This window comes from Mesoplodon bidens (assembly GCF_964165515.1).
Source record: "Mesoplodon bidens genome assembly, chromosome: 8".
Taxonomy (NCBI): domain Eukaryota; kingdom Metazoa; phylum Chordata; class Mammalia; order Artiodactyla; family Ziphiidae; genus Mesoplodon; species Mesoplodon bidens.
Window position 1 is genome coordinate 58,008,884 of NC_138165.1, and position 288,358 is coordinate 58,297,241.

The 288,358-nt window shown below is 38.4% G+C and overlaps 1 protein-coding gene and 1 long non-coding RNA gene across 2 annotated transcripts; one reads left to right on the forward strand and one right to left on the reverse strand.

The window, feature by feature from the left end:
* The first annotated feature begins 41,913 nt into the window (after positions 1-41,913).
* LOC308622068 lies at positions 41,914-234,315 on the forward strand. The gene is made up of 3 exons (XR_014016556.1): positions 41,914-41,971; positions 63,382-63,472; positions 231,411-234,315. It is a non-coding gene; the product is annotated as an uncharacterized lncRNA (long non-coding RNA).
* Positions 119,337-155,066, reverse strand: HNMT (histamine N-methyltransferase). Its single transcript, XM_081242226.1, has 6 exons — positions 154,648-155,066; positions 147,935-147,987; positions 131,999-132,106; positions 130,824-130,954; positions 127,241-127,334; positions 119,337-120,044 (listed from the first exon to the last, which is right to left on the reverse strand). The coding sequence occupies exons 1-6, from the start codon at positions 154,782-154,784 to the stop codon at positions 119,689-119,691; spliced, it is 879 nt and encodes a 292-aa protein (XP_081098352.1). The 5' UTR covers positions 154,785-155,066; the 3' UTR covers positions 119,337-119,688.
* Positions 234,316-288,358: the final 54,043 nt, after the last annotated feature.

The following is a 288,358-nucleotide window of genomic DNA, read 5'->3' on the forward strand; positions in this document are numbered from 1 at the left end:
CACCTCACTTATCCGTTCTTCTGCCTCAGTTATTCTGCTATTGATCCCATCTAGAGTATTTTTTATTTCATTTATTGTGTTTTTAATTGATGCTTGATTCATCTTTAGTTCTTCTAGATCCTTGTTAACTGTTTCTTGCATTTTGTCTATTCTATTTCCAAGATTTTGGATCTGGGAAATAGAATCTTGGATCATCTTTACCATCATTATTCTGAATTCTTTTTCAGGTAGACTGCCTATTACCTCTTCATTTGTTAGGTCTGGTGGGTTTTTATCTTGCTCCTTCTCCTGCTGTGTGTTTTTCTGTCTTCTCATTTTGCTTATGTTACTGTGTTTGGGGTCTCCTTTTTGCAGGCTGCAGGTTCGTAGTTCCCGTTGTTTTTGGTGTCTGTCCCCAGTGGCTAAGGTTGGTTTAGTGGGTTGTGTAGGCTTCCTGGTGGAGGGGACTAGTGCCTGTGTTCTGGTGGATGAGGCTGGATCTTGTCTTTCTGGTGGGCAGGTCCATGTCTGGTGGTGTGTTTTGGGGTGTCTGCGGACTTTTTATGATTTTAGGCCGCCTCTCTGCTAATGGGTGGCGTTGTGTTCCTGTCTTGCTAGTTGTTTGGCATAGGGTGTCCAGCACTGTAGCTTGCTGGTCGTTGAGTGAAGCTGGGTGCTGGTGTTGAGATGGAGATCTCTGGAAGATTTTCGCCGTTTGATATTATGTGGAGCTGGGAGGTCTCTTGTGGACCAGTGTCCTGAAGTTGGCTCTCGCACCTCAGAGGCACAGCCCTGACTCCTGGCTCCTCAATTTGGGATGATTTGCTGTCTATTCATGTATTCCACAGATGCAGGGTCCATCAAGTTGATTGTGGAGCTTTAATCCGCTGCTTCTGAGGCTGCTGGGAGAGGTTTCCCTTTCTCTTCTTTGTTCTCACAGCTCCTGGGTCTCAGCTTTGGATTTGGCCCCGCCTCTGCGTGTAGGTCGCCGGAGGGCGTCTGTTCTTCGCTCAGACAGGACAGGGTTAAAGGAGCAGCCTCTTCGGGGACTCTGGCTCACTCAGGCTGGGCGGGAGGGAGGGGCACGGAGTGCGGGGCGAGCCTGCAGCGGCAGAAGTCGGCGTGACGTTGCACCAGCCCGAGGCGCGCCGTGCGTTCTCCCAGGGAAGCCGCCCCTGGATCCCGGGACCCCGGCAGTGGCGGGCTGCACAGGCTCCCGGAACGGCGGTGTGGACAGTGACCTGTGGTCGCACACAGGCTTCTTGGCGGTGGCAGCAGCAGCCCCAGCGTCCCACGCCCGTCACTGGGCTCCGCGCTTTCAGTCGTGACTCGCGCCCGTCTGTGGAGCCCCTTTAAGCAGCGCTCTTAATCCCCTCTCCTCGCGCACCAGGAAACCAAGAGGGAAGAAAAAGTCTCTTGCCTCTTCGGCAGCTCCAGAGTTTTCCTGGACTCCCTGCCGGCTAGCTGTGGCACATTAGCTCCCTTCAGGCTGAGTTCTCGCCGCCAGCCCCAGTCCTCTCCCTGCGCTCTGACCGTAGCCCGAGCCTCAGCTTCCAGCGCCGCCCGCCCTGGTGGGCGAGCAGACAAGCCTCTCGGGCTGGTGAGTGCCGCTCGGCACCGATCCTCTGTGCGGGAATCTCTCCGCTTTGCCCTACCCAGGTATGTGGGGAGTTTCTTGCCTTTTGGGAGGTCTGGGGTCTTCTGCCAGCATTCAGTAGGTGTTCTGTAGGAGTTGTTCCACGTGTAGCTGTATTTCTGGTGTATCCGTGGGGAGGAAGGTGATCTCGGCGTCTTACTCTTCCGCCATCTTACCCGGAAGTCCTCTCTGTGCATTTTTGATTGATTTTTTTTTTTGAGTTGTATGAGCTGTTTGTATATTTTGGAAATTAAGCCCTTGCTGGTCACATCAGTTGCAAATATTTTCTCCCATTCCGTAGGTTGTCTTTTCATTTTGTTTATGGTTTCCTTTGCTGTGCAAAAGCATGTAAGTTTGATTAGGTCCCATGTATTTATTTTTGTTTTTATTTCCTTTGCCTTGGGAGACTGACCTAAGAAAACACTGGTACGATTTATGTCAGAGAATGTTTTGCCTATGATCTCTTCTAGGAGTTTTAAGGTGTCATGTCTTATGTTTAAGTCTTTAAGCCATTTTGAGTTTACTTTTCTTTATGGTGAGAGAGTGTGTTCTAACTTCATTGATTTACCTGGAGCTGTCCAGCTTTCCCAGCACCACTTGCTGAAGAGACTTTTTCCCATTGTATATCTTGCCTCCTTTGTCGAAGATTAATTGATCATAGGTGTGTGGGTTTATTTCTGGGCTCTCTATTCTGTTCCAGTGATCTATACATCTGTTTTTATGCTAATACCAGGATGTTTTGATTACTGTAGCCTTGTAGTATTGTCTGAAGTCTGGCAGGGTTATGCCTCCTGCTTTGTTCTTTTTCCTCAGGATTGCTTTGGCAATTTTGGGTCTTTTATGGTTCCATATGAATTTTAATATTATTTGTTCTAGTTCTATGAAAAATGTCATGGGTAATTTGATAGAGATCGCAGTAAATCTGTAGATTGCTTTGGGTAGTATGGCCATTTTAACAATATTAGTTCTTTACATTCTTTTCTTTTGGCTTATAATTTCTCCAAAGAAAATTAACTGTAGTCTTTAAAACAGTATCTTCTGTATAGTTGAAGAAGAAAATACTCTCAGAATGCAACTGGGGACATAATATCTTGAACTTTAAGTTTAATCAAGATTGCTCAGATGTTAATATATTGTTTTAATTCTACCAAATATATAAATTATAAATTTTACATCACTCAACCAATGAAATAAGATCACTTATCTATTTTTAATATTTCTTAAGTGTCCTCTTTTCTGTCAATCTTTTACACTTTTTTAAGAGCACTAAAAATGTAACTGAAAGCCAGTTAATCATAAAACATAAGTCTTCACAGTTGATGGGGGAAAAAAAGCCTCCTAAATGAACAATGTCCAATCTTTTATACTGTTTATATAAATAAGTTTGATCATTACCTAAAATGAAATGATTCATCACCTATAAAGTAAAAACTGGGAATAGAATTTATACTGAACTCTATTCAACTCCAGCAATAAATAATATTTATTGATGAATACCTTAACTAATTGAAAGAATCCCACACATTACATTGAGATGCACTTCTAAAAATGTTTACTTTTTATATTAAATAACTATTAATAAAATTATAAATATACTTGTTATTTTGATTAGCAGTGTACCTATTACAGTTGTTATGGTACTTCAATCCAGAATTTTAAATGTTGAAACCCAAAAATCCCAGGGAATTTTTTTAATGGTAATAATTTTAAATTCATTTAATTTCAGAGAATCATACAGGTTAACCAGTAAAAAACTTTCAAGCATAAAATATATTGATTTATACTAAAATTATCTGAGAGAAGTGGGTTAAAAATACACGTTCAAGGGAAAAAGGAACAATGTAACATTTCTGCTCTCATAGAAGAACTTGTCTGTTTCAATGGATGATTTGCATATCTAGTTGTTATCATATTTAGACACTTTTAAAGTAAAAGTCTTAAAGTAAAAGCTTTGTTTTTAAATGTCATTATGCACAATAGGCTAAAAATTATATTATTTAAATTCAAGAGAGAAAATTTTAAGTGTTACCTTAAAAATGTACAAGGGAAGTACATATTGTCCAAAATTCTTTTAGGGGACAGAAAACATGCACACTGTTGACAGAGAAGATGGACATAATAACATTTGACCTGTTTTCTTCAAATGGCTTCACCAGTGACATAATGTATGAAATGCAAAATACTATGATGACTATGATATCCATGTTATTTTAAGTTTTTGAATTTTAATTGGTGGTGTCATATTTTATATGATATTGAGCAACACTAACTGCAGAGGTAATCAATTAAGGGATTGTAGATGGCAATGACCAAAACTTGACACAACTCTCTTTCACATTTGAGCAGGTTTTATGCCAGATCTTACTAGACCAAACTGCTTTCATTTCAGGAAACATTTCATTCACATTTTTTCTCAGGGAAACTTGGGTTTAATTACCCCTTGTTTCTTTTTTTTTTTTCTACTAGACTGCATACCAAGTTTATGTATCTTGAGCTTAAGGTATATATTAAAAATTAAGGTATGAAATTTAAAGTCCTTTTTAGACTTAGTGTTTTATGATTCGAGAAATGTAAACTTTAATGTTAAATAAATGAGAATGAAGAAAGCTTTATTTTGAACAAAAATACAGTTTCTCCAAGTCCCAGCTTAGTTATTCACTCCCAACAAATTTAATTACGTGAACATTTATTTCTTGTGCACCAAAAAATATGCCACGTGACAGCAGGTAGCATATCAGGTACCAAATAGTACCTAGATATATGAGTAAAACATTATAAAATGTTTAAACACCAGTGGAATTTTATTTATACTCATTCTTTTAAATCATTCACTTCACAATTGGGGTTTAATTTTTCTTCTTTATCAGTACAGCCAGCCATATGTTCATTTTTTTCATTTTACTGAATTATTACTGACTGACTATAATTCTACCATTAACATCCTTTCAAAGAATCCAAGATCTTAATCACTGCTGTGTTAAGCTCTCATTAATTTTAATTTCGGTTTTTAAATTACAGTACAGTCTACATGATCACCTTTTTCAGATATGTGTGACTGGTATTGGGTTTCATTCCCCTTCTTCAACAAACTACAAAACAAAATGGTACAGCAATATCCCTGCAAACATGTATTTTTCCTTAGTCATTCTGCAATTCTCAATCTAGTCAATGTCAGAGTATTTAATATGACCCATTTTTCATAGAGGATGGTAGTCCCATTTACAGTACTGAGATTGATAGCATACCATGCTATCAATCCCCAAAGCTCTGATGCAGGCCATGGACCTCTACCAGAAGATTCCTTTCTGGGCTATCAATCTCACTGCTCCCCACTGTCTCTGAGCCCTAAATCAGACTGCTTGATACCTCTCCAGTTTTGTATTCCTGCATCAGCAGACTGCCTAAGCACAGCCATCACTCACTAGCACTGTTAACTGCACTTGCTACAAACACCAGACCACTTCCCTCATCCTAAGGCCAAGTGCAAAATCCCCGCTACATTACATCACTTATGAATTCCTCCACTAGAAGAAACCATTTTGTCTCCTGGATTTTGAATACTTGGAAATATAATGCGATCGTTATTTTATTATTTATTTTGGTAACGGGAATTTTGAACATGACAGGGAGTCAGTGCTGAAGCAAGGATACTTTGAAAAGCAAAGTGTAAAAAGACTCCATCAGTAAATCTGCACTTTCTTATTCTATCTAGAAGTATTTTGGCCTAGAATTGCTAAGATTTTATTCAGTAAAATTTATAAAGCCAATTTCATCATTCTTTTTACATGTGTTTACTCAAAGTCAGTGAAATCCTACTGAGGGCCTGCTGTAGGTGAAACAATTCTATAGACAGTGGCTAAACCAGTCAAGGGAGCTCTCCCTGCTGAGATGCCTGAAAGCATATTTAATCCCATCCATTTCTCTGTCTTCACAAATCAGTTTTTGCATCAGTTCAACTGAGAGTCATTTCTGCCAAAGCAAGTCACGTGGCCATGCCTCACTTCAAAGTGCAGTCCCTCCATGTTCATGGAAAGAGAAGAGAAATGGAAGACAAAGATGACCAGACACGCAGTAATGAGACTTACCTCTAATAAATGCCAAGCAACTAGTACTACTCCTGCATATAGACACTGTTCAATAAATGATAACTTTTTATTAGAGTACGTTTTTTTTCCAGTCAGTTGGCTTCAGTATTTGAAATTAACCCAATTGCTAGTCTTTGAAAGAATTATGTTCCCATAATAATTAGGATCTACTAGTAGACAGGTAGAAGGATTCTCTATGACTGAAGGAAGGAAATACATATTTCTTGTACATTAGACAGTGCTCTCTCTCCCAGTAAAAGTGATTATCACAGTCTGTTCCTTCCACATCAGGACTATATTTCAACAATCTGAGAAGCATCAGACTCTTACTTTACTGGTCCAGTTGTTTGAGGTATTTAATTATAGTTCATATCATTGTCAGATGCATATACATAAAATCTACACCATATTACTTCTACTCTAAAGAAAGCAAGTCTTTTTCATTTTATGAAAGAAGATATATCTAAAGAGGTATAGCACAAGCTGATTCATGCTACAAGGAATTGTTCTTGCATTTATCCCGGTGACTCTTATGTGTGCATGAGATCTAGTTAGATTTCATATGTCCTTATTTTATGGAAAATAATGGTCCTTGAACCCCTAGCACCTTGAAAACTACCCAAATTTTTAAAAGGAAAAGAGTTATTCTCTACTTTTCCTTATCATATCCTCTTTGTTTCAAATGAAAGAATGGCACTCTTTCTTTCTGAACTTTTCCTCTTTCCCACTTATCTGTCCTGGATTCTATTTATTTAGAACTTGTTTTCTCTGTATGAAAACTAGGTAGTTAACCCATAACAAGAATCATAATTCTACCTAGGTATTGTATATTTGCCTTTATTGGAGCTGTTGTAGAAAACTTCTCCTCATTACATGCATGTGGGCTGTATGTACTCAACTAGAGTTAGGAATCCAAGTTTCTGCTTTAGGTGTGTCACCAAAATGGTTATAACTTTGACAGCTCATAACTCCTGGACCTCAATTTTCCATTCAGAGAAAAAAAAGATGAGCAAGCCCCATCCTATCATCATAACTTTATACATGTGTTCTCTCTGTGAAATGCTCCCTAACTTCTCCCCATGCCCTAGCCACATATTTATGGCTAATTTCTATTATTTGAAGCTCTATTTCTGGTATTACTTCCTAAAAGAAGTTTCCCTACTCTCAAGCCAGAAAGGATTATATGATACTTCCCAGGCCTCACAAAATAACTACATGGCGCCATCATTGTACTTAAAACATTGTTAGTTTTATACACATGTATTTATATATCCCTCTTACTCCACTAACATATATACTCCTAGAGAGACAAGTCAATGTCTAATTCACCTTTGAGGTGCTTGGAAACAGGCACTAAATAAATATATGTGAGATAGATGCATGGATGGATGGATGGATAGATGGATGGAAGGATGGATGGAAGGAAGGAAGAATGAATGAATAAATATAAATAAATAAATAAAGTAGATGATACTCCCAAATTCCTTCTAGCTCAAAATTTATATTCCTCCAAAAAATATATTGGGTTGGGCAAAAAGTTTGTTTGGTTAATGAATATGTTGTTCAATAAAGTTCTTGGTGAAAATGAAAAATGTGTCTTATTTTTACTTAAAATCGAATGAACTTTTTGGCCAATCCCATAAATGCATTACAGAGATATTTGCAAAATTGGCAGCATTTCGAATCACTGCGGCTAGGAAGCCACTTCTGCTCCTTGAGCCTCTGCTTTCTATGTTCTCATGATGGCCTTTCTCTTCACTCTCTATAGTAAATTTATAATTCACTATAAAATTAATTGAAGTGTTGGTTAAATGTCTGGTTTCTCTTTCATGCTTCCCTAGCATTTGATCAAGGGATCTCTGCTCATTTCATCATTGGAGAGGGACTTTCTGGTCACCAGTCAGACAACAACAGCTAGTACTTCTCTGTTGGAAGGCAGGACCGTTGGTAGGTAGGACAAAGGCTGAGAGTTGGGACTGATGAAGAGCATTGATCCAGTGGCCATGAGAGGATTCCATGAGGACTCTAAATATTTTATGATTGCTCTCATAGCTAGACACGAGGGGAAAGAGTGTGGTAGATACAGAGTGCCTAACCCCTGCTCAAGAATAAATTCATCCTCCTGTCCGTAAATGTCCCCTCTAGGCAAACAGGCTGATTGATCATTAGCAATATAAATCTCATACTTTGTTTTCTTACCTCTCATGCTGATTTCTTTGCCTTTTAACTCATTTCAGTTCCACCTTTCTCCATGGCAGAAATCCAGAGATCTCCCCCATCCGTCATCCAAGACGCCTCCCTTTTCTGAACTCAGCATATATATTCTTCCATTTGGTACTCAAAGTTGAGCTGTTTCAGGAAAGCATGTAATTTTTAATATTTAAAATTTTTAATTCATGTTTTTTCTTGAACTTTGTGTGTGTTTATGCCTAGCCTCTTCAACTACAGTGTAACCTCTTGGAGGGAAGTGACTATATCTTATACCTATTTGAATAACCCTAGCAAGGCACTCAATAACTATTTAATAATTGTTATTAAATAATTATTTAATAATAATTAAATTATTTCAGCCACTAGGACAAGAAAATCCATCTTGTTTTCTCAGTGATACAAGTTTATAAAGTGTGTATGTTATATCTATACCATATTTTAAAGCCTTTTGAAAAATTTTCACATTTATGAGCTAATTTTTTTCCCAGCACCTTTCTGTGAGTTATATAGTACAGAGAAAAGGAGTACTTTTTAGATGAAGAATTTACACCCTAAGAATTAAGATACTAGCAGTAATAAGAGCATCAAGGCTAGACTTAGTTCTCCTAACTACGGGTATTTCATTGCTTTTTCTGGCAAAACACATCAAATTCAGGTTCCAAAAATATAGTTCCTTGCACACACCTCTACTACTGGTAAAAGGGGACTGTTAGCCAGGGACATAGAAGAGTTCTAGAACCTCATAACCTTCTTTGTGCCAAATTATTAAAGTCAGAAATTTACCTCCAAAGAAAGAAAGAAATGCTAATTCTGAAAGCATTCTCGTAAATCTTCAGTAGCATTATAGAAAGGCTTAGCATACTTGTTTGCTGAGAAGCAGGAGAAAAAAAATCATATAAGCTCCAGAGTACATAGCCTCATATTTGACTCTGGAATATATAGAACAGATTAGAAAACACGAATTCAATTTTATCTCTACCTCTGTAAGATTAAAGCAAAAAACAAATCTAAACCCCAAAGATTTTTTTTTTTAATACAGCAAAGGCTTCTTAACTGCCTGAACCACATAGATTGGATTTACTTAGTGAAAGTATGTATTCATCTATCAGATATGCAGTCATTCTGTTATCCTGATAGAAATCATTATTCATGCAAAATAAATTGATTCTACTTTAATTGTTTACCGGCTGTGACTATAAAGCAACTATGTGAGACTTAGAATTGAATCTTTACCACAGGTGGAAATGAGGATATAAACCTCTAAAATACAGTTCATTTGGGTCATTGCTTAAGAGCTCATATCCTGTCCAGTACTTCAGAGTAAATTATATTATGTTTATGATGCTATTAATCAAATCATATCTTCTATACAACATCCAAAAGAAAAATATCATTTCTCTTTATCTATATTTTTTACTCAATGAAAATTGCTCAATTATTCTCTATATTGAAGAAAAATTACAGAAAGAAGTTAATTGCTTACCTACATGATACTTTATTTCTGAAGCCAAAACATTAACATATGCAACAACAATAAAAGTGGAGACGAGTAAATTATATAAAATAAAACTATGCTTTGGTTTATGGGCTATAAAACAAACAAAGCCTGACTTTAAAAGCTGTTAATATCTATAAATTAAAGTACAGAAAGGTCATAATATGTATAAATTAAAGTACAGAAAGGTCACAAAAATAAGGAACATATTTCTTTAAAGAAAAAAATGAAACAAAGAATCTTCATCACATACAAGACAGTTGTATGACATTTATTATGGCAAGGCATTTTTAAAAATGTATTATGAGTTGAAATTTTGAAATTCAGCCAAAGAATTACAGAAAGTTGATGCTAAATTAACAGTCAACAATCTCTGTTTTCGAAAATATTTTCATATTGGTAAAGTTTTTGTTTACTTTGATTATCAAGATCTATATTTTATATATATACACATATTTATAGGGTTTTTTTTTCATTTCCTGGCAAGTGAATGAGTCAAAATTTAGCTTGAAAAGATGAAGCTTACGCAGTCTTATTGTGCCTTTATATTTAGTGAATGAAGAAGATCTCAAATGTTTTTAAGTAATTCCTGTATATTAACTTGCCTTCTGTTAATTAAATATTAACTTTTTAAAGAATTTAAATTGAACTAAATCTCACTGTACACGCTCTGTGCTCATGGCATATGCACGCACATAGCTTCAGTTTCCCAGTGAAGGCACTCACTTCACAGGCTTTCATTGTGGAAAAATATAGAATTTTGGGTCAGATATTCTGGATTTTGGTTTGGCTATCTACCAAGTAAAATCTTACCTTGGGACAAATCAATCAATTGTTCTTTATTTGTGGAATGGGGAAAATTAATAGCTTCCCTTTTTAACCCAGGAATTGTGAGAATCATATGAAATTTTATAACAAACAATGTAAATGTAAGAGGTTATCACTTAAAAATATAAAATCCATTCATCTATTTACCATTTCAAAATACTTAAAAAAATTTTTTTTTATTGGAGTATAGTTGGTTTACAGTGTTGTGTTAGTTTCAGGTGTATAGCAAAGTGAATCAGTTATACATATACATATATCCACTCTTTTTTAGATTCCTTTCCCATATAGGTCATTATAGAGTATTGAGTAGAGTTCCCTGTGCTATACAGTAGGTTCTTATTAGTTATCTATTTTATATATAGCAGTGTTAAAATACACTTATTAAAAGCTTACAATGAATTGACAAACCAAAATTCTCCCTGTCTTCAGAAGAGACAAATGTCAGGGTTTCAGGAAATCTCTCCTTTTTCTGGACACAGGCTATGCTGGCAGCATTCGTCTCCCAACACACACTTCAGCTAAGCTCATTGTGTTGTTTCTGTGTGATTCCCTCTTTTACAGGAATCATTTATTTTAGTCTTGACAGTTCAACTGTAAGCTTCTAGGGGTGATGACTGTATACTATTTGCCCCTCAGTAGCTGCTGGAGTGAACACATACCAGGAGAACGTTCTTTCTTGTTTGGTGATTGCGAGTGGCTGAGAAACTCACTTGTGAAATGTGTCCAGATGGATGGAAGTAATATACTCTGTTCCCAGCCTGTCTGTGTGCACATTTGATACGCAAATCAAATAATGAGTGCTGCCTCGGCCACTGGCCACCTGATTGGCTATGGGACAGACAAATGGATCTGATTAACATCCGTAGAGATTCACAAAGGCCTGCTATTAATAAAATGTGGTGTTTCCAGGTGACTGCCCCTGAACATGTTCTGTGTATCTTGCTGTTCTTATAAAAATGTGTGCTAAAATGTATTTTAAAATACTATGATGTAATCACATAACAGATTAAAATGAGTCACGTTCTTTGGAAAACATTTGATATTTCAGAAATAGATGCATTCTTTAGCATCTAAAAGGTTTCCAATGATTTCATAGCATTAATCAATTCCAGGACAGTGATTTAAAATGTTAGAGACTATGAGTGTATAGAGGTGAGTTACCAAGTTGACAAGTGGTCACTGCAGTTGAATCCCAGCGATGTGTGTTTAGGCTAAGGGTTGGCAACAGAAGGTAGAGAGGCAGAGGCAGAATGGGGAGAGGAGAATGTGGAAGCTAAAGGAGAAAAGGATAAGCATATAATAGAAAAAAGAAGGAAGTGAATTCAGAAAAGACAAGGAAGAAGAGATCACTGCAAAAGAAAACAGAAAGAAAAATAGTGAAAGAAGCTACTATCTGAGTAACTACTTTTTCCCAGCATTATCCAGGAAAATCTTTTTCCATGGTTCAGATAGGTTTCTTCCACATCTACCTTCTTCTCAAAAGGTTATCCATCTTTTCCTCAAGATGAGAAATCTATCTGTATATGAGTGTACATTCCAAAGTTGCTTTGTTTGACTAAGTTTGATTTTCCCTTGTGCTTTAGAAGCTATAGTGCAGTGGATCACTTCCCTGTACATCAAAAAGCAGTCTCTGTCACCATGAGCACACACATGGAATTGATTATGCTCCTTTGGTGGCTGTCTACATGGGTTTTGAACACTGCTACTCCAGGTGGCAGCCCCTCTTTCTTACTCTTGATGAGGGTATAAGAAGAGGAGTGTATCTAGTGAACAGTGGGATTATAGCATGAACACCTGTAATGAATTTCATTTTATTTCTGTTCCTCCAGCATTTTATGACTTCCAATGGGACTGTGAGTACTTCTTTCTGATCATATAAATATTTGGGGACAGGGGCCTGGGGCTTCCTGGAAGGCACTATACACTTCCACATATAATGAAACTTATACAATAAAAAGGATTGAATTGCTGAAGAGTAATGTGGACCATGGGAAAAATGTACATTCCCAATGTTCTGTAGCAAGGTTATATTTTTAAGATATTAACTCTAAGTAGCTTCCCCCACTCCTACAGTTGGCTAAAAGGAGAAAGAAAATACAGAATATTGCTTAATTTTCTCTTTTGTTTCCAAAAGAACATGCCAGTTAAAGGGATTATGCCCAGGGTCTCTGAATTGAGCTTTAAAGTTGAAGGAGAGCTTGGGGACTGAGGAACATGCAGAGGGAGAAATGAAGGGATTTCATCTGGTGAATAGGAAATGTCCAAGTGAATGTGTAAGAAAACAGACATAAGTGGGTGAATTGGCTACGCCCTCTGTGCATGAGGGCCCTGAGAACCAGAGTGAGTGACAGCTCAGTAAAGGGGCAGTGCAACAGGTATTGTTCCTGCCAATGGAAGCTGAGTTCCTGTGCACAGCTGTCTTGGTTTCCATGCAAGAGCAATAACCGTTCTTCCCATAGCAGTCCAGAACAGAACTCTCCTGTTAGCTTCCAGGGAGCTACCCAATACAAGTGGTGACCATCACTTGGGACAATCAGTGATCAAGGCTCCTAGGATTCCATTTGACTTCTTGTAGATGACCTTTCCCCAACACCCAGATACACATCTGAATAAACTCTTACACAAACATACAACGTCCCATAAGAGCAATGAGCACAAGAAAAGCTGAGCTAAGGCTGAGGATCTTTAATTAGTTTGGTGGGAGAAAGTCCCTTCCATCTGAATTTGGGGATGGGTGGTAAACAGAAGCAATTTCCAACTCCCCTATTCTAATCCAGAACAGTGGTTAAACACTTACCCAGGACACTACAACTTTTGGACTAAGTTTTCCTAGTTCAACAGATGTATTTAACACTTGGGTAACTCATTGAGTTCAAGTAAATGGAAGATAGAAGGGACATGGAGAGCCTAGTAACTCATTTAATATCCTTTAAATATATGTAATGATTTTTGCATACTCATTCATACACTTAACCACTTGGGACACAGACACACATACATATACACACTCACATATATGCACATCCCACTGGCCCAGGCAGTCATGCATTCCTGGTTATACTGACAGTCTAGCCCTCTATTCAGTACTGTAGGGTCAAACTAATGCCTGGAAGAAAGGAGACATGGATCCCCATGGACAGATAATTAATTAATCCAATTAGTGTTTTTTGAGTCCACAATATGCAAGTTCCTGTACTGGCTTTGGGGGCTTACACATTGATGCATTAGAGGCAACCCTTGTTTTTTAAGAAACTTAGAATCCAGTAAGAGCATAGAGTAAAGCACAGCACTGTACCTGACCTAGTGGCTAATTTGCATATATGAATGGATAAATGAGACTTATAAACATATACAAAAATGTAATAGGATGAATTATTAAAATGTAAGCAAAAGCTGTGATAAGGGAAATTATTTAAAAAATAGGATTCTCTAACCGTACACAGGAAAAAGAGGGTACCATTTATGCTGCCTTAATCCTCATCACATGAGGAGAAATAAAGAGCTTTTAAAATTCAAGTCTGTTTAGGGAAGAATTAGGACAAGATGGAGTAGAAAGCTTTGAGAAAGAGGGGCCCAAAGGCGTGGAGAGGGGTATATGTATTGAAAGTTCCCTAAGCCTGAAGAAAGAGATCTGTATTGGAATCGTTTCTGCAACTGGAGAATCGTCTAGGTGGGTGATTTCTTCACCATGCACGTAGAGGCTGTCAGTGAGTACAAGGGCCTTAAAACCAATGGCTAAGATCTCTGCAAATGAGTAGATGGCCAGAGGACTGGAACTTCCTCAGGGGCATCTCTGAATCTGTCCCAAGCAGCATGGGCAGTGGATGATCCACATTAAGGGCAGCACTGGGTAACAGAGAGAGCAGTGGTAAGGATGCCTCCACTGTGAACTAAAGATCTGGCTACTTCCTGATTTTCTAGCACTGTAAAAGGCCCCAAATTCTCAGTGGCATGGTGGGTTTCCTGAGTTAAGGAGCACCTTGCCAATCCACTGTGCTACAGAAGAGGTTCCTCCTTTGGTCTTCAGGTAGACTGCATGAAGTTCCTTTCTGTCCCATTGAAGTGGGGAGGGATACCCCAAACTCAACTGAATTTGAACATCCCCCCAAGCAGATAGCTGGGGGTTCAGAAGAGACTTACATGATGTAGAAATTGTTTTTAATGTGATAGATCTTATTATTAATATTGAGTTTATAACTAAGTTCTACCACAAACTAAAAGATAAGGCATGTGTGATAAAGGCCATAAACATAATTCAAAATGTTAGGATAATTTAGACTCAATGAAAATACAAAGTAGGACAGATGGTTAAATTGGGAATTGGGGATTAACAGATGCACACTACTGTATATAAAATTGATAAACAAGGGCCTACTATATAGTTAGCATAGGGAACTATATTCAACATCTTATAATAACCTATAATGGAAAATAATCTGAAAAAGAATATATATATACATATATATGTGTGTGTGTGTATATATATATATATATATATATATATATATATATATATATAACTGAATCACTTTGCTGTACACCTGAAACATTATAAATGAACTATACTTCAATTTAAGAAAATACAAAATAAAAGTTTCTTTACATCCTCCACAGACTAAATATCTGATAAAGGTTAAACTAAGTCAATATATAGGGTAATTTCTACAAAAACTAACAATTATTATTCACTGTTCTATCTGAAGCCAATTCAAGTCTCTTCTCTATGAAGAAGAAAACTAGCAAAAAGAAGATGGAATCTTACAATAAGTCCCCTAGCTACAATTTAGCACCAATTTAGCAATTCCGTTAGAGAGCATCCAGCTCATTAAAAACAGCATGCTAACCTGTCTATAAATTGCTTCACTATAATCAAATATTGGCAAAATAACTAGATAGGAAATATAGTGCCTGTCTGAAATATTGGCAATTAATTGTAAAATAGCCAGTTTTTCTAACATGTCATGCATTTTACCATAACTAATGTTCCTTAGGTTGAATTGAAAAAAATTGTTTTTGACTTTTTAACTTTATTTTCTTTTTTTTCAAATACATTCAAAAGTTAGCTATCTCCACAAATGTGGATTCAATCCATATAAAAACTGAACTTTTTCAGTTATGCAAAAAAACTTGGAATTATAGGAGGACAACCTTTGAGGTATCAACCAGAGCCCTAGATGTCTGTTCCCTTCTATAATCCCAAGCCAGGGAGGAGCCTTTCTGCAGACAGCTCAGAGCCTGACATAGGAATCTATTCTCAGTATCTCTGATTTGGCGAGATATTCCTTAACTCAGGACATGGCCCATTTCACTGCTGAGCATACATTGCATTATGTTAGGAAGCTCTTTTTTATTGGATTGAAACCTAGATGAATATAATTTTTGCCCCTTCATCCTAGTTTCAACTGCTGCCTCTTCTACCCCAGAGCATCATGAGCATTTGAAGACTGCCCCATGCCTTTAATTGATCCTATTGACTCAGCTCCTTCAGCCACTTCCCAGGAGGACATGGTTTCTAGCTCCCTTCACTCTTGAAGCATGAATAACTATAGAGATATGCTTATGGGTTAAAATTTAAAATTTCATGTTTTTATGTCATTAAAGGAAAAACCAAGGTTATGGAAGCATTTTGGCTGTATCCAAATTGAACTGTTGACTTGAATTTGGGGAAAAATCTCCTCTTTTTAGCTAAAAGGACATCCATTTACTTGAAAGAAGATTCTTAAAATGTGCTAATAGCCAGTAATGGGCTCTTGTATGTGCTGAAAGTGTTTGTTAGCAGGCTTATTTTCTATAATTGAGAATTATCTATGGAAACAGAAATTTTCACTCTAAACATCTAACGAATCAGCTGATTTACCTAGAACTTCTTTAAATTCATTCAACAGGTATTTACTGACTGTGAACCAGTCATTGTGCTAGACATTGTGTCAGTGAACAAGCACAGCCTCAGGCCTTGACCTTACAGGAAGGAACCACTGATTGAGTAGTCACACACAGTATCAACTGTGGTAGGTGTTATGAAGAAAATCCACTAAAAGCCGTGAGACAACAGAGGAGGGACATCTAGTCCAACTTGGGGGCTCAAGGAAGCTCTGAGTCAACTCAGTCTGCTGTAACAAAATGCCCATAGTCTGGGTGGCTTAAACAGCAGACATTTATTTCTCACAGTTCTGGAGGCCGGGAAGTCCAAAATCAAGGAGGCAGCACATCTGGTTCCTGGTGAGAGCTCTCTTCCTGGCTTGCAGATGGCCACCTTCTGGCTGTGTCCCCACAAGGCTGAGAGAGGAAGTAGACATTGTCTTCCTTATCCTGGGATTAATGAAAGGTCTTTAATGACTTTTTATCAGAGTAGTCTTATTTCAGTCTAGAAGCAGAGTGAAGAATGAACCTGGTGGGGTGTCAGGGGGGCACAAGAGTCATCCAAGTGAGACCTGATAGTGGGTGTGTGAGAGTGGTATCTGCAGAGATGGAAAGAAGGTAACAGATTTGAGAGACATGTAGGGAGGAAAATTAAAGGAATTTGAAGGATGGGATGCAGGGGCTGAAGGAGGGCAACGTGTCACGGGTGATCTCTTGAATTCTACCTTGTGCATCTGATTGGCCAGCAATACACTTGAATGTGACTGGCACACACAGGAAGAAGCAAGTGTGGGAAGAAAGAAAAGGAGTTTTATTCAGGATATGTTGAGTTAAAATGTCATCTAAAGGTGCTAGTAGACCTGGGTTCAAGAGTGTTGAGCAACAGACGGTAATCAGAACAAAAACTCCCCCTTTACTGTCCCTTGTGGGTGGCAACACCTAGGGATAGCACAAGGTGTGTGTGCTTGGGGTACCGCCACCAGCCACTGCACAGACACATACATTACTACCAGTAAAGCTAGAAAACAGCCAAGCTCTAATGATATTTGGAATCTTTACATATGTTTCAGTCCCAAGCAGAGCTACTCCCCACCACAGTCCTTGTTAAACATGGAGATCCCTTCAGCAAACCAGAGAGCTGTGAATTAGAGCAATTAGGTTAAGGTAAAACTACCCTAGGCAAGCTTTTCTTTGTGGGCTGGAATGTGGATCTAATACTTGCCTTCTCCTTATCATTTGAAAAAACATTTCCCAGGAATTCCCTTCTAAGAGGTGACTCCAGTCCATTCCTTTGCTACCTCAATTAGGAACCAAGTGGAAAAAGAACACTGAAGTTGAAATGGATTTTAGAGATCATCCTCATTCCACAGATGAAGACATGGGCTCCAAACAAAGACATATTTAGGCAATGCTTGGAGCAGTTTCCTCCTCCCGTTCTAGGTCTTTTTGTCTGTTTGTTTCTTTTTTTTGAATATTTCTAAAGTGAGAACAGAACATACCAATATCTTTAACTGCATTCCAGCTTCTGAGAAGAACAATCCAGGGGACTGAAGGAGAAGACATTGTGTTCCTGGCCTCTCTGTTTTCTGACAGTGCTGCCTGGCAATTAGTAACAAACTTTTATTCAAGGTACTGTGTTTTAATACCCACTGAGAGTGTCAGGCTGGTCACTGGGATGGAGTTTCCAAATTAGTGAGTGGGGCAAAGTTGCTAATCCTGTGAAAGAACATCGATTTATTTTCAAATTGTAAAGAAATTCAAAAGATGTCTGGCTTAACTTCCAACCCAATGGATTACTCTTAGAACACAGCTATCAGGGAGGCTTTTATTAAGACTGTGGGCTCACGGCTTAGCAAGGGCTTTGTCGTCCTCACCATCTTAACTGGTGGTAAAGAATGAAATATAATTAATAAAAACAACCTAGCGGGGGCTTCCCTGGTGGCGCAGTGGTTGGGAGTCCGCCTGCCGATGCAGGGGACATGGGTTCGTGCCCCAGTCTGGGAGGATCCCACATGCCACGGAGCGGCTGGGCCCGTGAGCCATGGCCGCTGAGCCTGCGCGTCCGGAGCCTGTGCTCCACAATGGGAGAGGCCACAGCAGTGAGAGGCCCGCGTACCGCAAAAAAAAAAAAAGAACAGCCTAGCAGCTTGGTTCTGCTTATTCTGCTTATTTTAAATCAAAATCAATGTGACTTTTAAAAGTAAACCCCAGGTAGAGTTTAAAGTGCTGAATGCGCCTGAATTATGCGTACATACAAGGTCTACGGCCTCGGGAGCATTGTTAGTACACCATAAATAATCAATCCATTCCAGTAGCTGATTTGAGGAGACTGGGGCTGCTGCCCCATGCAACACATTATTAACATGGGGGAGAAGAAGAGCGCTGCTCACATGGAGGGATGTTGGTTAGTGTGGGTGTTGGAAGTCATCCGGTGGTAATGCTGTTAATAAAAGCTGACGTAATGATGACTGAGGACTTCTCTAAGCTGTTCAACAGTTTGGCCACACAGTTCTGTTGAATGCCAGCTATGTGCAAGTTCCCACTTTTGGATTCAAATAAAATAAAACAATAAAACAAATAAAAAAGACTGGATTCTGTCCTTCTAATAAATCATAATCCACCTGGTGATTTACACAGCTAATTAGAACAACACAAAACAAACAAGGAGCAGTGGGAGGGGTCAGAAGCTCAATTCAGATTGGCCTGTTTAATTTTCTTTCCAGGTTCCAGAGAAAATGTTTGTGATGGAGTTGCTATGACGTTTGGTGTCCTCCAAATTTGTTTGTTGGAGAGCTTACTCAACCACTGTATAATGAACTTTTGGCCTGAAGTTATTGATTATAAAATTTAAGAACTGGAATGGTTATCTAGTCTAAACTGGTTTTTTCAAATTGCGAAAACCAGGGGTAAAAGAGTTTAATGTTATAGGATAATTTATCATGTTATTAATCTTATATATGTGTACATGTATATATTTGTGAATATTTATATATTTATATATAATATGAAATGCATACTTACATATGATTTTACAGGTATATGTATGTGTACATATATATGTGTGAGTAGATAGACAAATATAGCTATAGATATACAATTGTTCACAGATTATTTTCAGAACCATCAGTCAATTGTATTATATTAGAACCAACTACATTTTGGATTTGCCAAAAGAGCTGCTTAACCTAATTTTGTATCTCTTCTTGAACCCCATGAGCAAAATGAATTCTCTTAAAAAGTCTGGGAAGAGTAGACAATGAATGATAAAACTTCCATGGTCCTTGAAAAGTAGCATCACCCAGGCTAAGCAGTATTTATTACCAAACCATGGCTTCCCCTGGGACACTTATCAAAGTAATTAGCTTAAGAAATTCAGCTTTCTGTAATGCAAGGAATGGACTGGTAGAGTGCCTTCATCTTCTATCTCATTTGAAATAGACTCCAAAGAAATAGTGACAAAGGGAAATTTAATTTGTAACTGAGGAGGGAAGAGATTAGATAGCCCTGGTGGAATGAGCTCTGAGACTTGCTGGAACTTAAATATGAGTCTTTTATAGCAGAGATTTATTAAACTCAACCACCTCTGTGGGCTATCTCTTTGCCAAAATCAATCCCCATTCTGATATTTCCCTATGGGCCACACGAATGATAACAGAAAAGACTTTGGCTCTGTCACTGTAAAAACTGTAGGCTTGTTTCATATTTCGTTTGTATAGTAGGCTGTCCCAGGGAGGGAGACATGAGGCTGTAGGAAAAGGCAGAGAATCAAATTGATTTCTTAGACGGGGACATGGAGACCACTTCCAGAGGCTTCACAAGGTGAGAGCAAAGCACTGACTCGTCCTTATAAAAAAACATAAGGTTGATGGGTCTGAACTAAAGCCAGAGCAGAAAAAGTAAGGAGAAGAAATCATTCTTAGAAAGCAAAAAAATAATTACACCTTAGGCTTTTACTAGACTTCTTGCTTCTTAAAGTCTCAAAGCATTTCCCTTCTCTCCTCTACTTTTATCATTGCTGAATTTTTCTGAGGTAGAGACAGATGAGATAGTCCTTTATTTTATCAGTAGGGCAAGAAAAGCCGTAAGTAGTGATATAAGGTTGCTAAGAAATAGACTGTTGTGTGAGCGAGCTGGTGAGAGTGGTCCAAGGCCTTCCAATTTTGGATTCACGTTCTTGAGAACTTTGAGCTCAACCTCTCACTCCCCACCAACCCCACTCTCACCTCTACTCAGGCAACTTCCTCTGTTTGGAGGCAGCTATTTGAGTTTTCTACTGTCTTTTTGTCTCCACATCTACCAGGAAACATCTGAAGCAAATTTCACTATATGTACTGGCCAATTAGCTTCAGTTAATTGAGTGACTATGCCTGTCATATTCATGCATGCGATAGAATTTTCTGGTAAATAATACATGGCATGTGTCAAAAGTCATTCTGTGCTAGATCTACCTCACTCCTCCCCACCTTGATCCAGTACTCTCAGAGTTGCATAAATTATGCTCTATTCATATCTATTTAAAGGATCACTTTACCTTTTCAGAGCTGTGATGTTTCTTGTGCTTTTTGTTAATATTCTTTTCACTCAAGATTCTTCTCTTTTGAATTCAGCTCAGTAAAACAAGTTGTTTACTATGACCCTGCCTATAAAATTTCACATTGCTTCCATCATAGAATCTAAGAGATTTCATTAGGCCTCGCTTTGTTGATCTTTCTTTAGAATTTAGTTCAAAAGAGCCTCAACTTAAGGAAGAGTTATCAAATTCTCTAACTCTTCATGGAACAAAAATAACATGATACATATATATATATATATGTATATAAATTCTGATGTGATTACCCATAAATTTCGATATAGTAGGCAATAAAATAAATGTCCTTAGTTCATTTTCTAAATTTACTGTGTTATTTGAGGTAGTTCTTCATATAAACAACTATTTGGTTAGATTTTGTCCTCTTATCTTCCAGGTAACACACCTAGAAGAAATAAGCTTCATGACCATCACTCTCTTGAAGAGAAATAGTCTATTTTGTCTCATTCTCTGCATACCAAAATCTCTCGGTTGTACTTGTCACCTGTGTCCATCCATTACAGAAAATAACAATCACAGTAACGGTGAACATTCATTGACTAGTTCCAAAGAGCCACTGTTCTTAGAGCTTTACATACATAAACGCACTTAATTTTGATGACAACTCCACAAGAGACTATTACTGGCCCCATTTATATTTAAAGAAACTAGCAAAAAAAAAAAAAAAAGTTAACTGATGCCGAGGAAGGCAAATCCAAGCCCTTGCCCTTAGCCTCTAAACTGTATTGTCTTTACCTGTTCTTTCTGTCTTTAACAATATCAGGTACGGGAGTCAAGTAACGAACTTAGTTTTTCAGAAAAAAACACAAAGGGTTTATTGTAAATGTATAAACTTGCCCTAAAATAAAATCGTAGGCAATTTATTCCACTGGTATTCTAAGCATGAATGTATGCATAAAAATACAAATACTATATAGTGGAAAGGACCCTGTCTATAAAGTTACAAAGTCCTATTCTTAAAAATAGTTCCCAGCCCTAGAACCCTAACCCTAACCCTAATTTTATCCATTGTTCTTTCTGCTCACCCAGCCTTCCCACTCACATCTTGGAAAGCCAGCAATGGCCATAGTCTCTGTACCTTGAACTTGCCCAGTAACTTCTGTAACATGTAACCATCCCATTCTTTTGCTCCACGATCTTGCCTGTGACTCAATTTGTACATCTTATATCTGCTTCTGATTCTCCTCCTCACTTTGCCAACTTTCTCAGACCTTTTCCTCTGGCCTGCGAATCTTTCAGTCCTTTTCCTCTGGCCTGTGCACCCATCATTACCCCTCACCTCTGCACGTTTGTAGATCCGAACAGTCTCTCTAGCTTTGAGGAAGAGACTCCATTAGCCTTACCCTTGCAGAGCTGCTGAACTCACATGCTGCTCCAGGTTTCCTGCCATAGAACATATCCTTGCACTAGGCTGGAGTAGGTAGCCTGTGTTCTTACAGCAGCCTGCACAGGCTTCTATAATTTCTCTGTGAAAATCGTGTTTGTCTTCCGCCAGAACACAGAATCTCTGAGTAGAGGAGCTGTGTCTTCTTTGGGTCACCTGTGCTTTGCACAGTGCCTGGCATATTGATGGTTTGTGATGAAAGTTCTCTGAACTGAAATAAAATTTACCTCTCTGTTCTGCAAGCTGGGTGAGGGAGAGGCTGGGTTGTGGGAGAGAGAGAAACCCAGGAATAAGGCTTAGGAATAAACCAAACAAACACATTAAAATGCAGGATGGAAAGTTCAAGAGGGAGGAATAGGGATGGTGGAAGTCCATTACCAGAGATAAAGGAATATTTAAAAACAGTAATGACACAGTTTAAGTTCAGGAGAAACTAAATGTTTAGCGATGCAGCTCAACTAAAGGATTAAGGAAGCTGTAAAACTACTCAAAGATGTTTTGATGCTGACAACAATGTGTAATTAATCAGCCATCATCTCCTAAGCACCTACTATGGTCATAACATTATACTATCCACAGAAGAAATATGGATGAAAAAAAATCGGCCTCTAGGAGATTAAAACCCTCCTTGGCAAATGAAATCAATGTATAAGAAATCATTAGAAAATCGTAAAATGTAGTATCCAATTAACTACTAAATTAGTGTGAATTAATTGCTTCAGTTACTTATTCAGTTATATTGAGAGAATCCTATGTGCATTTTCTTGTGTCAGGTACTCACTTAGGAAAGGAGATTTGGTGAACTCAGTGTGATGTTGTAAAGCATTCTATTTTGTTAGTGTTAATGTCTGTTTAGCCCTATTAAAGGGGAGCTGTAACACCTACAACTGCCAAGAAAGAGCCAGACATAAGGTCCAGATGGGTTTTGTTGGATACACACTACAGAATGCATCTCAATTACCATGAGCAGCTGAAGAGTTAGGAATTGTAGAATACTGGGATTTTTTGCTCTTTACGTCAGAGTGTTCCTAAACAATTTTACTGATCATGAATATTTGTAATCCAGCATAAACTGACAATTCAGTCCTATAGCAATATCTTAAATCCATCAACTCTCTTAGAAACCCCTGATTTCAAACTGCTGAATACAAGATGTTTGTTATCGGGATAATTTGAGATCTGGGGCATCAATCTCAATTCAAGAGGTTTATCCAGTTCATTTCTGAACTGATTTTCCCCGATGTTTCATTTGGGAAAAGTACATAAGAATTGTTGTGCTGTGATGAATCTAAATGTATGATCTAATCCAGCTCCGGGGCTGTGTTAAGTCGGTGCTCGGCAGGACACTGCAACGGAGTGGAATGCCAGTGTGATGAAACACTGGTTACAGGAAATAAATTTTAAAGGCTCTACATTTCTAAATCAGGAGGAGCCACTTTTACTGCTCTGAATGTTCCTCCAGATGACAATCTATGGGATTCCAGAAATGAAATGACAAACAACTTCACTTTGGAATTCTGTATATTGAATCATGATTTACAGAATGGTCCATCTTTTTTAAGAGAAGAAAGTAAATCCAGCTTTGTAATTTATAGCCACAAACTTTTCCCCCAAAGTAACGTAATTGTTGTTTTGAAGAAATCAAGGAGCAAAGGAATGGATTAAACAGAGTCTAGCTATTTAGCTTCCTCTGAAGTCCACCTATTACCCTCATTCAGGAATAGATTTGGTTCAAACCTTCCCAATTCTCCTCTCTTAACCCCTGTCCAAGAGGTCAGATAAATTTCTTGAGTCCTGTGAGCAGAGAATTGTAAAGCCAACAGTGTTTGCATATTAAGCTCAACTATTCATTAGAGTTTGTTCAATAAAAACTTACAACAGTGTAATTATTGAATCTATGGATCAATTTGGGGAGAATGGACACCTTAAAAAAAGTGAATTTTCCAGTTCACAAATGGCCGTATCTCTTCATTTATTTAATACTATTACACTTTCCTAGGCAATATTTGGTAGTTTTCTGTGTAGAGTTCTTGCAGTCACACATTAGATTCATTCTTTGACATTTGAAATATTTTTATCCCAGTTAAAAAGTTTTAAAATTTCCTTTTCCTTTATTTACTTATTTATTTTTAAATTGAAGTATAGTTGATTTACAGTGTTGTGTTAATTTCTGCTGTACAGCAGAGTGATTCAATTATACATATACATATATATCTATATATACGTTTTTTAAATATTCTTTTCCATTATGGTTTATCATAGGATATTGAATATAGTTCCCTGTGCTATACAGTAGGACCTTGTTGTGTATCCATTCTATATATAAAATCTTACACCTGCTAACCCCAGCCTCCCACTCCATCCCTCCCTCAACCCCCTCTCCCTTGGCAACCACCAGTCTGTTCTCTATGTCCATGAGTCTGTTTCTGTTTCGCATCTAGGTTCATTTGTGTCACATTTTAGATTCCACATACAAGTGATATTATATATGGTATTTTTCTTTCCGACTTACTTCACTTAGTATGATAATCTCTAGTTGCATCTTTGTTGCTGCAAATGGCATAATTTTTTTTATGGCTGAGTAGTATTCCATTGTATATAGGTACCACATCTTCTTTATCCGTTCATCTGTCGATGGGCATTTACGTTGCTTCCATGTCTTGGCTGTTGTGAATAGTGCTGCTATGAACACGGTGCACATATCTTTTTGAATTTTAGTTTTGTCCAGATATAGGCACAGGGGTGGGATTGCTAGATCATATGGTAATTCTATTTTTAGCTTTCTGAGGAACCTCCATTCTGTTTTCCACAGTGGCTGCACCAACTTACGTTCTCAACAACAGTGTGGGAGAGTTCTGTTTTCTCCACACCCCCTCCAGTATTTATTGTTTGTAGATTTTTTGATGATGGTCATTCTGACGGGTGTGAGGTGGTACCTCATTGTAGTTTTGATTTGCATTTCTCAGCATCCAGTGATGTTGAGCATCTTTTCATGTGCCTATTGGCCATCTGTATGTCTTCTTTGGGGAAATATCTATTTAGATCTTCTGCCTTTTTTTTTTTTTTTTTTTTTTTTGCAGTACACGGGCCTCTCACTGTTGTGGCCTCTCCCGTTGCGGAGCACAGGCTCCGGATGCGCAGGCCCACTGGCCATGGCTCACGGGCCCAGCTGCTCCACGGCATGTGGGATCTTCCCAGACCGGGGCACGAACCCGTGTCCCCTGCATCGGCAGGCGGACTCTCAACCACTGCGCCACCAGGGAAGCCCTTCTGCCTATTTTTTGATTCGGTTTGTTTTCTTGTTATTGAGTTGTATGAGCTATTTGTATATTTTGGAAATTAAGCCCTTATCGATTGCATTGTTTGCAAATATTTTCCCCATTCTATAGGTTGTCTTTTTGTTTTGGTTATGGTGTCCTTTGCTGTGCAAAAGCTTGTGAGTTTGATCAGGTACCATTTCTTTATCTTTGTCTTTATTTCTATTGCCTTGGGAGACTGACCTAAGAAGACATTGGTACTGTTTATGTCAGAGACTGTTTTGCCTATCATCTCTTCTAGGAGTTTTATGGTATCATGTCTTATGTTTAAGTCTTTAAGCCATTTTGAGTTTATTTTTGTGTATGGTGAGAGGGTGTGTTCTAACTTCATTGATTTATATGTGGCTGTCCAACTTTCCCAGCACCACTTGCTGAAGAGACTATCTTTTTCCTATTGTATATTTTTTCCTATTGTATATTCTTGCCTCCTTTGTTGAAGATTAATGGGGGGAAATCCCTGGTGGCCCAGTGGTTAGGACTCCACACTCTTATGGCCAAGGGCGTGTGTTCAATCCTGGGTTGGGAACTAAGATCCCACAAGCCATGTGGAGAGGCCAAAATATATATATATATATCATATATAATGGTGGGGGGGATAAAGATTAATTGACCATAGGTGTGTGGGTTTATTTCTGGGCTCTCTACTCTGTTCCACTGATCCATATGTCTGTTTTTGTGCCAGTACCATGCCATTTTGATTATTGTAGCTTTGTAGGATTATCTGAAATGTGGGAGGGTTATACCTCCTGCTTTGTTCTTTTTCCTCAGGATTGCTTTGGCAATCCTGGCTCTTTTATGGTTCCATATAAATTTTAGGATGATTTGTTCTAGTTCTGTGAAAAATGTCATGGGTAGTGATTGCATTAAATCTATAGATGGCTTTGGGTAGTATTTCCATTTAACAATTCAAATTTCATTTTCAGTGCTTAATTGCTAGTTAATATTCTGTGTATTCTGTATGTCATGTGATCTTGCTGAATATACTTAACAGTTTTAGTATATTTTTGTAAATTCTTTAAGATTTTCTATGTAAAAAAGTACTGTCTATAAATGAAGATTATTTTTTTCTTTTCAACTTTTATGCCACTTTTTTCCTGCTTTATTGAACTGGCTTGGACTTTCAACACAATAATAAGAGTAGCATCCCCTAATTTAATTTTTAATTTTGATAAGTAAAGCCAGAGCAATCTTGAGTAATTCATAATGCTTCCAATGATATATAATAGTGTCTGTTTCCTTAAATACTCTCTAGAACTGAATGTTACCATTACTTAAGGCTTTTATCAATCTTATGAATGAGAAATGATACTTATTATGCTTTAAATTCACATTAATATGGTATAAAATAAGAATTTAAAAACATGATTTTACTAATATATCATAAATATAGAAAATTCAGTAGCTTTTCTCTTTATTACTAGTACTCAGAAACGGAAAAATGGGCAGCTCAATAATAATTGCTAGCCCTTTCATTGTTTAGATATACATTTAATAGAGCCTATATAATGGAAATTATTAAATATAAATAAATACAAAATAAGGTAATATTAAGTGGAATGCAGTTCCACTGTGAATCTTAATGCATTTTGTTTGGAGAACTAGATTAATAAATTATTTTAAAGTTTAGATGATGGAATAAGCCTCTGAGAATAAGAAAATCAATGAATAAAAAAGAATACTTAAAAGAGGAGCTTGTTTATTTTCACTTTTATTGCCATCTATTTTGTTCCTTGCTGTTTCCCTTTTAATGAATTTTTCTATATCAGTATTTGTTCTTTCTGACTGCAATCTCCCTTAATAATCTCATGTTGTTTGTTTTTTTAAACTGGACACCCATCCATAGTAAGATGATCTATAGATTGAAATTCGTGGGAGGAATTTTCTTCTGTTCCTTTGGATATTTTCGTCTAGGCTAGGATATTGTTTGTTTCATGTTGTGTTCCTTCCTTTCTGTCATTTTTCTCCTGGAGTATTTTGCATATTTGATATGCCTTCCCACCAGCTGTCTTTGAAGTCGAGTTGTTTTTCCAGAATAGCTAACTTTGGATGTTGGAGCGGGGTGGGGAGGGTTAAACAGACTATCATGACATTCTTTCATTCTATCATGTCCATTGCAGGAATACCTGTAAAGACAAATTTTATTACTTCCTCACTTAATGTTGAAAATTTTCTGATAGTACAACTCAGCAGACACAGATAATTGCTAATTCCCTTCAGATAGTAAAGCCCAACTTGATTCATCAAAAACAAGCAAGGCCATAGTTTGATTGTTAGAGGGGAAATGACATAGCTTTTGAATCAAGACATGGGATTAAATTCTCTTGATGCCATATGACCTTGGACATGTTAATTAACCTCTCTGAGCCTCAATTTTCTAAACCATAAAATGGGGATAAGGAAACTACTTCAAAACTTTTTTCAAAGATTAAATGGGATAAAATACCTGGAACATATTCAATAAAAATGAATTCCCGGGCTTCCCTGGTGGCGCAGTGGTTGAGAGTCCGCCTGCCGATGCAGGGGACACGGGTTCGTGCCCCGGTCCAGGAAGATCCCACATGCCGCGGAGTGGCTAGGCCCGTGAGCCATGGCCACTGAGCCTGCGCGTCCAGAGCCTGTGCTCTGCAGTGGGAGAGGCCACAACAGTGAGAGGCCCGTGTACCGCAAGAAAAAAAAAAAAAAAAAAAAGAATTCCCTCTCCCTTCACAAACCACCATTAGTTCAATAATTTAATCAACTGACATTTATTTATTTATTTATTTATTTATTTTTTGCGGTAAGCGGGCCTTTCACTGTCGTGGCCTCTCCCGCTGTGGAGCACAGGCTCCGGACGCGCAGGCTCAGCGGCCATGGCTCACGGGCCCAGCCGCTCCGCGGCATGTGGGATCCTCCTGGACCGGGGCACGAACCCGTGTCCCCTGCATCGGCAGGCGGACTCCCAACCACTGCGCCACCAGGGAAGCCCCAACTGACATTTATTGAGCCTAGTACTTCATACCAGGAACTCTGCTTGACATTGAAGATGTAGTGACAGAAAAGAGGAGCATAACTCTGGCCTCATGGAGCTTGTGGTCTAGGAGGAAATAATGACAGTTAAGGAGTGATTAAGTAAGAAGATTGCTATAAAGGAAACATAAATTGGTGGCATGATGGCATGTTATGAAACAAATACAAAAAAGTTTAACTAGAATGCAGAGGTCTTTTTTTGTTTTAAAATGTCTTATGTAAGAGGAAGCATTGTATAACCAAATGGAATCATCCACCGATTAATATGTCCTGTATCATGTATCAAATTAATGTTGAATATCTTCTTTTCTGACTGCCAAAGATCTATGAAAGCATCTACCTTTGGTTTTCCCCTGTGGCACATTTGAAGCTGTGTGCACACTACCAAAATACAGGGAAATGTTTTTTTTCATTTTTTTCTTCTCTATTGTTGTTTTCCTAGACATACCCTTTTTAGAGCTAAAATCTACTACTACTCTTTAAGTACTAATAATATGCCAGACACTTTTTTTTTTTTTTTTTTGCGGTACGCGGGCCTCTCACTGTTGTGGCCTCTCCCATTGCGGAGCACAGGCTCTGGACGCGCAGGCTGAGCGGCCATGGTCCATGGGCCCAGCCGCTCCGCGGCATGTGGTATCCTCCCGAACCGGGGCATGAACCCATGTCCCCTGCATCGGCAGGCAGACCCTCAACCACTGCGCCACCAGGGAAGCCCCCAGACACTTTTTAAATTAATTAATTAAGTTAGTTTTATTGATGTAACATTGGTTTATAACATTGTAAAAGTTTCATGTGTGCAAAATTGTATTTCAGCTTCTGTGTACAGTACAGTGTGCTCATCACCAAAAGTTTAGTTTTTATCTGTCACCATACAGTTGACCCCATTTGCCCTCCCCCCAACCTCTTTCTTTCTGGTAACCACTACTCTGTTCTCTGTATTTATGTGTTTGTTTTTGTTTGGTTTGTTCATTTACTTTTTTTTTTAATATTCCATGTATGAGTAAAATCATATAGTACTTGTCTTTCTTCATGTGATTTGTTTCACTTAACATAATACCCTCAAGGTCCATCCATGTTGTCACAAATGGCAAGATTTCATCTTTTTATGGCTGAGTAGTATTCCATTGTCTCTCTATATAAAACACATCTTCTTTATCTACTCATCCATCAATGGACACTTAGGTTGTTTCTATATCTTGGCTATTGTAAACAATGCTGTGATGAAAGGAGTACATATATCTTTTCAAATTAGTGTTTTCATATTCTTCAGATAAATACCCAGAAGTGGAATAGCTGGATAATATGGTAGCTCTATTCTTAATTTTTTTAAGGAATCACCATACTATTTTCCATAGAGGCTGCACCAGTTTATATTCCCATCAATAATGTAAAAGAGTTCCCTTTTCCAATGCTTGTGATTTCTTGCCATTTTGATAATAGCTATTCTAAAGGGTATGCATTGATACCTTACCAATTGTTAGGGAAATGCAAAGAAAAACCACAATGAGATATCTCCTCACACCTGTTATTATGCCAGGCATTTTAAATACATCTTCTGTGATCCTAACAGCAACTCTCTATGATAGAAATGATCTCTATTGTATGGGTATACTGAAGCTCAGAGAGTTAAATACCTTGCTATCATTCAGCTGTCACAGGGTCACTAAACTGGTAAGCTGACTATCACACGGGATGGTCCCTATTGAGCCAGACATAAAACTTTTGGTTGCTGGCTTGTGAGACTGTCCAGGAGTTGGTACCATGAAGAATGGGGTAGTCTTGGGTGTCAGACAACATGGATTTACCATATGGTGATTAACATCTTAAGCCATACCTTTTGTCTTGTTATTCCAACTCAAGGGCAAACATTTTTCTAGGTCAAGACTAGTATCTAATAATATTTTATATCTTGATATAATTATGAGTGCTGTAAAACACAGATCCTTACGTACAATAGACAACCAATAAATTTTTGCTGTCTGATTGAAAAAGAGACAAGAAATGTGTACTCAACTCCACAGTACTTATTTTATATATACCGTTATGCTTATATCTGGAGAAAACAGAATTTGCTTATTTTCTTAATGTTGATTGAAATGAGTGATCTGTTTGTTTGTTTTTTTAATATTACATAGGAAGTTTTGCAGAAACAGTAACCCTCAAGAGTATGGAAAGTTTTTATGTCTTGTTGATGTTTTCTCTGAAAAAGTTTTGCCTTTTGGCTTTCAAGTTGGCCCTAATGGAAATAATTGTAACCAAGTAAGACATGATGATTTTAGATAACCCACTTTCCTTCTTTACACGATGACTGGTTATTTAAACAGGGGTTGGTGATACAAATATTTTTAAGAGAAATAAATTTATAGCAGTAGATTTGTCTCAATAAGTTGAAGCCAGTATCAGTCATACCCAATTTTGGCTGTATCTCATCAGTAGGAATGATAAAGGAAGTTTCATGGTAAAATCGGTGGACAGAGACTTTTATGGTAAAATCAGTGAATAGAGACTTTTTAAAATAAAATAAACAAAGTCACTGACAATACCCAATCAAGTTAGCACATTAGCCCATAACCATTTGCTATGTTATTCTTCATTAAAGGAATGAGTGATACAAGTCCCTATCATATATAATGATGTTCCAGACTTAACAGTCCTTTTGTAGCCTCTCATTGACCCCAGGATCCTAGTTTTTTTTTTCTAACAGGACTTACAATGCTCTTTGTGACAAAATGTAATTGATAGTGCTCAAGCTGTAAAGCCCAGTAAATATTGGTTTAAATCCTAGTTCATCTTCGCTGGTCGTGTGCTCTCAGGCAAATTCTGTTAACGTAGATTAGAATCTGAATGCACTTCCCTGTTTTTAAGTTAGGAATACTAGTACCTATTTCATAGAACTGTTCTGAGGATTCCAGAGATTATGTATAAAGAGCCTAACAGCTCCCAGCACATAGTAGGTCTGAAAAACTGTAGCTTTCCTTTTTTCTTTTTCCTCCCTCTCATTGATATAACATTAAGTGAGGATATTCGTTCTTGCTTCTGCTTTCTAAAGATTGTGATGTGATTATGGCTTGGATTTGCCTAAAACTGTGCTTACATTCTGAAAAGGACCTGGTACCTTCAAATATAACTGTGACTTTTCAGAGGGAGGTTAAAATGTAAATAATGAGGACCTTTGAGGGACGCAGCAAGACTGATAACTGATGTAAAAATTTTTATTATTTTTTGAGTCTTTAAAGCACAAAGCTCATTAATGCATTCTGTAAAATCACCCCATACTACACATTTGTCTGCTGGTATGTGAAAACATTCCTCCAACCTACCCCTTAGTTTCTGGGACCATCACAAAAATAAAATAGAATTTAAAAAAACACAAAGAATAAAAATAGTCAAAGACTTATTTCTTTCCTATTTCATTCAAGAGAGAATTATCAAGTCCTTTCTCAATACCATGCACTGCTCAGGGATGTGGGGATACATCAGTGACCTCATGGAGCTCACATTCTAATTGGGGGAGACATAAGTAACAAGTCAATCTTAGTGTAGAATATATCAAAAGGTTACATGTTATATGAAAAGTATACAAAGCAACATAGGAAAGATCGGAAGTGTAGGGACAAGGAGAAGCTGTAATTTTAGTTAGGGTGGTTAGTGAGCAAACACTTGAGGACACGAGGAGGGAGCCATGAAGATCTTGGGGAGCAGGGCTGACTTGTCCAGAGGGCACAGCAGACACAGGGCCAAGGGCCCACTAGATTTGAGGAGGCCTACAAAAATATTTTATCTTTTTTTTAAGTCAAGAAAAAATAAACTCTTAGAGCTGAAGAAAATGTTTAAATTTTTAACACAGACTGGATTATGTCCATCTTTATATCAAAAAAACCTGTAAAATATACTTTTAAAAATATGTTAAATATGTATTAGTTTTACATATGTGTGTAATATGTATATATGTTATATATTTATGTACATGTATATGTGTATATATATATATTTTTTTTGTTGTTGTTGTTCATTTGTTTGTTTTTTGTTAGAGTGAGGGACCCACAGAACAAAGTACCTAAGGCATAATGCAACCCTGTTTGGGAATAGGGCATCTAATCAACTGTCCCGTTAACATCAGGATGTGATACATTAATGAAATATAATTGGCTGTATCAACTAGGAAACAGTTTGGGGAAGAATTTGTAGGGCTTTCAGAGACTTATAAAAGTCATTTAAATTGTGATATTGTACCTCAAATTCTCAGATACCTAATTAGATCACAACAGATGAGCTATAGGAGTTAAAAGTAGAAATATCCCTTTTCCCCCAGTAGTCTGTCCGTTTGTTATTTCTTGTAGAATTTCCCAGTATCTCTGATGACAGTCACATTGATAAAAAGCCCTCCATATATTTTATATGGTTAGTACAGGGAGGCTTAAAAAATAACAACACAACAAAATGATAAGAATAAAAGAGGATTGATGGTAATTTATTTTCATTGGGCAAATCATGGAATGGTGATGGGGAGTTAAATTTAACTTATTCAGAATACCCCCAAGGAGCAAGAAAAAGTATACTTCAGACTCTGTGGAGAAAAGGAAGGTAAAAAGTAGGATGAGAAATTAAAACACTTGGATGGCAAAAGTAATCTGATGAAAAATAAGGAACTGGGTTATCACACGAAATGTCACCAACTAAATTCAAAGATTAAGGGGAGTTTTAAAAAGTTAGACATCTCTGTTATGTTTGTGTAGATTAAGGGGAAATTATAAAATTCCATTCAGTTTCAACTATTTTTATTCCATGCTCACATAAAAGAGTCTCTGTATTTCTTAGACCAAATACAGATAGATAGATGGTCTCCAATTTATGATGGTTCAACTTAAGATTTTTCTGCTTTATGATGGTACAAAAGCAATATGCATTCAGTAGAAATCATACTGCAGATTTTGAATTTTAATATTTTCTGGGCCAGGGGTATGTGGTATGATACTCTGACCTGATGCTGAGGTTGCAGCTCTCAGTCAGCCGCAAGATCAGGAGGGTAAACAACCCATACACTTATGACCATTCTGTTTCCAGACAGCCTTCCTGTTTCTCACTTTCAGTACAGTATTCAATAAATTTCATAACATATTCAACACTTTGTTATAAAATAGGCTTTGTGTTACTTGATTTTGCCCAACTGTAGGCTAATATAAGTGTTCCAAGCAAGTTTAAGATAGGTGAGGCTAAACTATCATGTTTGGTAGGGTAGGTGTATTAAATGCATTTTTTAAAAATTTATTTATCTTATTTATTTTTATTTTTGGCTACATTGGGTCTTCGTTGCTGTGCGTGGGCTTTCTCTAGTTGTGGCGAGCGGGGGCTACTCTTTGTTGCGCTGTGTGGGCTTCTCATTGTGGTGGCTTCTCTTGTTTCGGAGCACGGGAGCTAGGCACACGGGCTTCAGTAGTTGTGGCATGTGGGTTCAGTAGTTGTGGCTCGTGGGCTCTAGAGCGCAGGCTCAGTAGTTGTGGCAGACGGGCTTAGTTGCTCCACAGCATGTGGGATCTTCCCAGACCGGGGCTCAAACCCGTGTCCCCTGCATTGGCAGGCAGATTCTTAACCACTGCGCCACCAGGGAAGTCCCTTAAATGCATTTTTGATTTATGATATTTTCAACTTAACAATTGGTTTATCAGGATATAGTCCTATTGTAAATTGAGGAAGATTTGTAATTACATTCCAATTTTATTTCTTTTTTAAGATTTTTTTTTGATGTGGACTATTTTTTTTTTTTTTTTTTTCCGTATGTGGGCCTCCCACTGTTGTGGCACAGGCTCCGGACGCACAGGCTCAGCGGCCATGGCTCATGGGCCCAGCCGCTCCGCGGCATGTGGGATCTTCCCAGACCGGGGCACGAACCCATGTCCCCCGCATCGGCAGGTGGACTCCCAACCACTGCGCAACCAGGGAAGCCCTGATGTGGACTATTTTTAAAGTCTTTATTGAATTTATTACAATATTGCTTCTGTTTTATGTTTTGGTTTTTTGGCCGAAAGGCACGTGGGGTCTTAGCTCCCTGATCAGGGATTGAACCCACATCCCCTGTGTTGGAAGGCGAAGTCTTAACCACTGGACCACCAGGGAAGTCCCTGCATTCCAGTTTTAGAACTCAAATTTTGAAGAAAACATTTCTTAACAGTTTTAAATAGGTGTAGTGGTTCAATCTATGGAGGGGGTCTATAGGTGGTGTTGAAGTGATGGTGGGGGTGATGGTGGGGGTGTGTGTTTATGTGTATATACACCAGAAAAAGAGGAGATTAGCATTGACTGAGTGACTGATTCATGGGCTAAGAAAGAAGGGAGAAAGAGATGACTCCTGGAAGTACAACCACAAAGAACAGAAATGAGCAGCCTTCCTTCCACATAATTTCTGTTCTTGTATATCCTTATTACTCTGTCATCTACTAATCTCTCCCTAGGTTCCCAGATTCTTTCCTATTATAGGTTTACAGGTATGTATGTATCATAGGGATACAAGAGCAAGGTTATAGTCCTTATCACTTAAATAAATCAGAGAAGAAAAAATAGGACAAGTGAGGGCATAGAGAAAGTGCAGGAGTTGAGAGAAATGATACATATTCTATAGAACTCTTTTGAGGATTCAAGAGATTATATATCTGTATGTATATAACTGTATATAACTGAAGATGAATTAAGTTAGGATTACTTGACATGTTTTTCTTCTTTCATTCTTATTCCAACATCCGAAAAACTTTCAATTGAAAGAATAAGCCAAAATGTATAGATTTAGTGGTGGCTGACAATAGCTAAATCGAACACAAGGAAGCTATTCAGAAATTGTTTCTTTCTGGTACCCCCTCCTCTATTCTCCCATGTACATTGTCCAAACCTCTGTTAGACTATCATCATGACAATTATAATCTTGTCACCATTGTGCTATTAATATTCTCATTTTCCTTTTTAACTGAATGAATTTAAAATCTCCATCTTATTACCTCTGTAGGGTGCTTGCTTCTAAAACAGAGCTGGAAAAGTAAAGGTGCATAGTAAATGTTTGGTTAATTGACTTAAATTTCTAGAAAGTAATTTATACCCTGAATATGCTATCCTACAGAGCGTAAGAAATTTATTCTACTGTTATAAGGTGCAGCATATATAATTTTATTAAGTAATAACATTGAGATACACAGTATTTAATACATTTCTTAAACAATTTATGATTTACCATTTCTTGGGAGATGTGTTATTAATAGATTTGTCACACTCAGAAGATCAGGAGAAAAAGTTGGGTGAAGTGACTTGAAGGAGAAAAGAGAAGTTACGGGACTAAAATTGTGGCTATTATTGGCATATGGACTCTCACCTCTTCACTGAACTCAAAGGACACTCCATTCTCCTGGAGAGTTATATGTAACTCTGGATGGTCAGATAATTACCTGTTAAATAGTGAATGAAAATTGTCAGGGGGTGACTGAAAATGCAAGTCATTTACATTCCTCAGGAGAATTTGCAAAGTAGTTCTGCAGCTCAAAGTAGTTTAAAAGAAAGTGGGTTGAAGGGTCATTGAAGAGAGATGCAACTGATAAAGGTTGATTGGAATTTCTTGTCATATTAGCCAGCTAATGATGTATTTAAATTATCCTGAAGGCGCTTTCATTATACTGTACTGTTCAGAATTTAACTCTTTTAGTTGGAAAGTCCTAGATAAATTTTTCAGATTCAAAGATGAATAATTCAAATGCTTAGACCTACATACTAGATGAAAAGAAAAGGGTGCTATATTGGCCACAAACTGAGGAAGTCAGTAAGATAAGTCCTTTCTTACAGAAAACTGCTACAGTAGTTATCATTGGGAAAGAACATAACATTTGGGTTGAGGGGAATAAGAGGGGCTTTATCACTTTACATTGAATTTTTGGAAAGATTTTAGAAGAAATTTAGATTATCTTGTAATAAAACATTTTTGAATAGTTTGTTGATGTTTATTATTGCTTAGTAATTTGGGGCTTAGAGTTATAGGTCATAAAATTTGTAGGATATATCCTCCAAAAAATTAATCCTGAGACTGTCCTGCAAGACATGAAATAAAATTCAGGTAAGTATTTTTATTCAACATTCCACAGGTCTTCTAACATGTATTTTCCATTCCTTATTAATATAAACAATTATTTAAGATTAAGAACATGTTACCAATTCATTTAAAATCATATTTTAGAGCAACTTTTAAATAACCTCTGTTATTTTCCTCACCAATCCTTAACTATTACTTTGTTATAGCATCCCACTTATAATTTTAAATAAATGCATCCTGGTAGACTGTGTCCTACATTGGGACCAGCTACTTGGAACTTAATGAACCACCATAAATAATACCTCCTAGAAATTATGTGTGTGACTGCCAACTTTTTCAAGATGCTAATTACATGCTTCCCCTTGGGTTTTATCTTCTTTCACTTAAAGATGTTCTTTCCTTCCAGGTAAATTAGAAGAGATAGAAAGCATGTGTGTGTTTGGAAGTAGAGTATATGGTCTCTGGACCAACAGCATTACCTGGAAACGTATTAGAACTAACAGTCCTCAGGCCCCACCCCAGAACTGCTGAAAACCTTGGGGGCGGCCCCAGCAATCTGTGTTATCAAGCTTTTCAGGGGATTTTGATGCACACTGGAGTTTGAGAACCGCTGAATTATATTCCATGCTTAGCTTTTTCTTTTTCTTTTCTTAAAGAAGATGGCACTTCTCTACTGATCTTCATTTTTTCTTCTTCTTTATTTTTTTATTTTAAATTAATTAATTTGGGGGGGCTGCATTGGGTTTTTGTTGCTGCATGCGGGCTTCCTCTAGTTGCGGCGAGCGGGGGCTACTCTTCATTGCAGTGAGCGGGCTTCTTATTGCATTGGCTTCTCTTGTTCTGGAGCATGGGCTGTAGGCACACAGGCTTCAGTAGTCGTGGCACACGGACTTAGTTGCTCCGCGGCATGTGGGATCTTCCTGGACCAGGGCTCAAACCTGTGTCCCTTGCATTGGCAGGTGGATTCTTAACCACTGCACCACCAAGGAAATCCTTCTTCTTTTAACAGTTATTATAAGTCCCAGAGCTACACATAAAACCATTCTCCTCAAATTGATTGTTCATTCAGCCTCAGCCCCTAAGTGCCTCTGTTCTAGAGCCTCAAGAGTCATTTTCTTGAATAGTCTACATCCCTAATGAGGAGAACATTTTGCAAAGTATAGAAATAAAAGATTTCAAAGGACATTTAAGCAGGCCTCATTACAATATGCATAGTCAACAATACATACCTCATTTTCTGTTTTGAACAGAAAATTAAACTTGAGAAGCTTCAAAAAAGAAGAAGGAGAAGAAATGAAAGAGGAAGGGGAAGGAGAAAGAGGAGGTAGAGAAGAAGGAGAAGAGGAAGAAGAGGAAGAGGTATTAAAAGAGGAACACCTCCATCTTAACTTGAAAAGATTGAAGGAATTAGAATATTTACTCTAGATTTTAAAAATTAAAATGGTTCGATTGCTCTTTCTCTCAATCTGGAGAAATTGAATAAAATAAATTTAAGTCTAGATTTCAAAAGCATGATCAAATGAGTTTTTTTTTTTACAAATATTATTTTAGAAATAACTTTTTACTAGGACAGCTTACAGAGTCCGTTTGTAATTGTTACAAATTTTTGAGAAGTGGCTGGAGAGAATCACTTTAATTTTCAAGTAACACACAGCCAGCAAACACCTCTGGAAATATAACTTGGGAGGAAGGAATGCTACCTCTTTAAGAGCACAATAGAAAGTTAGCACCTGCTGAGTGGGAAAAGTTAATCACTGAATTTTTTCTGTTCATTTTTTTCTTTCTCTGTAGAAAGAGCCTAAGTAGCTTTCTGCTTCTTCCTTCAGCTTATTGCTTGGAAAGGAAAATGTAGACTCCAAAAAAACCTGCAAACTTTGGGGAATGATTTCAGCAATGGATCCTGAAAGGGCAGCCACAGGTAAGATTCCTCATCTGAGTTCTTGGGCTTTAGTGTAGGTAAGAATCCAACTTTGGACAGTATCAAAATTCTGATTCCAGGTCCCACCTCCCATTAGAGTTGCAAGGTATACCAATTCAGCAAGTCTGGGACATGGTCCAGTAATTTGCATTTTTAACAAATTTACTGAGATGGTTCTGATAAGATGGTAAAAAGTCTACACTTTGAGAAAAACTGGCCGTCATCTGATGTTTCCATAGGTCACAGAAATAAAATGTAAGTGTAATTAGATGTAGTAGATGGTGGGTTTGAAATGCTTAAGCCAGGATTTTCAAAAAAATATTTTTCTTGGAACATTAGTTCTGGAATGTCCTGGGATTGGTGCTCTAAAAACAAAGGGTTCCATGGTCAAATATGTTAAGAAAATGCTGCATTTTAATTCTTCCCTTTGGAAATTTGATTCACAAAGTCCATTAGAACATTAAAATCCCCTGAGAAATTTCTCAATTTAAAAACAAGGTTTAGATCTTACTTAATAGTTAAACAAACTTTTTTACAAGGGATTTTTTTTTTCTCTGTAAAATTTAGTAACATTTCTCCAGAAGAGTTTTTCAATCACACTTGTTTGGAACAGGCTGTGTCAAACTGTAAAATTCTATTCTGTTCTGTTGGAAATAGAAAAAATATTTTTTGGTGTTGGATAGTGTCAAAGATAAGCAAAGCTGGACACTAGTTATAGTGGTAAGGACAGATTTTAATCAGTAACATAGTTTTGCAGTAGGAAAAAGGATCCAGCAGGAACAAAATTCAACTTTGATTTGTACAGAGGTGACTGAGCATTTTTTAAAAGATTTATTATTTATTTATTTATTTTATTTATTATTTTTGGCTCCATCGTGGTCTTAGTTGCCGTCCACGGGATCTTCGTTGAGGCATGCGGGCTTCTCTCTAGTTGTGGCGCACAAGCTCAGTAGTTGTGGTGTGTGGGCTTAGTTGCCCTGCGGCATGTGGGATCTTAGTTCCCCAACCAGGGATCGAACACACGTCCCCTTTCTTGTAAGGCAGATTCTTTACTACTGGACCACCAGGGAAGTCCTGTGACCGAGCATTTTAAAGGGAAGATGAGGTAGTAAGGGGGTGGGCGTGCAGTCAGTGAAGTTTAGAAGTGAAAAATTACAAAATGCCGGGAGGGGTTGGTCCATGAGAAGCCCATCTGGGTTTGCTACCTGGTGCTTATTGGAGTTGGGCTTCCACCCACCACAGAGACTAGGAGACAGGAACCCTATCTTCAGGTGTTGTCTGGAACAAAAAGTAAATTAGTTTAGTAGCCTTGAGTTTTCTCAGGTAGGCATTTCAAGGAGGGCTAGGATCATCCTAGGGATACAGTCACGAGCTGTTAGAAATTAACTTAGTATTTGTTCAAGTGTTTGTGTTTATTTAAGTGTTTGTTCAAGGCCAAGTTGAGGCCTAGTGGAGGAGTGGGCTCAGAGGAGCCTGGCTCGTTCAAGGAATAAGTCTTTGTCAGAAGTAAGTGGGAAGAAAGTAGAACAATTTTAGGCTCAAAGACAAATCAGGAAGTTTTCTAACCTCCCCTTCAAAAACAGAGTTGGATAAATTCTCCCCACTACATCATCTTGGAGTACCACATAATGCAAAACAGTGGGCACTCTGATGAAAGAACAAAGCTGCATAGTCAGGAAAACATTAACAAAAGCTAATTATAGATTAAGAACAGTAACAGTAATAACTGGTATTTTGAGCAAACACAACTCATAGTGTATAATCAAAATACTTTTATTGACTGTAATGTTCCATCGACAGTTTATGCAGTTGGGTAAGACTTAACCTGTGCAACTGGAAGACTCTGGAAAGCCTCATGCCTTTTCTGATCACTCTTTAATAGTAGAAGTATTAGACACAGTCACAATTCAGTAATTTGCAAATGATATATCTGAGAAGTGGTTAATATCCAAAGTATCAAAGAACTCATACAGCTCAATATCAAAAAATGCAGCAACCCCATTAAAAAATGGGCACAGGACCTGAATAGACACCTCCCCCACACACACCAAGAAGACATACAGATGGCCAACAGGTACATGAAAAGATGCTTAGCATCACTAATCATCAGGGAAATGCAAATCAAAATCACAATGAATGGCATCAAAAAGACAGTAAATAGCAAGTATTAGCAAGGATGTGGAGAAAAGGTAACCCTCCTGCACTGTTGGTGGGAATCTAAATTGACACAGCCACGATGGAAAACAGTATGGCAGTTCCCCCCAAATTAAAAATAGAACTACGACATGATCCATCAATTCCACTACTATGTATTTATCCAAAGAAAATGAAGACACTAATTCAAAAAAACATAGGCATCCCTATGTTCACTGCAGCATTATTTATAATCGCCAAGACATGGAAGCAATGTAAGTGTCCATCAGTGGATGAATGGATAAAGAAGAGGTGGTATACACACACACACACACACACACACACACACACATATACACACATATACAGGAATATTATTCAGCCATAAAAAGAGTAAAATGTTGCCATTTGAGAGCACATGGATGGACCTCGAGGGCATTACGCTAAGTGAAACAAGTCAGACAGAGAAAAACCAACACCATATGACCTCTCTTAAATTAAAAAACAAAACAAAATAAATACCAAGCTTACATATACAGAGAACAGATTGGTGGTTGCCCCCAGGTGAGGTTGGGGGTGAGAGATGTGGGGGGAGGGGGTCAAAAGATAAAAAGAAGAAGTTGAAAACAACAGTTCTCACTTGGGCAGCACATAATACTGAAATTGGAGCAGCACGGAGCAGGTTAGCATGGGCCCCACACAAGCATGGCGTGCAGATTTGTGAAGTATTACACGTTGAAAAGAAAGGAACAGTGGTTTCCAGGAATTGGAGGAAAAGAGAAATGGGGAGTTATTATTTAATGGGTATAGAGTTTCAGCTTTGCAAGATGGAAAGAGCTCTGGAGATGGATGGTGGCGGTGATGGTTGCACAGCAATATGAATGTATTTATATCGCTGACCTGTACATTTTAAAATGGTTAAAATGATAAATTTTGTTACATATATTTTACCACAATAAAAAAATAACACCAACAATTTAAAAAAGAAACAAAGAACAAAGTATATACATATTTGTTTTGTCCTCTTTGTCCTGTGGGTGCTTTTCTCGATTTGTTGGGGGCACCTGTGTGACCCCTGTCTGACTGGGGCTTTCAGTCACTTGGCAGTGCTTTCTTTCCCTTTGGTCTTGGTCCTCCTTGGCCCAGCCCCTCTAAGACTTCTCTGTTGGATTCCCATTGACCTCCCAAATGAATCCCTTGGATAAAAATCAAAACCACTCTGGTCTTAGTTTCTCCCCCATTTGGCCCACATCAAGTTCACAGAAATACTCTGTTGTCCTTTAGCTTGATAAGTTCTGGGAATGGAGACAGATTTCGAAACAAGTACTGCTTTGCTGCCAAAGCAGCTTTCTGGTTTCTCTGGACCCCTAGATTTCCTGGGCACTTGTCAACCAGTCCATTCCGTCTGCCATTCTTCTAACAAGTTTTCCTTGGCCCTGCAGAAGCTCTGCTTTTTAAACTTGAAATATGGTAGGTGGCACCTCCCTTCCCTTTGGGTGGGTAGGTGGCAGAACTTAAAGCACAGGGTGTGCTCTCTCCCAAGTGGAATTGCCAGATAAGATACAGGATGCCCAGTTACATTTGAATTTCAGATAAACAACAAATACTTTTTTAGTAGTATTTCAGACATACTTATATGAAAAAGTTATATGTTGTTTATCTGAAATTCAAAGGTAACTGAGTAACCTGTATTTTCACTTGCTAATTCTGACCACCCTACACCCAAGAAACCTCTTCTCAAATCTTTCCCTTCCATATCGCTCTCCAGTGTTTTTATCCTCTAAGAGTGGGTGATAGGTTTTAAGAGATGTGAAACTCATTCTCTGGATTTCTTGACTCACTTTCGTTGAGTACCTTACTGGAGAATTCTCAGTCTATCGTGTGCTGGTGCATCAGCTGAAAGATAATTTAACAACTTCTTGCATTATTAGCAGCAGGCATTTTGCAGAGCATTGGAGATGGCAAACCTTTGTAGAAATACTCTGGATATTTTAAGTAAACTGAGCAGTCACACACAGAGACTATTTGAAATAGTCATATAGGGCTCTGACACAAAGAATTAGTGTCCAAGTAACAGCAGCCTAGCATAAGGACAGCATGGTACACAAAGAAGTAAATCAGCAGATGTTAAAATGAAAAAAAAAAAAAAAGATGAGGATTATAGAGCACACAGGAGCAGAGAACTCTGTAAGCTAAAAGTTGCTACTGTTTCCTTAAGGATAAGAAAATTAAAATTAGTATAAGAACATTGAACATCTACAGTTTTTGCGTATTAAGGTAATTTAATTTTATTTCCATTATGAATTATCAGTCATTTCTAATAAATCCTTTTTGTTGTTTCATAAAAAAACAAGTTAAAAAGCTCCTGCAGGTACTATTATGGATCTATATCTGGACCTGAACAGAGCAATCTACACCTTATGGACTGGTATTATATGGGCTCATTTCAGTTGGTGAAATTGTTTAAGGACCTCTGATACCAAATTGAGGTAATATGCTTAGTATGAACTCGCAGAAGGGATCTGACTCCAAGAAAGAATTCTAGTTTTGTTAGAAAATAAGACTCTTTGGGGGATTATGAAAAGATGGTGACCTATACACATAGGTCATTTAATACATTTACCAGTTCTTTGGGGATGGTTTTCTAGAGGTATGATTGCTGGGTGAAAGGGTAAATGCATGTGAAATTTTACTAAATGTTGCCAAATTCTACTCCATAGCTGTTGAAATGTATGAGTGCCTGTTTTCCTATTCTCACAACACAGCATATGGTAAGACTTTGGATTTTAGTTGGTCATACAGTTTGTTTGAGTCTACTTTTGTATATTTATGCTTAAATTATTTATTTTATCTTTTTCCATTTTAATGGAATTTTCTCTTCCTTTGTATCTTCAAACTTTTATTTACATATATGAAGTTTCCAATTTTTCAATGCTACTTTAATATATTGCCATTTTACTATATTCACTTATTTGCAGTGGTTTTCCTTTGACTCTTAGGACTTTTCCAGATATTCAGTCATAATAGAGGTTTTTTACTCTTCTATTGCAATTCAAATTTCCAAATATTTTATTTTGTCTAATTACATTAGCTAATATCTTCACTGCATTATTACATAGTAGTGCAGATAACGGGTAAATTTGACTTGTCATTTAGTGAGACTGTCTTTACTATTTCCCTATTAGTTGGCTTTCAAAATGAGGTACATATTAAGAAAGGATCCATCATTTACTATTTACTATATGTTTTTGTCAAAGATGGGTGTTGCAGTTTGTCAAATGCCAGGTATCAAAATCAGACAGTGTATTACTAACACTGAACTACTCTTGCATGCCGAAAAATATTTCCACTTAGTCATGGTATATTCTTTCTATTTAAATATAATTTTTATTGAAAAGTGAATAATTTATTAGGCACAGCTGATTGAGTTTTCACAAAGTAAACATTCATGTAACAGTATACCTATCAAGAAACAAAAATTACAAAACACCAGAAACTTCCTGCCACCTTCTAGTCACTACGGATACACAACAGAATAACCATCATCATTCCTTCCAACACCATGGATTTGCTTATCATGCCCTTACTCCCTGGAGGCCCCCAAACTCAAGTCATCAATGGCTCAGCAGTGTTGCTTTCATCTAAGCTGCACTGGCAACAATAGTAGCCACTAGCCACGCAGAGCTATTTAAATTTAATTTAATTAGAATGAAAAACCAAATAAACTCAGAGAATAAGACTAATTAAAGCAAAATCAGGAATAAATAGTTAAGAAAAAGACAGTAATAACATCAATTAACAAACTGGTTGTTTGTGAAAAGTAATGAATTAGATGAATTATTGGCTAAGTGATTCAAAGCAAAAAAGAAAAAAGAAAAAAAACAACACAGATACCTCACCATAGAAATGATAATGGGAAAATATCCACAAATACAGAGGAAAATAAAGGAATCACAGATTACTACTTTGTTCTTTTTTTTTTTTTTTTTTTTTTTACAAGTAAGCTTGAATGTGTGGATCAAATAGAGGAGCTGTCTAGTAGAATTTAAATTACCAAAAATGATCTTATAGGGAAATAGAAAATGTAAAACCTTAAAATTTTGCTCAAGCTTGATTAAAATATTAATTGAAACCATAGGACAGAAGTCACAATTTTATTCAGTAAAAAACCTTAGGAAGGAAAAGTAATAGCTAACCCAGTTGCTTCATAGAATATGAAGTCTAGGATAGTCTTTATTTTTTATTATAAATATAATAAACACATAAAATCAACAGTAATCACAGAGAAAAATGAATGTGTGTTTGAAAAAGAAAAGGGAACATTCCACTTAAGTTATATTTCTACATAGTCCGTATCTTGGCAATAAAAGATTGAGTTCTTGTATAGCTTAGTTTATTATAAGAGCAAGACCTTGTTATTCTGCTCTTTAACCTAAAGTAATTTATTGCCATGACTTTAGTATGTGATCCTTAACTGAGGGGCTGTCATTACTGTAATCCTTTTCCTTCTTGTTAGAATAAATTATATTTTTTAAAAAAATGATGATTGTAGGAAATTTAATGTTATCACCTGTAGTGTAGGGTTAAATGGAGTCCCCCTGAAAGACGTGTTCTCATTGTGACACCCAGAACCTGTCTATGTGACCTTAGTTGGAAAAAGGGTCTTTACAGGTGCAGTGAAATTGAAGATTCTGAGGCGAGATCATCCTGGCTTATCTGCCTGGGCCCTAAATTCAATGACAAGTGTCCTTAACAAGAAACTGTAGGAACAGGGAAGGTTTTTCTCCTACAGCTTTCAGAGGGAGCACAACCTTGTCAATACCTTAATTTTGGACTTCTGAGCTCCAGGATTGTGAGAGAATTATTGTGTGGTTTTTTTTTTTTTTTTTTTTTGTGGTACGCGGGCCTCTCACTGTTGTGGCCTCTCCCATTGCGGAGCACAGGCTCTGGACGCACAGGCTCAGCGGCCATGGCTCACGGGCCCAGCTGCTCCACGGCATGTGGGATCTTCCCAGACCGGGGCACGAACCCGTGTCCCCTGCATTGGCAGGCAGACTCTCAACCACTGTGCCACCAGGGAAGCCTGTTTTTTTTTTTTTTCAAGCCACTAATTTTGTAGTGATTTGTTACGGCAGCCCTTGGGAACTAATACATCACCCCTGTTGTAATGTTCACACTAATACTGTAATGATTACCTTGGTATCTGTCAGTTCATTTTATTTGTAACTCTCCACGATAGGTGTGGTATAAATTTACTTCCTTAAGAGAAAGGTTTAAAATATTTTGTCTTGGATTTCCTAGTAGAGGTCTATTTGAGAAAAAGAAATTAGTCATTCTAACAGATTCATTTTACACCCAAATGGAAAGCTTGTATTTTTTATTTTATTTTATTCATTTATTTCCAGTTTTATTGGGATATAATTGACATACAGCACATGTATAAGTTTAAGGTGTACAACATGATTTGACTTACATACATCATGAAATGATTACATCATCTCATGTAGGTACAACAAAGCTTGTATTTTTGACAAGTGAGATAAATTTGAAAACATTAGCGGAGCAGCAACCATGGAAGAAACGTGCCCACTCCCTGTGCCTCTTGCCATAATGTTGGGTTCAGAAAAGTTTACATTAAAATTTTTAGACCTTCAGGGGATACTAATTCCATAGCTGAATTATGTGATAGTAAAATTTGGTAGAGATAGAAGAAATATTTTTAATTATTATGATAAAAATAGTCTAACATTAAAGTAATAATAGTAGAAAGGACAATTATATAATTTTATAAATGCTTATGAAAATTTATGAGACTATAAAAGTAGGACATGTATAAAAAGAGTCCTTGTCCAAATTGTTTTAATAGTAGGACGTTTCAATACAAGCAAATACAAGAAAGCACTATTACTAGTTCAAAGGATAAAATAAAATACTGAGTACCTCAATTGAAGCCAAAACTGTGTTTATCAAATGTTAACAGCCTACCATAATTTTAAACGTTCAAAGTAGAAGTAAATGGTAATAGTAGCATCATGCCTTATGATACAGTAGTGGAGTCATTCCCACTAAAGTCATCACAATATTCTGGAAATTCTATCCAAAGTGATTAGATGATACAAAGAAATGAGAAGTGTAAATGCTTGAAAGGGTGAGTGAGAAAATAAGAATATTTTAAGATTATACAGTTCTTTACATATAACATCAAGATAATCACTAATTTCCAAAAATGCCAATAGGTTTCCTACATATAAAATATATATAATAAAGAAAAGTATTCATTATTAAAGCAAAAAAGTAGTTGAAGTGCACTGACAAAAAATCAGCATTTAATGTACAGAAATTATATATTGAAGAAATACTTCAAATTATAGTGAGGGATATCAATATATACTTTAATAACTGGGAAAAGATTTCTATTTATGGCAATATGGTAGATCAGATTGACTATCTTGTTTAAAACATTTTTTCTAAAAATTTGCTTTTAAATGAATAACCTGGTTTTTAAAAAATGATCAGAAGAAAGACTTCAAAAAAGACTGAAAGAGCTTCTCTGGTGGCGCAGTGGTTGAGAGTCTACCTGCTGATGCAGGGGATGCGGGTTTGTGCCCCGGTCTGGGAGGATCCCACATGCCGCGGAGCGGCTGGGCCCGTGAGCCATGGCCGCTGAGCCTGCGCGTCCGGAGCCTGTGCTCCGCAATGGGAGAGGCCACAACAGTGAGAGGCCCACGTACCACAAAAAAAAAAAAAAAAAGACTGAAAATAGAATTTGGTAGTATTGAACATAGCTTTTGCTCCAAGGGAAACTGTTAAATAGTAGTTACCCTGAGCTTCTGTTTTGATGGTCAAACAAGATACTGAAGAGGGCATTTGGTGCCTAAGACTTGTGAAAGGTGGGGAATGCAATAGGCCTCTGTATAAAGCTGAAAATCTAAATGGATCTCTTGGGATCAAGAAATCAAATTACCTCACAGAAAGAGATGGCAAGAAAACTTGCCTGAGTTGACATTGGTACTAATGGAAAAAGAAATACATCTTCCCTGAGATGTTTTATTTGCTCACATCATTTTATGGCTTAAATTCACACTACCTGTTTCATCTGAGAGGCGTCAAGTGGAAATTTAAAGTGGTTGAAGTCATTAGGGCCCCAAGCTAACTGACAGAAGCAAATGAAAATCTTTTTTGAAAAAAAAGAAAAAAGAAACCAAAGGTGTCCAATAATTCTCTCAGATAAAATTCTAAACAGTATACATTCAGTCTATGGCCCTAAAACAGTGAGTCATCAGAGGAATGTATCAATAAAGTCACAGTAACATACTCCACACCCACTAAAATGGCTAAAATTTAAGAGATTGACAATACCAAGTACTGATGAAAATGTAGAGTAACAAGAACTCTCATGGATTACTTGTATACGATAGTATAATTACTTTGGTGAAATGCTTAACAATTAATTATAAAGTTAATATACACTTACTCTACAGCTGAGTAATTATTTGCCAAGGCAATTACCTAAGTGAAACATAAATATATGTCCACCAAAAAAAGACATATGTGAATGTTCATTTCAACTTTATTCATATTAGCCAAATCATGCAAAGAACCCAAATGTCTATCAACTGCTGAATGGATAAGCCATTTGTTGTACATTCGTAGAATGAAATAATGCTTGACAATAAAAAGGGACAAACTATTGATACAAGTAAAAACATGGGCTAAATAAATATTGAGGTACCCAGGCAATTATTGCTAGGCAGTGGATGTATTGGAGAGACTAAAAACAAACAACAAATTATGAGTTCACTTGGAAAGGTAATCTAAGCATATTTTACACAAAAAATAAGTATACAAATAAGCAATTTGCTAAACAGCATATTTTCTATCTCATTTCTGATTTCAAAGCATAACTTCAAATATATGCAACTATAAATAGAAAGACGGATGGATAGATGGATAAATGGCTAGATAGATATGTTTAAAAATTGACAAAAGTCTGGAAAGGTAAGTATCAAACCCTTAACAGGAGATGTCTTCTCTGGTTATGGGATTGTATAGAATCGATGAAGGAGTATATAAAAAGAGAACTTGCACTGTTAAATTTATAAGTAAGAAGAAAGTCTTCTGGTTCTGGATAATTGGTTTCCTTTGGTGTGAAATCTGAGTTGAGAGGCTGGCAGATATTCACACTGAAGTCAAGAAACAGGCTGCCTACGCAGGAAACTCTACTCAGTATTCTGTAATAACCTATATGGGTAAAGAATCTGAAAAAGAATGACTATATCCATGTGTATAACTGAATCACTTTGCTGTACACCTGAAACTAACAAAACATTGTAAATCAACTATAGTCCAATAAAATTTTTTGAAATGCTTGAAATAAATATGACAAAATTAATAGTTGATGATTCTGAGTTGTGGGAATATAGGTTTTCTATGTGTAATGTTTTAAATATCTAAAATAAAGAATAACAAAGAAGAAAAAAAGAAACAGGCTGCCTGTACCATAGGCAATATGATCAACATTATAGAGACTCAGAAGGGTCTGCAGTCAGCAAGAGCCAAGGGGTGCCCAGTTATCAGAAGAACCGAGGACATCAGCAGAAAATGCTATCAGAATACCTGAGATAGAACTGGGTCAATCAGTCGTACCCCCGGAGATGCTAGATATTAAACTTTCAAAAAATTCTAGTATATAAAAATCATCACATGAGGACCAAGTGGGTTTATCTCAGGAGTGCAAAGTTAGTTTAACATTCAAAAAAATAAGTGTTATGTGGCCATGTTAACAACAACAAAAAAAGGAGAATTATAGATGCAGAAAATGAATTTGATAAAATCTAACGTGCAAACATTATAGAAACCTGAGGAAACTAGGAGTATAAGAGAATTACCTCGGACCTCCCTGGTGGCGCAGTGGTTGAGAATCTGCCTGCTAATGCAGGGGACATGGGTTCGAGCCCCGGTCTGGGAAGATCCCACATGCCGCGGAGCAGCTAGGCCCATGAGCCACAACTACTGAACCTGCGCGTCTGGAGGCTGTGCTTTGCAACAAGAGATGCCACGATAGTGAGAGGCCCGTGCGCTGCGATGAAGAGTGGCCTCCGCTTGCCGCACTAGAGAAAGCCCATGCACATAAACGAAGACCCAACACAGCCAAAAATAAATAAATAAATAAAATTAAAAAAAAAAAAGAGTTACCTCAATCTGATAAAGGATATCTACCCCCAAAACCTACAGCTAACACTGAAGACTAGGGTGAAAGACTGAAGACTTTGACATTTTTTTGTTAAATGTTTAAAATTTTTATTTGGAGGTCTAAAAAGAAGCCTAGCAACCTTCTTCTCGTTTTTTAATCCACTATAATTCCTATTTGTCATTTATTTCAGGAAAAACATCAGAGAATGAAAGATCATATTTCATTTAATCTAAGACACAATCATTTTGTATCATACCATTATTTATTGTGCAATTAATAAAAATTGCCAACTAATTGTCAGATGCCAACAATTATGAGAAACATTTTAATTTTTGAAATTTTAAAATGTGAGATAAAAGTTCATCTCAGAGTTAATGAAATGAGATACTTAGCAGAGAACATGTAAGATGCAATAAACATGGAAATATAATACAAAAAGAATGAAAAAATACTTACTAGAACTGAAAATTTTTGAAGACTTTGCCCTTAAGATTAGGAGTAAGACAAGATGTCTATCCTTGCCACTTCTATTCAACATTGTACTGGAGGCTCTAGCCAGGGCAATATGGCAAGGGGGAGAAAATAAAAGGTATTTAGATTGGGAAGGAATAGGTAAAACTATCTTTATTTGCATATGATGTTATCATATAAATTCTAATGAATCTACACACCAAAAAACTATTAGAAATAATGAATTATGTAAGGTCACAGGAACAATGCCCATGTAGAAAATTAATGCATTTTCATATACTACAAAGAACAATTGAAACTAGAAATTCCCCTTTTTAGATCTTGAGCAAATATTGAACTTCTCTGAGTCAAGTTTCCTGACCTATGAAATGAAGGAGTCGGAGAAAATGGAATGATCTCAAAGGCTCCTTTTCACTTGATTCTCTAGTGTTTCACTACTCCGTAACTTCGTGAGATCAGAGATTCTGTTTTGATCATCATGTTATTTCACAGAGCCCAGAACTGTAGGTGTAAATACATTGTCTGTTGAATAATAAAAGAATGTCACACTGGAATAAGCCACCAAGGAACAGGAATGAGACTCCACTTGTGCAGATGTTTTATGAAATAAGTAAAGAGCTGCCATCTGGAGAGCCTTGTAATTCGAAAGTCAGAGAGACTAAACTCTGTGGTCTTTTAAGGTTTCCTTTGGCTCTAGGAGTATATAATTCTTCCCATCTGAGAATATCCATCGTGATAATGAACTGCCAATCAGAAAGCTGTTACTTACACTAACTTGAACGTTGCATTGCACTAGGCACTGTGCGGGAAGAACAGTAGACAATTCCCTGCCAGAGACCAAGAGTCAGAGGCAGAAACCAGAATGGAAATTATGTTCGATCTACAACAGAAGCTCAAGTGTTTGTAAAATTACCCTCTAACTTCTCTCTCTTTCCTAAAATTATGGGGAGCAAAGACCTTAGGCTGTAATAACTTCAAATCACAGAATACTTAACCTAGTTTAATATGCAGTTGCCTTTGAATGTATCTGAGGTTTGCATGCTTCATTATTCTTTTGGCAACCAGGCTGTAAAAAAGTTGGCGTGTGTAAGCCTACAGAATGATCCCTGTTGGAATGTGTATTTTACCAAAGTTCTGCTTCATATCACCCCTGTTGGAGACACACACACACACACACACACACACACACACACACACACACACACACACACACACACACACACACACACACACACACACACACACACACACACACACACACACACACACACACACACACACACACACACACACACACACACACACACACACACACACACACACACACACACACACACACACACACACACACACACACACACACCCCTACCTACCTACCTACCTACCTAAAACCAAGAATCTAAATAGTAGGCAACTGAGAGTATTTCCCCTGAGCCAACATAGACTGAACTCAGAGCCAGGCAGCTCCAAAGGATCAGGTGTCAGGTGACCTCCGAATGAGTCAGTAAATGTGTGAGTGCTAGAACACAAGCAGAATTGGTGACCAGAACTCATTTCAGAGGGAGAACAGGGAACCAGGGGGAGTAACAAACATGTAATTTCAGACAAAAACTAATGGCCCCTAGATTCCAAATGTACTCACATAGTCAAAAGCACTTATTTGGGTAAAAAGATATTAAAATGGAAATATTTAGAAAGATGAAGAGTATGATCATAAAGCAACCTAATTTTTTTTCCTCCCACTGTCCATTTAAACCCCTTCTGTATGTGAATGAAAAAAAGGGAAAAGAATATATATAGAGAGAAGGAAGAGTTGGAGGAGGAGGGGAAGGTGGGGAGGTGGATTTATTTTAAGGCACTGACTCACATGATTGTGCAGGCTGGCAAGTCCAAGATCCAGAGAGCAAGCCAGCAGGCTGGAATTCAGATAAGACTCAGTCTGAAATCCTTTAGACAGGCCAGACAGGCTCTAAATACAGGCAGGATTTCTGTGTTGTAACATTGGAGCCAAATTCCTTCTTCAGATAACCTGTCTTTGCTCTTAAGGCCTTTAACTGATTGGATGAGGCCCACCCACATGATGAAGGAGAGTCTGCTTTACTCAAAGTCCACTGATGTCAATGTTAGTCCCATCAAAAAATACCTTCACAGGGCTTCCCTGGTGGCGCAGTGGTTGAGAGTCTGCCTGCCGATGCAGGGGACACAGGTTCGTGCCCCGGTCCGGGAAGATCCCACATGCTGCAGAGCGGCTGGGCCCGTGAGCTATGGCCGCTGAGCCTGCTCGTCCGGAGCCTGTGCTCCGCAACGGGAGAGGCCACAACAGTGAGAGGCCCGCGTACCGCAAAAAAAAAAAAAAAAAAAAAACCTTCACAGCAACATCCAGACTGGTGTTTGACCAAACTGGGCACCATAGCCTAGCCAAGTTGACACATAAAATTAACTATCACAGTAGGTAATTCTCCCCCAGCCCCTTGGATGAAAATAAGAGTAATAATTATGATTCTCTGCTTCCTCCTAGGAAATGAACAGTTCTCAAGTCATTTCAAGCCACAAAACAGTCTCAATTCAAGATTTAAAATAGTCTAAACATCCAGGTCCATATAAGGTTAAGGCTTCATCCCTCCATCAGCTCGAGTCTGCTTTGGGCAGGCTGCCTGTATTAGTGGTGGGAGAGGGAGTGTCTGCTTCTACAGGTCCTAGCCTAGTGCCTCGATTTTTCCTCCCTCATGCACTAGGCAGACTCTAGTTCTTCCAGGGTTGATATCAAAATGAGCAAGAGTCACTGATGCTGTCATGAGCTGTTTGGTATTAGCGCTCTCTGGGCTTCAAAGAAATTTGAAGGTGACCTTTCTCTCAAGGGATATTTTGTCCGCTTTTATAGACACATTCCACCCCCATGTTGGGATGTCTCACTTGTCTTCCCTTGACACAAGTACATAAATGTCTTTCCTCTGACTTAACACTGGTATCTCTTTCTCAGCTCCTAGGAACAAGCTGGTCCATCATCTTTATGTTGGTCACCCCATTCTTGCAGGCAGTCATGTTCTTTCTTTCACACGAGTCTCAGGTATGGATCTTGGTAAATACACAGGCATCAAGACCCTGATAAACTGGGATCCTGCACAAAATGCTGTACTAACTGTGCTCTCTTTTTAGAGCAGCTCATCAGGGATAGCTTCAGTCCACCAGATTTCAGAGACCTAAGTTGGCTGTCAGTCCCCTTCACCCTCTAAGCTTTCAGGGACACAAACTGAGGTCCTGGAATTGACCCATGAGGTCCCCTTCTCTTGTGCAGTTGACCCTTGAACAATATGGGTTTGAACTGCTTGGGTCCACTTATACATGGAGTTTTTCCAATAAATATGTACTGTGGTACTACATGATCTGTTGTTGGTTGAACCCTTGGATGCAGAACCACGAGTACTGTGGGAGGATTGTCAAGTCGTAGGTGGATTTTCAACTGCTCCAAGGATCTGAGTCCCTAATCCTCACATTGTTCAAGAGTCAACAGGACTGAATTCAGGGAAAACTCTCCCACCACTCCCTAAGGAAGGTGTGTTTCCTCTAAGGCTCCCCAAATACTGCCAGACCTGGGCTTTAAGCTTTCTCCCACTTGTCCCCCAAAGCTATCAAACTCAATTTAGGAGATATGTAAATATAGGTCAGAGGCAAGTTTGGTGTCCCCTTATGTCTCTTCTATGCATATAAAAATATTTTATGCAGGGTTTTTAGTTAGTTTTTGAAGGAGGAATTCTTCAAATAACCTAGCCTAACATCATTTCTAGAAGCTAAATTTGAAATTTTCCAATTCTCCAATATAACACGCCACCTTGGAATAAAACTGCTTACTTATCAAAATATAATTAAAGTAGTAACAACTGATGAAAATGATTATTTTAACTAAAAACCTTCTTAATCTTGTTCTACAGAATGACAATAGATGTGAAAGAAAAAAGGAGCGTGGTTTGTGGTCAAATAAATTTTGCAGATGCTGTAATAAACACTTCTGGACAGGTTTCCTCTGAACTTTAATATGCATACTTATGTAAAGGAGAGGCGTATATGTTGCTGTCCTTTCCGAACATATTTTAACACAAAATTTCTTTTATACTGTAGCATCTCCAAGGACTAGTGTTCCACAGCATGCACTTCAGAAAAAAAAAAAAATCCTAAAAACTAATAGCTGCAGATTTGGGAAGATATGGTCATATATGTGTATGATAATTTATTTTTCCCAATGTTTATGTACCTAACTTTGCCTGTTTTCAGCTTTTATAAAACCACTTTGTATCTTTTGCATATTGCAAAATGCTACTTGTTAAAAGATCAAAAAACAGACAATAACTATTATATTATTGGCTGTAAACTGATTTTTCTGTTTTCACGTTGATATTTAAGGACTCTTAAGAAATCTTGAGTAGATATGATTTCAAGATAAACACTGGCACACAGGATCTCTTAATGATTTTCTGATGAGTCCCTATGGATTCTTTCAGGACCCCTATTTTCATATTCAGTTCTCTCAAAGGTTGTAGTAACATACAAATATTTGCCCTGGCGGCTGGGGCTGGGGTGGGGGGGAATTGTGAGGTAATTCTGAGTTTAGAGAAGATAAATGTGAAGGAATACAAAAAATCAATGAGTTTTCGTAAGTTGAATTCTATATGAACTTTGTGAATCATTTGGATTGAAAGTGTGGCCCCCCTTCACTCTAGAATTAGTCCCAAGACTTATTACTAGCACTGCTTGACACTTTGTTAAATATTCGCCATAAATTCCTACTTTCATAGACAGTTTTAGTTTTAATTAGTTTGCACTGGTGTAGCGTTCCTTACAGAAGGAACGTCATTGTGGTTGGGATTATGGATGGATTTCTCGAGTAATGATGAAGGTTACTAACAAAAGACCATGCAAACTCACATCATCTCCTCCCATACTCCTAATATAGAACAGCAAAGAAGTTTAACTTCCCCATCTTATTTGCAGTTATTTTCTTAAATTGCATTATATTAAAAGAAAAAGCTATAAATTATTCATATATCTCTTACCTAATCCTGGATTACATTTCAAAATGATGTTAATCAACAGGCTATAGAAAATGGTACAATATTTATAGCAACATGGTAACCAACTTAATTAAGTAATATCAAAGACAAATTGAAATCTCTATATTCTTTCTCTTGATTCAGACAATTTTCTTCATGATATGATAACTCAGATGAAATTACATGGCTTGATTACTTTTTAAAGTGATTATTGAGTTCTCCAGATACTTATTGGTTCCTCAGGATCAGTTATCCACATTTATTAAGTGCTGTATCTAATTGGCAAATCTATTCCACTTACACTTTTTAAATCGCTCCATTGTTGGTCAAATTGCGTTTGACGGTACCAGACTCCGTTATACAAAGTAATTTAGTTATAAATATGATTTTAGGTTTCCCTAATGGTGTTTCTCTGATTATACATGACAACTTGGATAGACTAGAGCCATTGTAAAGACTGGAGCTGCCATATCATTTTCCATGTTATGGAATCAGTCTGTATTCTTTATAAATGTGGATCCCAGCAGCAGTTTAAACTTGATTTGTTGCATCATCGTTTATACTATAGGCAAACTCAAGTGAATAGCAGTACAATAATATCCATAGATCAATAGATGAAGAAAACCCATAAAATCCAGATTGTTTGATTATAGAACTAAGAGTTAAAAGAGACATCGATGATCTAGTACAACTTCTAACTAAGACAGAAATCTCCTCTGCTATGTACCAGATAGGGGATAGTTATTTTTTTATTTATACAAGTTCAACAATTAAAAAAACGAAAATCACTTGCTAACAGGGAATCCCATTACAGTTCAAAGCATCAGAGAAGCATCACATCCTCGTGGTTAAGCCTATAGCCTATAGAGCCAGATTGTGTGTTGAAATACCATTTCTACTGTCTCCTTACTGGGAAGCTAAGTACATTTCATCACATCCCTGTACTTCAGATCTGTGATGTGGAAAGTAGATTTCTATAAAGATTAAATTCATTGAGACATACAGAGACATAGAGTTAATAATGTATAAACACACCTGGAAGAACTATTGGCATTAAACAATAATATTTTTTAGAAAATTATTCCACATATTAAACTAAACCTGTCTCCCAGTACCTTCCACTCATCAGTTCTAGCTCTGACTCTAAAAGTGCACAATGTGAAACATTCCCTCTTCTACATTTCCAGTCTTGGTCTTCCAGACTTCTTTTCTTCAGGCAGAGAGTTACCAAGTCTCTACTATACATGAATACTATCTTCAAGCCAGTGGAGGCCTAGGCTAAGATGCATGTGTTTCTTGATTTCTTTGCTGATTCATGGCACTCTACAATGATTTTTAAATTTTTTTTTTGAAATTGAGATGTAATTGACATATAACACTATATTAGTTTTGGGTATAAAACATAATGATTTGATATTTGTATGTATTGCAAAATGATCACCACAAAAGGTATAGTTAACAGCCATCACCACACACAGTTACAATGTTTTTTTCTTGGAATGAGCACTTTCAAGGTCTACTCTCTCAGCAATGTTTTTTTTTAATTAATTCTTTTTTATTGGAGTGTAGTTGATTTACAGTGTTGCGTTTCTGCTGTACAGCAAAGTGAGTCAGTTAATATATATACACTCTTTTTTCAGATTCTATTCCCATATAGGTCATTACAGAGTATTGAATAGAGTTCCCTGTGCTATATAGTAGGTTCTTATTCTCAGCAACTTTTAAATACATAATACAGTATTATTAACTATAGTCACCATGCTGTATGTTACATCCTCATGTCTTATTTATTTTATAAATGGGAGTTTTTACCTTTTGACCTCCTTCACCCACTTTGCCCACCGCCTACTGCCACCGCCTGCTTCTGGCAACCAAAGAATCTGTTCTTTATGTCTGTAAGCTCACTTTGTTTTTGTTTAGATTCTACGTACATGTAAGATCGTACGGTATTTGTTTTTCTCTGTCTGATTTATTTCACTTACCACGATGCCCTTAAGGTCCACTCATTTGTCGCAAATAGCAAGATTTCCTTCTTTTTTATAATGCTGGATAATACTCATATATATATTATGTGTTCTCTATCTATTCATCCACTGATGAACGCTTAGGCTGCCACCATGTCTTTACCTTTGTAAAGAAGGCTGCAATGAATTGGGGGCACAACGATTGCTTTTAAAGAGCCTCAGCATGCCTCATATCCCTTCACAAACTTCACGTTCATTTTAGCAAAAATGTAACCACTAAATTTAGAATGAGGAAAGTATGTCACACGCCAAATAGAGGCACACACAATGTGTGCTTTGTTGCTGTGGCTGCTGGGACTAGAGACAGAGCACATCCTTCCAGAGCACCACTTCCCTCTGTGGGGCGTCCTAAGGCTGCGGAAGAGCAACTGGATCAAAATACACAGTAAATATTTAGTCATCTTTTCACATTCAGAATCTTTTCCATTTCCTCACGTACTTTTTTTTTTTTTTTTTTTTTTTTTTCGGTACGCGGGCCTCTCACTGCTGTGGCCTCTCCCGTTGCGGAGCACGGGCTCCGGACGTGCAGGCTCAGCGGCCATGGCTCACGGGCCCAGCCGCTCCGTGGCATGCGGGATCCTCCCGGACCGGGGCACGAACCTGTGTCCCCTGCATCGGCAGGTGGACTCTCAACCACTGCGCCACCAGGCAAGCCCCCTCCTGTACTTCTATCAAGCCTTCAAGAGGTCAAAGACACTTATCAGGAGGAAGATTACACAGAAGAAAATAATACGTATTACTCCTAAAAAGGTAGACCATAATGCACGTAGTGTCAGTGATGGAGTGTGTTCTCGACATCGATACAGGCCCTTCGGTCCACAGATACAATGGCCATCACATGGCCCTCTGCCATTTATCTATGCAACTTGGGTCAGATAATTCTGCATGATTACAAATTGCACAGGAGCCTTGTTACTACTCTTCTATTAATTCTAAGACCCGAAACAGGTTATTTAACTTCTTGTTGCCACTTCTAATGAATGATGTTTAAAAACAAGCCTGCTTACTTCACAGAATCGGGTTACCGTGAGACAAGAGAAACTTCGAAATATTGAAATCACTCTAAAAGTATAAAATTAAAAAATTATCAGGATTGTTGCTACTGACAGTCCTGAGAAGATGCTGGGTACATTATCTGTTTTTATTATCCAGAATATTCGGGTATGCATAGTAGTTTCTTTCCAGAGCGTTCAGACACAGGATCTGTATCAAGTTTGTTCAGTTTTTCTCCAGCTGTGACTGACATTCATATATTGTTTTTCCAAATTTGGATTGAGTTGTCAGAGGGCAAGAACCAAGACTTCTCATCAGGGAACCTTCACAAAAGCAGATATTTAATAACAGTAATTAAATAAATGTGTGGCCCAAAGCATTAAAAAACAGTAAATTTTCAGCATAACAGTTCTTTAGTGCTTCAAAAGCTGGTCTGAGAAAATCTGCCTAAAATGTCAGTGTGAATGCATATTAAGAAAATTTTAAAACTGTGAAACATTAATATTAAACCAAAACATTAATATTTTTAGCCTGTAAGGGAATGCTAATACTGAGTAATTCCTATAGTACTTTGATAATAACAGGAACATTCTTGGCCATGAGGGCACATTTTACTTTTGGTCTCCTTCTCTTGCAGATGTGTGTGACTTATTAATTTGTTCATGAATACAATAGCACTGCATGGAGCATCCACTAGATGTGTGGCTCTGTTCTGAGCACTGGAAATCCAGTGACACATGAGACAAATTGCCTGTGCTTAAGTTACAGTAGGAGAGACAGCAACGCAATAGTTAAACAAACATATACATGGATATACTTTCAGACTGTGGTAACTGTTGCCAAGAAATTAAAGGGGAGAGAGCATAGGAAATGGAAAAGCTGTTTTTTTAAACAGTTTTTTAGAATTTATTTTTATTTTTTTATTTTTGGCTGCGTTGGGTCTTCGTTGCTGCATGCAGGCTTTCTCTAGTTGTGGCGAGCCGGGGCTACTCTATGTTATAGTGTGCGGGCTTCTCATGGCAGTGTCTTCTCTTGTTGCGGAGCACGGGCTGTAGGCACACGGGCTTCAGTAGTTGTGGTGCCCGAGCTCAGTAGTTGTGGCTCACGGGCTCTAGAGCACAGCAGGCTCAGTAGTTGTGGCTCACGGGCTCTAGAGCGCAGGCTCAGTAGTTGTGGCACATCGGCTTAGTTGCTCCCCGGCATGTGGGATCTTCCCGGACCAGGGCTCGAGCCTGTGTCCCCTGCGTGAGCAGGCGGATTCTTAACCACTGTGCCACCAGGGAAGCCTGGAAAGGCTACTTTAGAATGGATATCAGGGTGGGTGTTTCCAAGTAGGTGATATTTGAGCAGAGATCTGAAGATATGTAGGGACAGGCTGTGCGAAGATATGATGAAACTGTTCCACAGAGAGGGAATATTGGGTGTAAAGTTTTCAAAGAAGAGAAGAGCTTGGAGTGTTGTGAAAACCTCAAGGAGGCCAGTGTGACTGAAGGGGAGAGTGTGAGGAGGAATAAAGTAGGAGGTAAGGCTGGAGAGTAGCAGAGGCCAAGTTGCATAGTCCAAGGGATCCCCCGGTAAGGAGTGAGGCTCTTATTCTAAATGTGATGTGAGGCAGTGGACGACTACTGCAGAGGAAGTGACAGAATCTGACGTGTGGTTTAAAGAGCTCTCTGATGGCTGTGTAGAGCAGAAACTGGATTGTTGCAAGAGTAGACACAAGGGGACCAGTTGTGAGTCAATTTCTACTGTCCATGAAGGAGATGGTATCTCAGAGTATGATGTTTGCAGAAGTGAACAGCAGGAATGGGACTTAGATATATTTTGAGAGTGAACCCAACAGAGCTTTCTGATGGATTAGATATGGGGGAAGTTTAGGCGAGAGAAAGATTTGAAATAATGGAGCCATCTAGATTTGTGCAGTGCACAACCTTCATCTGTGTACAGGTGAAGCTTTAGCTAGTGAATGAATGCTCGTGGCTGCAATGAGGAAGAGAGTGAAAAAGCAGACTTGGGTGGGGGGGTTGCGGTGGGAATATACAGTTTTGATTTGAACATGTTATGGTTTAGATACCTCTAAACTACTACTGTGAATACTAACTACTTAGTTAAGGGTGAGTCTGGAGTCAGGGAGAGGTCTGGATGGGGAATACAAATTGGGTATCATCGGCATGTAGACACTACATAAGACAATGGGATTGGAAGATCTCTGAGGGAGGTGGAGAGAGAACAGGGCCAAGGATGAAGAATGGGAGAAGGACAATAATCAGGAAAGAATAGAGGAAAAGAAACTGGCAACTAAGACTGAAGAGAAGTGGTCTGTGAAATAAATTTCATGGAGAATAAAGTGAAGAAGGTATATATTAGGAATCTCACTGAATGGCAGAGTTAAGGTAAAGACATTGAACTTACTAATGGATTTAGTGAGATAAAGGTGTTGGTGACATTGATGAGTGATTAGTGAGGAAAATCCCTGCTGTGAAGTTGAAAAGAAAATGGAAGCTAAGGAAGTGGAGACTGAATGTAGATGATCCATTCAGTGATTTTTTCCCCCTAAAAATAGCAAAATAAATTGACAGTAGCTAAAAGGGGATGTAGGATCAAGAGGTTTTTTTGTTTGCTTGTTTGTTTTTTACAATGTGTTTGTATGTTCTATTAGTCAAGGTAAGCTAGATTATGCTGCAGTAACAAATTAGGCCCCAAATTCCAGTGGTTTACTACAACAAAGGTTTATTTCTCACTCATACCACATGTTCTAGAAGAGTCAGCTGGAGGCTCTGCTTAGATTCCATTGATCTTAAATATGCAAACTCTTCAATATCTACAGTAGAAGAGAAAGATTAGAAAAGAATGAACGAGATTTTCATTCTCTTAGCCTGAACTGATGCACGTTTAATGGTCAGAAGTAGTCACATGGCCCGCCTAACTGCAAAGGAGGTGGAAAATGTAGGAGAGCTAATGAAAGCTTTAGTGGCCATCACTGCCTCTACCACATCAGCCAATAAGAAGGATGCAATAGGGAGAATACGCTGGATGTAAGAACTTACTTCCTGAGCAGACCAAAGGGCATGGAAATCAGTGTACTTCTGGAGAGACAAGTTTTAGCAGCCCTATCTGAGTGAGGATGTTTTACCCATTGTATCAGGAAAGAAAGTTGAGTATATGGACACTGAGTCATGGAGACTAGGAGACTTGATTATGGAAGATGAGGGCATTGTCTTCTGAATACTTTATTTTCCTGGGGAAATTAAAAACAAGGTCATCCATTAAGAATGAAGGAAAGGGAGTGATTTCTGCAGATTTCAAGAGACTGTCAGTAATGGTCTCTAACAGTGGAAAACAAGTTTACTAGGAAAACAAGATAAGATGGTAGAGGTAGCACAGTGTACTAGTTACTCTGCATAGATCTTGGAGGCAGACTGTTTGGAATCCAGCAGTGGCTGTGTCACTTATGACTGTGGCCTCTGGTAACTTACTCAGCAGCTAAGGACCTCAGTTTCCTGATCTGTAAAATTGTAGTAATAATAGTACCTACATTATAGGGTTGTTTGGGGGATTAAAACAGACTGACACCATGTTGTTTCAGTTATTGTGAGGATAGCCTGACATTGGGAAAACTTCAGGTTTATGGTCTAAAAATGAAATGATGCCGTGTAGTACAGCTGTGTGTTCTTTCCTCCATCCATGTTCAACTGCTGAGTTGCTAGGAAGGAGATGTGGAGTAGGCAGAAAATTAGATTTTACCACAGTTAGACTAGATGTGTATGAGAGGGTATTTTGTCCAGTGCACTATTGCCAGGTAGTCTTAATCTTCCAGGTTTGAAGATGTCTGCTTTCACATTGCTTTATTTTTTATCTGAAATCCTAAGCATTTTTCTAGTTTCTATGAGTTCTGTGAGATTTCACAAGGCAGAACTTTGTAGAGGCCCTTCAGATTGTTTAGAAAGTTGGAATTCTATTTATGATTAAGTTAGTCTTCTTCTCCAAGAAAAGCACCATTGATGATTCCTTAAACGTGGTACATTTGGGACTTCAGGGGACACGGGTTTGATCCCTGGTCTAGGAAGATCCCACATGCCATGCCACGGAGCAACTAAGCCTGTGCGCCACAGCTACTGAAGCTCACGCACCACAACTACTGAAGCCTGTGCGCTCTAGAGCCCACAAGCCACAAGTACTGAAGCCCGCACACCTAGAGCCCATGCTCTGCAACAAGAGAAGCCACTGCAATGAGAAGCCCACGCACTGCAGTGAAGGGTAGCCCCCGCTCGCTACAACTAGAGAAAGCCTGCATGCAGCAACGAAGACCCCATACAGCCAAAAATAAATAAATAAATAAATTTATGTTTTAAAAAAGGTGGCACATTTGACAGCAACCAACCTGCAAGTCTCTTCATGAGGAAACATCACCTAGAGCTACAGAAGTCAAGTTAATTATTTTCAAAGTTTGTCTCTTGGAAATGAAGAAAATTATTTCTTTATCAAATAAAGTTACATGACTGGGATAAAGCTCACAGTATTTTTCCCGTAGGTGACTCCTTTTTCCTCTATTTGAGAATCCCTGAGTATTTGAACTTTGATCTTTATTGGGAAACAGCACACCAAGGATCTCTGCTTCAATTATCTTGCCAGCTTATACACTGCTTTGTCAGTTACTAATGATCTGAAGCAAATGTCACCAAGTAGAAAAGAGGAGTAATTCTAACGAGATTATATGGGCATGCCAAATCTATCTTCTCTCCTCACTCAGGAATCTGCAAGGAGGCCAACAAAGGACTTTGTTATTGTGAAATAGCAATAGGACAGTTTTCTCCATGTTTTTCTTTGCCTTTAGAAGTCTTTTTTCCAAAATTCATCTCTAGTTTCCTTAGTAACTCTGTCTTTACAGAAACTCTTGTGATGTTTGATACTGGATATTACTCGCCATCTAATTCATTGGACTTCCTCATCCTACAACTATTAGATTTCTGATTTCAAAGGGCAAGTGGCTGGCAATATGCATGATGGCCTCTTCAGTTCTCATTAAAATATGATTGTAAATATATGAAGCAAAAAATATGGAAACAGCAAAAGATGAAAACTCAGAATAAAGAAACGAAAATTGGAAAATAACCTAGTGCCAAAATCAAAGAAAAATTGTAATTATTTATTTTGCAGATGGAGCCAGGTGGGAAGATGCTCCATATTCCATTCTTCTATTCCAAGACCTGGACGATTAAGGAAATAAGCAGTTTTTCTATGATGTCAGGTATGATATTTACCTTATTTGAGTGGTGGAATTGTGAGTGATTTTGATATATTTGCCAATATATATTTCTTACTTTCTAATTTTTAAAATCTAAATAGCTTTAAGAAGAGAGTGTCTATGGATCAGCAAAGATAGTCTCAAATGTGAAGTGGTTGTTTTGGGGATTTCAAGTTTGGGTGATGATTTTGTCATTCTATTTTATTATATTCCCAAATATTTTTTTACTATATTCATATGTTATATATAATTATAGAATAGAATATAGTTTTAAAAAGACAATACTATAGAGGACTCTGAGAACATTGGTTTTATTGCCTCTTATTTGAAATCAAATTTGCAACAAAATATTTTCTTTCCTACTTGATATTTTTTATCACCAAAGTGAGAAAGATTATCTTTTTTATGAGCAAGACTTGTGTATATGTATATATAAGAAATTCAAAATGGTTGTCTGGTCTTACCCAAAATGGAGGGTGTGTTTGAGTGGTCTGCCTTAAAATATAGTCTAGGTAGCACTCAGAACTTACAATGGTTATTCCAGAGCTAGATTGTGTAGAAGCTAAAACTGAGGATGACTTTTTAATAATAATCATTTTAACAATGTGGATAGAATTATTGAGATAATCTGTGTCAGTAATAAAATATTTTTGGATGCATAAGGGGCTATGGCATATCTTAAAACATACAGGAGTCATCCTCAAAAGCAACTAAAACTGAGGTATGATAAGAGACTCTTGTAACTGCTTTAGACTTTATTGTTTTATTATTGTTATTATGATTAAGGCATAATTTACATACATTGAATGTACAGATTTTAAGTGTACAGTTCTGTCACTTTTAAAAAATCCATATAACCTGTATAATCTGTATCTATATGAAGGTATAGAACATTTCTATCACTACAGAAAGTTCTGTTAGGCTTCTTACCAGACCATTTGGTTTCTTTCCAGTTTAGGGCTTTTGTGAGTAAGGATACTATGAATGTTCTTGTCCATTACAGTATATACACTCATTTCTGTTGGGCATATGTCCAGGAGTGAGGTTGCTAGGTTATGGGGTATGTGTATATTGAGATTTAGTAAGTACCTTAAAACATTTTTTCTATGTGACTGGACCAATTTACACTCATCCCGCTAAGTAAGAAATTCACAGTTGTTCCATATACTTGCTAATACTTAGGATTGTTCATATTTTAATTTTACTCATCCTGGTATGTAATGACAACTCTTTTTGGTTTTAATTTGCATTTTTCTGGTGAGTAATGATGTGAGACTTTTTTCATATGTTTATTGGGTGTTTTGATGTCTTCTATTATGAAGAGCCTGCCTATCACAGTGTATCGTAAATGTCTATTTGCTTGTCTATAATTATGTTCTAACAACTGGTCTGTGAATTCCCTCAAGGTAAGGAATGTTTTTAATAGACCTTTCTTTTCCTGATACTTAGCACACTGCACTAGCCCATTGAAGATTCTAAAATATATTAGTTTGAACAAAAAAGGGATAATTATTAAATAGCTCCTCTTATGTGTCAGGTGCTCTTTGTGTATTACCTCAGTTAATCCCCACAGCAAATCCACTTACCGATGAGGAACTTGAAGCTCAGAGAGCTTTAAGTATTTGCAATGGCCATAGAGCTGGTGAGTGGCTTGCATTACTATAGACTAAAACCAAGACTTTCTCATTTGAAAAGTGTTTCCATTGTTCCTTCTAATCCACTACAATGGCTTCAAATTAGAAAGCAGTCTTTCATTGTATTCATTTTGCACCCATTTTTACTGCTCATGATGGCAGAGGATGGTGTGCTAATATCCAAGTTTCTCTTCTTTTCTCTGGGCACACAGCTAAATTACCTTTCCCAGGCCCCTTGAAGCTGGGTAGGGTCTGTGACCAAGTTACAGCAATAGAATGTGATCTAATATTGTGTATACCACTTCCAGGTTTCACCTATAAAAATCTCCCACACACAATCTTCCTCTTGCTGCCTACATGTTGAAGATGGTGGCAACATGAGCTATAAGGAGGCTGGGTCCCTGAGTGACTGTGTGGAACAGAAACTCCTCCCCTCCCCCCACCACACTGGTCTATCATGAATGAACTTGAAGCTGTCATCATGATAGACCACGGAGATGTCAAAGTTTGTTATAGAAGCCCAGTCACCTAAGTCTCTCTCTAGATATTGGTGATGTGGAGACGATAGACTTTGAGAACTTCAGTTTGGTAAATAAAGAATTCTAACACATGACAAATGTTATAATAAAGGTGCAAACTAAGTTCTATGGCAAATGATGGAGACAGATCAGTTCTGCCTTGTAAACTTAAAGAATATCTCAGTGAGGGAATAATATTTTTTTACCTTGTCCTTGGAAGATCAGATCAAAGTGATGGGCATTTCAGGTTGTAGAAACAGCGTGAGGAAATGTGTGGAAAGCTAAAAAGCATGGTGTACCGCTTTTGCCTGGAGATTTGTGAAGTTCAGTGTGGCTAGATTACAACTCATATGAGGAGAATGGTAAGAGAGAAATTTAAAAAAAAGAAAAAAAGTTTGGTGGCCACAATTGAAGCATCTACTCTACCATCGAAAGGAATTAGAACTTGGTGTTATGATCAATGGGGAGCCATTTTTTTATGAATTGAAAGGAAAGAAACTGGACCAGGAAAATCATTTAAATGCATTGCAATTATCCAGATGAAAAATAATGAGGATCAGAACTAAAACATTGTCAGTGGGTATTAAGAGGAGGTAGATTTTTAAAATTAATATGGCTGTGGAGATAAAACGAATGACATTTAGACTGTTTCTTTTGTTGAATGTCACCCACTATTAGAAAAGTATTACATAAATCAAGTCCAAATGAATCTTTGGTACTTTCAGGTCTTCTTCTAGAGTCTCTGTTTCTTGTTAGAATGTCAGTTGTTGATTTCTTTCTCTAACTTCTCAGAACTTCTGGCAGCCTTGTTCTACTTAAAATGTGCTCAACAATAATATTCTGTCAATGAAAAAAACCAAGTTAAGATTTCTGTAATAGTTCCTTGCATGCTGTTCCCCAACATTTCAGTTTGTTTTCTGTTTTAGATGGAAGATAAACAATGTAACTCCACAAATAGTTAGTGAGCTCCTGTTATGTTCTCAGCATAGCAGTAGTCATTAATGATAAAGAGAGTATAATCCTCAATTTTCAGCCTTTATGAAATTCCTGGTCTAGAGTCAGTAGGGAAAAGGAAATCAAGAAGGATAACAACTCCAGATGGCAACAACACAGTCTAAAGCTGCTACCAAAATGAAGTATTATGAGGGTTCAAATTGCTAAGAAGATTCAAAGGAGTGATGTTAGGTATTTGGAATGGTAGTTGTGGTTTTGTGCAGACTTCACGCAATGTGATATAGGTTTCAATGATGAAGGTGATGATGATGGTGATGATAATGATGATGATGGTGGAGGACAAGTTCCTTTTAGCATCTGTAATTATATGACACTGTAGTTACTACTGACATGCCTGTGGGCATATGACCAGGAAGGCTGTTCTTCCATATGCATGCCTGATCTCCTGCATTAATGATTCAAATCACTGATTATATAATAATAATAATGAGAATTGCTAGCCAAAGAGTCAATTTTCACTGTTTGTTTTGCTTCTCAGGCGAATAAAGGCAGTTTTAGAAAGGCTCCCGTGAATTAATAGAATAAAGCAAACACACAGGAGGAAAAGTATCACCAAGGATTAAGGAAGCTCACGTTAGAATCAGAGTAGGAGACACACAGAAGCTTAGCAAAAGGAATGAAGGAGCAGTTTCTTTTCTTCTGCCCCTGAAAATATACTTGCAAACTGAATCACAAGCAGAGGAGGAAAAGGTAGGCCATTGTATGATGAGAGGAGGAAGGAAAAAAAAAGCAGCAAGTAGGATTTTAGTTCATTTTTTAGAGGATTAAATAAGGCTGATGCCAGGAGCATGCTGAAGTAAATTTCCCAAAGGGGTAAGATTTTGGCAGAAAATCAGAATCATGTATTTAGAAATGAGCATTATTCTTTAACTATACCAACAAAAACTCTAAAGTATTCAGCCTGGAAATGAATTTGAAAGAATATAATAGATATATTCATTCATTCATTTATTCCGCAAACATATATTGAATGGCTATTATAGAACAGACACTCTGTGAGGCATTGGTAGGACAAAAGGCCGAGACAGGCCTCCCTCAAGAAGTTCATGCAGGGTGACTCACAGAAAAACAAAAACAGAAAAACAATAAACGTGGTGATGTGTATTGTGAAGCTAGGTATGAGCTAGCTGCTAAGGTAGTGTGGAGAAAGAAATTCTTCATCTGGCTGGGGCAGTCAGGAAAGGCATCCCAGAGGAAAAACTCTCTTGAGTTAGGATGTGCAGGATGAATAGAAATTGGCCAAGGGGAAAAAGCGGGATAGATATTTAAGGCAAAGGGAAACAGAAGAGAAACAGATCATGCACCAATGATAATTGCTGCACATAAGACTCACTGTTGGATGCTAAAATTAGTGGGTAAAATCTTTTGAATAAACAAAATTTACACAGTCTCAAAGTATCTCCCCCAAGGTATGTATTAACTACAAAGGCAAAGATAGTAATTTTACAGTAGAAAAATTCAGCAGAAACCACGTTCTAGTAGCTAGAGATCAGCATCATCAATGAAAAGCCATGAGTGTTATGAACCCAGTGATACGATGCACGGAGGAGAACACAGCACTTCTGTATTGTTCTTGCCCAAAAGGCATAACTTCAGTCCAATCATGAGAAGACATCAGACAAAAGAAAACTGAGGGACATTCAACAAAACAACTGATCAATGCCCTTCAAAGGTGTCAAGGTCATGAAAGATAAGGAAAGACTGAGAAACTGTTACAGACTGTAGGAGACTAAGGAGAATTAAGAACTGAATGCAAGGTGGGATCCTGGTTAGGATATGGAACAGGAACAAAGTTAGTGAAAAAACTGGTAACATTTGAATAAGGCTGTTAGCTTAGTTAATAATACTGTCCCAATGTGAATTTCTTTTACTCGATAAATGGACTGCTGTTATGTAAGACATTAGGGGGAGTGAAGGATATATGGAAAGTCTCTGCACTGCTTTTCCATTTTTTCTGTAAGTCTACAGTTAAGAATTTAAAAATTTTTTTAAAGACACTCAAGTTTAAGATAACAGAATGTACACATGGGAGGATGAATACATTGATAGAATCTTCGTGTTGGATATTTGTGGGAGGTGAGGTTGGCCGAGTCCTTCCGAAGGAGTTTGGGTGTAGGTGACAACAGGCCATTGAGGAAGTTAAGCAGCAGAGTATCATAATCAGGTTTGTGTTTCATACACATCCTTCTGGTGACAGCATGAATGTGAAGGTTAGGACTCTGGAGTTGGGACAGTGTTAAAGTAGCTATAGGTCCAGAGAAAGATGGTAAAGACTTGTACCATGACAGTGGTACAGGCGATGGAATGGAATTCTAGAGTTGCACAACAGGCTTCTAAGAGATTCATCATCATTCCCTTGTTAAAAATCATATGTAAAAGTTTCCTAGGCTGATTTTCTATACTTATCACCCATATACCTATGTATGTAGCCTACACCGTTGGCCATTTTATCCTAATTAGGAATTTACTTAGCCTCCATCCCATCTGTGCTCCTGCTTCCTGACTTCCAGACTGCAGTTTGATGTCATTACCTGAAGATCAGCTGCTCCTTATATACAATAGGCCAGATTTCTTTCAGCAGACCATGCAACCTGGCAGTGGGCTTTTCCATTCCCAGAGCACTCTGCATGTAGGCAGCAATAAACAGATAAGGAACTTCCTCTCTTTCCCTTTGCTAAAGTTGCCAATCCATCTAGCTGATCAAGGCCACTTGAATCCAAGATCAAATAAGTTCTTAGCCATTACTCCTTTGTTAAAGAAACAGAAAAGGAAGAAAAAAAAATAAGTGAGATTGTCAATGAGAATATTTCTTTAATCTCAAAACCAAACAACACAACCCACCTTCCAAACTATTTCTCTTCTTTGAATCTTGTCACCACTTTACAGCATTTTGCCACTGCCTCCAAAATTCAGTACCTGGGCTTCCACTTGAGGCTGCTTTGTTCTGCATTGTATTGATAATTTACCCTGGAGTTTTGATTTTAAAAGACCCAGAAGTGGGAAAGGCTTCAAGTAGGATAAAAAGGCTGGCAAACGTATCCTTCAAAACCTCTACTCCATCCTGCACCCTCTACTACTTTCTTGAATGCTTCCCTGTAAAGGGAGCCCAGGTGACCATCAGGTGGCTTCATAATAAAGCACATTTGATTTGATAAGTAGAGGAAATAAGTTGCCTTCCCCAATGATATTTTATCTGTATTGTTCTGTTAAGAACTTATTCCTTTTTAATTAAGCATAGCTTCCTAAATCTTTTTTTTTCAGTATTCTTTCTTTAAAATTTTTTTTATTGAAGTGTAGTTGATTTACAATGTTGTGTTAATTTCTGCTGTATAGCAAAGTGGTTCAGTTATAAATACATATGCATTCTTTTTTTTATATTCTTATCCATTATGATTCATCATAGGATACTGAATATAGTTCTCTGAGCTATGGAGTAGGACCTTGTTGTTAATCCATTCCATGTATAATAGCTTACATCTGCTAACCTCAACCTCCCACTCCATCCCTTCCCTAGCCCCTCCCTCTTGGCAACCACAAGTCTGTTCTCTATGTCCATGAGTCTGTTTCATAGCTAGGTTCATTTGTGTCATATTTTAGATTCCACATATAAGTGATATCATATGATATTTGTCTTTCTCTTTCTGACTTACTTCACTTAACATGATAATCTCTAGTTGCATTCACATTGCTGCAAATGGCATTATTTCATTCATTTTTATGGCTGAGTAGTACCCCATTGTATATATGTACCACATCTTCCTTATCCATTCATCTGTTGATGGACATTTAGGTTGTTTACACGTCTTGGCTATTGTGAATAGTGCTGCTATGAACATAGGGGTGCATGTATCTTTTTTGATCAAAGTTTTGTCTGGATATATGCCCAGGAGTGGGATTGCTGGATCATGTGGTAATTCTATTTTTAGTTTTTTGAGGAGCCTCCATACTGTTTTCCACAGTGGCTATACCAACTTACATTCCCACCGGCAGCATAGGAAGGTTCCCGTTTTTCCACACCGTCTCCAGCATTTCTTACTAAATCTTTTTCTAACAAAGCAAAGACCCCTGATAGGAAGCCTCTGCCATGGCCATGTAGTGTGTTCAGTGTTATCGGATCTCTGTCCTCCTTGAGTAAAGCAGGTGGAAAGCCTGAATATGCTGGACACTTTAAGAGGAACAGTGGCAGAGGGTCAGGGTTAAAAAGGTATAGCAGAAGTTCTGGCCTTCCAAGGATGCCACACCTCCACATATTAGCAGAATCCCTGATTTATTCCCACGTTTGCCCCATTGGTTTGCATTATGTAGGGGATTGCCTAAGACATTATTTTAAATATAGAGCTACCGACTGCTTTGAACATTGGAGTAGGTAAGGAGTAGCTTGGTTTTAGGTGAAAGAGATTAGAAAAGGATTTCTGAAAAAGATCTTGAAAGAAGGAGGGAAGAGACTGCACTCACAAGAAGAGCTGGAATTAATTTTTTTAAGTTAAGACACACTAAAAATCAGCTAAATGCCCAAGCTGAGACTGGGAACAAAACATAGAGGAACCAGGGTTTGTAACCAGCATGGTGCAGAGCTGGGTGTTAGGGAAAGATGAATTAGAGAGAGAGTGTAGACATATAAGCATTTGCCTGAATCATGTGTCTATTTGCCTGAATATCTTGGGTCTAGTTACCTGGGATGTAACTTTGCTCCCATCAGCTGATGTAAAAAAACATGATAAATGTTGTCAAGTCTAACAAGCTTAGTATGAAGGTTATTGAAATCCTTGGCCTATTTTGTGACCCTGTGACAGGGTGGAGGAAGCCACTGTAGATGAGAAATCCAGTAACAAAACCATCCCAGGGAGAAACTGTAGGTGTGTTTCTATTGTAGGGAATTTTTTGTGCAAATATTATGGGAGATTCCTAACTGCTTCTCAGGCTCCGAATTAATTGGTTCTTCTTATAAGACAATAAGGAGAATTCAGAAAATATAAAGGAAACTTTAGACAGAAAGGTTTTCAGTAAACTCCTTTTATTTTCTGCTCAAAATGACATTAATAATTAAATATTACCCACACTGGTTTCTCAGCTTGGTGTGAATGAGTTCTTTTGCCTTTAATTTTTCAAATGCCAGAGTACAGGTTCAAGATCTCTTCTGTTTCAGGGGGAGGAAACAAAAAGAGATTCTTCTGCTGTCAAGCTTGTGGACAGTGCTTCTCCCCTCTTGGGGACCTATCCTCTGTTACACCAAGACCAATAACAGACATAATTACCTGTTACATCATTCCCTTTCTCATTTGAATGTAAGAGGTGGGCTCTTTTCTGCTACCCGGCTTTTACAAGGTAACAAGCAGGCAGAATTCTTGTGATAGATAAGATACAAAGCTCAAAGAACATGCTACGTTCACTTCCCATTCCCTTGTTGTAAATCGTGCACTGGAGTGCACCGTGCTGTTCTGGGGACAGTATTATCAGTTCCTTATACTCATAGTTGAAGAAAGTACTGTCACATGAAAAGTGGTCAAGAAGAATTATTCCTGGGACATGTGATACAGTTCCAAAGATAAAACTTCACCTAGCTCATAATTTTACCCTGAGCGAGCCCTGAGTTCAGGGAAGAGTCCTAACAGCAATATGGGAGTGGGCTCTCTCCATCATAATCCCTCCACTCAGGACTCTGGGACAGTAGAGCATCATCACTCTATGTACTTACTCTCCATCAGTGGTATGAATGCTGCTGTTGGGATGCAGAGGTTGTCTATGGGGATTGGTGGGATTTTATAACAATTACCAAAAACTAATCTTCGTTCAACTTCCATTAAGCATGTTGTGCTATATATTAAAAATATTACTTACCAGGGATAACTTATCCATGACCTTTTGCAGCATGAGGAATTATCTTGTCATGTATTATCATAGTAAATCCTCTCTCTCCTTTATCTAATAGCAAACATTTTTAATAGGTCTCTGAGAATCTATTTTAAATATTCAACCTAATACAGAATGCTGTAAATATGTATCTTTTGCAGATAAAGAGAGCTGCTTTTCTTTTTCATTGGAGATCCTGGGCTTTAGATAGAGGGACTGCTGGGGAAGGTGAAATGTTGAAAGCTATGTATCTGACTCAACCCCCTCACTTTGAAGCAGAAAGCTAAGAGGTTAGCCGATAGTCCAAATTCAAGGGCAAATCAGATGCAAACCTAGACTCACGCTGAGTTTCCTTCATTCTCTGTCCAGCACTTTATCCTGCACATTGACTGAGAACAGGGTTTAGAGGCAGCTGCTGTCCAGCAAGCCAAGAGAGGAAAATTCATGCAGGAGTGAGAGGAAGGACTTTGTAACATATATGGTGAATTGTGTTGCTGTCTGTTACTACGCTGCTAGGAGGTGAAGTTGCTTCTGTGGAGAATAAAGAGGTCTCCCTGGAATTCTAACATAAGCCAAGTTATATGTGCAGGAGTCATGGACGTTTGTTCTTTAAACAAATATTTATTAAATACCTTTGCACACCAGACGTTGTGGTAATTGTTGTCTAGGGATCTTGGGGGCTGGGGTAAGCATCTCCCTTCCCCAGCTTCAGGGATCTATGAGAAGAGACATCACTTGATGTCTCTAACTCCCCCCACTCTCCTCTCCCTCACCACACACATCTTCCCCAGTTAGGTAGTAGAGGTGGACAGTGACCTACCTACCTTATTGAAGAGTTTCAAAGAGGAACCTGGCATGACTCAGCCCCCTTTTATTCTCTTTCTCTTGGGAATCTGTCTGGTCAGCTCTTGGTCATGTGTTCAGCATAACAGTAAAAGTTCTGTTCTAATGGGGAGGAATCCATGGTTTCCTCTCCATGCTTATGACAGGAGCTGTCAACTTATCTAATACAAAGCCTCAGTTATATGAAACCAAATTTGCCTCACACTTATGTGAAGTATTCCATCAGCTTTATTAGTAATAAAATTGGCTGAAGTCAGGCAAAGGGGTGCTAGGTCTACAAACAGCATTTGGGCCACTACAGTGCAGGGCTGGGGTCATGGGTGTACAACTACTGCAGTCATACAGGGTCCTCTACTTGAAGGGCCCGCACTAGGCTTAATGCTTTGCTGTCATTGTCTTGAAATTCTGAATTTTTGAATGAGGGGCCCACATTTTTAGTTTTTTACTTGGCCTTACAAATTCTGTAGCCAGTCCTGCCAAGGTTCTTAGTTCAACAGTGGGGACTTAGACCATGGGCTGTGTGGCTTAATCTTAAGCTACTCAAGATGACCTTGGCCTGGTATTGCAAGATCATTTTAGTCATTAGTGGATAGAACATTTGCCACGTCTAAACCTTAAGGTGGCTGGGATCTACCTACAGAGCACTGGTAAGACTCTAGCAGTAACGCGTTAGGTTGATCTGGATTTGCTACCCCCAAATTACATTCCATATTCAGGACTGCAGAAGGGATTCTGTATTCCTGAGGCTTTTCGAAAGCCTGGAGTATCACTACCCTCACCCCCTCCCAAACATAAAAATTGGCTTCAGAGTGATTCAGGACTAGTTAATAACTAAGCTCTTTCTGCGTTTTCCTGTATTTGAAGAGCACATGTCAGAGATTTGGGTCCTCACAGGACCCCTACGTGCAAGTTTCAGAAGCGATAAAGGCTTCAGCTCCAGAGTACTGGTCCCGCTAAAACCCAGGTAAAGAAAGTGAGAGGCTCTCTAGGAGGCAATTTCCTAGGCCTAATCAATTCCATAACAAGGGACTTTGTTAATAGACACTGAGGCATAGGAGTAAGAATGCCTACCAGAATTCTTACCGTAAAAATGTGCTTCTAGAACAAGCTCTACTCAATAGAAAACTGGGGTGCCAGGGACTCAGGGATTAAGGGAGAAATGGAAATTAGTAAAATTTAAATACACTGAATGGGGAAGATTGATACCTCAAAAAAGACTTGTTGATTGGACTGCTACATTGCAAATTTCTAAACCCCCAAAGGTACACTATATCAAATGGCACTTTCTGGGTGACAGAACCCCAGGCAGAATCCTCTCAGATACGATAAAGGCACCATGCCCAAAGAAGCTTTCTTTAAAAAGATCTCCCAACTGAGTTTAAATTTAGGTCTTGGTCTTGTTAAACAGGCACGGCCTAATTGACATTCTCTGGAGCGAAAATAAAAAATTTCCGCACTTCTTTCAAATACCATCAAATCTTTGCTATATTCTTTGGCAGCCCTAAATTCTGGGTTTCTTTGCCTGAGATGAGGACTTGAGGACTGAAAATTACCTTTGTTTCTATGTTTGCTAGGTTTGCAGCAGTTCTGAAATAATATCTTGTATTCGAATATACCTTTGAACTCTTTAAAGAGTGAGGTACATTAAAGATTTTATGTGGAGCTAATTGAACTCTTGAGGTCCAAAGGAACTGCCTGTATTCTAGTGATGGACAACACAGGCTGTGGCTTCTAAAGGAGCCCAGCTCCATTTGATCACTGAGAGAACACCTTCAACTGAGACAAAGCAGAACACAAAAAAGACTTCACTTTCTTTGGGCTTTTCGTACCCAAGAACAATATCTGATTTTGGACTTTAATTACCTTCAACTTTGATGTATTTGAACTTGAACTTTCAAGGGACTCTAATCTATGGGTTTATTTTCTCTCAAGGGATTTGATCCTGGAAGGGAGTTTATATTCAGGTATTGGGAATTTTACTATTGAATTAACTTTAAGTTTCCCAATGAGTTATATTAGGCAGTGTACTTGAACATAATTTAGAACTGGGCGAAAATAGGCAGACAAATTTCACCTGGCTACCGTGGTTTTAGAATTAGTTTAACTAATGACCCATTTCAGTGGGGAACAATCTACACTGTCATCTGCAACCTCAGGAGGGTCCTTAATGAAGGAGTGATTGGTATGGGAGAGAGCTTTATGAAGATAGAATCAAACCACCCTAATGGGCTGCCACTCTCCTCCTCCAATGAGATAACCATTCTGGTGTTAACCATATATTTAGGGTTAAGCCAAAGGAGTTAAGAGAACCAAAGTCTTGGGAATGTTGATTGGAAAGCACCCTTTATCTTGGTTCCTGTTTCCTGTTTCCAAGGGAAGAGACATCAATCAGTAACCTCTTGGCTTCTCTCCTCCTATCTTATTTTTCCTCTCTAAGGCAGATAGAATGAATTACCAGATTGGTGTGATAGGGAGAGGGACCGGGTGTTCTCAGTCCCTTGCTGTCTTTTTGTGCTCTCTCTGCCTTCAGAGAATGTGCATTCTTGCCTGCTCTTGGCCTTGTGCTAACTTTGTGCTTGAGGCTTCCTTTGGGGAGACCTATAGTCTTCTTATGCTATTTGAGATTATGTATTATGAAGTACACTGTTGCTTTTCACTTAAACTACAATCTCTTTCAGCTGTATAATGGCAAGTTAATATTTTAACTCTCATTGCCTTGTTGTAGACACTGGAAAGACTTCTATTTATAAGCTAGATGATCTTTCTCTAACTATTTAACCTATTTCTCAGTTTTTCCCCATGTGTAAAATGAGATAATACCTCTACCTACTTTTTCAGGATTGTTATAGGTGGAAAGAGTTAGTGGCAAGTGCTTAGGAAAATGCTATATCAGTGTTTGCTATTACTATGTTACCTTATCTACCAATCTGTACAGAATTTGAGGAGTGAGAATGAGAGATGCATTTTATTGGGTTTCCCATGCAGCCCAACAATACGTACTAAGTACACAAAAAACAATGTCATGGTCCTGGCTTCAGTCTTGGGGTGGGAACAGACAAGTGAATCAATAATTGTAGTATAGCATGTGACATGTTATAATAAAGACCTGTGCTCTGTGCCATGGGAATTTGGAGATGGGACCAACTGACAATTTAAATGTTACTGTGGCTGTACTCAACACTAGTCCAAGGCAAATTGTGAATTGGAGCCTCATAGTTTTCAGCCCCAGAGTTACACCTTCATTTTAGTGCCTTCTGTCCCCATTTTTCTGCCACACCATGATCTATGCTCTCTCACCACTGCCTGGCTGCCCTCCTGGAGTTGCTCCCTCTAATATTCAGTTGCAGACTCAGTTGCACGTTGGGACAACAGCTGCCTGAGGCACCCATCCATGTCAGCTGCCAAACCATCGTTGAGGGTTGAAAACATCACTGGATATGTAACAAGACGTAGAAAACTGAGTTTATCAGAAAGGAAAGGAAATTGGGTACCAGATGAGGATTATAGTTTTAAGCAACAGAAACTAGCTCAGAAAGATTGAGCAGACAAGGAATTTATTTAAAAGATATTTAGCAGATCACAGAACCATTGAAAGCAAGCTGGAGACTATTATGTTCATGGCAGTGCTTTAAAACCACATTGTAATACTGGTCTGGGGAGGAAACTGTAGCTGAGGCCACTGTACACTAGATGACAAAATGTGTACCAGTCACTAGTGCATTAGGACCTCTGCTCCTGCAGCCACTGTTGCTGCCTGCTTGATGCCTCTTCTGTACAAAGCAACTTCACATCTTCTGCAGCCACCACAGATCCCAAACGATGGACACCTTCTTAAATCTTGCAAAACAACAACAGTGACGACAACAACAGGACTGAATTCTGTGCAGTTCTTGCTTTTGCCACTGCTTACTTTCTACCAGTTTTGCGAAGGTGCATCCAGTTGGTGGAGTCCAGGTCATATGCCTGAATTCCAGTGGTGCGGCAGCTGGCAAAGCCAGTTTTCTGGCTTCTCCCTTGGGGTGGTGTTGGGAAAGTGTTAGACAGCCAGAAAACATGACAAATGTCTAGTATACTACTGAGAGCCTTGGAGGAGGAATGAGACCCTTTAAAAACTTGATTGAATAATGATTGATGCCAGTAAGTATCTTATAAGGTTTTTTCTTTCTTTTTTAAAGGAGTGGAAAGGTTTTGTTTTTCTTTTCAATATTAGCCATTATTATTATTATTATTCATTTTGCCTTTATTTCTCTTGCTGTTGAGGTTCTACCCAGCCTCCAAGTCAAAGTGAAATCCAGACATTCCTAAAGCACCCCATCCCAACACCTCTCTCCCCTCAAACACAACTGTGCTTTGCTCTTCTTCTATAACTCATCACAGTTTCAAAGGCTGACTTTTATTTGAGTCATATATTGTCTTTTGCCACTGCTATCACCTCTTTTATGACCTTTCTAGAAGCCGAATTGGCTTCATCTTGGGTTCTCCCATACAGAGGTAAGTTGCTCATACAGAGCAGAATTTCAGCAAATATTTGTTGGGTCGAGCTAAATATTAATTCTTATTTTGTCTCATACCCCTGCCTTTTGATAATTAGGCATAGAGGATAAAGTATTTTAATAGGACACTGAGTTAGCCCTTCATATAACTCACTTTACATTTTTTAAAATTTTAATTCATTTATTTTTATTGATGTAGGGTTGATTTACAATATGACGTTAGTTGCAGGTGTACAGCAAAGTGATTGTTATATATATATATTATTATTTTCATATTATTTTCCACTATAGGCTATTACAAGATATTGGATATTGTTCCCTGTGTTATACAGTAAATCCTTGTTGCTTATCTATTTTATATATGGTAGTGTGTATCTGTTAATGCCATACTCCTAATTTATCCCTCCCAACTCCCTTTCCCCTTTGGTAACCATAAGTTTGTTTGCAATGTCTATGTGTCTGTTTCTGTTTTGTAACTAGATCATCTGTATTGTATAATATAATATAATATTTGTCTTTCTCTTCCTTAACTTACTATGATACACTCTAGGTCCATCCATGTTACTGCAAATGGCAATATTTCATTGTTTTTTTTATAGCTGGGTGGTATTCCATTGTGTATATATGTGCCACATCTTCTTTATCCATTCATCTGTCGATGGACACTTAGGCTGCTTCCACATCTTGGCTATGGTAAATAGTGAACATTGGGGTGCATGTATCTTTTTGAATTAGAGTTTTCATCTTTTCCGGCCATGTGCCCAGGAGTGGGATTACTGGATCATATGGTAGCTCTATTTTTAGTTAGTTTGTTTTTTTTTTTTAAGTAACTCATTTATTTTTATAAGGGCCTTCTGAAACCACTTTGAAAACTTCTTAGGTGTAGGGGTTCCCTAAAAACAATACAGGTAACCACCCTTGGGAAAGGTAAAGTAAAACCTCATGATCCAGAGGAGAGGTATATCCAGAATAACCCCCTGTATTTCACAGGGGAAAAAGGAAACTTTCCTGATCCTTCAGAAAAAGAGTGACAGTAAACTGAGAGAGCTGACTTCAGGAACCAAATAGGGTATGTGGGTTGAATTCAGCACCAAAAAATAGAGTCGCTTTCAACCTCTTCTTCCCTTGAAAACTCGTTGCTGGAAGCTAGTCGAGTGAAAACCTGCAGTGCTGGATATTATCAGCCAAATTCTTCAGTGACACTTCCTGGTAGTAAAAAACCATGGGGTCAGAAGCTGCAACAGACTGATTAAAAAAACAGTCTCTCCTTCTTTGGACATGGAAGTCAAAGAAGAGGGTGGGCACCTCTTTTCTAAAGTTTCTCTGGGAGTTTGATCTGGTTTTATTTTAATTTGGAGAAATAAATTGTCATCAAACTTATAGGCTGAATTACAGTACCAGAAACCAAAATTATGTTTTTACTGCTATAGTTGGAAAGGACATGGGGAAGACTGGGAAGCTGGATGGGAAATGTATGACAGTATAAAATACAAGTATAGGTGATTTAATGTGGTCACAGATAATAGCTTTTCTTCAGAGTAAGTTCTCGTTGCTATTTATTCTTCTGCTGCCTTGCGAAGTCCTTTTGAGGGAAGGATTACAGAATGTTTGTAGAAGAAACTTGGAAATTGTCTAGTCATTTCATCTGACAAAGAAGTACCCTGGGGCTTCCCTGGTGGCGCAGTGGTTGAGAGTCCGCCTGCCGATGCAGGGGACACAGGTTCATGCCCTGGTCTGGGAGGATCCCACATGCCGCGGAGCGGCTGGGCCCGTGAGCTGTGGCCGCTGAGCCTGCGCGTCCGGAGCCTGTGCTCTGCAACAGAAGAGGCCACAGCAGTGAGAGGCCGGCGTACCGCAAAAAAAAAAAAAAAAAAAAGTACCCCAGAGGCCCTTGAGGAAGTGAGACCTAATAAAGGTCACACAGAGTAAACAGCAGAAGTGGGACTGGAATCAGATCTCTTTTGGTACCACCTGGCCCTGATCAAAAACTATCTAAGAAATACTCAAAGACAGCATCCTTTACTTTTCCCCTAGGCATCAGGCAGACTTTGTTTCTAGCTCTCATTTTCAAAATGATTACATTGTAAATTTTAACAACCATGTTGGAAAACAACAGAATTCCAATGTTAATTGCTATTTGAAAGGGGAGGGAAACTTTGCAAATATTTTACCCTGCCCATCAGCAAGCCCAGTTATGAGGCTGATCTTTTCTTTGTGACCTTCCTCCCCAATCCTAGTCTAAAAATATTTGCTGATGAAAAATCTATTCCAGCTAGTCCATTTTTCAGAATATGAACACTTCTCTTTGCCTCTCTTTAACACTGGGCATCTGTGGGTCCTGTTTTGGCTTTGTTCCTAATTACAATGCTATTAGCTCACTCTTCATCTGTTCTTGGCCATTTAGTCTGTGCGGACTTGTTTTCTCTGCCCTACCGATTATGAGATGGGCAGTGGGATAACTGAAACAACCCCACTGAGACCCAGTAGGTAACCTCGTCCAAGATTAATTGTCTCTTTTGACCAAATTATCACTAGCCATCCCCCTAAAGCATTCCTTTTGAAATCCGTTAATAAAGTTCCCAAATTACCAGTCAGGGGTCCATGTGGCTTAGGCAGACAAATCCTATGAGTTAATCCTATTAATCCAGTTTGGGGCACAGTTTAGACCCAGGGTGCTTCTTGAGAAGTTATATCTAGTTTTAAGGTTGTATTTGGCAGCTTCATCTGAGGGAAGTTTACTAAACAACCTGGTATATAGTTTTCTCTGGAAACCTCTGTGTGTGGTTATGTTTTGCACACCATAACAAAGTGAGACTGGTTGATAACCTAGTTGTAGTCACCTAAATGGAAAGCACACCCATGGTTTGACCAATGGAAAGACATCTGAGACTCTCATTCAGATAAATCTGAAAAGTTCCAGTTAATTCATTCTACTTAATGGTCTCCATTTCCAGCCATTCACTACTTATTACAGAACAGTGAGAGCAGGCCCTCAGAAGAACCCCACACTTAGTTTAATGCTCTACTATTGCTGTCTTGAAATTTAATAATTTAATCTTTGAATGTGTGTTTGGTAAGTGAAGCCTCATGGGACAATGGAGCATATACTTGAGCAAAGGACATACGCAGAAGAAGGGTAATTACCTTTTATTTCAGTACTTTTTTTTTTTTTTTTTTTTTTTTTTTGTGGTACGCGGGCCTCTCACTGTTGTGGCCTCTCCCGTTGCGGAGCCCAGGCTCCGGACGCGCAGGCTCAGTGGCCATGGCTCACGGGCCCAGCCGCTCCGCGGCATGTGGGATCTTCCTGGACCGGGGCACGAACCCGCGTCCCCTGCATCGGCAGGCAGACTCTCAATCACTGCGCCACCAGGGAAGCCCTATTTCAGTATGTTTGATGGTACTTTTTTCTGATTTTTGAGCAAGGAATCTCATTTTCATTTCTGTTCTGAGTGAGAGTGGCATATATTGCAGAGTCCACACTTCACCTTGGCCACTTACATTTCCCCAGGGCCCTGTCATTTTCTGTCCTGGCTTACATTGTACCCACACACCTGCAGCACCTCAGTGACTAAGGTTCACTTTATCTCGTTTTTCCTAACAATGATTTAAACTATTTTTTAAGCACTTACTCTGTGCCATTCACTTAACTCACATTATCCATGTAATCATGGCACCTCTCTGGGACCACTGTTCTCAGTAGTCCCATTTTACAGAGGAGGCAATTGAAATTTAGCTTCAGGAACTTGCCTAAAGTCACATGGTAAGCGTTGGGGTCAGCATTTGAACTCTGGCAGACTAAAGCCAGAGCCAGTGCGCTGCATTCATAAGCATAAGTGAGAAATGTCTTTAAAATGCTCCGTCCAAGAATATGATGGGAGTATTACATTTTTATTAATCCATTTCATTATTTACTTGTTGGCCTTTTAACCCTTTATTGATTTATTTTGACTTTTAAAAAATACAGTACTACATTATAGTAAGTTTATGGCCCACTAAAATCTGTCTTAATGAGGCATTAATGAGGCGATACTAGAGCAGTAATCACCTGCCTTCTCTCACTTCAGTTTCTTTATTGAAAGTGAGGAACACTTGAGTGAACTGTTGTTTGGTTTAAGGTCCTCAGGTCAATATTGCACTTTAATTCACTTAATCATCTCTATTTCCTGGTCACTGCTTCTGTCTCTGAGACTCAGTTTAGAAAATTGTGTGCAGTGTAGATAGCAAGTTCAAAATCCGTAGAACTGGATTTCTAGAACCTGATTCCAAGAAAGCATACATGATCTCCATACCAATCTGGCAAATGTATCCGAAAACTGTTCTTTTCTGTCCTGTTCACCCTTTAACTCCGGGAACAATCCAAAGGCCCCGCTTCCAGGCATTCACTCTCTCTCCCTTGACTGCTACACCAGTCATTCCAAATTCAAAACTTAGATGATATTTCAGTCTGTGAATGCACAGGGATGAAAAGTTTCCTTTTCGCTTTGTTTCTCATCTTTCCTCACTGCTGTTAAGTCTAAATCTAAATGTTACACATTCTGTAGGGCTCCCGTTAAATGGGCCGGTGAGGAGCTGGCAGCTGAGGTAGAGAATATGTCGATCTTATGCTGAGCGTTTCCTGTCCTGCCTGGAGGCTGCTGTATTGCTGGCCCTGGACTGTCCAGGGTGGAGAGGGTAGGGGAGGCGCTTTCCCTCTTGCTGTCACTGAGGCGGGCAACCCTGGTTAAGATGCATACATCAGTCTGCCTCTCCCAGGGATGAACACAGTTTCGTCTTTCTTATGATCTTGATCCGGGAAGTATGAAATGTAACTTGTTTTCAGGAGAACAGATTTTCCTACGGAGCTATGTTCTGTTCCTCGTGAGTTTTCCTAAGATGCTCTTGACGAGCAAGGAGAGGGAATGTGGCAGCAGCAGGAGACTGCAGAGAAGGGTACATTACAAGTTACCGGAACATCCATCATCATCGAGAGGGCCTAGGCTGTGAGCTCTGTGGCAGAAAGCAGTTCCAAAGAGAAGAAACTCCTTTTTGCCACTTTACTGCTTATAGCAGCCTCTGTGCTGTTAGCCTAACAATATTTCTTGAAGTTCGAGTGATTTCGTGATAGTTTTTATCTGAGGGCCTCATTTTCCGTGATCATTCCCAGCTGGACTAGGAAGAAGAAGCTGCAGTTCTAGCTGTGACCAAGAGTCAAACGCGCCCCCAGGGCTTCCCTGGTGGTGCAGTGGTTGAGAGTCCGCCTGCTGATGCAGGGGACACGGGTTCGTGCCCTGGTCTGGGAGGATCCCACATGCCACGGAGCGGCTGGGCCCGTGAGCCATGGCCACTGAGCCTGCGCGTCCGGAGCCTGGGCTCCGCAACGGGAGAGGCCACAACAGTGAGAGGCCTGCGTACCGCAAAAACAAAAAAAACAAAAAAAACAAAAAAACTCACCCCCAGTAAAGAACCACCTGTTTTGAGCTCTCCCATTGCTGCCAGCCATAATTACACTCACTGAAGCTTCCAATATCAGCAGGCTGCGAAGTAAGGGAGGATCTGTCTGGGCCTTACTTCCCGGCCACAGGCAGATACTTTCAGGCCTAATGAACACTGTCCTCTGTCAGCAGGAGACTCATGCCATCATATGCTGAAGTGTAAGCATCACCAGTCACCAATCACACTCAGCTTTCACACCCACTTCACTCCCCAAAACGGAGGCTTCCTTTGCACACCCCCTTTCCCCAAACCCTTCCACCGGTCCTCTGGAAACATGACCCCATGGGCAAATTCCCCTAGTCCTCAGCCTATCTTACAGAGGTCCCTCTATCCCTTTGTTTTGTCCAAACCCCATTTCCTGTAGCCTACTGAAAAGGAGGGTTTATCTAGTAATAGGAATAGTAGGTGGGGTTGTCTCCCTTTCTCCTTGGGGCTAATTCCAGGCCATTCCATACGCCTTTGAGTAAGACAGACTCCTTCTATATCATCCTACTGATCCTTTACCAACGCTGAGACATCACCTCTCACTCACTGAATATTGTATCCCTTGTTCTCTCTCTTAACGTCCACCTCAACTTTGACCCCTCTTCCAGAAAACTTCAAAGACAATGTCTACAATTTGTTCAGCCCATGGGTCTCTCATTTCCTTGAATTAACTCTTCATTTCAAATGGCCTTCACCTCCATTTAACTTCAACCACCCATTTCCACATACCTGTGTGAAAGTGTGATTATAAATCTATGATCTATAAATTTCAACTGAGCTTTCAAAAGTGCTTAACATTCTAACTTGACTGTGCTACTATTACACAGATTCTACTACATGCTTTAAAATATCCTTTGTATATTCTCCACCTTCTTCATAACACCTGAAGTTCCCCTCTACTCAGTTTCACTAACTATTGAAGTCTGTGCCTCATACCACAAAACAGAAACGATGAGATGGGACCTCCATTTCATCCAGATCAATTTTCCTACATAAAACCCACCCTCCTCTTTTCCGTCTTTAAGGAAAAAATATCCTTTACAGATATTAAGGCTCCAGATATCCAGGTCTTCTCTCGCCTTCCCAGAGACCTCTCCATATCAGTTATATCTTTTTTCTCTTAAATTTGAAGCATTCTCCCTTAGCGGATTCTTCTCCTTAGCATTCAGACATATTCTTGAACCACCAGCTTGATCCCCAACCCCATGCAGCCACTGCCCAATATTTTCCGCTGGTCTTCACCGTTAACTTCTTAAATCATCTCCCTGGGCATCCTTAACGTCTCTCTTTCACTCATCCGTAGCATCCAATTTAATAGCAAATTAAATCCGTTGTAGCTTCAGAATATTTCCATAAATCTGCCTTTTCTCATCATGTCAACCACTAGCACCTGGCCCAAGCTGCTCTCATCCCTCACCTGTCCACTCCGGTAGCCAGCTGTGTGCTCTCCCTGCTTCCTCTACCTTGCCTCCTGCAGTGGCCTCTGCTGAGAAACCCCCAGTGGCTTCCCATCTGAGAGGAAAAGCCTGAGTCTTGAAAACAGACTTTCAAGGCCTGACACGATCTGCTCCAGCCCCCGCCCCGTCCCCACTCTGACCTCACCTACAACCCTTTTTTCACTTTATGTGCTTACTTCAGCCAACCCGGCTTCGCTGTTATTTCTCAAAAATGCCCTGTGCTCTGCTCAGTATTCTGTAACATCCTAATGTGGAAAAGAACTTGAAAAAGAATAGAGGCATGTATAACTGAAAAAAATAAATGTTTCTGCTTTTAAGAACATCAAGGCATTTATCCCAAGGTCCTCAATAAAGGGGATTTTTTTTCCTTTGTAATAATAATGAAAAAGGGCACTTAGAGCAGGCTTCTCTCTCCTACCCACCAAACCACATAATGACCGTTCTTTATTTTGAAGAGACCTTGGAATATTTAACACTGTGTATTAAGATTATAAAGCAGGAAGATATTCTTCAAAAGAGAATGTATATGAGAAGTAAAGTTGACCTTTGCCAACCTGGTGAAAAAATAAGTGCCCGTGTGCAGCTGCCTCAGGTGTTTTGTATGTGATGCTCCTTCCGCCTGGAATGTGCTGCCATAGAAATTCTCATGACACATGCTCTATCTCTTACTTCCTGTAGGTCTGGGCTGCAATATTACCCTAGAGAGAGGACTTCCCTAGATAAAACAACCGCCACCTCCACTCAGTACTTCCTCTCCCCCTTAATAGCACTTCATTCTTTCCACCTGACATATTGTATATTTAATTATTTGTATGCTTATTGTCTGTCTCTCCTCTATAACAAAAGTGCCTTCAGGCATGTTATTTTGTTTTTGTTTTTGACTTACATTTACTACTCTAGCTCCAGCATCTAGAACAGAACCTGACATGTAGTAGGTCTCAAGAATTATTTCCTGAAAATGTCCCATCTTATCATTTCCACTTTATTCTCATGGCCATTCCACACTGGTCTGCTGCTTTTTTTTTTTTTTTTTTTTTTTGCGGTGCGCAGGCCTCACTGTTGTGGCCTCTCCCGTTGCGGAGCACAGGCTCTGGACGCGCGGGCTCAGCAGCCATGGCGCACGGGCCCAGCCGCTCCGCGGCATGTGGGATCTTCCCGGACCGGGGCACGAACCCGTGTCCCCTGCATCGGCAGGCGGACTCTCGACCACTGCGCCACCAGGGAAGCCCTGGTCTGCTTCTTTGATTTCTGCACTTGTTCTTATTAAGGTCTTCAGCGACCTCCTTTGCTAAATCCTCATCTAACTTTACCTCACAGCAGGTTTTGATAGAATAGGTAACTCCCTTCCTCTTGAATCATTCCTCGTGGCTGTTGTGATTTTCCTTCCGGGTCCCTGGTCCTCAGTCGCATCCCTGCTGACTTGTATGCAGCCCTTAAGCTGTGGAATTCTTCAGAGACCTCTCTTCTCATGCTGCACTTTCTTTCCCGGTGATCTCATTTCCTCCCATGGCTTTATAAACACCATCTATTATTATTGGTCTCAAACTTATTTTCCTGCCCAGCATTATCTTCTGAGCTTCACTAAGAATCATTAAGAATCTCAATATGATGTATGAAAAACTAAAGGCCAAACTTATTATCCTTGAGAGTTACTTCCCTCGGAAAATGGTGTCATTGCCTAACTCAGAAAACTCAGTCTCTTCCCTTTCCCTGATTGGCTGCGTTCTGTTCCCCACCAAGTCCTGTCCGCGCTGCTGTCACGCCACACCTTGTGTCTGCTGTCTTCTCGTCATCCTTCGTCATACCTGAACCACCACCACTGCCCACCTGCAGCGCTGCGACAGTCATCTAAGCGGTCCTTCTACCTCTGCTCTGGTCTCCTTTCCATCTGTCCACTACACACTCTCTAGTATGATCGGGCCGCTTCCGGGCTTAGAGCACTTCAAGCAGTCTTCAGCACAGTTAGGTAATAAAGTCCATCACGATCTGGTCTGTAGCTGTTTCTTTTGCATGACATCTTACATCTCTCCTTCGTCCTCAGTCTCTGCCCACACACAGCAGTGCTCACGAATGGCTTTTCTTAGGGCACCTATTACGTGTATTATGGTAGTAATGTAACCTGTATTATATCCTATCACATCTTTCATGCAAATGAACATTAATGTCATTAATTTTCAGATGAGAAAGGAATTTTTCGTTGAATTCCAGGGAAATTGATCCTGGCACTGAAATCATATTTATTGAATGAATGAATGAATGAATGAATTTGCCCAAGACCACATTTCTAAACATTGCATAGCTTCTCTACCACGCAGGGTTGTTGGAATGATATACGTGTTAATTGTTTGAAAAGCATAAAGTTCTAAAATGTAAATTTAAAAAAATCATGGTACATTTTGGAAGTTTGGGTTACCCTGTATTACACAGGCATTCCTGCTGAGTGGAAAATAAATAACTAAAAGGCTGAGTCCCCACCTTTAAGGAGCTTAACTCCTCACTAGGCAGGCAAGGCTTGCATATAGTAGAACTCATAGAGAACAGTGTAATATGACACTAATAAATGCTGGGGAGAATAATTGGGGCAAGTCCTCTTCTGCATTTTGTTGAGGAAGGATACAAATAAAGGGCCCCCCGCCCAGTCAACCTAATCTACTGAGTGAACCAAAGGAGTGTCACCAATTATAGCCAGATCTCTAGTGTCCTATGTGAAAGTCCCCAGCACTGGACTTAGCCCAGCATACATAAGCCACAAGAATGTGTTACATCTGATCTTGCAAAATAGTATCTAACAAAAGAGGTTCTCTCTGACACCATGTCCACCCAACCCTGCAACTCCCCACCCCTTTAACCTGGTTCCCCTTTAACATGGTCTATTTTCTTTCTTCTCACCACCTGACACCATATATTTATTTGCTTGTTGTCTGCTTCTTTTTGTTTATTCTGTCTCCCCCAACTAAAATGTAAGCTTGAAGAAAGCAGAGACTTGTGTTTCGTTTGCTGTTGTGTCCCTGGTCAGTAACGGGGCTCTCATTTGGCCGTCACTGAATAAATAATGTGTTAAATGCATGAAAATTGAGGCACTAGGTTGAATAGAGTACATTCTTTAACTAAGGGACTCAGGGATTAGGATCGTCATTTAAACAATGCTCTAATATTATCCTTTCTTGACTGGAAAATACCACCTGCTTCTCTGCTCTCAATTTCCAAGACTGACTTTTTTTGCTCTTTTACCAAATCTCATAATAGGAGAAACTGCAGCCCGGCCACCCAGTGTTGCCAGGAATATGACCAGAGGCCTGGACCATGCCCTCTTCAGAGGCCCTCTGAGACCCTCCACAGGCAACTGTCTGGCGTCTCAGTGGGCCTCACTTTGGGCATGGCTCCAGTCCAGAGGATCACCAGCTCAGCTCATCTCCAAATGTGCTGTTTATGAGGATTGATCCAGATACTGCCCTCCAGAACCCAAGAAACCCCATGCTGGCTCCATTCAGCTATGACAGTGTGCCCAAAAGCTACCGCAGATTTCACTAAATTACGGAGCAAGTGTCAGACTTCCTTTGCATTATCAGACACATATTACATGGCCTCTTTATTGAGTTTTTATATCTTGAGGGGGTCCTAATAGGATGAAAGGGAGGCTTGCTAGGTGCAAATGAGTGCCATTTGACTATTTAAAGGCACATTTAATTAAACTGGATTCATTGCCTGCATGGGGCAGGTTAAATGAAAACTAAATAGATGGAGTATGATTACATATTATTAAGAAGAGAGGCAGCTCTGGAGACCAAATTCTTTTAACAACATTAAGCCGAGCTCATTTCATATGCACAGTTTAGCACTGGCCTATAAGGAGAATGTGTTTTGAGAAAGTCAGAATGGTTATGAGCTCTAAACAGCTTTTAATAAAATGCAGTGTTTCAGGGAAGGAGCAGCTTCTAAGCTTCACTTAAATATGCTAATTAAAGAAAATGAAGTTTCCCACTGCTTCCAGGTTCGCTTTGTTTTCCCTCTCTCTTTTTTTTTTTTTTTTTTGTGGTACGCGGGCCTATCACTGCTGTGGCCTCTCCTGTTGCGGAGCACAGGCTCCGGACACGCAGGCTCAGCGGCCATGGCTCATGGGCCCAGCCGCTCCACGGCATGTGGGATCCTCCCAGACCGGGGCACGAACCCGTGTCCCCTGCATCGGCAGGCTGACCCTCAACCACTGCGCCACCAGGGAAGCCCTCCCTCTATTTTTTACGTTCGTCTCAACCAGGCTGCTTTCCTCTTTAGCTTATAAACTCCTAGAAATGTTCCAGATTCCTTATTTACAAGACGTCAGGATTTTCTGTGAGTTGATCGGAAGAAGAAAGCCCAAGTCTGTCAAATCAATGACTTTACTCAAATTGGCTATCTGGGTCTGATTGTCCCTAGACTAACCCTAAGCTTCTAGCTGGTTTCTAGACCATTGTAACCAAATGGGCCCACCAAGTTTGGCAATAATAGTAAAAATAGCTGTGATCTGTTGACTGTCTATAGTTGGGCAGGTGGTTTACATACATCATCTAATTTGATGCCTACCATTCCCCTAAAAGATAGGTATTGATAGCCTCACATCCCACAGAAACAGATCGAACAAGGCAAATAGATGTTGGTGCAGCTGGGATTCAGACTCAGGTCTGAGTGACTCCAAAATCCCTTCTCTCTCACGGGCAACAACTGCCCTGACCCCATCTGGGGAATCACAGCTCTGGGGGAGGGGGCAATATTTGAAAAGCATGTGAAATAGTCAGTGTGATTTGATATTACAAAATAGAACCAAAAAAAAACTTCCAATAACTTTCAAAGCGTGAACCCCTGTAGAGGAAGTTTGACACAGTTCTCTTGGCTGCTGCTCCACAGATTAAAAAACAAAGTTGAGAAGCGCTGATCTGATTTATCCACCCCAGGCATACAACCTTCTGATTTTGCCTCGCCAGTTCCCCCTTCTTCTGATAGCAACACCTTGATGTAACTTCTTAGAGTCCTCTCTCCTCCATTTTCAGTCCACGTGGCCTGAGCTGTGTTTACCCTGCCCTTTAGTTTCATGACTTTGCACAGCTCCTTGGTCTGGTCAACAGGGTCCCAGATTGATTCGTGAGACCCACTCCAGGAAAGGAGCTCCAGCCCTCATACTTTTTCCGCTGGAACTATTGAGAAAGTGATACCCTCTAAGCTGGTAGGATACATACCTGGCATTGCTCATGGTACTCTTGTCATCAAGAGGGAGAGCCTGCCTGAAAAGACGCCAGACCCAGAGATGGAAAGGCTCAATCCATCTCTGGAAAGAATCCCAGAGGAAAGAGTCCATCTCTGGAAAGAATCCCCGATGACATTGTTTGAGAACCCGTGTCCAGCCATGCATGAAGTCAAACATCTACACGTGGACTTTCCAAGTTCATGAACCAGTTAATTCCATTTTGTTCTTAAGCCAATCTGAGTCATTTTTCTATCACTAGCACCTGAAAAATTACGCTTTCCCCATCCCCACCAATTTTATAGTTGTAGAACCTGAAGCTCAGAGAGGGAGAATGATTTTCTCAATTTTGTTACTCCTAGTTAGGGACGTAGTTAGGTCTAGAATCTAGGGCCCCTTCTTTCCAAGTTAGTTTTATCTCCCTGGACCATTGATTCTCAAAGTGTGATCGCTGGACCAGTGGTACTTGTTATGCTTGTTATCATCTGGCACTTGTTAGTAATGAAAATTCTCCAGACCCTTTCCAGGTCTACTGAATCAGAAACTTTGGGGGTTGGACTAACAAATTCCTTTAGGTGGCTTGGATGCCTGCCCAAATTTGAGAACCACTGCTCTGGCTCAGTGTTTTCCAAATCTTTGAAGTGGCAGAAACATTTTTTAAAATAGAATATTGCATAGGAGCTCAATATATTGATAAATACCGATAAGGGCAACTTACTTTGCTTGAAGTGGAGGCAAGGAGCCCAGAAACCTGCTTGTTCCTGAAGACACATGACAGCACTTGGGAACATTTCCAACGAAGCTCTAGGACCCCATGAGTCACAATTCAGACAGAGAAAGATTGGAGAGATGCTGTGTTACATCCACCCCAATTCTCATCACTTGAGGGTACTGCCCCATTACCATTTATGCTCAAATTTTCTATAATCCCTGAAGTGCTGTCTTAGGGTGAGCTATTCAAAATCTCTACATAAAAAAAAGAGCCTTTTGAATATTTACAGACTCAGAGGGGAAAGCTGGGATTGGGGAGTTCACGGTAACAAGGATGTGCCTTGGGAAGTCCCAGGTCCTGTCCCAGCTCGCCCCAAACCCAAATGTGGACGTACGAAGTGAAGAGGCAGCAGCTTCTTTCCAGAGAGCTAAAGATCCAAACCTTTGGAGTCTGGAAATGGTGTAGGAAGTGATTTATATTCCCCTCAAACATGGATTGCTGTAAACCTTGCAAATTCAGTAGGGCTACTCCTTGACAAATTTATGAAAAACGGAAATGTGTTATGGAACCTGGCACTCCGTGCCCTGTGCTCACCCAGCGTTGCCTGGAGAGACTTGGTCTCTTCTGAAGAAAACTGTCTAATCACCTGTGTGTGCTGTGGCCTCAGACACCTGGTGCCCTGCCTCCCAGGGACGTTTGCAGGGGACAGGGCAGTGTTAAACAGAAAGGCAAGCATCTGCCAGGAAATATTTGGGGACGAGGAGATTTTACAGCCCTCCTAGGAACACTGGTAACCACTTCCGTGTCTTAGCAATGGTTAGTCATTATCCCTGAAATGCCCTGTGATCTTCAACTCAGCCCATTTCCAAAAATTCTTATTATTTTATAAGTTCAATCATAATAAGTTCAATTACCATCTCCCTTATAAAACTATACATGGCTCCCTATCTCCCTGTCTTCCTGACATTCCTTTTTCAGTGTTCCCATTGATTCTTGTACATGGCTCTGTTATAACATTCATCATATTATTTTAACACTAATAGCATTTTTTTTGGGTAATAATAGAAACACATTTTATATTTATTACAGTCATTTTGGGGATACATCGCTTCATTATGTGGTAAGAGTAGGGACCATATGGTTCATCTGTGTATCTCAAGAGCCGGGCACAGCATCTGTCGCACCATAGGTGCTCAAAAATATTTTTTCTGTGAAAAAGATAAATTCCTTGCTAGGCTTGTTCTACCAAGGTCAGCTATGGAGTTCACCAGCTTGAGAACTTAATAACAGCCAGTGTGAATCTAATGCTGAATATAAGCCAGGCCCAGTGCCTGGTGAATTTCAGATGAGGAAACATGTGAACTTGTCCAAGATCAAGTAGTTTGGGAGTGATGGAGGAGTGACTTAATCCCAGTCTTGTTTGATTCCGAAAGCTTTGCTCTTATCATTATATCTGTCTCGCCCTCTCATTCATCATTCATTCATTCATTCATTCATTCATTTAACTCACACTTAAGGAGAGCCCCCTTTGCTTCAACAGTGTGGCTGGATATGTAGATATCCTGTGAGAGGCTGTCCTCATCCTCAAGGGCCCAGACTTCCATGAGCTCACAGAATGGTGGAGAGAAAGTCCCCAGAACTACAACAAATAGATGGACAAATACAATCCTGTTTGATAAGGGCTCTTGTCTGGGTTATATGTAGTACTTTTCTTCTAAAGAATATAAAACTCTGAGTACATAAGCAGTGAGATCATAAAGAGATTGACCTCGTTTCAGTCCTTTCCCCCTATAGAAATGAAGCCCATTTCTGTACAACATCCTGAGGCTTACAGGCAGAACAGATTAAGCAGGTTATCTTGGTAATGTTCATTATCCCAGGCCTGCCTGCCTGCCTATTCCCTGCTCTAATTGCTAGCTTTCCTGGGCAGAAATATTTCCAAGCTGCATGCTCTGCACTTTCTCCTCCTTTTTAATATCATCAGATTTGAAATAGACATACACTGCAGTAGGTTGCTGGAAACATTATAGAAGCCCAGTAGGAGATATTTGCATATTTATGAAAATAGTTTACCTTTTGCTTTGACAGTAACAAATGCTCACAGTCTCAGCGGTTTGTTCACTTTGTCCAAGGAAAGAACCAGGAGTATATTAACAATTTGAGAAGAACTTTTCGGGTATGGTTACAAATGATTTTATTTTCCTTAATGTTATTATTCCAAGAAGTTTCTGTTTTGGCATAATTTCTCATGCCAGGTACAACCTTCTTCTGGCCATGACAGACATGGAAACTTTTGGAATTCTCCCCAAAATGTGCCAAGCATTTAGGTCAGACTTTGCCAAACTTACTAACCAGTCTACACTCATTGTTCATCTTTGACAAATATAATTTTGTCAATTTTTATCAGTTTTTTGGATAACTACTTAAGATGGATCTGTTTTGTGAGTCGCTTTCACTTTTCTAAAAATCTTTCTGAAGCCATTAAGTAAAGGAGGATGCAAATCTGACTCACTGATGGCTAGTTTTTAGCCTTTTTTCTAGGAAGAGAAGATTCCGGAAGGAATGTTTGAAAACAGAGAGATGAAAATTACAGTGGTTTTAATGACACTGCATCTCTGGCAGCCAATGTTTGTGTTAGACTATCCCCAGCTACACCACCAGTTTACTGTAATTTTGAAATAGTTTAAAAGACATGAGCCCCCTGTGGAATAGGCTGAATGACATATTGGAAAGACAAAGGTTTTGACGTTAGACGGACCTGGACACAAATCCCCACTCTCTCACCTACTTGCAGGGCTCTTCAGGGAAAATTCTTAACCTTTTTGAGATTAAGTTTCATCAGCTGTATTATGGGGCTGGTCTTGCCCACCTGCATGGTTCTATAAGTTTTCAGTGACAAAGAAATATGGGAGAATTCTGAGTACGAAAAGCTCCAAAAATATTAGTAGGTGTTCAGTAAGCTTACTCTTGTTCAATAACCATATTCTTGGAGTATGTATTCCATCTTTTACTGTACTTGTGTTAGAGCTATTGTGTAGTATCAGTGCCATTACCAATTGCTTTTGTTTCCTATGGCTACTGTGACAGACTACAACAAACTGGGTGGTTTATAACAATAAAAAATGATTGTCTCACAGTTCTGGAGGGCAGAAGTGTCAAATCAAGATATTGGCAGGGCTGTGCTCTCTTAAGGCTCGAGGGGAAAAGCCTTCCTTGCCTTCTCCAAATTCTGCCAGCTCCGTGTGTTCCTTGGCTTACGGCTGCATAACTCCAGTCTCCATCTGTCTTCATATGGCCTTCTTCTCTTTGTCTTCTCCTATTTTGACTGCTATAAGGACACTTGTCCTTGGATTTAAGGTGTACGCAGATAATCCAGTATAACATCATCTTGAGATGCAAAGACCTTTTTTCAAAATAAGATCCCATTCACAGGTTCTGGAGATTAAGGCACGGATGTATCTTTGTAGGGACCACCATTCAGCCCACTACACTAGGATACTGTGAAACTACAGTGAGGCAACTTAAAAGGTAAATTCCCTTAGTTGCATAAGAGGGTGGAGCAAAGCCTTTAAGTAAACTACAACCTGAGTGGACCCATGAAAGGTAATGGATGTGACGAGATGATAATACTGAAAAGTTAGGCAGGAAGACAGAAGAGAATGAATTTAGGGGAGACGGTCCCAGTTGTGAAAAGCCAAGTCTAGCTACTCTGAATGACTCTCTAGCTTGTCTGCAGTAAGCTCAGTCTTTCTAGAGTCTCCCTGGCTCAAATATTTCTGAAATCCCAGAGTAGGAGTAGGGCCATGGCAGTGAGTTAACTAACACAGTGAATCAGTCTCTCACTTTTTAAAGAACTGCTAGGGAATTTACCTGGTGGTCCAGTGGTTAAGACTCCTCACTTCCACTGCCGGAATCAGGGGTTTGATCCCTGGTTGGGGCACTAAGATCCCACATGCTGCATGGCCCAAATAAATAAATAAATAAACTGTTTGGATCTTAAAAGAGACAGAGAAATTTATTTAAAAAAAAAGGGGGGTCTTCCCTGGTGGCGCAGTGGTTGAGGGTCCGCCTGCCGATGCAGGGGACACAGGTTCGTGCCCCGGTCCAGGAAGATCCTGCATGCCGCGGAGTGGCTGGGCCCGTGAGCCATGGCCGCTGAGCCTGCGTGTCCGGAGCCTGTGCTCCGCAACGGGAGAGGCCACAACAGTGAAAGGCCCAGGTACCGCAAAAAATAAAATAAAATAAAATAAAGAACTGCTAGTTAAGCAGGAAATCAGATCCTCTTGAGACTCATTTTCATAGAGATAGTCCCAAGCAACTAGAAGCTGAACTTCATAAATATTGGCCTCCATTGTAGTTCCTTGGGGAAATTTCTAAAACACAATTCCTGTACTCAGACAATTTGTTACGTCTCTCGATATAGAGCTCTGGCGATCTGATTCCCTTTTGACCAAATCTTTTTCACCCCTTATGCAAAAAGAGGATACAAATAGACATAGAAAGTTAAATGCCCATGTCTACCCACCAGTATTATCCAAGCTCCAGACATGACCCAGACGTGTTATTTGGATTTTACACCTGAATTTTGGAGCAAGGGCTTTATACCTTCATTTAATGTCATTCTCCTGACCACACACCCCCCACACACCTTTTATAAATTCCTTAGAAAAATCTGTCTAAGCAAGCTATGCTTAAAGACAAAGAAAGGTGGAATCTTTACATTATAGGGACAAAAAGAAGTATAAGGATCAATGGGTGAGGAGCCAGTGGGGAGGTGTACTCAGGGAGAGAGTCAGAGACTAGGCATACAGCCATCACTTCTCCCCTAAATGTTACCTTCTGGAGACCTTTTCTGTTGCAATACTGAAGAAGCTGGGTCTCTGTGATTGTTGTTAGTATACAGGGGAAACTTACAAACCTTGGAATCAGAGGAACTTGGATAAGAATCCTAATCTACCACTTACTAGCTTTGCTTTCTCAAACAAGTTGTTTAGCTCTTTTAATCATTTGTACCATTATTAAGTTGAAGAAAATACCACCTAATTTAAAGCATTGCAGGGGAGATTAAATGAGAATTGAGAGCTTTGAGCTTTGTCATCACAAGAATCCATTACTTTATAATTTGTATAAGCTTTAGTAATTTACAGATTAACTGTCCATGGTACCTTTAATTCAGAGCATCTTTGCTGCTGGACCTACCTCTTTGGCTTGTTGTCTTTTCATCTTCAGATTCTCAGTCCTGCCATAAACTTTGCTCCCTGATAAGTTAACTGATGGGTGCTGAAGATTTAGATGAAAGTACTGTCATTTTCAGAAATCTCTCCTTAAATAAATACATGAAATTCATATTCTTATCTTTCATTTGCCTTTAAAAATAAACTAATATAGGGACTTCCCTGGTGGCAGGGTGCTCAAGAATCCACCTGCCAATGCAGGGGACGCAGGTTCGAGCCCTGGTCTGGAAGATCCCACATGCCACAGAGCAACTAAGCCCATGCGCCACAACTACTGCGCCTGTGCTCTAGCGCCCGTGAGCCACAACTAGTGAGCCCGCATGTGAAGAACCTGTGCTCTGCAACAAGAGAAGCCACCGCAATGAAAAGCCCTCACACTGCAACAAAGAGTAGCCCCTGCTCGCCACAACTAGAGAAAGCCCGCACGCAGCAACAAAGACCCAACCATAACCAACTAACTAACTAACTAACTAATATAGATAGAACTTTCTGGTACACTTAAATGCTAGTTTGAGATCACTCAGCTCATTTGCATGGATGACCTCTACTTGAATTCATTTCTCTGGAAATAAAAGTTTAGTGCACTACTAATTCAACTTAGTAATTGGAAGACTTCAGCAAATGAGGAAAATTCTAATTTTATAGGGACTGGGGACTTCATTCAAATGAAAAAAGCTTCACTGATGACATGAGTTAATTGTGCAGTTAACGTGAAATAACCTTACCTAACATTACAAAGATTTTAAAAGAATCAGTTTGCAGGTATCAATGATTAAAAGATTCTTTAACGGGAAATGGCATTTCCTGAATTTTCTCTGTGTTGTGTATTAAAAGAGACAATCACCGGTCACTCAAGAATCTAATACTCTCCATAATATTATATAGTAGAGCCCTATTATGTCCCCAAATCTAGGCCTAAAGATAGGGTTTCTTCAGATTCCAAGATACCATACTCTTTCTTTTGTGGAATCCTTACCTTCTACCTCTAAATGTTGGCGATCTCAGGGCTCAGTTCCAGACCCTGTTATCTAATTACATACGTGCTTGGAGATTTCATCCATCCCTCTGGCTATGAATACCATTCGTATGCTACTGATGCCCAGATACTCCATCTCTCTGAGGTAGAGTCATATATCAACCTGCCTACTTAACATCACCACTTGGATGCCTCATAGTCATGTCAGATGTAACATGTTCAAAATTAAATTCTGTCTCAGGTTGGGTTCCTTAGAAGCAGAGCCCTAGGCAGGAATTCTCAAGTGATTTATTATATTGATATTGATTTAGTGATATTCAGGTGATTTATTTGGTCAGTGCTCTCAGGAGAATGGGGCAGGGGCGGGGGAGAATAGGAGAGGGCTGGAGAAAAGAGCTAAGTGAGACTAGCTTCAGTATCATCCCACAGGGAAGCTCTGGAATGCAAAGTGTGCACTGCATTGGTCTCACCTTGAGGCAAGGAAGCTGGCCTTTTGTGTCGGGTTTCTGGCTCCCTAGGAGTGGGAGGTTGGAGGACATAAGTACCCAAGCACCGTTTTACTGGGAAAATTCTCCAGAAAAGGTGGCAGCTGTGAGCAATTAGCATCCAGCACTCATGGCAGCTGGGGAATGGGTGTATCTGCCAACGGAGAGGGGAAGAACAGGGTAGCAGTAGCATCCACTAAAGATTCTTAATGGACCCCTCAATGTGTGGCTCACATTCTACCTACAACTTTTACCTGAGATCCACCCACTTCTCTCCAACTCTATGTCTAATACCTAGGCCATGCTACTATCATGTCTTACATATATGGCACCTCTGGGTCTACTCTTACTCACCAGCAATACAGTGTCCTCATAGAAGCCAGAGTTGTTTTCTTTGTTTGTGTGTTTGTTTAAAACACCAGTCTGATCACCTTCAAATCCTTGAATGGATTCTTATTGCCTTTGTAATTAATCTTGAACTCAAGGTCAAGATCCAAATTTACCAGAGAGTCAGGCCTCTGCCCCCAATGCCAACCTCAGCAGCGGCCTCTCTCCCTCTGCTGCTTCTGATGCTGCTCTTTGGTCAACTCCTCGATCATTAAAAGCTTCTTCTGCCTTGTGGCCTTCCCTTTTGCTGTCTCCTCTGGTGAGAAAGCTCTTTCCTCATCTCTTTGTTTGCTTGGCTTCTCATCATTCAGGTCTCTCAAGTGTTCGAGGACGCTTGTCTGAGAGAGGCCTCTCCTGACCTGTTAGCTCATTCACAGCACTAATCTCAGTCTGCGGGGTTATTTATTTGTTCTCTACAAACCTGACTATTGAATGAGCCAGAATGGTGTATGGAAGCAGAAAACAACTTTCTATTAGCCTTGATCTCTTAACTCATTATCCTCCACAATAGATAATCCCATAGCATCTCCTATTCCTCTCAGGTATTAAAATTCTAATCGAGGGAGACATCTACACTTTAATTCCTTAGACTTATAGTATATAGAGCTTTTTAGCTTCCCCAACTTGGGCCTGCCTCAGGCTGGAGAGACTGCATTGGACAAAGAGGGCAAGATCAGCCTTTTTACTATTTCCCTTAGTTTACATCCCCCTCCCGCCCTCACTGAAGGGTGTAGGCTTCCTGTGCCTTCTTCAGGATTGAAGCAAGGGCAGAGCCAGGTGGGGCGTAAAAGGACTTACTTCACTTGGATAATTGTAACCTGGCATCAGGGCTGTCTATGAGTTGTAGGCCTGACTGCTGATTCTCCAGCTGAGACTCCCCCTCTGCAATTTTCTGATATAGTAAATGCCTTAGGTGCTGGTTGATTACACCTCCTTCAATTCCTGGCTTCCTGTGGCCTATTCCCCCAAGCAGCCATGTTGGTGTCTCCTCACTCCTTTGACCAATCCACTTTTGAGATAACCCAAGTACAGTTCCCTTTTGCAAAGACCATATCTGGAGCAGAGGAAATAATTCAGCTTTGTGCTGCCCACCTCAGGGCATGCAAGACTGTCTCAGTCCATTCAGGCTGCTACAACAAAAATACCATAAACTGGGTATCTTATGAACAACAAACATTTATCTCTCAGTTTTAGAAGCTGGGAAGTCCAAGATCATGGGGCTGGCAGATGCTGTGTCTGATGAGAGCCCACTTCCTCACTGATGGCCATCTTCTCACTGTAACCTTATGTGGCAGAAGGGGTGAGGAATCTCTCTGGGAACTCTTTCATGAGGGCACTAATCCCATTCATGAGGGCTCCACCCTCATGACCTAGTCATCTCGTAGAGGTTCCATTTCCAAATACCACCACACTGAGGATTAGGTTTCAGCATATGAATTTTGCGGGGACACGTTGAGTTCATAGCAAAGACTTTCCAATGAAACCTGCTACCGAAGGTTACACAGGGTTGGCTAGAGGCATTCAGCTATGAGTAGTAAGATATCAGAACCAATATCTCCCAGACTTCTGCTTTCTGAGGATTAAACTTTCTGAGGATGAAGGAATCTGCCCCCCTACCCTGGGCTGTACTCTGACAACACCCTGTTCATCACTCCTTACTCCCAGGCTTCTCTTATTTCCTGTTCTTTATAGCCAGGAGTTGAGTGTTAAAACAGTTGGCAGAAGTGATTCTATCCAATCTTCTTGTATAGCCAACATAGAAGATCTAACCCTACATTTAGAGTTTGGAGTCCATTACACCTACTATTCTCAGCTTTAAGACCTCAGTTAAAACTCCAAGATAGGAAAAGCCCCATTTAACATCCTGTTATTTTTTTCCCTTTTGTCTGTAATCCTCGCTAGAATATATATACTATGAAAGCTGGTATCTTGTCCATCTGGTACTCTGATGATTCCTCACCACCTAGCCCAGTTCCTGGCACATAGTTTGTGCCCAGTAAATATTTGGTGAGTAAACTAACAGTGCTGTATATATAAACCTTTTTTTTCTTAGTTCCTTTATCTGTAAAATCTGTTTAAAACTTAACTCTCAGGAAAAAAAGAGACAAGAGAAAAAATTATGCAGCACACAGAGAAGAAGTAGGGCACTGATATTCAGATTATAAACTTTATTTAGGATTTGAAGGGTCCCAGAAGTCAGTATCAGGGATTTACAACCCCCGACGGATTCCCCAGGGGTCTTTTGTTTAAAATGTAGTATTTAAACTGTTTACTACTGTTTTCCTACCCTAGTTCTTGGTAAATTCTTCGCATCACTCATCTCCACACCTGCTTTCCCTAGAAGAGCTCTTCAACAACAGTTAGTCTGTGTAGTTTCGCAAGGTAAGAGACCCTTTCTCCTGCCACAGAGGCATCAATCTCACCAACCCTGTCCCACTTCAGCTGCTCCTGCCTCCTTCCCAAGAGTTCAGAGATCCACAGTGAGAGCCCTCTTTCTTTATATGAGGCAGGAAAAAGAGAGTTACCTGGAAAATTTTCTCTATCATTGGGTGATCAACAAATCACAGTTATTGTAATAATTACCACATCATTATTATCATGATATGTTAGTAAGCCATCCTGCCAGTCTTTTACGTAGTGAAAGTAATGAACTTCCTTTCATCACCACTTTGCTTTGTCAACATGTATTGTTTCTGCAGCTAATTAAGCAAACCAGTGTGCATTTTCATGGTCAGAGTGAGCAATAAATTCTGCAAAAAAATGTTCAAAAGGAAGGGGTGGCTGTCAAGGAGACCTGAGGATTCCACCCTGGAAGGTCAGTTGTCTAATGAGAGGGCATCTAGCTCCCTAAGGGGCTCCTTGTGTGTCAGGTCATGATTTTGCAGGGTCAGTGCAGGTGAAAATGCCGTGAAAGTGAATGGTAAGTGTTGAGAGCAGAGGGTTGCAATTTTAAACGGGAAAGTCAGGGAAGGCCTAATGTAAAATGGACTTTAAGTAAAGACCTGAAGGAGGTAAAAGAGACATGGGTCTTCTGAGTAAAGAACATTCAGGCAGAGAGACGTTAAGGACTAATAGCATTACATTGGGGTGAGGAGTGATTAAAGAGGGACTCAAGAAGGAATATACAGTTTCTGGCCAGAGCTTCTAGAAGGATGGCATTCTTATTCATTGAAATGCAGCAAAGATGAGATGGAGAAGGTTGAGATGGAGAAGGTTTGCTTGGGGGTGAGTTTGGGGAGATTAGGAGCTTAATGTTTAGGTGTATTAAATTTGTGTAAAGCCTATTACACATTTAAGAAGAGATTCCACAAAGGCAGTTGTGTCTATAAATCTAGAACTCAGAGAGAGAGAAATCTAAGAGCTGTCAGCCTATCAAGAGTACTTAATTAAATTAAATGAAAAGCCCCAAGGTAATAAGAGTAAGTATAGATTAAAAAAATAAAAGACCCAAGATTGAGTCTTTGCCACTCCAAAAGTAAGAGGTCAGGGAGATGAGGAGGACCTCAAAAAGAAGCTGTATTAGTCAGGGTTCCCCAGAGAAACAAAACCAAAAGGATTTATGTAGCAATATAGAGATATATAGAAACAGATATATTATGAGGAACTGGCTCACATAATTATCATGGCTAAGAAGTCCCATGATCTGCCATCTGTAAGCTGGAGGCCCAGGAAAGCTGGTGGTGTAGTTCCAGTCCAAACCCGAAGGCCTGAGAAACCAGAGGAGCCAATGGTGCAAGTCCTAGTCTGAGTCTGAAGACCAGGAGCATGGATGTTTCAGGGCAGGAGAAGATGGATGTCCCTGCTCAAGCAGAGAGCAAATTTGCCCTTCATCTGCCTTTTTGTTCTATTCAGGCACTCAATAGATTGGATGATGTCCACCTGCATTGGTGAGGTGAAGATCTTCTTTACTCAGTCTACCAATTCAAATGCTAGTCTCTTCCAAAAACAGCCTCATAGAAATAAAGCTTTGCCATCTATCTGTGAATCCCTTAGCCCAGTTATCTGTGAATCCCTTAGCACATCTATCTGTGAATCCCCCAGTCAGTTGACATGTAAAACTAACCATCACAAAAGCCTTAGAAGGACTTCCTTGGTGGCGCAGTGGTTAAGAATCTGCCTGCCAGTGCAGGGGACACAGGTCTGAGCTCTGGTCCGGGAAGATCCCACATGCCACGGAGCATCTAAGCCCAGGCGCCACAACTACTGAGCCTGTGCTCTAGAGCCCGCGAGCCACAACTACTGAGCCCACGTGCCACAACTACTGAAGCCTGCTCGTCTAGAGCCCATGCTCTGCAACAAGAAAAGCCACCACAATGAGAAGCCGGTGCACCGCAGTGAAAAGTAGCCCCTGCTTGCCACAACTGGAGAAAGCCCGTGTGCAGCAACAAAGACCCAACACGGCCATAAATAAACAAAGAAACAAACAAACAAATATTTTCAAAGGGCTTATACTTCCTATTAAAAAAAAAAGCCTTAGAAGTAGTGGCAAATGAGGTGTGAGGCAAAACCTGAGAAGGGGTGTCCTGAAAGTCACAGGACTGCGTTTCAAGATAGAATGTGACAAATGCTGCTAATAGATGGAATGAGGTGAGGGCTAAGGGTATACCATTGGATCCAGTCATCTGGAGATCACTGGAGATGCTGAAAAGAGCAGGATCAGTGGAGTAGTGTGAAGTAAACAGAATGGGCTCAAGGGAGAATGAAATAACATGAAAATGAATAACAGTGAGTACAGAGAACACTTTTTTGTGTGTGTGGTACACGGGCCTCTCACTGTTGTGGCCTCTCCCGTTGCGGAGCACAGGCTCCGGAGGCGCAGGCTCAGCGGCCATGGCTCACGGGCCCAGCCGCTCCGCGGCATGTGGGATATTCCCAGACCGGGGCACGAACCCGTGTCCCCTGCATTGGCAGGTGGACTCTCAACCACTGCGCCACCAGGGAAGCCTTAGAGAACACTTTTGAGGAGAGTTTCTGTAAAGGGAAAGACAGAAATAACCGGTAGCTAGAGGAGGAAGTAGAATTAGTTAAGAAATTTTTTATGTAAGAGAATAAACCGTAAATTAGGATGTTGATGAGAAAGATCTAACAGAGAAAGGAAAATCATGGTTCAGGAAAAAGAGGGGATAATTGCAACATCTTTGAGCAGACTGGAGGAACTGGCACCCAGGGCACAATGAGAGACATTGGCATTAGATAAGAGCATGGACAATGCATCCAAAGTACCAAGAGAGAAGGTGGAGTGTACAGGGACAGATGCAGGTAGGTCAGCAGATGTGGGGGGAGTTTGCAGAAGTTCTTTTGGTTGCTTGTACTTTCTCAGTAAAATATGAAGTTGAGGAGGATGAACCAAGTCATCAACTAAGAAAGGAGGATGGGGGAAGAGGTAATTGGAGATTTCAAGTATGAAATAGTCCACTGTTAGAGTGGGAGAGAAACAGATATGGAAATATAATTTCCAGTTAGCATGAAGAGCCCATTTGAGACGAGTGGTCATGAATTGAAAGTGAGGCCATTTATCATAGTTTATGCTTTTCTTCAATCATGTTGAGTTGCACAGTTGCAGGCATGGAGTAGACAATTGAATTTAACTAGGGCTGTGCTTTTCCCTTTGAAGAAGCTAGAGAGAGGCAAAGAAATCATGAATACCTGCAAGGGAAGGCTTATACTTCTTGGTCACAGAACTAAGGCTGGATGAGAAAGGGAGTGAATCCAGAATGGTCAGGAAAAGTGAAACATTGCTATCATTGATAGATTTTAGGTTCTGATGGGTTCAAAGGGAGGTTGAAGAGAAGATACTGGAAGGAGTGGGCTGGAAAGATAGCAGGTAGTCATCAGAGAGTGCGATGCTGGAAACAGAGAATGTGGAAGGGACGTAGTTCAGATAATGACAAGGTCTGTGATATATTCATGAGAGCAAATGGCTGAAGAACACAGAGGAACAGATCCTAGGAAGAGAGGAGCTCTGGGACTGAGAAGCCAGGTGTTAGAAGGATCATGTTGGACTAGAAGGGCGTTGATATCACCAAGAAGCTGGAGTGGTGCAAAAGGAAGTGACTATGAGCCAGGATCAAAAATCTTCCAAAATTCAGAAGTAGCCTGAGTCTGAGTTGACGACTAGTACAAGGACGACTGGTGTGTGGAAGCACCTGAGCCTCTGAGATTCAAAGTGTTTTTGTGGAGAAGGAAGAGAAAATACAAAGGAAGGAGTGACGAGGGGGTGAGAGGACACCCATCCCTCCTGCAAGCCCAGTGTAGGAGACTGCAGAAGGGCTAACAGTTATCATCTGAAAGGGCTTTCTCAAGAGAGAGTCAGGGTCTGAAACATAAGGGGTCTTTAATTGTAATAGACCAGGAGTCCTATAAGTCATAGTGGAAAAGTTTTAGGAATTGGGTACAGTTAGAAGATGTGATCAGAAAACGATTTCATGGGGTTTAGCATATGGAGTATAGAGAATGAAAAGTTCTATGTGATCTCTTTAACAGTGGAGACCAGGACTTCTGGGGTGGCTTTCTTTTGCTGAAACTTTGAGTTTCTTTAACTACTGACTGATAGTTTTGTCTAATTATGGAGGGACTAATTTCTTCTCATGGGGCAAGATGCACAGGCGTGAATACATATGTACTGGGCTGTGTTTAAGAGATAATTTTCTCTGTGCTGTGATGCACTGTGCCTAAGAGATAACATATGGAAATTGGGTGGAAAGCAGTTTGGCTCAGGATAGCAAGACCTTTACAGATTAGGAGAAATTTGCATGGCAGTGGGAAGAAGGGGTTATTAGAGTGTAAAACAACATATCTGAAGTCAAGCCTATCTTATTGTTATGGGAATGTTCCTTCCACTGTCAACAGTATGTCATGCCCCGGTATCGGTAATATAGATTTCAAAGGTGGAAAGAGGAAGAAACTGACTTACATAGATTTTGAGTCCTTACGTGAGTGATAGATTACATATTTCGAAAGTTACAAAAGCAGAATTTTAATTTATTTTTTCACAAATTGGACTTCGTTTTTGTTGCTTTCAATTTCATTTCCATCCAATGGTGGAAAATATAATCGAATTACTTTTAGGTAAATTCAGACAAATAATGGATTACTTAGCCATTTTGAGTAAAAGTTCAAATTCAGAAAGTCTTTCTCTACCCATCCTTCTCTATATGTTTTGGGTAGGGAGAGTAGAGTTTGGCTGTCACTCTAAGGGAGAGCCAGCACTTACATTTGGTCTGTATAGTGAGAGTAAAGTGAACAAACACGGTGCCATGGCCTGTCAGCAATGAACGCTACGTGACCCCTGGCATCCACTGTGCTCTCAGTGTCTTCCAGCCCCCCTGCCCAAGAAACCCTCTCTGATTACATCTCCTCATCATGTATACAATATCTGATGAGGACCAGTGGCCATTTCTTGACCCTTGCACACTCATTTGGGTATTAGAGGGCAGAGTGAATAGGGATCTCAGGAATGCTTTTTTGTGCCACTCTGGAGCTTATGAGAACACATCCTGGGGTATGGTGTCCTCTGTTGCCCTCTCTTGCCCTTACAGGTTTAGCCATGCTATGCTAGAAGTGACCGTTTTACTTTGCAGTAGCTCCTCATGATTAAAGAAAGATTGCTGTATGAGGTTTGCTGTCTCCCTTGCCGTGACCCAGGATGGAAGACCCAGGTACACTATACTATCAGATCTCCAAATTTAAAATGTACTGTTTGTGTTACTTCACATATTTGACGTAGAGTCGTGCATATGTGTTTCTTCTCCATTCCCCAATAGCAAGAGTGCTCTCTTATGTCTAACATTCCTTTTTTTCCAATAAGCGTAACTGCTATTCTGGGTTTAAACCATCTTTAGCTTTTGAAGACATGGGAATTTGGTCAGGGCAGAGAGGAAATCATTCCTTACTGAAGTCATATGCTTTATCCTTGGAGTAAGACATTTGATGTCCTTGGTCTTTGGGTCCCCATGAAGAGAAAACTTTGGGCATATCATTGGATATGACACAGAGTAGGTTTTTACATTCTCCTGAAATATCCATTTTTATTTTAGTGAGAAGCTTGGGTTGATAAATGAAATAATATACCTGGAAACTGGCAAACTCTTTGCAAGAAAGGTGCTATAGGAACGGGAATAGTTGTTTCAAATTCTTGGGGATGGTAACGAGAGAATGAGCAGGTGGCTCATCATGCTTTCATTGGCTTCCAGGTTGGTTCCAAATGGCAAACTATTGCCTGGGCAAATATTTGGAATTGAAATGACCCTACTCCCTTTGTTCAGAATATTTCAGTACTCTGTGTACTATGTAAGTCATGTTCACCATTATAAAAGGACATAAAACTTGCTAGGGAAAAAAATGTGATTTATTAGAACACTAGGATGGAGTTTGAGAAGGAAGCAAGTGAAAGAACAGGTATCTATCACCAAATGACAAAGATGCTAACAGAGGAAGTAAAGAGTCTGAGCACATTGAGAAATTTGAAGTTAAGATGGCAGAACTTTTCTCTAGGGGTGGGCAAACTCTATGTGCTTCATTGTTATAGAGACCAAAAGTATTTTCAAATGAAAAGTAGATCTTGAATTGTGGATTTTGTTCTAAAAAAGTCAAAGACAATATTGTGTAATTTTGATAGAACCAATAATTTTTATTGAGGAAATAACAGTATTTATTTATTTATTGCCTTAGTTAAACATGAAATCACTATATTTTGGAATAGCTCTTGAGAATAAAAGTAAAGCAGAATGATACCATGACTGAGGGCATCAATCAAATTAAGAGAGGGAGAAAGGAAGGAAAGAAAGAGAGAGGGAGAGAGAAAGGAAGGAAGGAAGGAAGAGAAAAGCATAGTTATTAAGTAACATGAATTAAGGTTTGGCGGTTAGAAACTGGCTCTCTATTGAGCTCTCTCTAGTTTATTTCATGAGATTAATTTTAAAAACAACAATATGGGTGGTATAGAGCTGGTATGTGGCACAGTTTATGCTATCAGATAGGCCTGAATCTGAATTCCCACTGAACCACTTAATAGCTGTTTGATATTAGGCAAATCTTAACCTGCCTTAGTTTCCACAACTTGCCAAAGTATCAAGTTTTTCCCTCTGTAAAATGGAGACATTAAAACCTACTTCATGATTTGCAGGAACGCAGTGAAATGCATTGATTGCTTAGCATAGTATCTGGGACATGGGTTTAGGATTTTGCATTTAGTCCTTCTTAGTGAATTTGCTATGCAGAAGACTGCACTGATACCGTCTGAACTATTTGACTTTTCTTTCAAAGACATTTGGGAAAAGAGCCCATTTGCTCTGCTTTTTCCCACTTAATGACTGACTAAAACTGAAGGTCCAGTGTCCCATTGAAAGAGGCTAGAAGGACCTAGATATTAGCGTTTCCTCGAAATAAAAAAGATTTATTCCTTCTGGCCACAGTTTAGTTGCTCCCCTGCCCCCCCACCCCAGCAATTGGTACATTCTGGCTCCGAGTTCGACAAACATAAATTAGTCCGCCCCACCCCAAGCTAATAGTCATTCCTGAAATAGGAATCTGTTATTCTCCTCTTGTGACTTATCCCAGAAAAGGACACTGCACTGGGGGATGGGGTGGGGGAGGAGTCTCTAAAGAAAGGAGAAAAAAAAAAAAAAAAGATGTAATTCTTTAAGATCCTGATCGAAAGGGTCCTGTCCATGAAATCTGTTTCTTTAATCCTCTAGTGAGAATTGTGTTACATTCCCCCAAGTACTGAGAGTTTCTACAGTTCAATTTTGCGTTTCTGTCTCACTTTATCATGTATTATATTTTTCTTACTTGTCAGTTCACTGGAGCGGTCAGTAACAGCTGTCAGGGCCAGGCTGAGCTTCTTCGCCGTCACTTTCCCATCCTACCTAACTTCCGGTCTTGCGCACAAGTGTCCGAAGTCAGCCCCTGTCAGTCACTCCCTCTCTGCAGAGCCCCAAGATGTGAGTTTCTTGGTTACTGTGATCATAGTCATGGAAATGCATGTTCTTAATTTGGGAAGTGGGGAGATTTTTCAAGTAACCGTAATTATCTAATACCCCATTTTAAGGTAAGAAAGATCGAAGTTTGTGGAACCAGTTGCCCTTGTAATGCAGAAAGCCCTATTCTGGTCCTGCGGGCTTCCATCTCCTTGGCTGAGAAATATCACAGACTGGTAAAGTTCACCTCGAAGCCAAAGGCACATCTGTGTACACAGTTGTAGCTATTTCTGTTTCAATATTACATTTGCTTCTCCCATGCTCCTCTCCCTTCTCAGTAATGTTTTCTCACTGCTCCATATAAATTCTTCTATTTTTCAAGTTATTAATATGAAAGTGGCAGGAGTGGCGGCTCTTGCATGAAAGGAAACATCACTTGGTATATGTCGTTAACGTGAATGCCTGACATTTGAGTTTAGTTGTCACCCTCCTAAAAATTAAATAATGTCTTTTTAAGGCACAAAATTGGGACTGCTATAAAGTTTCATCTTAAATAGCCTTAGGTATCTGGGCCAGGTCTAAACATATTTTTCTTGGTGGGAAATGATTATGTCTCACAGGTCCCTTCAATACTGTTGTACACAGGCCAGCAGACCACTGTTCTGTTTGATTGGAAAATGTAAATCATACTTAAGAATTGTTCCAAAAAGACTCTTGAGCTGAGTCCTTAGATGCAGAGTTGCAGCTCACTGCAGATTCTGATAGTTGAGTTACAACTCACTGAAAATCAGGGTTTTAAAATGGAGGCACTGACAAACCTTTAAGCCAGGGCAGCACAAATGGCGCCTCGATAATTTATAATCTACAGGTTTATTATTACAATGACAAATGCACTGTCATTGTTAATAGGATATTTCCCAGCAAGGACTTCTTGTTATGCAAGCCAGGTTCGGTATGTCATGCAGCGCGATAGCAATAAAGTCTACAAGAGTTTGTAATGAACTTCAATTACTAATAGATTATGGTTAATGGGAAATATGTGCAGTAAAGATATGGGTTTTTATATGCGCCTTCTGGTATGCTACAACGCAATGATTTATGCAACAATTTATGTTAACATTTTCTACTATGAAAAGGCCCAATTTGGTAGAAAGCCACTTCATCCATAACAAGTATTTAAGATAATTTTGCACATAATATAAATGAAGGTATAAAATCTATTTAATTTTAGATTTTTATTTTTGTTGAAAATGGAGACTTTTTTCTTTCCTGAGAAGTACTGTTGGTTAAAAATTCTTCCTATAAAACAGAAGCATGAGATTTATTGATGTCTTTGAGTTAAATGTAACATTTTGTATGTTAATTTTTTTTTTTAACTTCCTTCTGTAATTAGAGACCCACTTAAGATTTGATATATTCTGGTGTCTTACTTATGTAAGTATTATTTTAAATTAAGAAAACCCACAAGCATACATGTTAAATTAACATGAATTTGTAATCCACATCATGATTCCTCTTTCTACAGAGATTGATAGCTGTAATATGTAGTTGTGCATATATAAATGATTTATGTTTGTGTGTATATGGGCAGGGTGGCATACACACAAACACACACACACATACAGTTTATATACATATATATACACTGTGACAAAAACTGACAAAACTAAAAAATGCTAACCACAGCTTAGTCAAGTACAGACCAATATATATATATATATATATATATATATATATATATATATAATTAAATTACAAAAAAATGAAACAATTCACTAAAAGATTTTGAATTAAATGATAGTGAATTTAAAATTATGAAAATAGAGCAGGCACAATCTTGGGAAATCACTGAAAGCATTTTTGTATAGATCAAATGTGCGTGTAAGTGTGTTAATAGCTAAGATGGTTTATAAAAAGCTTGGTGTTTAGAATTAGCAAAAAATGTTTTAATGCTCTTCCTTTTCTTTTAATTCCTGAATTCATTTCTTTCGTGAGTCCTATATGATATCTTGCAAATAGCGTTGTAGACTATTGAACGCCGATGCACTTAACTACTGTCCTTACTTGAATAACCTTTGAAACATGGTTTTTTCCTCCCCGATCAATGATAGTGCTAAGAATGAGGAAAGGCCTTAGCATCTCAGGGTTACACTCTTGGACTTTGGAGCAGAGACCCAGCTCTGCCATGTCTTAGCTTAGATACTGTGCAAGTCTATCTAAACTTATCAAACGTCATTGTCTTCATCTATAAAATGAGAAAAATTAGTAAAAAAATGCCTTTTTATTTTGAAAATTAAATGAAATAACATGTCAAAAATTGTATATAGTGCCTGATACATAATTAGTTCTCACTTCATTTAGACATTATCAAATAATAATGCAAATGCAACGTTCAGAGGATACTGGTTCAGATATGTCAGTGAATGATGTAATATTTCTATAATTATTCCTATTATTATTACCAGTATTCCATACAAGTTTCCATATCTGGTGAGCCAGAGAATCACCTGGTTGATTCATACAAAGACAGTTTCCTGAGCCTCACACATGGTTCAGATCTAGGGTAGAACCAAGAAATTTGCATGTCTAATAAGGTTCCCAGGTGATTCGTCTGCCCATTGAAATTTTAAAAGTAGTGAGTGACTGTGATTTACAGAATTTGTTGAGGTTCGTGTCTCCATAACTTGTTGAAACAGAATTCAATACTATGATGAATGACTAATCTGCTAGGTGGATATTTGACATCATGCAGATTAAACATCTAGAATTCAGGTGATTGATAAAATAGGTACACTTAACTTGATATTTTAGCACTATTTGGGGAAAAAAAAGTTTTTTTCTCAAAAATAGTCACCTACTCTCCTAGACCCAGTGTATTTTTCAAAGTTTTTTCTTATTTTCTCAGTGTTCCTTTTGGCCTGCTTTATAGATTAGAAGAAATAAAAAAAGATTCTGAAAAAGATGGGAAGGACTTCGTTAAGATTAACCTACTTGTGGTAGGTAGGGCATGGATTCAGGTACTGCTACTTCAGATAAGTCAACATTGTACATGGAAGGTAGAAAGTTATTTCTGTCTCTTGTAACAGTCTGAAGGTAAGCAGTCCACCCCTAATGTGGCAACTCTGCTTCACCAGGTCTAGGGACCCAACTCCTGTTCCTCTGCATTTCCTAGGGCATTGCCACTCTTGTCTGCCTGGTCTGAGATTAGCTCACTGTCACATCCACATTCCAGCCATCTAGAAGGAAGAAAAGCAGATGAAGAGAACATATGTCTTCCTTTGTTGGCATATCCCACAATGTTACTTCTCACATCCCATTGGCTAGAACTTAGTCATGTGACTATATCTGGCACAAAGGGAGTATGGGAAATGTAGTCTTCATCTGGGCAGCCGTATACCTAATTAAAAATTAGATATTACACTGTCACAGAAGAAGGGGAGAATTGCCACTAGGCAACAGTCTCTGCCATATTACCTTCAACTCTCTGGTCAGCAGGAGCTACACAGGCCTTACGATTTGCCATTTCAAAGTCTCTTGTGTTATGGATACTCACTAAGTGAAAATATGTGTGTACAAGATTAAAATAATAAATCAATTCACTGGGATTGTCCTTCTCTGCCCAAGAGGGCAGGCCAGTCATACAGGAGCTGCCGTTTGAAGATAATACATTGTTGGATCAAAGTTGATTAAGTCAAACAGGTGTTCTCTTTGTACCAGAGCCAGCAGTTAAGATCAGTCCCCAGGAAATAGAATGAAAATTCGAAGCTAGGAGATAACTCCTATAAGGAAGCTTGGATAGTTAGGATAGAAAGGAACAGAATCAACAAGGATCACCCTTAGGCAGCAAGATGTGATGGTTAAGAAAATGGTGTCTGTGGTTTATCGCTATGGCTTGGCATTCGCTGTGAGAATGTGGGGAAAGTTACATAAGCAACTTAAACCTCAATTTCCTTCTTTGTGAAATTGGGATAAAAATAATGACTATCCGGGCCTCCCTGGTGGCGCAGTGGTTGAGAGTCCGCCTGCCGATGCAGGGGATGCGGGTTCGTGCCCCGGTCTGGGAGGATCCCATATGCCGCGGAGCGGCTGGGCCCGTGAGCCATGGCCGCTGGGCCTGCGCGTCCGGAGCCTGTGCTCCGCAATGGGAGAGGCCACAACAGTGAGAGGCCCGCATACCGCAAAAAGAAAAAAAAAAATAATAATAATAATGACTATCCCATAAGCTTGTTACAAGGATTAGATTAAATAATGTGGCACAATACCTAACACATCATAAACACTCAATAAATATGAACTATTATTAAAGTTGAGTCCTTAAAATTCCTTAATGTCTGTTATTTAGCAAAGAATCTCCATGATCAACTATTTTTCAGGCTGGAAATCTATAAACTAGAGAGACCAAAGAAAACACAGGGAAAACAGCTAAGCCTGGAAGCTAATATTTACTTGCCCATTCTGAGGACACACAGATGGGAAACCCATGGGTCGCCAACCTTACCCAAATAAATCCCTCCCATGAGGTGTCTCCTGAAGCAGTAAGCCCTAGCTAACTAATTTCCTTGTCCCATTTTCTAGGTTTCTTTTATAAAATGAGAAAGAAGTCCAAACTCTTCTCCCAGTCAGACCTGGAGAAATTAAAAACCTAATAGATAATAATAAACAAACCCCAAAGACTGTTACACTTCTCCCATTAAAAGCTATTGTGGGGTAGATGAAGCCACTTGGAAAATGTGCAGAATAGTAGCAATCTCTTGATAAATAAGCCATGGTTGCAACGTGTTTGTGCTGATAATAGGTAGCGTGGAACAACTGCCTCTTCTACAAAACCCTGGGATTTATGTCCAGTCCGCCTGCAACAGGGACTAGAGAATTAACTCATGAAATCTATCCATCAACATGTAGAATAAGGAATCACAGTATAGAAATAAAATTAGCATAAAATTAGTTAGCTGTAGGGCATAAATAGAGGTACTGACATTTTCCTGCCTCTTCTGTATCAAATGTCTTTGGAGAATTCACAAAGCTTAGACTGTAGTTGATAGCCCCTGTGATTTATTTCAACATTTTCTACTGTAGGCAGGTTGTTTGCAGAGTCCTTCAAGTATCATTAAGACAAATCAGGAAACATAGATAATTCTTCAAGAGAAGAATATGATCATGGGAAGACACTGCTTATATAGGATAGCCTCCAGAACAGCACATCACTGTATTTATTAAACCATTGCAGCAGAGGTTACAGCAATCTGACATGGAGTCCTAATGAATTTTTGGCACATTTGGAAATTGTGACTGTTGTTGCCCAGGGAGCCTCTTAAATCAATCCCCCTTTTACTGCAGTTGCCTTTTTACGGTGTATATCATGTTGAGAAATGGATTACATGACCCATAGCTCTAACTACCCTGCATTTGTTGATCGCATACTATGAATGCATATTGCACAGGGTATGAATTATGGGGGAGCTAGGATAGGGGTGACAGATAATTTAAACATGAAATGGGTGATGCTTGGCACCTGGTAGGAATAGAGGTAGAGTAATAAAAGCAAAAGTCAAGGCAAATGGATGAGAGAACCCAGGTATTTGGCAATAGATTAAAACTACCTTATTATTGAAGTATAGTGTTCAGGAAGAGTGCCATTTCACCATTCAGTGAGGTGACTTTTTTTTATACTACCCTTTGACCATCCTATTGCTTTTTCTTTTCTGCAATCAGATCCCTTCAATTTGCAGATGGGCATTTGGGGGCAAAGGCAATTTAGTCTGATGAAGTGTTACTCTTTAAGATAACCTACACCTATGATGACAGAGGACCATAAACTTAATTTTCCCCATGTATAGAGGCACAGTGTGAAGTCAGAATGTGTAAGGGCTAGCTTACCTTCTTTTACAAACTTATTTTGAGAGTGGAGCAAGTCATTTAACTTGGTATCTCAGCTTCATCACCTCCAAAAAGGGGTAATAATAATCAGTCTTTCAAATTCATTATGTAAGAATCAAGTGAGATCTTACACATTATTCTAACAATGACATTTGGGAGGCAAGAGGCAGACACCCACACAGACACCTTGGGGAAAGGGGTACTTGTTTTCCGGCTAAACATAGACAGGAATTGGAAATGGTAAGGAGCATTACTCAAGACAACCAAAGCACATCTCCTGTTCCAAGGCCATATGGTCTTACTCTCTCTGTAGGTCTGCTCCATTCCTCCCTTTCTAACTGTGGCACCCTAGTGAGGTCCTCCCACGTATGGCCACTGTGGTGGCTACTCTGGACTAGCATTCATCTCATGACTTTTCAGCCCACCTACCGTAGAAAGCCACCTAACCTCCTGACTGTCCTTCAAGTGTGTCGAGCTCATTCCCACATCAGGGACTTTGTACTTGCACTTTCTTCTTTCTGAAATGCTCTTCTCCCAACTCTTGGCATGGCTGCCCCTTCACTTCATTTAAATCTCTGTTCGAATTTCACCCTTTAAAAAAAAAAAAAGTCTTCCCTGACCATTCCAACTACTCTTATTTTCCCCTCCAGTACTCTTTTCTCCTTATCTACTTTTGTTTTCTTAATCATGCCTATCATTATCTGACAAATATTGATTTTTCGGTCCACCCTCCCACTAGAAATCAGGTCACTGACGTTGAGAACTTTGTTTTCTTTACTACTTTATCACCTTTGCTTAGAACAATGTCTCACACAATCAGTAGTGATGGAATGTATATTTCATGAATGAATGAAAAGATGAATGCCTAATTTCCCCAGGTTTGGAATTCTAAATTAGTAAGAGAATTAAAGGGATTCTTTTATATTTGTGAAGAGAAACCACTCCAGTCAATCTCTGGCCAGCCTATGTACTGCCATCCTTGTGTCAGCTGCCCACCCTTTCTTTGGGCTACTCAGACAGGGTTGAGATGGGGCCACTTTTCATAGTATGGAGCGCTGGTACTTATAGTATCAAGCAAGCAGATGCCCTCAGGTGGGATTTGAGTGGCTCAGCCCTGGTGGTACTTGGGCTTCGTGAAGCACCAGTTCAGCAACAACAGAGAGACCATCTACCTTTGGCTAGAAATGTCAAGGTCAGGAAATAGGTTGCTTCTTCCAGGTACTATCTCTCTCTCTGGCCTCAGTCATAATTTTCCTCAATTTTAATTTTTTTAATGTGTTCTGCATTTTATACTGAATTTTTATGAGCGGTTAATAATAATTATAGTTAATATTTTTGAAATTCCCTATGAGCCTGTCACTTTATGAGCATATTTCTGTACCTTAACTCCTAGAATCCTCATGACCATCCTCTAAGGTGGGTACTGTGATTACCATCTTCATTTTGAAGATGAAGAAATCTGATAATAGAGAAAATGAATTGCCTGAGATCTCTCTGTGAGTAATTAATATAACCAGGATTTGAACCCAGGAAATCTGGTTCAAGCTGTCCATCTAACAAGACTATTTTAGGTAATCAGTCCCTTGTGGGGCTTATCAAGAAGTCCTTATTTTCTTAGAAATAACATTCTGATGGGGTAAATATATGTAAATATGCTTTTAAAATGACAAAATACTCTGTGTAAGCTATTTTTATTAAGCGAACATTTAAAATACATTAAATATACATTTGGGTCAGTGCAATGTCACAGACTTAAGATCTAGTATTTTCTGTGACCTTTGCATCTGTTTTTTATGGACACACACCAGAAATTTAAATTTTTTCTTTTGCCCAGATTGGCAGAGTTTTCTTTTTTTATTTTGTTTTTTTTTGTTTTAATTTTTTATTGAAGTATAGTTGATTTATAATGCTGTGGTAGTTTTTGGTGAACAGGAAAGTGATTCAGTTATATATATATTTTTTTATTTTTCATATTCTTTTCCATTATGGTTTATTACAGGATATTGAATATAGTTCCCTGTGCTATACATTAGGACCTTGTTGTTTACCTATTATGTACATAGTAGTTTGTATTTGCTAATCCCAAACTCCCAATCCACCCCTCCCCCATCCCTCTCCCCCTTCGCAACCACAAGTCTGTTCTCTATGTCTGTGAGTCTGTTTCTGTTTCCTAGAGAAGTTCATTTGTGTCATATTATGGTTCCACAAATAAGTGATATCATATGATATTTGTTATTTTCTTTCTGACTTCACTTAGTATGATAATCTCTAGTTCCATCCAGGTAGCTGCAAATGGCATTATTTCGATCTTTTTTATGGCTGCGTAGTATTCCATTGTATATATGTACCACATCTTCTTTATACATTTATCTGTCAATGGACGTTTTGGTTGCTTCCCTGTCTTGGCTATTGTAAATATTGCTGTTATGAACATAGGGGTGCATGTATCTTTTTGAATAATAGTTGTGTCCAGATATATGCCCAGGAGTGGGATTGCTGGATCATATGGTAGTTCTGTTTTTATTTTTCTGAGGAATCTCCATATTGTCTCCCATAGTGGCTGCACCAACTTACATTCCTACCAGCAGTGTAGGAGGGTTCCCTTTTCTCCACACTCTCCCTAGCATTTGTTATTTGTAGAATTTTAATGGTGACCATTCTGACTGTTGTGAGGTTGGTACCTCATTGTAGTTTTGATTTGCATTTCTCTAATAATTACCGATGTTGAGCATCTTTTCATGTGCCTGTTGGCAATCTTTGTGTTACCTTTGGAGAAATGTCTATTTAGGTCTACTGCCCATTTCTTGATTGGGTTTTTGGTTGTTGTTATTATTGAGTTGTATGAGCTGTTTGTATATTTTGGAAATTAAGCCATTGTCGGTCGCTTTGTTTGCAAATATTTGCTCCCATTCCGTAGGTTGTCTTTTCATTCTGTTTATGGTTTCCTTTGCTGTGCAAAAGCTTGTAAGTTCAATTAGGTCTCATTTGTTTATTTTTGCTTTTGTTTCTATTGCCTTGGGAGACTGACCTATGAAAACATTGCTACCTATGAATTATGTCAGAGAATGTTTTGTCTATGTTCTCTTCTAAGAGTTTTATGTGTCATGTCTTATATTTGTCTTTAAGCCATTTTGAGTTTACTTTTGTGTATGGCATGAGGGAGTGTTCTAACTTCATTGATTTACATGAGGCAGTCCAGCTTTCCCAATACCACTCCCTGAAGAGACTGTCTTTTCTCCATTTTATATTCTTGGCAGAGTTTTCAATTAAGAAAGTTGCCAATTTTTACAGTAAGCAAGGATCAAGGCCCTAAAATACTTTGCTCCACTTAATACTTTGGATTTGGCATGACTCTTTAACAAATGCAGAAAAGTGTGAGAAACACTTTAAATAAGTTAAGGTTTATACTAAGGGCAACAAACAATTTTGTTGGGTTTCTTGAGCTGTGGTTACAACAAGAATATAAACACATAGGTATAAGATAGGTGCTTGAGAAAGAAAGTAATCCATTACTTAGCATCTTCTATATGCATGGCCCCATGTTAAGCACTGGGAGATGTACCATGATGTATAAAACAACATTCCAAATTCATGTTGTGGGCTTTTTTTCTGAACCACAAAAACAGACTTGAATATTCAATATGTGACTGCCTCAAGTCCTTTGTAATATCATGCAGTGCAGGCAGAAGCCAATAGTTCCATCCCTCGTACCTGTGGTACCCTTGTATCTTTCCACCACTGACTGGTAGGTAACTCCTAAGGATTTTCTCTTAAAAAAGGCTTGACTGTTCACATTACATTAAATTGAAGCAGGTGAGAATTTATTTATCCTCGTATTTTATAGTAAGGGCTGTATGAGAAAAAGGCCATATTTACAAACATCCGTCTATAGACGGCTAGTCTTCTTCATCTTTAAGCAGCATGTTCTATTCTTATTTTGTTTTGCACATGTGCTTTTTAGAAAAGACCGTAATTTGCTCTGTAGTCTTGATTTCCATTTTTTTGCGAAGTTGTTCAAGGTCATCATGGTCCATATCCATCAATCATGCCTGCTTCACAGATTTCCTTTGTCAGTAGTACACATCAGTATGATTAATGGTTCAGGGTTCATATTCAGGAATCTGATTGGATAACTGTCATTTCATTTGTTGGAACTGATAATTCAAAAAATATTGATAAAGTTGTCCAAGAAAAGAGAGTAATGCAAGTCAGTTTTACTTATTATGAACAATAAAGCTTGGTAATTTGTTGGTATAAATAGGCTGTATACTCCAGTGTATTTCCTGGGCCAGAGGGAAGGCATTAACCCTTTTTAAGTGACTATACCACAGCATTAAGTGGTAGCTTTGTGATGTGGAAGAGTGAATATCATACTATGTTGAACGTTTCATCACTGGTGAATCAGGGTCCGTGACCTCTTTAGTAAAACCTTACTTTTGTTCTGTTTCTAACAGGGAGTAGTAATTATTTACTAACTTTTTAAAATATATGTATTTATTAATTATAAAATTAATTACTTAAGAGGTGTGCTTTGTTTTAAGAATGATAGATGTTTATTATTAAAGATAATATAAAGATTATCAAAAACTTTTCAAAAATCCTCTGAAATACTATTGTTAAAGATGATTTTTTTTAAAATATATTTATTTATTTTATTTTATTTTTGGCTGTGTTGGGTCTTCATTGCTGCGAGCGGCCTTTCTCTAGTTGTGGCGAGCGGGGGCTACCCTTCGTTGCGCTGGCTTCTCCTGCTGCAGAGCACGGGCTCCAGGCGCGCGGGCTTCAGAAGTTGTGGCTCGCAGGCTCCAGAGCGCAGGCTCAGCAGCTGTAGCACATGGGCCCAGCTGCTCCGTAACATGTGGGATCCTCCCAGACCAGGGCTCAAACCCATGTCCCCTGCATTGGCAGGTGGATTCTTAACCACTGTGCCACCAGGGAAGCCCTAAAGATGATTCTTGATCTTAGAGGAGATCTTAGACAGAGGGGCATAGGGATGATGGAGTATTGAAATAGACTCAAGTGTTTTCAAGAAATTTAGTGAATGATAAAAGGTGTATTTTAAGTCAGTGGTTTTTTTTTTTTTTTGGTCAATTGTGTTGTTATAGATGGTGGGTTTTTTTTGAGGAAAATCAGCTTGTTCTCAACTCACTCTTGATACTTATGTAAACTTCAAACATATCAAAGATTTTTTTACAGTGAAATTATAAAATTATTATGATTAAATATGTTAATATTCTAAAACCTTGGTTTTAGGAGGCCTTTTAAAATGTGTCAGAAGTCCAGGAATTAAGAAAGGAAAAAAACTAAATTTGACTGAATAAAGTAGAAAAACTTCAGTATAGCAGAAAACAAACAAAACACTACAAAATCATAGACAAAATTAAAAGAGAAAACAAAGTGGGAGGAAATGACAACACATGACAAAGTTAATTAGAGTAATCTATAAAAATAAGAAACTACAATAAAGAAATGCACATAGAGAAATACTTCTTCACAGAAGGGGAAAAATCAATAAACATATGTTTTCTTAATGTCCAAGGTATCAAAAAACTTTACTAGTATTTTAAAAATCCATAGCACAGGGCTTCCCTGGTGGCGCAGTGGTTGAGAGTCCGCCTGCTGATGCAGGGGACACGGGTTCGTGCCCCGGTCTGGGAAGATCCCACATGCCGCGGAGCGGCTGGGCCCGTGAGCCATGGCCACTGAGCCTGCGCGTCCGGAGCCTGTGCTCTGCAACGGGAGAGGCCACGGCAGTGAGAAGCCCGCGTACCGCAAAAAAAAAAAAAAAAAAAAAAAAATCCATAGCACATATTTTTATTAGTATTCCAGGAAATTCCATTATAATCAACAAATGGAAAGGATTTTATTGTCAATAAGCTCGTGAAACTTAGTTGTCTCATTTTTCCAGATTATGTGGTATGTAGACAGCATGTAGTCTCTTTACCGATAGAAGGGATGGGATAAGACCAGCAGTGTCATATATGATTCCACATGGAAGTCCAAGAATATCTTGGGATTTTCTAGATTTTACATATCAGAGAAAATGCTCTGTTTATGTTATGAGATATAGTTATAATTTTAATACACAAATAAGTGAATGATCAAAATTGTTCAAACTATAGTTTTTGAATACATTCTCATGGTGGATATTTATGCCTCAACCACTATGAAACTCAGACTGTTATTGAAAAGAACCTTTCCCTCTTTCTTTACACTGAATTCAGGCTCTTGCAGATCTTTCATAATTTCTGCTTTGAGATCGGGTGGTGCTGTTGTACTAAAGTTGAAGGTTTCTGTCAAAAAATCCCAAAGCAGGTCTCCATTTTCATTGCCATCAATAAAACAGTCAGATATGTCCATGGTGGACAGACAGTCATAACACTCATACTTAATCCCCAACTTGTCCAGCATCTGCATGAGGTCAGATGACGTGATATACTGGCAGGGGTCATCCCGGGGTAAGTGAGATCCATACTTTTTCCATAGCTTGTCCCAGCCACTGGTTCCTGTGCAACAGAACAAAATTCATGCTTTCAGCGATTCTTCTTTTCCTTTACCTACTCTGCCAAATAGTACACTAGATGCTTGGAATAGAGCAGTCAGTTTAAAAAAAGCAATTCTTGCCTTTGTGTATAGCTCAGTTCAAGGAGTGAAGGGGGTGGGAGGAGAGGAAGTTAAATAAATAAGTAAATAAATCATATATCAGATGGTGCGAGTTCTAATGAAAAACAAATCAGAGCAAGGAACAAGGGGGATCAAAGAGTTGAATGGGTTGCTGTTTTATATCAGGTGGTCGCAGATAGTCTCTCTAATAATGTGACATTTGAGCAGAGACATGACAGCAATCCACACAGATATCAGAGGGAAGATTACTCCAGGTAGAGAGAAGAGCAACTGCAAAGGACCTGAAGCAGGAACAGGCTGGGCATGTTAAGAACTAGCCAGGAAGCCAGTGAGATTGGAATTGAGTGAACAGAGGGGAACGTGGAAGGAGAGGAGGTTGTATGGGTGATGGTGAGGAGTAGACTGGGTGCTAAATCATATGGAAAAAGATGAGAAGCCATTGTAGTGTGGTCTAATAGAACTTTCTGGACTCTTGGACATGTTCCGTATTTGCATTGTCCAGTATCGTAGCCACTAACCACTTTATGGTTATGGAACATGGAAACTGTGGCTAGTGTGACTAAGGGAGTGAATTTTAAGTGTTACTTCATCTTCATTTCATTTCAGTTACTTCAGTTACTTCAATTCATTTCACTATCAGTAGCCAACTGTGGCTTCCATGTTGGACAACACAATATTAGAGTGACTTAACCTGATTTGCATTTTCATAAGGTCACTCTGGCCACACAGATGGACTATTCTCTATTGAGAATAGACTATGGGGGCGTAAGAACAGAGCAGGAAGAACAGTAAGAAAGCTACCGCACTAATCTGGGTGCTAGATGATGTTACGTTGCACCAGCAAGATTGGAGGTGATGAGAAGTGGTTGAATTTTTTATCTATTACACTCCTAGATCCAGTGCCATTTGCTAATGATTTGGATATTGTTAACAATAATAACTTGGATAGTGAAAGAAAGAAAAGAATCAGTGATGACCCCAGTCATTTTGGCCCAAGCATCTGAAAAGAGAAAATTGCCATTATTGGAAATGGGAAGAACGAGGGAGGAACCTTTTTAAATGTGTTATCAGGCATCTGGTTTTGGAAACATAAGGTTGAGATCCCCGTTGGACATTCAGGTGGTGATAGGAGGAAGGCAGTTGTTTATGTTAGTCTGGTTCAGAGGAAAGGGTCTAAGAGTAAAAATTGAAACAGAAAGAAAGAGCACAGCAAATACAATGATAGTTTACCCAAACCAAAGACGGGGTAGCCTCTCATGTCTGTACACTTACAGGATGCTGCCTTGGACTGCAACAGCTAGGTTGAGTCCTAAAAATTTTGTCTCCAGCTTTAGAAGATATATTAGCAGTGTATGTTGTATTTAATTGAAAACCTGGCCCAGTGTAGAAGCTAAGAGATGCAGCATCTGTGGGAGAGATAGGTTGGACTGTTCTGACACTTCATGAATGAGATGAGGTTTGGTATTTAGTCTCTCACAACCTCAGTTTTCTCATCTGTAAGATAGAAATAACCGTACTTACCTCAAATGCAACTGCAAGTATTAAATGAGATAATTGAAGTGAATCATTGCTCAATGGTAAGCACATGGTAGATGTGTAATAAGTACTTACAAAATAAATGAATATTATATGGAATTACTTTGATAATGTATTTCCACTGGTTGTAATCTTGAGAATGTAAAAAAAAAACAAATTTGCTTTTCAGAAATCTGTAATAATGCTAATAGATCAAAAGAACAGCTATTTATGGACTTTCTAATATACGCATCTAATAGTGGGCTGTTACAGAGATAGTGGATATGTGCAGCAATTAAGAGTGGTCTCTAAAGTGTGACTTTCTAAGTGTGAAGCCTAGCTTTTCCTCTTACTAGCTGTATGAACCTGTGCCTTAGTTTTGTCATCTATAAATCAGGGATAATAATAGAATATCTTCATAGGATTGTTCCAAGGATTCACCAAGTTAATAAAGTAAGGCACTTAGAACCATGAATGGCACATAGTAAACACTGCTGAAGTGTTAGGAAATTAAGTTGGACTTGGCCAAAGCAATATAAGAGAGAACTTACAACTCTATGAGTTTCCAGGATTAAAAGTTAAGATTTCAAAGGCATGAACTTTTTTGGTTCCGAAAGCTCCTTTATGATGTAATGAAAGTAATCGGACTCCCCAGAAAAGTATACAAACACTATATAGCCACACAATTCTGCATATAATTATAGGACATTGGCCTCATCCATGGGCTTGGCTAAAGTCTCCTGATTTAACTCAACAAAAGAGAATAACCAAGGCAGAAAATGGTAAATAATAAATAGCCTAGATAATTGATGTTCCACTAACATTTCAGAAGAGGGAACGATAACTACAGGATAAGCTCTAGAAGAAGGTGGAATTGGAATGAAGCAGAAAAAAATAAAACCTGAGTTCAGTGAAAAAAAAATGAGGGTCATGAGCATGTACTAGAAAAATCTTTCATTCCAAAGACAGTAACTGCCTAAATAAGAATTTGCCTGCAAACAAGACTACAAGAAAATAAATATTTCAGTGGTTGAGGAAAGGCTCTGTTATCATTATTATTATTATTTTTTCACCCTGGCAGAGAAAAAAGAACCAAACACTAATTGCGGAGAATTTGCTGGTGTCAGTGTTCTGTGACTCAGTGCCATTTCTGAGCTGAGCAACTAGAAACTTTCTGACTGATACATTATCATAATGGCTCTCGGTGGGCACAACATATGGTGTTACTTTTGTTTTCAACATGATATAAACCAGGTCCCTCACCCCACCCCCCATATTAAAAATAACACACCATGATTTGCCTCCTTCCTTAGATAAGGAGAGGGCAAGACAGAAAATGTCACTGATCTCCTGGCTAATCTCCTGTAACCAGATAAATTGCATTTTAATTAGCAACTCTCTCAACGAATGCCTGGCTACTACATTTGCAGAAAAACATGCCACTAACATTATTTTAGTGTGGGATACTCCTCATTTTAAAAATCCACCTCTTCTTATTTCTCTTCTTTTTCATCCCCAAATCAAATCTTTTATCATTATAATCAGGAACTTCTGTTTGTTATAAATAAATAAATATTTACTGAGCTGGGCTAACTCTTTAATGGATACTTAGGAACCAGAGGAAAGCCTCTGTTCTGCCTATTTCAGTGTGCACTGTGTGTGTGTGAATATGTGTATCTTCTTTATTGAGTCTTTTATTCTTGTTTATTAAATCCATCCAGATCTCCAGAACTTTCTGTATTCTCTGATTCCATGTCTATCATGTTAGCTAAAACATGGTATCTTTTTTTGAATGGACATTCAGAACTAGTTGTAGTTGGGATAGTATAAGGCAGAAATAATAAACAATTATTCAGTTCAATTCAAACACATTCACTGGGTGTCTTCTTCTAGTTGTCAAGGGTTTTGCAAAGATCTGGGACTAGAGATAAGAGGCAGAGCCTCCTGCTCTCCAGGAACTCGCCTTAAACTCCCTCTCTGCCTCTGATCAGAAATTAGCACCTTTTTGAAAGTATGTACATGTCTGAATCCTCCATTAGATTAGGAACCTTTCAAAGGCGGAGGAGTAACAGTCATCTTTGCAACCCCAGAGCCTAGCAGTGACCAACTAGAGGAGCTCAATAAAAGCTGAGTGAACCAATTTACACGACTATCCTATGCAGTCAACTTGGGACCAAGAGTGTAGGCTGTGTTTGAATATGCTGAATACACCTGTCACCTTAACCAAGCTAGGTGCCCTGCATAATTAAATCTAGAAACTGACCCCATATTTCATTATCTTAGAATCTAATAAATTGCAAAAAATGGATGTCCCTATGGTGCTCAAATAACTGAGTAATTCAGTTTATTCACAGAGAGAACACATCAGTTCAGTAACAGGTCAGTGTCTGACTCAGATGGACAGGCAGAAGCCTTAGCTGTGGGGCATATTTAAGATGACCTTTTAGAGCAAGATGTTAATCCAGACATACCATTGTGTGCTTAGGTGAGATACTGGCTTGATGAGTGTTCTTAGAAATTTAATTTAGTGACTAGTTCTAGGCTTGTCTGACTCTATTGGCATCGAGTACTCAGTTTGCTGTATTGCAGTGAGTCTATGGATGAGAATATTGCCCCCAAAGAAAGGAAATACACAAACAGGCTTCTTCACTTCTGGGTAATTATGAAGCAAATTCCATTTAGAAAGTCACTGCAATACATGTGATATAAACAGAGCCTAGTGTGAACCATTTTGGTGTAGGTGTTTCAAGTTTTAGGGTAATATTCAAGTTTAAGGAATGTTTTCATTGGGCAAGTATGAAGAATGGGGTTTCAAGTTGGGGCTGAGAAGGTAGTTTAGGGTAATGGTTTTTCTACAGCGGTAAGGTAGGAAGTTGATCAGGCACCTCAGATGACCTGGGGAGCTTTCCCAAACTTGTCTGCTATCTACAGACTGGTCTGGCAGATAGGGATTTGCAGTGATATCATCAAATGAAAAAGTGACTAATACAAATGTGGATCAATTCTATACATGTTAATTGACAACGATATAAAACAAATCTTATTAGAAAGTTCTTGTGATTAACTTTGTTTTCACTGTTGGAAATTGACTATGCTCTATTTTCCTGAAAGTTGACCCGTATATTTGTATCGGCTTTATTAACGCGACAAAGCAGTTCTTGCTATTTTTTAAAAAGAAGACCATAGGCACTTCCATACACCGAGGGGCCAACAGAATTTATCTCAGAGAAATATACTGTTGTTAAGATGGGTTTATAGGCGCACAGGTTTATGTAGGTCAGAGAGGCAGAGCAAAAGGGAGTTACACTGCTCTAGGTAACAAATAAGAGGGCTAGAAGGGGGAAGTAAGGAGCTGGTATTTTAGGAAGAGCCCGGGAGTTGAGAGGGTTGTGTGTTACCAGTGTTTTCCTCTTTGGGATACCTGCCTCCCACGCTGTGTGCAGTAATGAAAAATTGTAAGCTGTGTGCTGAAAAAGTTAGTAAAACATCTCCACCGTCAAACTACAGAATGAATAAGTTTTGACTCAAAATACCTTTTATGAAAGCTAACTGGTTTTTGCGCTTTTACTCCCTTTCTTTGATTTTTTCCCCCATGAATGTATATAGACATAGTACATGGGAACTACATGTATGCATAGATGCCGTATTATGTAGGTATGATTATCTGGAAATAGTCCTTGCATGAATTAAGGCTCACAGACCAAGTTCACACAGCTAGGAAGTGCCTCAGCATTCTTGATTTTATGTATCATCCTGCATTTCACTGGGCCTGTTTTGGTTTGCACATATCCTGATGCCAATAAACCATGGATTCTATTAACGTATTCATGATGTAGCCAGCAGAATACTGTATCCATAAGGGCACTTAGTCCATTCTCAGTTGCTTGTAGACTGCTCATGCCACTTTCTAAACCTTAGGCTGGCTTCTTCTTATTGGTAGGCATATACTCATAGAGAGCTGCCTTCTGACACTCAAATACTTGACTTCTGAAAATATTTAAGCATAAACCAAATATATATAACAGTAGATCTGCATTTGATATGAAATATATCCTAAAATCAAACATATATGACTATTGGATGAATTGCTATTTCTGTCTGCAACACTGTTTCTTTATTATTGATATAGTTTATCAAGAATAGACTGCCCTCAGTGTTGATAACTAAATTTACTTCTGTATTCCTAAATGCAGTACAAAGTGCTTTACCCAAGTGTCCTAATTTAGAGAGAGGTTGGTGGGAAACATCCAGTTTACAGAAGCCCTTCTAAATGGTAAGATAGAACTCTCCCACACAAATGAGTATTTTTAACTAACCTGAGATAAAAATAGTATATCAAATGTTCCCTTAGAGAAGAGGTTGTGTACAGGAACTCTCATTTGCCAAACTCCCACATGAGTTCAAACCCAGGATTATAGGCAACAGCTATGTTTGCCATCCTTAAAGCCATTCCTCATATTTAAGAATACATGGGGACTTCCCTGGTGGCACAGTGGTTGAGAATTCGCCTGCCAGTGCAGGGGACATGGGTTTGAGCCCTGGTCCGGGAAGATCCCACATGCTGGGGAGCAACTAAGCCCATGCACCACAACTACTGAGCCTGCGCTCTAGAGCCTGTGAGCCACAACTACTGAGCTCTGGCGCCACAACTACTGAAGCCCGCGCATCACAGCAAAGAGTAGCCCCCGCTCGTAGCAATTAGAGAAAGCCCACGGCCAGCAACAAAGACCCAATGCAGCCAAAAATAAATAAATTTATAAAGAAAAAAAAGAATAAATGAATTATGCGACATATGGTTTCTGAGTATGGGGTCTGGTATAAGCTTAGGAAGATAGAGGCTGCTGTGTACGTGGAGTGAACCTGCCTAGCACTGTGTGGACAATCCTCAAAGACTGCTGAATGAAAGAAGTAATGAATTAATGAATGCAACAACGTCAGTGTTTCATTTGCTAATCTGTTTACTTATGTTCTCTGTGTGGTACTTACTGTATCATTGGAAACAACATGACATGATCAAATGCCTTCTTTGGAAAATAACATGACAATACAAAACAAAACAAGTAGACCATTTTTGATACTTATTTGAGAAAACCTAAATGAACAACATTGATAATGGTTCTAGAAATGCAAATTAATCAAGTATGATAGTGTCCCAAATATTTAAACCTTTATTTTATTGATATTTATTAATAAACATCACAGAAGAGAAAGAGACTTCAAGAGACAAAAAGGAGGTAAATAGAAATATTTACTATTTTTAGTCTCATTAAAAACATTCCTATCTGTTGTATTTGCTGTATGTTAAATAAATATTTTTTTATATAGAGACAACAAGGATATATTTTCCCGAGAGAAAGAAGTAAACAGACATTTAATTCCACTGGAACTCCTAAATTGAAAGCTGTTGTGAAGGACTTTCCTAATACTGTGTTAATTAATTGACTCTGATCAGAAGCCAAATCAAGAATTTCATAATGAAGATGAAATATACCAGCTGCCTTCAAACACATGCATCCATATGCTATCACTGTTTTAAAATTCAGGCTGAAGGAAAATAACTTACCGGACACAAGAGTAATGAGAATCTTAGCATTGGTAGCTAAGAGACTATGGAAGAATTTCAGGGTGGCTGGGATGTCTTTTACATAATACAGCACCTAGAAATGAAGGAAGAGAGAAAGAAGATGCTTTTCTATGCCAATGTCTTTGTTGCTTGGACTAAATACTCACTAGAAGGTTTGAGGTTCAAGTTGAGTGGATTTTTATTCAACGAAACACTTAAGAAATTTAAAAATTAAAGATGTTATATATAGAGATAGAATAATAGTGTGAGAAAATATTTGGGGAGAGGGGAAACTATGGTATTTACTCAACTAGAGTCAAACAGCTTAAACTTTACTCTTTCTGGCTTCATTAACACAGACATTTATAGCTTGAGACAGTCTGCATTCCACATGGGGGCACTGAATTCTAATGCTCACTCTATATTTTGTGAGTTTTAGTAGTTCTGGGCAAAAATGGTGCTGGCACCGTAAAAACATTCCATTTCATGGAGCGTTGCTTTAAAATTAAGCCCTTTGCACTAGCTTCACTGTAGGCTCACAGATGCTTTTTCTAAAATCATGGAAAATGTGACAGGCTTTGATGTTGACAGATTCTCTAGGGAAATGGACTGGATAAAGCCTAAAGTTACAAGCATGGTCCCAGGGTGCTAGGAGTCAGCCCACCCTTTTTTTTTTTTTTTTTTTAATCTTTATTGGAGTATAATCGCTTCACAATACCGTGTTAGTTTCTGTTGCACAACAAAGCAAATCAGCCATATGCATACATATGTCCCCATATCCCCTCCCTCCCACCCTCCCTATCCCACCCCTCTAGGTGGTCACAAAGCATCCAGCCGATCTCCCTGTGCTATGCTGCTGCTTCCCACCAGCTAACTATTTTACATTCGGTAGTGTATATATGTCGATGCTACTCCCACTTCTCCCCAGCTTTGCCCTCCCACCCCGTGTCCTCAAGTCCATTCTCTATGTCTACCTCTTTATTCCTGCCCTGCAACTAGGTTCATCAGTAGCTTTTTTTTTTTCTTTAGATTCCATATATATGTGTTAGCATACGGTATTTGTTTTTCTCTTTCTGACCCAGAGTGCAGTAAGCCCACCCATTTTTAATAACTGAACCATCTCTGGTGAAGTGCAGGGAGAGGTCTTTCCACCCAACACAGATAGAGCTTGGAATTAAACACTGGCAGTAGAAAATTTTCCCTAAGGACTTACATCACTGGAATCTACCCCCATAGACACTTCTTACGTCTCATCTTCAGCTCTCTTAAACAAGAATTCAATATTTTATGTAGATGCCATGATAGAATTTATTGCGTAAAGCAAAAACAACCTAAGCTCTGCCCCTCTCACACAAATGAATGAAATACAATGGAGCTGCACACGGCTTGTGCAGCATCACAGGCCATATTTAGCATCATGTCACTCCATGCTGTTCATCACAGGGACCATACATAGACAGGCACCCAGATGCAGCTAATCCACAAGATGGCTAACAATCCATGACATGACCTGGCTGAAAAGAGGAGGTGGGTCATAGCAGATGCTCTGAAATTTGATCTAATAGACACAGAATCTCTGCAGTTGATTATGAATATTAAGTTGAAGGATGTCATGAGAATGCTAGGACCGCAAGGAGCAATAGAGAGACAGAGAAATAGCACAGAAAAATGCAGAGTAGATGGAGAGGGACAGAGGAGTAAAGCAGAGGAAGCAGAGTTGCTATAAGAAGGAAAGAACAGACGTGGAGCTTTTGAGAGAAACTGGAGAATGATCTCTGAAGCTGCAACATTATAAAGAATTATATATATATATATAAATATAGATATAGATATAAATATAGATATAGATGTATTTAAGTAGCTAGATAGTGCAGCAACTGCCATGAATTCTGTACACTAAAGAGAACAGTCTTACATATAGTTTTCATTTTGTTTTATGTCATATTACCTTATTTAGAGCATTCACTGGTATGTTTGTAGAATACAGATTTTTTTAAATGCTAAAAAAAATTTTTTTTTTATAAGAATGGGATCCAGAGCATATGTAGAGGGCTTGGCTTTTTTTTTTTTTTTTTTTTTTTGCGGTACACGGGCCTCTCACTGTTGCGGCCTCTCCTGTTGCGGAGCACAGGCTCCGGATGTGCAGGCTCAGCGGCCATGGCTCACGGGCCCAGCCGCTCCGCGGCATGTGGGATCCTCCCGGACCAGGGCATGAACCCGTGTCCCCTGCATCGGCAGGCGGACTCTCAACCACTGTGCCACCAGGGAAGCCCAAGGGATTGGCTTTTGATAAAGGGAGGCTTTTGTAATAAGAGGAAAGAAAGACATGGTGCATACATGTGCAGCTATGTTTGTAATTTTGGAGAGTGAAAGATGATTTTCTACCTGATGGTTCCTCTTTTTGCTACAGAATAGGACGTGAGGTCATCAGTTGGAAATGAATGGTGGAGGAGGGGTTACAGGAGGTATAAGGAGAGAGAGGGAGGTATGAAATAGTTATACAGGTGACCCTTGAACAAGGCAGGGGTTAGGAGCACCAACACTCTGTGCACAAATATTCACGCATAACATAGAGTTGGCCCTCCCTATACGCAGTTTCTCTGTTTCTGGAGTTCTGCATCCAGTCATGTAGCATTTATTATTGAAAAAATCCACATATAAGTGGACCCACGCAGTTTGAACCTGTGTTGTTCAAGGGCCAGCTGTATGAGAAGGTGGGAAAGTAAGTCTAGTAGAGAAACATAGGTTTGCTGAGCAATGTAAAGCACTCCCTTATAGGTAAAAGATTTTGTCTGCTAAGAAAGCAAAGATGTAGGATTGCCTGGATATGCTGATCTTGGAGTCATTTCTTCCTATGATTTTAAAAACTTTACTCCTTTGGGATGACTGTGCTTGTGGACTATAGAAAGCAAAAAGCATCTTGTTGTTCATCGTGGTATTTCTAAAATATACACATCTTTTAATGGTAGCCAACACCCAAAGCCTATACACCTATATGCTAACCAGATATGTCAGTGACCTCTGGAATTATGTCCCCATACCACCTACTGAATTGTCTCCCCCTTTCCAAGAAATACACTATAAGTGCTAGACCATGGAAATAAATTCCTATGTAATGACTGACTAATGTCAGTAACACTCTGTTGACCTGAGAAATCATCTAGCCTGCCCTTCTGTCATGTGCACACGAGCCAGGTCATCAAAAGAAGGCAAAAGCAAGAGGATTCAGAAAAACTCTGGGATGTTGGTCCATCCAGACCATTAGAGTTACTGGAGAATTGTGTTAGGATGTGTTACACTCTACTATCTATGAACTTTCAATCCCACAAAAGTTAAGCCAGCACTGAAAAAAAAAATCAGTAACTATGGGGGAATTTTGCAGAGAGAAAACTGGCTTTTTAAATGTTACAGAGAATCTCTTAGTATTGTCAACAACTTTAACTTCAATTTGGACAGATAATGGTCACTTGTAAAATCAGAAATCAGATTTACATTTTTCTTTTTAAAGTTAAAATATTAGGTACTCTGAAATATTTCTGAAAAATCTTTCTTCTGAGAGTATATAACAATAAATATTTCTTACCTGAATCATATGAATAAAGTCCCACTTCGGAAGTTCTTTTTTCTCCATCATTCTATTTTGATATTCAGATGATGTCTCCTTATGCCAAGTAAACTTTATGTTCTCGAGGTTTGATGTCTTGGCTACAAGCTCTAAAATACGGAGAAGAGGTGGCACACCATCAATTTTAACTGCAAATTCGGAACCCATTTCCATTTAGAATTTTAATGCAATCAGGGTTATATACATAACAGATATAAAGCACATTTTTCTTTTTTATAAATCTCCAGAAGACCAAAGAGTTCATCCTAGTTTTTCCTCTAGTGTTAAATGAAATTAAAGAATGGAGTCAATAAGAAATAATTATGAGAATCCTGATCAGACATAGGTACTATTATCTCAGTGTTAATGGGAAATCAACTGGTGAATTTTATCAATGGAAAATTGATGTAAGACAGGTGATATGATTCTGTAACTCAGGAATCAGCAAACCATGGCATGGGCCATATCTTCCCACCACCTATTTTTAAATAGACTGCAAGCTAAAAATATACACCACTTTCTGATTTCATGCTTCTTTCATATCTTGTGCCATTACACTTTTAAATGGTTGAACAAAATCAAAAGAAGAATAATACTTCATGATAGGTAAAAATGATATAAAATTCAAATTTTAGTATTTATAAAGTTTTATTTCAACGTACCCGCACTCATTAGTGTATGTATTGTCTATGGCTGCTTTTGGGCTTCAGTGGCAGAGCTGATTAGTTGTGACAGAGACCATGTGGCCCTCTAAGTCTAAAATACTTACTATGTGGCCCTTTTTAAAGAAATGTTTCCTGATTTCCTGCTGTAAACAATGAAACGTAAGCTCTTTAAGGGCAGGGATTCTGTTTAAATACCTCTGAATGAATTAATGACTCTGTCTCTAAGAATAAATATCAAAAATAATAGTTGATGACCAGGGGAGGGATGGAGAGTCAGTTAAAGAAAAGGGGGGGGGATTCTAATCACTATTTATATTCTGAGATGTTTAGTCATTCCTGCCAAGAAAACAAATTAATCAGGTTCTTCTCTCAATAAGCTTACAAAGAACATACCACAGCAGCTATGTTGTTAATGATTGAAGGAACACATTTGGGATGACACGCTTTTCAGAATAGAATTTGATATACAGCACCATGGATTACAAGTACCTTTGTACTTGGTGATTTGTTCAGCAGTTGGTTCAACAACTTCATTGTTGATACTAACTCCTGGGTATTGAGCCTGCACTTTGGAGAGGATATGAAGATCAATTTCACCTGGAAGAAAAGCATAGGGAACAGATCACCTCAGTCCAGAAAGAAATGATTAAGAATAATTTGAACGAGTTTATTATCTCTAGGAAAGCCCAGCATAAATAAAGAATAATACTCAGCTTTTGCCCTGCCACAATGTCTATGATGCAGAACAGCTAAGTTGTAAGTAGGAATAATAATGTGATTTGAGGAGGGCTATGATTGCTATTCATTCATTCACTCATATAGCCTTTATTTAATATCAATTATTATACTACAGTAAGTCTAAGATGCCCTTCATTATAGGATGCAAACAGCCCTTCTTTTTATATCACTAAATCAGAAAAAACACTGTCAATTATAATTTTAAGATTTCATCAACCGGAAGATGTATATCAATTTCAGAGACGTTAAGTATGAAAAAAACATGCCATAGAATTGATAAATTAGGCTAGGCCAGATGCATACAAAAAATATGTCAAATACAAAATATGTCAGGTATAAAAAAGGATAAAAAAGTATATCAGACATGTGCCCTCAAAAACACCATGGTCTAGTGGTATAGACAGACATGGAAAGAACCCTGCCTGGGTTGGACCAAGGTGGGAAGGAGAAAGGAGACGGTGAGGGGGAGGATAGGAGAAGAGGCCAGAGAGAGGGAAAGCTTCATGGCAGATCACTCCTGAGCTCTGTGTTACAGGGTAAGTGGAAGTTAGCCCAGGGACTTCTGGGGAAATGGGAATTGCAGGTAGAGAGGACAGGAAGTCAGGAAACAGAATCGTATATGTGGGACTACTGGCAATTCACAGTTTTGGAATGTTAGGCAAGGCCGTGCCTCCGTGCAAGAGGTGATCTCAGAGAGGTAAATGGAGAGGAAGTTATGGCAGAATAGATATTTATGTATTAATTCATGCACCAATGACTAATTGATTATTTACTATGTGCCAGGCACTGCACTAGGCTCTAGCAAATGATGATAAGAGGAGCAAATAGATACCTACCCTGATAAAAATTTAGCCTGTAGGTGACTAATGTAAGAGGGATAGATGATGGTAAGTTGGATAGACTTGAGTTCCAAACCTGTCTGATCCGCTTACTTGGTATTAGGACCTTTGGAAATTTGCTTTATCTCTCCAAGGTGCATTTTCCTCATGAGAAAAACAGCAATGTTAATAGTACATAATTTATTGGGTGAGAGGATTAAATGAGGCAATGCATATAAAGCACAGTGCAAAATAGAGTTGGCACCTAATAAATATTAGCTGTTCATTATTTTTATTGTTATCATTGAGTCCTTCTCTTTAAAAATCTCCCTTCCCTATTACTGATGCCTCCAAATTAAGTTTGCACTTTTATTCTCTTAGTTATGATGTTGACCTTCACTAAAACAGACTTATCTGCTGGCAAGGCTAGCATATGAAAATGACATTAGTCTTTAACATTTTGGCATAAATGGCATTAACAGAACCTTTCCAAGGTTAGATATGGCGGGCGAAAAAAGCATGGGTCATAAGACTGAGAGGTCTGAAAAGGAGGAGATGAGGAAGATAACTCAGGAACAAAAGATGCTAGACTAGGAAAAGAGGGCCGTCTAATGGTATAATGAGAGTCCCAAGTACTGGTAATGGGAGACAGTGGAGATTACGGTGGGAGAAGATATGGGAAGGAAGCTGAAACAGAGGATGAAGAAGCCTATGTGACAGTTTTCTCCAAAGCCGGTCCCACCAACCTGACACCTTTTAGTCCTTCCTTAATCATTATTCTAGCCGTCATTTATTGGCCACCTATTATTTGTCAAACACTGTGCTAGGCACTTGACTTGAAACATCTCACTTAATCCTGACCACAGTGCTATCACAAATGCCACAGTATTGTTCCCAACTAGATAAGGTGATTTGAGTAATTTGACACTGAGGGGACATTAATGTGCCTAAAGTCTAAGGCATACTTGTCTGACTCCGAAGTGTTTGTTTTTCTAACAACTTCATACTAAGAAATAGGAAAACACCAAATACTAAAAGGACATAGGAAGTTTTTCTCTACAGTAATTATTTTTGGAGGGTACAAAAGATAACTAAGGCAAAAGGCTGACAGGAAAATCTGTGGACTAATGAGAAATAGAGAAACTCCAGCTTGCCCCAAAAGCCCAGAGGCCAAAAGTTCTGTTCTTGTCTCTATCAGCCTAGCCATATATTTTATTTTATTTTTTCTATTAACATGCAATGATTTTATTATTTTTTTAACATCTTTATTGGAGTATAACTGCTTTACAATGGTGTGTTAGTTTCTGCTTTATATCAAAGTGAATCAGTTATACATATACATATATCCCCATATCTCTTCGCTCTTGCGTCTCCCTCCCTCCCACCCTCCCTATCCCACCCCTCTAGGTGGTCACAAAGCACCGAGATGATCTCCCTGTGCTATGCGCCTAGCCATATATTTTAGATTAAAAAAATCATTAGTTCTGAGGCTCCCAAATCCAACATTTTAAAATTCAGATAGTGGGATCTACCCAAATGGAAGAATGTATCTAGCACATCCCCAGGGCTCGTTCCAATCGTGTCCCTTTCCCAACCTGCAGAATGTTCTACCATAGAGCCACCCAGTCCCGCCTCCTATGGCAATGACAGAGGACACAATTCTAGAATTGCAATGGAGACTCGGAACCCGTAGGTTCATGTAACAACCTCTACAGAGCATAAGCCCACGTGTGGACACAAACCTTCTGTGCATTCACTGCTGGGTCCCTAGCAAAAATGAATGAATAACAAGAGGAGATAATGAAATTATTTCCTCAGGGGGTAGCACATAAAATGCAGTTCTGACTTCATAAGTCAGGTGACCACACTTCTTGTTTGCCAGGGACAGTTGTACTTGCTCCTGGTGCTAATGTCCCATCTGGTTTTGTTTCCCAAGTTTCTTTAATTTTTAACAAAATATTATCACTGCAATTTTACTTCTGAAAATACTTTTTAAAAAAATAACTATATTTTAAAGTTTTTTGTATTGAGATATAGTTGCTTTACAATATTATATTAGTTTTCAGGTGTACAACAGAATGATTCAAAATTTTTATAGATTATACTTCATATGTAGTTATTGTAAAATATTGGCTATAGTCCCTTTGCTGCTGTACAATATAGCTTATTTACTTCATACATAGTAGTTTGTACTTCTTAATCCCCTACGTCTATCTTGCTCCTCCCCCCTTTTCTGTCCCCACTGGTAACCACTAGTTTATTCTCTTTGAGTCTGTTTCTGTTTTGTTATATTCATTCTTTCATTTTATTTTTTAGATTGCACGTATAGATGATAACCAAGTATTTGTGTCTCTCTGTCTGACTTATTTCACTTAGCACAAGTACCTTGTAGGTCCATCCATGTTGTTGCAAATGGCAGAAGTTCATTCTTTTTTATGGCTGAGTAATATTCCATGGTGATATATGTATCACATCTTACTTATCCATTCAACTGTTGATGAACACTTAGGTTGCTTCCGTATCTTGGTTATTGTAAATAATACTGCTGTGAACATTGGGGTGCATGTATCTTTTTGAATTAGTGTTTTTGTTTTCTTTGGCTATATACCCAGGAGTGGAACTTCTGGATCATTTGATAGTTCTAGTTTTAGTTTTTTGAGGAATCTCCATACTGTTTTCCATAGCAGCTGCACCAATTTACATTCCTACCAACAGTGTCCTAGGGTTCCCTTTTCTCCACATCCTTGCCAACATTTGTTATTCGTAAACTTTTTGATGACATAAAAGAACTATTTTATAAATTGACTGATATAATAAAAACAGTTTGTTCAATAAATAAATATTTCAAAAAACTGTAATAATTTTACTCCTTTTACTCCCTCCCACTCTCACTCTTAAAAGTATCCTGGGTTTGACAATAAACAATGTCACCATGCTCATAAGACACTTATTTTCTGTGTTATGTTTGTTATTTATAACAGACTCTATTATTTCTTATTGTGAGATTATATATATATATATATATATAGAGAGAGAGAGAGAGAGAGATCTCCCATAAGACAATATATTCCTTAATCTCATACCATATGTAGTTTGCATTCTTGTATCACTCAGAAATAAGAGAAAAGCATTTAAAAAAATTATTTATATGAACCTCTTTCCCCAAAAAAAGAGAGTCAGTGGAGAGGTAGTTCAGATGTTCTGTAGTATTACAGTCTAAACATGTAGCATTCAGTTCTAAATAAATTTAGTTACAAATATTTTCTTGATACATCACCTATACTGTTTACTTTCCATCCAGACATCCAAGCTTTGCTCTTTTCTTCATCTTCCCTCCCTGGCCACCTGTAAGTTTTCCTGCTAAATGTTTCTTTACTTCCTCTTTTCCATCCATACTAGCAATGTCCTTGTTTAGGCCCAAATTACCTATCTCTTGGAATACTAAAATAATAACCTAAACATTCAGCCTGTCTCTGCTGAACTTTGTCTCCCTCAAAGCCATCACTACAACAACCATTTAAAACCCTGAGCTAATAAGCAAGCCCAATATTTCTGAGGTTAAAACCTTCTGATGACTAATCAACTGGATTAAGTCCAAACTCCTTAACTGAGCACAGACCACCTTGCCTGCTTTCTTATTCTCATCTCTCACAACTTCATGTTTTGAAACTCTTGTCTCTAGGAACCCTGAATTTCTTGGATTTCTACGCTTCGCTCTCCCCCTCGCCCTCCCCCATTGACATCATGACTCTTCCATACATTTTGCCTGTGCTCTCTCCTCTGCCAGGAAGACTCTTCCCTCACTGCCTCACTTCATCTGACTGACTCTTAGGCATGAACTCTTCCACACATCACTAACTACCTCGGTAGTCTTTCTCACAGAGCCTAGCAGTAACATCAGAATCCTTCAGACAGAAGCTGCCAGTTATTTGACTGGAGTTGGCAACACAGATAAAACCTTGTGTTCCCTGATCTGAATTATTGCTTTAATTCACTTATTTTATTCACTAGCAAAGGCTTGATTCCAATGAGTTTGTTAAAAAGTATCAAGGACTCTAAAATGCTAGATTAAGCAACTGAGCAGGTTGATCATTAATCACTGAAAAGCATGTGAAGGGTTATCAGACCCTATAGTACCATGAGCCAACAGTAAAGAGATTCAAACAATGAAAAAAAAAAAAGAAAGAAGATTATTTGTTCTTTCTTGGCTGAATCCTTCTGAATAGGAGCCATAACATTATGAATGTGTTCCAGTATCAGACGTTAAATGCCCTATAAAGGCTTTTAAAGAGCACCCAAGCCAAACTAATATGCCAAAAGAATGGGGGAAAGTAAACTAGAAATGAATCAGTCAAATAACTCAGAAATTCTCCACAAATTCAGGGTAAACAAAAGAAATGTGGAAGCCAGCAGTCTGTTGCTTTTATTGTGCATTGCAGAGCCTTCTGGAAATCTTAACTTTCAGGTCCAGAAAACAATATTTAAGAGGAATAAGGCAGTACTTATTCATTTTATAGTCAGTCTCCTTTCATATATGATCTCTCGTTAGGCATTGCTTGATCATAATTCTGGCAATTGTAGACTACTTATTGATGACATCCTAAGCCTTTAGGCCAGCAGTTGTTTGAGTTAACTAAAGCCTTATTATTACATGTTTCCCCCTAAAGCTTTGGAACAAAATCTGCAAAGTTTCCTGTGACAAATGGAAAAATTATAGGGATTAAGTAAACTCTTTTCAATATACCATCCTTCTTTTTTTTTTTTCTTTTCTTTCCTTCCCTCCCGCACCCCCTTTTGTGACTAGCAAAACAAATTAATGATTTTGGAGTCTGGGCATTTTATGATGATGTAACTGATTTTCTCAGTTGATCAATATGTGGACCTTGAGCAAAGTTAGGAAAATCCAAACATGTGTCAGCATGAATCAAAGATTATTTTCTATTAGTCTGAGTTGTGGGTTGCTTTTTTTGTTTGTTTTTTTGTGTTTTTTTTTCTATTAGGCTGGGTTGTGGGTGGTTTTTTTTTTTTTTTTTTTTTCTGTTCTGTTCACTCCTGTGTTATTTTCTATCCTGACTTTTTGATTTGGGAAGTTAAATGAAAACTAAGTTTTTAAAATCTCCTTCCTTGCAAATCTCTTTCCTTTGTACTACTCCGTCCCTCAAATCAGCTACAACTATATAGTATGACTTCCCATGTCTCCTTTCTGACCTAAGTTGAGTGTTTTACTTAATTTCACAGTCAGATATTTTTGTGGTTATAATACCTTGCTTTCACATGGGCCATATTTTAAATGCATCATACCTATATTTGAAGAGCGACATATAATTGAAACCTGACAGTGGAACTTAAAAAGTTCAAAAATAGGGAAAAGGTAGGGATATTATCTTCCAGACAACTTTTCTCTACTCCCTGAATTTCAAGGATATATTTCATGAGATAGCAGAGGAATGTTGCCTTTTTGCTTGAAATCTGAGGTCATTTGATTAAAAAGGAAAAAAAAATATGAAAAGGAATAGTTAGAGGCTATAGAGAAAATTGAACTCAAATTTAGTATTCACTAGAAATATCTTATGCAAATTTGTTAATATCTCTGCCCTTTAAATTGCATATCTGTAAATTAGGGATAATATCGTCTACTCTGCAGGGTCACTCTGAATGTTAAAGGCATTATATGGAGATAATTTACCACAGTTCATGATATATAGTAATAATTCAATAAATTAAAGTTATTATACATTAATTCAACAAATATTTTTAAGCACCTACTAAATGCTAGGTTCTAATCACTGGAGATACAGCAATGAATAAAATAGACAAAAACATCCAACCATTATGGATGATGATAAGTCCCATGGAGAAAACCAAGGCAAAAAATAGCAAGGGGAAGCCATGAGGGGAAGCTCTGTGATTTTCAGTTGGGTGGTCATGTAAGCCTCCAGGAAAAGGTGACATTTAAGAGAAGGCTGAAGGAGACTGGGAAAGAAGGAAATGAAGAGTTGCCTTTCTAAATGGGCAGCTCCATAATAAAATGACACTGTGAAAGAGCACTCATCATGTATTCGTGATGGCTTGTCTTTCTGACTGAGCTACATTCAATGAAACACAAAGCCCAGCTTGAGAACCCTGGGGCTGCCCCAAATAAGAACATCCTCCATGCCAAGAAAATGGAGGATTAAAGACTGGTCAAGTTATCTCCAGCCATTTGATTTCCGTCTATTCTTGCTTCATTTCTAATATCAAAATATATGTGAATTCTTTAGAGTATCAGCAGGAAAAATTTTATTCTATTACAGTTGCATTAAGATTACAATCTTCCTTTTTCCCTCTACTAGAGTATCAGGCACAAAAAAATTGTTTCTAGGGAAAAAAATTGCCCAGATAACTCTCTGCTTAGTGATGAAAAATAATTTCAGCTATGGGTTTGCAACCAGAACAAGAACAATCTGATTCTGAGCTGCAGTGTAAAAGGTAAAACATTCTTGGTGAGATCCCTTCTCTTTTCTCTCTCTCTCTCTCTTTTGCCCCCCTGGGAGCCTCAATATGGAGGCAGTTCTGTCAGTATGGAAAGACAAGAGTAGAATATTAAAATAGATGGAGAGTCTCAGGAAGGGGATTATAAATATAAATTCGGAGCCAAAAGGGCATTGCCATTTACTCTCATGTGTCTTCTGGCTGTTGGCCCAGGAACAATACTGCCTGATTGCTTTGCAACTTCAGAAGAAAAGCCATGCTACCAAAATGTTCTATGAAACACAAACATAGAGAAAATGTCCCAAAGGGTGCTGAACACTGAAGTGTAGAGATATTTCATAAACAACTCAAAAAAGACTGCGTTTTGCCTTACCTTTCAATTTATACATTTTAAACATAAAGATATTTGCTACTTCAGCACATACATAGAGAGGTACATTCTATACCTACCATATTATGATGTTTATAAGTTCTATTGAATTACCCTTAATAAAGTAGCAACTTTCTTCTACCTTCATCATGCCCAAAGACACGATTTATAAGATGAAACTACTTGAGCTGACAAAGTTAGTCCAAGATAAACACGTAGTTGGTGTGATTTCATCAATATCAGCATGCATCCGTGTTCTTACGCGCTCTTAACCTTCACGATCTCTCATTTGACCCTTACACCATTGGCCCGCCACATTAATAGTGGTTAAAACACAAATGTTGCTGAGGAAAATTTTCCACCCTAGTGTGCCTAAAGTCTGAGAGCTTGTTACCCTTGTAGAAAAAAAAAGCAAGAAATAATCAACAGAAAACATCAAGGACCTGAAGGACCAGAGAGCTGACAACCACCATCCTCTTGATCCACATCACCCTCACTTTCATCACCATGGTCACCATGTCCTCGCAGCAGCCATGGGAGAACAGATGGACTCTAAAGAAAAGCTCTGCTACGCTACAACACAAGCGAGATTGTTCTTAAAGTATTCGTATGGGTGCAATACTATTACTGGTGAGTCAGAAATAGCCAAAGGAAAATTGTCATGAAAACGTGTGTCAGAGCAGTGCTTTGGGCATCAGCCAAACAGCTGAAGGAACTGTCAGAAGTCAGTGAGTCTATTCTTTACCATCATCTCTCATCAACTATAAAATTATAACTTAAATTGGGTTTATTTTTCCTGTCCCTGGCTGTAAAATTAATACTATAGAAAACTCAAGACATAGAAGTGTAAAGTAAAAATAAAATAAATATCTCACTACTGGAGAGAGCAAAGGTTAATGTTTTGGTTTATTTTCTCCTAAGTTGTTTTTTTCCCCTTTGAGGAAATAATTTTCTTTAGTTTACCCGTTATGATTATTATGTATAAGAATTATTTTGACTTTCCCACTTGAGAGTTAAACCATGAATATATCAAAATTTATTTGAAAGTGCTATTCGTATTCTCAAAAACGGGTATGTGGAATAATCAATTTCATTATTAACCTTTTATATATAATATAAATAAAAGTATATATCTAAAAAATATATAAATGTGTGCATTTATATGTGGAAATATATATGAATATGTATTTATACATAGAAATACATTTTTATATATAGTTTTATATGTATAGTTATACTTAGCTTTAAGTTTTTTTGCTATTCTGAAGCATCTGACAATGAACTGTGAATTTTTGTGCAAAAATCTCTTTGCAGATTAATTCCAAGAACCAGAATTAATGATTAGAATGAAATCCTTGATCTTTGGTGATATAAAATAAAACAAAACAAACAAAAAAACAGGTGTCAGAAGCTAGCTGCTGAGAAAGGATGCAGGCTAAAGAACTAAAGAACATTCTCAGGGGCCCTCTGGGTAGGCAAGACCAGTCCAATTGCTGGAACTCTTGGAGGTGGGGGGCTGAGGTACAGGGTGGGTGGAGAGGATGTACAGAATCTATGAGGAGAGGCTGAAGCAGCAGCAGGGGCTGTGTTGGGACATCAGGGATTGGCTATTTACCAAGTATGTCAGTATTTTAACAACGAGCATCACAAGGGCCTTCTGCAATAGATGAATATCAGAACTGTTCTTGATATATAATGCCACGCTACTTTCAGGAAAACTTCGTTTCATTTCAAACTCTTACCTTTTGTACATGAAAGCTTTCATGTCACTGTAACCTCATCACTATTGCATATTTGCTTTTTAAATCTTCTCAAATTGTTCTCAGTAAAAATTTGAACTTTTCTTCAAATAGGTTTCTTATATTTTGTACTGAATATATTAGTAGCTCAGCAATCCAGTATTTTTTTTTTTTTTTTTACCATTTCTATCAGTTTGTTATCGTTAATAGAGACAAAGCCTCAAAAGACCTTGGGCATTGACCCCAATCTCTAGGACCCCCAATCCCCTTGTGGCATATATGATTAGGTTCACCATGTATAAAATGAGGATGACAGCACACACCCTACACCAGGGTTACGTGACTGTGTGTATTAAATCACACAAAGTTCTATTCAATAGTGTATGTCAAGTAGAAGCATATTCACCGACTAAGAGACTGTGTCCCAAACTGGCACAAGAACTGGGAAGATATGAACTTGTCCTTCAGCAAAATTACACATAACCACATGCCACAGACTTTCTAGTACATTGTAAAATAATCAAAACTGTAAATGAAAAACACTCAGATGTTGACAAAAAAAGAAATGTGTATCTACCATATTGTTTTCTTCCTATTTTACCTTTATCAGGCCATTACTGCATTCTTATTAATTTTAAGGCTATACAACTGAGTTTATTTGCTTTTCTAAGTATACAGTCATTTAATCTGCAGATAATGATAGTTTTGTCTTCACTCTGCTCATTATCCCCATTTTCCTGTTTCAGGCCTTATTGAATTAGCCAAAACAATCTTGTTTATTTTCGTTTTAATGACAGTGGCTCCAGTATTGTAGCATTATGTTCACGTCTCTCCATTCTGTACTGTGTCTGTCTTTAACAGTACTTTCATGTTCACTGAAAGTTTTAAATACAATAAAATGAGGTAAACTATTTTGCTGAATTTATATATGTAGAATAGTTTTTTTCAAAATAACATAATTATGAATGCCTTTAACAATACTTTATATCTGATGCCCCAAATTATCTGAAGTAGACAGTCCTAAATCCTACAGATTAATAATTGACTAGAGTCCATATCCTTCCGGTTATGGAATAAGTGCTAGCATGCTTCACATAAGTAAAACAGTTCTTACTCATGTCAAGTTAGAAAGCAATTAGAATCCAGACAAAAATCGTCTGCATGTCTAGAAGTCCTATTTAAACTCTACTTCTTCAGTATAACCAAACATGGTGTTAGCCACACCACTCTGGAGAAATGCCTACCTCTTTCTGGAAGGTTACTCATAAGATCATAGATTTTCTGGACTGAAAGCACCTTTAATGGCCCAAACATCCAAGAAATCAGTGCCTGATTCCTTTCCATAGCATATGTGCAAAGTGTTTTTCCAGCCTAAGCTAGTACTCCTAGAGTGACTGCTCTTTATATCCCAAGATGTGTGCTTTCATTTCTGAACAGGTTTGATCATTAGTAAATTCTAATACGGAACAAAGAAATCTCCCTCTTTTAACCACTGGCCCTTTATGGGCAAATATTCTGTGGTTTGCTCAATAGGAAATATCTGAAGATGACAATAAGCACATTCAAATTCTTTTTCTATGCAAAGAAAATCCCCCAATTCCCTATATTTCCCCAGTCATTCCTTAGTTGCTGATACAGACTGTTGGATTACTCTAGACCATTGGAAACATTAACCTTTGCTTCCTACCAGCTCCTACTTCTAAACTGGATACACTGGCTCTTCCAGTTCTTGCCTTAATTACATTTTTCTACTTCTATCCACCTAGCTTAAACTTCAGGGTCACCTTAACATGTCATTTATGAAAGGAAACAAGATTAATAATCTGATAAAATTAGATTTTCAAATAGCTGGTCTTTACTAAATACCGAATCTCTCTTTTGCCAAGTCGATAATTAACTTTTATATCTATTTAGTACAGTTTGTTGGACTGGACTACAATCAAGAGACTTGGGTTTTATTCTGCCTTGATGGTTCTCAGGCTTTTTGTTTGTAGAATGGGGGTATTGATGGTCTCTAAATTCTCTTCTGTTTTTTAATCTCTGTAGTAATGTTGGTGTCTATATATTACAGAATAAGAAGACAACCTAACTCAACATATGTCAGCATAATTATTTTCCAAAAAATGTTATAAAAGGGTTTATACCACCTGTGTTTCATATGTGAATTGCTTCAGTGGATTAAAAATTTATATATATACTATTATATAAGTTATGACACCTGAGTTGGTACATAATAGGTTAATAAAAATAAAAGTAGAGAGCTGGATAAAATGAGATTATTTGAGTCCTGTCTAAACCTTATAAAATTTTCTTGCATTTGAACATAAGAACTGAACAATGCAGCAGATAAAATGATTATCCTTGAAGCAAAGCCCAGAGCAAGGAGAAAACATTGCCCATTACTCCTTCTGGAACCTTTTTCCATGTATAAAATGTGCACTATAAATTAACAGCATTCTCCCTTACCAAAAAGAGTATGGGTTTCTTTTTCTTCATGTACCATCAAACATAAAGACAACACTCATCAAAAGTTGAATAATGAAGAAGCTCCATTGGGTGGTTTAATTTTAAGAAGCATCAGTGTTGAAGATGGACCAAAAAAGCATGTTCTATGAGACTTAGAATACAATGCGGTTGCTCTCAATAGCTAAAAACAATTGGGAATTCCCCGGCGGTCCAGTGCTTTTACTGCCGAGGGCACGGATTCGATCCCTGGTCAGGGAACTAAGATCCCACAGGCCACCAAAAAAAAAAAAAAAAAAAAAAAATTGTTGAAATAAGCATGATATGAATACTCTAAGACCTCAAATAAAGTAAAGCATTCCCATTGCTCACTTTGTTTCATGAAAGCATACAAACTTATGCACATACACATACAGAGTTACACTTCTCTATTTGGCCTTTGTAAAAACTATATGGTCTATATTTCTGTACATGATTTGTTTTTCTCCTGATTTCCTCTCTTTATTTTGTGGATACATATAATATTTATTTCAAACATTCTCCTAACATTAAATATATAATCTATAAATAACAGTGCTGCTTATCAATTGTATTTCACTGATGTAGTAGATCACTTACTGGAAGTAAGTAAGTAAGAAGACCTGGAAAAGTTTTCCATCAACTTCCTTTCTTTTGAACTGCTCAGAGCCCTAATAATTGCTTGGCTTCTGAACTGAATTGCCAAACACCTTTTTCTTTTTCTTTTTTTTTTTTTTTGCGGTATGCGGGCCTCTCACTGTTGTGGCCCATTGTGGAGCACAGGCTCTGGATGCGCAGGATCAGCAGCCATGGCTCACGGGCCCAGCCACTCTGCGGCATGTGGGATCTTCCTGGACCGGGGCACGAACCCGTGTCCCCTGCATCGGCAGGCGGACTCTCAACTACTGCGCCACCAGGGAAGCCCCAAACACCTTTTTCTAAAACCTTACATTCTCTCTTAAATTATGAAATCCCTCTCCACCCAAATACCAACCTCTATAGAAGAGACAGAAGACAGATAGGGTACATAGCAGCCCCTGCTCATGCTTCCGAGAAGAAAATCAAACAGGCCCCCAAAGAATATGAACATTAAGTGATATAAATGCAGCAATTTGATTTAGGGAAGTTTTTAGTTTGTTTGCTTTTGGTGTGTTTTTTCATCATGATGGTGAGAATGGTATCACAATTACAAATATAGAGAGAGTATTTGCACCAAAGATATGCAGAAGAGGATCTGTAGGTATATGGACATCCAAAAGAAAACATCCAGGAAGTAAAACCAGAGAGGCCCATAAGCTAAAACCAGAGTAGAATCCTGTAAAATGCATTATGGGAGCCGAGTACAAGGTGTCAGATGGGGCCAATGGCCTCATTTGCCAGGGACTGGAATTCAGACACTAATTTGGGAGGATACCTAAGCCACAGGATAATGCAAAAGTCTCAGGCACACTGTAGATTGTGAAACATGCGGCAAACCCATTTCTCTAAGGCAAGTACAGGAAGTTCCTCACTATATAATAATGTATTTTTCTTCTGCGCACGCAGTCCTTGCAGTTAGGCAATGACAGATTATTAGATAAGCATCTCCCAGTTGGTATATAAGCACTCAGACTAACTGAGTGAGGTGTCCTTTCCCCCAAAACACTACTCTTTCATGCCAAGGACCTCTAGACCTAGGGGTTTTAAGTGCCTTGCTTTTGATTTCATGTAACTTACTTGAGCAGTGAAGACTAAGTATTTACAGCTTGAATTTCTCTTGCAGTTCTTATGTTTCTGATCAGTTTCTTATGAAGAATGAGCTTAAAGGGCACCCATATTCTCCCCAAGGCAGAGCTTGTTATTAATACAATGTTAGGGCTCAGTCAGAAGAACACCAAGTGCTGCTTCCTCTGTTTGGAAAAGTTCTCTGTATTAGCCCCTATGTGCACCTTTATGTAAGGAATCACTGTGTGGGGCAAATGTTCCTTTCTCTAGATAGCTTATAAGCATCTTGATAAATTTACATTAGAAATTCAATTAACTTTATATTAAAAGGTCAATTAACTTGGCCACGGTAGAGATTGTTTTTAATTACTTTTCCTTGTAGGGCTTCTTTTCTTGTCCAAGCACAAGTGACACTATCAAATGATAGTCTCATTGCCTGTGGTTGCCTGAAATTCATTTGCAAAACACACTGAAAATGACTGTCTTGGTTAAACGAATTAATAGGACACTCTTTGGGCAATTCATCACTCTTATAAACCTTAGGACATAAAATATCACAAGCAATAATAGAGTATTTTAGCTTAAACACACTGTATTAGATCATTCATGACAGTATCTTTCATTACCTGTCCTTGTTGGTTTCTGTTTTCTTGGTGAAAGATGATAATAATGTAGAATTATTTTAAGAGTCAGTCCTTATTACATTATATTACAGTGTATTTTATGAAAAATGAGCAAATGATGACATCAAAAACTAGCTATCCTATTCCATTAGAGGGCTCTTGGTTATCTTTGTGTTAAGATGGGCACAATTCAACTCATTCATGTAGGATTAGAACATTACCCTTAGAAGACTCAAGAGATTACCATTTGGCACTATGTGACCAGTGGTAATGTAGTGTCCACTTGTTACCAAGTTGTAACCTATACTAACCATCACTCCATGGTTATTTCAAATGAAAACAATAATAAGGATATAAACATATGAATAATATGTTTAAATATTATATATGACTATATATTATTATATATGGATATATTATATATTATAAATAATATATGACCATATTATATTATTATAGTATTAATATATCATATATATTATATAATATATATATTATTATTATGTTAACTCGGACCTCCAGATGACTAGCAACTTAAAAGTAAAGCAAATACTACTCAGGAGTTTGATATGAGGCAAAGTCTGGAGATGAATTTTCTTGTTTTATTTTTGCAGAAAGGACCTACCTCCACCTTATAGAAGCACTTTATAAACTAATCTATATAAACCTCACTACAAACCTATGAGACAATTCACTGTTCCCATTTTACTGATGAGCAAACTGAAGCTTATGTTTCAGCCAAGTTCACACAATTCATTAGTGGCAGAGTCAGAAACTACACCCACATTAACCTGTCTTTCCAGACTTCCCATTTCCCCTAGGATAAAAGCACTGGCTCTAAGTAATGAGAACATGAACTGCTTACGAAAGGGAGTTGGGGAGTGTGCTGAATTCTTAGAGGGCAGCTTTAGAACTGAGCCAGAGGAAGGGAATGGTTTAGACCAGTGCAACTCAAAAAGAGTGGGGTCACAAGAGTGTAAATTAACTATGTCATTAAGCATATTTTTCCCCATAGCAATGCTTTCTCAGTGAAAGGAGCTGTGCATTGATTTACATTCCAGTGCACACTTATCTTCTCATGCACCAGTAATAGTTTGCAAACCATTAACCAGTCTATGGACCTTGCTTTAAGTGGCACAAGCTTAAGGAATGTCTTATGAAATTTCCCTTTTCTGTGAACAGTTAAATCATTTTGGATCAAAGTTATCCTCAAAGTTATCCTATATTTTTTCCATTTATATAAAAAAATAAGAAAGCCACACATATCCATATCATAGATAATAATGAAGGCCGATGTCCTAAACCCTATAAATCTATGCGGACATTAATCTTAGTTGAAGTAGTATGTCTCTTACTAGTTTTAATAAACTAATCTCTGCCAAAAGCAAAGGAAAATGGCTTTCCTAAAGAATGAACAATATTGCTGTCAGACAGCATGATGTTTGGAGCGAAATACAAATTTTAAAATGTGTTATTCATACCTGCACCTCCACCAATGCTTAGAATCTTAATTTCAGATTTTGTGTCTCCAATACTGAAAAAGAAAAAAAAATGTAGTTTAAGGAAAATGTGCCAGGTGGTTTGTAAAATCTGATTATCAAGTCTAGTTGAAGAGAACAGACTAAAATTACAGTGAACAAAAACTAGGCCAACAAGAAAGGCCTCAATCATTTCAGTGGTTATATTGCTGTCTTCAGAAATCTTTAGAAGGTTCCACTTATTACCAATGTTGAACTGGGATACTTTTAGAAACAGCACTATAAACATCTCAGAGGTAGGAAATAGCATTTGTTTGAAGATTGTTCGGAGAACAAAAACAGAAAAAGTGGGCTTTGAGTCTGGTAATATATAAGCCATTCATTGTAGATGGGAGAAAGGCTAAGGTGATTCATACTCTCTCTGATATTTGCCTCCTTTCCTTCTTCTTGCTAACTTCCTTTCAATAAACAAATGTTTATTAAACATTTATTATGTGCCTATCCTAAGCACTGATACATAAAAATGAAAAGACCACTTTGCTCTTAAGTTGAAATGTGAGACAAAAAAGCCCAGTATTATGGCTCTATGCAGAGATAGAGTGGAATTGATGGACTGGGATGCAACAGTAGGACTTTCTTTAAACTGATGTAAAAAAAAAAAAAAAATGAGGGGTCAGAAAAAGGACGAGGTGCACAATGCCTGCCACGTTGAGAATTTGGATGACTGGGTGAAGCGTGGTATTGAAAAGGAAGCTGGACAATATGATTTTATGGCAAGTTTATGTTTTGTCAGTTTTTTGTGTGTTTTTTTAGGGGGAGGTTTTGATAAATCTGAATTCAACAGACATTTGGATATGCAAGATTGAAGCTGGGTAGGAGAGAGATCAGGATTGATGATGTGTTCTGGAGAATTATCATATAGTAATGGTCGAAACTAGGAGAATAGATTCTATCACCCAAGGGTATAGCAAAGAGAAGAGCAGTGGGATTATGACAAGATACCAACTTTTAAAAGTCAAGGGATAATGGGGAACACACAAAGAAGACAGAGAGGAAAGCAGTAAAGCTCAGAGAGATGATAAGAGAATTAGAGAAGGAAAAGGCCATTGTACGTGGCAGACTGTACTACTAGAACATAAAAAAAGGACAACTCTCCATTGAATTTGGCAATATGAATATCTTTGATAATAGCAGCTTTAAAAGGTGGTTGAGGGCAGGAGTCAGATGGCAATGGGATTAAAAGTGAACTCAATAAAGAAGAAGAAGATCTAGAGACTTTTGAAAAAGGATGAAAGAGTGAGAACGAAAAAGGGAGACTGCTAGAGAGGAAACATGAACTGAAAGAATGGTGCTTGTTTGTTTGTGCTTCAGGATGGAAAAGAAGCCTAGTTTTTGGCTAAAGTGAAGAGCCTGCCCAGAGTAATAGGAAGAAGACAGATTGAAGCAGAGTTCTTAAGGACACTGGGAAACACAGAGTCAAGGACACCTATGAATGAGTTGCCTTTCTCAGTTCTAATTATCTTCCAATTCATAATCATGAGTCCTAATACACCCATCCCTGTCTGTGCTCTTGGTTAATTCTTAAAAATGCTTCTATCACTAGCTAGCATAGCGAGGTTACAGAGCACCTAGGTTGAAAGCCTAGCTTCTAGTATGTAACCTTGAGCAAGTTATTTAACTTCTCTGTACCTTTATTACTGATTCTAAGAAATAGGATAATAATACCGCCTACCTTATAGGGTTATAATTATAGTATCTGCCTTATGGAGGAGTTGTGAGGATTAAATGATATAACTGATGTGAATCTTTTAGAAATGTATCTGCACATGACAAGCACTCAACTTATTATTATTATTCCAGGCACAGCTAAGTGATTTATATGACTTAACTCTTTTTAAAAAAAAAATTTTATTGAAGTATAGTTGATTTACAATGTTGTGTTAATTACTGCTGTACAGCAAAGTGACTCAATTATACATATATATACATTATTTTTTTATATTTTTTCCATTATGGTTTATCGTAGGATACTGAATATAGTTCTCTGTGCTATACAGTAGGACCTTGTTGTTTATTTACTCTGTATATAAAAGCTCACATCTGGGACTTCCCTGGTGGTGCATTGGTTGAGGGTCTGCCTGCCGATGCAGAGGACACAGGTTCGATCCCTGGTCCGGGAGGATCCCACGTGCCGCGGGGTGGCTGGGCCCATGCGCCACAACTACTGAGCCTGTGCTCTAGAGCCCACAAGCCACAAGTACTGAGCCTGCGTGCCACAGTACTGAGCCCGTGTGTCACAACTGCTGAGCCTGTGTGCCTAGAGCCTGTGCTCCACAGCGGAAGAGGCCACTGCGATGAGAAGCCTGTGCACCGCAATGAAGAGTAGCCCCTGCTCGCCTCAACTAGAGAAAGTCCGCACGCAGCAACGAAGACCCATGGCAGCCAAAAATAAATAAATAGATAAATAAGTAAATTTATAAAAAAAAAAAAAAAGCTCACATCAGCTAACCCCAACCTCCCACTCCATCCCTCCCCCAACCCCCTCCTCCTTGGCAACCACCAGTCTGTTCTCTGTGTCCGTGATTCTGTTTCTGTTTCCTAGGTAGGTTCATTTGTGTCACACTGTAGATTCAACATATAAGTGATATCATATGGCATTTGTCTTTCTCTTTCTGATTTATTTCACTTAGTGTAATAATCTCTAGTTGCATCCATGTTGCTGCAAATGGCGTTATTTCTTTTTTTTTTTTTTTTTTGGCTGCATTGGGTCTCTGTTGCTGCGTGCAGGTTTTCTCTAATTACTCTTTGTTGTAGTGCACAGCTTCTCACTGCAGGGGCTTCTCTTGTTGCTGAGCATGGGCTCTAGGAGCACAGGCTTCAGTAGCTGCAGCATGCAGGCTCAGTAGTTGCGGCACGTGGGCCCTAGAGTGTGCAGGCTTCAGCAGTTGTGGCTTGCGGGCTCTAGAGCACAGGCTCAGTAGTTGTGGTGCACAGGCGTAGTTTCTCCACAGCTTGTGGGATCTTCTGGACCAGGGATCAAAGCCATGTCCCCTGCATTGGCAGGCAGATTCTTAACCACTGCGCCACCAGGGAAGTCCCACAAATGGCATGGCTGAGTAGTATTCCACTGTGTGTATGTACCACATCTTCTTTATCCATTCATTTGTTGATGGACATTTAGGTTGTTTCCATGTCTTGGCTATTGTGAATAGTGCTGCTATGAACATAGGGGTGCATGTATATTTTTGAATTATAGTTTTGCCTGAATATATGCCTAGGAGTGGGATTGCTGGATCATATGGTAATTCTATTTTTAGTGTTCTGAGGAACCTCCATACTGTTTTCCATAGTGGCTGCACCAACTTACATTCCCACCAACAGTGTAGGAGGGTTCCCTTTTCTCCACACCTTCTCCAGCATTTGTTATTTGTAGACTTTTTAATGATGGTCTGACCAGAGTGAGTTGGTACCTTATTGTAGTTTTGATTTGCATTTCTCTAAGAATTAGCAATGTTGGGCATCTTTTTATGTGCCTGTTGGTCATCTGTAGTGAATTAACTCTTTGAATTCTTACAACTCCTCTATGAGTTAGATACTATTATCATCCTATTTCATATATTATGATGATAACTAAGAATTATTGAAAACTTGCTATTTTCTGGGCAAGGATCTAAAGGCATTATATGTTACAACAACAAACTTTACTATTTACAGCTGTATGCTGTAACCATCCTCACCCTGCTTACCACCTCCAGATAGGGGATTGAATAATTCCTCTGTGAAAAAATAATCCATTTCACTAAATAAACTTATCTATATTGGCATCTGAGAATCTCCCATCAAGTGCAAAATCTACATCGATTACTACAGTGAGCCAACTGCTCAACAGACTGTTCCTGTACATACACAAAGAGGACCTGAACTAATTTTTAGTGCCTCATTATTTGATTGGATGGACAACCAAGACTCATCAGTAGTTGGGGAGCTCCCCTAACATGAGAGAGACCAAAAGAAACAGAAAAGGAGAATTTAGAAGAAACATGCAGAGAACAGAGGAAAATTTTATAATAGATAAAAGACGGTATTATATCTATGAAAGACGAACAGGATGCTATAAAAAAGGAACATCTTGGAAATTAAAAATACAATAGCAAACAATAGAGGGCTGAAAGATAAAATTGTGAAAACTGGAAATATAAGAAAATTAGAGAATCAACTGAGAAAGTCTTCTGTTTGATGATAGAAGTTCCAGAAAGAAAGGAAAAAAAAAAACAAAAACAGAGGGCAGGAATGATTAAATAATACCAAAGCTTCCCTAAACTGAAGGATCTGATCTTAATTGAAATGGCCCAGGGACTACTCACAAAAATGGGTGAGAAAGACCCACACCATAACTCATCATCTTAAAATTTCAGAATACTAGATATGAGAGAAGATCCTAAAAAACAAAAAACAACAAAAAGGTCACAAACCAAAGCTGAAGAATTTGAATGGCATTAGATCTCTCAACAGTAACTACAAGACCATGGAAAAATATCTTTAAATTTCTGATATAAAATCATTTTCATTGTAGAGTTTTATATCCAAACTATCTAACTATCTAACAATGATGAGCAAGGAGTGAAAGCATTTTTAAATACACAAAGTCTCAAAAAATTTACCTCCCATGCACTCTTTCTTAGAAAGCTCTTAAAGGATTAGCAGGGAAGAAAAAAAAAAGACTAAAGAAACCAAGAAAAAAACAGCATGAGATCCAGAAGCCAGGAATTCAGTACTGGAGAGAGAAGGGAATTTCTAGAAGATGAAATAAATTCCTCATCAATACTTGTATAGCAGGCCAAAAGCAAATCAACCCAGACTGGAAAAAAGAACAGAGAACTCCAGAAAAGATGTTCCCATGAGGAAAAATCAGCAGGTTATTTGATCTGTTGGAATATATTGAGAGGAGATTCATACTTCTGCTTGGGGTATAAGTAGTGATAGGTACATAGGAAGCTAAGTAAATAAACTAAAATTAAGACAATAGTTAACTCTAGGAAAAACAAAAGGCTGTACATGAAAGGAAATATAATGATAATAGTAATGATAGTATAAATGCATTGTTCAATTATGAAAAATATTTACACAGGCAAAATGATATATAAACAACTTAACCAGAATTTAGACATATATATATATACATATACATACACGTATATATTATATATACCCACTATATATATATGTTGTATTGACATGATGGGGAGAGGGATGTGCATGTTTATTTAGCTACTTTAATACATCAAAATTAAGAAAGAGAATAACATGTTATTTAGAATTAGGAAAGAAAATTCCATAAGCAACAATCAAATGTTTTCAGAGTGTTGAAAGTGGTTGTCTCTGGAAAGCCCGAATCAGGAATGGAAGTGGCTAAGGCAAGGAACCACTATTTTTGTTGTTGTTACTCTAAGCATCCATAGTATGTCTTCAAACCAAACGGATGGCTGAAGTAAACCAAGGATCTGCATAAGCTACAGACATGAACACAGTTGCTTAGTATTGCAAAAGAACTCAGAAATTAACTCATTACCTTTAATTTTAGAAATGAACAAAAAGACTCAAAGAAGTAAACTATAATTAGTTCCTAGATAAGAAATTGTATTTGCTGTCTGCTTTGATTTTTGCATTGTTATCCTATTACTTATTACTTATTAATATATGATATTCAAGTTAAAAAAAAACATTTAAAAACTGAACCATGAAAAATAGAAGATAGAAAGGGAAATAAAATTCTATATACATCCAACAATGCCTTCTCTGGTCAGGTGGAGTTAACTGTCCTGGTGAAAGAATTACAGGCCTACAATAGAAAAATCCAGCAAAAGATAAAAATAATCAGTTTCCTTTGCTGATAGGAAACTTTCCTTTCCAGTTGCAAATTGGATCCCCAGCCATTTTTCCCAGTTTTCCATCATTATTTCCTGAAGCGCAGAGTAAGTTCCAGCAACGCACCCCCAGATAGGTGATTTGATTATCATTGCCATGTGAAATCTGTTGCTCTCATAATGCTTATCAGCTCTGGCACAAATTGAACACATTAATCACCAAAAAAAAAAAAAAAAAAGGAGTCTGCGAGAAGGATAGACACTAGTGAGTTTCACCGATAATGAGAAAATGCTTTTTTAGGGCCACATTGCTAATATTAAGTTGAAAGTAAAAGACATTTTTTTTTTTTTTTGGAGAGTGGTAACTATAATGGATAAGGAAAATGAATTTAAATGGGTATTAAGAGAATTGAGAGGCACCCACTCAATCCTCAGGGGTAAATAGTATTTGGTAATTATTTGATTCTAATGCAAAAATACTAGACTCCGTTGGGGATTTTTTTTTTTTTTTTTGGAAGGTAAAATTTAGAGGAGGGCTGAAAAATCTGGGCTCAAAGATTGGGATCTTATCTTTTCCCAAAGGAACGTGGATTTGTGCCTTCAGATGGTTAACGCTTATCTCCGAGCAGCTGGAAATCCAGCACAAATCAGAGCCTTTGAACGTTTCAAGCAAGCGTCTAACTGAAATGCGGCAGGAGAAGGGGCACCGGAGGGTCGAGCGGGGCGGCTGTCAGTACCTCGTTCTTATCCCCGCGCCCAGCCTCCCGGGATGGCCTTGACCCATCTATCACTGCACAGAACGAGACCGAGGCTTGTCCCTGGGACAAAAACGGCCTTTTTTTTTTTGGTTACCTTGCTATTATGCCCGGCAGCTTCTCATCCATGAATTGCTTCATGCACTGATGCTCCGTGGAATTGTCGAGAAACCTCCGGAAAGATTCAACATATCTGCTGTGGTCAGAAAACAAGCTCTTCATGGAAGATGCCATGTTTGGTTTTCTGAGAAAGACAAGGAGGAAAGTGAGGTCTAACTTCTCTCTTCCTTCTCTTCCCTGTTCCTTCTTTCTATCTTCACCCTCACCAGTTTCTATCCAAAAAACCAAAAACCACAAAAAAGCCCTGCTTTGAATTTAACGTGCTGGCGAGGCTGGGTTTGCAAAGCTCGTTACTAAGTGACTATTTGTACAGGACTTTGCCCCTGAGACTTTAACCCCGGCACAGGCGTTTTAGAAGAAATGAGTAGTAAAGTAAAGCAAAGCAGTAAATCCACTGCTGAAACTTGTTTTAAAACTCTTGAAGTTAAGAAAGTCCTAAAAACAGATGACACTCAAATCACTTCCTGTTTTGGCAGCAGGGGCCAGCCAGTAAGTTCCCAGTGGGAAAGTGGCTGCTTTCAGCGCCAAAGGCAGCAAAGGCAGGAATAAACAGGCCAGCTCCAAGGTTACAAACCGCTTCCAGAAATCTACAGCTGCAGAATCTTTGACAAAAGATTGTCATCTGCCTCCAGGCTTTCTGTTAGGAGAGTTTCATGCCTTCACATCCCTAAACACTTGAACTTTAAACTCTGCTGCATTTCTTCATATGCTGATTGATTTGTTGTGATTCAGGAACAGGGCTATTAACTGAAAGGTCTGAGAAGCCTAGTTGGGAGGTGAAGATGGGGGAGAGGAGGACGGGGCAGAGAAAGAAGTCTCAGGGAAGAATGCAGGACACTGGAATCCTTCAATCCATAGGAAGCCTTCCCTAAGTGCTTCTGAACGTGGGATCCTAGAAATGTAGGATTGGATGAGCCTTTGGAGGCCCAGTGGTGTCACCCATCAAAAGAGCCAAAGCGTTTGAGTGTCCACATGCTGGGCCTTTTACCTGGGAAATGGTCTTTAAGAAATCCACCCCTTATCCAACATGGGATGTTAATAATAGTATCCAAATCATGAAGGACTTATGAGAATTAAATTCATATACCTCTCTTAGAAATGTGTCTGCCTAAACCATTCTCTTCCTCTGATTCAGGTCCAAAGCTGCCCTCTAAGCATTCAGCACACTCCTTAACCCTCTTTAATAAACATCTCATGGTCTCACTACTCTTAGAGCCAGTGCTTTCATCCTAGGAGGAAATGGAAACTCTGGAAAGGCAAGATTACTGTGGATGTACTGATAGTTTCTGACTCTGCCACTAATAAACTGTGTGAACTTGGCTGAAACATAAGTTTCAGTTTGCTCATCAGTAAAATGGGAAGAGTGAATTATATCTCACAGGTTGTAGTGAGAATTATATAAATAACATTTATAAAGTGCTTAGCACATTATTACTGCTTAATAACTGGCTCCTTCTGCAACAGTAAAACCACAAAAAAGCAGTGGTTTTATGTATGGACACTGAAAATTGAATTTTATATTATTTTCACATGTCACAAAACATTACTCTTCTTTGGATTTTTTTCAATCATTTAAAAATGTAAAAGTTATTCTTAGCTCGTGGGCTGCACAAAATCAAGTGCTGGCCTGGATTTGGCCCAGTGGCCCTGGTTGGTCGACCTCTAGGCCTCTATACATGTGCTACTTAACTCCCATCTCTATGCAAAGAGCCTCGCCTTCTTCATACTCACTCTCACAAGCTTTTAATTCTTATATTACCATTTTCCACCCTTCTCTTTAGAACTTAATCCAAATCATTCATTCATGTATTCATCTACTGAACAAATATTTAGTAAGGGTCTACTGTGTGCCATTCTGCTGAGAAGACATAACCTTAACCTCTGTCTTCCTACTAAAAACTACCTTTAACTAAAACTCAGTCTTCGCCTGAGGCCCTCACCTGCCTCACTTGTTCGCATGTCTTTCCCAACAATCTGCTCTTCATGTGTGACTCATTAAGGATTTCCTCTCCATTCTTGTTGCTTTCATGATACTGAGAGTCTCTCTCTTTTTGTTTTTTTTCACCCACTTTCCTGCATTAGGAGTCACACTTTCAGCATGACTTGCACTTGACTAAATGCTGGTTTTAACAATCACAACTACCTTTTAAAATTGTATTTAGAATATCCATTTCATAATCCATAATGAATCTGGAATGTCCCTGGAGATTAAAACATCTAGCAGGCTGGTTGGAATGACTAAGTTTTCCCCTCTTTTTTGAAAATTGGGGCAAACAGTCCAGCACATCTATCATTTGCCATGACTTCTCAAAGGTTACTGGCCATAGCATCATTATTGATTTTAAAAATTATTTTAGTACATTGGGATATGATTCTTCTAGGCCTTGAAAGATTGTCAAGTTTAGAATTCTTAGATATTCTCTTACCTACTTTGGGCTTCTGTTCCCTGTTACCTACCACTTATTAGGTTGTTACTGTGTCAAAGTGCCTTCCATGAATTATCGCCTTTAATACTCCTAACCCTCTGAGGATGAAACTATTGATATCATCAAGCAAGACTCAGAGCAAATAAGTTGTACAAGATCGTATAACTCATGAGAGAAGAGTCTGGATCCAAATTCATGTTGTTGAGCTCCATGGACCATTTTTAAAAAATTACATCCTATTACCTCTCACCACTTTGTAGCTTTCCAACATAAGGATTATTTTCCATGGTAGAGAAGACTAGAACAAAGCAAAAGTGGAGTAGTTCTGTATTGATCCAATCACCTATTAATATAATACTATCTGTGCTAGGTCAAGAAGCAAAGGGTTTCCCTTGTTTATTCTTATTGCTCTTATATTCTTATTCCATTGCTTTATTCTTATTAGACTTATGTGATATTCCAAAAAAACAAACAAATGAACCAAAGATAAAAATATACATAAGCAGAATTCTAAGGACCCACTTTTATTGTACATAGCATTTTTTGGCTCTCTCATTCACCCTGGTATATAGTCTTCTGAATACAGTTCTTATTGGACTGGCTTCTTATCCTTAGTAATATGCCCCATAGCATAGCATATATGTATATGACAATGGTAATGTTGTTAAATTATCATAATCAAATAGTTAGAAGAGTTCATTTTATTTTCTCTCAACAAGAAAAGAGAAGGAAGATGTTTTTATACAAATTGATTGGCTTACTTGGTGTGTTGGTTTGTTTGAAATGTAGCAAGTAGGTGACCTCAGTAGTCTTGAAGGGAGGTTTGAAATCATAGTACATAAGATTTTAGAGCTCAATTAGACTGGCAATTTCAGGCAAATATAATAGATACCAGGAATCCTAGTTTCAACAGGACAATTGGCTAAGTTTCTCATGAGTGTAGAAACAAGCCAAGAAGCAAGAGACCTGAGGGTTATACAAGCTTAGCCTCTTACTAACCAAACAACATTGGATAAACAACGTAAGTGCTCTAAGCTTCTTTCCCCCGCATCCATGTTATATGTAAATACGGGAAAAGAAGGTAGACTAGATGATCTTTAACGTTCCTTGAAGTTCTGATTAGTCTTCATCTTTTAAAAAAATAAATTACTGTGAGCTTGTGAAACTGAAAATAGATAGATTCATACCTAAGAGAGCCACTGTATCCAAAGACTGTAGATAATTGATAACCTAAAGATAGTCTCTGGATAGGCAGCCCCTTGACTTTACATGAAATGTCATTGGCCATATTTTATCAATGTAAATTGCTTAAGCTCACATAGGTGATGATATGCCATATGTCTTGTTTTTAATGGCATAGTTGCTTCAATTGCACTTTATTGACATGCAGTTTATAATGGTTTTGTTTTAATTAACTTATAACAGAAAAAAAAAAAGGCCCAAAATACCCAGAGAGGAAACAAACCAAACAAAATAATGCAGAAGAAATATTTGGGGAATCATTAGTTAAGAGGGAGAGGGGTGGATGAGTAGACGAAAATGTTAAAAGCTGTAGAAAACAGTGATATTCTAGAGATGTAAAGCTTATATGAAATGTTTAAGGGTGATTATGAGACAAGACAAGGAAGAAATAGTCTAAGAATTTAGTTCCTATTTAATAAGCCAAAAATTTAAAAAGTCACCTGCAAAAGTCTAGAATCCCTTGCAAAGATAGAGGTTGGTAAGTACTTAGAACCTGGGAAATTATCAGGAACTGGACAATTGTCAAAAAAAGAAAGAAAGAAAGAAAAGAGAGAGAGAGAGAAAGAGAAAGAAAAGAAAAACATAAAATAATACAATTCATCAAACAACCTTTGCCTGAGTCTGTGATACAGATCATCTCGGTTACTGACTGTGACCCTAAGGAGTCTCATGTTGAATTAGGGATCTGGTGAAGGTTAAGGGTTCATGTAAGAGAAACTTTTTTTTTTTTTAAATACATGGACTCCCGTGTTTTTTTTTTAATTAATTAATTTATTTATTTTTGGCTGTGTTGGGTCTTCGTTTCTGTGTGAGGGCTTTCTCTAGTTGTGGTGAGCAGGGGCCACTCTTCATCGCGGTGTGCGGGCCTGTCACTATCGCAGCCTCTTCCGTTGTGGAGCACAGGCTCCGGACGTGCAGGCTCAGCGGCCATGGCTCATGGGCCCAGTTGCTCCGCGGCATGTGGGATCTTCCCCAAGCAGGGCTCAAACCCATGTCCCCTGCATTGGCAGGCAGATTCTCAACCACTGCGCCACCAGGGAAGCCCCCTGGTGGTGGTTTTTAGCATCTGAAAACCTCAGGAAATATGCCTGATATACTATTATTTGGGCACTTCAGAAAGGAGCTACAGCAGAGGATATGAGGGAGGGGGTCTGTCCCAGGCATACCCCATAGGGTCGTGCTTGATTATAAGCATAGCTCCTAGGTCTGCCACTAAATATTATGATGTTAGGTAGGTTATTTATGTTCCCTGAGCCTTATTTTCTTGTCTGTGAAATAGGAATCATCACATCTACCTCATAATACTTTTGTGAGGATTACATGAAATACTGTGTAAAAGTGTTCGGCATAGGGTCTAACACATAGTACTCTGTCTGGTGTGAGACAGGCCTCTCTAACCCTCATGGCCTTCATTTATAGGATGAGGACAATCATGAGATTCAAGTCCAAATGGCAGAATCCATGTCAAGTGGTCCAGAGGGCATTTTTCATAGTGGGAACGAATTGTAAAGGTACTGGGAGAGCTGAAAGGGCCAACCAAGAAACATGGTGAGGCAACCCACCAGGAAGCTCCTACCACCTGTAGGGCTGTTAACCAAACCCCTGGAGCCTGGGCTACACAGTAAGAGCCAGAACAATGGAGGGGACTTAGCCGCTCTTGGAGATGCTCACTGAAACCCAAGGAAATGGGCAGAAATGTCCAGTGTCTCTCCTCTTCCTACCTTCTCATCTTTGTCACTTTCCCTCTTTACTAAAACTAACTGAAAACCAGTTGGCAAGAAAGCTCGGGTGACGTAACTTGCAGGGTTCAGCCCCCTCAGCATGGCACGGAGCAGGGGAAAAACCAGAAGCAGCTCTGACAAAAAATAGGCAAAAACCAGCACAAGTGCCTACTGGATTAACTTGTTGTGAGAGTTAAATTTTTTTTAAAAGTATAAAGTGAAACACCTAGAACATATTAAATGCTCAATGAAAATCAACTATACTTCAATAAAATATTTTTTTAAATGCTCAATGAATGCCAGATAATCACAGTAAAATAGTGAAAATAAAAGCTGTTTTCATTGTATGATGCTATTTTTGTAGTTATTATGGTATTATCATATATGTTATATATTATGATGTTATTATAGTTATTATGATAGCTGCAGGGTCAAAGGAAGGCTGACATTTATAAAATCTTAAAAATGAGGAGCTGAGATATGATCATTAATTCCCTCAGGTCATCAGGAAGATTGGCTTTGTTTTAGGAGGGGGGTATTTGGTTGGTGTTTCTTGGGAATCTGTCAGGGTTCAGTAAGCTCATCACAAAGAGCCATCGGTGGGCACGGGGGGCCGCTCTAACCTCTGAACGTTTCAGAGCCGGCCAGGAGCAGGGTCGGGTTAGTCCCCTCTTCTCTCTGCAGATGGGGTTAGTAAGCAGAGCAGCCTGTGACTCCTGGTTCTACTTCTTGCCACTCTACTTACTAACTCCATGTGTGACTTTGAGCAAGAATTTAAATCAGTTGGCCTTGAGTTTCTTCAAATGTAAAGCACTAGATTCCATCATCCATTTCCAGTTCTAAAATTCTAAGATTACTTGGGTATAAACCTGTTTTTCAGAGCCAGTGGCTAGGATTTCAGGTAGGAAAACAGGATGCCACTCCTCAGAAATGTATGCCTCATTCTCTGATTCTTTGGTGTTCCTCCTTCACTAAATTCAAAGCTATTTTCCATTTTTAAGCATAAATGATATCATCATAATGCACTAATTATTTGGTAAACATAAGGAGAGTATAGTAATTACCCATATGCTCTCAGGCAGTAGAAAATAATTAAGATCTGTTTATCAGTATGGCTACTTAAAAGCATAAAGCATGTATATATATCAAAGTCTGTTTTTATTATTTCTTATATAGGCCTCTAAGAGTTCTTGATACCTGCAGGACCTGAAGAACTAACTCTTTTCCCAGGATGTTCTGTAATCAGACATTAGACATGGAGTGTTAGCCAGTTTCAGTAGCTAGAGGATGGTCTCCCATAAACACAATTGCTGTTACATTTCAGAGTTATCAATTCTGAATGCATTTTGTGCAGTCAAGTGAAATTTGCAGTCAATAAACACATGATTTAAGGAAGCAGCATCGAGTGTACAAAGTGCATATGAAATCTCTCTGTTCTGCTAGTCCAAAGAAATACTTCCACCTGAAGCAGTTCTAGCAGTAGCGAAATGCATATTGGGTCAAAGATGGTGAGAGTATGTGGAATTAACTCAGTTAATTTTGAAAATTTGCTGTGGGGAATTCTGAATACATGTGTGGGCTACCTTGCCTGTGAAACATCATATCACTCCCTCCTACCCCCCAAAAAAGATCACAGAGTGATTTTTGCCTTCCACAAATGCCTGCTCTATTTTATAGTCTGCCTGTAGTTTGGATGCCAGAGGAAACACTGGTTGGAATTCCAAAGTTGATTAAAACTTTTCACAGTATTTGGTCTTTCGCTGGCCAGATAAACACCGAAAAGCTCATCTGTTTTTCATAATATTACTGCTAGAATCATTTTCTTAAGGTTATTTTATCACCTTTTTATCTCCAGTCAGGATAAGAAGTGAATGCATACTGGAATTTAATTTGTGTAGGGAATTCATTTTGTTTAATTTGGTTTTAAAATACTAGCTGTAATCCAGTATTGAGAAGAGATAGCTTACACTCCTTAATAGCCTTATCCAGAGAGATTTTCATAGTGAAAATGGAGGGAGAGGGGGAGATAGATATTCATGATATTCAAACAAATAATTTTAGAAAACCCATGGAATGAACCAAAATTATGTATAAAGACTCAAATTGGAATTAGAATTCAAAGCAAGGTCTTGGTGAATATGGGGCCCTGCACACTGCTGCTAGATGGCAGACAGTGGGAAGAATAAATGAGCTCTAGCTTTTGAGAAACTTAATTAAAAGTTGTATCAAACCTGGGATTCTCCTGAAAGAATTTGTACTTTCTTTAATAAAGGCTGTTTCTCATTGAGAAGCAATTCTAATTTTATACCACGCTTTGCAATTCTATGCTGAAAATGGCCCTTCTATGAGATCTTGTTCATTTTTGCAAAAACAGTATATCGCCACCCCCAGGACCTTCCCCTGGCACCCAGACAGGAGAGCATTTGCCAAAACAATGATAGGAATGCTTGGAAGATAATAGTTCTTTTCTGAACTTTATTACTGTGAGCTGCAGTACAACCAAAAATCCAGACCAAGGGCAATGCCAAGATAAAAAGGAAACCACATTTACCATCCAGATGAGAAATTTTCATTTCCACATTTAAAATTCTGGTAGAGCCAGAGAACAGATGGGTGATGGCCAGGGGTTAAAGGTCAGGGGGAGGGTTTACATCACCCAAAGAGACAACAAGAGAGAGTATTTTTGGAGTTAATGGGACTATTCCATAGTCTGAGCGTGGTCGTGGCATTTGTCAAGACGTCTAGAACTGTACGCCCAAAATGAGGACATTTTACCATATGTAAATTTAAAAATAAATAAACAAGCAAACGTTAGCAACTTTGACATTTTAAAAAAGTGTGTCAGTTTAGCTTTCTGTTACATAAGTCCATCAATAGTCTTGACATCTTACTGGTACTTCTCCACCTCCCTAATTACGATTTCAAAGGCACCCTCCCTCCCACCTCTCCTCAGTTTCCCCTCTTCCTCAGGGCTTGCTATGATCTCCTGATTTCTCTTCTTTTGCAAAAAAACCTTTGAGAACCAAGGCATCGAATTAATGATGATGAAAAGAATTCAGACCTGGGATAGAGCATCAGGGGAGAAAATGTGCTGAGGGAAAAGCTTCGCACAGAAAGTTGGTGGGGAGGTGAGGGGTTCCTTTTTCTGCAGGACCTCTAAAAGTGGGGGACTAGGGAAGGAATGACAAGAAGGATAGAATAACCCTACCTTTTTGTAAAGTGTGTTATAGTTTATGATAATCTTAAACGAGCTCCTGTAATATTCCATCTATCTGCTCGTGTATGTAGAGTTCATTGCCCCCCCATTTTACAGATGAGAAAACAGGGCTAGTATGTGAAAAAGCTTGTATGCGAGCTAGGATTCCTGTGCTGAATGAAATGAAAACATACAACATGAAAGTTGTGAGTTTCAGTTTTATTTGGATACTATGGTCCCAGGAGACATTTTTTCAGGTAGCTCTGAGGAACTGCTCTGAAGAGGTAGGGGGAGAGACCAAAATATATACGCGATTTTGGCAAAGGGGTATGTGCAATCAAGCAAACATCTTGGTAGAAGATCACTGCTAGTCACATATCAAAGTTAAATGATTTTAGTGCTTCTCTAAGTATGGGAAGATGCAAGAACCTAGGTTCATAAAAAATGTCTCCTGAAGTATTTCTAGCTGTCTAAGGGCTTGTTTTGCTTGTTTTCCCAGAGCACAGACTGCCTCATCCTGATCTTCACCCTGGATTCCTTTCAGGGTATATTGTAGGTCAGTGACTGTAGTGGCTAATGACTTGATTCATGTAGGACTGGATGGCGGACAACATTGTTTGTTTTACATCTGGTTCTAAGCACTGGCTTCAATCTAGAGCCCCGTGTATCCTCTGCCCAAATGCTATGAGTCCAGAGCCACTGACAGGGATGTCACCTCCAGTGAAATCCTTCTGGACAGTGGTCAAAGGGTGTGGGTGGGAATGAGTCCGCAGTCTCCACTTTGGGTACATCTTTTAGTGATGACGTTGCAGCCAATGCTGTGTTGATGGGTTTGCTCTTACTATTTTAATTTGGTCTAGAAAAGCCATAGAAATAGGTAGCTCAGGCTGGGGGACAGTGTTCTCTCAGTCAAAGGCCATCTGCACAACAGGCAGCATCAATTTGAAAATCCAAACCCAGAAAAGAGTGCCTGAGATCTCATCCCCCATGTGGTATAGGAGAGGGATTTGACCAATTCAAAGAGTGTGTCAGGCAGGTTTTCCCTCATGAGGCAGGAAGTAATTAACTAGAGATTAATATCTTTGTTTATGCTGTGCCTTGTTCCACAAACTATTTGAGAAGGCTAGCTAGGAAATCCCAGATCTAGTCCTGTTAAGCAAACATAGTTCAAGGAAGATGGGCCCCAGCGCTTCTTGAGAAATTTCCTCAAGAGGCTTTGGTTTGCCCAAATGTTGTGTGTTTTGCTGTCTGTAATGGATTCAGTATTTCTCAACATATTTCACAGTATAAATAGGAAACCGGTTGAGCAAATGCCTATCTGATTGTCTAATCTCTTTTTAAACAGAGGAAAAGAATTTGCCTTTGACTTAAAAACTTGGAAGAGAGTTGGTGGCTCTATTTCAAATCTGATCTGGCCACATTAACTCATACCTGAAAGTCATTTCATCAGAGGGACAATCCCTGACCCCCCCACCCCCCTTTCCAATCCCCTTCCTGGCCTCCTCCAACCTGTTATTCTCCAATATAACTTAGATCTTTCCCTTCAAAGGAAAAGCTCGAAGATCCCTTAGATCTTCATTAGGCTGAAATACCAGAAGGGCCAGGAACTGTGTGTTTGAGCCATAGGTGGATCTCTGTGTATTCCTAGTGCCTCTCACAGTCCTTGGCACATGAGGTAGGTTAGATTAATAAACGGAGCACACTGCTATGGAGTGCCCATAACTATGGGCCAGAAAAGCTGGGCTGCCTTCCCTTTATAAGCAGAGGAAGACTTTTCCTCCCTCCCTTTCATTCCTCCCTTTACATGGTAGGAAAAATGTGTCTCATGCCAGACGATTCTGGATACATGGGCAGCCCCCCAGGGGTGCATGCAACCGTGGGAGAATATAAGACCACTCTTCTACCTTCAAGGTCTCTTGTGAAGGTTGGACAGGCTAGAAGGCAAAAATTAGGATGATTATTGCTGGGGTTTGCTCCATTTTGGTGTGAGAAACTCAGTTCCTTAAAATGTAAAATGTGCAAAAACTTGTGGAACGAGCACTGGACTTGCTGTATTGAAATCCTAAAAATAGAGCTGGAACTACTTTAGAAACCATCATGGCTGTTGGTTTTCAACCCTCACTGTGTGTTAGAATTGTTACCGAAAGCTTGGCCTCTCTGTACACAGGTGCCGAATCAAATCCTAGAGACAGAGTTTTGGGTGAAGTAGAAAAGGATAGCTTTATTGCTTTGCCAGGCAAACGGGGACACACTGGGCTTCTGCCTCGAGAAACTATGTGTCCCAACCCCAGAGGATTTGATGATGGGTTCATAACAGTGGTTCAGGGTAGGGTCTCTGACAAGATTAGGGTCTGTGTAGGGCTTACACTCTCTTCATCTCATCTTGATGAGCTTCTCTGGTCCCTTTAATCTTGCCTCAGGTGGTCGTTGGCTGTTCTTCCCCTGATTAGCAACTGTTTAATAATCTGCCCTTTGGAACTCAGGGAAGGTCATGGAGGCTGGAGTCTTGCCTACAAGAAATGGTGGACAAAAGTGCTTCCGTGCCTGGGAGCCACACAGGGCCCCACTTGGTTTCAGAATCCCCAGTAGAGACAGAAATAAATGTATGGATGCCTGGGCCCCATGTTTAGGGATTCAGATTCATTTGGTCTCCTTGGTATTTTGTCATTTAATTTGTCCTCAAAGCCCTCCCCACCCCCCTCCCCTCCCACCAGGTGATTTGGCTGTGCAGCCAGGTTTGAGAATGATGCCTATGAACCAAAGATTTGAGATACTCTGGTCACCTGCTTGGGCTGCCCAGTAGCACCTGATCCCGGGCTCTGTGTTCGGGGAATTCCCCACCTCCTGAGTTATGGTGGTGGCAGCACCTTTTCCCAGGTCCCCAGCCTCCCTTGCAGCTAGAAGGTCATGACGGCCTGAGAGTGAAACTCTTTCAATCAGACACACCAGCCTTGGATTTTGGGAATGGGAATTGGAGGTCCCAGGACTCTAAGGTCACAGCAGGTCTCTCTGCTGGCAGTGGCTGTGACACCAAGAATGAATTTCTTGTGCAACAGTGGAAGCAGGTCCATCCCAGCATCAGTTGCTGCATCAGCAGTATCCTTATTGCATCAATTCTGGCTTGTTTCTGGCAAGCAGCCCTCAGATCCACTTCTCTAGGCCTCCCTGTGAGAGAATCAAAACCCTTCAGAATATTCAAGTAAATAAATGCCTTTTCTGCCCAGATCAGCTAGACTCAGGTTCTGTTGCTTGTAAAGCGGGATCTTGAATACTGCAAATGCTTTTTTTTTTTTTTCCTGACTATATTTCTTGGAATCTTGTGGTTCTGTGTGTACCCCAGGAACAATGTGGAGAAGACAAAGTAAGCCAAGCCTGCATTTCTCCGGGTTCACTGTCCCCTTCAACCAGAGCAGTTCCATTTAATGTTTTCTTATGAAAAAGGGTTTCTACTGCCAAGAAAAAAGTTTGGAACCCACATTTGGGTAGCAGGGAAGACGTTCTTTAGTCTCTACCAGATTCCATTAATTTTTCTGGACTTTCCCTGAATACCAAGACAGAGCTGTTCTTCCAGACTTGGGTGAAATATTCTAGTGGTGAAGTAAGCCAAAGTGGCCACCTGTTCCTTTTCCAACTTCAAAGTTTGTCCAGCTTATACTTTAACTGGCGGTCTGGAGACCCAGTGGAGATCATATTTCTTAGCCATGTCACCATGGAAAAATACCTTATTTCCACTAAAATTACATTCCCCTTTTGGTAAAATAGAACAACTAATACTCTTCTGTCAACTTCATATGAGACCTGTACGGCTCAAATGATATAATAACTTCAAATAATATAATAAGTAAAGATATCTTATGCACTTATATAAACTATTCTGTGCATGCAAGATGAAATTATTATTACCATTACTGTCAGCATGAAATCTTAAATCAGTTGGTGAGTTTATTTCCTGAATGTGAGTGAACTAAACTAGTTAACCTAAATGGAAGAAAAAGCTGGTTCTTGTCACAGAAAGATGTATAGTGTTCTACTGTGGGTCTGTGGTTAAATTCTGAGGTGACACTGACATTTACAATATACGATCTTTATACTTAAAGGGCCTATAGGCTCTGAATGACTTATTTGCTTTTGGTATATTACTTGGAGAGAGAGCTAGCAGTAATACAAATGGTTGAAAGACAGTATCCCTTATATTTTCATTTATATAAATTTGTATATTTATAATTATATACAAATGTCAATCAAAGAACAAATTTTATTAAGCACCTTCAAAGTCTAACACAGTGTGATTCTATGTTTATATAAAGGCAAGGTTAGGAACGAAATTGGGTCATTTGTAGAGACATGGATGAATCTAGAGACTATCATACAGAGTGAAGTAAGTCAGAAAGAGAAAACCAAATATCGTATATCAACGCATATATGTGGAACCTAGAAAAATGGTACAGATGAACCGGTTTGCAGGGCAGAAACTGAGACACAGATATAGAGAACAAACGTATAGATACCAAGGGGGGAAAGTGGCGGGGGTTGGTGGTGGTGTGATGAACTGGGCAATTGGGATTGACATGTATACACCGATGTGTATAAAATGGATAACTAATAAGAAACTGCTGTATAAAAAAATAAATAAAATAAAATTCAAAAAAGAAATAAAGGCAAGGTTATATAAAGGCAAGGGTTGTTAGAACTCTGGTTATTAGTCTGAAGTGCTTGGATTCTGCTCAGTAGTTAAGAAGCCATTGGAAGTATGTGAGAAGATTCAGACAACAATAGCACCATTTTAGTAAGAATAAAGATTAATTGGATAACGATTAAGGCCTTAGAAGGGTGAAATATAATTCAGATTTCCTAACTTGAGAAATTGAGAGCATGGCATCGCCCCTAGAAAAGAAATATCTGGCTTGGTGTTTTAGATGAACCTTTAGAATGTGTAAAAGTCTTTAAATATGGCCAGAATGAAAAGAAGAACAATGAGTGCAGAGTATTCTTGGTTTGCATCCACCTTGAACAACCACTGCCACCTGGTGGCTTGTGACCCTGTTTCCACTGAAAGAAGAAATCTTGTTGATTCTTGATCCTGTGGACCTAAGCAGGGTTGGCGCAGAATAGAAAGAACACTGAGCTGGTATACCAGAGATCTAAGTTTTTGGAGCACTAGGATTAAGAGCCATGTCACCTTGTGCAACATTATAACATGTCTAGTCTGTAAAGGTTCTCCAGCCATAAATATCTATACTTTAATGATTTCTTATGAAACTCACAGGCAGAGCTGGAATCCAGCAAGGTTTCTGATAGCAGTAGATGTGAATTAAAACTGCAAATCCCATCACATATGTTCGAATTACTCCCTTCTGCTTCCTTTTGATTCAGTAAGCCTCAGATCTCTCTTAAATTACTGAGTAATAGAAGACATCAGAACCACAGTAGTTTAGGAAAGAAGTAACACGTGGACAAAGTCACAGTGAGAAAGACAGTGAAAATGAGCAGCCATTTCAAGGAATAAGTTAACAATTGAATTTTACTGAAGTAATATCATAGTATAGGTGCATAGCTGCTGATAATCTTGATTTCTGAGAGTGAATATTTACTCTCAGGGCCAACATTCCATCACCTGTAACTCCTTATCATTTTCCAAAAATAACCGGGCATTTTAAGATTTCTTGGTACCTTTCTTAATGCCTCCTGCTGCTTGGAAATTCCACCCTACTGTCTACACATTTCTTTCAGAAACTTCTTGTTCAAAGGCTTTCCTCATCCTGGAAAGCCTTCTAAAACCTTCCCCAAGCAGAGACAACACTTCTTCCCTCTGTGACATCACTGATTGCATTTTGTTTTCATCTTAATATGTTCTTATCAACTCCTCATTATACTTCTATCAAAGCAATGTATATTAGATCAATTTAAATTCATATCAGTGTCACCATACTTTGACCTTCTTCAGATCAGACATTTTGTCTTTCAGTTCTATATTCCACATACTCTTTTGGTTGATAGCTGCTAGAATAGATAACACCCCTCTCTCACATCCCAGGAGGATAATTCTGGGGAGAAATTTGATAAGCCTATGATAGACCTGGATACCACTTTCTATGAGGGTTAGGGAATGAAGACAGTTTATGTAAACACCTACATGCTTGCACCCAAGGACCTGAGCTTCTAAATACTTTTTTAAGGGCTCACTCAGGATGCATATAGGGAGATTTTGCCAGCAAGTAGATTTTATCATGGAGGTTTACCAAATTTTGGCTTTTTTTTTTTAAACCAAAGATCCTTTTACTGACAATATGTAGACATAGTTTCTGGGGCTCTTCCATTTCTCTAGAGAGGACCTCTCTGCCTTTGCCCAGGGGTATAGCTCCTGACTGCCAGTCAGTGCTCTGGAAGCAAGACAAGAGAGAATGTCCAGGAAACTTAAGGTTAAATATGCAGAACATGGAGGAAACAGAGATTATCAGAGAGAAGAAACAAGATTAAAAAGCAAAATAATGCTATCATTAACAATCTCAAATAGATAAGAGAAGCTAATATATCCATAAGACTAAGGTGCTATAAAAAATGAAATTAAATATACAATGGCCAAGATAAATGCAATAGAAAGGTTAGAAGATAAAATTAAGGATAACTCCTCAAAAGATAGAGCAAAAAGGGAAAAAGAAGTAGAAGAAGGAGGCAGAAGAGGTAGAACCAGAGAAATGACATCATGAGAAAGATTTGATGGGAGGGGGCCATGAGCCAAGGAATGTAGGCAGCCTCCAGAAGCTGGAAAAGGCAAGAAGATGGACTCTCCCCTAGGTCCTCCAGAAAGCAAGGCAGCCTGGTCAACACCTTGATTTTAGCCCAGTGAAATGCATTTTGGACTTCTGGCCTCCAAAGCTAGAAGATAAAAAAATCCATGATGTTTTAAGCCCCTAAGTTTGTAGTAATTTGTTATAGCAGCAATAGAAAACTAAAAAAAATATTGCATTTGTTATTTATTCCCTTCCTTGGTTGCTTTAGGACACTGACCCCAGTCCTGCTGTCCTTGTCCATAATCCTTGATACCCAGAAGTCCATCCTTCCCACAGGATATGGTCTCTGCTTTGCTAGAACACCCAGCAACCAGTCCTAACTCCTCGCTGGCTTTGAAACCCAGTACTGCAGAGTGTCACTGAGTTAGCTCAGACTCTGGCTGTCCTCACTCACGCCCACCCTAAGCCCCTAATGAAAAGAGCATCGACAAGGATAACAAACCCCCTGGGATTCTTTGGCATCATCACATGGACAAAGAGGGTTCCATCCTGTGTCTTCTTTTCCCCTCTCAGGGCTCAAATGCACTTATATGACTGCTTTCAACACATGGATGAGTCTTAGTTGTCTTGACTGAACTCTCCATGCATGGTTTTTAAGCAAAAATGCCTTTAATTACCCAGCTCATCTCTGACTCCCAGCTCATCTCTGACTGAATCCTTCATGTCAGTCAGAAAAACTATCCTACTGGGATCTAGCTCTTGGCAATCCACAAATAATTATTAAGTTGAGTGTTTCTTTTAGAGTTGCAAAGGATTGCAAAGACTGCTGAAAACTGGGATCCTTAGCCACAGATCTAAGGGGAAAAGAGTCAGTGAGCCTATCAAGAACATAAATAATGACTGAGAGATCCCAAAGAGGACTGCTTAGTGAAAAGGGCCATTAGTAGTGGGGGAGCCACAGGAATGGCAGGAGAGATCCCACAGAAGCAGAAATCTTCAAGAGAGGCCGAGCTCATTTGAGTTCAGAACCTAAGTCATACGCCAAGTGCCTGGCTTGATAACGTTTTGCCCCAATTACCCTTTTCCTTCTGACCTCAGACTAAAATCTAATTATAGTCGGCATGAAAGAGGTCTGGTGGGAGTTGAGTACCCACAACCTCTCTCCCGTCTCTTTTATAGAGGGCTGAGAGGGGGCCTGCAAATGTGAACAGAACTAGCAGCCAGGATCTCGCATCAGGCTAGCAGAACCTCATTGTAAGAGACAACCAAAGTGTCAGGGATAGAGAACAGATTCTCCTGTCGTCTGTGATTCTCCAAGGTTGTTTTTATTAAAATGGAAATATCCAAGGCTTTATGCGGGGCTGACATGTCGATGAAAGAGCTGCCTCACCAGCAGCTGAGCTATAATTGTCTTCTCTTATTCCTGAACTCAGCACTTGGCTGTTCATTCATGAACGGCACACTCATGAGCATAGCATTTCCAAACCGTGGGTTGCTAAGCAGTTTCTCAGCAAACACCGTGTTGCCTGCATTAGTATCGCCGCTCCTTGATGTCATGGACTTCTAATTATAATTTTATTCCTTTTTCATTTCGCAGATTAGTGTTGAACTTCTAGTGTAATAAGCCACTTTATGAGCTGTTGTGGAGGATATAGAGATAAATAAGACGGAATCAATGCCTCCAGGTACTGAAAGCTGGCAGCTGGGCTGACCCCCAGAAGAAACATAGAGCGGGTGGCCACCACCTTGGAGTTAGAATACAAAGCCCAGATTACTTCCGTGTACCCTAAGCCTTCTATTTTTACTATCAACAACAATTTTTTCTTAATGATTTTAGTTGTAAAATAGATTTAAGAAAAGTTGGGGCGCTGTATATTTTAAATATGTGCACCTTATCATCAATTATATCTCAATAAATCTGCAAAAAGTGAAAAGAGAAATGTTTAGGCACTGAGATTAGATTCTATTGGATGCTCATAATCACCTTACGGAGGAAAATGATATACTTTCCCATTATATGTAAGCTGCATTCCCCAAGTTTCTATGAAACTGGCACAGATGAGGTCAAATCATTGGCTGTAACCTAAGTTTTACTTGATTTTGCCAACATTCGCCAATGAAGGACTTCCAGGAACATGTGTGTTTTGAGTCAAACAAAGCATCGTTCATGCAAAATGAACTCAAGCCTGTCCACTCCTGGTCGGCTCACACCACTGGCCTAGCAAAGCCTACACTACTTTTGGGATCCCTGCTCTGCAAAGATGAGGAAATTTGGGCTCTGAGTCAGTGAGTTGTGTGAGGGCACACGCTTGTAAAAGACAGACCCGGACAGACCGTACTTTGCGCTCGAACTCCAAGTGCAGTATCTTCTCTCTGCGTTAGAGCTGATCAATCTCTTGTCTAAAGGTGGAGCTCTCACATATGATCGCAGTCTTGTCTATTAGTACAAACTTTCACAATCGCACAGATTAGTTTCCTTTGGCAGATAAACTGGAATTGCAGTAATTGCCAGGCTACGAGTGTAGGTTGGGGCCGAGGAGTCATGTCCTGAAAGAGACCTCATGAAACTAAAGGGCAGGTGTCCCTGAGGACAGCGAACCACAGGGACTCCACGTGCAGACCTGAGGAAGAGGCAGTGCCAAGTCCAGGCCTTGCTCTTCGTCTAGGCTGAGCATAGTTTAGATGATACCAGGTACCTAACATCTAGTACGATCTAGCAGCTAGACTGCACGCTTTATCACTAAGCAGAAATCCCTATAAGCATTCACCTATTGCCCATTCTATGCCAAATGTATACACCATGGTTTGCTGACTTTCATCTATTTATACAATCTTCTCAAAAGTCCTGACGGTCCTTTGGGACAGAGAATGTCTCTTGCTTCTTGTACTCCCTTACTACCCTGCTAACAATGCATGAATAATAGATTTTGTTGTTTCAAATGCCAAAGGGAGTGGAAATTCAACCAGTGTTACCCAAATTAATCTTCCTTGAATAGGGCCAGTGCCCTTCCTTGGGATGCAAATCCCATGTACCCCTGCAAATCCTGTGAACAACTCTGCAGTCATTGATGTGGTCATTTCTGGCTTCCCTCCCCCTCTTTGAACATCAGTGGCTGCATTTGCTTTTTCTTTTATTTTTGTAAGATTAAGGAAGCCAAACCCTCAGCTTCTTGGAGAAAGTGCTCATCTAGTGCAGCTCACATATCTCTTCTTGAAAGCCCAGGTCCTCAGAAAGGTGAGCACTTGACTTTTCCTAAAGCAGTGAACATTTTGTCTCCCTCCCTTTAGACAAGCACCGAGTCACGTATTATTGCTGCTTGATGCCCCAGCCTGTTCACTCTTAGCTCCTTTATCCTCTCTCACCTTCAGGCTTGAGCTCCAGACTATTCAGGGATTCTAACTGCATCACCCCTCTTCCTCTTGACATTTCTCTGAGCTTCAAGTACTCAGGGAAGATTCCGTTTCTCTGTGTTTACCAACTGCATTGGTGTGGACAGAAGGGTACATCCCACACACCATTTGCAGCAACTGTTTCTTAGGATCAGTCATTTTAAAGCAATACACCTCCTCAGTCTCTTAAATATGTCACGGCAGGAGCTGCTGCACCCTTTACCCATCTTCTCCATCATGCATATGTCAGACATGCCTTAGGTCTGCTGGGCATCTGCTCTTCACCAGTGGACCCCTCTCCACCCCCAGACCCTTGGTAAAGTCCTCTGAGGAGTGACTTATGGAAAACACAGAAGCCTACAGGGAATATAATCCAAAATGTTTTAGTTCCCAGCTTGGCAAAAAATAGGTAGGGAATTAACTGAAGGTTTGCCCACTGCAGGCTCTGTTCATAAGCATAATATTTATTTATTTATTTATTTATTTATATTCAAACAAAGTCACACAAATTATAATCATCCTCATCAGTTCACTCAGTCCCATGTAATTAATTTTTTTCATCTTGATCTTTTGTTAGCACTTTTATGAATTCGTCAGTTTTCCATTAGAGTTCTGAAAATGCTTATTCATTCAGTTCAGCAGTAGAGTCAGTTACCAGAAACCTGTACTTCTCAGTCTTTTCCTTGAATTCTTTGAAGATGAAACGCTTTTATAGGAACATTTTTGCAAAAGCATCAGAGTACACCCAGAACTGTCTGTAAATGACAAAAGACTTAAAAATGACCATGGTTAAAGATTTGATGAAAGTTCATAATAATGCAATTGACAAGGAAATTTAGTTATTTCTGAGATATACATTTTAAAGTAATAACTAGAATTATGACTTATAACATTATATCAGAACATATAAGATTTTTAGAAATTTCATGTAATGTCTGAAACATTTATATTAACATATTTCCATACAAATAACCCAAAGAAAGTTTAGTATTAGTGTTGTTTGTTTGTTTGTTTGTTTATACAGCAGGTTCTTATTACTCATCAGTTTTATACACATCAGTGTATACATGTCAATACCAATCTCCCAATTCATCCCACCACCATCCCCACCCCACAGTGGTTTTTCCCCCTTGGTGTCCATAAGTTTGTTCTCTGCATCTGTGTCTCAACTTCTGCCCTGCAAACCGGTTCATCGGTACCATTTTTCTAGGTTCCACATACATGCATTAATATACGATATTTGTTTTTCTCTTTCTGACTTACTTCACTCTGTATGACAGTCTCTAGACCCATCCACGTCTCAACAAAATAAGCATAATATTTAAAAGTTAAAAATAAATAACCCCTTCTGCTTCTCTGTTTTCTAAAGTGCCCTGGGTAGCTCAAAATGGTGATATTGTACATTTCATTTCACCAATCAGTTTTGGGAGAGAGAACTGTAGACTGGGCATTTTATATAATTCTCGTAATACTTTGATGAGTAAGGCATGGGCAAGACCATAGACTTATGGGGAGAGACAAACACCTAACGAAGTCATTAGAGCAGACTGTGGTTAGAACAATGGCAATGCTGTTTACTGGTAGGAATGCAGAGGAGGGTCACTTAATGTAACCTAATAGAGGGCAGAAAAGGAAGACTGAGAAATTCTCTGGAGGGAAGAGGCACCTACATGGAGAGTTAAAGACTGAAGAGTTAGAAAGGGAGGGGATTGGTAGAAAGGAGGGAAAAAAAGAATTCTTAATTCTGTTGTCCCCTAACCTGTGTATATTATTAGCACACCCTGGGAAATCTATAGCTACTGCTTCTTCAGAATTCTTTACACCTGGTGAATTCCATGGCCCTCTGCCCCCATGTAATTTCTGTGCATTTGCTTAAATAAGACACTGTGATAGACTGGGTAGACATTTCCTGGCAATTAATAATCAGCTGGAGAAGTTTAAGTCTTGAAGCAAAGCTGTGAAAATATGCATGTATATTTGTATAAAAAGTAGTCAGATTATTACCTTTTCATGTCTTGATCAGCCAAAAGTTGAAAAGGCACATTGTTGTGGTCGACAAGCTACATGTATGGTTGGTTCTTTTCCTAATCTCTAAAAGACAAATAAACAGGAAGAGAGAAGCACACACTCTTTTGCATTAGGTGTTTGGAATCCAAGTTACCATGGAGAACTTTCCTAAAAGTAGCTGCTAATTAATACTGGGATTAATTACTTAGGTTTGTGGTACAGCCATCATAAAGTCAGTTGTAAATGTCTTTTTTTAATCAAGGTAGGTTTGACAGAGTTCTGCCTAGAGATGGTGGAGTGGGCAAAATGAATCTGGTGATTGGCTTATAAAATGTATAAAATGTTTCGGGTTGATAAATTCAAAGTGTAATACTTGAATTATGCACAGAACTGACATATAGTATGGGTTATTTCTGTTTCTATGAATTCATAGAAAATTGGGCAATTCAATGCAACAGACATTTATTAAGCTCATACTATATACATGGCACAATGTGAGAATAAGATGATGCATGGACCATAACAGGGTACTCCAGGATATACTACAAGCCAGTGCACTGAAACTGATGTTTTCCCTCTGTTTTTAAAGCAGCTTCTTTCTTGCTCTAATCTTTGTAAAACTAAAGGCAAAATCTGCACCTGTGCAAAGGAGATATGGCAGAGAGCTCTCAGGAAGGTCTGAGCCACTTAATAAATTTGCAGCTTCTCTTCATCTTGTCACAATCTTGCTCTCCCTCCTCGCAGTATCTGTGGCCTCTATCACATATTATGCTGCTTTTACTTTCTTTTTACTCTTATCCCGTTCAGCTTTGTTTGTCAGCTCTTATACAGCCTACACAAGTGGAATTCTCCTTGGACTCTTCTGTCTCAAACATGAACTGAAATGCAGCAATTTTGGCAATGGCCCTTTGGACACATTTCAGTGCACTCGTAGATACGAGTCAAAGAGGCTGACTTGTTTTTACTGACAACCTAAGGACAAAAGCATTTCAGGGTGATGAAAAAGGCTTACTTTTTGAAAGTACAGTAAAGAGTATTGTATGAGGAAAAAAAATAGACGGCAATGAACTTTTACTGTTTTCAGGAAACAAAACATGAAAAAGTTTAGACTATTATACCCAGATTGCTGGGGGAAAAAATTGGGTCTTCATTTGTACCCTTTAAAGAATAGCAAAAAAAAATTAAAAATTTGAAAAAAATTAAAAAAACAAACAAACAAAAACAAAACAACAAAAAAAGAATAGCAAAAAATACTGAGTTTGATTTTCCTAGAAGAATTAACTGGAAGGGGAAGTGTGTTCTGAGGAATTTCTCACAAAGGAACGAATGGCACACCCAGCCCCCCCTGCCAGCTGGACCAGCCTGCTTCCTCGGCTGGGAGACCAGGATCATCACCTCATCTCAGTGGCACTAGGAGATCCCCTACATACTCAGCCCAACCAATAGCTTATGCTGAGAGTGGTGCCCTGAAAGGGCCCCAGTGGCATTGGGGAAGGGCTTGGGCTTTGATACTGGGGAGATAAGCGTGTGTAAGCCAGGGCTTTGCAGGGTGCTTAAGGTTTACGTGGGATTTCTTGGAAAGATAGTAGAAGGGGTGACAGAGGTATCTGTGCTCTGCTGCCGCCTCTTTTTCTAGGGTCTTATGCTAGCTCTCTCCTACCGCTTCCCACCATGACAGAAAACATGGAGTGCACCCAGGGGCCTGCTTCTCTTTTCTTGTGTACACAGAGATACTGTACACGAATCTGGTGTCTCTGCATGTGCAATGCGAGGGCTTCAAGATTTCTCAGATTGCAAGTGGATGAAGCACAACAAAGTCCTACTGTATAACACAGGGAACTGTATTCAATATCCTATGCTAAACCATAATGGAAAAGAATATTAAAAAAAGAGTGTGTATATATGTATAACTGAATCACTTTGCTGTACAGCAGAAATTAACACAACATTGTAAATCAACTATACTTCAATAAAAAAAGAAAAAAAAGGGAAGTGGACGAAGCTCTTCACTACAATTGCACATACATCCACAGACTGACATCTTTTGTCATTCTCTAGATCTAAAACATAAGCTGTATGTGGTCTTACACTCCCTTTTCCCTGCATGAACACCTTGCCCATGCAATTCCTGAGTCACATAGCTCTGTAGACAAAAGCAGGTGGAAAATTTGGGGAAAAGAACTTGAAAGTAACATGAGCTAGAGAACACTCTGGGAGAGCTAATAAAAAGTACACTTTTTCCTTTCTTCTCTTTTCTTTTTAACCATGTCTAGGAGTACCAAGGGCTGGAGTAGAGATTTCTTTTACCCTAGGCACACACTAGACAACATTTCTCAATCCCCCTTGCAGTTAGGTGACATATGACTGCACCTGGCCAGTGGGATGCAGGCAAAAGTGATGACTACTCTTAGCCCCTTACCCTCCTGTGCTCAGTCCTTTCTCTTCACTAGTTACTTTTGGATATTGACACTCAGGGAGACCTTGGAAGCTCTGCACTGAAGATGTTGGATTCTCTTTCAGCCTGAATCTCTGAGAGACTGTGTACACCACTGTTATGGACTGAATTGTGGCCTCTCCCCTCAAAAAAATATTTTATATTTTGAAAACTTAACTCTTAGTGTGACTTTATTTGGACGTAGGTCCTTTAAGGAGGTAATTAAGGTTAAATGAAGTCACATGGGTAGGGCTCTAATTCAGTAGGACTGGTCCTCATAAGAAGAGGGACACCAGAGCTCGTGCTTTCTCTTTTTGTGAACACACAGAGAAAAGGCCATGTGAGGACAGAGCCAGAAGGCGGCCATCTGCAAACCAAAGAGAGAGGTCACACCAGAAACCAACCCTGTGGACACGTTGATCTTGTACTTCCAGCCTCCAGAACTATGAGACAATGAATTTCTGTTGTTTAAGCCACTCAGTCTGTGGTGTTTGGTTATGGTGGCCTGAGCTGATAAATCTAACATAGATCCCACTCCCATCCCCACCCCTGTTGCATTTTGGATTTTACATGATGAAAAATAAACCTCTTTTTCTTTTGTTAATCCACTGAGATTTCAGGCTTTATCTCTGAAAACAGCTGGTGTTTTTTTTTTTTTTTCTAATGCAAAGACCAAGCAGAGCTAATCAAGTTTGTGATATCCCTTTTCTCAAAGTGTATAGGTTGGAATTTATGCAAATTTTACCTCAGTGCAAAAGGTTCCTTGGTGTCAACTCCACAGATTATTTTTTAAACAAAGAAAGAAAAGCTAACACCTCTTTATTTAGTTTTGCTTTGTTTACAGTGTACAACATGATGATTTAATATACATACACATTGTGAAACAATTACCACAGTCAAGTTAATTAACACATCTGTTATGTCACAGTTACCTTTTTTGTTGTTGTTGTGTTGGTGATGGGAGAGATCCCAAGAAACTTCCATCTTATGAATGAAAATGTGTACCATTTTGTCAACATCTCCTCATTTTCCCACCACCTGACAACCATCATTCTACTCTCTAATTCTATGGGTTTGACTTTTTTAGATTCCACATATAAGTAAGATCATACAGTACTTGTTTTTCTATGTCTGGCTTATTTCACTTAGCATAATGCCCTCCAGGTTTATCCATTTTGTCACAAATGGCAGGATTTCCTTTGTTTTCAGGTTGAATAACTTTGTGTGTGTGTGTGTACATACATATACCACATTTTCTTTATCCATTTAGTTGTTGATAGAAACTCAAGTCGTTTCCATATCTTAGCTATTGTGAATAATGCTGCAATGAACATGGTAGGACAGATATTTCTTTGAGAAATTGATTTCACTTCCTTTGGATATACACCCAGAGGTGGGATTGGTAGATAATGTGGTAGTTCTATTTTTAATTTTATGAGGAACATCTATACTATTTTCCACAATGACTATACCAATTACAGTCCCCCAACAGTGCACAAGGGTTCCCTTTTCTCCACACCCTTGCCAGTGATACATGGTTTGCAGGTATTTTCTCCCATTCCATAGGTTGCCATTTCACTGTGTTGATTGTTTCCTTTACTATATATAAGCTTTGATATAGCTTCTTTGCTATAGTCCAATGTAGTTCCACTTGTTTATTTTTGCTTTTATTGCCTGTGCTGTTGGTGTCATATCCAAAATCATCATTGCCAAGGTCAATGTCAAGGAGGTTTTCTCTATTTATTTTAATAGGAGTTTTACCGTTCCAGTTCTTCATTTAAGTCTTTAATCCATTTTGAGCTTTTGTGTGTGTGTGTATAGTGTAAGATAAAGGTCCAGTTTCTTTTCCTTTTTTTTTTTTTGTATGTGGCTATCCAGTTGTCCCAATACCATTTGTTGAAGATATTACCCTGTCTCCATTGTGTATTCCTTGTGCCCTTGCCAAATATTGGTTGGCCATATATGTGAGGGTTCATTTCTGGGCTTTCTATTCTGTTCCATTGGTCTATGTGTCTGTTTTTATGCCAGTATTCATACTGTTTTCACTACTATAGTTTTGTAATATAATATGAAATCAGGAAGTCAGGAGACAAAGAAAGTCACTGCATAATGATAAAGGGGTCCGTTCATCAAGAGGATGTAAAAATAGTAAATATATATGCACTCAACATCGGAGCACCTAAATATAAAAAGCAAATATTAATAGAACTGTAGGGAGACACAGATAGCAGTAAAATAATAGTAAAGGGCTTTGGTACCACACTTTCAACAATGGGTAGATCATCCAGACAAAAAACCAATATGGAAATATTGGTATTGAATAACAATATATACCAAATAGCCCTAACAGACATATATAGAGATTCCATTCAATGGTAGCAAAATACACATTTTTCTCAAGTGCACATGGAACAGGACAGATCATCTGATAGGTCACAGAACAAGTCTTATCAAATCTAAGAAGATTGAAATCATATCAAGTATCTTTTACCACCATAATGGTATAAAAGTAGAAATCAATAGCAGGAAGAAAATTGGAAAATTTAAAAATATGTGGAAATTAAACAACACACTTCTGAACAACTGTTTTAAAGGCCTAATGTTAGCTTGGCTTACTCTGAAGAGGCTTCCAGCACAGGCCTGGATTAGGGACAGATGTAAATGAAGAACCAAAAGGTGGAGCTAAGGTATTTAAAAAGTTCACACATGTCTGTAACATTCTTCAGAGGTTGTCTGTACAAGTTGGAGCCTCACCTCAACATTTATAAATAAAAAGCACGTTTTAAGTGTCACCAAAGAACTTTGTAATTAAAATGCTACCATTCTTTTTTTTTTTTTTTTTTTTTTGGCCATGCTACATGGACTGTGGGATCTTCGTTCCCCGACCAGGGATCGAACCTGCACCTGCTGCAGTGGAAGTACAGAGTCTTAACCACTGGACTTCCAGGGAAGTCCCAAAATGATACCATTCTTAACTCATGTTTTGAGGGTAATGGAGGAAGGATCAGGGTAGAATATATAAATTTGAAAATAAATCTATTTTTCAACCACAGAAAAATAAAAGCTCAGTCTGACTAGTGTACACAGAAAATAAGCCATCTTCTAAGTATACCACGGACTGTAAAGGAGCTGAAGTATGGGGGAAGGGAGAGGAGCTGTCTATAATAAACTCCATGCAACTTCACAAAACTTTTATGTTTATCCGAAGGGAGTATTAATTTTAAAAACCTGAGAAACAAGAGCTTAAGGTATTCTGTTAAGCTCTTCATTAATGCTAAAGGCATTAATGAGCTGTGTAGGCTTGGATGAGTCCTGTAACCCACCTGAGCTTCAGTTTGCTCATCTGTTAAGTGAAGATATTTTGAAATAATTATGTGTAAGATATGTGTATGTGTGCTTGTGAGCAAGAACATATATTTGCAAATGTCAGGGTTTCTCAGTTGTGGTATAAATGATAAAACAAAGAAAATAAAATATTTTGTTTTCGTGACAACTAGCCCATCTCATCAGGTAATTCAGGTCTTAGGACAATTTTGTCTCCAGTTTCCAAAGCCTAGATCTTATGTCTCAAAAATAAGAGTACTTAACTAGAAACACTTTTTGTATTCACCTTGTAATTAAAAAAAAAAGAAAGAATCAGCTCATAAGATTAACTATAGTTGACAGCCATGTCCCTTGAAAGGCCACATTTTCTGAACATTAATTTTATCTCCTGGAGGAGTAAGACACAACCCATGTATCTAGTCCTCCCAACCTAAAGCTTCCACCACCACAGTGAAATCAAATCATACCTAAGAAGGGCAGTCATTCTAAAGTTATTACAATTCAATAGGAGCAAAGGGAAGACTTAATCAGAAAATTTGATTCCTGAGACATAATAAAGTGGGTTAATTTAGGAATGAGAAGTGACACTGTGAGGGACATTTAGCATCATCACCCTCGAGAAGCATGTCAGAAAAATCCAGAACATTATTCTCTGGGTGGTACAGATTTGGAAGGGGGCATCTACTTCAGCTCTCCTTTCCCTCCCTGGGACACTGATACTACCTAGCATATAACTCAATTCAAAACAGGAACAAAGTCTGGAATTTCATCTAACACTTCTAAAGGATTGAAAAGTCTGAATAAAAATGAAATATCGGTGGCAGTAGAGGAGGGTGATGGGGCATTTCTTGGGCAGGAAGTATTTATGTAGAGATACACCAAGCAGTCACACTTTCTCAACTCCTGTCTCGCCTCTGTCTTCACATGGCCTTCTCTCTTATGTCTGTGTGCCCTTCCCTTGCTTTTTAAGGACACCTGTCTTGGATTTAGGATTAAAATCCAGGTAATCTCGCCTCCAACAGAAGCTCGAGCGTCCTCAGAAACGACCCTGGCCAGTGTCACCGCAGAGCAGAGGCGGTGTCGTCAGGGCTAATGTGAAATCTCTTCCCGTGGCGCCAATCCCCTGGCTCGGCAGCACCAGCTCGGACAGACTTGAGGTCTCTGTGGCTTTGGTGACGCTGCTTAAGCGTTCCCACCGTGTCCCAGCTCTGCTGTCAGCCTGTCGCCCACTGCAACCCCTCTCACCTGACCTCGGGGCTTGCGGAGGGGGCCAGTGGCCCCGAGGCCAGGGGCTTTTGCTCAGGAGAGAGGTCAGGCTTCTTGGGGGCTTTGAGCCCTACCAGGGTTCAGCTGACCTGGGACCAGGTGTCGGCCAGAGATGCGCCTCATCCTGTGCCTCAGGAAGGGCTAGGGAACAATTTTGTTATTGTACTAACTTTACTCACTTAACTCACTTGAGAAACTAAGCAATTTTTATTTTCTGTTTAGAATGATGTATGTGTAGGAGAGTGAGCCATCATGTTCCCAAAGTGCCTTGTTTTCTCTGATATGAATATATTTGTAAGGTCCAGGTCCAGTGGATTCTTGGGTGTGTTTGCCACATGAAGACTTTAGGGACTGGGCTTGTTGTGTAGCGGGGTTACAGTCTGAAAATGAGTCTCCTCCCCCTGAAGATGGAAGAGGAGCTTGAGGTGGAGCTCTGAGCAGTGGACCTTAGCCAAACCCCTGAAATGCCCTTTCCTCTTCACCCTACTCCTCTCAGGTCCTTAGAAGCACATCCAGTTTTTCAAAGCCCCGTGACTCCAAGCCTGGTCTCACTTGAGTCCCTGCCAGGCTCATGTATGTACCACATTAGCACCCCAGTGACCTGAAGATTCTATGTAATTGTTTTATGTATACATGCGAATACATAAATGCCAACATTTGAAATAGTTTGATAAAGTCTTTGTAACCACACACACACACACACACACACACACACACAAATCCAGGACGATTTCATCTCAAGATTCTTTTTTACTTCCTAATTACATCTACAAGGATTCTTTTTTTTTTACAACTTTATTGCAGTATAATTGCTTCACAATGGTGTATTAGTTTCTGCTTTATAACAAAGTGAATCAATTATACATATACATCTGTTCCCATATCTCCTCCCTCTTGCGTCTCCCTCCCTCCCACCCTCCCTATCCCACCCCTCCAGGCGGTCACAAAGCACCTAGCTGATCTCCCTGTGCTATGTGGCTGCTTCCCACTAGCTATCTACCTTACATTTGGTAGTGTATATATGTCCATGCCTCTAAATAAGGTCACATTCTGATGTTCAGGGTGCACATACATTTTGGGAGGACACTTTATTCTACTACACTGCCCTCCTTTTTATAATTTATATTTGATTAATGATAAGCAAGGTTTATTTAGTGACAAGAACAACTATGGTTAATTGCTGAGTTTCTGATTAGAAAAGAAAGTATGGTCCTCAGTAGCCAACAGAAAATGCGGGCCATAGAAATTCTACCTCATTCTCCATGTTAAAGAGAAAAAAAAAATCAAGATATGGAGACATGAAATATTCTTTGTGGGTCTATGTTTTTCTGTAGCTTCTATATATTTTAATCTTTTACTTTGAGCTTTCTTTTTTTTAATTTTAGCATAAATGAATGTTTTATTGCCTTTGATTTACCATTATTATTAATTTTTTTTTTTTGCAAAAACTGTGTGTGTGTGTGTGTGTGTGTGTGTGTGTATAAGTCTTTTTCCTAAGGAGGAAAAATATTGACATTTAAAAATTAGGTTATAGGGCTTCCCTGGTGGCGCAGTGGTTGAGAGTCCGCCTGCCGATGCAGGGGATACGGGTTCGTGCCCCGGTCCAGGAAGATCCCACATGCCGCGGAGTGGCTGGGCCCGTGAGCCATGGCCACTGAGCCTGCATGTCCGGAGTCTGTGCTCCACAACGGGAGAGGCCACAACAGTGAGAGGCCCGCGTACCGCCAAAAAAATAAAAAATAATAAAATAAAAAATAAAATAAAATAAAAATTAGGTCATAATTAGGGGCATAAATTAGGAATAAGGAATTTGGGATTAACAGATACACACTCCTATATATTAAATAGGTAAACAAGTACCTACTGTATAGCACAGAGAACTATATTCAATATCTTGTAATAACCTATAGTGAAAAAGAATCTGAAAAAGAATAGATATATATGCATATGTATAACTGAATACTTCGCTGTACACCAGAGACATTGTAAACCAACTATATTTCAATTTAAAAAAAGGAATAAGAGAGAGAGAGAAAAATTAGGTCAACAGAACTGACTTTATTAAATGCCTATTGTGTGTCCAGGTACAAAGCTAAGGAATAAACAATGATGAGTAAAGGCTGTCCCTGCTCTCAGGGTGCTCATAGGCTACAAAGGAGCCTGCAACCTTGCAGCAAAATAAATAAACACAAACCTTCAGAGGTCTTCCATCTTCACCACCTGTGAAGGCTCTGGGAGGTGACTGGAATTTTGTAGGAGAAAATGCAAGATCATTGCTGCTGCATCTGTGGGTCACCATGACTTCCCAGCACCCTGAGAGACAAGGGTCCCCTCTCAAAGCAGACTCTGACCACAAAGAGCCTCTGTCCATCCTTCTCTGCTCTAAACTTTCCTCAAAATAAACTTGTCTCCTTTGTGAATTTGCACTTTTGGAAAGTCTCCCCAACTTGGGGGCATGTCTGTTTGTAAGAAATAAGATTTTTATAATTTTGTGTATATTCTTTCCTTTTTGTTACCCTGTGATTAAACAAAGCTTCTGTCTTCCTTGGCCGTTCCAAGTCAGTGTTTAGCTTGCATGCAAATGCTTTGTTGTGTTAGACTCTTCCCACAAACCACACTGCTCATTTGTCCTGCATATCGGATCTTCTGTGATTCTTCACATCAGTGGACAATGCAGAACTGAAAGCAGCGCTCTCTCTCAGCAGGACTTGGCTGGCCCAATCTTCCTTCTTGCTTTGCTGAGCTGAATCCCAGTGTGTCAAATCTCAGATGCATTTTTCTTTCCTGCCTATGCTTTTAATTGCAGTTTACTCCTGCTATGATTTTCCATTTAATTTCTTAAGCTTCTTAATTTCATAATGCATTTTTGTGCATCATTTGGGTAAGGAGATATCATGGAAAGGAAGTGAGAAGGGAATGAACTTTAGCACCCTGGATCAGGTGTGTTTGTTTACCCTTACACATTTGTTTTTGTGCCTTCCAAACACTGTATGTCTGGAAGCCCTGGACAACAAGCCAGGGCTTGGGGCACTTATATTGCTGAATTATACTTCCATGAATCTGGTGCTGGAGCAAGTTTTATGGTAAAGAATTAAAAGTAATCATGTAACTTGAAAAAAAACTGTTTACATTTATCGCTGAGGATCACTGAGGGTGCCTGTCATGACTCCTGTACCCGTTGCCGACCTTCCTCAAAGGACTAAGGTTTATTGAGACCAAGTTTCCAACGGACCCCTATTTTCCTCATGCAAAACTACATATTTCCCCAAAAATAAGACTGAGAATTTTACTCTTTCATGAGTTAATTTGCAATTTTCTCTCAGAAATGTATAAGGAGGGGGGGGGAATTATAACTGCAAAACTTACTCTTTGTACAGACTTACAAAGGTCCCAGATCTCCACAGACGATGAGAACTTGAGCACGTGTACAACCAAAATACAAAAGCCAAACTGGGTTCATCAACCATCTTGAGTGGTAGGTGGGATGATATTCTCCATTGTATTCCCTTTTGCTCTTTAACATATGAGCCATTTTGGCTGTAGGAGCCAAAAGCTCTGTCTGCCAGGTCCATCATATTTGTATAGTCAGAACAGGTAAATGACAATGAGGTATGTGCTCTAGGGTTTATGTATCTCTCAAAAGGAGAGAAATTGTTATTTTAGAATCCAGACTTTGAAGGTAGACAAAGTCTACCGGGATTAAAACTGGAGTTTCAGTTTTAATCCTGGCCACTCCTATCTGTGTGATCTTCAGCAAGTTCCTGAAAATATTGAAGCTTTGGATTCCTCAGCTATGATGTAGGAATAATAATTTCACCAGCAAGTACCAAATCCCTGCTGGGGGCAGTTGGCATGCTAGAAAGAGTAACTGCTTAAAATTCATCAGTAAGAAAACAACACATGGGCCAAAGACCCTAACAGATACCTCACCAAAGAAGATAAACAGATAACATATAAACATATGAAAAGATGTTCTACCTCATATGTTATCAGGGAAATGCAAATTAAAACAATAAGAAGATATGACTACACACGTATTAGACACTGGAACCTTGACAACACCAAATGCTGGTGAGAAAGTGGAGTGACAGAACTCTCATTCATTGCCAGTGGGAATGAAAAATGGTACAGCGACTTTGGAAGACAGTTTGGCAGTTTCTTACAAAACTAAACATATTCTTACCCTATGATCCAGCAATTGCATCTCTTGGTATTAACTGAGTGGAGCTGAAAATGTGTGTCCACACAAAAACCTGCAAACGGACTTTTATAGCAGCTTATTCATAATTGCCCAAACTTGGAGGCAACCAAGATGTCCTTCAGTAGGTGAATGGATAAATAGACTATGGTATATCTCAACAAAGGAATACTATTCAGTGCTGAAAAGAAATGAGCTGTCAAGCTGTGAAAAGACATGGAAGAAACTTCCGTGCATGTTGGTAAGTGAAAGAAATCAATATGAATAGACTACACATGGTATGATTCTGAATCTATGGCCCTCTGGAAAAGGCAAACTATTTAGATAATAGAAAGATCAGCTGTTTCCAGGGGTGAGGGTTGGTTAGAAGGATGAATAGGCAGGGCCCAGAGGATTTTAGGGCGGTGAAGATAGTCTATATGATAATGCAATTGTAGATACCTGTCATTATATATTTGTCCAAACCCATAGAATGTACAACACCAAGAGTGAACCCTAATGTACACTGTGGACTTTGGGTGATGATGATGTGTCAATGTAGGTTCATCACCTGTAACAAATGTACTACTCTGGGGTGATGTTGATAATGGGGGGGTCTATGCATGTGTGAGGACAGGGAGTATATGAGAAGTCTCTGTACCTCCCTCTTTATTTTGCTGTGAATATAAAACTGCTCTTTAAAAAAGTCTTTTTTTTTTTTAAGAGTAATTGAAGGGAGTTCAAAGAAGAGGCCATTTAAGAGTTAAGGGAACCCACCAGGAGTAGTGAGACACCCAGAGACTAACAGTGGTAAAAGCCATTACCACCCTAATGAAGGCAGGACAGTGGCAGCTCTTGGGAGAACACTGTAGAACATGTGAGTAGGAGAGACTGCCCAATAAAGAACTGTTATAGTGAGGGATGTGGCCACCTGCCGATCACTGCCTGGCAGGGTGGGGTGAAATATACACCCTGAAGGCTCTTTCCTTTTGCTTTCCCATCACCTGGCAATGTGCTCCGTTGGCAGCACTTAACAAAAAGCCAGAGGACAAAGGAGGACAGGGGATAGAGGTCAAAGAGATCAGGTTCCTGGACATAAATTTGGGTCAGAAAGGATGAAGAATGGATATGGAAGGGCAAATGGAGAACATTCAGCATCCCCCAACATTAGGTGCTTGTTGTTTGTCTAGAATGCCTTCTTTTTTGTTTCCTCCAAAAAACAGCTTTATTGAGATATAATACACATACCATGAAATTCACCCATTTAAAGTGTACAGTTCAGTAGTTTTTAGTATGTTCACAGAGTTATGCAACCACCACCACAGTCAATTTTAGAATATTTCATTCAACCCAAAAAGAAACCCTGTATTCGTTAGCATTCATTCACCATTTCCTCCCAACCCCACACCCCAACCACAGACAATTACTAGTCTGCTTTCTGTTTCTATAAGTTTGCCTATTCTGGACCTTTTCATATAAATGGAATCCTGTAATATGTGGCCCTTTGTGTCTGGCTTCTTTCACTTAGCAAAATGTTTTCAAGAGTTTCATCCATGCTATAGCCTGAGAGGCCCGTGCACCGCAAAAAAAATAAAAAAAATAAAAAAAATAAAAAAATAGAATGCCTTCTTTTGAGTTACCAGTACTCCTCATTCAGTGAACCTCTGATGAGGCTGGAATAGCAACCCTCTACACCCCATGACCAAGACCAATCAGAGAATTGAACTCTGTTGAACTCCAGTAAATCAGTCAGACTCAATCTTGACATTTAATACAGAGTTTTTGGAAAAGGGAGTCTCTTTTTCATTTGGATTATGAACTTCAAGGGTGTAGACTTAGGCCAACCAACAATCAGCTTTCTGGCTGTGTAGAAAGACCTAGCCTGATGGTGAAGACAACGCAAAGAGAGCACAGCAGGGTCCAGTGATGGGGAGAAAGGGACAGATCCATGATGACTTTGTTGGAAGCCCTGTTTCTAATTATATCTCAAGACAGTTTCAGTTTTAAATATTCCAGCGATGTGAATCTTTCATTTCCTGTGCTGGAAGAGTTGAAAGGGCAAAACAAGGAACTGTGAAGCCTCCAGAGATTAGCATCATCGGGGAGTCTGTTTTGTGCCAGAATCGGGGCGCAAAGGAAGGCTTTGGTACTACCAGATTCCGAGAGCTAGGGGTGCCCAGCAGGACCTGGGACCGTAGAGAAGGAGCTGCCTGGAAAGTGCTGAGTCTGCCAGGTTCGAACTGGAACCATGGCAGAGATGGCACAAGAGCTGAAACCAAAAGGGAGATGTGATCCCTATGGAGCTACTGCCTTAAGCACAGAGTGATAGGAAATTTCCTGACTTTTCTTCTCCTTCCACCCTTTGAGGCGAGTGCCCTCTCCTGCCCCCATTAACTGAACCTAACTGGTAACCATTTAATAAAGGGAGCCTGGGGCATCTGTGGAGGTAAGACTCTGCAATTCACAGCAGAGCAGGAGAGGGGGAGGGGGTGACTTTGAGAGCCAACAAACAAATGACCAGTGGTTGGGGTACATCAGTTCTCTTTTCCTCTTTCCTTTCAGGATGCGTTGTAAACTTCGATAAATCATGCACAACTTGTTTTTGTTCCAAGCCCAGGGTATGGTGATCAAGTTATTTGCAGCTTAGAGACTTCAGTGAGTTACTATGTAAGACAAGGCTGTTTGGTCTGATACTTAAGTTCCTTTAAAATATGGTCATAATTTATGGGCATGAAATAACATGACAGGAAAATGTGAAGGTAGATGATAATCCAGTCACATTAGGTGACTTGCTCTTCTTCATCACTGTGTACTTTCCCATCCTTGCTAAGGATAATCCCTCTGCCAGGCTCACCAACCTCTTCCCCATCTCTCTTTGATGAAAACTTAGCTTCACATCACAAGTTAAGTGCCATTCTTTGAAGGAAACTTCATTTTATCTTTCCCTTCTTAAACCTTTATATCACTCTCATGGCACTTAACAAAATGAATCGTGTATTTTAGATATTGAAATTTCTATCTTATTCTTTGATAATGGACTATGAGTTCTCCAAGGGCAAAGAGTGTTTTCCCCAAGTTTGTATTCTTCAGAGAAGGTTTGAATGACTCTTGTACCTGCTAAGTGCTTGATAAATATATGTTGTAGTAGATGGACACCTGGAACACTTGTTGGATGGATCAGTATCCCTCCAGGTTGATACTGGAACCATATCAGAAACCTAGGTTCCATTATTTGCTATGTCACATTCGGGTGACCTGCAGAATAACACTGCTCAGCTTTCTTATCTGCACAGTGAGATCAGATGACATGAATTCAGAGGTCCCTCCTGGCCCTTCCGTAATTCCCTCATTTCAACAAGAAGGTAGATAATTAAATTTGTAAGCAGCAATTTTATAATTCTGTTCTAGAATTTTTACTTGAGGAAAGCTAACATTCCATGATCTTACTCCTTCTGGATTCTTTCTGAAGAGTTTCCATGGGGCTAAAATCTACCCACACTTTAAAAGTAAGTGGAAGTACCCCATGATCCTCACTCGACTTTCTCTTCTCTTACGCCTCTACCCTGGTGATTGCCCATTTTGCACCAAAAAAGCACCTCATTTTACAAACACTTTGTAAAGTGTAACAAGAAATAAAGCAATAAAAGATTATAAAATGTTACATTCTATAAAGGGATACTACTCCTAATGCATCCACAAAGAACCAAGTTTATAAATGCTAGTATGTCAATTATGATGGTAAAATATGTATCTGTATAATACATGTGATAAGATGGATGGTATTGGAATGGCTTTGGCATATTTATTAAAATATTTTTTATGGAATTGATAAAAACCCAAAATGTCCACTGTAAGCAGTCACATGAAAATGGATAAATACAAAAGCGAGTGTAAGAGTATTCGGCAGAGAATTTTGAGCCTGAACAATCAAGTTTCAGGCAAATCGTATGTGGTTCATAATTTTAGCCCTTTATTATGCAAAGCTGCCGATTCAATTTTACAGTGCAAACAAATGTTTGGCATGATTATCAAGTTATATTTACTGTTCTGTGGTTCTACTGAAAGATGCACTATCTTGAAAGAGTCTGTTCAAATTACCTCTGAACACACTTTCAGATGCTCAGTGGCAAGCAGAAGTTGGCAGAGTAAAATGCATTAGTCTTAACTAGCATCAGCATGTGAGACTTTTAAAAAAAACTGATAAATGATGATTCAGTTGCAGAGCCAGACAAATTATTTCCAAATCAACAAATTCAGAGAAAAAGTTGCTGATCCTAGTTGAATTGCTGCATGTTGCGGCTTCCTGTTACTTGTGTCTTGCTGGAAAAAATCTCTTGTAGAACTTTTCTCACCCATCAGAATAAAGTGTTTGTTATTTTGAATCCCTACCTGCTGAAAACTCAGGATCTCAGAGGACCTGTTGGAAAACCCAGACTCGAGAGGTTGGGAAGTTTGAGAAACTGGGCGAGGACTAAACTCTGTGCTCTATTCCCCTTCTGGATTCTCCTGTCCCTCTTCCTTGCAACAGTTGTCTATACTTGCTAAATTCAATTCCCCTTCTCCTTCTTCTCTCTCTGATCAATGTGTGCTCTGTTCACGCTTTTGTTCCCATCTCTCCACCAAAATTGTTTTTAGTCAGTGTCATCAATGACCCCCATGCTCTGGATGCCAGTGTTCCAGTCTCAATCCTTATCTAACCTGATACAGCAACATGAAACACGATTGGTTATTCCCTACTCCTTGAAGCATTTGCTTCACTTGTCTCCCAGGACTCTGCACTCCTAGTTTTCCTTCTCTCACTGGCTCCTCTTTTTCTAGACCCTTTGCTGGGTGTCTCCAACAAATTAAAGTATTTCCTAGCTCACTCCTTGAACCTCTTATCTGTCTATCTATACTCACTGCCTTCCTGAATTCATCTAGTCTTGTGTTACCACCCTGATGTATAACTTTCGTCTAGACCTCTCCCATGAGATATAGAATCAGTGATCCCGCTGACCACTTGCTACCTCTGCTTGAATGTTCAAGAGCCATCTTGAAGTCAACATGTCTAGAACCAGACTTCTCTTCACTGCACTCTCACCAAACCTGCTTCTGCACAGCCTACCCCAACTCAGTTCATGGTGACACCATTCTTCCGGTCAGGACTGGGACCAAGGTGAAGCAAGTGAGTTGCTTAGGCACGAAATTTAAGACAGAGTATTATGCAGGTGCCAACACCGCTTTTGCATGATCCTGAAAATGGGCCTCCTGAAATTTTATGTTCTCAATACCTCACTCGCCTCATCCTAGTCCCACCCTGCTTTCGCCTGCTCAAGCCAAAAAGCTCAGCATCATCCTTTATGCTCTGTTTCTCTGACATCCATGTCCCATCTGTGAGGAAATCCTGTTGGCTCTACCATCAGAAAGAGAGAGTAATGCCCTAAGTCTACACTTCAAGGGAAAGGCTTGAGGAACAGACAGCGATGATCTCTGGGGGTGAATGTTAGACAGCTCTCAACTGCTGGAAGGAATAGCTGGCCCCAAGGTGTGCAATGGAACAGTGTGTCTGGTTTGCTGTGGCCTTGGACCTTGGCAGACGTAGGATTAGTGCCCCAGGTTTCCACACTAGAAGACTGTGTGCTGCCTCTAGGCCCTTTGGGGTCCTGAAAGGCTATAGATTTGCCATTCACACATGTGCAGTTCTCTCCCCTGTTCTGGCATCGGGGTGGTAGGCAGTCTCTCCCCTGCACAGCCTTTGGGCCAGAGCCTCCACCCTCCCTCCGCCTGGAGCCCTTTGAGGCAAATGGGGGTGAAGGTGAGGTATCCACAAGTACTGGGGTTTGCATGATAGGTGGTATGAGCCAGATTCCTTACCCATGAGTTTGAAATGAGGGGCTCCAGCACCAAGGCAACCCAGGTCCATTCCAGGACTCCCCTGTGAGTCCTGAGATCCCTAGAAACTGAGCTTCCTCTGGGAAGAGTGGTCATGGCTGCAGCTCCTCGGGACTGATTCCACCATTCTCTGAACTCCTGCCCCCCACCATATTCAGTATATCCCATTCCATCCTCTTCCTGCCCCTCCGTCAGGTCCTGCACTTACTCTGCCACACACCCAAAGTCACACAGCACACACTGTGGGCTCCCCCTGCGCCTTTTGCCTTCCTGACAAACCCCACACTCTATCCACCTGGACCAGACCCTGGCCACAGCCCACGAGCATCCCCACCCCCTCAAAATCTATTTCTGACCCACTTCCCTCCAGGCATTTGTAAGATTTGCTTCTCCTTACCCTTGAAATTAGGCATGGTTATGTGACTCATTCTAGGCAATGGATTAGAGCTGGATATGATGTGTGCCATTTCTGGCCCACATTTGTCAGTTGAGATGTTCTAGAACCTTCTTCCCCTACTGCCACAATTGGAGATGCTCCAGATGGTAGAACTTCCATTAGCCTGAGCCCTAGAATAAGGATAATACAGAGCAAAGCCCCCAGACACACAATTTCCATATAGTATGATCTAGAAATAACCCTTGGTGCTTTAAAGCCACTGAGATTTGAGGATTTGTTACCATAGCATAGCATAACCTGTCCAGATTAGTATAACCAGGTTACCTCTTGCTTGAAGTCAATCTGATTAAGTAACAAATTATATAAAATAGAATCAATAATAAAAAAAGCTTTCTAAACTTCTTGTGAAATATCCAAAGTTTGAGAAACAAGCTTTCAGTTCCTTGGAGGGAAACACACACATGCACACACACTCCTGATAGGCCTCAGAAGCTTCATTCTAGATGTAGCAAATAGTGTTTTTGCCTAGACAATTCCAATGATGTCTGTAGTTACACACCTACCTGTATGAGCCTCATCGTGCTTGTTCCTTCCTGGCAGCAGTATCAGTACCTATCTCTTCGCCAAGTATTGACCTTTGAGGATAAGCCAGAGTGAAGGGTAGTGTGTATAAAATGGGTGTGTCCAAGTATTTGGTCTAATTTATGAAGAAATCATTACAGATGTCAAAAATAATGGAGTAAAATTTTTTTTATATATTTAAAGATTATGCTTCTCCTAAAGAGAGGAAATCAAAATTCTGAGATTATTTTTATAAAGGCAGAGAACTAATAGAAGCTAGATGCATTGTTTCTTTTTAAAAAATTTATTTTATTGAAGTATAGTAGATTTACATTGTGTTAATTTCTGCTATACAACAAAGTGATTCAGTTTTATATATATACATATTTATTATATATATAATATATATAATATTTATTATATATATAATATATATATAATATTTATTATATATATATAATATATATATAATATTTATTATATATATACATTCTTTTCCATATTCTTTTCCATTATGGTTTATTATAGGATACTGAATATAGTTCCCTGTGCTATATAGTAGCACCTTGTTGTTTATCCATCCTATATATACTAGTTTGCATCTGCTAACCCCAAACTCCCAATCCATCCCTCCCTTCCACCCCCTCCCACCTTGGCAACCACATCTGTTCTCTATGTCTGTGAGTCCATTTCTGTTTTGTAGATAAGTTCATTTGTGTCATATTTTAGATTCCACATATAAGTGATATCATATGGTATTTGTCTTTCTCCTTCTGACTTACTTCACTTAATATGATAATCTCTGGGTCCATCTATGTTGCTGCAAATGGCATTACTTCCTTCTTTCTTATTCCATTGTTTCAGGGGCATTTTCTTCCCCTCAGCCAGCAGTGACATATTTAGGTACAAGTGAAAACCACTTTATTACAACTTTATTACTACTGTCTGTTTTAAGCAGGATAGACACTGAGGGCAGAACGACATCACCTGCCCTCCAGGTTGCAGCCTGTGTTTGATGCAGTCAGAACCCGGGGCCCATCTGTCCATGTGCCCCAATAACCTTCTCCCACACTCAAAAGGAATGACCTTCCAGACATATCATAAGTACTGACTCCTCTGTAGAGCTGTCTTGATTTCTCCTAGCAAAATTAGTTGCTCAGTTTTCTTTATCCTGCTAATGATATTAGATACATAATTACAGCACTCATCAGGCTGTCTAATTCTTTATTTACATGTCTGTCTCCCTGACTAAACTGTGGTGTTTTCAAGGGCAAGAGCTCCATCTTAGTCATCTTCAAGACCTATAGTTGTCATTTGGTTGGTACACATTTGATAATGTAGGAAAAATTTGGGGGTTGAACAGGGGTGGAAGGAAAGAGGAATGAATAAGTGGAAAATAAGGAAAGCAGAAAAGAGGGAAGCAAATGATCAAGGCTGCAAGGAAGGAAGGAAGGGAAGGAGTTTGCACCTGTGTGCCTTTTACACGTCTCCATGGACTGGTACAGGCTTAGGCACCAGAGCAACAGGAAGATGACTGAGCAGGTATCTCTGAGTCAGGACTAGCACAATCCTCAAACCCAACAATGTAGCCACAGAGCTGATTGATTCTGGGCTATCCTACTTCTTCCCACCATTTGCCCTGGTTTAACAAGTGAGACTATTGCCTGTTATTTCACTGACTTCACAGAGTCATAAAAGCTAAGGATTCATAAATTTTACAGTTACATGGAACAGCTTAGTTTGATAGGTTATTGAAGTTTTATATATAATGAAACCCAGCCATCATTGAAATCTTTGTGGACTTAAAGAATCAAAACTCTTAAGTTTAAAACAAATATTATTAAGGGAAAAAGTTGAAGTTTATGAGTTATTAAATTGAAGATTCCAAATTGTTCCTATACCTGAGAATATTAATTATGGTCTGAATATTCATGTCCTTGGATCTAACAATACCATTTCCAAAAATTTATCCTACAGAAACACTGAAACGTGCACAAAGTTATAGCAAAAAAATCATGCGTGGCAAAATTATTTGCAGTCATGCAAAATCTGAAACAATGCAAATGGTTTTAATGGAGGATTAGATAACTGTATTTAATGGAGAGTATATAGTAGGTTAAAAAAAGGATTATTTTGAATAACTAAAAAATAAAGATTCTAAGATACATATTCATTGAAAAAAGTTTAGGACCACATGAATACTATCATTCCATCTTTGCAAAACGAAACAAAAAAATAAAAACAAAAGCCTTATATAGGACCACATGTATACTCTCATTCCATCTTTGCCAAACAAACAAAAAAGAATAAAAACAAAAGCTTTATGCATATATACACATGCAAGCGCACACACACACATCAGGACACTTTCCACTTTTGTGAACTAAAGGGGGAACTGTTAATATTTATATCTGAACCTGATATAATGATACAGGAGTATCTAGAAGAGACAGGGTATATAACCACCTTAATTTAAGGAACTTTATTTTCTTGATTATACATTTTTGTAAGTTTATTTAAATAGTAAACACACACTAGTAATCCTGATAAAATTAATTTTTCCATACTTAAAAAGTATCTGTGAGAAGAACATTGAGTTAATCAACTTGGATCTCAAGTCCGGTACCTCCAGTTCACTCAGAACTACCTCCCTTTGTTCCCATGCCCATAGGTTGATCTGTCTTCTTCAGATTGCTCCACAGTATTTCAAGTTCATGTATCACCAGGACATTCTTTTCTCCTGTTCTCTTATTGTCAGAATACACTGTTAATTCTTCCTGATAGTCTGACCATTGCAAAGCTCCCAGCCTTGTCAATTTTATCTTTTATCATTCAAGTATCCAGAGCAGCAGACTTATGGTAGCGTATAGTCTTTATTTTTGTCCTTTGGATTTTTCTGAAGATAAAGTATCTATTTAAATGGATGATGGGTGATCACCCATTTTGCTGGTTCCTGTTGCTAGTGAAGCCAAAGGGCCTTTGCTGAATTCCCACATCAGCTTGGTTGATCAGTACTGTATTTGGTATAAGTTGCAAGCCACACTCACATCATGCAGATGGTGCTATTGGTCACACAAAGACTGAAAAATAAACTGTAGTGATAGGGATCAATACAAACTATTCCTCTAGCAAAACACAACAACTCAAGGCATATGCACAATGAATACTGGATCAGAGGTATTATCTTCATATTCAAAGGCTAGCATATAATTATTAAGAACAGACATGTAAAGAACATGAACAACTTGATGATAGAATTGGTTCACATTTATTATTAGAAATCTTATTTGAAATCTGGAGAACAACTGAGTGTATAAAAACATGTCAGACAGTAGGTGACAAAGAATATGAGAAAATTATAGAATTTTTCCCCACTAAATTTAATAATGTTTTGTCACAGATCCCTCACTTACTTGGCTGAGTACTTTGGCTCTGCAAGGATATGGACTCAGGGAGATATTCTTTCTGCTATTATTTCAGTCTGTGATGCAGCTGGTCTGGGATTTGAGTGCTGTACTGGTCAGCGTGACTCCAGAAATGCTCATCAGAACACAGGCACATATTCTCTCTTTCAACAAATACCAGTTGAACATGAAATCAGACTTCTCCTGGTAGTGAGGGTACAATTCAGAATAAGTCAAAGATTATGAACTTTGCTTTTAAGTTTATAAAAAGGAAAAGCTTTTGTGTGTAAAAATTGCCATGCTGATTATCAAACACATGAGATAATGTCATTGTGAAATCTGTTTCAAAATCATCAGCTTCTTCAGTGTTGTCCTGTGCCTCAGTTGGAACATGTTTAAAAGCTAATGAAGCAGAAGATGGCAGAATGAGAAACACCAGGAATCTGTCTCCCTACCTAGACAGCATTTGTGCTGGCAGAATCTGTCTGATGTAACTATTTTGGAACTCTGGAGTCTATTGAAGACAACTTCCAGGAGAATACCTGGATAGTCAATTGCAGTTAATTACAGTTATCAGCACTTAGGACAGTAGCACCTACCCATCCCCACCACAGCCACGTGGCAGGCAGTGGTGCACAGTACCTTGTACACAGCTGGTTGGAGGCAAGGTAGACAAAGAGGACCCTGTCTTCCAAATATCAAAGATCTGTACTCAGATCACTGATTGCTGCTTCTGATCCCGCAGTGTATACAAAGGGGTGAGCAGCCATTGATTTTGCACCTACTCCTTAGTTTCAAGCCCCTCCCTCTCTGTTGAAGTTACTTCCAAGGTATTTAAAGGGCTAATGCCATTTTATGCTTCCCTTCGTTTTTCCTCCACCCCCACCCCCATTTTGGGAGCCAGACATTAAAGAAAAGGACATTCAAAAACAACTGCCCATACTGGGAAAATTAGAAAGTAACCACACATGCCCAAGAAAAGGCTCAGAAAAGACTTTAAGTTCATACCTGATCCTCAGCACAGAGACTACCTAAATAATCAAAAAATAAAAACAATAAACAAAAACATAAAACAACAGACCCTGGAAGGGGAAGAATCTGATTTCCAGAGTTACCATGTTGTTAGAGTCAAATGGTCAGTTTTCAGCAAAAACATCACAAAGCATACAAAGAAACAGGAAAATATGTCCCTTTCAATGAAAAAATAAACAGAAACTTGCTGAGAAAGACCTTATGACAGATATACTAGACAAGGACTTTAAAATAACTGTCTTTAAAACACTCTAAGAACTAAAGGCAGATGTGGAGAAAGTAAAAACAAAAGAAACAAAAAGCAAACAGACAAATGAAAAACAATGTGTGAGATAAATATGCATCCTCCCAGCAGAAAAGTATGAAAGTCATGTAGCAGTCATGGTTACAGTCATTAAACAAAGAAACACATTCTTTGCTTTATGGCCCATTCTGTACCGTTGATGTAACAACTCTGCCCAGTGGTAAGATACCTTGTAATATTACCAGTCGTGATACTGTTATTGTGGTTAAATGGAAAGTTATAAAGGGGGTAAAAAAATAAAAGTATGAGTAAAATGGGGATATCAAGGAAGAGATAGAAAATCTAAAATAAAACAAAAAGAAATTCTGGAACTGAAAAGCACGCTGACTGAAATGAAAAATATACTAGAGAGATTCAAAAGTAGATTTGAGCAGGCAGAAGAAATAATCAATGAATTTGAAGCTAGGACAGTGAAAATTATTAAGTCTGAGGAACAGGAAAAAAAAGATTGAAGAAAGGTAAACAGAGCCTAATATATGCATTGTGGGAGTTCCAGAGGAGAGGAGAGAGAAAAAGGAAAACAGAGAATGTGTGAAGAAGTAATGCCTAAAAACTTCCCAAATTTGATGAAAACATGAATATAAACATACAGGAAGATCAATGAACTCTAAGTAAGATGAACTCAGAGAGGCCCATACGGAGACACATTATAATCAAACTTTTGAAAGACCAAGACAAAGAGCAAATCTTGAAAGCAGGAAGAGAGAAGCAAATCATCACATGCGTGGGATCCTCAATAAGATTATCAGCAGATTTCTCATCAGAAATTTTGGAGACCAGAAGGTAGTGAGCCAATATAAAAGGGAAAAACCCTGTCAACCAAGACAGGTTTTTTAAACTGCCTATACCCAGCTAAACTGTCCTTCAAAAGCAAGGAAGAAATTAAGACATAGGTAAACAGAAGTTGAAGGAGTTCCTTACCACTTGACATGCCCTGCAAGAAATGCTCAAGGGAGTACTGCAAGGTGACATGAAAGGGCACTAGACAGAAACTCAAAGCTTCATTGAGAAATAAAGATCTCAACAATAGTAAATATGTGGGTGATTATAAAAGCTTTATCATATAATTATATTATATATGTAATATAATAATATTATAAAAACACATTTTATAATAAAAATTTTATTATTGTAACATTGGTTTGTAACTGCACTGTTTGTTTTCTACATGATTTAAGAGATCTATACACTGAAAAAAAGTATTAGTCTGAAAGTTAGTATTATTGTAATTTTGCTTTGTAACTCTAATTTTGTTTCCTAATAATTTGAGACTAATGCATTTAAAAGAATTATTAGTTTATGTTTATGGACACACAATAAATAAAGATATAATTTGGGGGACATCAACATCTGAAAGGAGTGGAGACAGAGCTGTAAAGAAACAGAGTGTATGTTACTGAAATTAAACTGGTATAAATTCGCATTATAGTGTTATAAGTTTAAGTGCTAAATGTAATCTCCATGGTAATCCCAAGGAAAATACCTATAGAATACACATAAAAGAAAATGACAAAGGAACTTAAAAATATCACTATAAAAAATCAACTAAACATGAAAAAAGACAGTAATGCAGGAAAATGAGGGCTTAAAAAGTAATAAGGCATATAGAAAACAAATAGCAAAATGACAAAAGTAAGTCCATCCTTATTAGTAAATACTTTAAATGTAAATGAATTAAACTTTCCAATCAAAAGATAGAGATTTGCAGAATGGATAAAAACACATGATCCAACTATATACTGTATACAAAAGACTCATTTTAGATCCAAAGACATAAACAGATTGAAAGTAAAAGGATAGAAAAAGATATTCCATGCAAACAGTAGCCAAAAGAGAGTGGGTGTGGCTATACTAATATCAGACAAAATAGACTTTAAGTCAAAAAAGATAATAAGAGACAAGCACATTACATATTATTAAAGGGTTCAATAGAGCAAGAGGGTATAACAATTATAAAAATATACACACTAATGACAGACCATCAAAATATATAATATAAAAACTGACAGAATTGAAAGGAGAAATAGTTCTATAATAATACCCCATTCAAACTGATGGACACTTCACTACCACACTCACAATAATGGATAGGACAATCAAACAGAGGGTAAATAAGGAATTAGAGGATTTTAACAATACAATAAACCAACTACATCTAACAGACATATACAAGATACTCTATTCAACATAGCACACATTATTCTCAGATACACATGGGACTTATTCCAGGATAGACTATATGTTAGGCCACAAGTTAAGTCTCAGTTGATTTTAAAAGATTGCTGTCATACAAAATATCTTCTCTAACCACAATGGAATGGAGTTATAAAATTTTTTTAAAGTTAAAAACTGGAATTTTCACAAAATTGTAGAAATTAAACAACACCCTCTTAACCAATGGATTGAAGCAGAAACCACAAGGAATATCATGAAATATAGATAATAAAAATGAACACACAACATACCAAAACTTAGAGGATGCAGCAAAAGCAGAGCTAAAGAAAAAATTTATAGCAGTAAATGCTTACATTAAAAAACAAGATCTCAAATCAACAACCTAAATTTACAACTTAAGGAGCTAGAAGAAGCATAAATGAAACCCAAACTTGCAGAATGAAGGAAATAATAAAGTTTAGAGCAGAGATAAATGAAATAGAGAACAATAAAATAGTAGTGAAAACCGATAAAACCTAAAGTTCATTCTTTAAAGCAATCAATAAAATTGACAAATATTTATCTAGATGGACTAAGAAAAAAAGAGAGAAGATTCAAATGACTAATATCAGAAATGAAAGTGGGGACATTACTCTCGATTCTACAGAAATAAAAAGGATTATAAGAGAGTACTATGAATAACTGTATACTAACAAATTGGATAACCTAGATGAAATGGACAAATTCCTAGAAACACAAAATCTACAAAGACTAAATCATGAAGAAACAGGCCATCATCAACAAATGTACAAACAATAATTGCTGGGGAGGGTGTGGAGAAAAGGGAACCCTCCTACACTGTTGGTGGGAATGTACATTGGTACAACCATTATGGAGAACAGTATGGAGGTTCATTAAAAAACTAAATATAGAACTACCCTATGATCCAGCAGTCTCACACCTGGGCATATATCCAGAGAAAACCTTAATTCGAAAAGATACATGCACCCCAATGTTCATTGTAGCACTATTTACAATAGTCAAGATATGGAAGCAACCTAAATGTCCATCAACAAAGGAGTGGATAAAGAAGATGTGGTACGTATACACAATGGAATATTACTCAGCCATAAAAAAGAATGAAATAATGCCAATTGTAGCAACATGGATGGACCTAGAGATTGTCATGCTGAGTGAAGTAAGTCAAACAGAGAAAGACAAATATCATATGATATCACTTATATGTGGAATCTAAAAAAAATTGGTACAAATGAACTTATTTACAGAACAGAAATAGTCACAGATGTAGAAAACAAACTTATGGTTACCAGGGGAATGTGGGGGGAGAGATAAATTAGGAGATTGGGATTGAGATATACATACTACTATATATAAAATAGATAACTAATAAGAACCTACTATATAGTACAGGGAACTCTGCTCAATACTCTGTAATGACCTATATGGGAAAAGAATCTAAAAAAAAGAGTAGATATATGTATATGTATAACTGATTCACTTTGCTGTACACCTGAAACTAACACAACATTGTAAATCAGCTACTCCAATAAAAATTATTTTAAAAAATACAAATAAAATTTAAAAATCTGTATAGACCTAAAACTAGTAAGGAAATTGAATCAGTAATCAAAAACCTCCCAATAAAGAAAAGCCCTGTACCCAATGACTTTGCTGGTAAAATCTACCAGTTAAAGAAGAACTAATACCAAGCCTTCTCAAACTTTTCCCAAAAATTAGGTAGGAGGAAACACTTCCTAACTCATCCTATGAGGCAAGTATTACCCTGATACCAAAGCCAAGACACTACAAGAAAGGAAAACTATAGATCAATACGCTTTATGAACATTGATGCAAAAATCCTCAACAAAATACTAGCAAACCAAATTCAGCAGCATTTTAAAAGGATTATTACCTCATGACCAAGTCAGATGATCCCTGAATACAAGGGTGGTTCAACATATGGATATCAATCAATGTAATACACTACATTAACAGAATAAAGGAAAAACACCACATGATCATCTCAATTGATGCAGAAAAATCATTTAACAAAATTCAATACCCTTTTATGATAAAAACACTAATAAGCTAGGAATAGAAGAAAATTACCTCAATATAATAAAAGCCATATGTGGAAAACCCACAGTGAACATCATACTCTGGTGAAAGACTGAAAGAAAACTTTTCCTATAGGAAGAGGAACAAGGCTAGGATGATCTCTTCTTTTTGACACAGTACTGGAAGTTCTAGCCAGGCATGAAAAAGAAATAAAAGGTATCCAACTTGGAAAGTAAGAAGTAAAATTATCTCTGTTTACAGATGATATGATTGTATACATATGGGGCTGGCCAAAAAGTTCATTTGGGTTCTTTGTAAGATGTTACGGAAGACCCGAACGAACTTTTTGGCCAACCCAATAGAAAACCCTAAAAATCTCACAAAAAAACTATTAGAGCTAATAAATGAATTCAGTAAAGTAGCGGGATACAGTCAACACATAAAAATCAGTTGCATTTTTATATACTAACAATGAACAATCTGAAAAAGAAATTATAAACACAATTTCATTTATGATAGCATCAAAAAGATTAAAATACTTAGGAATCAGCATAAGGAAATGAAAGATTCATATAATAAAAACTATAAAACATTGCTGAATGAAATTAAAGAAGACATAAATAAATGGAAGCACATCCCATGTTCATCAACTAGCAGACTTAATATTGTTAAAATGTCAGTACTATCCAAAGCAATCTACAGAATCATTGTAAACCCTTTCAAAATCCAAATGACATTTTTTTTTGCAGAAATAGAAAAAATGATCCTAAAATTAATATGGAATATTAGTGGAGCTTGAATAGCCAAAACAGTTTTGAACAGAACAAAACAAAACTGGAAGACTCACACTTCCTGATTTCAACAATTAGTACAAAGCTACAGTAATCAAAAGAGTACTGGCACAAAGGCAGACATGTAGACCGATGAGATAGAACAGAGAGCCAGCCCAGAAATAAACCCTCACATATATGGTCAAATAATTTTTGACAAGGGTGTGAAGAGACCTTGAGGTCCCCATTCAGTGAGGAAGGACAGTGTTTTCAACAAATAGTGCTGGAAAAGCTGAATATCCCCATGCAAAAGAATGAAGTTTGATCTTTACCTAACATTATATACAAAAATTAAGTCAAAATAGATTAAAAACAAAAATGTAAAACCTAAAACAATAAAATTATTTGAAGAAAACATAGGAGAAAAGATTTATAACATTTGGTTTGGCAATTTCTTGGATATGACACCAAAGGCAAATAAGAAAAGAATATATAGACAAATTGGACTCCGTGAAAATTTAAAAATTTTGTGCATCAGAATACGCTATTAACAGAGTAAAAATACAAACCCTAGAAAGGGAGAAACTATTTGCAAATCATGTATCTGATAGGGGGTTAGTATCCAATACATAGAGAACTCCTAAAACTCAACAACAAAAACTGAACAACCCAATTCAAAAATGGGCCAAGGATTTGAATAAACACTTCTCCAAAGAAGATATCCAGATGACCAATAAGCACATGACTCTCATGAAAAGATGCTCAACATCACTAATCATTAGGGAAATGCAAATCAAAACTATAATGAGATACTACCACACACCTATTAGTATGGCTACTATCAAAAAATCAGATAACAACAAGCATTAGTAAGGATGTAGAGAAATAGGAACGCTGGTACATTATTGGTAGAAATGTAAAATGGTACAGCCATTGTGGAAAACAGTATGGCAGTTCCTCAAATAATTAAAAATAGAATTACCATGTGATCCAGCTATTCTACTTCTAGATATATAACCCCCAAATTAAAAGCAAGGTCTCTAGGACATATCTGTACACCCATGTTCATAGCAGCCCTTTTCACAACAGCTAAAATGGAAAGTAAAATAAGGATTCACTGATGAATGAATGAATAAGCAAAATGTTTACATATATAACGGAATATTATTCAGCCTTAAAAAGGAAGGAAATTCTTCAATATGCTATGCAGTGGATGAACATAAAGGACATTATGTTAAATGAAATAATCTGTTCACAGAAAGGCACATACTGTATGATTCTACTTACAGTATTCAAAATCATGGAGACAGAAAGTAGAATGGTGGTTGCCAGGGGCTGGAGTTTGGGGGGATGTGGAGTTATTGTTTAATGGATACAGAGTTTAAGTTTTATGAGATGGAAAAGTATGGAGATAATATGGTAGTGATGGTTGCACAACATTATGAATGTGTCTAATAACACTGAACTATGTGCTTAAGAATGCTTAAGAAAGTAAATTTTATGTTATATATATTTACCACAATAATTTAAAAAAAATAATGCACATTATGGTTTTTTTTACAACTTTATTGGAGTATAATTGCTTCACAATTGTGTTAGTTTCTGCTTTATAACAAAGTGAATCAGTTATACATATACATCTGTTCCCATATCCCTTCCCTCTTGCATCTCCCTCCCTCCCACCCTCCCCCACCCCTTTAGGTGGTCACAAAGCACCGAGCTGATCTCCCTGTGCTATGCGGCTGCTTCCCACTAGTGATCTACCTTACATTTGGTAGTGTATATATGTCCATGCCTCTCTCTTGCTTTGTCACAGCTTACCCTTCCCCCTCCCCATATCCTCAAGTCCATTCTCAAGTAGGTCTGTGTCTTTACTCCTGTTTTACCCCTAGGTTCTTCATGACATTTTTTTTCTTAAATTCCATATATATGTGTTAGCATACAGTATTTGTCTTTCTCTTTCTGACTTACTTCACTCTGTATGACAGACTCTAGGTCTATCCACCTCATTACAAATAGCTCAGTTTCGTTTCTTTTTATGGCTGAGTAATGTTCCATTGTATATATGTGCCACATCTTCTTTATCCATTCATCCAATGATGGACACTTAGGTTGTTTCCATCTCCTGGCTATTGTAAATAGAGCTGCAATGAACATTTTGGTACATGGCTCCTTTTGAATTATGGTTTTCTCAGGGTATATGCCCAGTAGTGGGATTGCTGGGTCATATGGTAGTTCTATTTGTAATTTTTTAAGGAACCTCTGTACTGTTCTCCATAGTGGCTGTATCAATTCACATTCCCACCAGCAGTGCAAGAGTGTTCCCTTTTCTCCACACCCTCTCCAGCATTTATTGTTTCTAGGTTTCTTGATGATGGCCATTCTGACTGGTGTGAGATGATATCTCATTGTACTTTTGATTTGCATTTCTCTAATGATTAATGCTGTTGAGCATTCTTTCATGTGTTTGTTGGCAGTCTGTATATCTTCTGTGGAGAAATGTCTATTTAGGTCTTCTGCCCATTTTTGGATTGGGTTGTTTGTTTTTTTGCTATTGAGCTGCATGAGCTGCTTATAAATTTTGGAGATTAATCCTTTGTCAGTTGCTTCATTTGCAAATATTTTCTCCCATTCTGAGGCTTGTCTTTTGGTCTTGTTTTTGGTTTCCTTTGCTGTGCAAAAGATTTAAAGTTTAATTAGGTCCCATTTGTTTATTTTTGTTTTTATTTCCATTTCTCTAGGAGGTGGGTCAAAAAGGATCTTGCTCTGATTTATGTCATAGAGTGTTCTGCCTGTGTTTTCCTCTAGGACTTTGATAGTTTCTGGCCTTTATTTAGGTCTTTAATCCATTTTGAGCTTATTTTTGTGTATGGTGTTAGGGAGTGATCTAATCTCATTCTTTTACATGTCCCTGTCCAGTTTTCTCAGCACCACATATTGAAGAGGCTGTCCTTTCTCCACTGTACATTCCTGCCTCCTTTATCAAAGATAAGGTGACCATATGTGCATGGGCTTATCTCTGGGCTTTCTATCCTGTTCCATTGATCTATCTTTCTGTTTTCGTGCCAGTACCATTCTGTCTTGATGACTGTAGCTTTGTAGTATAGTCTGAAGTCAGGGAGCCTGATTCCTCCAGCTCTGTTTTTCGTTCTCAAGATTTCTTTGGCTATTCGGAGTCTTTTGTGTTTCCATACAAATTGTGAAATTTTTTGTTCTAGTTCTGTGAAAAATGCCAGTGGTAGTTTGATAGGGATTGCATTGAATCTGTAGATTGCTTTGGGTAGTACAGTCATTTTCACAATGTTGATTCTTCCAATCCAAGAATATGGTATGTCTCTCCATCTATTTGTATCATCTTTAATTTCTTTCATCAGTGTCTTATAATTTCTGCATACAGGTCTTTTGTCTCCTTAGGTAGGTTTATTCCTAGATATTTTATTCTTTTTGTTGCAATGGTAAATTGGAGTGTTTTCTTGATTTCACTTTCAGATTTTTCATCATTAGTGTATAGGAATGCCAGAGATTTCTGTGCATTAATTTTGTATCCTGCTACTTTACCAAATTCATTGATTAGCTCTAGTAGTTTTTCGGTAGCATCTTTAGGATTCTCTATGTATAGTATCATGTATTCTGCAAACAGTGACAGCTTTACTTCTTCTTTTCCGACTTGGATACCTATTATTTCCTTTTCTTCTCTGATTGCTTTGGCTAAAACTTCCAATACTATGTTGAATAAGAGTGCTGAGAGTGGGCAACCTTGTCTTGTTCCTGATCTTAGTGGAAATGGTTTCAGTTTTTCACCATTGAGGCCAATGTTGGCTGTGGGTTTGTCATATATGGCCTGTATTATGTTGAGGGAAGTTCCCTCTATGCCTACTTTCTGCAGGGTTTTTATCATAAATGGGTGTGGAATTTTGTCAAAAGCTCTTCCTGCATCTACTGAGATGATCATATGGTTTTTCTCCTTCAATTTGTTAATATGGTGTATCACGCTGATTGATTTGTGAATATTGAAGAATCCTTGCATTCCTGGAATAAACCCCACTTGATCATGGTGTATGATCCTTTTAATGTGCTGTTGGATTCTGTTTGCTAGTATTTTGCTGAGTATTTTTGCATCTGTGTTCATCAGTGATATTGCCCTGTAGTTTTCTTTCTTTGTGACATCCTTTTCTGGTTTTGGTATCAAGGTAGTGGTGGCCTCGTAGCATGAGTTTGGGAGTGTTCCTCCCTCTGCTATATTTTGGAAGAGTTTGAGAAGGATAGGTGTTAGCTCTTCTCTAAATGTTTGATAAAATTTGCCTGTGAAGCCATCTGGTCCTGGGCTTTTTTTTGTTGTTGGAAGATTTTTAATCACAGTTTCAATTTCAGTGCTTGTGATTGGTCTCTCATATTTTCTATTTCTTCCTGATTCAGTCTTGGCCGGTTGTGCATTTCTACGAATTTATCCATTTCTTCCAGGTTGTCCATTTTATTGGCATAGAGTTGCTTGTAGTAATCTCTCATGATCTTTTGTATTTCTGCAGTGTCAGTTGTTACTTCTCCTTTTTCATTTCTAATTCTATTGATTTGAGTCTTCTCCCTTTTGTTCTTGATGAGTCTGGCTAATGGGTTATCAATTTTGTTTATCTTCTCAAGAACCAGCTTTTAGTTTTATTGATCTTTGCTATCATTTCCTTCATTTCTTTTTCATTTATTTGGGATCTGATTTTATGATTTCTTTCCTTCTGCTAACTTTGGGGGGGTTTTGTTCTTCTTTCTCTAATTGCTTTAGGTGCAATATCAGTTTGTTTATTCGAGATGTTTCCTGTTTCTTAAGGTGGGATTGTATTGCTATAAACTTCCCTCTTAGAACTGCTTTTGCTGCATCCCATAGGTTTTGGGTTGTCGAGTCTCCATTGTCATTTGTTTCTAGGTATTTTTTAAATTTCCTCTTTGATTTCTTCAGTGATCACTTTGTTATTAAATAGTGTATTGTTTAGCCTCCATGTGTTTGTATTTTTTACAGATCTTTTCCTGTAATTGATATCTAGTCTCATAGCATTGTGGTCAGAAAAGATACTTGATACGATTTCAATTTTCTTAAATTTACCAAGGCTTGATTTGTGACCCGAGATATGATCTATCCTGGAGAATGTTCCATGAGCACTTGAGAAAAATGTGTATTCTGTTGTTTTTGGATGGAATGTCTTATAAATATCAATTAAGTCCATCTTGTTTAATGTATCATTTAAAGCTTGTGTTTCCTTATTTATTTTCATTTTGGATGATCTGTCCATTGGTGAAAGTGGGGTGTTAAAGTCCCCTACTATGAATGTGTTACTGTCGATTTCCCCTTTTATGGCTGTTAGTATTTGCCTTATGTATTGAGGTGCTCCTATGTTGGGTGCATAAATATTTACAATTGTTATATCTTCTTCTTGGATCGATCCCTTGATCATTATGTAGTGTCCTTCTTTGTCTCTTCTAGTAGTCTTTATTTTAAAGTCTATTTTGTCTGATATGAGAATTGCTACTCCAGCTTTCTTTTGGTTTCCATTTGCATGGAATATCTTTTTCCATCCCCTTACTTTCAGTCTGTATGTGTCTCTAGGACTGAAGTGGGTCTCTTGTAGACAGCATATATATGGGTCTTGTTTTTATATCCATTCAGCCAATCTGTGTCTTTTGGTGGGAGCATTTAGTCCATTTACATTTAAGGTAATTATCGATATGTATGTTCTTATTTCCATTTTCTTAATTGTTTTGCATTTGTTATCGTAGGTCTTTTCTTTCTGTTGTGTTTCTTGCCTAGAGAAGTTCCTTTAGCATTTGTTGTAAAGCTGGTTTGGTGGTGCTGAACTCTCTCAGCTTTTGCTTGTCTGTGAAGGTTTTAATTTCTCCATCAAATCTGAATGAGATCCTTGCTGGGTAGAGTAATCTTGGTTGCAGGTTTTTCTCCTTCATCACTTTCAATATGTTCTGCCACTCCCTTCTGGCTTGCAGAGTTTCTGCTGAAAGATCAGCTGTTAACCTTATGGGGATTCCCTTGTGTGTTATTTGTTGTTTTTCCCTTGCTGCTTTTAATATGTTTTCTTTTTATTTAATTTTTGACAGTTTGATTAATATGTGTCTTGGCATATTTCTCCTTGGATTTATTCTGTACGGGACTCTGTGCCTCCTGGGCTTGATTAACTATTTCCTTCCCCATGTTAGGGAAGTTTTCATCTATAATCTCTTCAAATATTTTCTCAGTCCCTTTCTTTTTCTCTTCTTCTTCTGGAACCCCTATAATTCGAATGTTGGTGCATTTAATGTTGTCCCAGAGGTCTCTGAGACTGTCCTCAGTTCTTTTCATTCTTTTTTCTTTATTCTGCTCTGCAGTAGTTATTTCCACTATTTTATCTTCCACGTCACTATTCGGTTCTTCTGCCTCAGTTATTCTGCTATTGATCCCATCTAGAGTATTTTTAATTTCATTTATTGTGTTGTTCATCATTGTTTATTTCATCTTTAGTTCTTCTAGGTACTTGTTAAATGTTTCTTGCATGTTGTCTATTCTATTTCCAAGATTTTAGATCATCTTTAATATCATTATTCTGAATTCTTTTTCAGGTAGACTGCCTATTTCCTCTTCATTTATTAGGTCTGGTGGGTTTTTGTCTTGCTCCTTCACCTATTGTGTGTTTTTTTGTCTTCTCATTTTGCTTATCATACTGTGTTTGGGGTCTCCTTTTCGCAGGCTGCAGGTTCGGAGTTCCCGTTGTTTTTTGTTTCTGTCCCCAGGCTAAGGTTGGTTCAGTGGTTTGTGTAGGCTTCCTGGTGGTGGGGACTAGTGCCTGTGTTCTGGTGGATGAGGCTGGATCTTGTCTTTCTGTTGGGCAGGTCCACATCTGCTGGTGTGTTTTGGGGTGACTGTGGACTTATTATGATTTTAGGCAGCCTCTCTGCTAATGGGTTGGGTTGTGTTCCTGTCTTGCTAGTTGTTTGGCATAGTGTGTCCAGCACTGTTGCTTGCTGGTCATTGAGTGAAGCTGGGTGCTGGTGTTGAGATGGAGTTCTCTGGGAGATTTTCGCCATTTGATATTATGTGGAGCTGGGAGGTCTCTTGTGGACCTGTGTGCTGAAGTTGGTTCTCCCACCTCAGAGGCACAGCACTGACTCCTGGCTGCAGCACCAAGAGCCTTTCATTCACACGGCTCAGAATAAAAGGGAGAAAAATAGAAAGAAAGAATTAGTAGAAGTAGAAAGAAAGAAAGAAAGGAGGGAGGAAGGAGGGAAGGAAGGAGGGAATGAAGGAAAAAAGAAAGAAAGAAGATAAAGTAAAATAAAGTATGATAAAATATAATAAAGTTATTAAAATAAACAGTATTTATTTTTTTAAAAATGGATGGTTAGAACCCTGGGACAAATGATAGAAGCAAAGCTATACAGACAAAATCTCACACAGAAGCATACACATACACACTCACAAAAAGAGGAAGAGGGGAAAAAATCATAAATCTTGCTCTCAAAGTGCACCTCCTCAATTTGGGATGATTCATTGTCTAAAGGAGGGAAGGAAGGAAAGAAAGAAAGAAAGAAAGAAGATAAAGTAAAATAAAAGTAAGATAAAATAAAATAAAGTTATTAAAGTAAAAAATACTTCTTAAGAAAAAAAAAAAAAAAAGAACGGACGGATAGAACCCTAGGAGAAATGGTGGAAGCAAAGCTGTACAGACAAAATCTCACACTGACACACTCACAAAAAGAGGAAAAGGGGAAAAAATCATAAGTCTTGCTCTCAAAGTCCACCTCCTCAATTTGGGATGATTCGTTGTCTATTCATGTATTCCACAGATGCAGGGTACATCAAGTTGATTGTGGAGCTTTAATCCGCTGCTTCTGAGGCTGCTGGGAGAGATTTCCCTTTCTCTTCTTTGTTCTCACAGCTCCCGGGTCTCAGCTTTGGATTTGGCCCCGCCTCTGCGTGTAAGTCGCCGGAGGGCGTCTGTTCTTCGCTCAGACAGGGCAGGGTTAAAGGAGCAGCTGCTTCGGGGACTCTGGCTCATTCAGGCCGGGGGGAGGGAGGGGCATGGAGTGCGGGGTGAGCCTGCGGCGGCAGAGGCTGGCATGACGTTGCACCAGCCCGAGGCGCGCCGTGCGCTCTCCCGTGGAAGCCGTCCCTGGATCCCGGGACCCCAGCGGTGGCGGGCTGCACAGGCTCCCCGGAAGGTAAGTGTGGATAGTGACCTGTGCTCGCACACAGGCCTCTTGGTGGTGGCAGCAGCAGCCCCAGCGTCCCACGCCCGTCTCTGGAGCTCCTTTAAGCCGCGCTCTTAATCCCCTCTCCTCACGCACCGGGAAACAAAGAGGGAAGAAAAAGTCTCTTGCCTCTTCGGCAGGTCCAGACTTTTTCCCGGACTCCCTGCAGGCTAGCCGTGGCACACTAACCCCCTGCAGGCTGTGTTCATTCCGCCAACCCCAGTCCTCTCCCTGCGCTCTGACCGAAGCCCAAGCCTCAGCTCCCAGCCCCGCCCACCCCAGCGGGTGAGCAGACAAGCCTCTCAGGCTGGTGAGTGCTGGTCGGCACCGATCCTCTGTGCGGGAATCTCTCTGCTTTGCCCTCCGCACCCCGGTGGCTGCGCTCTCCTCCGCGGCTCCGAAGCTTTCCCCCTCCGCCACCTGCAGTCTCCGCCCGCGAAGGGGCTTCCTAGTGTGTGGAAACCTTTCCTCCTTCACGGCTCCCTCCCACTGGTGCAGGTCCCGTCCCTATTCTTTTGGCTGTTTTTTCTTTTTTCTTTTGCCCTACCCAGGTACGTGGGGAGTTTCTTGCCTTTTGGGAGGTCTGTGGTCTTGTGCCAGCGTTCAGTAGGTGTTCTGTAGGAGTTGTTCCACGTGTAGATGTATTTCTGATGTATCTGTGGGGAGGAAGGTGATCTCCGTGTCTTAATCTTCCCCGGAAGTCCCTGCACATTATGTTTTAAAGAGGACAAATAGAATAATATGACACGTTTCTAGCAACTTCAGATATTCAAAGGAGTAAATATTTCATATATATCTGTTTGCTTTATTATTTTTGAAACATTTATTATTTTCACTTTGATGAAAATATCTCCAAAGTGCCTTAATAATTTATTCTTTTATCAGAGGAATTTGGATGTAATGAATGTGAGTTAGTCCTCTATTTGTGACTAAGGATCATCACTGGCAATCATAAGTTTTGTGGGTAATGCTGTTTTTTTTTTTTTTTCTTTTTGTATTTTTAAAGATCTTTATTGGAGTATAATTGCTTTACAATGTTGTGTTAGTTTCTGCTGTATAACAAAGTGAATCACCTATATGTATACATATATCTCCATATCTCCTCCCTCTTGCATCTCCCTCCCTCCCACCTTCCCTATCCCACCCCTCTAGGTGGTCACAAAGCACCGAGCTGATCTCCCTGTGCTAAGCGGCTGCTTCCCACTAGCTGTTTTACATTTGGTAGTGTATATATGTCAATGCTACTCTTCATCAGAACTTTTTTTTTTTTAGATTCCATATATATGTGTTAGCATACGGTATTTGTTTTTCTCTTTCTGACTTACTTCACTCTGTATGACAGACTCTGGGTCCATCCACCTCACTGCAAATAACTCAATTTCGTTTCTTTTTATGGCTAATGTTCCATTGTATATATGTGCCACATCTTCAGGTATAATGCCTGCCTACCCCTGAACTTAAGTATTGTCTCCTTCTTCACTCCCATTTTGTATTTCAATGTATCAAATTCTAAATGTTTTTGTTGCCAACTGAAAGATCAAAAGTTACCAAGATAAGTATAAAGAGTAAATGCAGTGATATGTTTTTGCCAGAGCATGGATGGATAAACTTGCTGTATAGAAGCAGCTTTCAACCTGGAACATACCTCAGAATCATCTGGAGGGCTTGTTAAAATACAGGTTGCTGCGCCCCACCCCAAATTTTCTGATGCAGTAGGTCCAGAGTGGGACCTTGGAATTTGCGTTTCCAATAATTTTCCAGCCAATTCTGCTGCTCTGGGAACCATACATCGAGAACTACTACTGCAGAGCAAAGCGGGTTGGGGACAGTTTGAAATATCAGTAAGAATTTGGGGTTTTAGGAAATAGTAGAAATGTCTAGAAGTCTGAAAGTAGAAAAAGGGGAATGAAACTTGAATCACAAAGGAGGAAAATAGAAATAAAAATAAAATTCAGGTGTTTGCACAAAATGGTAGATTAGAGTTACAGGTTGGTTCACAAAGAGATTTTAGGAAGATACATTAAATACTGCCATCATTATGAACGGATACTGCACCAGACAGCCTTGATCTCCAAAAAACATCTTATGGTGCCTCTGTAATAGGCTGGCCTGGATGGACCATTGGTTTGACCCCGTGCAGCATTCCTAATGTCTCTATATTCTAATTCGTTGAATGCTACTAAAGTGCATTTGCCAACAGAATTTATTCTCAGATACTGCACAGCACTGAAAAGAAAATCACTTTGCAAATCCAGTGATTTCATGGGCCACTAGGCTCTGTGCATTCTCTATTACCCAGTTTATCTTTTGTTCAGTTAATGCATACCAACAACACTGAATTAGTTTGTTGGACAATTAGGTAAGATATTAAACTAAAGATGTACATATAAATATGTCAAGTAATCATTTTAAGAATACATATGTAAGGAGTAGCTGGAGAAGGCACTTGGTGAAGACATTTCCTCCTGCTTTCTCTAGCAGAGAAAGCCTCAACTTTGTGTAAGTAATACACCTTTTTCTAAAGTGTGCACAGTGAAATAACTTTCTATAATTAATGTTTGAAAATCACTTCCAAGGAAATTAGGTTTTGTAAACATCCTGGAAAATCAGGAAATTAAATTGGTGTCTGTTAGAACAAACATCGCAAATCAAATCCATTATTGCAAATGTTGGCTCAGGCCTGGTTTCTATTCTCTCTAAGACTCATCCTTCCTGAGTTGTGGTTGCATAAAGCCCTCCTGCAGTTTTACCACTGCCTAGACTTCCAACACTAATCCTGAAATGTTGCTGGGGAGTTTTACATGGCTGCATATCTGGAAGCTGTGTTTTGATCCTGTTTCCTTTGCCTCTGCTCTAAAGTCATAACTTAGTTTTGCTAAATGGATCTCAGTCTCATACTAAGTCTTATTTGCCTATTCTCTAGACATTTAAGTTTGGTGACTAAGCTTCAGCTAAATCCCTGTTCCCAAGCTCTCTTTTGTTATCTGCTATCACCCATCTCAGGAAGGGGTAATGCAGTCCTAGATCCTGGACCTTTGGCTTGGACCCTTCTCTGTAATGACAGATGCCCCTCTTTCCGATTTGCTTGTACTTCCTGTGAGAATGAATTGTCTCATAAGCCACTCATCTGTTTGGATAGGCCAACATTTCATTTGTAACCCTTTGTTGATATTTACTTACCAGGCTTATTACCTGCTATCATGATATTCTATTGGACATGCTGCTTTGGTCTCTGTTTACATCTGTTATGGGATCCATTCACCCAGATCCAATGTAGTGATTGAGTCTTTTTCCAAATCCTGGCCCTTCCTCACCTGAGCTATAGGACACTGAGTAACTAGATTTACCTGGTTTGTTCATTCTGAAAACACTGAGTGCTTATTGGATGCCTGGAACAATATTGGCCACTGGGAGGTGGACCTGAGCAAGACCTAGTTTCCTTTTTGAAGAGCTCATTCTGGATGACGGAATAAATAAGCAAACAATTGAAATGTGTTTTAACAGTAAGTTCTAAGAACCTTTCTCAACAAGGTATCATAGGTGAGACAGTTGTCCTTCCATAAACATTCATTCTACTAATATTTGCTAAAAACCTATGCTATGCCAGTATTTTGTTAACTCATTGGGACTGGAGCCAGAGGTCCCTTCTGAGAATTGTGAGTCAAACCTAGACACTCACCCTGGCCTGGAGTGCCCAGACCTTTCACCTCCCAGAGACAAATACTATGCATCTTCTGGCCCTAAGAAGTCGATAGGAGCCCTTTATAACAGATAATCTGTGAACCTGACTCCTGCCCCCTCAATCTGCAGGTGATCCACCTTGAACCTGATGACTACAGGATGGGGAATTGTAAATTCAGTCACTCTGTTGACAAATCTACTTTCTTCCCTCAAACCTCCGAATCGAGTGCCACCTTGTTTCGTTTCACCCTTCTGGATTAGCTGGAGCTTGATATCTTGAAGGGATGAAAGTTTTCCGATCTGATTGCAGTGCTTGTTGGAACAGGTAGAAGGAGGCCCTGGTGATAAACCTACTGTAACTTTCCAAAGTCAGCGTTAACCTCTGAGTAGCAGGGGGCTGATGTGTTTCCAATGGAAATGCCAGCCAGGATGTCACTACTACCTCCTAACTTCCTGAGGAAACAACTGAGAAATTCCTGGAACTCCCTGACTGCCCAAGGGCTTCTAAAATATTCCTTACTCCGAGTGGTTAAGAATGGCTGTGGCCTTTGGCTGATGGAATGATATTTGGGCCTGAGATGGATATATCAGGGATTTTAGGACATCCTAGGGAAAGGTGAGATTGCCCCGGTGCCTCTAACCCAAACTCTGGAACTGATATTCACTCTCCCATGCCCTTTTGCTCCTTTCCCCCAATTCTAAAGCAGCCCTAGCCCACTGCAGGATAATTATGAAACAAGCCTTGAAATAACTTCCCTACCTATCAATGTCCTGAAGTTTCCTGAGGATTCTGAAGAGAGGAGACAGGTATTTGGTATAGAGAAGGTAGGAAGGCCAAGGTGAGGAGAGGGCTTAGGGGTGGTGTGATCAGTGTTGGGTACCCTGGAGACTTGCAGCAAATAGGACTAAAGCAATGAATGGCCCCAGACACAAAGGACAATCCAACGTAGTTACTTCAGCTGTGGAAATACAAGATCAGTTATTTAACTCCTTTCACATCAGTTTACTCATCTGTAAAACATATATCTTCTACCTCACAACATTCTTCACATAATCTAATAAGAAAAAGCATGTTAAACAACAGGTTCCTGGAACTTGCATGGAGTCCAGTGGTTAAGACTCCACACTTCCAATGCAGGGGGCGCAGTTCGATCCCTGGTCGGGGAACTAAGATCCCACACGCCACGGAGGCGTGGCCAAAAAGTAAAACAAAACAAAACAAGATCCTACTGTATAGCACAGGGAACTATATTCAGTATCCTGTGACAGATCATAATGGAAAAGAATATGAAAAAGAATATATATATATATATATATGTATAACTGATTCACTTTGCTGTGCAATAGAAATTAACACAACATTGTAAATCAACTTATTATACTTCAATAAAATTAAAAAAAAGAAAAAGCATGTTAAAGTGCTGGAAATATTTGAAGGGGTTATGTAAATATAATATACTATAGGGTAGATTATAAATTATACTTCTGTCATTTCTCTCTTTCCTATCTGCATAGTCCCAGAACTATGAACTTTTTTTAATGAACTTTCAGTTAATTATTTTTCCTCCCCCACTTACGTATGAGCATGCATGTCTCAAATTTAAGTTTTGAAGTTAGTAAGGTGTTTCAGAAATCTAGCCATGTCCTTTATTTGCTTACAATATTTTGTCTGGAAAAGTTATTCTTAAAAAAAAAAGGTTCATAAAGTTGTGATGTGATCAAAGCCAACTCTAAACAAATGCTCACAAGCTAACAGAACAAGTAGGTCGTGCAATGTGGGTGACTTTCCCAGTGTACCATAATAGTTCCTTAACGCTGTTATGAATTATTCCAGAAACCCATCTTAGAGACTTTTAAAAATGCAGATTATTGGCCTGAGAAACCATTTTGTCTCCAAAGGAACATTTGCAGGCTGTTCTGCAAATCTGTATTTGAGCTACTTTCACATTATGATCTTAGTGCATTCTTGACCAGATGGACTTGAACAGCTGCCACCCATGCCCGGTAAGTCCCTTTGTTTGAGAAAACAAAATAGCTCATTTGTTTGCAGTTCCTTCCCCAAAGCACACAAGGACAGTTTTCTACATTGGGAATTACTTCCCTGAGAGCATCATTTTCCCTGAAAGACCATAGCTCCTTATGCTATTTAGAAGCAAACAAAAAATATGCACAAACACTTTTTTCAGGAGTTTCGTAATGTGCACCCAGAAGCGACAAGTTCCTTTTCAGATGAAGTTTTTTAAAGACGCAGACGTAGAGAATGGACTTGAGGACACGGGGAGGGGGAAGGGTAAGCTGAGACGAAGTGAGAGAGTGGCATGGACATATATACACTGCCAAATGTAAGATAGATAGCTAGTGGGAAGCAGCTGCATAGCACAGGGAGATCAGCTCAGTGCTTTGTGACCACCTAGAGGGGTGGGATAGGGAGGGTGGGAGGGAGACACAAGAAGGAGGGGATATGGGGATATATGTATATGTATAGCTGTTTCACTTTGTTATACAGCAGAAACTAACACACCATTGTAAAGCAATAAAGATGTTTTAAAAAAAGGAAATAAAATAAAAATGTTCCTTAGTTTGCCATTATGTTCAAGCTGACATGGAAGGTTATAAGTGAGAGAACCCCCTTGGAAATAATAATGCCTTCCATTTGTATAACGGTTTATACTTTTCAAAGTGCTTTCAGACACATTATCTCATTTGATCCTCAAAGCAGCACAGAGAGGCAGGGAAAGTGGCTGTTTGTTACTTTGTTACTTTGTAGATAAATCTATTCACTCCACAAATACTATCTGAATATCTACTAACTCCATTGTATTGTAGTAAGTATTATAGAGGATAAAATAACGTATTCCTAAAAGAGGAATCTATTTTGTAGATAGGACATAGAAACACAAAGCTGAATAATATAAAAATGTACAATATGTTTCAAAAGATGACAAAAAGTAATATATGGTGAAAATATGAGAAGTATTTATGGTGAGCAAACTGTATTCTAGAGGATATGGGGAGACTTTTTAAAGCCTCTAAGGAGGCTTAGAATTTGTGGAATCTCCAAGAATGTTTACTCTTTGGCATCACAATTATATACTCATATAACCTTCAAAAATGTAAAGATTTTGGCATCTAGATTCTCCTGATAGACCATGCTGGAACTGTTTCTATAGCACCCTGGGCAAAAGTGTTGGAACAGCTATAGTTTTTAGAAAAGTCTAGCTCAAATGAAGTTGCGGTCTCTATCTCTATAATGCCACCCCTTGCTGACTGAAGCAACATAACACAAATCTATTTTCTCTTCTGTGGAAAGCCTTGAATACATCTGTAGACTGCTATCGGATCTGTCTTTAGTCTTTTCTTCTTTCCATTAAATCTTTTAACTTCTTTAGGTACCACAATCATTATTATACTGCTGGACCCCTGTCTTATTTGTCCACATTATCTGTGACTCTTTCCACCTAAAATTGATATGCTATTATAGGTATGCAGAGTTAACTAAGATTCTTACTTCCTGGCTCTAAACACTAGAGGGTTAAGTGTTTAGACTCTGTAGTTACCTTTCCAATACCCTTTCAGTATGTAAGTTAATATTGTTAGCTACAAACATTTCTCACACATAAGGGTAACTATCATGTGAAGGGTACTTAATTAATATGCCTGGAATGAGTGATGAACATTTTCCTAAAGACCAAAGGCCACTTTTGTTGCATGGCTTTTCCCCTGCCCCTTTTTTCTTTTTCTTCTTGTTCTTAAGCCATTCATGATCTATGCATATCCACCTATACGATGCTTGCTTAAGGGATGTGTTAAGAGTACCAAAGTTCCAATATAACAATGGTCCTTAGTATTTAGTTTCTTATTGTTATTAACAGAAAATAAAAATTAATAGCTTATGTAAATTAATAAGCCAATACTGACCTCTGGTGTGTAGTGAAGAAATTGCTTACTGGATGAACAAGTGGACACTTGGGAAAAGCTTTATGTTTTAATGTTTCTTCATCTTTGTCCAAGCAAAGAAGTTTGTTGAGTTATAATTACAAATGTGGAAACTGGGGAATGTAAAACTAACTAACTGAATGGAGAGAATTTCTGTGTGTTAGCCCCCTGTGGTAGGTAAGTAAAAAGAAAAAGAGAATTACTAACACTAGAACAGCCCCATTAGATGATGTTTTTTCCTGATTCAGTCAGTTTTTAAGCAACTGTAAACACAGTGAATTGAGAAATGATCTACTCTCCCTCACTTGACTCCATATAAACTGGAATTTATTTTTAAGACCTGTTGTGAATTTGTCTAGGTTCATCCTCAGATGGTAGATGTGTATTCATTGCCTGCTATGCCCCAAAATACCTCCCCACTTGTTTCAGACACAAGGTCCCGAAGTCATCCTTTTCTAGTCTTATTTGCTCTTGTTCATTCTGTAATTTTCCAAAGCTATACCATATACCTGGGATACACCATGCAAGTTCAGGCTTCAGTCGCCACCAGCAATTCTATTGCTGCCTTACTTTCTTCTGTAGGAATGCTCACAAGATCTTAGAAACTCACTTATTGGAGGAGTATAACTGGACTTGTAGCCAACGGACCAGATTCTAATTTTAATATTGGCACTGCCACTGACTTGGTATGAGACCTTCTACAACTCAGTTCAACTCTTAGACTGCTAGACTTCTATTTCCTAATCTGTAACGGGGTGATTAGATAGGATCATTAACATCCCTTGTGGTGCTCTAATTCTATAGTTCTATAAATCTGGACTCAGGAAACCAGCTTAGAACCTTGGGTTCTTCACTGCCTGCGGTGCTTCCTCACCCCTCTCTCCTCCCACCCTCTAGTTTGTTTAGATGTTTCTGCTGTATACTTCCTATGTTCACTAAACCGTTGTACTGATTACACTATCTTGTAACTTGCTTTTTTCTTTTTTTACTTACTTGTTTGGCTGTGCCGGGTCTTAGTTTCGGCATGCAGGATCTTCGTTGCTACGTGCGGGATCTTTAGTTGCAGCAAGCAGAATCTTTTAGTTGCGGTATGCGGGATCTTTTAGTTGCGGCATGCAGGCTCTTAGTTGCAGCATGTGGAATCTAGTTCCCTGACCAGGGATGGAACCTCAGCCCCCTGCATCGGGAGTGCAAAGTCTTAACTGCTGGACCAACAGGGAAGTCCCCGCTATCTTGTAACTTCTGTCTTTTTTCCTTCATTGGCTTAACATATGGCAGGCTGTTACTACCTATTGAGTGAATGAAAAAATAATAAAGATATGATCTTCATCCTGCAAGTCTGTATCTGTCATGTATTCTCAGAAGCTTCTGGACCCTGGAAGCTGTGGAGTCAGATCAACCTTTTGTCCTGATTCTACAGACCAGATAATATGCAAGAATGTTGCCTCTTGAAAACTCTCAAAGGTGATAAACAGCTAGAGTCCACACCAGAGGAAAATGGGAGGACACCAGATCGTTATTGGGAGCTAATTCACAGTGCATAATAGAATGAGAAGTTTCAGTTCCTGGAGTCAGGGAGACTAGGAAGGAGTGGGTAAGAAAAAGCAGTTAAGTCAAGGGGAAAGTGGAGTTAGTGAAATGGTTTGAAGTTGGAGATAATAATATGGGCTGAAGACCCAGTGAATGTTTCTTGCTCTTGGGCTCTTGGGGCGGCCGCAGGAAATTTTTAAAACTAGGGATGAAATTTGATTTGACTGAATTTGTTTGCCTGTTCAACTCCCAATTTCCAACTTTCAGTAAACTCTTTGAAGCTCACAAATGCCTTGCCTGGACAGCTTTTTGTGGAAAACAATGAGGGGAATGAGTAGTACATCTGGGCCTTTGTTTCTCAACCTTTAGAATCACTTAGGGAGCTTTGAAACTCTGGAGGCTGACGTCATACTCCAGAGCAATTACAGCAGAATCTCTGGGGGTGGGGCCCAGCAATCAGCATTTCTTCAGAGATGCCTGGGTGAATCTAATGTGCAGTCAGTAATCAACCATGGGCCAAGCTGTATAGGAGAGAGCTGGAAAGCATTAGAACACAGCCTGTTTTGGAGTGAGTTGTTACACAAGAATAGATTATGGCGAGTTATTAATGTAAACTCATTCAAAAAACTACTCAGCAACCATGCATGCTCTGTTTTTTAATCAACTCTATTTTCCATTATTTTCAATAACTATTTTAATTTTGTAAACCTCACTCCTACCAATTCTATTGTTACTTTCCATAAATGACGTATCTTCCACTTTTTAGAGATATTTGGTGCCTCAGATGAAAAATTCCTCCATTTTTTGCCACCAAAGCTGTAAGTCTGTATTTTTTTCTGTATTCTTCTTTTACTAGTGCCTTTCCACCAATGTTTAACAATCCAAAGTCATCCCTGTCTTTAAGGCAAAGATTCAGAAACACAGGGCTGTGTGTGTGTGTGTGTGTGTGTGTGTGTGTGTGTTGAGGGAAGTAAAATAATCCTGCCAACAAAAGACCCCTCTGAACCATTATAGAAGAGTGGACAGTTTATTACTAAGTAAGCATTATCAGATTTACATGAATGTAAGGTAGCAGAAAAAGTGACTAAAAAGTCTGGACAGATTTTCACATAGTTTATTTAGCAAAGTAGAAGCAAGAATAACTTATTTAATTTCCTCAAAAGACAAAGGGCTACACCTGGTGATAGTCTCCTTGTGAAAGTCTCCTGAGTTAATTTTGGAGGTGTGTATTTATAGTTCCAAGATGAGAATGTCCCCAAACGTGCACTGTAAAATTTAGACATCTTATTGGGCATATTAAGATTTCAAGGAGCAGAGTGTGAAGAGATAGCCAACTCCTCCTCAAAGTTTCATCATTTTAGCCTTATAGTATGTGCTGGGAAGTATATACATTGATGTTTCCTACCTTTGTCCAGTGAGAGAGCCTAAGAGCAGTGACACTCAAGTGGAACATCTAGCACTAGACCTCAGTGTCTAAACACTATTTTTCAATAAAAGGTGTCAGTGCTCATTTGAAAAATGATGATTCCTGGACTGGGTAGGGAAAATACAAGATGAGCCTGGAACATCTCGTGGTCCCAGAAAATAAGGGAGTGCTAAAAATAATTAAATAAAAAATAAAAGAAAAAGATAGGTACTTGTTGAAAGAACACAGTGGACACCCCAAAGGGGCTCCTAAAGGCCAAAGCTCAAGCAGTTTGAGAATAAATAGTGATATTATTGGATTTTTTTTCATAGCATAGAATATTTGTGAGTCTATACCCATATAAATAATTGAATAAATAAATAAATAAATGGAGGGGGGTAAGAGAGCTCTTGCTTAAGAAAAATTCTGAATAATAAATGTAGATAGAAAGGAGATGGATAATCCCCATTAGGCAGTCCCTACAATAATAGTCATTAGTGACAAGATCCACCAACGGATGCTCAAGTTAGCGGACAAAAGTTGGAGGTAAAAGGACATTTGCACTGTCTCGAAATATCTCAAGAGATTTATTAGCTACAGTGGGAAAGATAGTACCTTTAAACAGTCAGCAAATCTAGCAGACACAACCTTAACCAAGTGATCAGGGTAAATGACATCAATAATAAGACATACCATCACCATCATAATCCCTGCTATGATGTACTGAGAACGGGACATCACTTTTGATTATTCTTGCGCGAAATGCATATCCTCAATCCAATCGTGAGGAAACATCAGACAAACCCAAACTGAGGGACAGCCTACAAAATAACTAATAGTCTTCAAAGGTGGCAAGGTTCTAAAAGACAAAGAAAGATTAAGGAAATGTCATAGATTAGAGGAGACTAAGGAGACATGACAACTAAATGAAAGGTGGGATCCTGAATAGAATCCTGGAACATGGAAAGGATGTTAGTAGAGAAACAGATGAAATTTGAGTAAGGTCTGCAGCTTAGTTAACAGTATTTTACCAATGCTGGTTTCCTAGTTTGGATGATTGTACTATGGTTATGTAAGATAAAAACATTCAGGAAAGCTTGGTGTGAGGCATACAGAAACTCTGGGGTATATAGAAAATTTCACAACTTTTCTATAAGTCTAAACTTAGTTCAGAATTAAAGTTCAATTCCTCCTCCCCTCATGAAAAGCTCCAGGGGTAAAGATAGTATGGTATTGGACAATAGGAAAATAGCCAAAGGAACAGAACTAAGCAGAGATCAATGCATATATGGATATGTAATTTATAACCAAGTGGGCGCCGTAGAGCAGTGGAAAATGAAGGTATTTTATTTAAAAAATAGTTTTGGGTGAAATAACTTAATCGTATGTGGAGAAAAAAAGAAAATTGACTGGTATCTCACATCATATGCAACAATTAATTTGAGGTGAATTCTAGATCTAAATATGAAAGGGAAATAGTATTTTAGAATGTAATATATGAGAATGTCTTTGTGATTTTTACATAAATAAGATATCTAAAGCCAAGCAAACAAACAAAAACAACAAAGAAAACACTGACCACAAAGGCAAAGATATAATTTGGACTATATTAAAATTAAGAAGGAGGAGATATGGGGGTATATGTTTATGTATAGCTAATTCACTTTGTTATAAAGCAGAAACTAACACACCATTGTAAAGCAATTATACTCCAATAAAGATGTTAAAAAAATTAAGAGCCTCTTTTAAAGAAATATATGATTAGGTACCTGAAAATTCAAGCCACATATAGGAAGAAGATATATGCAATACATATAACTGTAAAAGTCTCATATCCAGAATATATAAAGAATTCCTACAGATCAATCAAACATTTTTGACAGTTGGGCAAAAGATTTTTAATAGGCACTGCACTGAAACAGGTACCAAGTGGTCAATAAACTCAGGACATGTGCTTGACCTAATGAGTAATCAGGAAATTGCAAATTAAAACCAAAATGAGCTTTTTCTCTTCCTCTTCCCCTTCCCCATGCCTTCTGTTTCCTTCTTTTTCTTTCCCTTCCCTTTTTTTCCCTTCCCTTCGTGCACAATTCAGTCCTAAAATCATTAGGTGGGCCAGAATAAGGAATGCATGGTATCCACATATAAAGGATGTCTAGTGTGGGTTGAAGCTGGAGCTAGGTGAGGGCTTCAGTGCCTGTAGGTGACCCCATATGGGGTGTCAGAATCCAAACAGGGGAGGAGACCATCCAGATAGAAGTATTTTCTAGCATTTGTTTCTAAGTCCCAGGGGCTAGTGGGAGAAGAGCCCCATTCAGGGCAGTGGCACAGAGTGGAGCTTCAGAAAGAGAAACGGGAATAAAAAAGGTGTCCCTGTGGAAGAAGAAGTTCAATGTGGGGTTTCAGGGTCCAAGCAGGGTGAGGGGGGCATCGGTATTGGAGGGCTGTACATAGTGCAGGCTACTGAAGCCAAGGAAAGGGAGAAGGAAGGGGTCCATGTAGAAGTGGAGGCAGGCCAGCGAGGGATGCCAGAGCCAAAGCAAGATGAAAAGGGTACTGCCACCACAGTGTGACATGCTGTGGAGTGTCAAAGCTGGAGCAGGATGGAACAGGCCCCCACATGAGTTTAGCTCAGGAAGGACGAGAAGAGTATTACAACACAACACTGCACGAGGTAGTGACTGACAGAGCAGATCAGAGCCTGGGTAGGACAGTCAAGCGGTGTTGGAGTCACAGTAGTGTAAGAAGGGTGAGTGTATACTCAGCTTAGTGTAGAATGCCAGGGCCTTGAATGGGGTCTGAGGGTTAGATAGTAGTGGGGTATTAATGACAATACAACCTATGCTGTTTGTTGTGGATATGTAGGAGAACTCTTTTTTTTTTTTTTGTAAGAAGTATACCCCAAAGTATTTAGGGGCTATTGGGCTTCAGGTCAGCAACTTACTCTCAAATGGCTGAAGAAAAGATTTCTTTATATTTTACTTTCCACTTACTTTTGTCTAAGTTTGAAATTATTTCTGAATTAAAAAATTTGAAGAGCTACCACTGGATAATGAAAAAGAGAGAGAGAGACACACACACACAGAGACTATACCAAGTAATGACAAGAATGCGGAGAAATTGGAACATTAACACATTGTTGATAGGGTAAATTAGCACAACATTTGGAAACCTATGCTCTTCTAAAACTCAATATATGTGTACATTATGAACCAGTAAATTCATTCCTAAATATATACATAGGGAGGTATATACATTGCAAAGTTTCCCAAAGTTCGGATACTTGAAAGGAACCATCACATTCCACAGAACCTGCTTATATAAGGTGTTCATTTAAATGCAGCGGATATAGTGTAGCAAGTGAAAGATAGTGCAGGCAAGCACTGAGGGTCTGAAAGACATCCCACAGGCAAGCTTTCCAGGGCCGTCTTTATTCACACACACAGACTGTACTCTATCACCAGCTTGAACCACCAAGATCTGAGCTAGGAATCCTGCTTTCTGGGGAACTCAAAGGAGAAACACTCAGCAAGCCCTTTATATGACCTTGTAATCAAGCTATGTTGTTAAACCAATTAGACCAGTTATAAACCATCAGTAAAACCAAAACCAAAACCAAATAAACAAAAATACCTGACCCTGCAGGTCACCAGAGGATGCTTATTGACTTTAAATTGCACATTATAAATCTCATTGCTGTTATCTTGGCTAAGAGTTGAAAATCCAGATATCCAGTTTCCTCCAGAGATAAAGACAGAGGTTTTCTGGTTCAGCTGTAAATCCGTTCATATTTTCACATAAAAATAAAGGATTAGAATATTTAAAGCATCATATTCATAATAACCCAAAATTGAAACCAATACAAATATCCACTAGAAAGAAAAACAATAAACTGTTGGTTTGCACATGAAATACTATAGAACAATGAGTAAATATGCATTACTGCTATGTAAAACAGCATAGATGGATATCAAAAATAATGTACTAAGTGAAGATATCTGAAAGAAAAAATATATGTAGATAGATAGATAATTCCATTTATATAAAGTTCAGTACCCAGGCAAAATGAATCTTTTGTGTGAGAAATCAGGCTAATAGTTGCCTTTGGGAAAGAGAAGACTAATAATTGATAGTGAACATGAAACATGAAATAGTGTAAGAGTTGCCAGTTAGGTGTTATTTCCTGACTTGACAGATAGTTAAATGGCTGTGTTCACTTTGTAAAAATTATCAAGCTTAAAATTTGTCCTTATATGTACATATGTGATATTTCAATAAAAGTAATTTTTAAAATATTATATGTACACACACACATACATGTGCCCACACATATACTCCAAAGCTATACCTGTTTTTAGGGTCATTTTACTTAGTACTGAGTTTGTAGTGACTCATTGTTTCTTTATTGTTATAGGATGTATTTCTTTATTATTCTACCTTTTAAAGTTTTCCTCTATTACTTCTTTGAGTGTTTCTTTTCATTTTCCGTGTTCTATCCCTTGGTGACTCCTTTAGGTGGGTATGTAATTTATGGATTTAATTTCCATGTCATTTAACTGTTCTTTAATATTTTTTTATCTTTTTATATATTTTAAATTTTATTTTGGAATAATAGGTCACTGAGGTTGATCTTTTAGATTACTAATTCCATATAAAGGCATAGTATACTCATGCATAGAATACTAGGTAGCTGCTTTTTAAAAATTAAACAGGTGTTGGTCTTACAGTATATAGGTGCTATAGTATAGGAATATCCTTTTACACTTTTAAATGAAAAATAGTACAATTTATATAGTATGTTACTTTAATAAAAATGTCCGTGTGTATGTGGTCTGTGTTTCTTGGCATATTGTTAGAAATGTATAGTATTAGTTGAGTGATTTGGTTGCATGTAACAGAAGAGGTACTAATTCTGGCTTAAGAAATTAAGTCTTTCAATTTTTCTATATAACAAGACTCCTGGAAATGGCACATTTTCTGCAGCATTTCAACAATGTTATCAAACACTTAGCTTTTCTTTGTCTTTCTGCTTTGCTGTCCTTAGCATGTTTGCTTTTCATCCTATGTAATTTTTCATAGCTCTAAAATTGCTAACCACAACTCCAATGATCATGTCCTTAAACAATAAACCAAATAAACATTTTAAAGGTTTTTTTTTTTTTTTAACCATTTGCTTTTATTTTCATCAGAGGTCAAAATCCTACTCATAAGCTCCCTCCCACAGCTACTTCATAACACATCTGATTAGTTAGAACAGGGTCAAATGTTCATCTCTAAACCAATTGTAAAAAAAGGAGGAATTAAATCAACATTTATATTAGTCAGTCTTTGCTGCAATAATGCAGCTAAAGGAACACACTAATGTGTCAAGAAACATATATTTGTTGTTTCTTGCTCTTGAGTTTGTGGATTAGTTGCAGCAGTTCTACATCACACCATGGGTGAGGTTCAGGTGTGGTTCACGAGTCCTTCATTCTGGACCCACATTGATGTACAGAGACTACCTGGGACATACGATTTTTATAATTCAGTGCAGGAGTGCAAGAGGAAAAGCAGAAACATATGATGCATCTTAAAAGTTCTGCTTAAAATAAGTACTCTCTCACTTCTACCTGCATTTCATTGGGTAAAGCAATCATATAACCAGGCTGAAGTCAATGAGACAAGGAAGTGTTCTTTTCCCTCATCAAAGCATGGCCAGTGTGGGGAGGGAACAACTAATCATAAACCAACAAGACAATCTACTACAGCAGTCATGGCTTAGACCAATCATGGTTCATCCCTTCAGATTGGGAGAGGAATCCAAGTTCTGTAAACTTGTTGCAACATGCACAAAATACAGTTATTATAAACTATGGGAATAGGGATTGTAGTTATTGAGTAGACAATCAACATTATCTGACATAGTTCACATCAACATCATGATGGGTATGTCCTGGGTAGAGAAGAGAGTGGGATGGGCAGAGACCAGTGTGAGGCAAGAATGAAACAGTTCCGTGTTGACTTCTCACTACTTATACAACCAGAAGTCTCTTCGAATTGGGAAAATGCACCAAGATGGAAAAGCAACTCAAATATTTGTGAAAAGATCAGTGGTTTATTTATTGATTAAGCATTTTCATTCAACAATTTTGAAAGAGACTCTCTGTCTTCCAGAAGCCATTCTGCCTTATTTCAAAAGGGCTGAAATCTATATTTTGAGTCTTAATTTCACATTATATCCAACAACTCTCTGACACCTTGGGCGAGAAACTCCCAACTGGTCTTACCTTCAGGACAGCAATATTTTTACCATTTTCATTCTGGCCCAGCCACTGGTACAGGCTGTTCACTTATGTTACTGTCATGAGCAAGCGATGCAGGAAGAGAAACATTGCTGATCTGTGAAATTAGACAGTTCATTAAATCTGTCTTGGTATTTAAGCCACAGTAAGTACCATGTTTCATTAGGTTTATGAAACGACATCTTGTTCAGGGCAAGGATCAGTATAGTAGAGAAGCTATAATGGATGCGAAATTAAATGCCTAAGTTGAAGCTAAACTGTTACATGCACAAGTCAGTAATTTCAGAACTATGCCTCCCAAGTGAATCACAAACTGACCTCTTTGAGCATGCCATCGGACATAGTTTGTGTCACATTATATGGCATTAATTTTAAAAGCCCAATCTGACTTCTTTCCAATTATATCCCCAAAAAACATAACTGGGAATGCTTTCTTTTTCTGCATTTCCTGACATTTCTTCCATAGTACTAAGTTAATGGATGGCTTTAAAGCTAAAATCATGGGAAATGCAAGAGCCTACCCAATTGTTAATATCTGAATCTTAGGATTTATCAACTGTAGCATATCTAAAGATACAAAACCCACCTTTTCTGGTTTTCTGGAACCTCTTAGATGTGGAAATAAAGACCTCATTGCATGTGGAAGTGCGCTACGAGGCACAATTTTCATAAAGGGAATTTAAATGACTGCTTTAATTTGTAGACCAGACTGTGTGTGCCTGAAGTCTAAGATTAATGAGACACTTTTTCAGAGAATTGTCTCTTCTAAATAAACCTTTTGTGCTGACCCAGGAATCTGAGTTGTAGCTGAAAGACTAATTATACCAATATTATAATGGGCACATCTACAACAGTAAAAGGAATAGTCTCTCCATCTTCAAAGTTAGATGCTCATTCGAATGAAATCCAGTTTATCTGGATTGTCTTTCATGTTTTCCTTTGCACCTATAAAGAAACTGAAAAACTTTTCCTTTTAAGAAGCATTTTGAAAATTCATTATTTTTACTATTTTTCAATATATATAAAAACTCTATAAATGAATTCCCAGACTAAATTTTTCTCTTAGTAATTTGATTTAAAAGAAAATTAGAACAAGTCATTATGAGCAGAATGCTTTCAATTAAGACATAATTAATTTAAATGTGCAAATGCAGAATACATTTGGATGTGCAATTAGATGACTGATTATACTGGAAATCTAATTTCATACTTAAATTGCCAGCCACACCCCCATCTTGAGCTATTGACCCACCACAGTTGACCACAAGGTTGGCTCTTACCCCCGGAGGAAGTGACCTCAGTGAATAGTGTTTTTGCAGTGATTCTATAATCATCTGTTAGTATCTGTCTTTAGACAGTACTTAGAGACAACACCCATGAAGGAGCTTCCTTCTTACCATTCTCCATATTTTTCAACAAGCATCTTGTTTTATTTTAAATAATTGATGTGTAACTCGGCAAATTGTGAAAGCCCTCTTTTATGCCATTGTACTTAGTAGCCCTTTTCTATTCAGGTACTCTTTAAAAGTAAGCTGATAATCAAAATGTTAAACGTGTATGAAAAGTTACTGAGCTTTGAATTTTTTACTTTGAAATTATTTAGTATGGCATTGCAAATTGTTTGTTATAGATACAAATGTGTGGAAGCTATACTTTGGTGTTGGCACTTGTGGGTTTGGAATGTCCTCAAACTAATCAAGACAATGAATTTTAGTGCCATAAGAAGTAGAGGGGGTGACTTAGCAAGGTTTGGACCTGATATGTTTCAATGTTGCTCTAGAAATTGAAGAGATTCCCCAATCATATGAAAAACTATTTATAATTCCAGAAATTAGCCAAAGTCAATATTTGACCTCTAAATCAGACATTGTTTTAAATTCCCTGAATAGTTGAAAAATTTGTAAAATGTTTTCAAGGATTCTAAAAAATCATAATTGGGAAAGGAGGAAAACGTTTATGAAAGTGAGGACATTTGTTGAATGTCTACTCTGTTCCAGGACGTGAGCTAGATATTCTCTTGTATCATGTCTGTACATGTCAGTTATTAATGTATCATCTCTCAGCTCCAAGCCCTTACTTCATATCTTTTCCTGAGATGCTCGGCCTGGAAATCTGCAACCTATCTTTCCCAGAGCCAACACACAGAGCATCGTGGGAATATCTCTTGGATCAAAGAAGTCTCCCTAGCCTGAATCATAGACATTAGCATTTCAGCTCACTGAGTTAGATGTTTTCCTCTTCAGATAACTTTTGAAAATGCAAATGTCCATCAAAGAGAACAGTAGTCCCCTTTTGGGTCACTGAAGCTTCAATATTAGCAGGTCGTCCCATAGTTTTCTTCAACAGTAGTGGATACTTTGTCACAAAGGCAGAGTGGGGATCCTGGGTAGATAGGACCAAAAAAACAGGTGTAAACAAAGGGAGATAGCATCAGAGCTTATTGATCTTGTAATTGTGTCTTGTTTTGGTCCTAGAGCTATTGACAGATGACTCAGTTTCCCTTTTTTGTGTGGTTCTTGATCCAGCTGTGGTCTGACCTTTGGGAGCTGACTGTAAGAAGAAGAACATTGAGAAATAGGCAAAAATACCCGATAGTTAACAATCCTTAACTAGGAAATCCAAAACAGTGGTTCTCAACCTTAGCTACTCATTGGTACCACCTGGGAAATTTAAGAGTCACTGATACCTGGGCACCATGCCCAGAGATTAAAAAAAAAATCTCCCAATGATTCTGGCATCCTAGTCCAGGTGAAGATTCACTGCTCCAAAGAGCTGATTTATCATGTGCCCACAGGATTTATGATTTAGGAAGGCCTAGCACAAAGAAAAGATTAGAAAAATTCAGTATTCTCCTACTTTGACAATCAGCATCCAATTCAAAATCCATACTTTTCCTTACTTCCAACTCCCATTCCCCATTCCCCGGTAACTTATACCTCCTGCTGCTGCAAGGAGCTGGCAGTTAAGGGACTGTTCCACTGGATGGATAAAAACTATGGTAGTAATAGAAATGTGAGATATCAGAAAGCCCCGCCTTTAGTGAAGAGGTGCAAAGAGAAGTAGATTTTGCTGGAGAACTCTGTGAATGATACAAGATTCCCTGTAAGTTATGCTTATAGTTGGTTTTCTGTGGAGAGATAAACTGAAATACGAATAAAGGATGGAAAGTTAAAGATGATTTTTTTTTTTTTTTAGGACCTGTATGTAACCTTGCAAAGGCAACCAGGAGAGTCAGAGAGGTATGTGGAATCACATAGCCTGGATGAGACAAGGTAGGAAAACAAACTTGAGATAAGAAATAGGTATGTTATAGACAACATAATGATTCAATATTTGTATATGTTGCAAAATGATCACCACAATCTGCCTAATTATCATCTCTCACCATGCAAAGTTAGAGAATTTTTTTCTTGGGATGAGAACTTTTAAGATCTATATGTTCGTAGTTTTAATAGCATTGTCAAGTGTTTCTTTTTGAAGACTCAGCTCCCTCTCTGAGCCTAAAGTTCTGACTGCATTCTTTGTGTCTTTTTCCCATTTTTTGCCTAGAATTGTGGGGTTCCCTTAATTTTTTTTTTTAGCTACGTTGGGTCTTCGTTGCTGCATGTGGGCTTTCTCTAGTTGCAGTGAGCGGGGGCTACTCTTCGTTGCGGTTCATGGGCTTCTCATCGTGGTGGCTTCTCTTGTTGCAGAGTACGGGCTCTAGACACGTGGGCTTCAGTAGTTGTGGTACACAGGCCCAGTAGTTGTGGCTCGCTGGCTCTAGAGCACAGGCTCAGTAGTTGTGGCACACGGGCTTAGTTGCTCCCCGGTATGTGGGATCTTCCCAGACCAGGGCTTGAACCTGTGTCCCCTGCATTGGCAGGTGGATTCTTAACCACTGTGCCACCAGCGAAGTCCCTGTTCCCTTAATTTTAACTTTAGCTCAAGAAGAAGGATTGGAAGGGTCAACCTTACAGACATTTACTGAGATACTACCCCCGGGCAATACTCCAGGTAACTGGTTGTCAAATTTGAGTACGTGGTCAGAAACACCTGGAGGGCTTGTTTAAACAGACTTCTGGGCACCACCCCCAGAGTTTCTGATCCAGCAGGTCTGAGCTGGGGCTTGAGAATGTGCATTTCTACCAAATTCCCAGGTGGTGCTCCTACTGCAAGGTGTATGAGGGTCACTCAAAGCCCCTAGTTGTTAATCAGCTTCAGCTGATTAGGACCCGTTGTAATGAAACATGACACTTGATTTTGTTATCTCTTAGGCAAGTGCCGCTGCAAGTGAAAACAATTCATTTTATAGAAAAGAATACCTGGAGGGGTCATCCAGAGTCAGGTCTCAAAAGCAATGCTGGACAGGGATTGACAGAGTGTTGAGGAGGGTCATTTGGCCCCAGGATTATTTGTGACATACAAAGTACCCTGAAGTTGGAGATATCAAGACCCTTGGAGAATTGCTGAGCAGATTGGGTTGGCTTCAGTGAAGGGACCATATGGGTCTAAAAGAATAAAGATATTTATGTGTCTGTGCAGCATTAAAAGGTGTGACCATAAGGTAGCAAGTGTAATCCCTCCAAAATGACCGTTGTCACCCAAGTGAGTGGTGAGCTTCAATGTACTTACCTAGAAACATTAAATATTTAGAATTATGTTGAAAATAAATTTGAGACACCTAAGAAACCTGAACTTATTACTTTGTTACAGGTACATGTGGATGCACACAGAGTATTATTCAGGGAGTTTCCCCAACTCTATTCTATATAACTATATATACTTTTCCCATCTTAGCCTATATATGACTATGCAAGTATTACTCTGTATGAGTTTGGCTGTTTTCAGATTGCACATTTAGCTTCAAAGTCTCACTTAAGAGATTTAAAGAATCTTTGACAGGATCTAAGGAAAATTCTGAGAAAAGAGCAACAAACCTGTTATTAGTAAAAAACAATGGCAATGCCATGGGATACTTTGGAAAGGCAGCACTTATTTGAGTATATAAATTCTGGTGTGTTTCATAAATTCCTTAATAACATAATTCTGAGCATCTACATTTATGCCATTGTAAAATGTTTATAAGTGTTTAAGTATGAGAAGAAATTAGACCCAAAGCATGCATGGGTATCTGATATGGATGCACTGTGTAATCAAGGTCAGTATAATTTCCCACAGGCTGTTCTGCTGGGTTAGCCAATATACTGAAGGCAATTTACCATAGGGATTTCCTAATTTAGCCAAATTAATTTCTAGAGCAACTAAACAGCTTAAGATAGCAAATGCTTTTCTTTCAATTGAAAAGTCAAAGAGAAAATCTATTTCTAGAAGTAGGAAAAATGAAAGGCAAAGTAACCCTTTTTCTTCTAGTCGTGATGAAGCTAGTCATGTGATAAATTTTAGACTCAAAGTGGTCTTCACGCCCTGATGCTTCAGTGTGTGGGGAGGGTATCTGGAAAGGTGCTGTATATGAATGACCATTCTAGGCTCTATTTACCTTTTACTGTGTACATAAAGTCTCTGGTAGAAGAGCAGATGGAAATGGTAAGAATTTCTAAATAATTGAATGGAGCAGGATGCTGTTGGAGATACAGGTTTGTGTGCCTGAAAAGGATAAGGGAGAAGGGGAAAAATTGAGATAATTGCTAGAGAAAAATAGAGAAGGGAAGCCGTCCTGGTTAAGAAGGTCCCACCATCCCTATTTTTAACATGAAGTCCCCTAGAGAGTCTACATATGTATGTATGTATGTATACATTTATTAATTATTTTATTGCACATTTAAAATGATAAATAATTTTGGGTTTACTGGTTAACATTAAAAGATGGAGGACTTTTCCAGGTGTACATCTAGTTGTATCAGTACTATTTATTAAATAAGCCATCATTAACTCATGTAATTGAACTACCACATAGATCTTCTGATACTTCTCTTACGTATTGGATACCATTTCTGGATTCTCTGTTCTGTGCCACTGATCTGTTTGTCCTGTCTTATACAAATAACAATCATGAATTAATTATTCATAGTATTTTCTAATAACTGGTAAAATCATCATGGTCTTTTTCTTGGCTCTTCCTTGGTAATGGTTATCATCTTTAATGTAAACATTAAATTTAAAAGAGTTGAAAAGAGTTGTTGAGTTTCTGATTGGAGTTTCATTAAATTTATATATTAATTCAGGAGAATGAACAATGCCATGAAATTAAGCTTTCTCGTCAAAAAGATTGTGTGCTCCTTTCAGACTTTGCCTGATATCTTTTAATACAGTTTTACAGTTTTCTTCATGTAGACCAGTGACTCTTGAACTCAGTAGCACACTGGAATTCCTTACAAGCTTTAAAAAATTTCAATGCTTGGAATTCACACCTAGAAACGATGATTTGTTTTGTCTGAGAACATCAGATATTGCTAGAGAAAAATAGAGAAGGGAAGCCGTCCTGGTTAAGAAGGTCCCACCATCCCTACTTTTAACATGAAGTCCCCTAGAGAGTCTACATATGTATGTATGTATGTATACATTTATTAATTATTTTATTGCACATTTAAAATGATAAATAATTTTGGGTTTACTGGTTAACATTAAAAGATGGAGGACTTTTCCAGGTGTACATCTAATCATGTGATAAATTTTATCAGATATATCAGATATTTTAAAGCTCCCCAAGGTAATTTTATGTAAAGCCAAGGTTGAGAATCATAAATATAGATCTTGTGCCATTAATGTCAAATTTATTCCTAAATATTTTGTATTTCTTGGAGCCTTTTCCAATAATATATCTTTAATAAACTTTAACTCTCTTCTATTGGGTTTGGTCCACCCAAGTCTCCCGCTTAATTTGGTAATGGGTACTTTGTTAGGAATTCATTAATCTACTCTAGGTTTTCAAATATATTCCTGTAGAGTTCCATATTCTCTTTTTGTAGTTTTTTGGTGTTGCACTTGAATCTCCTTATATACTTTTTCGTTATAGGTTTCCTTCTTTTCCTCTAGCAGTTTTATTTTATTGGGTGTATATTAAAATTGCTCTGCCTGATCTTCTTCTCTCTTGCTTTTTGCCCTACTTTTCTTTGTCATCTCATAGGGACCCGTTTCTGATTATTGGAAAAATACAGATGATGCAAGAAAGGGACTTTGTCCCTGTAGGCCTGCTCTTGCCGGTTTCTTCCAAGGTACTTGGAGAAAGGCTCTTGGCTCTTTATACTCCAAATATTCTTTACTACAAATGCACAAAATCCTCCAATTACCACTTGGCTTCTTTACTTTTGGGGGATCAGGAAATCTAGCACCTTGTAGGAGACCCATGTTGCCATTCTCCCAGATGTGCCCTCAGATCTTTGAAAGCCAAGCTCTTCCCTGGATAGGCCACTTTCTTGTCAGTGTTCGTACCTAGGCTCTGATGCTCCTCTCTTGTCCTTTGGTCCCTTGCCTACCCATGAGGGAGAAATCTCCACATCAGTGTTTTCTGTTGAAGCCTGACCAGAGGCTCAGGTGAGCCTGATCCCTTCCTGCTGGGGTGAAGAGAAAGCTAGTTGTATGTAGGATGCCACATGCCCTTTAGTGGTAGGATAACATATCACTTATACTTCACATGATTTCACTGAATCTTTCAACTTGCCTGTCTTTGGCAAACATTCAACTTCACCCTCCCCTGAACTATGTTGTCCAAACTCATATCACAAAGATATTCTTCTCAAATTTATAGGTATCTCTAGTTGGCTTCTCACATTTATTTACCTAGTGTTGTGTAAGGTGAGAAATTTTAAAATCTCAGGCATGTGAGTACATATTAGGGAAACACAATGCTTAATGGGCATCTAAAATCTTCTGTATATTAACTATAAATACACTGCATAAAATTTGATCCTTAAAAAATTTTATTTTAGTGTGGATGACAAACCAATGTCCTATGTTAGGGGGGTGTTTTATAGTTATAAACATCAAAGGAGCATCATGAGGTTAATTGGGGAGCCTTATATAAACAGCCATTTACTGTACTGAACTTATTTTGGTAGTGAATGATTTATAATAGATGGTGGAACAGTTATTTGTAAATTACTGTGGTTGCATAAATGTCTGAGCTGGTATTGGATTTCTTGATGGAACTTGAACACCCTGGGTCAGCTACCAACAAAAAAACATGAAAAATGGGGATGGGGATGGAAATGTAATATTACTTTTCTTCTCCTAATATTTCTGCTTTGCCTTACAGACAAGTGGATTTTTGTTTCTCTTCCAATTCAGGAAGTGTGAAGAGAACTATTTTTGTCTCTTTTTATCTCCACACTGAATAGTTAACTATTTTGTGAGGCTGGTGTTTGTACACCTGAAAAATACTCTGTCATATTGTTTGTAGAAAAGGTAACTAGGCCAAAAATAAAATAACTTCTCCCAGGTTTTTAAATCTAGTTTCTTTCCTTTTGCTCTGTCTGGACTCAGACATAGCAGGTCATAGCAGAAGTTTAATAAACTTCTGGTCCCATATTCCCACTAGGGGGGAAGCTACAACATTTTGCAACTTTTCTGCCTGAGTTTTGATGGGTAAGTCATATCAGCTCTGCCTCCTAGGATCATCTCTCCTTATTCTTATGTCTCATTTTGATCAGAAGTGTTTCCAATTAAGCAGTAACAGAGAAGCCTATCCAATGGGATAGCCAATCTTGCTTGGCTCTCTCTTCCCTACCCTTCTTCCTCCATCCCTTTCCTGATTTCCTCTGAAATCACTTTCTTAATAAATCACTTCCACCTGAATCCTCATCTCAAGGTCATCTTGAGGAGAATCTGCCCTAAGAAACATGGTAACAAAGAGCTTTATAATAAAATAGCAATAACCAGAATATGATCAGGGTTCTTCATGGAATAGACTACTGTATACAGATTTCATCTTAAACCAACAGCCATGTAATACTCATTTAGGGATCCCTCAGAAATATTTGGGTAAGATTAGACAGGAAATGAGTGCTTCACACTGAATAGGTAACATGAGACCAGTCCAACAGGTGAAGGAAATTGGAAACCTATTTTATATCTAAATTTGTAATGCAACACCAGAAATCTGTTTTATATGTATATTTGGAACATAATGCCAGAAGGTGTCTCCTTTAGGGGTTTTTCACAGAACTTGAAATATAATTATAGGTATTTATTGAATTTAAGATACAGTTTTGTTCATGAGAACTGAAGCAATGGAGCATGGGGAAGATAGATCTGGAAAAGGTCAAAGATGGCAGAAGGCTTCTGGAAGCTAGAAAACAAGTGTTAAAAGTGATTGCCTTAGTAAGGAAAGAAATGGAGATAAAATTTGTTTATAATTTGCTATAATTTTCTTTATTTTCCATGTTTTCCACAATTACATGTATTAATTTTATAATCTAAAAAAGAAAATTAAATTTTGATTACTGCATAACTTTATAGTTATAAGATACCTAAAAATAAAATTCCCATTACTAAGGAATTGTTAGTAATTGTGAACATTCATAAAGGGAACATTTTACAATCAATAAAAATGTTTATAAAGTGTTTTGAATGACATTGAAAAGTATTATGAAATAATATCAAATAACAAAGGCAGGATTCAAAACTTTATATACTATTTGATATCCTCTGTGTTAAGATATATGAAAAATATACTAAAAAGAGTTATCCTGTACCATGAGTTAATTTTTACTAGAATATGAGTTATGAATTTTTCTTATCATTTACACTTTATAATTTTTCTGTATTGAATTTTTATAATCAGACAAGAGTAAACTTAGTAAAATTTGGAAGTGTGTGCTTAGATACTGCTAGGTCTGAGATGCTATCATCCTGAGTTAGAACTCCTTACTTAACAGGCCTAGGAATAATTAGTTCTATCTAAAACATTTGAAGTAATTTATGCTTTTAAATTGATCACATTCTTCTCTGTTACACTTCCCCATTTTCCTCTCAGCATCTATCTTCCTTTGAATGCCTGCCACTTCTTTGTCTCTGGAAAGCTTAAATTTATTTCTAGCAGTTTCCCTCACATTCACATGAAAAATACACATCTGCTTGTGTGAGTGTGTGTTTTCTTTTTTTTGTGCATATCTCACTGAGAATATGCTAGCATTTTTCTGATGATTTATGGAAAAGTAAATATAGTTTTCCAGTGCTATTCACCCCATGTAAATGTCTAATGATCCCAAATGTGAGGGTGTGTATGACAATGATGCCTTGGTAAAAAGCCAGCTGCTCTTTTCATTTGAGCAATAGTTTGATATTATTCAACTCACTAAGTGAGCTTGTTTGTTTCAACAGCTGTTGACTTCATCTCCCTCTCAATGGATGAAAAGAAAAAGACAAAAGGAAAAGTTTCCCTCCATGTTCTTTGCCTGACTACCTTTCAGCAGGGCTCTTTACTAGGTGGTAGACATCTTACTCATTATTAGAGTCAGGGACATTTGGAGCTAGAAAGAATCTAATAGATTATAACTGTCAAGCTTCCTCTTTGTGAAGTAATTCTACATGCATACATTGTGGTGTCATTAACCACTTTCCATCAGATAAGAAAATTGAGGCTCAAATCCTTTAAGTAGCTTGCCTATGGTCACAAATTTGTGGAGTGAGAATTTGAGTCACTCTCTTCTTTCTCACATAGATGGAACTGCAAGGTCTAATAAACTAATTAGACCTAGGGTCTAATAAAGGATTACAAGCCAATTTCATTACTGGTAATTGATCTATTCATACTTTCTATTTCTTCCTGATTAGTTGTTGGGAGATTGTATGTTTCTAGGAATTTACCCATTTCTTCTAGGTTGTCCATTTTATTGGAATATAATTGTTTGTAGTAATCACTTATGATCCTTTGTATTTCTTATGATCCTTTGTATTTCTGTGTTGTTTGTTGTAAGTTTTCCTCTTTCATTTCTGATTTTATTTATTTGGCCCTCTCTTTTTCCTTGATGAGTCTGGCTAAAGGTGTATCAATTTCTTTTTTCTTTTTAAAGAACCACTCTTAGTTCCTTTGATTTGTTTTTCAGTCCCTATTTCATTTATGTCTGCTCTTTATTATCTTTATGATCTTTCTGCTCTTTATGATTGTTATTATCTCTTCACATCTACGAACATTGGGTTGTGTTTGTTCTTCTTTTCTAGCTCCTTTAGCTGTAAAGTTAGATTGTTTATTGGAGATTTTTCTTGTTTCCTGAGGGAGGTTTGTATTGCTATAAACTTCCCCCTTAGAACTGTTTTTCTGCACCCCATAGACATTGGATCATTGTGTTTCCATTTCATTTGTCTCCAGGTACTTTTTTATTTCCTCTTAGATTTCTTCAGTGACCCATTGGTTATTTAGTAGCATATTGTTTAGCCTCCACATGTTTGTGTTTTTTGCAGATTTTTTTTCTTATAGTTGATTTCTAGTCTCATAGCATTATAGTCGGAAAAGATGCTTGATGATTACAGTCTTCTTAAGTTTATTGAGATTTATGGCATAGCATACGCTCTATCCTGAAGAATGTTCCATGTACATTTGAAAAGAATGTGTATTATGCTGCTTTTGGGTGGAATGTCCTAGATATATGTATTAAGTCCATTTGATATACTGTGCCATTTAAGGCCAGTGTTTCCTCATTGATTGTCTGCATGATCTGTCCATTGATATAAGAGGGATGTTAAAGTGCCCTACTATTATTGTGTTGCTGTCAATTTCTCCCCTTATGTTTGTTAATATTTGCTTTATATATTTAGGTACTCCTATGTTGGGTGCATATATATTTACAATTGTTATCTCTTCTAGTTGAATTAATTCCTTTATTATTATGAAATGTCCTTCTTTGTCTTTTGTAATAGTCTTTATTTTAAAGTCTATTTTGTCTGATATGAGAATTGCTACTCCAGCTTTCTTTTTATTTACATTTGCATGGAATACCTTTTTCCATCCCCTCACTTTCAGTCTGTGTGTGTCTTTAGATCTGAAGTGAGTCTCTTGTAGGCAGCATATTTATGGGTCTTGTTTCTGTATTCATTCAGACACACTGTCTTTTGATTGGAGCATTTAGTCCATTTACATTTAAAGTAATTATTGATAGGTGTGTACTTATGGCCATTTTGTTCATTGTTTTGGGATTGTTTTTGCAGTTCTTTGTTTTTTACCTTTCTTTTGCTCTCTTCCCTTGTGATTTGATGATTATATTTAGTGTCATGTTTGTATTCCTTTCTCTTTCTTGTGTGTATCTGTAATAGATTTTTGGTGTCTTATTACCATAAAGTCATATAAAATGACATCTATAATCATATATATATATAGTTATTTTAAGTTGATGATCTCTTAAGTTTGAAAAAATTCTAACAACCCTGCATTTTTACTCCCCCCCACACACATTTAATGTTTTTGACATCATATTTTACATCTTTTGTGTATCCCTCCACTACTTATTATGGATAGTAGTTGCCTTTACCAGTAGTTTGCCTTTACCAATGAGATTTTTTTCTTTGGATTTCTAGTTGTGGACTTTTCCACTTAGAGAAGTTCCATTAACATTTCTTGTGAAACCAGTTTAGTGATGCTGAACTCTTTTGGCTTTTGCTTGTCTGTAAAAATCTTTATCTTTCCTGAATAATACCCTTGTTGGATAGAGTTTTCTTGTTTTTTTTTTTTTTCTTTCATCACTTTGAATATGTTGTGCCACCCCTTTCTGGACTGCAGGAAAGTCTGCTGAAAAGTCAGCTGATAGGCTCATGGGAGTTCCCTTGTACCTAACTAGTTGCTTTTCTCTTGTTGCTTTTAAGAGTCTCTCTTTATCTTTAATTTTTTCCATTTTAACTATAATATGTCTTGGGGTGGACCTCTTTGAGTTGATCCTGTTTGAGACTCTCTGTGCCTCCTGTACCTGAATGTCTGTTTCCTTCCCAGCTTAGGGAAGTTTTCAGATATTATTTCTTCAAATCAGGTTAGTGAACTTTTCAGCTATTATTTCTTCAAATAAGTTCTTTGCTTTTTCTCTCTTTTCTCTCTCTCTTAACCTTCTGGGACTCCTATAATGTGAGTGGTACTACGTTTGATATTTTCCCAGGGGTCTATTAAACTATCCTCATTTTTTAATTCTTTTTTTTTTCTATTCAGCTTGGGTCATTTCCACTATTCTATCTTTTAGGTTGTTTATCTGTTCCTCTTTATTATCTAATCCATTGTTGATTCCTTCTAGTGTACTTTTTATTTCAGTTATTATATTCTTCATCTCTGTTTGGTTCTTCTTTATATTTTCTAACCCTTTGTTAAATTTCTCACTGTGTTCATCTATTCTTCTCCCATTTGTTGAGCATCCTTATGATTATTACCTTGAACTCTTTATTAGGTAGATTGCTTATCTCCACTTCACTTAGTTCTTCTGGGATTTTGTCTTATTCCTTTATTGGAATGTATTCCTTTGTCTCCTCATTTTGCCTAATTCTCTGTGTTTATTTCTATGTATTAGGTAGGTTGGTTATATTCCACAGTCTTGGAGAGATGGCCTTATATAGGAGTTGTCCTTGGGGCCCAGTCTTTCTGGCCTGGGGCTTGATGACAGGTGTCCAAGGTCTGCCTCTTTAATCTTTTGGATATGTAGGGAGAAAAAATAGTTTTCCTCTACCCTCCTAAATTCAGTGTTTGGGGTCGTACAAACAAAACTGACAAGACACAGATTAGCAGGAGAAAAGAAGACAGAGTTTATTTACATGTGTAATGTGTACACCCACGAGAGAAACTCAGTGATGAGTAACTTCAAGGGATGGTGAGAGCTTGGGGTTTATATACCTAGTTAGTAGATGATGGGGAGGGGAGAAAGGGCACTTATGGGAAAACAAATGACTCTTTGGAAAGATAAATGCATTTTCAGGAGAACAAAACAGAAAATTAGAAAGTTTGTGATAATGTTTGTCTATACAGGTCTACAGGTCAGAGTGATCTTTCTGTCTCCTTTGAGGCCATAAAATTCTGGTAGGTTTATTTGTGTTCTCCCTTCTTGGAGTAGATCTGCCCTGAAGAGGAATTTGTGGCATCCCTATTTCCCAGACGTGGCTGCTTTTTGTCAGGTAGTGGAAGCCCCTAGAAGACTGGTTGGTGTTTTTGTTTAGGGGTGGTTTTTTTGGCATCTGTTGACTCTCAGATGTCTTCAACTTTATTAAAATAATCTTTATACCAAAGTGACATGTTTGGGGTGGGGGGCATATTCGGAACCCTTTCTGGTGCTACTGTCTGTCTTTGGGGAGGGCCCACTTCAGGGGGCACCCCCCCATGGTACCATTGGTTTGTAGGATCAGTGCGTCCCCTGGCAGACTCTGAGTCACTTCATCCCAGCAGGCCCCCTTCTGGCACTGGGGTCCTTTAAGATGACTACAGTTCTGCCACCTCCCAAGAACTGAACTGTTCCCACCTGAAAATCTCACTTTTCTTATCTTTCTATATTCTAGAACTACAGAATTTAGTCTAATTTATGTTATTTTCTCCTCCCTCCACAACGCAAGACACTTTGGCCAGCTTCTCACAGAGAGGTTTTCTGGAAAGAGTCAAGCAATGGTTGCTATCCTTTCAGACTCCAGGGGTTCCTTCCTTTAAAGTGGTCTTTGGGGGCAGCCTTCACGTTTCTTGAGGTGGTAGGGGAGGGGTTTGAGGGAAAGCCTCACCAATCTCTTCTCCCCAATTTTCTGGCCTCTCTTTACACATACTCTTGTTTAGAGGTGTGTGATGGGCTGAAGACTGCAGAGCCAGCTTAGGGACTGCCCAACAGAGAAGCCCCGTAGATGACCTGTCCTCTTCATCCAGCACCCATTGTTCTTACTGCTGAATCTCAGGAAAATATCCGAGGCCTTTGGGGAAAATGCAATTAATATCCTGTTATACAAAATATTTTTGATTTACTAATTTGTGCACAGAACTACTCCTCCTCAGCCCCAACACACACACACACACACACACACACACACACACACACACACGTACAATCACACATGCATTACCCACACATTGAGAACAGAGATGGAACGTATTTCTTTGTATCCAAAGTGCCTAACTCAAACTTGACATGGCTTGATACTTCAACAGGTTTATGTGAGAGTTGTGTTTGTTTAGGAACAACACACCAGTCTCACATTTATTACAATTTAAACATTTAAAAAAGTGCAATCTCAGTACCTTTGCATCTGTCAGAACAAGCTGGGTTATGCTACAAGAGTAAATAAAACAAAAGTCTCAGTGACTTAGACATAAAAATTTTATTTCTCACTCATGCTACATATCCATTGCAGATTTGCAAGGGGGGTTTTCACATTGTAGTGGCTCCGGACCCCAGGATGATGGGGGCTCCATCTCCTCATGTTTTCATGATCAGAGATATAGGGGAAAGGGGAAAAATGTGAATCACATACTAGTTTTTCAAGATTTTGCTCAGAAGACTCATGTTAATTTCCCTCTCATTTCGTGGACCAAAGCAAATTGCAAGGTGAAGATACATGTCAACGAGATGGAGGACTCCAATTCTTTCCTAGAGAAGGGCAATGAGTATTTGTGAACAATAATTCAAGCTAGCATAAGTCATGTTTCACAAACTAGGATTAACCATTATTCATATTTACTATATTTACCTTCAGTGCTTTTTCTTCTGTTTATAACATGATGGTGATATTTCATATCTATGGATTGCTATATTGCCTTCACTGTTCTAAACATTTAAATATATAAATTAATTTAATACAATAAACCTATGAGGTTAGTATTAATATCATCAGAGTTTTAAAATGAGGAAATAGTTTAGAGCAGTAAGGTCCCTTGCTCAGAACCGCACAGCTAAAAAAAGAAGGATTCAAACTCAACAAGTTTGGTGCAGTGACAATAACCTTAATCATATCTATCTACCTCTCTATATCTACCTGAAATGTACTAGATAATTATTACATTAATTCTATACAGTATATACCGGAACACACATATGTATTGATATACCTACATGTATGATATATGCCCCTTTTAAATTTAGAATATTATAAAATGTTGTAACCTTTTATAATGTTATAAACCTTTTCTACATTTCTGTCTTCATTGGGATTCCATTTTGTCCGAGTATTATGAACTTGGTGCATGTGCTTACAGTCTTGTTCTGCATACTTCCATAGTAAAGTTATCCATAAAAAATAAAATACTGTTTTGTGCTTCATGAATGATAAATATTTTTGCCGCTTGTTTTTCTTACTCAAATATATACATATTTATGTGTGTATGTGTGTGTGTGTGTGTGTGTGTGTGTGTGTGTATTTATCAATACCTCCCCCGTTTTCCCCTTTGGTAACCATAAGTTAGTTTTCAATGTCTGTGAGTCTATTTCTGTTTTGTAAATAAGTTCATTTATATCATTTTTTTTAGACTCCACATTTAAATGACATCATATATTTGTCTTTCTCTGTCACTTAGTATGATAATCTCTAGGTCCATCCATAGTGCTACAAATGGCATTATTTCATTTTTATGGCTGAGTAATATTCCATTATATATCTGTGTGTGTGTGTGTGTGTATATATATATATATATATCACATCTTTATCCATTCATCTGTCAGTGGACATTTAGGTTGCTTCCATGTCTTGGCTATGGTAAATAGTGCTGCAGTGAACATTGGGGTGCATGTATCTTTCTGAATTAGAGTTTTCGTCTTTTCTGGATACACACCCAGGAGTGGAATTGCAGGATCATATGGTAATTCTGTTTTCTGTTTTTTTAAGGAACCTCCACCCTGTTATCTATAGTGGCTGCACCAATTTACATTCCAACAGTATGGGAGGGTTTCCCTTCCTCCACACCCTCTCCAGCATTTATTATTTGTAGACATTTTGATGATGGCCATTCTGACCAGTGTGAGGTGATACCTCATTGTAGTTTTGATCTGCATTTCTCTAATTAGCGATGTTGAGCATCTTTTCATATGCCTGTTGGCCATCTGTATATCTTCTTTGGAAAAATGTATATTTAGGTCTTCTGCCCATTTTTTTATTGGGTTGGTTGGTTTTTTAGTATTGAGTTATATGAGCGGTTTGTATATTTTAGAAATTAAGCCCTGTCAGTTGTATCATTTGCAAATATTTTCTCCCATTCTGTCAGTTGCCTTTTTGTTTTATTTATGGTTTCCTTTGCTGTGCAAAAGCTTTTAAGTTTAATTAGGTTCCATTTATTTATTTTTGCTTTTGTTTCCATTATTCTAGGACACAGATACAAAAAATATTGCTGCAATTTATGTCAAAGACTATCCTACCTATGTTTTCCTCTAGGAGTTTTATAGTATCTGATCTTACATTTAAGTCTTTAATGCATTTTGAGTTTATTTTTGTATATGATATTAGGGAATGTTCTAATTTCTTTTTTTTTTTTTACATGTAGTTGCCCAGTTTTCCCAGCACCACTGGTTGAAGAGACTGTCTTTTCTCCATTGTATATTATTGCCTCCTTTGTCATATAATAATTGACCATAAGTACATAGGTGTATTTCTGGGTTTTCTATCCTCTTATGTTGATCTATGTGTCTGTTTTGGGGAAGTACCATACTGTTTGATTACTGTAGCTTTGTAGTATAGTCTGAAGTCAGGAAGCATGATTCTTCCAGTGCTGTTCTTCTTTCTCAAGATTGCTTTGGCTATTTGGGGCCTTTTGTGTTTCCATACGAATTTTAAAATTATTTGTTCTAGTTTTGTGAAAAGTACCATTGGTAATTTGATAGGGATTGCATTGAATCTGTAGATTGCCTTTGGTAATATGGTCATTTTAACAAGTTCCTGGAGCTATACCCACTGTGTGCAGCACATGGCGGTCAGGATATGGCAGCAGTCTTCACTCACAACATTATATCAATATTTTTGAACTGTATCCTTCATTGATACATACAGACTTTATTCATTTCTTTCAAGTTCAGTTAATTCAGTATTTTCCAGTCACACCTCATAGTCGCTTGATCCTATACGTGATTTCTCAAGAGTGAAAGGTTTGGGGTTTGGTTGTATTTTTGTTTGTTTGTTTATGTTGCTTTTTTGGGGAGGTTGTTTTTTTTTACTTTAAGATTTCTTTTTTTTAAAAAAATTAGGCTCAACAAATACCAAGGAAAATAGGTTCTGTGTCTTCTTTCAGTTTTGTCAGTGGGGTCATAAGGAGGGCTTAACCTGAGAAAAAAGATCAAAAGCTCCACATACCACAACAAATCCAGCAATTTGGAAAATACTCCATATCATGACATGTCCAAACCTGTCCCAATATATGACATCACAAAGACTAAAAACCCGTTTATTTGTCAGTTATCAGGTTATCTTCTGGATGGTATATATGATATAAATAGCTGATATCAATTCTAGAGACAAGAATTTCAAGGGTTCAGAGCTATGGTTTTTATTTTTTTCAACAAAAGTTTACATCTAAAATAGTCATTGATCTCTGATACAAAATATCCCTGTTAGAAAATACATGGTCAAATGACATTTCAAAGGCACAGGTAAAAATATGATTTTATACATCGTAGAATGAAAGTTTGAGAGGAGGAGGTAAATATTTTAAGATTTATGTTTTCTTTTAACATTGGAGATAAAATTTTTCTCCCTTGAGCAGAAACATTTGGTTTCTTGAAACGTTTCGATTTGACACCTTTACTTTTCCTGTTTAATGACCTAATTTTAATTTGCTCAACTATGTCACAAATGTTGGACAATATATTTTACAATTAAGTCAAAACCTGACAGATTTCTCATTCAGTTTCCAATGATTGGACAGGGGCTGTAGAATGCTGTAACTCACTCTTATAGGTAGATTAGTGATTATCCATTTTGCAACAGGTGTTAATAAAATAATCAGTTTGATTATTACAAACTTATGCATTTCTTGGAAATATTTATTTTTTAGCTTAAAATGTTGGTAAAGGACCTCTTCTCTTGTTAAGAAGAAAAGGTATGGAAGGAAATTTCACCTTCAGTAATTTCTACCTCCTCAGGCCACTCTTATATTTGAATGCAGAAGGAGGTTCAGAAATTATACACACACACACACACACACACACACACATATTCTGGAGATATTTCTTTTGCAAATGGTTATAAACTTATCTTTCTGTGATTAATTGAAAAAAGCATTGTATTCATGGACAAGATTTTAACAAGTTATAAATAGTATGTTATCAAATCTAAGATACTGTCAAATATACTACTCTTCCTTCTCTTCCTCCTATGCCTTCTTATTTCTTTTCTCAGAAAAGTAAGAGCAGATATATGAAAGCCTCTTCTTTTTCTCCAATGTGTGCAATATTGGCTGGTTTGAGTGATGCATCCTTTGCTATTTTAGGGAAATATTCTATTTATTAAAAAGGTTTATTTTTGTGTTATTTCATATTAAGAATGGATTTAAATTTAAACACTTTTTGTGGGGCCTCTGGCTTACTGATATGATGAAAAATATGGTGACAATATTGAATTATTCTTATAGTTCTAGAGTAAACTGCTTGATCATATTTCTTTTGGCATCATACTCAATTCAATTGCTAATAGTTATGTACAATTTTGGGGTTTGTTTTTCAGCAATGTTTTATTTTTTAATTTTCCTTTTTGTTAATCTGAGCTTCTCAGAAAGAATTTGTTAGCTTTTAATTTATTTTTTAATATATACACTGGAAATGTTTAAATAGCGTAGAATTTGTTCTTTAGTTTAAATCCCCTTGGTAAAGCATTCTGGGTCTTGTGCAAATCAGGGGAATAAAGTTTTGGATCTTTCTTCAAAGAACAGAGTCGTTTAAAGTTATAGAGTATTATTCTGAGTTTAGTTTGGCTGTTCACAAGTTTTGATAAGAATAATTTTGTTACTGTTTTTATTTTCAAAGTACTGTGCCATTGTAGTTTTTATTTCTTATTTGATATGAGTTATTTGAGATTTTAAATTTTCCAGTAAGATACTTTGGGGAACTTACTCTCCATTTGTTATTATTTCTCAATTTATTGCAATGTGTCCAGAGGATATTGGCACTGAAATTTCATGAGTAGGTTTTTCTCTATAGCCTAAGTATGTTCAATTTGTATAAAAGTGCCATGGATATTAGAAAAGAATATCTGTACATTTTTTGTGAAGTTTCATATAAGATATGTATTATTGATTATATTGGGTTGGCCCAAAAGTTCGTTTGGTTTTAAGTAAAAATAAAAGACATTTTTCATTTTCACAAAGAACTTTATTGAACAACGTATTCACTAACTGAAGGAAATTTTTGGCCAGCCCAATATAATCACATATGCTATATCTGTATTTTCTTTTTGTTTAACTTGCAAATGACTGAAGGATTTGTGTTAATGACATTTCCTAGTTTGTCTTTTTGCTTTACATATTGCAGTGCTATGTTGTTATATGCATGTTTATAAACAATACGATAATCCATAAGAAACCCTTTTATCCTATTTATTTTGGCTTTAAGTCTTTATCATACAGAAATACTGATGCTTATTCATTCTTTACTGATGCATGTTTGTAAGTATGACGCTCATCCCTTTCTCCTCACACCAGCCCATAAAATCAGAAAGCCGTAGTACAGCTTTGTAACCAAATGTAAAACTAAACACTTGTATGGATGTGAGTGGGCTACTTTTTTTCACTACAAGCAAAGCTACAGTTATGACGAGAGGTTTGATTGTGAGTATGGAGTCAAGTAAGGGGAATTAATTAGGTGACCAGATACCTAACTGATCATCTAATTATTCTAGTTAATAATAGTTAATATCTGGTCATTTAGTATTCTATTAAGAGAAGCAGTATATCCATCTTTATATTTAATGACTCTGAAAAAGGGAGAATCTTTAAAATTATAGGCTGAAGTTTCCTTTTCTTACCCCTTTGTATTTAATTTTCTCTTTTTATCATTTTAAAAGTTTGAGTCTTAAAAATAACGTACTTTAAGTTTCTGACTCAATACAAAATAGATTCTCGTGGGGTAGACTGTAGACTCTTGCTCCCTGTGTCCTGAGGATTGACCACCTGAATTACAAGACTGGGTTCCAATTTCCACTGGCCATAAAATATAACAGACCTCAATGCATGTTCCAACTGGGGACATTGACATTCTTTTTCTTGAAATATAGACTTTTAAAATTTTACTTTAATAATTCTGTAATTATTCCAAAATAGGTGATAGCTACACAGAGTGTAAGTTTCTTACTCTGAATGATACAGTATCTTCATGTTCATGGTTATGACATGGTTTCTGTCAGGTTGTTCTGGATATCTGTTCAAACACTTGGGTCCCAAGAAGTAAGAGAATGGAAACATTTGGATTATAGTATTATGATGTCAGATGACAGATCCATTTTTTAATTATCAGTAAAGAATGAGACTTGGTCAGAGGAAGCGTTGTGGCACTGTGCTGAAGTTGCCCTGTCCATGTCAGTTGTTACAAACCAAATTAGCTGGAGTACTGCTTTTCTACAAGACTATGGATGACAGTGGCTAGCCCCCAAATCCAGCTGATTATACATACCCTCATATTCACAGAGAGCCCTGCACCCCACAGTAAAGGCAAGCTAGAAGTGAGTACTTTGGCTGACATTGTGTGTACCAGTTCTGAAATGCTCCTCTCAGAAGAACTGGAAAGATTAATGTTTACTTCTCATCTACTGCCTTTGCCCTAGCACTTAGCTTTGAATTTGGTGGCATTTGGTTCTGCTGGCCTCGACTTTGACTTTGCCCATTGTGTCTTAACTGTTGGTCAGCCTTCCCTTGTTCTGTTCTCACCTGTACTATATCTTGCAAAGATTCCACAAAATTTCTGGCATGTGGCTGGCACCCTTCCTCTATTTCCAATGTGGTATAAATATTTCTCTGTGGATTGGGGAGTTAGAAAGGTAGCAGGGAAAGCAGTTAAATGTGCAAGGCCAGTTTGCCATGTTATACTGAAATATGTCATTTAGTTAATTTAGACTGTTTAATTAACCGTATCAATATTTTAATGAATTTCTATGTAATAGTTGCAGGTGTATTGGCCTGAGATTAAGGGCAAATAGGCCTGTTAATAACTTACTACATGATCTTAGGCAAGCCACTTAATCAATCTGGGCTTTAGGTTTCTTACCTGAAATACAAAATAAAAAGGTTGATCTCTAAAATTCCTCTCACCTGTCTTATTTTTATGACTCTCATGTTTTTAACAGTGCATTTAACTAAAGCATTCCACCAGGACTATAATTCACTGCAGTTTGATTGTTATGAGGTAACCCTCACATGTATATAAAAGTCTATTCCTTCATAAAAAGGAGTGTCATTCTGTTTAAATTTTGAGCAGATCACAGTAATAACAACCTGTGTGCTCACACTTGGCTTATCTGTCACATAGTAGTTGTTCATTTACAATACTTGATACTGTAGATATTTTAAGGACCATTTCTCCTGGATGTTCTTGATGAAACATGTTATGCTCCGTTACTCAGCGTTTAGAACTAATGACTGTTACTCTCAGCTTGTTGTCAGCCAGCTCCCACTTTTCTCTCCAGAACACTTATGATGGCAAAGGGCATATTCTGAGATCTTTTGAAAGATTTTAAGGTCCAGAAAGCTCATGCTCATGAAGTCCTTGGTCCCTATCAATTCTTCAAGAAAATATTTAGTCACGTGTCAGCCGATAGGAAGGCAAATGCCTATGGGGAACTCCATTTCAATAAGGAAATAGCAAGCAAAACTATTGCCTGTAAAAGGGATGTAGCACTTACGCTTTCCTAACAGTGTAGTTAATTCATTGCTTTATGCCATGGTAAGTTATGCAGAAATGTCAGGTGCAGAAAATGTTCTTTTGAATTGGAATACAAAATGACAGAATCAATTATATTAACTAAATTGGCCAGATAATTTTTTCAAACATCTTAATTATCCATTATCCAAAGAGGTTTCTAAAAATTGTGGTTTGAAATACATTTGACTATTAGAAGGATCCCAGATGTCACCTTGAACACCCTCCCAGCCAGTGCAGTGAGTCCTTCTAATATTGCCGTCGCTGTGGTCGGGGCCATCTAACCTTTGTTGAACATGTCTCATTCCGAAGAAATTTCTATTACGAATATAGATATTTTTACATTTTTAATTGAAGTATAGTTGATTTACAATGTTGTGTTAATTTCTGTTATACAGAAAAGGGATTCATTTACACACATATATACATTCTTTTTAAAATATCTTTTCCATTATGGTTTATCATTGATATTTCTATTTTTGAACAAGTTTTTTAAAATTTAGGTTTACTAATTTTCTCTTAGCTCTACCAGTTGGTCCTAATTTTTTACCTATACCCTTAACCCCAACCTTTTCCTCCACCCCTATATCTCATAGAGAAAGGAAAGGTTTTCCTCTTTCATTCATACATGTAGTCATCTGACAACTCAACTATTGTGTATATAAGGTGTGTGTTTGTGTATTTAGTGCCTACTACATATTAGGCACCATGCCAGATACTAGAATAAAACAATGATTAAGGTAAAAAGTGCAGCAGCCCTCAGAGAATTTACTGGCTAGGAGTAACATGGACAAATGAACTGTCCATTTCAATATATGGTCAGTAGTTCAAATCTTTGCATACAAGTTTTGGGAAATAACTTTGTATTGAATAAGCTTATCTGTGTTTGAACCTTCCCACTTTTCAAATTATTAATATTAACAATATATTATATTTGTACAGTGCTTAAGATATAATATTGCTTACACCTGTACCGTACTTAATAGAATAATAATTACAGACCTTGTTTATAATAATTGAGAGTGCCGTTTCAGTAGTAGTTTAATGTGTATTGTTACCCTGACTTCATTAAGTATGAGGAGACTGAGATTCATCCAAAGGACTTATTCAAAGTCATAGAATTAGTGAGTAGAAGAAAGAGATTCAGTATTCACTTCTCCAACTCTTAGGCCTCTGCTGAATATCAGCTATGGAGAAAGAACCTTTGCTTTTGCATGGGGAAGGGGGATTCTCCACTTTTGAAACAATCCTATAAAGTGATAGTAAACAGTACAAATGGCAAGCAGCTCCAGCAGTGAAATGGACATTTAAAAAGTACTTCTTATACATGTGTATTTAAAATAGGAATCTTTATAAAAATGGTTTTAATTGATGCTCAAATAATAATGATATGGTGATTAGAAATACAGCACTGCAATTTTAGAACTGAATAATTTTAAATATGTTTATAAGAAACAAAGACACTTCTTTAAGCAGCCCTGGGAAAAAGTATTGAGGTTATCTACATTTACTATTCCAGTGGACTTCAGGATTCACCCAGTCAATTAAACCTACTGTAAATAAGCTACAAAAATAGTTATAAATACCAAGGAGCATCACAGAACATTTGGACTTCACAACTCTCAGTATGTTATCTTGAGTAATCTTGAGAGTGATGTCTCGTAAATACACATTGTCCTGAAATGTTAAGGACAGAAGAGCCAGGGTAACTAGTTATCCCTGGGACATTTTTCAGACATTACCCCAAATTTAATGTAAAATTAATTTCGCTCACTTCCCACCCCCGCCTATGATAAGCACCAATCTGTATCTATGAGTTTAGTTAGGTTTCTTAATTTTTAGATCGTTTAAGTTTTAATCATTTAAGTTTAGATCATTAGTTTAGCTCATTAGTTTAGATCATTAAGTTTTAATGATGATTTTGGTAGAAAAAATTTTGCCCTCCATCCCCATATTCTTGAATTTCTATTTAACATCTGTCTCATTAACAACAGCTCTATTATCATGTCAAGATGCTCTATTGGCTCTGGCAGCTCAATCATGCTTTTCGTGCTCTTAGTTGGCCACAACGTGTAGACTGACAACCTTGCTGAATAAATAGTTGAAGAATGATTTTTTTAGTAAAACTTAAGAGGACATATTTTATTTTGATACTGGTAGTTCCAAAATACATTCATTTGGTACTTTGCTTAAACATGATTCACTTTAATACTAACCGAACAACTACTCCCATACAACCAAATTTCTCTAATCATAAAGTATAGACACCAATAAATCATTGTTAGTTGAGACCCCTGAATGGAAAATGCTGTAAAGGGGACTAGAAAATACATGTATCATGTATTTCAGATGTCTCTGCTTTGAGATTTAACTGCAGTCACAAAAGCAGTTATTTATTTCCTAATGGATAATGTTGATGGAACATATTACTTTGCTTGCATGCTGTAGCCAAGCCATTGAATATAATCATGTTATTATTCCTGCAAAGAAGTGAGGTTGGTGTTCTAACCCCTCTTACTGTCTTCTCTAGGAGTAACTGCAGAACAATGGGTATATAACAATTTTTTATTGTTTGGGATATATCTGTAGGTAACGCTTCATATATAGATATGTATATATAATATACCTACACCAAAAAAATCCACCAAACAAGATTTTAAACAAAAGGATCAGTAAGTCATGTGTTCTTCCTTAGCACACATTTGCAAGAGACACAGAAAATTTCAAAATAACTTGTGTTGAAAACAATGAAGCAATAGTTTCTTAGACCCATACTCTTTCCATGAGAAGGGAAAAGGTCATAGTAGACACCAGACCCCATTTGAGTTTGCCCTGAGAGTTTCTAAAGACAATGCCAAAATTAACAGCTCTTGCTTCATATATATGCTGCCATTGAGGGTACTGTTGAGAAAAAAAATATGGAAGCAGAAAATAAGAATGTTCTATGGAAGTCCATCTATAGTCTATTTCTTTGTAAAAATTTCCTTTCATTGGTTACATCTCAAGTAGCTTGAATTAAGAAAAAATCAGAGCATGTGGAAAAGAGGGCCTCTGGAGTGTGGAGTTCCAGAGTTTGGAGAGACAGGACCTTCAAGATGGCGGAGGAGTAAGAGGTGGAGATCACCTTCCTCCCCACAAATACATCAGAAATACAACTACACGTGGAACAACTTCTACAGAACACCTACTGAACGCTGGCAGAAGACCTCAGACTTCCCAAAAGGCAAGAAACTCCTCACATACCTGGCCGTGCGGCTGGCAAGGTCTTGGTACTCTGGCCGGCTGTCAGGCCTGTGCCTCTGAGGTGGGAGAGCCGAGTTCAGGACATTGGTCCACCAGAGACCTTCCGGCTCCATGTAATATCAAATGGCGAAAGCTCTCCCAGAGATCTCCGTCTCAATGCTAAGACTCAGCTCCACACAATGACCAGCAAGCAACAGTGCTGGACACCCTATGACAAACAACTAGCAAGACAGGAACACAACCCCACCCATCAGCAGAGAGGCTGCCTAAAATCATAATAAGGTCACAGACACCCCAAATCACACCACCAGATGTGGTCCTGCCCACCAGAAAGACAAGATCCAGCATCATCCACCAGAACACAGGCACCAGTCCCCTCCACCAGGAAGCCTACACAACCCACTGAACCAACCTGAGACACTGGGGGCAGACACCAAAAACAATGGGAACTACAAACCTGCAGCCTGCAAAAAGGAGACCCCAAGCACAATAAGTGAAGGAAAATGAGAAGACAGAGAAACACACAGCAGATGAGGAGCAAGGTGAAAACCCATCACACCTAACAAATGAAGAGGAAATAGGCAGTCTACCTGAGAAAGAATTCAGAGTAATGATAGTAAAGATGATCCAAAATCTTGGAAATAGAATAGAGAAAATAGAAGAAATGTTTAACAAGGACCTAGAAAAACTGAAGAGCAAACAAACAATGATGAACAACACAATAAATGAAATTAAAAATTCTCTAGAAGGAATCAATAGCAGAATAACTGAGGCAGAAGAACGGATAAGTGACCTGGAAGATAAAATAGTGGAAACAACTACCGCAGAGCAGAAGAAAGAAAAAAGATGAAAAGAATTGAGGACAGTCTCAGAGACTGCTGGGACAACATTAAACACACCAACATTTGAATTATAGGGGTCCCAGAAGAAAAACAGAAAAAGATAGGGACTGAGAAAATATTTGAAGAGATTATAGTTGAAAACTTCCCTAATATGGGAAAGGAAATACTTAATCAAGTCCAGGAAGCACAGAGAGTCCCATACAGGATAAATCCAAGGAGAAACATGCCAAGACACATATTAATCAAACTATCAGAAATTAAATACAAAGAAAAAGTATCAAAAGCTGCAAGGGAAAAACAACAAATAACATACAAGGGAATCCCCATAAGGTTAACAGCTGATCTTTCAGCAGGAACTCTGCAAGCCAGAAGGGAGTGACAGGACATATTTAGAGTGATGAAAGGGAAAAACCTACAGCCAAAATTACTCTACCCAGCAAGGATCTCATTCAATTTTGACGGAGTAATTAAAACCTTCACAGACAAGCAAAGGCTAAGAGAATTCAGCACCACCAAACCAGCTTAACAACAAGTGCTAAAGGAACTTCTGTAGGCAGTAAACACAAGAGAAGGAAAAGACCTACAATAACAAACCCCAAACAATTAAGAAAATGGTAATAAGAACATACATATTGATAATTAGCTTAAATGTAAATGGATTAAATGATCTCACCAAAAGACACAGACTGGCTGAATGGATACAAAAACAAGACCTGTATATATGCTGTTTATAAGAGACCCACTTCAGACCTAGGGACACGTACAGACTGAAGGTGAGGAGGTGAGCGGTTGGAAAAAGATATTCCATGGAAATGGAAATCAAAAGAAAGCTAGAGTAGCAATTCTCGTATCAGACAACATAGATTTTAAAATAAGGACAATTACAAGAGACAAAGACACTACATAATGATCAAGGGATCAATCCAAGATGAAGATATAACAATTGTAAATATTTATGCATGCAACATAGGAGCACCTCAATACATAAGGCAAATGCTAACAGCCATAAAAGGGGAAATTGACAGTAATACAATCATAGTAGGGGACTTTAACACCCCACTTTCACTAATGAACAAATCATCCAAAATGAAAATAAATAAGGAAACATAAGCTTTAAATGATACATTAAACAAGATGGACTTAACTGATATTTATAGGACATTCCATCCAAAAACAACAGAATACACTTTCTTCTCAAGTGCTCATGGAACATTCTCCAGGATAGATCATATCTTGGGTCAGAAATCAAGCCTTGGTAAATGTAAGAAAATTGAAATTGTATCATGTATCTTTTCCAACCACAATGCTATGAGACTAGATAACAAATACAGGAAAAAATCTGTAAAAAAATACAAAGACATGAAGGCTAAACAATACACTACTAAATAACCAAGAGATCTCTGAAGAAATCCAAGAGGAAATCAAAAAAATACCTAGAAACAAATGACAATGAATACACGATGACCCAAAACCTATGGGATGCAGCAAAAGCAGTTCTAAGAGGGAAGTTTATAGCAATACAGTCCTACCTCAAGAAACAAGAAGCATCTCCAATAAATAACCTAACCTTACACCTAAAGCAATTAGATAAAGAAGAAAAAAAACCCCCAAAGTTAGCAGAAGGAAAGAAATCATAAAGATCAGATCAGGAATAAATTTAAAAGAAATGAAGGAAGCAATAACAAAGATCAATAAAACTAAAAGCTGGTTCTTTGAGCAGATAAACAAAATTGATAAACCATTAGCCAGCCTCATCAAGAAGAAAAGGGAGAAGACTCAAATCAACAGAATTAGCAATGAAAAAGGAGAAGTAACAACTGACACTGCAGAAAGACAAACGATCATTAGAGACTACTACAAGCAAATATATGCCAATAAAATGGACAATCTGGAAGAAATGGACAAATTCTTTGAAAAGTACAACCTTCCGAGGATGAACAAGGAAGAAATAGAAAATATAAACAGACAAATCACAAGTAATGAAATGTGATTAAAACTGTGATTAAAAATCTTCCAACAAACAAAAGCCCAGGACCAGATGGCTTCACAGGTGAATTCTATCAAACATTTAGAGAAGAGCTAACCCCTATCCTTCTCAAACTCTTCCAAAATATAGCAGAGGGAGGAATACTCCCAAACTTATTCTATGAGGCCACCATCACCCTGATACCAAAAGTAGAAATGGCAGTAAGGGACACCCTTGTCATGTTCCTGATCTCAGAGGAAAGCTTTCAGTCTTTCACCATTAAACATAATGCTGGCTGTGGTTTTTCATAGATGCCCTCTATCAGATTGAAGTAGTCCCCTTTTATCTCTAGGTTGTTGAGTTTTTTACTAGGGGGTTAATATACATTGATTTTTCATAGCTCTGAATAAATTTTGCATATTTGGAACAAATCCCACTTGGACATGGTATACATCATTTTCTTTGTGTATTGCTGGATTCATTTGCTAGTATTTTGTAGAGGATTTTTATATCTACTTTCATAAGAGACATTAGTCTTCAGTGTTTATTTTCTTGTGATGTCTTTGGCTGGTCATGGCATCAGGGTAATACTGACCTCATAAAATAAATTATACTTTCCTCCTATTTTTGGAAATATTTTAAAGTATTGTTGTTAATTCTTCTTTAAATATTAGAATTCACAAGTGACGTCATCTGGTCCTTTTCTTGTGGGAAGTTTTTGATTGGTAATTTAATTTCTTGTTTTAGGTCTATTCAGGTTTTCCTTTTTTTTTTTCTTGAGTCAGTTTCAGTAGTTTGCATCTTTCTAGGAATTTGTCCCTTTAATCTAGGTAATCTAATTTGTTTTCATACAAGTATTCATAGTATTTCCTTATAATCTTTTTTTCTCTGTATGATTGGAAATAATGTTTCCTCTCTATTCCTGACTTTAGTAATTTGAACTTTCTTTTTTCCCCCTTTGTCAGTCTAATTAAGGTTTGTAAACTTTGTTGATGTTTGTGAAGAACTAACGTTTGGTTTTGTTGATTTTCTATACTGTTTTTAGTTCTCTATTTTTCTCACACACTAATATTTATTACATCCTTCTATTTGCTTTGAGTTTAATTTGCTCTTTGTTTTTACTTTTTTAAATAAAAATTTCTTTGAAACTTTCTACTTTTTTAATAAAGGTGTTTACTGATATAAATTTTCCTTTAGGTACTGCTTTCATCACATCTCATAAATTTGGTATATTGTGTCTTCATTCTCATTCATCTCAAAATATTTTCTAATTTTCCTTGTGATTTCTTCTTTGATGCATTGGTTATTTAGCAGTATGTTGTTAATTTCCACATATTTGTGAATTTCCCAAATTTCCTTCTTTTATTGAATTCTAATTTTATTTCACTTTGGTCTGAAAGCATACTTTGTATGATTTCAATCCTGTCAACAGTTTATTGACACTTGTTTTATCTTTAAACATATATTGTGAAGAATGGTTTATGTGCACTTGAGTAGAATGTATAACATGTATTGTGGGTGGAGTGTTCTATAGATGTCTGTTAGTTCTAGCTAGATAACAGTTTTGTTTAAATCTTCTATTTCCTTTTGATTTGATCTTCTGCCTGGTTGCTCTTTTTTCTTTCTTTTAACATTCATCTAAGTGCTTTATTTGATGCTCACCAAAACTCTGTTGGGTGGACAGGACAGCACCAGCATTCAAAGCTAAGGTACCAGAACTCAGAAAGTAAGGTAGATGAGATCACATGTTTAATAAATTGAGGAGTTTCCTTATAGCTACACTAAGTCTTTTTTTTCTCTATTCTTTTTTCAAATTCTTTTCCCACTTAAGTTATTACAGAATATTGAGCAGACTTCCTGGTGCTATACAGTAGGTCCTTGTTGCTTATCTGTTTTAAATATAGCAGTGTGTACATGTCAATCCCAAGCTCCCAGTCTGTCCTGGTTGTTCTGTTCTATCCATTATGAAAAGTGGGACATTGAAGTCTCAAACTATTGTTGAACTGTCTATTTCTCCCTTCAAGTCGGACAATTTTGCTTCATAAATATTAGGGCTCATTTATTAGGTGCATATATATTTATAATTGTTATATCTTCTTAATGGATTTGCCCTTTTAGCATTATAAAATATCCTTCTTTGTGTCTAATAACAATTTTGACTTACACTCTATTTTGTCTGATATTAGTACAGCCCTCCAGATCTCTTTTGTTTACTCTTTATGTGGTATATCTTTTCCCATGCTTTTTCTTTCAAACTGCTTCTGTCTTTAAATCTAAAGTGTATCTCATGTAGGTAGCTTATAGTTGGATCATATTTTTTGTCCATTATATTAATATCTGTCTTTTAATTAAAGTATTTAATTTAAGTATTATATAATTAATAAGGTAAGGTTTACATTTGTTGGTTTGTTTTCTGTATCACTGATGTCTTTCTTTTTCTCTATTACTTCCTTCTTCTGTGTTAAATAGACATGATCTAGTGTACCATTATAATTCCCTTTTTATTTGTTTTTATATGTGTGTGCGTGTGTGTATACACACACACACACACATTTTAATTTTCTTAACAGTGACCCTGGGGATTATAATTGACATTTTAATGTCTAATCATCTATTTTGGGTTAGTAGCCACTTAATTGCAATAGTATATAAAAATTTTGCTTCTATATTAGTTCCTTTCCCTCCCCATCTTTATGCCATTACTGTCATACAGTTTTTACATCTTTATATATTGTATGCCAATTAACACAGATTTATAATAAGCACTTTATGCAGTTGCCTTTTAAATAGGAGGAAAAAAGATTACAAATAAAAAATACATCTCTTTTCTCTTTTATACTTACTTATGTAGTTAAGTTTACTGGTGCTCTTTATTTTCAAAGAGCTTCAGTTACTGTCTAGTGCCCTTTGATGTCAGCCTGAAGAACTCCCTTTTGTATTTATTATATGCCAGGGTTTGCTAGTGATAAGTTCTCTAAGATTTTTCTTATCTGGGAAACTCTTAATTTCTACTCCATTATGAGGTATAGTTTTACTCAATTTATAATTCTTGATTGACAGTCTTTTTCAGCACTTTGAATATGTTATCCCACTGTCTTCTATCTTCCTCTAGTTTCTGATGAGAAATTAGATGCTTATGTTATTGAGGATCCCTTGTACAAGATGAGTTGCTTCTTTACTGCTGCTTTTAACATTCTCTGTTGTTAGCTTTTGATAATTTGATTATGATGTGTCTAGATGTGGGTATCCCTAGGTTTATCCTATTTGGTGTTTGTTAAGCTTCTTAGATATCTAAATTTATCTTTTTCATCAAATCTGGGACATGTTTGGATGTTAGCTCATAAAATATTCTGTCTACCTCTTTTTCTCTCCATTCCTTTCTGGAGTCCCACTATGCATATGTTGGTATGCTTGATTGTGTCCCAAGGTTTCTGAGGCTCTGTTCATTTGACTCCACTCATTTTTCATTCCTGTCTTCAGACTGAATCATCTGAATTGATCTATTTTCAATTTCATGCATTTTTTTTTCTTCTGCCTGCTTAAATCTGCTGTTGAGTTCCTGTAGTGAATTTTCCATTTTATTTGTTATACTTTCCAACTCCAGAATTTCTATTTGGTTCTTTTTCATAATTTCTACATATTGCTATTCTCTATTTAGTGAGACATTATTTTCACTTTCTTTAATTCTTTAGACATGGTTTCTTTTAGTTCTTTGAACATATTTAAACTGATTGATTTAAAATCTTTGTTAAATCCCATGTCTGGCTTCTTCAGAGATAGTTTTATTTCTTTATTTTCCCTGTGTATGGGTAATACTTTCTTGTTTCTTTGCATATCTCATAATTTTTTGTTGAAAACTGGACATGTCAAATAATATAATATGGCAACTCTGGAAATCAGATTCTCTCCTATCCCCCAGGCTTACTCTAATTGCTTTTTGTTGTTATTTGTTTAGTGATTTTTTTTCTAAACTAATTTTGTAATGTATGCACTCTTTGTTGTGTATGGCCACTCAAGTCTCTGCTCAGTTAGCTTAGTGGTCAGCTAATGATTGGATAGAAATTTTCTTAAATGCCTGGAACCAGTATGTCTCCCTGTCTTTGTCAAGGGGTTCTGTGTGTGTGTTCAGGTATGCCTTCAACACCAAACCAGGTAGGTGACAACTCTACCTTAGCATTCACTTCCTGCTTTTACAGAGCCTCAAGTTCAGCCAGAAGTGAGAGTCTGGACACGGGCATGTCCTGTTACATTCCAAGGAAAATGTCAGGGCTTTTCAAAGTCCCTAAGGACATCTTATTCCCCCACTTTTCCTTTGTAGCTTTTTGGTTAGCCTCTTGTTTGTACCTCTGTTATCTACCACCTCATGCAGTTTGAAGTTAAGTAATTGTCTCTAAATATTTTCATCACCTGTGGGAGAAAGGCTGTTTATATTGTGTGAGCTCTGAGTCAGGTAAAATAAAGACAGCCTGTGTGTGGGGTCTTCCAGGGAACCACCAGATGAATAAAATAATGACAATTCTCTGAGAAAAGTAATTTCAAGGAGCTTTAACCCATTATGCCCTTTACAGTGGCTACCAGGCTGCTGTTTTTCACTGAGATTGCAGGCTGTTTTGAAAGCCATAGCAAATTTGGAGGGGTGGAATTGGAATAGAGCAGGTAAAAGAGTCACAAAACTAAATGTTTTTATTGATGTTCTGCCATTTCTTTGCATAGCTGCAAACCTTATTTAATTTTCAGAGTTCTGAAAACATTGATTTTGATCATCTTTGCCAGTTTTCTCATTGCTTTTAAAGAAATGGGAATTTTTGAAGGTCCTTACTCTGCTGTTTTTATTGCCACCACCCCTGAAAAAAATCTGAATGTAATTGATAATGGTGTGTCTGTTATAATGAAAAGTATTTTATAATAATAAACTACATATGCTTTGCACAATGAAGGCTACATTTTTAGTATGAATTATGAGAGATGTTTTAATAATATATGTCCAATGATTTTGGATTTTTTTTAGCAAAATCCATCACAAAGATAATGAATTTCTGAGGCAAGCAAGAGTGCATCAGCCTATCCTGGATTCAGCTGTAGGTAATCTCATGGCATAGGCAATAGCAATCAACCAAACAGTTTATGTACCCCAAACAAAAAGAGGGTGCCCATTTTAAGCAAAGTCTCCAGAGCATGTCCAGGACAAACAAGAAGTAGGTTATAAAAATAGCAGAGGCTATGTTTGCCAAAAGAAAACCATCCCTAGATTAAAAAGCTTCAGTAATACACTGAAGCTCTTAGACACATCTGTGAGCACAGCTGTGTCAGTTTGAAAAGTCACATTAAAATAGGAAGGCCAAACATCAACTATTACAGGAGGATTCTAATAGCCAAATATTCTGAGGGGCTGTTCTTGTGTTTGAGATTTCAGGTAACATTTTGGGAATTGTCTTTTACAGACTTATGAAAAACACAAGGTTGCTCAAAAGGATAATCCTATATTGTAAGCATTTTTCAGTTTTCATATTTGAGAATGCTATTTGGAACTAAACTATGCATTCTACCACTGCAGTATTTAGCTATCTAGTCATTTTTCTAATTTGGATTTAATATGAATGTGACCTAACAGTGATTAGTATGCTTTGTTGTTAGAAAAATTTCCAAAATAATTCAGTTAGATCAATATTTAATAGAAGCTTCCCTGAAAATCAATCTAGTTTACCAGTGGAAAAATGTTGAATAAATCATTTTACTTTGTTTCATTGTGAAATATATGTATAGGAATGTATATACAATTATATGACTTATATGTAAAATCTAAAAAATATTTATGTAATATCTTATAATCAAATATAATTATTACAGTCATGGAAATGCTGCTGCTGGATGCCCAAATTATACAAAACTGATGAGTGGGAATCCTTCAGGGTATCTCCTATATCCTTTTAAGATGTCCAATTCATTTTTTTTTTTTTTTTTTTTTTTTGCAGTACGCGGGCCTCTCACTGTTGTGGCCTCTCCCGTTGCGGAGCACAGGCTCCGGACGCGCAGGCTCAGCGGCCATGGCTCAAGGGCCCAGCTGCTCCGTGGCATGTGGGATCTTCCCGGATGGGGGCACGAACCCGTGTCCCCTGCATCGGCAGGCGGACTCGCAATGACTGCGCCACCAGGGAAGCCCTCCAATTCATTTTTTTAAACACAACTTAAGATATCCAGACTGACCTTATATTTTCCCTGCCTCAAGCATGGAATTAGCCAGTAGCTCTGATTGTTTTTAGTGAAGAGTGATATATAGAAACCAAATAAGGGTGCCAGTTATACCCATTGCCACTAGCAGGAGATTGCTCCCTGAAATGTTCAGTGAACTCAGCTAGAAGTATACTTATACACACATACATATTTAAATATCATAAGTTAGTTCTGATATTTTCAATTCAATTTTAATATGATGTTTATGTTTATATTTTTATTCACTGAATAATACTATTTCTAACAGCATTAAAAAATTTACTCATATACTTTATCCTTCCTACAACACAGGATTTTCAAATGTTAAAAATGGTTTTAAAATTACAGTATCATTATTTCTGTTAGCAATAACAACACTAAATGAAATTTCAAATATCTTTGCACTTTTTTTATAATTAGACAGTTTTTGGTCCTTTTAATTTGTTTAATTTGTTTTCACTATGTAAAACATTACATGATTCAGAAGCCAAAATTAATATAAAATGAGAGACTCCATATTCTCCCTTCAATCCCCCATACTGTGAACTCCCCACTCTCACTTTTTTTTTTTTTTTTTTTTTTTTTTTGCGGTTCGAGGGCCTCTCACTGTTGTGGCCTCTCCCATTGTGGAGCACAGGCTCCGGATGCGCAGGCTCAGCGGCCATGGCTCACGGGCCCAGCTGCTCCGTGGCATGTGGGATCTTCCCGGATGGGGGCACGAACCCGTGTCCCCTGCATTGGCAGGCAGACTCTCAACCACTGCGCCACCAGGGGAGCCCCACTCTCACTTTTTTAAAATAAAATTTTAATATTAAAACAGTTTTAGATTTATGAAATAAAGCCCAAAGATAGTAGAGAGTTCCCATGTGTCCTAAACCTAATATCCCTTACTGTAACACCTTACATTAGTATGACACATTTATTTCAATTAATTATTTCAATTAATATTTCAATTAACTACTAACTAAAGACCATAGTTTTTTCAGATGTTCTTTGATTTTTATCTAATTTCTTTTTCCTGTCTCAGGATCCTGTCCAGGACACTACATTATATTTAGATATTATATATCCTTTGGCTCCTCTTGACTGAGAAAGTCCTTCAGACTTTTCTTGCTTTTGATGACCTTGACAGTTTTGAGGAATACTGTTCAGATGTATTATATAATGTGTCCTGCAATTTGGATTTGTCTCTAATCCATTTTGAGTTTATTTTTGTATATGGTGTGAGAAAATGTTCTAATTTCATTCCTTTACATGTAGATGTCCAGTTTTCCCAATACCATTTATTGGAGAGACTGTCTTTTCCCCATTGTGTATATTCTTGCCTCCTTTGTCATGGATTAGTTGACCATATAAGTGTGTGTTCATTTTGGGACTTTTGTGTCGATTTTTGTGTCAGTACCATACTTCTTTGATTACTGTAGCTTTGTAGTATAGTTTGAAATCAGGGAGCATGATACCTGAAGTTTTGTTCTTTATCAAGATTGTTTTGGGTATTTGGGGTCTTTTTAGTTTCCATACAGATTTTTAAATTATTTGTTCTAGTTCTGTGAAAAATGCCATTAATATTTTGTTAGGAGTTGTATTGAATCTGTAGATTGCTTTGGGTAGTATTGGCATTTTAACAATATTAATTCTTCCAGTCCATGTTCCCAGAATATCTTTTGATCTGTTTGTGTCATCTTCATTTTCTTTCATCGGTGTCTTACAGTTTTCGGAGTGTAAGTTTTTACATTCTTAGGTAGGTTTATTTTAAGTATTTTATTCTTGATGTGATTGTAAATGGGATTATTTTCTTAATTTCTCTTTTTGTTAGTTAATTGTTAGTCCATAGAAATGCAATAGATTTATGTATATTAATTTTGTATCCTGCAACTTTACCGAATTCATTGATGGGTTCTAGTAATTTTTTGGTGGTGTCTCTCGGATTTTCTTTGTAGAGAATCATGTCATCTGCAAACAGTGACAGTTTTACTTCTTCCTTTCCTATTTGGATTCCTTTTATTTCTTTTTCTTGTCTGATTACTGTGGCTTTGACTTCCAATACTATGTTGAATAAAAGTGGTGAGATTTTGTGTCCTTGTCATGTTCCTAATCTTAGAGGAAATGCTTTTAGCTTTTCATCATTGAACATGATATTAGCAGTGGAATTATTATATATTGGCCTTTACTATGTTGAGGTATGTTTCCTTTATACACATTTTGTGGGGAGTTTTTATCATAAATGAATGTTGAATTCTGTCAAAACCTTTCTCTGCATCTATTGAGATGATCATATAATTTTTGTTCTTTAATTTGGTAATCACATTGATTGGTTTGCAGATATTGAACTGAACTTGCATCCTTGAGATAAATCCCATTTGATCTTGGTGTATTAACCTTTTCATGTATTGTTGAATTAGGTTTGCTAATATTTTGTTGAGGATTTTTGAATCTGTGTTCATCAGTGACATTGGTCTGTAATTTTACTTTTTTGTGATCTTTGTCTGATTTTGGACTTTTTGTTTTCTGGGAGATGTTTTTTCTTAACTAATGCAATTTCGTTACTGGCAATTGGTCTGTTCATATTTTTTATTTCTTCCTCACTCTGTCTTGGGAAATTGTACATTTCTAGGAACTTGTTCATTTCTTGTCAGTTGCTCATTTTATTGGATTATCATTGTTCATAGTAATCTCTTACAATCTTTTGTATTTCTGTGGTGTCAGTTGTAACTTCTACTTTTTCTTTTATTGATTTGTGCCCTCACTCTTTTTTTTTCTTGAGGAGTATGGCTACAGGTTTATCTGTTTTGTTTATCTTTTCCAAAAACTATCTTTTAGTTTCATTGATCTTTTCTAGTCTCTATTTCATTTATTTTTGCTCTGATTTTTATGATCTCTTTACTTCTACTAACATTAGGTTTTGTTTGTTCTGCTTTTTCTAGTACCTGGTTGGTGAGTCTGGGTCATGGGCCCTCTGGTGGGGTGGGGCCATGTGCCAGGGCTCCTAGGGTCTCAGTGGGTATTAATGCAGCAGCCTGCTGCTGGGCAGGTGGGTCCAGTCCCAGCACTAATAAGCTTTGGAGGGTTCCAAAATGGCGTTTACCAACACTAGTGTCCTCATGGCAGAATGAGCTCCCCAAAATGGCTGCTGCCAGTGTCTTATCCTCAGGGTGAGCTTCAGTTGCCTACTGCCTCTCTGAGAGGCTCTCCAAGATCAGCAGGTGGGTCTCACCCAGGTTCCTTTCAAATTACTGCTTCTGCCTTGGGTCTTAGAGTGTGTGAAATTTTGTGTGCACCCTTTAAGAACAGAATCTATTTCCTACAGCTCTCTGGCTCTCTTGAAAGTAAGCCCCACTGGCCCTCAGAATCAAACGTTCTGAGGGCTTATCTTCTCAGTACATGACCTCCAGGTTGGGGAGCCCAATGTGGAGCTCAGATTCCTTGAGACTCGGGGAGAACCTGTGCAATTGTAACAGTCCTCCAATTTGTGGATTACTCACCTGTGGGTGTGAGTCTTGACGATCTTCTATCTCTGCCGCTCCTACCCATCTTGTCGTACTTTCTTCTTTATATCCTTAGTTGTAGAAGATCTTTTCTGCTAGTCTTCAAGTCTTCCTCATCAATAGTTGCTCTGCAAATAGTTGTAATTTTGGAGTACCCATGGGAGGAGGGTGAGCTCAGTGTCTTCCTATTCTGCCATTATGGTCACTCCTGTACATTACAGTATTTCTTTACATTGCACTTTGTGCACATTACAATACACTTACATGTTTATTTAGAGTCCTATAGGATGATATTTGGATTTACAATGGAATGGGTGCTTTTTTGATTAATCAGTAAAATGCATTACTGTTCAAATTTTTACTTTACTCATATTCAAAGGAAATTACATGTATATAGTATCTTCCTAACTAATATTTAGGATTCCTAAAGAGCAGCTATTGGTTTATTCTAGAGACATCATTTGAATTCAAATCTACCACTGTCTTTTTATAAAAAACAAAGCAAAACAAAAAAGCCCAAACAACAACAACAACAACAAAAACCTTGCAAAATATAACCATGGCTTACATATTGTCTTCTCTACGATGAGGAATAATGGGACAGCTGAAAATTGTCTCAGCCTCATGACAAAGATGGGAGATTACTTTATGGTTTCTAATTATACTAGCTAGAACAAACATGTGAATTGTCCCTGTAATATTCTAGCTTTTGCAGAGCCTATGCTTGCATCTTTTAAACACATTTCCATTGTTGTTGAGTAATTAAGTGCCCTTCATTTTGCATTTTTATTCCTGTGATATTTACATGACAATGGCAAAGTAAGATAGGACCAGAATAGCACAGTGATGTCCCAATATCAGTTCATTTTAAAAGAACAAGTACCTTATAGTTAAAGTAGGCAATAGCACTGGTTATTAATCCCCTTTCAACCCTTTTCATCCTGTTCCTGTGTCATTTGCCCTTTGGATATGACTAAAGAGGGAATTGGCAGATGGTCAGAGGGCAGGAGGAGAAAAAGTTCTATATTCCTCAGATTGCCTGTCACCAGTTAACAGTAGTTGTGCTGCTCCATCTACACCCAAGGCTCCTGTTGGGCAACCCCTCTGTTACAGCTGTAGCTCTCACAGATTCTGGCAACCACTTACCCTCTTTGCTTCAGGCCTTGCAGCAGTAATGGCTTTATACTGTTGTATTCCTTTATGCTTCATGTTTTCTTGTTGATTCCCTTAACCTGACCTCCTGCTTTCTAAATAGTCCCCTCATTAAACTCTTTCAATAGCCATGCTCTCTACACCATTTGTTTCCTGTCCAGGTCCATGATTCATACAGTCATCTATTATGTACTGCATCCTACAAAAATGGTAAGGATGAGAATAAGTTATAGTTTTCCAACTGGCAAGTCTTTTTAAAATCATAAAAATGAGAATCAATTAATCTAGCCTCTCTTTCTAGTAGACTTGACACGTTCTTTTTTTTTTTTTTTGCGATATGCAGGCCTCTCACTGTTGTGGCCTCTCCCATTGTGGAGCACAGGCTCTGGATGCACAGGTTCAGTGGCCATGGCTCACCGGCCTAGCCGCTCCGTGGCATGTGGAATCTTCCTGGACCGGGGCACGAACCCGTGTCCCCTGCATCGGCAGGTGGACTCTCAACCACTGCACTACCAGGGAAGCCCACATTTTTCTTTTTAACAAACAATATCAACAAAAGACATTAGAAGTGATGACTTCTAAGGTGTATAATGCTGCTTTTATAAATTCAATATATTCTGGACTCTCTGTAGCTAGTAATCAATATTATTTTTTCTTAATTATTATTTTATTTCCTAGTCTTGGAATTAACTACTTTCTCTGTTCACCCTTTTGACCTTCCTTCCTTTGTATTTTTTTTTTTGTATTCATATTGTCGACTTTTCTTGTACGCCTATAGATTCTTGGGTTTCTGTTCATATTTAAGAGCAAGGCAGTTGAAAATTTGATGGAGGCTTTGGTTTACACAAATGGGCATTGTTAATTGACAGGAATAACTAAGGGAGAAGTAGATAAACTATCCCATTAGTTGGGGAAATTTTAAATGATTGAAGCCAGGTATCTTTGAGTCAGGGCACCAATCCGCACAGTAGTTGAACTACTTCATCAAACAGTATATTTAGTTATTGCTGTGTATTCTTATCTTAGGAAGAAGAGAAGATAAGCACTATGCTCAAGCCACCATCTAGGAACAATTTATATAACACCTATTAACATTATTTTAGGAATTGATAGGCTCAAAGGATATAATTCTAAAACTTGGATTTGGCCTAAAATGAGCCCATACTGTTTTCTTGTTGTTAAACCAAAATCTATTTTCTTACTGGAAACCAGCTTGTTCTCTAGTTTTTATAATACTATTTCCATTAGTGGACCTACTATATCCCATATTCAAACACTTGAAGTTGTCCTTGGATCCTCATCTCTCTTCTAGAATTCAATTTAGTGATTTAGCTTGCATCCGTTCCTCATCTCTATTTCTCCTGGAGCCACCCTTTGCCTGGACTTCTATAAAGTTCTTTTTTTTTTTTTCTTTGCGGTACGCAGGCCTCTCACTGTTGTGGCCTCTCCCGTTGCGGAGCACAGGCTCCGGACGCGCAGGCTCAGCGGTCATGGCTCACGGGCCCAGCTGCTCCGCGGCATGTGGGATCTTCCCGGACCAGGGCACGAACCCGTGTCCCCTGCATCGGCAGGCGGACTCCCAACCACTGCGCCACCAGGGAAGCCCTATAAAGTTCTTTTAATAAATAAATTATACTCATCATGAATGTGTCCACACTTGAAGGAAGATAGTGTATATACTCTAGAGCCAGGTAGAACTGGGTTCAAATACTGGTTTAGTCACTCATTATCTGCATGAAATGAGGAACTTATCCTCTGTAAACTGCTATTTCCTCTTTTATGAAGTTGAGATAATCATAATTCCTACCATAAAAGGTTTTGGGGAAGATTAAACAAGATAAAGAACATAAAATACTTCATTCAGTGCCTAACACATAACAAGCACTAAAAATGTTATGTATGGTTATTTTTAATATCTGTCAAAATTTAAATATTATATTTAATCCAACATTCTTAACACATAAAAGAAGAACTATAGTTATTTCTTTCAAGTACTTTCTCTTTTCTATAGCAAACCCCTTCTAGATTCTTAATGACAAATCAATGACTTCTGGCATTTTGCTTTTTTAAACCACTTACAATCTATACCCTACTTGCAATCTAAAAATCACAGATTCCTATAATGACTTGTTGCATGTCCACCTCATACTGAGAAATCTTGACTTTCTTCAAATTGCCTGGATAATATAGCTAAGATGTCTTAGCTAATATTCAAGGTGCTTTCCTATCTGGTCTCTACCTACTTTTGATACTCTGTTATTTCTGTATAGGAATGAACCATTCATTTCAGCAAAATTCATTTGTTTATTGTATGCAAGTATACTGTTATATATTCCTATCTTTTTTTCTGATGAAACGATCTAAATTATTCCTTGAATTCACAATTCCAGATTCAGTTCCTACTTTAAGTCTGAAATTTTGGTCCTTAGTTTCTGCATCATAGTTTTTTCACATTTTTGACATGCTATGTAGTACTTATATTAATCTTTTTTATAAATATGAAAAATCTCTAAACATAAAGTCAGGCACCAGATATAGTTCACTATTATCAGTTAGTAGATGGTAAATAAGGAGAGGAAGGCTATTTGTAATAGAGTGTTTAAAAAGTATACCCCTTGGGCTCCCCTGTTGGCGCAGTGGTTGAGAGTCCACCTGCCAATGCAGGGGACGCAGGTTCATGCCCCGGTCCGGGAAGATCCCACATGCCGTGGAGCAGCTGGGCCCGTGAGCCATGGCTGCTGATCCTGTGCGTCCGGAGCCTGCACGTCCGGAGCCTGTGCTCTGCAACGGGAGAGGCCAGAACAGTGAGAGGCCCACGTACGACAAAAAAAAAAAGTATACCCCTTAAATGCAGCCAATCCAGTCGGCAAAATCTAGAATGAAGAATAACCCAAAATGCAGAAACAGTGTTATGCATACAGATGTTCAGGATGAGTTTGTTTACAATTGCAAAAATTTCAAAATAACCTAAATGTCTAACTATAAGTAGGCCATTAAAAACATCCCAGTGCATTCATTTGGTGAAGAAATATTAATATATATTGTTAAAAATTAAGTAGCAATCTGTCTGAAAAACAGGGAAATACTTCTCATATTCTTTACCACTTATTGAATACTTACCCTATGCCAGAGTTGGGTTAAGAGGTTATACATCCATTAATTTCATTCCCCCTATATCACCTGATGAGGTTGGTATTACTACTCTTTTGCTATTTACCTATTTACAGCACTGTAGCCACTACATTTGCAAATACTCTGGAAAGCTTGCTGACAGTATTCATAATAATCACAGGACCTGTCTATCAAACAAAATATGGAAAAGTAGAGCTGTACCACCATTTTGCATTTTGATCATTTTCGGAGGGTCTTGTCTTCATGGGTTTAGGCTGTTATAGTCATAGATAGAAGTAAGGTTGAGCTTCCATATCATTGCCAAGATAGGTGGCCTGGAGTCATTATCTTGTTATGGGTTCTAGCTTCCTCTAAGGGTAGTCATCCATCTGCAGAACAGATGATCTTCATAATGTTTACAAACTAAAACAGCATGGACATTGACCAATCAGAACAATGCCACAGCCAATGAGAAGGTATATCTGCACAAGTAAGCAGTAAGACTATGCCTGTGCATACTGGGTGAATATCTGCCCTGTTGATAAGAAATTAGAGAGTTACTTATGCTATCCTGTGCCCTTTCAGTCACACTTCACCAGCAAACCCAAAACCATTAGACTCATAGGAATCAACTTGTGCTTCCACAGACGGCTGAGCAAAGTTTTAATGAGACGCTTCTCTAACACATTGAAAGCAGTTTCCTCATGAAATGGCAATAACCAAGATACGTAGGGTTTCCAAAAAGTTATACTGGGAAATCTGTACAGAGTTCTTAATGATGTGGCAAAGATAATTACAGACTTCTAATTAACTACTTAATTGCTGTGAATTAGTAAATCTCCCAGGTTGGATCACTTTTACTCAGTTTTGTAGTTGAAAAAATACATTCTCTTCGACGTTCTTCTTCTTCTTCTTTCAGTGTAATTAACTATTTCCTTGAACCACTGACCTTTCTAAGAGACACTTAGTTATTGTTAATCCATAGCTCTTATTTTTAATCATCCAAAAAATTAATGGCTTTAACAGCAGTAAAGCACCTTAGCTTAGAACTGGGTCTATGTAAATTATAGAACATTGAGTCACATGACTTTGGGACTAATAAGCCTATTTCTTAAATAGATAAGAAGCTATCCCAAACATCAATTACCAGGAAAAGGAAAGCATTAGCTAATATTTTATGATACATTCTTATTATGTGTTAATGCATTTCTATTCATCATCACTTTTTCATTATAAGATAAAGAAGTGCATTATAATGAGACAGTTGAGTTTCACCTTTCATTCAGGCCGATGAAGGGGAAACATTAAGTATCTACTTCAAAACAATCCTTTTCACTTACTGGACTTATTCACAGAAGCTTGACACAAATACCTATTGACCCTTTCTGCTGATTGTAGAAATAAAGAATCATAGAGCAGAAATGAAATTTTAATTCAATGTGCTGATAGAGGAAACCAAGAAATTTTGTCATATTTAATATATACCATGTAATGTATCTTATCACATAACTGTCCTTCCTTCATCTTGTACATGGGATAAAACATTCTATTGACTTCCACTTTCTCCCACTGGTTACTCTTATTAATTATTGTACCAATCTGCTCATCTATTCTTATATGATTTTATTTGTTTTAAAATTATTTTTATTATTAATTTTTAATTTTAAAGTAAATAATTTAAAATAATTAAGATATATTGATTTATTATTTTTATTATTTATTTATTTTATTTAATAATCCTGTTATCGCCTGGATTATTGTTTGTCCAAAGGGAAAATGATAGTTCCTAACCCATTATGAATGCTCTCAATGAAAATCCATCCCATAAACAATCCAAATGAGATAGACCCCTCTCGGACTCACTTTAATATGATGTAGCAGGGAGGGTATAGAGGCGACCAAAGTTGGAGAGGGGTCAAAGATAAATTGTGTCTGGGAAGACCAATCAGTTACATAAAAATTAGGAAAGTCAATTAAATATGTTTAAGACTGATCAGTTTGTCGGTTTATATATATATATATAGATAGATAGATAGATAGATAGATAGATAGATAGATAGATAGATATTAGCTGCTATGTTCTTAGGCAACATAGAGGAAATCAAAGGGGTTAAAGATGTGAGGGAAATATTAACATTCATCTTTACTCTCAGTGTGAACTTGGGAAAACCATTTGACTTCTTTAGACCTCAGTTTCATCAGTGATTATTTCTGCCCACCTAATAGTGTGGGTAATAAATAATGCATATATGTATGTATGTTTAGTAGAGTGCTCACCATCTAGAAGGAACTAAATAGATATTATCGGCCAGTCTGATCTAAGTTCTGAATTGAACTAGCTGCTTCTTTCTAAAAGCTACACTCCACACAACTTCAGGGTTCAAAAAATTCCCAGTGAGGCAGAGAGGAACAAAATATGTTGGATTTTTGGGTGAACCCTTTCCATCATGCCTCTAACAGAGCTCACCAACTCCCAGGTCTGCTGCAATGTGGCCTTAGCTACCACCTACCGGACTGAGCTGGCAGTCTTGCCCCACTGAATTAGTGTGCTGCCTGGCATTTACATTGAGCTGAGGGTTGGAGACTTCTCAAATATAAAGCTCCGTGACTTTCTCTGAGGGAGAAAGGTGCTTGGCATAGTCACAGCAGTGCCATAGGATGTTCTTTGCAAGGTACAGCTGCCTACATACTCTGCAGTAGCCTTGTTACCCAAGCCATGACCACCTCCCCCTCAAGTCAGCCTCAGCCGTGTAAAGTCAAGATAGAGGTCTGGTTTGTCAAGCCGCATGCGATATCCTCATGCTGAAGTCCCTGGGATTTAACAAATGTTAAGCTTATGCAAACCTGAGAAATATGATCTTGTTGTAGGTTCTAGGTTTTCCAGTTGCCTTGTAGTCCTCCATCTCCTGAGGTTTAGAGATGCCATCAGGAGTAGAACTGTAGCCACATCCAAAATGCAGAGACCCTTCTCAACGCTGCCACCTAAGTGAGAGGGTTGACAGAAAGTCAGGACTGGTCATGGCCAAATTCTCCCTTTTTGTTCCAGGAAGCTCTAATAGGCCTGGAGGGAAGTGTTCTGTTTTCTGATCCTCTTGGGGGAATCAAAAAGGCCATAGGGATAAAAGAAAATCTTAAAGTTTTGGCGTCCTTTTTTATATTTCTAATGTGCAAAATAACTTTTAACTCCATAAGTTTCTATATTCAAAAAATTCATACACTATAGGCGTGAAAGAATTATATAAAATCCTAGAATAAAATATGCATTAAACACAGTGTAGGCTACAAATTCAGAAATTTTTACAATAGTTGCAGAAATTACCTTCTCGAATGAACATGTTCCTAAATAAGCTTATTATTGAAATAGCATTATAGGAAACACATAGACTTAGCCTATGTAAAAGCATATTTTTTTTCATAAGTTGAATACACTGTATATGGATGGCTTATAACCAATGAACTTTTGCATTCATTATTCAGAACTTCCACTTGAAAATAAATTTTAGTATCCTAAGACATTTTTTGTTTTTGTTTTTTAACATTTTAACTTCATTGCCCAAAATTTCTTATTAGGGTTAAAAGAGATTTTGGTATAATTTGATGGCATATATACATCTATGGTAGCTATAAACATACATACATATATATGATATTGCTGCCCTCAGTTAGCTTTAGGGAACAAGTCAGGATGACCATCTTTCTCTGTGTACCCTTATGCAATATATAAATAGTCACTGAAGTGTTGACATAGGTATGCATGTTCTAGAAAATGAAGACTAGGCAAGAATGAAGGAAACGTGTTTCTCTTCTATGACATCTTCAAATGCACCCACATAAAGGTGTCTGACTGGGCAAATGCTATACCTATACATAAGGTACAACAGAAGCCTTCATTTACCCATTTCAGAAGAAGAACCTCATGGTACCACAAATTCTGGTCTCCAGTTTCACATATGAAATCTCATCCCATCCACTGGAAGTTAACTCAGTGAGGATAGGCACTGTCCTTTCCTTGTTCCCCAAGCATCCAATGCAGTGGTTAGTTAGGTGTTTAGTTAACCTCCCTTTGAAGATTGGATGGAAAAATCCTCATTCTCAGAAATTGTTCCTTAGGACAATCTGAGATCATCACATAGTGCCATGTGCTCTGCTAAGTGCTCTTTGGAGGTTCTTTTATTTAAGCCTTACAGTGATACTATGAGGAAGATAAAATGCCCATTTTAAGGATGAAGAATCTGAGCTTAGAAATGCTAAGTGAAATACTAAGTAATGTATTCAAGCTTTCACGTGTGGGGATGAATCTTAAACTTAAGTCTATCTGAATCTATGCTCTTATCTACTATTAAAGGCGACTTGGAAAAAGTGAAGGTAGAATTTCAGGGTGGATATGTCCTCATGCATGCCTGCAAGGCTCCTTGCAGTTTGTGAAAGTGGGGAGGGGGTGGGGGGGGAAAGAAAGGACTCTGGATGGTGACTGGCTCTCCCAATGCCACCATGACCCAGTATGAAACATTCCAGTCAAGATTTCTCTTCTCTTGGATGTTGGAGGGGAAGAATCCCCCCACCACCACCCCCTGCCAATGCCAAAGATGTCCATACCTTAATTCCTGGAACCTGAGAATATATTACATTATATGGCAAAGGAGAATTAAGTAGCAGATGGACTTAAGGTTGCTAATCAGTTGCCCTTGAAATGGGGATATTGGCTATTATCCTGGATTGTTGTAGTGGGTCCAATGTAATCACAGAGTCCTTTAAGGTGGAAGAAGGAGACGAAACAGTGAGAACCAGAGAGGTGGAAGTGTGAGTAGGTCTGGGACCCACGTTGCCGATTTTACAGACAGAAGAGACCCAATCCTGCAGGTAGTCTGTAGAGGCTGTAATAGGCTAGGGATCGGATTCTCTTTTGGAGCCTGCAGAAGGAATACAGACCTGCTGACATCTTGATTTTAGCCCACTGACACCCATTTCAGTTTGTTGACCTCCTGAACTGTAAGATAATAAACATGTATGGTTTTGAGCTAGTAAGTTTGTGGTAATTTGTTACAGCAGCAGCAGCAGGAGACTAATGCTAATACTAAAAGACGTCTTAGGGGCCTTAGAATGTATATTTTATAGTGGGGTGATCAGAGTTGCACCTTCCTGTTCTACGTTTACACAGGGGCATTCATCATTGCATTACCTATGTTGAGGAGGAAGAAATTCTCCTCTACCCTTTTTGGTTCTTCTGGCTGGTCTAAGAATTAAATTGACGTGAGACAGATTAACAGGAGAAAATCAAACCAAAGTCTAATAACATGTATACATGGGAGAGACTCAGAAAAACTGAGTAACTCCCCCAAATGGCTGAAACCCTCACCTTAAATATCATCTTCAGCTAAAGACAAAAGAGGATGTTTGGGAGTAGTTTGGGACTTCAAATGGGGAAGAAGGTAATTCACATGGAGATGGAAAAGCAAATGTTTGGTAAATAAATGTTTGCTGGGTTGGGCAGAGACAAAGGGACCGAGAGAGGAATTTTAACAGACTTTGCTAGGTTTCTCCCTGCCTACTTACTTAGTTCGTCCCATAATTATATATGGTGATAGCTCCCTTCCTGGAGTAGGTCCTCTATCTATTGACAGGTTCATATAAGCAGTTAGGGGGAAGGTCAAAGTTTTCTTCCTGAGTCTTTTGGGCCTTGATTGTTTTCAGCTCAAAATAATCAGCATGCCAAAGAGACACTTCGAGGTGGCAGGATTTTGTTCCCCTACAGCTAAAGGTTGTCTGACTCCAGGGGCCAACTCACATCCATGTATCCTGAGCACTATTAGTACCAGAATCAGCTCTGCCATCGGCTTAGCATAGAAGCTATTTTTGATGGACAGAAATTGTTTTCAGGTATGAAAAATGATTAAAAGCAAATCTGTTAGTCATTTTTGTCTGAACTCCTCCCTAAAATTGTTGTCAAATTAGTGTCAGAGGGTCACAATTTAGTTAATGAGACGTCAGGAGAGCATAGGTTTTTTGCTTGTGATTTTAAACTATTGCACAACTGCAGTCGTAGTCTGAGTGTTGAAGGTGAGCCTAATTCTTTCTCTGTTCCAGGTGGGGTACATTTATGTGAGTCTGGTGTACAGAAAAAGTGTGCGTGTATGTGTAGAGGCAGGGGCAGGAATTTGATGTGGATTTTGATTGGGTCACAATTTCAAAAGCAAAATTTAAATACAGATGAATTACCAATACCAAAAAACGAAGATGCCAGAAATGGCCTATTCCGCCATTCATTATTTTCCCACTAGATGGCAGTGTAGTGTAAGCAAAAAGAAAACCAGGCTCCTTACCCTTGGCTTGTCTTGTTACTGGTGGCGATGCTTAATTGCTGTTTCAGGAGAAGAGGAAAAGCAGCCAGGTCAAGACAATCAACATAGAAGTGTAGGGCTAATCTAGACTGATTCCAGGGCAGTGGAGTCCTAGAAAGAGCATGGACTTTGTGGGTCTCAGCACCTGTAATTCCTAGCTGTAGGATCCCGGCAGATTACTTAACATCTCATGGCCTCAGTTTCCACATTTGTACAATGGGTGTGAATATTAATATCTTCCTTGTAGGGCTATTATAAAGAGAAAATGAAGTAATATAGGTAAAAATCTTAGGACATAATAGGCAGTCAATTACTAATTGTTCTTTCTCTCCCCTGCTTAGGGGAAAAAATGCATTTAAATTTTGGATCTTAAGCTCATATAATCTCCAGGTATGTTGTGAGAAGATGAAGGGTCTTGTAAAATAAGGAGAGAGGATTTATTCTTTACTCTGCTTCAGTTTGGCGAAAACTTTCCAAAAATCAATGCCATAACCTTTTCTTCATGCTCTCAAGTGCTGTAGCTCTATCTCATCTCTCCTTTACAGTTGAGGTTCATCTCCTGTGATAAGGTCTGTCAACTTTCCCTGAGGTCTACAAAGCTGGACTAACATTTCCTTCTTCCTGTGCCAGCAGCAGGTTGGACTTTAATGTGTGGGGCTGCAAGAATGGTGTCCATATAAGCAGAATTGGATGGTGTAGTGAGTTGAATGGTGACTCCCAAAAGATATGTCTACCTGAAACCTGGGAATGTGACCTTAATTAGAAACAGGATCTTTGCAGATGTAATCAAGTTAAGGATCCTGAGATGGATCATCCTGGATTATCCAGGTGGGCCCTAAATCCAATGATAAGTGCCTTCAAAAAGGCAGAGGGAGATGTATGAGAGAGAGAGAGAGACAGAGAGAAGAAGGCCGTGTGAGATTTTACCGAACTAAGGTTGTTCCGCCTGGGTTTCAGGAAAGCATTTTTAAAGGCCAGGGGAGGGAGGGGAGTCGCGGCGTATGTGAGCGCAATTCTCTGATGGTTGATGATGAAGTAACAGGGTGGTGTCAGTCGTTAACATTATCAGTTAACATTATCAATCCTGGGGGAGGGAGTTAACATTAGCATTCCTCAGGCTCTAGTAGGTCTGGGGGCTACTTGCTCATGGTCATCAAGTAGTTAATGTCTTCCATTTGGTGGGGGTTTTAGCATCTGTAAAACAACTCAGGAAACATGCATCAGATACTGTTATCTCTGTAATTCAGGGAGGAACTAAAGATTCTGTGACTGCCATATGGCTAATTTACTGAGTAAATTGTTGCCAGTTCTTCTGGCCCAACTGCCATTTTTGTCACTACATGTTCACAACCTTTTATTTTTTTTTAAACATCTTTATTGGAGTATAATTGCTTTACAATGGTGTGTTAGTTTCTGCTTTATAACAAAGTGAATCAGTTATACATATACATATGTTCCCATATCTCTTCACTCTTGCATCTCCCTCCCTCCCACCCTCCCTATCCCACCCCTCTAGGTGGTCACAAACCACAGAGCTGAACTCTCTGTGCTACGCGGCTGCTTCCCACTAGCTATCTATTTTATGTTTGGTAGTGTATATATGTCCATGCCACTCCCTCACTTTGTCACAGCTTACCCTTCCCCCTCCCCATATCCTCAAGTCCATTCTCTAGTAGGTCAGTGTCTTTATTCCATTTTACCCCCAGGTTCTTCATGACATTTTTTTCCCTTAAATTCCATATATTTGTGTTAGCATACGGTATTTGTTTTTCTCTTTCTGACTTACTTCACTCTGTGTGACAGACTCTAGGTCCATCCACCTCACTACAAATAACTCAATTTCGTTTCTTTTTATGGCTGAGTAATATTCCATTGTATATATGTGCCACATCTTCTTTATCCATTCATCCGATGATGGACACTTAGGTTGCTTCCATGTCCTGGCTATTGTAAATAGAGCTGCAATGAACATTTTGGTACATGACTCTTTTTGAATTATGGTTTTCTCAGGGTATATGCCCAGTAGTGGGATTGCTGGGTCGTATGCTAATTCTATTTGTAGTTTTTTAAGGAACCTCCATACTGTTCTCCACAGTGGCTGTATCAATTTGCATTCCCACCAACAGTGCAAGAATGTTCCCTTTTCACCACACCCTCTCTAGCATTTATTGTTTCTAGATTTTTTGATGATGGCCATTCTGACTGGTGTGAGATGGTATCTCATTGTAGTTTTGATTTACATTTCTCTAATGATTAATGATGTTGAGCATTCTTTCATGTGTTTGTTGGCAATTTGTATATCTTCTTTGGAAAAATGTCTATTTAGGTCTTCTGCCCGTTTTTGGATTGGGTTTGTCTTTTTGTTATTGAGCTGCATGAGCTGCTTGTAAATTTTGGAAATTAATCCTTTGTCATTTGCTTCATTTGCAAATATTTTCTCCCATTCTGAGGGTTGTCTTTTGGTCTTGTTTATGGTTTCCTTTGCTTTGCAAAAGCTTTGCAGTTTCATTAGATCCCATTTGTTCATTTTTCTTTTTATTTCCATTTCTCTAGGAGGTGGGTCAAAAAGGATCTTGCTGTGATTTATATCATAGAGTGTTCTGCCTATGTTTTCCTCTAAGAGTTTGATAGTTTCTGGCCTTACATTTAGGACTTTAACCCATTTTGAGCTTATTTTTGTGTATGGTGTTAGGGAGTGATCTAATCTCATACTTTTACATGTACCTGCCCAGTTTTCCCAGCACCACTTATTGAAGAGGCTGTCTTTTCTCCATTGTATATTCTTGCCTTCTTTATCAAAGATAAGGTGACCATACGTGCATGGGTTTATCTCTGGGGTTTCTATCCTGTTCCATTGATCTATCTTTCTGTTTTTGTGCCAGTACCATACTGTATTGATTACTGTAACTTTGTAGTATAGTCTGAAGTCAGGGAGCCTGATTCCTCCAGCTCCATTTTTCGTTCTCAAGATTGCTTTGGCTATTTGGGGTCTTTTGTGTTTCCATACAAATTGTGAAATTTTTTGTTCTAGTTCTGTGAAAAATGCCAGTGGTAGTTTGATAGGGATTGCATTGAATCTGTAGATTGCTTTGGGTAGTAGAGTCATTTTCACAATGTTGATTCTTCCAATCCAAGAACATGGTATATCTCTCCATCTGTTTGTATCACTTTTAATTTCTTCCATCAATGTCTTATAATTTCCTGCATACAGGTCTTTTGTCTCCTTAGGTAGGTTTATTCCTAGATATTTTATTCTTTTTGTTGCAGTGGTAAATGGGAGTGTTTTCTTAATTTCATTTTCAGATTTTTCATCATTAGTGTATAGGAATGCCAGAGATTTCTGTGCATTAATTTTGTATCCTGCTACTTTACCAAATTCATTGATTAGCTCTAACAGTTTTCTGGTAGCATCTTTAGGATTCTGTATGTATAGTATCATGTCATCTGCAAACAGTGACAGCTTTACTTCTTCTTTTCCAATTTGGATTCCTTTTATTTCTTTTTCTTCTCTGATTGCTGTGGCTAAAACTTCCAAAACTATGTTGAATAAGAGTGGTGAGAGTGGGCAACCTTGTCTTGTTCCTGATCTTAGTGGAAATGTTTTAAGTTTTCCACCACTGAGGATGATGTTGGCTGTGGGTTTGTCATATATGGCCTGTATTATGTTGAGGAAAGTTCCCTCTATGCCTACTTTCTTCAGGGTTTTTATCATAAATGGGTGTGGAATTTTGTCAAAAGCTCTTTCTGCATATATTGAGATGACCATATGGTTTTTCTCCTTCAATTTGTCAATATGGTGTATCACGTTTATTGATTTGCATATATTGAAGAATCCTTGCATTCCTGGATTAAACCCCACTTGATCATGGTGTATGATCCTTTTAATGTGCTGTTGGATTCTGTTTTCTAGTATTTTGTTGAGGATTTTTGCATCTATGTTCATCAGTGATATTGGCATGTAGTTTTCTTTCTTTGTGACATCTTTGTCCGGTTTTGGTCTCAGGGTGATGATGGCCTCGTAGACTGAGTTTGGGAGTGTTCTTCCATCTGCTATATTTGGAAGAGTTTGAGAAAGATAGGTGTTAGCTCTTCTCTAAATGTTTGATAGAATTCGCCTGTGAAGCCATCTGGTCCTGGGCTTTTTTTTGTTGGAAAATTTTTAATCACAGTTTCAATGCTTGTGATTTGTCTGTTCATATTTTCTGTTTCTATTGGTTCAGTCTCGGCAGCTTGTGCTCTTCTAAGAATTTGTGCATTTCTTCCAGGTTGTCCATTTTATTGGCATAGAGTTGCTTGTAGTAATCTCTCATGATCCTTTGTATTTCTGCAGTGTCAGTTGTTACTTCTCCTTTTCATTTCTAATTCTATTGATTTGAGTCTTCTCCCTTTTTTTTTTTTTTTGATGAGTCTGGCTAATGGTTTATCAATTTTGTTTATCTTCTCAAAGAACCAACTTTTGGTTTTATTGGTCTTTTCTATCGTTTCCTTCATTTCTTTTTCATTTATTTCTGATCTGAACTTTATGAGTTCTTTCCTTCTGCTAACTTTGGTGTTTTTTTGTTCTTCTTTCCCTAATTGCTTTAGGTGCAAGGTTAGGTTGTTTATTTGAGATGTTTTCTGTTTCTTAAGGTAGGACTGTATTGCTATAAACTTCCCTCTTACAACTGCTTTTGCTGCATCCCATAGGTTTTGGGTCATCGTGTTTTCATTGTCATTCGTTTCTAGGTATTTTTTGATTTCCTCTTTGATTTCTTCAGTGATCTCTTGGTTATTAAGTAGTGTATTGTTTAGCCTTCATGTGTTTTATTCTTTACGGAAATTTTCCAGTAATTGATATCTAGTCTCATAGCATTGTGGTCAGAAAAGACACTTGATATGATTTCCATTTTCTTAAATTTACCAAGGCTTGATTTGTGACCGAAGATATGATCTATCCTGGAGAATGTTCCATGAGCACTTGAGAAAAATATGTATTCTGTTGTTTTTGGATGGAATGTCCTATAAATATCAATTAAGTCCATCTTGTTTAATGTATCATTTAAAGCTTGTGTCTCCTTTTCATTTTGGATGATCTGTCCATTGGTGAAAGTGGGGTGTTAAAGTCCCCTACTATGATTGTGTTACTGTTGTTTTCCCTTTTTATGGCTGTTAGTATTTGCCTTATGTATTGACGTGCTCCTATGTTGGGTGCGTAAATATTTACAATTGTTATATCTTCTTCTTGGATCAATCCCTTGATCATTATGTAGTGTTCTTCTTTGTCTCTTGTAATAGTTTTTATTTTAAAGTCTATTTTGTCTGATATGAGAATTGCTACTCCAGCTTTCTTTTGATTTCCATTTGCATTTGCATAGAATATCTTTTTCCATCCCCTTACTTTCAGTCTGTATGTGTCTCTAGGTCTGAAGTGGGTCTCTTGTAGACAGCCTGTATATGGGTCTTGCTTTTGTATCCATTCAGCCAATCTGTGTCTTTTGGTTGGAGCATTTAATCTATTTACATTTAGGTAATTATCGATATGTATGTTCCTATTTCCATTTTCTTAATTGTTTTGGGTTTCTTATTGTAGGTCTTTTCCTTCTCTTGTGTTTCTTGCCTAGAGAAGTTCCTTTAGCATTTGTTGTAAAGCTGGTTTGGTGGTGCTGAACTCTCTCAGCTTTTGCTTGTCTGTAAAGATTTTAAATTCTCCATCAAATCTGAATGAGATCCTTGCTGGGTAGAGTAATCTTGGTTGCAGCTTTTTCTCCTTCATCACTTTCAGTATGTTCTGCCAGTCCCTTCTGGCTTGCAGAGTTTCTGCTGAAAGATCAGCTGTTAACCTTATGGGGATTCCCTTGTGTGTTATTTGTTGTTTTTCCCTTGCTGTTTTTAATATGTTTTCTTTGTATTTAATTTTTGATAGTTTGATTAATATGTGTCTTGGCATGTTTGTCCTTGGATTTATCCTGTATGGGACTCTCTGTGCTTCCTGGGCTTGATTAACTATTTCCTTTCCCATATTAGGGAAGTTTTCAACTATAATCTCTTCAAATATTTTCTCAGTCTCTTTCTTTTTCTCTTCTTCTTCTGGGACCCCTATAATTCGAATGTTGGTGCATTTAATGTTGTCCCAGAGGTCTCTGAGACTGTCCTCAGTTCTTTTCATTCTTATTTCTTTATTCTGCTCTGCAGTAGTTATTTCCACTATTTTGTCTTCCAGGTCACTTATCCGTTCTTCTGCCTCAGTTATTCTGCTATTGATCCCTTCTAGATTATTTTTAATTTCATTTATTGTGTTGTTCATCATTGCTTGTTTCCTCTTTAGTTCTTCTAGGTCCTTGTTAAATGTTTCTTGCATTTTGTCTATTCTATTTCCAAGATTTTGGATCATGTTTACTATCATTACTCTGAATTCTTTTTCAGGTAGACCGCCTATTTCCTCTTCATTTGTTAGGTCTGGTGGGTTTTTATCTTGCTCCTTCATCTGCTGTGTGGTTTTCTGTCTTCTCATTTTGCTTATCTAACTGTGTTTGGGGTCTCCTTTTTGCAGGCTGCAAGTTCGTAGTTCCCATTGTTTTTGGTGTCTGTCCCCAGTGGCTAAAGTTGTTGGTTCAGTGGGTTGTGTAGTCTTGCTGTTGGACGGGCCTAGTGCCTGTGTTCTGGTGGATGAGGCTGGATCTTGTCTTTCTTTTGGGCAGGTCCACATCTGGTGGTGTGCTTTGGGGTGTCTGTGGCCTTATTATGATTTCAGGCAGCCTTTCTGCTAATGGATGGGGCTGTGTTCCTTTCTTGGTAGTTGTTTGGCATAGGGTGTCCAGCACTGTAGCTTGCTGGTCATTGAGTGAAGCTGGGTGTTGGTGTTGAGATGGAGATCTCTGGGAGATTTTCGCTGTTTGGTATTACATGGAGCTGGGAGATGTCTTGTGGACCAGTATCCTGAAGTTGGCTCTCCCACCTCAGTGCACAGCATTGACTCCTGGCTGGAGCACCAAGAGCCTTTCATCCACACGGCTCAGAATACAAGGGAGAAAAAATAGAAAGAAAGAACGAGGATAAAATAAAGTTATTAAAATAAAAAATAATTATTATGAAAAAAAATTTTTTAAGTAAGAAAAAAAAGGACAGACAGAATCCTAGGACAAATGGTGAAAGCAAAGCTATACAGACAAATCTCACACAGAAGCAGACACATACACACTCACAAAAAGAGGAAAAGGGGAAAAAATAATCTATCTTGCTCCCAAAGTCCACCTCCTCAATTTGGGATGATTTGTTGTCTATTCAGGTATTTCACAGATGCAGGTACATCAAATTGATTGTGGATCTTTAATCCGCTGCTTCTGAGACTGTGGGAGAGATTTCCCTTTCTCTTCTTTGTTCACATAGCTCCCGGGGTTCACCTTTGGATTTGGCCCCGCCTCTGCATGTAGGTCGCCTGAGGGCGTCTGTTCTTCTCTCAGACAGGATGGGGTTAAAGGAGCCGCTGATTTGGGGGCTCCGGCTCACTCAGGCCAGGGGGAGGGAGGGGTACGGAGTGCGGGGCGAGCCTGCGGAGGCAGAGGCGGGCGTGACGTTACACCAGCCAGAGGCGCGCCGTGCGTTCTCCCGGGGAAGTTGTCCTTGGGTCATGGGACCCTGGCAGTGGCGGGCTGCACATGCTCCCAGGAGGGTCGGTGTGGACAGTGACCTGTGCTCGCACACAGGCTTCTTGGTGGCGGCAGCAGCAGCCTTAGCATCTCATGCCCAACTCCGGGGTCTGTGCTGATGGCCACGGCTCGCGCCCTTCTCTGGAGCTCCTTTAAGCAGCACTCTTAATCCCCTCTCCTTGCGCACCAGGAAACAAAGAGGGAAGAAAAAGTCTCTTGCCTCTTCGGCAGGTCCAGACTTTTCCCCGGACTCCCTTCTGGCCAGCCGTGGTGCACTAACCCCCTGCAGGCTGTGTTCACTCAGCCAACCCCAGTCCTCTCCCTGCGCTCCGACCGAAGCCCGAGCCTCAGCTCTCAGCCCCTCCCACCCCGGCGGCCAATCAGACAACCCTTTCGGGCTGGTGAGTGCCGGTCGGCACAGATCCTCTGCGTGGGAATCTGTACGCTTTGCCCTCCGCACCCCTGTTGCTGCGCTCTCCTCCGCGGCTCCAAAGCTTCCCCCCTCCGCCACCCACAGCCTCCGCCCGCGAAGGGGCTTCCTAGTGTGTGGAAACCTTTCTTCCTTCACGGCTCCCTCCCACTGGTGCAGGTCCCGTCCCTATTCTTTGGTCTCTGTTTATTCTTTTTTCTTTTGCCCTACCCAGGGACGTGGGGAGTTTCTTGCCTTTTGGGAGGTCTGAGGTCTTCTGCCAGCGTTCAGTGGGTGTTCTACAGGAGCAGTTCCACGTGTAGATGTATTTCTGATGTATCTGTGGGGAGGAAGGTGATCTCTGCGTCTTACTCTTCCGCCATCTTCCTGGAGCTCCTCCTCACGTCCTTTCAGTCATTAATTCTTGAGCCAAACTTTTGTGACTCAGGGGAGGCCTGGGAAACTACAGCTTTTCGCCAAACAAGAGGCATGCAGAGGACATGGAGGGAGGGATCTGTCCCAGGAAGGCCCCATAGGGTCCTTCTCAGTTACAAGATGGAGGCAGAGATTGGGGTGATGCAGCCACAAACCAAGGAACCGCTGGAGTCGCCAGAGGCTGGATAAGGCAGGAAAGGAACCTTCCCTAGACTCTTCAGAGGAAGCATGGCTCTGCTGACACCTTGATTTCAGACTTCTGGTCTCCACAACAGTGAGCAAATTAATTTCTGTTGTTGGAAGCCACCAAGTTTGTGTTAATTCATTATGGCAACCCTAGGAAATGAACACAGATTTATAGCAAGAAAATTCCTGTCCACAAATACATTTCTGCTGTTGTTAAAAAAATCTATTAGCAAATTTATTCCTTTGGTTAAATAGCAGCCTCTTTTAAAACAAAATTCATAAGGTCCCTTAGGGAAAGTAACATATTTCAGAGAATGAATTTTCACATTATGTCCTCCGTGAATGGAAGGCTTGGCTCTGCAGAAAAGCCGTGAGTACTTGGAAGGAAGTGATTCTAAAGAGGTGAAGGGAATTGGCTTCAAAAGACCTGCTTGACTTGCAAAGCCACTTCTCTGGCATTTGGCCCAGTGATTCCTCATTATTTCAATGGCTCTGAATGAGAGAAGCCAGGATTTGGAAAAATCTCAAGCAATATTACCATGTAAGAAGATCCCACTCTGTACTAATTGCAGTGTGCCCTTTGCTGCAAGATAAGGCCTCTGTGAGGCCAGTGCAACATGCCCTCAGAATGGGCACCTGCCACTCCCAGACCATCATCCAGGTGCTCAGAATCTCAGAATTCATTGCCCAAATGGCCCCCAAGCCCTTTTCCAAGGCCCACACAGCCTTCTTCTCTAGGTCTGCTCTCCCTGGGGTGGATCACACCACAGTCCTAGGCCCAGGGCGGTGAACATGAGAGGCCCTTCTCAGCACAGAATGGAGCCAGAAGTGGAGAGAAGAGGCTTACTGGGGCCCAGGGCCTGTGTCTTTTTTTTTTTTTTGCGGTATGCGGGCCTCTCACTATTGTGGCCTCTCCCGTTGCGGAGCATAGGCTCCGGACGCACAGGCCCAGCGACCATGGCTCACGGGCCCAGCCACTCCGCGGCATGTGGGATCCTCCCCGACCGGGGCACGAACCCGCGTCCCCTGCATCGGCAGGCGGACTCTCAACCACTGCGCCACCGGGGAAGCCCAAGGACCTGTCTTTTTTGGCATCACCACATTATCAAGGAATCTGATCATTCTAAACTCAAACGTAGCCTTCCTGGTTATTGTAAAGGTATGCTTGTCAAGGTAGAAGGACTGAACATGTTTTATTAAACAGTTTGTTATCTTGGTCTATAAATTAAATATTTCGACGCGTGGAATGTGGGCCTGCATTGATACTCTTTCCCGTGCCAGCAGAAGCCAGGGTTAGCCCTGACTCTGAGATGGGCAGGCTTTAAGAGCACTCTGGGAAGGCAGAGTAGGCAGCTAGCAGCAGTCCATAAAAGGCAGGGCATTCAAAACAGAATCATGGTGCTGGAAGTGCCACAAGGAAAAACAAAACAAAACAAAAAAGGAAAGGACTTGCTAGTAAAACCTAAGAATTGTACCAGGTAGGCAAATAACTGCATGGTAGGAAGCAGATACAGTCTCCTCTGTCTCTCAGGTATTTGACTTTATAAAAGATTCTTAAAGGCTTTGAACTGTAGTTTCTTCAAATATAAAATTGGGATGATTAGACCTACGCCAGAAAGTATCTATGAGAATTCAGAAAAGAATAAACAAAAGCCATTGCTTTAATTGAGGACACATACTGAGTGCCATATAAATTGTAACTATCCTTATGATATTGATGATTTCTCTCATGATATCACTGGGGCTTGGTAGGATGAGACTTGGCATGTGACGCAGAGCTAGAATGGACACCCTGCTCCAAACATCATATATGAGGCAAACTCTGCTATCCACAATTGAGTTTTCTATGGACATCAACCTATGTATGGTGAAAGTCAGCTGCATAAGACAACACTGCAAAAGGGATTGCTTATCTGCTGTGCTCGCTGTAAGCCCCAGAGTCATAAGTGTGAGTCTTAAATGTGATTTTCAGTTTGGGCTAGCACAGATCAGATCTCTCTCTGACATAAGACAGGGAGAGTAATCATTGTTAATTTTTAATAATAGGGTACTTTATGAGAAAATAGATGGGCTCTTGAGAAATGAAAACTATATGTAGGTTATTAAGAAGTAACTTGAGAATAGTTACATATAGTAAACTAAAAATTATAAATGGCACACTCTTACATTTCATTCTCTCTTTAGTCACATCTGGTGAATCTTTGGTCAGCTGGGAATGCTGATGGGCATGGCTTCTGGCTTGGTTTAGCTCAGAGTTCCTTACTTCTCTGAGCAGAACTTAATTTCCTTTGTGGGTTGCATCCCTCTGGGTCCCAGGCTGCTAAGATGATGGCATTCTTGTATCACAATGTTTATTGTAATTTCCGAGATATTTCCCCTCTATAGCTACAACCAGTGAAAGATTTTAAGTAACAAAGCCTTCACCAGGTGTTTCTAAG

Bases quoted from the DNA above. Each gene is read 5' to 3' on its own strand.
- HNMT (XM_081242226.1), bottom strand. From the start codon at position 154,784: ATGGCATCTTCCATGAAGAGCTTGTTTTCTGACCACAGCAGATATGTT. The intron at 132,107-147,934 runs GTATGAATAACA...CTTTTCTTCCAG, and splicing joins AAGCATTGGTGGAGGTGCAG to GTGAAATTGATCTTCATATC. The intron at 120,045-127,240 runs GTAAGTTATTTT...TCTGTTGCACAG, and splicing joins TCTCATTACTCTTGTGTCCG to GAACCAGTGGCTGGGACAAG.